Consider the following 253,559-nt stretch of genomic DNA (forward strand, 5'->3'; position numbering starts at 1 on the left):
TCTGAATGATGTAAGTACAAATCATATCTGTAAGCATACACGATCTCTCAATGATGCACCAAAATCTGAAAATATTAGTTGCCTTGGAGAAAGACTCTCATTATATACCTTTTTCTACCTTTTGAACTTTGAGAGCTTTTTTATCATGAATTATTTCATATATACAAAAAATATCTGAAATGAATCTATCTAGTGAGATAGAATAATAACTAATTCTGCCCTGTGGACCCACCATCTATCATAGGAAATGGAACATTGCCAATAGTGTTGAGACTTCTGCACGTCCTGCCTGAGTCCGCGGAAGCAGCCACCATCCTCCTGCCCTCAGTCCTGTTTGTCTTTAGAGGCAATCACAAAAGCATGATCCCAAGGTGATACATTATTTCACTGTACTCGTTTTCAATTTTATAAAATAATGTCACACTGTGTGTATTTTTCTGTGACTAGCTAATTTCCCTCACCATAGTCAAACCTCATCCATGCTGATGCTCACAACATTCATTCGTGCATTTTCATCATTACTTAGCATTCCATTGAGTGATACACCTGCTTTATGTATCCATTTTCCCCGGCATTAGACACCAGGCTATTGCCCAATTTTGCTGCTATGAACTGTCTTAGGCCTGCCTCTTGGCACACGTGTGCAAGATTCTCTAGAGTTTGATTCCCATAGTGGTACTGCTGGGCCAGTGGGTAGATATACCCTCAGCTCAATGACCGTTTGCCAAATGGTTTCCAGATTTACATTCCCACCAGCCACATGAAGGGATTTTGTTTCTCTGCCTTCTCACCAACACTTGGTATTAATAGACTGAATTGTTTGCCAATCTAGAGGGTGTAAGGTGTTGTGACATTATGAGCTTAATCTACATTTCTCTGGTTACTAGTGACATTGAGAGCATCTTCTTATGTTTCATGTCCATTTGTGTTTCCTTTTCTGTGATTTTTTGAATTTTGAAACATGTGAATATATAACTTATTCAAATATATATATTTATTAAAATGGGCCTCAAATATCTCATTTCTCATATGCAAAGGACTCCACCACTCTCCCCCAAAGCACACAAATACCATCTCTGAAAAGTACCACAACAAATAAAGTTGCTAACAATACATTGATGAGTGTTATGGGCTGAACTGTGCTCCCCCCAAATTCATGTGTTGAAGCCCTAACTCCCAATACCTCAGAATGTAACCATATTTGGAGATAAGGCCTTTAAAAAGGTAAGCAAATTAAAATGAAATCTATAGGGTAGGCCCTTGCCCAATATGACTGGTGTCCTTATAAGTAGAGATTAGGACACGGATAACACAGACCAACAGCTGACCATGTGAGGACACAGCAAGACGGTGGCCATCTACAAGCCAAGAAGAGAGGCCTCAGAAGAAACTAGATCTGCCAGCACTTTGATCTTGGACTTCCAGCCTCCAGACTTGTGAAAAAAATTAACTTCTGTGTCTTAAACTCAGTCTGTGATACTTTGTTACGGCCGCCCAAGCTGACTAGCACTGTGAACATATTATGGTTCGCGCAGTGCTTCCGCATACTCATTCCACCTACTTGTTCATCACCAAATATTAATTGAGCACATTCTGAATCTAAGGACACCTTTCATTGTTAAACCCTCACTGCAATCTTTTAAGTCAGGAACAACTATCCCAGACTTAAGGGAACTCATATTTGGGGGAGCTCAGAGGAGGAGAACAGGAATGACAAGGAAAAAACAAAGACAGTATGTGGGGCCAGAGATGAGAAAACTCAGGTAGATGTGATCATTATCTTTAATAAAAGAAGACCGTCATGGAGGGGAGAGGGAGTCCATTTTTCTTCATGGCCCTAAGCAATAGAACTATGATGAATTGGAAAAAACATCAAGAAGACAAATTTCACTTGAACAGAGAAAGAAAACATTGTCAGTTTTGAGAGAACTTCACCTGAATTGTCTAAAGATACAGCAAGATCTGTAACTTGAGTGTTGTTAGTCGTCCCTGTAGAAGTTGGACAACCACGTCATGAGAGATGGTAGGGGAGGGAAGGTGTAGGGAGTGAGTGTCAAGCTTCAGATGTGTGGTGGGAGGACAGGACACTGATGGTCCCTTCCTATCCAGAGAGTCCATGATGTCTCTGAGACCAGGTAACTAGTAAGGGGTGGACCAATACCAGAGCCTGTTTTCTAGATTCTGATTCTCTTGTCTTTCCAGAAAGTCAAGCCACATCTAAACAGATTAGTGGCTGGACAAATGAGTTCTAATGATGACAGCATTCGCTCAGCTGCCTGGGGACAAGACACAGTGACCAGGAGGATACAGCTTTTGAAATGAGAGAATTAAGTACCTCTTTAGGTGCCCCTCCCAGAAGTCTGATTATAGCCCGGTAGATAGCAGGAAACAGGAAGGAGCAAGCAGCTCTGAGAACCTACTAAGCACCAGGTCTTTCATGTGGCTGGTTATGTAATGTCTTGCATTAGCGCCAGCTGTAATATTATTCTTTATCTCCACTCAACAGATGTGGAAGCTGAGTCTCAAAGAGACTAGGCAACTGTCCAAGCTTACGAAGCTAAATCATAGCAGTGACCTTGACCAAATTCCCTAACTTCAGTATTTGAGCCAACGCCTGCCTGATTCCAAAATCCATCATATCTTGTTACCTAATGGGTACTGGTATGTAAAAAATTTGGTTTTTATTTCTGTAAATCCAGACTACTGTCCTTTAGTACAAAACCCAGGATAAACAAGTTGTCCTGAATAGGACTTACTGGCCAGGAGGCAATGAGGGCGGGGACACTTCCTTCATATTCTTTAATTTGGACAATCGACACTTTCTCAGCCTCAGGTAAAGTACCAAACAAGCTTCGAGCCCTGGCATCTGACCAGATCACTGCTCTTAAGCTCCTCCATAATGAAATTCTCTACTAATGTAACTAACACTTGCTTCTGCAATGAGTGTTCTCTCCTCCTTCTCTCTCTGAACACTGTTATTCCAGAAGACAGTGTGGCCTGCTTCTAGCAGAATCTGTCAGTGGAGAAGGGCGGTAACCCTGGCCACAGCACAAAGGCCTGAATGGGCCCCATTTCAAGCTGAATGATCTATTCAGTCCTCATTGATCTGCAAACTGGGCTGAGAGCCCTTTAAGCTGAGCGGGAATGAGGCCTCAGAGTGGGGCGTTGCTCTTTGCTCCGCTTTTTTACTTTTGTTTTTTTTGCCCCCAGGGCAAAATGTAACTTCTGTTTTAGTCTGAGCCTCGCCCTTTTTTTGGTAAACACAAAACAGTCCTGGGTTCCCCACCACCACCCATCCCAGACAGAATAATGCCCAGTGAGAAGGAGCCCGATCGTTGTTTTTGCATAGGAGCTAGATAAATCCACTCCCCAGTTCAGTAGTAGAGGAAGCTGGGCAGGCTCCAGAATACGAAAGAGCCTTCCCCAGTCTCTACCAGCCTTTCTCTGACCTTCTGGGGGCTTCAAATTCCCTCCTCCGTGTTCAGAAGTGTCAGAAGCTAGGTCCTTCCCAATGCAACCCTTTCCTGGGACTGCACATGGAGCCGCTTTAAGCTCTGAAGTTTGCTAGGACTAGGGTTTCCTCTTTCACCTCAAGCTTTGCTTCAAGCACCCTTCCCTGCACAATCTGCTTCTCCTCTCCTCCCTCTCTTCCCAGTTCCAATCTGCCCTATTACTCAATCCACCTGACCTTTCTGGAACTCAGAACAGGGTGCATTGCATTGTTAGAGACAATAGGCCCAAAGGGGTGGAGAGTTAGAACAAAGAGAAGAAACATTTTTTTCCCTCAGAAAGTTTAATTTAGATCAGGTGAGCACAAAGCTAAGCCAGATAAATACCGAATTTATGAGCCAGTGACTGTGGCACAAAGCACATCTAATGCAGGTCGGACCTGGGAGCGTTGTGGAGTATGAGTTTCATCTCTGCTCTTTAGGGGTGACTTTGTGGAGGAAGCCAGCTCTTAGCGGTCACGAAGGGGAGTGCCGGGCAGCTGACCTGTTTGAAAGGAGATGCAAGGTGAACCACGCAAAGGAGATCCAGAGCTGGTGGCAGTTGGTTAAAAGAGAACGACTAACAAACCCAAAGACAAGAGGGGAAGATTCGGCAGAAGGAGGCCATCGCACTTCTGGGACCACGCAGTGTTCATCACATGTGCCACAGGCTACGTTGCACAAAATCCCTTACAATGGGGAACATGATGAAAACAGGCCCGCATGGCAGAGGCTGCTAACCTGCCCCATGACCTTAGAGAAGACTTTTGAGCTTGTTGGACCTCAGTTTCCTTACCTGTGAGAAGTAAGGGAGATGATTCATTTTCAGAAATACCAAATAAAAGCTGTGCTATCTAATTAACAGTAGGTCTACAACCTATTGGAAATATCTGCAAAACTTCCCCCTTCCCCCACCCTGCCACAACGGAGTCCCAAACTTTTAAACACTTCACTTCCTGGTTCTTCAGCTCTCCATTTCGAGGGCTTACTTATTTTTTGAGGGCTTTGCAATGAGCATGGGCCAAAGAACAAAGGAGGGACTGAAAGTCTCTGCATCACCTCAGGGAATTTACATTTATTCCAATCAGACTATTTTTTGCCTTACATGGGCATAGACGACTTCCGGGTGAGGCTATAACCTCTGTAGTGCTCAGCCAATGAGGAACCAGAGGAGGGACTGGCATGCTAGGAGATAAATTGTCTGCTGTAACTGCCCTGAGTGTGCCTGTCCATCAGGCATCTGCTCTTGCAAGAATATTGATTACAGCCTCTCCTCACTGTGCTCTGAGTCTTCATGTTGCTCCTTTGATTGGGTCGGTGGGCTTCTTCCTCACATTATCTACCTGAGAAAGGGGTTGGATTTGAGCAAATGATTCCTAAACTTTGGATGGGTCCAATTGATTAAAAGTTTATGAAAATTCTTTATATTGCCAAATAAGAATGTTTTTGAAGCATCACCATCTACTCTCACCTTAAAAAGAAAGCACATTTCAATACTAAAAAAAAGTAGAAGAGACACAATCTTGGAATACTAAGGAGAGTCCTTTAGAGAAATATGGAAAAGTCCATTACGTGATCTTAGTGTTCTCATTTCATTGCAGACTATTGAAAGCTTCATCACAGAGGAAGACAGATTCCAGAAACCGGGAACTAATAGGTGATTCTAGAGGCACGTTCTAGCTCCTAAGATTCTGTGATTGGATCCCCAAGTGGGCAAATGACCCGACCCTCCCTTTGACCCACACTTGGTGCTTTCCACAGCCTGAAGCATAGCATGCTTGAGAATGGTGGCTGCCACTCTCTGTGCAGGTGGTCCCTGATGCATCAATTTCCCCTTGTCCCCTGAGGTGCAGAGGAAGCTTCCTGTGGCGGTTCTGCCACTGTGACAGGTTCTGGTGGGGTGCTGTAGGCAGCAATCTGAGAGATAACTCCTCTCCTTCACTGGAGGCAGTAAGTTACTCAGGGGTGACCTGTGTCTCACTCATCTTGGAAACCTTTGCAGCAAGTGTCCGTAAAGTCTTTCCACTAATATACACTGGATTTAATTTCTATACTCTGAGGTGCAGAGATACGAGGGTCTACACAAATGAAATCGGTTCTGTGTGCACAGTTTTAACAGACCGCACCCCAAGGAGGCTGCAGGCTCTGGAATTGAGTGCCATGTCAGCCGAGGGCAAGGGGGCTGCTTTGGTAACTGCTTTTGGGGGCTGTCATTTGGTAACTGAGACAATTCGGGGAGCAGCTCCCCACACAGCCCCAGGAGCCTGAGCCCAGCAGACGGACAGCTGCCCTGGCGGCACAGACTTTGCTGGGATTGTCTGGCAGAACTGTTGTCTGGAGACAATGCAGCCCATGTGACAGGCCCTAATGAGTCCCTTCTGGAATCCCACAATGGCCAAGTGGCAGAGGCTCCCTGAATAGGTCTCTCTCTCTTCTCAGCGGTGCCTGGGCAGCAACCTCTTCTCTCATTCTCCTCCTGCATTTCTCGGCCCTCTCTTCCTTTCTTCCTTGTCATCTTTGTCTTTTAGGTACTTTAATTCTCTTGTTCCCCTTTGACCTCTTTCTTCTCCGCACCCCTCCACATTCCGTCCTTTCTATCATGCCCTCTTAGATACAAAATCACCCTTCCCTATGCCCTGTGGCCATCCTACTCCTAGATCTCATAGCTGAACAGCTATTTCTGTAGGCATGTACCATCCCCCCCATTTCCCTGCCACCCTGCCCCAAGGGGACTGCTCTTAAATTCTTAAATCATGCTTTCCCTGCTGCTGGGAGTGTGGGGAAGTCAGCAAGATTTAGTGATTGAAAATAAAAGCACCTGTAATGTAAGTTCATTATAAGTACTGGCGTTCCCTCTCAAGTTAAAGTTCCCAGGCCCCAGCAAGATGGCTTTTCTCTGCCATTAAGAATTGGAAAGGTCTGATCCAGAAGCTGCAAGGGAGGGTGGGGGGGAGGGTTGGGTTTATCTTCCTGCTCTCACTTCCTTGATTTGCAGCAAAAGGGGCCATGTGCAGCCTTGGCTGACCCAACCATGGGCATGAGGTCACATTTAGGGCATCCCCTGGGTGCCTTCCCTACAGCCTGCCTGGCTGGCTTGGAGCTGCCAATCCGTCTGTAAGAAGCCCCACTGCTGGGGAGGGTCAGCTTCTGCCACTGCCCGCCTTTTCTTCACCATTCACCCCTCAGCCTGCACTCCCCACCCCCCTCCCACCTCTTAGGAACCAGAGCTGTGGAGGAAAAAAAAACAGCCCTGATGAATGGGGATTAGGGGGCTCTGTGTTTTACAAAACGTGGTCAGGAAATACTGAGGGTCCTCCTTATTTCACCAGTAGATTCCCTAGAGAAGGATAATGCAATTGAGGAAGCATTGAAAGGGGTCTTCTTTCAGAAGAGCTGAAGGTTCTGTCTGGGGAGGAGAGAGGTGAGGCAGAGGGCAGGAGCCAGGGGCAGGAGCATTGTGGATGTTCCATAAATCTTCGGCTTTACATCATTCACTTAAAACCTGGCTGTGAGGCACAAAGAGGAGAATCTGAAGCCAGAGAGAGAGAAAGGGAGAGAGAGAGAGAGACTGCCAGGGAGCTTATTGAGAAAAAAGGAATTTGAGAATCACCAATCTGTTTCATTATCCCTGATGGCTCACCTTTTTTTTCTGCCTCAATCACTTTTTCTTTGATAACTGTCTTTATGAAACTGGGTGCAGTGGGTGCCTTTCAGGATGAGATGCTGGGTGGGTATGAGGGCAGATGAAGATCACTGATGGTGGTGGGAAGAAGGAGAGTAAAGGAACCCACCCCCACCCCTGCCTCTTTATACCCAAACTGGGATAAATCTGCGTGCTGGCCTTAGAACTGTTCAGAGGGGTGCCTACCCTGATATGCACGTCCCAAAAGTCCGAATTTGAAGCTGGAGCATTGTTCAGGCCTTCCAGCCCCTCAGTGACTCCTGGTACACTGTAGAGTAGCTCAGGTAAAGATAGTCCACATTTAATGAGCACCTACTATGTGTCAGGCACCGCGTGCAGGGCTTTAGATGGATTGTTTTTCATCTCCACAACCCTACATATCCATTTTACAGTCAAGGAAGTGGTGAGGCCCCAAGAGGCTGCTAAACTTGCCAAGGTGACAAAAAAAAAAAAAAAAAAAAAAAAAAAAAAATCATAGGCTGGACAGACCAGGGTTTACCTAGCCCCAGGGGAATACTGGCAAGTCAGTGAAGCAAAAGGGCTAAGGAGGTGTCTGTTATTCTGTATTTTTGATCAAGGCTAGAGAAGTCTCATTTAGATCCTCCAACAGGCTTTAGAGCTCAAATAAAAGGCCACCTGAAGCAGAAACAGGAAAAGGAGGGCAGGAAGAGGGCATAACTGCTCCACAGTCCCAGGACAAAGTGCCTTCAATCAGGGCCAGGGGCAATGTGACCCACAGTCTGGACAAAGTTGGGCGTGCATTTATTGTCCCAGCGTGCTCCCAGAAGCCCCTTACCTGTCATCAACACTGTTTCTTGCTGCCACCAACACACGATAATCTGATCTGGAAGGAAAAAAAGGGAGTGGAGTATCTGCAGAAACAAACATCATCAAATGTCCTGGCTCCCTTCCCAGAGCTTCAACATAAAAGCAGGAAGGAAGAAGTCACTGAGCTGAGGCCGCATCAGCAAGTCTGTCCGAGTCTCCAGTAAGGTGGCAAGAGAGGCCTTGTAGCTCCAGGGCTGACTGCCAGGGCGCTGTTGCCGTGGCGGGGTGGCCTTCTCGGCGGAAGGACAGGCTTAGTGACAGGGACATGAAGGATGAGTTGAGTACTTGTTCTTTTCCTTCCCCTCCATATTCAACTTTTTGCCATAACAAACTTTCTGTTTTAATAATGCTTACGGCATTGGGGCGCCTGGGTGGCTCAGTCAAGCGACCCACTCTTGAGCTCAGCTCAGGTATGATCTCACGGCTCGTGGGTTCGAGCCCTGCATGGGGCTCTGTGCTGATAGAACGTAGCCTGCTTGGGACTCTCTCTCCCTCTTTCTCTGCCCCTCCCCCACTCATTCTCTCTCTCTCTCTCTCTCTCTCTCTCTCTCTCTCTCTCTCTCTGTGTGTCTCTCAAAATAAATAAATAAACATTAAAAAGAGAGAGAGAATAATGCTTACTGCATTTAAGACCTTGGCTTGAAGTCATAGCATCAAGCACAGCTCTAATTTGGACAACCGGTGACCTGAATTATACTCCTGGGAAGGTAGGAGGCAGGGGCAGGGGACTGCCTCTGAGATCTTTCACAGAGGTGAGGGAACGCTGCAGCCAAGCAAGAGTTTCCTGGTGAAACTAAACTGGCAGTAAAGTGAAAGATCAAATCCTTTCTCTGCTCAGAACACTGCCCCTCGCTCCTCAACACTTTGAAAGGCAGAAGGAGATGGAATTATAAGTGAGCCGGGGTATGGGGTATGGAAAAAAGATGTAAATGAAAAATAAACTTGAAACATACCTAGCAGAAAGCACATTTGATTTGAAAGAGTCTTTCCATCTCAATTCTCTGTGGGCCTATTTGTAACAGAGATAGGGTTACTTAAAATACAGTCTCTGCACTGGCTGGTTGAGTCTCCTGAAAAACGCCTTCCATGTTTTCCACCAGCCTCTGCTGCAGCATTAACTCCTCATTCCTGAACAACACCTCCAACAGGACCAGCTGAACTTGAGCAGAGTAATTCTGAAACCTAGGGACACCCCTAGGTGACACGGAGACTTGGGCCCATAAGCTGTCAGATTGCAGCCCTTTTTTTCCTACCACCCCCTCCTTACACATATGGGCTTGCATGCGCGCGCACACACACACACACACACACACACACACACACACACACAGAGTCACAACATCCTATAAGGCTGAACTGTTTTAGAAAAATGGCCCAGGTGTTGATTCAAGCAGATTAGTAACAAGTTCTCTTTAAAACACACACTCAAACTGCTACAGTTCCGTTTGGTGTGGTTTAAACATTTTTTTTTTATAATTGAATTTTTTAAAGGAAGAGCGGTTTTAAATTTCCTTCTGTAGACACTTAATCAAGAGCATCCTCTTCTCCTGAGGTGAAATGGCCAGCAACAAAAGGCTCTGGAGTCAGGCCGTCTGGATTTGTAGCCTTGCTTCTTTACCTAACCACTTGTGGGGCTACTTCCTCTCTGTAAGCCTCAGTTTTCTCACCTGTGAAATGGGACCTAACAGTTGCGTCTACCTCATTGTTGTGAGGTTTAAATGAGATGAGTGATGTAAAAGCAAGGGGCCTGCTCACAGCAAACATTCATTAAATATTAGTTTTGTGACCTCAAAACAAAACATTGTTTTAATGTTTTTATTTTATTATTTTTGAAAGAGAGAAAGACAGAGCACAAGCAGGGGAGGGGCAGAAAGAGAGGGAGACACAGAACCTGAAGCAGGCTACAGGCTCTGAGCTGTCAGCACAGAGCCCAATGTGGGGCTCAAACCCACGGACTGTGAGATAATGACCCGAGCTGAAGTCGGACGCCCAACCGACTGAGCCACCCACGCACCCCAAGAAAAAATTTTTAAATGTTGTCCAAATGGACTTGCACCTGGCAGGGCAGTTCTCCACAATCTCTCTTCTTGCCCAAAGATAAAATTATATCACTTAGAGCATGTTTGCTTTTTCTAAATTGCTAATCATAAAAGTAGTACACGGTCAGGGCCAAATGCCTCTGAGCATTTATAGACTTTATACGTTCTGTTAGCTTCTACATACATGTTGGAAGAAGGTACTACTTCCTCTGGGCAGATGTAACCCTGCAACAGCACACAGCATGTCAGCCCCTGAAATACTCACACAGGACACAACTCGCTCAAACATCCAGGTGACCCTGTGAACACACTCCTTGCAAAAAATTCAAATGATACAAAGGTATGTAAAAAAGAAAGTGTAAGCCTCAAACAAGAAAAAGGAAAGGAAAGGAAAGAAAAAAAAGGAAAGGAAAGGAAAGGAAAGGAAAGGAAAGGAAAGGAAAAAAGAAAAGGAAAGGAAAGGAAAGGAAAGGAAAGGAAAGGAAAAAGAAAGGAAAGGAAAGGAAAGAGTAAGCCTTCTGTAATCACATCCCAAACAAAACCACTATTAACAGCTTGCTTAATAGATCTTTGCTCTGTTTAAAACAGAATAATGAAATCCAATTAGGGAGGAAAAGTATGGTACATGATGAAATTTTTAAATAGTGCCAAGGGGCGTAGTCTAAAAGTTCACTTCCTACCCCTTGAATTCCTAATCAATTCATCAGTTGTGTATATGTGTGTTTCCTTCTAGGTATCTATATATAGATAAGCATATATGTGTGTAGGTGTCTGCATATGTGAGGGTGTATGTGCCCATGTCGTTTTTTTTTTTTTTTTTTTTTTACAAGTGATGTCTTTTTTTAGACACAATCCTGAGATCAAGAGTCACAAGCTCTACTGACTGAGCCAACCAGGTGCCCCATAAATGATCTCTTATATACAAAATACAAAGCTTCATGCTCTTTCCCCTCCGTGTTAGTACATACAGATACATCTCATTCCTTTTAACAGATGCACAATTTTGCACTTAGGGGTGTACCATGATTTATTTCACCAAGTCCCTTATGGAAGAACAGTCAGATGGTGCACATGTACATTTTCAGTGCTTTGCAGTCACAGACAATACTGCAATGATTATCACTGTATATGTATTATATACACAGTCTTTCTGGACATATGCAAGGACATCTATACATTATATTTCTAGAAGAATTGCTGAGTCAAAGAGTATGTAAAATGTATACCCATTAAATGTTGATAAATATTATCAAATGGCCCCAAAGAGGCTATCAAGCAGCACTCCCACCAACAATGGTTCTAAGTGCCCGTTTTCCCACACCCTCACAACACCTTCATCTTTTAATCTTTTAAAAGACATATCTATCTTTTTTAACCTACCTGGGGGAATGCTGTCTATTTTTAAATTCTCTTGCTCCCTGATGCCACTCATTCCAATATCACCAAAAGTTCTTAACAACCCAGGAGAGGTCATCTGCAACTTTGTTAGCATATCCTTGGATGGAATCCATTTCAAAGTTGAATCCTCAGATATCCCTGTCTAACCCTGAAACTTTGATCTTTGTCCCTAGGCCGGGTAGAACCCTGAGGAACCGGGTCCTCTTACTCCTGGGGAGTCCTCAGAAATGCAAATGGTCCACCGCTCTGCTCCTGCCATCCTGTCACCTCTCCAGTCCCCAGCACAGTGCTTTGGATGAGCCGCTTTTACTGGAAGAAGGTTTGTAAGCTAGAGTCAGAAAGAGGGAAGAGTTTAGGGAGCTTGGAAAAAAAGCAGAGGACAAAAGGCCAGCTGGTTCTTAGTGAACATTCTGAAGGGAGTCTGAAAGCTAGACAAGGGACATGGCTCTGAGGTTTTATACGTTCTGTTAGCTTCTACATACATGTTCCTGTTGTCATCTTCCTGTTTCACAGTAAAACCTACAGCAGAAGGGGCTGCTTGTCCTGTGAGGTTAGCAAGGAAGGGGAAGATTAGCAGGGAAAATATAATTTTTTGCAGCCGGTCTTGGGGGACACAGAATCTGAGGGTGGTGGTGACCGTATAATAACACCACAAAGATACCTGGAAAATGGACTCTTAAAGAGGTGTCTTGAGCTGCAGGAAAGCTCTTGGGCTAAAATAGAACCACAGTGACCACCATTTATTGAGCACTTACTATGTGCCCAACATTCTGCCAAGTACATTACATGTGCTATCTCATTTAATCTTTTCGGCAGTTTTTTGAAGGAAAGGGTACCATTGTTATTCTCATGACACCCCTGAGGAAATGGAGTTAAGTAACTTGCCCAAGATCACACAGCCAGAAAGCAGTGGCAGAATTGGGACCAAAACCTGTTTGATCCCAGAGACCTGAGTTCATCCCCTCAGGGCAAGATCATATAGAAGCTTCAATGCCTCTGCATATACTCTCCAGTCTTGTACTGCTCAGTTACCCCAGATGAGTTTGTCTACTTCCACATGCTGCTTGTCGTCTCTCAAGATTCAGGCATCACTTCCCTCCAGTCGTCTCCTTTCCTGATCTCTCTTTCTCAAACACCCTGTAGGTGTGCCTGGCATGGCACTGCTTGTAACACTGGGTCTCTGCCACAAGACTGGGTGCTCCCTGAGACTGTACCCTCCTCTCGCATCTTGGGATGCACAGTGCCTAGCACAGTGCCTGACACATGAGACATGTCCCCCCCCTCCCCACCCCAAGGTTCGGGGAATAAATGTTGCATTAGGGCCAGACAGGCTGAGCTGCCACTATTGCAAATTCCCTTTCCCACTCCCAGTTGGTAGGACAGAGTGAAATGTTATTTACAAAAACACCAAGCCAAACAAGACCCTCCCTTTCCCGATATGCTGAAGCTGCGCCCAGAACAGCCAGGGGTCACCAAATGGCAGCCAGATGGTAACTGACGGCTGCTTCCTAACTCCAGGGGCCTGGGCAAAAGGCCTGGCTGCCCACCTGCTCCCAGGGACCTGTGAACATCCACTTTGTAGGCAAAAACCCAGACAGTTCCCTCCTCCTGAAACCCATCCAGCATCCAGTCCTAGGAGCTGTGACGCTGCCTGCTCCCTCTAGTCTGAGGGACTCCCAAGGCCGGCTGGAGCAGCTCTCTGGCCCAATCTCGACCCCATAGAGATGTTGCCTGCCTCTCCCCTAACTACTCCTGTGACAGGGAGGTGTTAACTCGGCGGTACCAGTCCAGTGTTGTGGGGGTGCTTATCTCTGGGGGGAACAGTCGAGCCCTAAGATAACTAAACTCAGATGGAGCAGGGGAGCGCTGGGGAGACAGCCCTTCTCCGTGGAAGAACTGTGAGGCCACAAGTGGCTGGCAGAAGAAGGAAGGGATTTTCTGCAGCATCCGAAACAAAGAGAACCGATGGGGCTTTGGGGAGAGCTCCGTTTCCCTCGATTTCATTCAGCACCGGTTCCCTCCTCCCACAGATCCAGGAGGCAACAGGCCCCCAACTGGTTATCAGGTCCTGGAGCATGAGGGCCTTTGTCTCCCCCTCAGACATCTAGCTGGCAGGGCAAGGGGCCTACAAATCCTCCCTGACCCTCCCAGCTCTTTGTTATCTCGGAGGGAAGATTACATTTCTGTGTGGGGAGGCAAGGTGCCAGGAGTCCTCAGAGCAGGACAGAGGCCGCCAGAGCTGCCGGCTGACCCCCGTTGCCTGGAGCCACTCAGGGCTGACACTCAGAACTGGGGATGTTCTCCCTTCAATGTCCTGGGGCCTGTCCTAAAGTGAAGGGTCTGCGTTTCAGAAAGACAAGGGGGGGAAGAGTCGCTGGGAAGGGGAGTTGGGCTGGAAGGAAGCAGCCAGCTCTCAATTATTCAGGAGCTGCGTCTGTAGTCTGTGGATGGCCCATTCTTTCCTAGGTTTCTCACCTTCTCCATTCTGCTGTCATTGGCTGTTTCCTTGAGAACTGGAGGGAGGAGAGCTGTCAAGGTGGCCACTTGCTTTCATTTTGATTTCTTGCTAAATCTATAGAGAAATTTGTTCAGTAGTATGTCTATGCCTCTCAGCAGCAGGCACACAGACTTTTAGATCATTCTCTTTCTGTTTCAATCAAGGACACGTTCTTCAGCCTTCTCATTTGGGTTCAAGATACTCCTAAAATGCTTCCAAATCAAAGGGGGAAAAAAGGCTGGATTAAAAACTCCCCGTTTTAGGAGACTCATAAGAGAGGAAGGGGGATATATTGTCTTTGAGTAATAGAGTCGGAAAATAGTCATTGGATATTGATGTAAACACTGGATTCTCCCTGGCTTGACTTCCCAATTATATTCCCTCAAGTTGTATTTCCTCCTCTGGCGGGTTCGTTACTCTCATCAAGTCCACCAACAACAAATACGTATGGAACACCTCCCAAGTAGCTCCCTAAACTCGTCAGACACTTAGATGGGATCCTTGCCTTGGTATAGCTTGGAAACTAGTTAGAGAGAAAGGTTTAAAAAAGATGACTAACAAAGTTAAGTGTCAGATCAGTGGGATAGACCAGAAGGTCAGGAGAATTCCAGGGACTGACAGGGCTGGGAGTGGCAGGGAAGGCCTCTCTAAGGGGGAGGGATGTGAGTTTGGCTTTCTTATGTGTCTGGAATGAGCATTATTTAAAATGAGGAAGGTCTAATGGGAGAGCAGCTTCTATGGGAGGATAAACAGAGCCTGATTAGGAGCTGAAAAGTTGAAGGATCGGGGTGGGTGGCTGGGGGGGGGGGGTCAGGGAATAGGCTTGTAGGGGGAATAAATCTATAACCATGGCTAAAATTGATTTATTCTGCAAATACGTGTGTTCCTGCTTTTTATTTAGTTTTTTTTATTTAGTTTTTAATGTACTCATCCATTCAACAAATATTTATTGAATATCTCTAGTCAGTCAATAAACATCTATTGATCTCCTACTATGTGAATGACACCATGATAGTCACTATTCTTTCACATGCTGGTCAAATAGAAAAATAACAGCTCATTTCCTTACATTTGGGGTGCCGGTGGTTAATCTCATTCAGTATTCCAGCTTCCACAAATTCGAGGGGTTTTGTGGGGGGTGGCAATGAGGTATTAGCCCTACCTTAACTGACAGTGACTTGTATTTGTGTAACACTTGGTGCACTGACATCCATTATTTTCTTTGATTCTCATGACAATCATCCAGCTAGGGGGAAATAGGTAAACAAGTCTTGATTTTTTTCAGATGTATAACTTGTCTAAAGTCAACCAGTTTGTAAGCAGGGGACCAGAATGGATATATCTTTCATACTTCCTGTGGCACACTTCTCACCCTCCCAATGGCCCCAACCTGGCACTCTGGGAGCCTCAGAAAAAAATATAGACTCTTGACCCCTTCCTGGCACAGCCTAGTTCCTTAAGTCTGAGCAGGTCCTAAAATTTGTATTTTTTTAGAAGTTCCCCAGAGGACTAGTGTCCATCTGGATTAGGGAACCACTAGCTTACAGGGGAAGGATCCAGAGGAAAGGGCATCTGAGCCACTTTTCCTCAGGTTCCACAGAGCCTTTTCTTCGGGTATTCTGGGTGGGTTTCGACTAATTTCCAAACCAACAGCATGCCCAGCTCCCATCGCTCACTCTTTGCTTCCTAAAAGTCACTGCAGGTGGAAGACTTCTGGAGGCCAAGAATGGTGCCGTAGAATTCACAGGGCCCAGCTTTGCGTAGACCTCAAAACCTAAACTCTGTGGCTGGGGCAAGTGAGATGGAAGGGAAGGGTCTAAAGAGGGGATAGATCCTCTCGTGAATAAAAAAGCTTGTATTTATTGAGTGTTAACTATGTGGCAGGCCCTCATTTAATCCTCAACTCTATATGGAAAGCACTATTATCCACCTTTTCATAGAGAGAAAACAGATTTAGAGTGAATCATTTCCCCAAGGCACACAGTCAAGTGCGATTCCAAAGCAGGGGCTAGCAAGTCAAACCTCGGGATTACAGCGTCTCCCCACCTCACCCCCAAACCGCTTCTGTGTCCACTGCCTGAAATTCGGGCGCCCTCCTGGCGGTGCTCAGATGCAGGGGCACGCGCGCCCAGGGAGACCAGGCTGCAGCAAAGCAGCCGCAGAGCGCCGCGCCGCTGGGCCCGCTCCCCCGGCTCGGGGGCCGCGGCTGGGAACTACAAGGCCCAGCAGGCAGCAGCAGGGGGAGGAGGAGGGGGTGGGACTAGCGCGGGTGGGAGTGAGAGAGCGAGCCCTCGCGCCTCTCCGGCGCACAGCGCTCGGAGCGCTCCTGCGGGTACTGCTGCGGCGGCCTGGGCAGCGGGCGGCGGCGAGCGGGAGCCCGGACTCTGGTCCAGCCGCAGCGCGCGGAGGAGCCCAGGCTGTGCCCGGAGCTGGGCGGCAACGTCCCGACTGGACCGAGACTCTGTTTAGCGCATTGCGGCGACCTCGCCTTCTCCGGGCGCGAGCGCGCGCCGCAGCTGGAAAAGCAGCGGAGACCGAGGACTTTTCGCCGGTCCGAGGGGCGCCCCGCAGCGCGCACCGTCCTAGTGCTGCAGTCGGGCACGCCGCGGCGCCGGGAACCCCTCAGGGCGATGAAGCCGGGTCTGCGAGAAGCGTGAGGCGCCGCCGCCCGGTTCCGGAGAGGGGGGCCACAGGGTCTGGAGACCCCGGGCGGCGGACGGGAGCCCTCCCCCCGCCCCGCCTCCGGGGCACCAGCTCCGGCTCCATTGTTCCCGCCCGGGCTGGAGGCGCAGAGCACCGAGCGCCACCGGGAGTCGAGCGCCGGCCGCGGGGCTCTCGCGGCCCCGCCAGGACCCGAGCGGAGCCCGGGGGCGGCGGGCCGGAGCCCGGGACGCGGGCGCCCGCCCGCCCGCACAAGCCACGGCGGACTCTCCAGAGGCGGAACCGCAGCGCCGAGTGAGGTAAGAGCCGCGGCGCCCGCAGATCCGGGGCGGGCTTGGCGTCCCGAGCGGCCCCCGGCGCTGGAGCCTCCTGGCTGCGCGCTTCCCCCGCCGCAGCCCAGTTGGGTCCGGCGCCTCCCTCCACTGGTTACGCGCCCCCTCCACCTCCTGACTCCCTTCCCAGCGCTCTGCGCCCCCCTTTTGTCTCCCCTCCCAGCTCCCCGCTCGCGTCGCCTTCTGCGCCCCCTCCCCGCGCTGGTCCCGCCGCTCCTCCTGCCGCCCAACTTTTCCGCCAACTCGCGCTGGGGAGCTGGCGAGGCGGCGGCGGCTCCGCGGTGAGACCTGGGAGGGACAGGGCCGGGGCGAAGGCGGCGGCGGCGGCTCTCGGTTTCCTCGGACTGGAGAGGGAGGGCGGGAGTGGGCAGCGAGATGGGGGTGTGCGTGTGTGTGTGTGTGTGTGTGTGTGTGTGTGTGTGTGTTGCATTCCAGCCCATCTCTTTTTAATCCACCAGTGGGGACTCACCCCAATTCAGCAGGTAGCTTTGGGTGGAACGGTAAAAACCCGAGGTATTTCTGAGTCCTTTCCCACCCCGGGGAAGTCTGGGGTCGGAGTTGCGGGTGGGTGGATGGGGATATGAAGAAGGAAGGAAGTGGAGGGGTAGGTTAGCCTCTCCTCGAATAGGTTTTAAGGAGGTGTCGTCACCAAATGGCTGAATCGGCTGTAGCGGAGAGCGAGAAAGGAATTCCCTTTTCCAGAGGGGGTTCTTCTACTTAGTCGATCTCAGAAAAGGTCGGAAGTTTGGGGAAGGGAGGGCGCCCAGCGGGTGATGTTAAGCCCCATTATGGGGTCGGGTGGGGGGGGGAGGGGAACGTTCAGTTCCAATCTGGTTCTAGGAGGTGGGGGAAGGGATGAGGGTTTTGCCCGGTGCGGTTCACTCGGCAGCGCTGCTTGTTGCTTCTCTGGCTCAGACCCTCTGCCCGCCCTGCTCCCGCCTCCCGTTATGTTTGGGGTTGGGAAAAGAGGAACCCTCGTTTGCAGAGGAATTTATTGGCATTGTAGACGGAGTTCATTTAACACATATCCTATGAAGGCAGCCAGACACCTTCGCGCGGGGGTGGAGGGGGTGGTGGTGGTTGAAGCTTGCTTCTTTCTGGGCCCAGAAGCTATTGGTCCACCAAAAAAATTTCTGCGGTGTCTTTTTCCCCCAACACTTTTTTCCCCCATTTTCCAGATGTAGCAGCTGCATCTGGTTCCGTTTCGCCCCACACCGCAGCCACATTAATATCCCTCTCCCTCCCTTCCCCCTCACCCAAATTAAAACTGCTGTTCTTCAACTTGTCCTTACCACCTCCCTCTTTAAAATTTTTTTGAGACTTGGAGAGGAGAAGAGAGAGTTACTCTGGATCCCAAGTTATTTCGAATCTGATGGTGGAGATGCTGTCTAGATTGTGCCGGAAAAAGGCGTCGTGGGAGATGGGGCCACGATTTTAGGGGCGGTGGCACTTGGGAACGGTTCTGCTGGAGGTGGCCTGTTTGGCCATGGGTTTGACCCAGAACTGGCCCTGACGGAAGTTTCTGGAACCATAGCATTCCTTTTTCCGTCCCTTCAGTTAGAGCTGGAGCAGCCAGGGTTTCTGACCCTGTCCGTAGCTCGCCGTCGGTGTCTGACCGCCCCGTGGTGGCGTCACGCGTTCCTTTTCCACCCTCCCTGGATTGAGCCCGGGGCGCAGCTGCGGGGGGCATGGGAGGGGGGCGGCCGCTGTTGCTGCTGGGGGCTCTCCTTGGGCGTTTTAAAGTCGTTCTGTGGGCTGGAAACTGAAGTGAGACATTTTACCTCTTAAGGGCTACAGGGTTGAAAGCGCGGCGTTGGATTGTTGAGGGTGTGTGTGTGTGTGTGTGTGTGTGTGTGTTGTTTTTGTTTTTGTTTTGTAATAGCCTTTGAGGTAGGAAGGCACCTTATGGTCCAAAGTTGCGGGAGGGTGGGGAGAGTTGGTCGCTCTCACCCTCTCTTTTCCAGTCTCTTTCAAATTGAAAACACTTCTCTGGTTTCCTCCTTTGGGCGGTAGTTTGGAGGCTGTAATGAAATCGCACTTTCTCTAGACATGGTAATTAAGGTGACTGTTTCCTCCGCAGATGTGCCCTGCCCTTTGCACCTCCGGACCAGCGCTTTTTTTGGAATAGCGTCTAAACTGTAGAACCTTAGCCTTGAGACTGTTTAGCAGAAAGTGGCCATTTTCCCCCTGGGCCCAGCCTCCTGGTTTCCTCTCTGAGGCTTTAAAAGCTAAGTAGCAGGGCCCCGTGGGACGTGTCTCAGTCTAGCTAATTACCCCCAAGCCTGGGTCATCTCCTTTCCTTGCAGTGACCAAGGGAGAGCCATTGCCAACTGTCTGTCCTGATGGCCTGCCCCTCTAATGACTTGTTTATGTATTCCACCCCACCCCAGTTGGGAGAAGCTCCAGGGCTGCCGCTGACCCCTGGAGGAGCACAGGGTGTTTGGGGTCAGGAGGTTGCTGGGGCCTGGCTCTAGCAGGGTTGGTTACATACTGCATCAGTGACAAGCTCCTTGAAATATCTGTTGCATTCACTGTTAGTCATAGCCAAGTGTCAGCTCTTTAATGAGGGCCATCCGGATGGAGAGCCACTTGGACATGTGTGCTTTCACTGCCTGCGTTTACCGTGCCTGTACAAATGCCCATTTTGTAGACGTTTTCACTAATGGGATTTGGGCCAGAGGGGGCACCACTTACTTTGGTTCCAAAGTAGACAGCCTTGGGTACTTCTTTTCCTTGGTCAAAGTTCCTTGAACTTAGAAAGTTCCAGTAGAAGAGCAAGTGAAGCAAAAGCACAGGAAGAAATAGAGTAGGAACATTGCAGATGCTGTTGTCCTCGTGTCTTGAGGGAGATTAGAGTACATCAAGGTATACCTAAGCCTGAGCTAGCTTGGACTCCAGAGGGCAGAAAGAGCACACTGAGCATTGAGTAGGCAGATTCCAGCCATGGAGACCCAAGGAAAATCTGCGGGTTTTTGCTTTTAGTTGTATGCTTTGTGTTTGGGGCATTGACCTGAAAAAAAGACTCCTAAAGCAGGGGATTTGCTCCCATGAGCCAGCTTCTCTGAACACACTCTACTTGCCTCCATTTTTAAATCTCTTTCATCAAGATGGCTGTTAGGGAAGAGCTTCCTGAGAAAGTTTGAGCCTGCTAGAGTCAACAAAGGTAGATAGAATTGATTCAAATGTCTTGTTCTGAAAAAGCCTCATCCCTTGAGATGAGTTTAATTTCCTCTTGGGAAATTTGCCTTGCATTTGTCTTCCCAAGAGCTTTGTCAAAGGTCTGGATGCACCAAGGACTGGTGGGAGTCCAGATGTAGAGCTTTAGAGAAGATTCTGGTGTTTCCAGAGAGGATTAAATTCCAGACTTGGGCCAGCATATGTGCTTTTTTCCCTCAGCTTGCATTTACCTTAAACAGAAATTCTCTGTCACTACCACTTCTTGCAATTAAAGAAGTTATATTTGGTCTTCCCTATGCGCCCCCCTCCCCCCCGCCTCCCAGGTAAATAGCTGTCACTTGGGTGAACAACTCCAAGAATATGGTGAATATGGTGGTGTTCCACCAGTCCATTTTGTCTTCAAAAGCAAGGTTTCCCAGGTTATGGTGGAGCAATTAGTATTTCACTTATTATTATTAATTTTTGGTATACCTCCCTCCCAAGGACATTGGACACATTTTTTATAAAGACTCAACATTTATAGTGTTTCCATTGGGGCACCTGGGTGGCTCAGTCCGTTAAGCGTCTGACTTTGCCTCAGGTCAGGATCTCATGGTTCCCCGCATTGGGCTCTATGCTCTCAGCATGGAGCCTGCTTTGGATCCTGTGTTCTCCTCTCTCTCTGCCCCTGCCCTGCTGTGCTCTATTGCTCAAAAAATAAATAAATAAGTAAATAAAATATTGTTAAAAAAAAAACAGTGTCTCCCTTGGACCAACAAAAATTTTACAAGCTGAGCTGCATAACTTTTTTCTGGTGTCTATTAATTATTTGCCCTGGTACTCTCAACAGTGAGTAGAGAATACTCACTTTGGGGGAGTGCGACCATTTCTGTTAAGAAGTCAATCTTCTTCCCATCTAAAGGGATGAACGTTTTGATGTTACTTCCTCAATTCTGAGGAATCAAAATGTTTAGAAAATGTCTCATTTGGTATTTTTTGAGATAGAGTTTGGCTGGCTAAGAAGGAGTATTTGACTATTGCTTTTATGTGGCATTGGCAACCTCTTTTCCTCAAGAGTATCTGGGGGCGCCTGGGTGGCTCAGTGGGTTAAGCGTAGGACCCTTTTCGGCTCAGGTCATGATCTCACGTTTTGTGAGTTCGAGCCTCGAGTCAGGCTCTGCACCAGCAATATGAAACCTGCTTGAGATTCTCTCTTCCTCTCTCTCTGCCCCTCCCCTGCTCTCTCTCAAAATACGTAAACTAAAAAAAAAAAAAAAAAAGATGATCTGTATCAGTTTCTTTTCAATCAGCCTTTCCTTCATTCACTTACTCATCCAATTAACAAATGTGTCAGCATCTGCTATGCAGATCGTGGGTGCTAAGGGTATTAAGCGAAAGTTAGTCAGGCACAGACCCTGCTTCTTAAGGAGCTTGTGATCCCATGATACTTTGGAAATTCGGAGGAATGAGAGCCTCAGCTAGAAGGCTCAAGAAAGACTTGTGGAAGAGGTAGGGGGCTTTTTTTGTTTGTTTTTTGTTTTGTTTTTGAGGTGGGATTCAGAGAATAAAGCTTGGCCCATTAAAGATGGGGGAAGGGCAAAGAAGAGGGCAGAGCACGAAGATCGCCTAGGATCATGCTGTCCCATAGAAATAAAGCACGATGGGTGGCTCAGTCCATTAAGCGTCCGACTTCAGCTCAGGTCATGATCTCATGGTTTGTGGGTTCGAGCCCTGCATCGGGCTCTGTGGTGACAGCTCAGAGCCTGGAGCCTGCTTTGGATTTTCTGTCTCGCTCTCTCTCTGCCCCTCCCCAGCTCACACTCTGTCTCTCTCAAAAAATGAGCATTAAAAAAAAAAGAAATAGAACACGAGCCACATGTAATCTTAGATTTTTCTAGTAGCCATGTTTGAAATTCAGAAAAAAGAAACAGGTGGAATTCACTTTCATTAATTCATTGGTTGAGATTTTAATAATCTATTTAACTTAGCCTCATAAATCCAAATGCTATCATTTGAACATGTAACCAATGTAAAAAATTATTGATGAGATACTTTACCTTCCTTTTTTTCACACCCAAGTTTTGAAGTCTGGTGTGTATGTTTCATTTCTAGCACGTCCTAATTCACATTAGCCACATTCCAAGCAAGTTCTTGGCAGCTACAAGTGGCTAGTGGCCATTGCATGGGATACCTAGGTCTAGAGGATAGGGTTTGAAGACAGATAGTGAGAAATACCTTCGTAAAGATAGGAAGTTTGTGTCTTCTGCCACCAGTTACCAACGTCTCCTGAGAGTGCTGGCCAGGAATGACTCAAAGCACAGTGTCTATGATTCCTTACATGGATTTGTACTTAGGAGAGGGCAGGTTCTTTCACCCATGCTGCCCATATGATCTCTTAACCACCTGTGATGGAGGCTGGGCAAATACCTCCTCCAACAAGTGGGGAAATGCAGAGGTTGTGTCCCCCCCCTCCAGTCCCCAGTTGAGGACCTCTGTGCCCAGGTGGGGTTGGCGGGGGGCGGGGGGGGGGAGGGGAAGGGGTGCTTCAGGTCCCCGGAGACCTGACTGGTATGGGAGAGACTGAGGGTAGAGCCAGCTGCAAGGTCTCTGAGGAAGCTTCTGAGTACACCTGCAAGGCTGCAGGTCACATCTGTCCAGCAGTGAAGGAGGAAGACTGTCCCTAGGGGATTTTAAGAATTCATTAATTAGTAGAAGGAGAGGGGGGTGTGGTAAAGGAAGAGGTGACAGTTCTAGGGTCCCAGACAGTATGTGGACTGGTGGTTTGGGTCGCCGTGTTTTCTGTAGGTTTGTGGAATGGGGACCCTTCTCATTCCAGGGGTTGGTGCTGGGAGGCTGGGTTTTCTTGACGTCCTTTGTTTCACAGATGTGGGACTTGAGGCCCAGAGAGAAGCACCTTTTTGGGGTTGAGCTGGAGAGAAGCAGCTAGAAGAGTTTGACATGCACTGATAGCAGAGCTGAGCACAGCCAGCCACACCTGTGAGGGAGCCGGAGAGGCTTTTTGGGGGACAGAGTGGCTGAGTGGTGGTGGAAGCCGCCTGTCTGCTGCATTGAAAATAAGCTTAATCGCCTCAGCATGGTACCACCCTTTCCACTGGATACTGAAAATTCATTCATTACTCTGGTGGTTCCTGTGATGCTTAGGTTCTTAGCCAGGGGTACCTTTCTGGATGACAAGCCTGTATCTTTTGTTTGGTGTATCTTTGGGGGCATAATGAGATGTGGGATGTGGCTTACGGACGCCCTGTTGTAGCAAGCATCGCTTCTGTCCCAGGCCAGGGACCGTGCCCCATCCTCGGCCCTTAGACGGTCCTAGACAGATCTGTGATCTGCTTCCAAGGGTCTTCTCTCAGGCGAAGGAACTGAGGCGCTCCCATCTCCAGAGCTACCTTGGGTCTGTCCATGTCTGCTTGGTTTCTTTATGACACAGAGATGCTCTTTGGAGAAAATGGGCTTGTGCCAGATAGAGCCAGATTTGCTTACCCCTACTTGGCCCCTGGGCCCTGTCCTTTAGCATTAAAAACAAGTGATGAGTGTCCCGGTGCTTTTGCCTACCAGCTGCATAGCCAGGAGCAAAGTACTCAACCTCTTGGAGTCTCAGTTTCCCCATCCCTTAAAGGGGAATAGTAATTCCTACCCCCAAAAGTGTATAGTGAGGAAGAGAAGATGTTTTATAAGTATAAATTTTACCTAGTACATGCTTCATGCATAGTAGGTGTTCAGTAAATATCCTGTTCTGTCTCTTCAAGTCCCTTTCCTAAATTTAGAACATTGAAAGAGAAATGTTTATTTATTTAACGATTTGAAGTTATCAAATTTTAGTAAAGCCCTGGAAGGAAGCTAGTGGTAGTACATGCCTCCTCCCACTAGCCAGCGCCTGTGAACGAAGCCAAGAATCTGGGGGTTTTCTGCCAACCGGGACTGACTCACTCATGGGGACTGACTCACTCATGAGGGGCCCTGTCTGCTCCAAGGAGGCAGGGCTGAAGCACCACATTAGGGCATGTTCCGGAGAAGTGGATTCTCCAAATAACTTGGATGGTTCCTTGGAGCATTTAGGACAGAAGCAACCTATAATATGGAGACGTCACTCCTACCCCAGTCCAAACAGGGCCCAGAAAGTCTTAGCACTTGGTAAATGCTTAGCAGCAGCAACGATCCTATCCTTAAGACCCTCAGTGGGTATTTAAAATTTTACCACTCCAAACCTGAGGAGGGTAAGGGGCTACAGTCCATGCTTTTTGGAATGGGTCCCGGCAAGGACCTTTGTATTCTTCAGCGTAACCATTTCTGCTAGACATCTTGCAGCGTCGGGGAGGGGCATTGCGTCCACCTCGTGGTTCTGTGCTTTGAGGTCCTTTATGAGTTGGTGAGAGTTGTGTTCTGTCCATATGGGAACTTCATAGAACCAGAGATCCCTGCGATGTGTGTGGTGTTAGAGACCAAAAGAAAGAACCCAGGAGATCACTCACTGCAGCTTCCTGGTTGCACAGGTCCAGAGAAGGTCAGCGTTGTACTGGTTTCCCAGTCCTTGGTTTGTTCCAGAATTCTTCATCTTCTCTACCCCTCACCAAAGGGCTGGTTTGCCCTGGAGGAAGTGCAGTGTGTACTGGGAGGGGCACCAGCACGCGGGGGGCCTCCCGCAGCCCCACCACACTCTGTGGAGCCCTTGCCTGTGAAGGGGCGGAACTCTTGGGGATTTTCTCCAGGCTCTTTGCTTTCCCAGCATAAATCATCTTGGGGCTTTTGCCTTGGAGGACTTCACGACAATTTTCCCAACAAGGCTTGCCATGTAGCCCACACTCAGGAAGTAGTCGGAGAGCTGAATTAAAGCACTGTTTTGTCTAATTAAAGCCTATAACCTCAAATTCAGTATTGGGGCAGGATCACAGTTCCCTTCTTTGTGCCTTAAGAGTAAGTTTTTGCTTTAAGCACCCTTCTGGACAGGGTGACTGTGCGACACACTTTAACTCCTTTTTCTCCTTATCTCCCCCCTCCCACGCAGACTCTCCTAACTTTTTGGTTTGTTCTTTCCTTAGAGTCAGCTTGAAAAGGAGGATCAAGCTCAAGACGGAGTCTCCATGGAGGTGTGGAGCCTGGTCACCAACCTCTAACTGCAGAACTGGGATGTGGAGCTGGAAGTACCTCCTCTTGGCTGTGCTGGTCACAGCCACACTCTGCACTGCCAGGCCAGCCCCGACCTTGCCCGAACAAGGTAAGGCATGGGCTGAGGGGTCAGCCTGGACTCCTGGGCCTCGGAGACCTGGCAGGCTAGGACAAAGGTGATGTTGTGGTTGACCGGGAAGGCAAGGCTCCACCCCGGATGGAGCAAAGGGCTCCTTTTTGTAGGAGAGGCTTCCAAAATACATGGGCTGGTTTGCACCTGGCTATAAACACACCCAGCTTCAGCAGAGGCTGGGGTCATAAAGGCTAGTGACGTCCATTTGCCAGAGGTGACCTGCTTAGGGCGGAAATATAGTCTTTTCTCTTCCTGAAAAAGAACTTCTGATTGGGATCTAAGAGCTGATTCCCCAACCTAGATGACATAAAATGGGGCACAAATGACCTATGAATTTGTTTGTTTAACACTTGGATGTTGAGGGGTGTGGGAGCTTGATAAAGACCTCTGGCTTCTAGAAAATTGTTTCAAAGACAATTGTTCCAAAGACAATTGTTCCATCTTCTTTGAGGGCTGGCAGTCATGGCCACGTGCCTGCCATTTTGCCGTCCTTGGCCATGTCTGACAGGCTGTGGTTGGAAGCCTGCCGAGCGGTTTGCTTTGGATACGCACCACTGGAGGGATTTCAGAGAGACGGAAAGCCAGGGAGCATTATGGTGCATGGATGCTCCTGGAGATCTATAGCTTCTTACAAAGTCAGACATTATTAGTAACGAGAAGGACTTGCTTATGGGATTTACTGGAGTTGTGAAAGTACTTCATGGAGGTTACAGGTATATAACACACCTAGTGGCTTTCAGGGGCCTGTGAGAACTTACTGCTGCCAAAGGGTAGTGTGGCTTGTGACTCGGTGGCTCATCACACAAATACGAAGGTTGGCAGGCAGTGGGCGAGAGGCTCAGGTGTGCACGTGAGGTAGTGGCTGAGTTTAAAGAACCATCAGTCTCAACTGTCAGGACCCGTTTGAGTGATAAATCATGAGTGAAAATATTTGTCTACTCTCATGGTGATGGGGAAGATCACATGAGACTTTCTGGAAGGTGTGCTTGGGTGGACCACACAGACTAATGTTGCATTCGGAGACAGAGCTGAACGTAAGACTTGAGCTAGAACATGCCAGAGACCCAAAGTGGGAGTGATCATCTCTGCCCACAGGGAGTTTATTATCAGGAAGATAAGTACAGAGGTAACTAAATACAAGGTAGACTGTGTTTTAACCACACAGTGGAGTCATAACAATGCAGTGGGAATGCAGAGGAAGAGGAGAGCAGAGAGCATTTGAGATGGGTCTAGAGGGATGGGTGAGGGTTTGTTGGATGACAGCCAAGGGGGGTTGGTTTGGAGGGGAATGGAGGGCATTCCAGGTAGACTAGTGTGAATGAGGGTGCTGAGGCAAGATGTATAAGGTGTATACAGAATGACTTGCCCAGTGAGTAGGTAGTTGTGGGGAGTAATACCTGGAAGAATTGAATTGCGTTAGCATATGGAAGGCCTTAACACCCTGCTAAGGACACTATGCTTAAATGAGTAGATACTGGGAATAAATGGGTAGATACTAGGAATCTCAAAAAGTTCTGAGCAGGTAGTGATGTGGATCCAGCTTTCAGAAAATTAACTTGGCAGTTGAATTTGGATAGATGGGAAGAAGTCTGTGTTTGAGTCCTGCTCTGCCATTTAATATCTGTATTACTTGCTTTGACAAATTACTCAAGCACACTAAGACTTAGTTTGCCCATCTTCTTTTTCTTTTTAATGTTTTAATGTTTATTTATTTTTGAGAGAGAGAGAGAGAGTGTGAGGGGGGGAGGGCAGAGAGAGAGGGAGACACAGAATCCGAAACAGACTCCACACTCTGAGCTGTCAGCACAGAGCCCCTTGTGGGGCTCGAACTCACAAATGGTGAGATCAGACCTGAGCCGAAGTTGGACACTTAACCGACTACGCCACCCAGATGCCCCTTAGTTTGCCCATCTTTAAAATGGGGACAGTAATAAAGCATTAAATGAGGTACCCAGATAAGACACCTACAGGTAAAGTTTTGGTAGTTATTACTGCTGTTACCACAGTTGCCAGACAGACGAGTTAGCTGTTTATTTAGCTGTTTGTTTTGAATGTCTAGCTAGAGGAAGGAACCAGAGTGGGGGGCGTGAGTTGTAAAGGAAGGGAAAACCAGCAGACACTATAGAAATAGAATCTGTGGGTTTCAGTAGGTTGGCTGTCAACTCTGGGTGATTTGAGACAGAGACAGAATGAAAGTAAAAGGAGTGAGTTAGGGCAGAAGGTTTATGAGGAGCAGAGATTTGGATCAGCCACAGTGTAGACGGTAATAAGGGAGTCCAAAAAGCAAGGAGGGCTTGGATGAGGTTTGAGAATATGAATTTATGTTGGGCCCTAAAGTGCTTTTTTTTTTTCTTCATCTTTCTCTATCAAACTCCTTTGCCCTTGAGAAATGGAGAATGGAGTAAGTGAATGGTATGGGTTTCAGGCCCAAGGAATTGTGGGGTGGGGTGGGTGTCGAGACGTTCACTGAATCCACTGGCTGTGGATCCTGAGAAAGGAAGCCCAGGCGGTGATAGAGGGTGGAGCCAGGGGGCTGAAGGTCTTGATGAGGAGGAAACACAGGCCAGGAACAGAAGGGAGGGAATAGGGAAGGTGGAGGGGGCTATTAGGAGGGCTCTGCAGCAGTGAAGACTGAAGTCAGACCGCCATTTAAAAAAAAATCAACTGAGGCATAATTTACATTTTGAAAAATAACATCCATTTTTTTAATATAATTTATTTTGAGAGAGAGCACAAGCGGGGGCGAGGGCGCAGAGAGAGAGAAGGAGAGAGAGAATCCCAAGCAGGCTCTGCACTGTCAGTGCATAGCCCCACTCGGGTCTCAAATCCACAAACCATAAGATCATGACCTGAGCCCAAATCAAGAGTCAGATGCTTACCCACTGAGCCACCCTGGTGCCCCAATACACCAATTTTTAAGGGTATAGTGTGTTTTGGTGAATATAATGTCCCATGTGACTACCACCCCAGTCAAGGTAGGGAACATTTTCATCACCTCCAAAACTTCCCTCTGGTCCCTCTGCATTCAGTCACCTATGCAGCATTGACCCCAGCAACCGAAGATCTACTTTCTGTCACTATAGACTAGCTTTGCCTCTTCTAGAATTTCACATAATGGCATTATGTGGTGACTGTGTAGCCATTCCCCGGTTGATGGGCACTTGGGTTAACAGGTTTGGTTGTTATTAATAAAGCTCCTGTGAACATCTGTGTGTAAGTCTCGTGTGGACATAAGGTTTGCTCAATTGCCTTGGTTTTGATTTTGGCACCACTTCTTACTGTTGACTCTTGGGAAAGTTCCTGTGTGTGGAACTTCTATAAAATATAATGATAATGAACATCTGCTCCCAAGATCCAATAAGAATGTGTGCAGAGCTCTTAGCACAGTGCCTGGCACATGGTCAGTGGGCAATAAATGACAGTTGTGAGTGCTTTTTCCTGGGACCCCACAGAAGACAGCACGTGGTGAGGGGCTTGTTCCCTGGGTGGTGTGGAATGCCTTAGGACACAGATGTGGAAGTCCACTGGACTCCGGGGACAAGTCCCAGATCCCTGTTTGGTTAAGTCCCCCTGTGGGTGCAGTGTGGCTCTTTCACAGAGCTTTACCCCTCCTGAGCTTTGTGATAGCAAAGTACGTGCCCCCCACAGTCTTCAGAGAATTGCTGGGAGGTCATTAGGGAAAATCTGTCCCTGCGCTTTGTAAACCATAAGGTACCCCACAAAGGTAAAGTATCACTGTATGGTCTTAGCCCTGCTGATTATTAAATAATAATGCTGCTATTGTCCTCAGAAAAGACTATAATCTGTGTATAAAGGGTTTGTGCAAAAGTTTAAACCCCAAACTCTGCTCCCACAGAGAGCTTTTCCCCTTCAGAAGGGCCTTCTGTAATTGTGTGTGTGTGTGTGTGTGTGTGTGTGTGTGTGTGTGTGTGTGTGTGTTGGGAGCCCCTCCCCCAGTCTGCAAATGCTCCTGAGGGAGTGGGGAGGGCCTGGAGTTTCTGGCTGTCCTTGGAAAGTTGATTTAATAAGGGTTCCAGGAAAACCAGCCTCCCTTGGTCCCTCCCTCTCCTTTCCTTTCTCTAGTTTGGGATCGTAAAGAGGCTAAGCTTGTTTCAGAGCAGGTCTTGAGGAAGGAGGGAGAGGGAGTTGTGTGGAAAGACTAAACCTGGGTCATGGGTGGAGGTGCAGAAATGCGCCTTTAAAAAGAGAAATACTGACTTGAAAGAGATTTTGAGCTTGAGGAGGGTTGTGTCTGTGTATTTTTCTCTCCTTTAGAATAAGACTTGGAAAAGCACGTGGGTGAATCCAAAACTGCTTGCTTCTTGCAGTTGGGGCTGGGGGTCCTGCCCCCTTTCCAGTAGTAACGTGGGTTAAACACCCCAAACCCCATGGTCAAGGGGACAGTGTGAGACTTGCAGTCTCAAAATACTTGCGTACATACTCAGAAACCTGCAACTAATAAGCGATTTAATGGGCTGGGGTTTTCCTGCTCCTCCCACCTACCCAGATTTGAAGGAGTCTGGTGGCCGGTTGAAGGGGGAGAGGTTACCCTTAATGGAAAAGCCGCACGTTTCCATTTCTGGCTGCAAGCCCCCTCGATGCCGAGCGCCACAAAGCAAGGCTTTGTCTTTGTGTTCCACAAAACCTGCGCCTGTGGCGGGGTGGCTACAAGCAGTACCAGAGACATTGCCCCAGCTTCAGGTGGGAGGGCCCCGGCCACCCCAGGCAACCCACCAGGGGGTCCCACAGCTGTCTTTGGCCTTAAGGAGTATGCATTTCAGCCTGGCTGCAGGGGGAGCCGCAAATAGGTACCAGAGGGTATCCCACTGCCTGCCTTGGACAGGCTGCAGCTGATTGGTATGGCCGGGGCACCAGTGTCCCGTGGCTACACTGGGGCACACATCCAGGAGCGTCCCTCTGCCCCATCTGCCCCCCAACATCATTTCTTCCTGTCTGCTTTGAACGCACACTGGATGTTCAGGAGGAGTTTCTCCTCCCTCAGCCAGAAGGCGAGGGGAATCACATGGAGCAGAAGGCGACGTTGGGTGACCCACTTGAAAACAAGGGTGCAGGATTTAGGTCGGTAGAAATCCGTAGGGTGCTTACCTACCAGGTTTCCCCCGAGGATCCGCTCTGCCCCACATCCTTTTCCCCAGAGTGGAGGCCTGAGTGTTTTTGAAAGGGCATGTTTGCAAGTGTTCCCAGAGCTGAGCTGAACAGGGTGGGGGTAGGGAGACCCAGTGCTCAGCCTGTGAGAGAATGTGAAGGAGGAGCACTCACGTGTCCTGCTTGACCACACGGGGCAAGTGCAGCAAAGCCACTCCAGGGCTGTGTTCTTGGCTCTGGCTTCTGCATTGCTACACTATTAGCTTCACTGATTTTCCACTCTGGCTTTGCCAGCCAGCTCCCCGAAGTCAGGGAGGAGGAATTTCTCAGGGAAGAACAAATGGCTGTCCAGAGCCCTTGCTGCGGGTGGGGGAGGGGAGGGAGCCCAAACAAAGAATCAGGCTGGGATTTTGTCACCTGGTTTCTGTGACTACCTAGTCTGGGGTGGGCGGGAATTGAAGAGAGAGCGCCAAGGATTCCTTTGGATGCCGTGGCCCCAGCATGGAGGTAGGTCAGCAGGGCTCAGCCAGGGTGCTTGCTCCTGGTCAGGCAGAAGCAGTGAGTGATGGCTTGTGTCTGGGGTGGTGATGGATGGCCTTGGGAGAAGTGAGTTCTGGGGAGTCATTATCCGGGAGGGCCATGTCCGGGGTCAGAGAGCCTGACCAGCAGCTGCGCCCTGTTTTCACAGCGCCTGGTTCCTCTGAGGCCACTGGGAGCTCCAGCTCACCCTGTAGACACCACCTTTGCCTCTTCCTTCCTTCCCCGAAGCCTGGAAACGAGACAAGTGTCTCCCTGCTGACCGGGGAAAGTCCAGCTGCTCTGGCGCTCCTGGTCTCCTGAGTTCAGCTGCCCAGGCCTCCCTTTCATTCTGGAAAGATGGCTCATTTACAGACTTACTGCAAACATTCTCTTCTCTCTGCCCACCCACCCTACACCCTCCCCTCTGGCCCCAAGTGATTTAGCTGAAAGTTAAGTGCTCAACGGGACTCTTAAGGGCCTGGAGTAAATCCCAAACTGTTTCCTCCCAGAGAGAGGCCTTCTGGAGCCCAGGCTGCTCCTGATTGTGGAGGTTTGCTCTGACTTACAGCTGGTGACAGCCAAGTAGGGGAGACAGTTGCCTGAAGCCCCCATGGTGGGCTTGTTGCCGCTTTTTTTTTTTTAATTTTTTATTATTTTTGTGAGAGAGACAGAGTGCGAGCAGAGGAAGGGGAGAAGGAGACACAGAGTCTGAAGCAGGCTCCAGGCTCTGAGCTGTCAGCACAGAGCCCGACATGGGGTTCAAACCCACAAACCTTGGGTCATGACCTGAGCCGAAGTTGGAAGCTTAATGGACTGAGCCACCCAGGTGCCCCTAGGCTTGTTGCCTCTTAATGGTAGCTCCTGTCTCAGAGTTCCTCTTTCCTGGTTGTCAGTTCACTTGGACTCTCATCTTTCCCCTTGCCAGATGAGGTGCCCACTGCCTTCATTTAAAGACTTTGCGCCTTGCAAACTGGGCAGTGCTGGGGTGAGGCATCTGTCCAGTTAGTCCCAAGCGCTGAGAAAGATGGGCTCTGGCAGAGCTTGAAACCCAATCCTCCTTCCTTATCCCACACACTATGGCGTGGCTAAGCCTCCTGGGATGGGTTGTGTAAAAGGAGGTGAATGGGGGGGCAGCCGGCACCGCCATTTGAGCGAATGTGGCTGTGTTTCCCTGGCCCTGCACGTGCAGGCGCTTGCAGCCTCAAGTGGGTGAGAGGGTCAGGGAGTTCGGTGAAGACAGGCCTCAGTGGTTACGAGCTTGGGGCAGGGAGAGAGGTTAAAATCCACCAACACTGAACTTTCAAATTTGAGTTTAGTGTTTAGCCCTTCCTAAGTTTTTCTCTAGGATTGAAAACTAGCCTCTGGCTGATGGTCCCTTCATTCTGTCAGTCATTCATTCATTAACAGATTTCTCCCTCCCTCCTTTCCTTCCTTTTTTTTCCTTCTTTCTCCTCCCTCCTTCCCTTCCTCCCTCCCTCCCTCCCTCCCTCCCTCCCTCCCTCCCTTCCTCCCTTCCTCCTTTCCTCCCAGCCAGCCAGCCAAACAAGACTCTTCCTTTTCCTTCTTTTATACAATGTATTTATTCATACATAACCGTAGTTTATCCTGGTCCCTCAGTAGGAAATGTTCGCCCCTATCTTTTTCTCCTTTCACTTTTTGTAATTCCTACTCTTAGCTGAGGGTTTAGCTTGGATTTAGCTTGGGTTTAGCCTAAGGCATAGCTTGAGGGCCACCTACCCCTTGAATCCTTCCTCTTGTCTCCAAATTAATCACTTCTTTTATCCCTCTTTCTGTTTAACTTTCAAGCTGGCACTTTGCCTTAATGTTATATGGAGCTTTTTTTAAGTTTATTTTTATTTATTTTGAGAGAGAGAGAAAGAGCAAGTGGGGGAGGGCAAGAGAGAGAGAGGGAGGGAGACAGAATCCCAAGCAGGCTCCACACTGTCAGCCCAGAACCCGGTGTAGGGCTCAAAGTCACGAAACATGAGATCATGACCTGAGCCGAAATCAAGAGTCAGACCCTTGTGTCTGGGGTGGTGACCACCCCTAACCGGACTTAGCCACCTAGGTGCCCTAGAGGTTTTTAACATATGGTTTGTTTCTTCCTCAGAGCAAAGTTCTGAGCAGTCAGAAAGAATATTTTCATTGCTCTTTTAAAACACAGCTATTTGATATGTCATCAAGGTTTACCATAGGAAATTTAGAAAATACAGACTTGTAAAGAGAAGAAGAAAAACTATTCCCATCATCTAAAAATAGTCACTGTTAACTGTGAATCTATTTCTTTAGACTGTTTTTCTTGCATTTATACAAATGTGACTTTTCAAATATGGAATTTATATGGCATACACTGGTTTTTAACTTAAGCACATAGGTTTTTTTGTTTTTTTTTAAGTAAGCTCTATGCCCAGTGTGGGTCTTGAACTCGTGATCCTAAGATGGAGAGGTACATGCTCTACCAGCTGCCCCAAGCATGTAGTATTTATTGCCAAGCAAAGAAAATTGTTTCATTGTGCTTAATAACTACATATATTCCATTGTGTGGGTGGGCAAAATGTATTTATTTACCCAGTCCTCTACTGTTGGGCATTTAGGTTATTTTCAATAGTTTGCACTTAAATGAACATACTTTTACAAATAAAATGTGTCCATATTTCCAAGGATACTTACATTCTAATACATAGAATGTATTTTTTTACATTAGTTTGTACAAAGTATGTAATGTACTTTATTACATTAGTAATATTACATTACATTACTAATTACTAATTACATTACTAATTACTAATTACATTACTAATATTACATTAGTATGTACAAAGTATGTAATGTACTTTATTACATACTGACAAATTTGCCACAGAAAGGTTAAGCCAGTAAAACTCTTCTAAAATAATAATAAATACTATTTATTGCACCTTCACAGCCTGTCTGCTTTACATTTTTACATCTTTACACTGATCCCATGGCCATAGGTTTTACTCCCATAGTCAGATGGGGAAACTGGGATCCAAGGAGTTAAGTAACTTACCTGAGGTCATAGTTGGTGAAACGTGGAACTTAGATTCACACTCAAGTAGGTCTGACTTCAGTATTTTTTTCTAGTCCCTAGAAAAAATAGTGTATTTTTTATACTATGTCCCTATGTCAGATTGGGTTTCCCCCTAAAGTTCAGACGGACGAACATTTTATTTTTTTTAATGTTTATTTATTTTTGAGAGAGAGAGGGAGACCCAGAATCTGAAACAGGCTCCAGGCTCCAGGCTCCAAGCTGTCAGCACAGAGCCAGTCGCGAGGCTCAAACCCACAAACCGTGAGATCATGACCTGAGCCAAAGTCAGACACCTCACTGACTGAGATACCCAGGCACCCCCAACATTTGAATCTAAACATTTCAATTTGCTGGGTCAGCCTTTCTCTGTCCCACAGGAATCAGGCTCCACCTCCCTTTCTGGGTAGGTGTGCAATTGGGGTAAGGGCAGCTGAGATGCTTGCCTTGTAGCATTTCTCATGTGACATTCTTCTCTCTGCTCAGAGGTTATGCATGGGTCATAAGTCTGTGAGCTGCCTAAAGGCAGGGGTTCCCTAGCCTAGAATATTCAATAGAACAAAAACCCCATGGAGGCTGCCTTTTCTATTGTAGCAGAGCCTTCCTACTTGGAGAAGGTCTAGGATCGGAGGTCCCCAAAGTGTCAGATGCCACACCTGAGTTTTCTTCGTAGGTCACACTTATTCTAGAATGTGGTGGTGTTGCCCAGACATACAAATCACCTAGATTGCTTCTAAAATGGTTGTGGTCCAGCGGTGTCTGCTGGGTGGAAATATGTCAGAAGGGCTTACTGAGGCTAAAGCACTGGCATTGTTTTGAGGCTACCACTATGTATATTTTTAAGACATAAGGAAATACAGGGGTGCCTTGGTGGCTCGGTCAGTTAAGTATCTGACTCTTGATTCAGGCTCAGGCCATCATCTCACGGTTCGTGGGTTCGAGCCCCACATCAGGCTCCTCACTGACAGTGCAGAGCCTGCTTGGAATTCTCTCTCCTTCTCTCTGCCCTTCCCCTTCTCATGCTCTGTCTCTCTCCCTCAAAATATATAAATAAACTTAAAAAAAAAAAAAAAGACATGAAGAAATACAAAAACAGGGACAGAGATCCTGAAGCTGTTGGTTGTCTTAGTGCCTACTAAGATATTCAACACATTAATGTTTTAAACAAAAATATGTATTATATTGTGGTTGGGCTAGTCACAAATAATTACAGGATTTAAAAAATCTAGGGGCGCCTGGGTGGCTCAGTCGGTTAAACGTCTGACTTTGGCTCAGGTCATGATCTCACGGTTCATGGGTTCGAGCCCTGTGTCAGGCTCTGGCTGATGGCTCGGAGCCTGGAGCCTGCTTTGGATTCTGTGTCTCCCTTTCTCTCTGCCCTTCCCCTGCTCATGCTCTGTCTCTGTCTCAAAAATAAATAAATGTTAAAAAATAATTTAAAAAAAATCTATATTAATTTGTGGTATACTGTCTGAAGTGTGCCCCAGGAATAGGACATAGATGTATTAAAAGTTGTTTGACAAATATCTTCTTCCATTTCTGTTGGTAACTATCTGTGTAACCTGGGGAGAAAACACCAAAAGTCCCCCATTCAAGAGAGGCCAGGACAAATGCCTTCCCCTCCCCTAGCTTTACCATGGATCAGGCCCAGTCCTGGCCAGTGTTATCTTTTTTTTTTTTTTAATGTTTATTTATATATTTTGAGAGAGAGAGAGAGAGTAGGGGAGGGGCAGAGAAAGAGGAAGAAGCCGAGAGAATCCAAGTAGGCTCTGAGCTGTCAGCATAGAGCCCTAAGGGGCTGTGAGATCATGACCTGAGCCAAAATCCAGAGTCAGATGCTTAACCAACTTAACTGACTGAGCCACCCAGGCACCCCCCTGGCCAGTGTTATTCTTACCAGACATATGCAAATACAGCAAATGACTCGTTAAAGAAGTGTCATCAAAAGACTGCATCAAGTAAGGACATAAAACCCAGGTTATGAGGACATCTGCAAACGTAGGAGAGGGTCCTTCCCTAAAGTGAAGGGACAAATTAACCATCATTTGTGAGCTGTGATCTGTGTGTGTACATATACATCGTGAAGGCAGAGGTTTTGTCTTTTTGTTCACTTCAGCACCTTAGAACAAATAAATACATGCATGAACACACAGGTAAGGAACCACCCATTTTCTTTGTTTAAAAGATAACCTAAAATTTCCAGTTTTAAAAAAGGAGACAGCGCAGGGCACTTGGGTGGCTCAGTCGGTTAAGTGTCCGACTTCGGCTCAGGTCATGATCTCACAGTTTGTGGGTTCGAGCCCCATGTCAGGCTCTGTGTTGACAGCTCAGAGCCTGGATCCTGCTTCGGATTCTGTGTCTGCCTCTCTCTCCCCCACTCACGCTCGCTCTCGCTCGCTCTCTCTCTCAAAAAAAAATTTTTTTGAAGTTAAAAAAAAGAGACGGTGGGAATAAAATCCTTTTCAGCGGGAAGATAAGGAAAATATGTAAGGAGTCATTTCTCCCATGTCTGACACTCTTCACATCATCTCACGGAACGATTCTTGGGTGCTTGAGACATGGCATCACCTGGTGGCCATGCTCCGTTCCCACAGCTCTTGATTCTGAAGCAGGGCCCGAGGTTGGTAGTTCTGACAAGTTCCCTGCCCATCCAGGAGAATTTGAGAATCTCTGATGTTCAGTTAATTTCTCAAAAAAGTCTATAACGTAGGTGCTGTTTCCACGTCACAGTTTAGGCAACTGACCCAGAGAGGTCAAACATACACAACTTGCCGAGATTAAACAGCCAGTAAGTGGTGGGATTGAGACTGGAGTCTGGTGGGTATCAATGCCTGCAGCCCTAACTCCTGTACTGGAAAGGATGAGAGGCAGGAAGGTGGAATATCAGAGAGGCTGGAGAGAGAAAGACTAAGATAGGCTGAGAGGTAGTGGGAAAGGTGGAAGAGGGCTGAGTCAAGTTGCCTGGGGGTACTGGGGAGGCAGGGGTAGGTTGGTCTGAAAGCCTTCCGGGGAAGAAGACTCTCTCCCCTCTTTCTCTGATGTGGGGCTTTAAGTCAATTATCACCGTCTTTGGAATGCTGATCTGCTCTCCAGCCTGTTAGAAGGGCCCTTTTGCATTCAGAAATCTCTGTTCCTTTACTGTCAAACTTTAGAGTTTACTTTTGGAATTAAGGTTTATTTTCCCTAGGTTTTGGGAATTAGCTCTTGAATCTTGAAAGAGTCAGCCTTACCTAACTACTGAATGAAGTTCTTCCTGTGACATTCAAAACTTTTGCCGATGTCATTTGAGCAGTCAAGAGTATATTAATGTCTGAAGGGTGCTCTTGGAGGTGGCATTTATTTTATAATGTGAGCCCTTCACTACCTGCAGCGCTTCCACTCCATTTTTGAAATTTATTTGCCTCGCTAGTTCTCATAGGGTAATATATCATGAGTCAAAAAGGACAGTGAAATAAATCCCTCTAGAATACTTGGGCTCCCAGTTTTCTGCCAGTCACAGCCTGTTAGCTATTCCGCGTCCTCCATTCTAAGACTTCTTCTGGTGAGAACATGGGTCAGAGAGAAGCCATGGAGACAAGCATTTATTGAAGTGCTGGTGGCTGGAGATCTGGGACCAAAACAGAATCCACCCATCCACCCATCCTCCCTCCTTCCTTAGAGTGAGCAGGGGAGAGGCAGAGAGAGCGAATCTTAAGCACACTCAGCAAGGAGCCCAGGCGGGGGCTGGATCCCACGATCTTGGGATCATGACCTGCGCTGAAATCAGAAGTCAGATGCTCAACCAACTGAGCCGCTGAGGCACCCCCAGAATCCTCGCTTCTTAAGGCAAATTAACTTGCAGCCTCTTGCCTTTCCTCACACCAGAAAGCACTGTGTGCTCGTGGGGGCAGAAGGGGGTAGCAGTGAGTGATGCTCACTTCTTAAACCCCAGCTGAAAATTGGAAAGTTAGAACTAGAGGGCACCCAGAGCTTGTCAGGTCCATCAGCTTTCCCATTTCACAGATGAGGAATTTGAGGCCCAAGGGAGGAGATGACTTCCCCAGGGTCACACAGTTAGTGGTAGGGCCAGTTGTCTGAGTGATTTCCACTCAGATTTTCTTTCCACTGCACCCAGCCAGTTACACCTGTGCTTCAAGCAGGGTTTGGGGCTGAGTGGTTTTCACAAGGGTTTCAGACTAGGCTCGCATCCCTTAGGACGTCTGGATGTTGACATTGCCCAGATAATGTTGACATTATCTCTCTCCCTGGATTCTGATTGTTCAAGATCCTCCCGACTGAGCAGAGGAGTCCCCAGTGTAGACATTGGTCCCTAACCTTTCTCCAACCAAGCCTTTAGTCCTCCTCCTTCCACCTGCTCGCTGCCTGACAGCCATACCGTCTCAGGTAGAGAGATCCCTGAAGCATGTTCTTGTAATTTCTTAAAGAGCACTTAATGCTCAACTTTCATGGTGTGTGTGAAAGAGAAAAATGAATATGTAGTATGTCAATGCATCCCGTGAGTCCTCACTGTCCTGCAAATCTGTGGAACAGACCAGAAGCCCCAGACTTTTACATTTCGTGAGCCAGTAAAAATTCCTCCCAGTTTTTCAGAACCTACATAGGGTTAACAACTCATTTTGCTACGTAAGAACATTTTTTAAAAAATTTCTTTTAATGTTTATTTTTGACAGAGAGACAGAGTGCGAGCAGGGGAGGGGCAGAGAGAGAGGGAGACACAGAATCTGAAGCAGACTCCAGTCTCTGAGCTGTCAGCACAGAGCTGGATGTGGGGCTCGAACCGTGAGATCATGACCTGAACCAAAGTCGGACCCTTAACGGACTGAGCCACCCAGGTGCTCCATGTAAGAACATTTTTAAAAACCAACACTGTTCACTACCATTACTTTCTTTTTTTTTTTTAACTGTGGTAAAATACACATAACATAAAATCGACCTGTTTTCACCAGTTTTGAGTATCCAGTTCTGTGGCATTAAGTTCATTCATGTTGTTGTCCCTCCATCACCATCATTGTCTCCAGAATGTTTGCATTTTCTCCAATTGAAGCTCTGTTCCCATTAGACTTGAACTCCCCATTCTCCCCTCTCCCAGCCCCTGGCAACCACCTTTCTACACCATTTTATTCTCTTTAAAAAAAATTTTTTTTTAACATTTATTTATTTTTGAGAGACAGAGAGAGACCGAGCATGAGCAGAAGAGGGGCAGAGAGAAAGAGGGAGACACAGAATCCGAAGCAGGCTCCAGGCTCTGAGCTGTCAGCACAGAGCCCTATATGGGGCTCGAACTTACAAACTGTGAGATCATGACCTGAGCCAAAGTCAGACACTTAACCGACTGAACCACCCAGGCGCCCCCACCATTTTATTTTCAAAGGATGCTTATGGCCTTTAATTTTCATAATGTAACGATAAGAGGCATTTCTTTAACATTGAGAAAAAGTAACCTTATGAAGAGCCCATTCCATGGCCCACTGAAGTAAGTGACCCCTGTACACTGTGTGACCCAGACCCGCCATGCAGTGATCGGACTAGACACGGGGAGGGAAGGTGGCAAGTACACTGGAGTGCTGAGAGTTTTGGTGAAGCATGCTCTCAAGCACCCACTGAGGTTTTGGGGGGGCGCAAAAAGCCAAATTCTGGAACAGCTGACTCCTCCACTAGTTCATCAGCAAGTTTAGGGAGCTGCAATTTTTTCCTGCCCAGCTGCTGGTGCTTCTTTCCCCAAACAAGCTCTGCTGAGTGTGGGGGAGGGGAAGCCCTCCAAGGGGCCCTTGTAGGGGGCGCGGTGGGGGCAGGGCTGTACTTTCTTTTCTTTAAGGAACCTGACCGGACTTTAAGGTCAGAGCACGGCAGAGTGGGAGCTGCAGGGTTACCTCTTCCCTGTTGATTCATCTCACTGTCCTCCTCCCCCAGCCTTAATGATCTTTCCATTACAGAACCCAGACCAGGAAGTGCATGACAGGTCGCAGCTGCAGACACATGGCTGGGAGGCCTGGGCTCCGGGCCAGTGGTGGGAGGGTCTGAGCTCTCTTTACAGCAGCGGGACCCTACACACACACACACACACACACACACACACGCACGCACGCACGCACGCACGCCCTCACGCACACACTCAGGCACTTGAGCTAGTTCAGTGGAAGGTGTTCTGTGTTGTAACAGTTGGTGGCCAGTTGTACTTTTGCTTTGAGTTCAGGACTTGATTTTTACTAAAGGCAGAAGACCACCACCTGACTGTCCAGATCCCCTCAGCTTACAACCCACACAAGTGGTCCTTACTGGGTTTGGGATTCTTTCAGGGGGGGTTTCCATCATTGAGCAGAGGCTCTTTGGCTCCTTTTCCCAAAACAGGACCCATCTAATATGGCTTTAGAAGCTTCCCAGATGTCCAGGAGAGTTATTAGGCATAGTATTAATACCTCCAAAATTGTCAGTTTTTCTTATGATTCTATCAAAATTCAAGGTTCAGAACCTCTTTTGGGGGATGGTTTAGTTGCAAGAGCGTAGGCTTTGCAAACACACAGTTCTGGGTGCAAATCTTAATGAGCAGAGCCTCCTCTGGCCATCTTCTTTGGGGATGGCTCCTTCCACATGCAAGTTTGCTCAGGAAATGTTAATTTACCCTCAACTGTGTCCTGGGGGGCAGTTGTCACACAGGAGTTTCTGTCTCCACCGCCAGCTGTGTTGTTGGCTTTCTTCCCTGAATCTGCCAAGGCTGGATTCCTCTAGTGCCAAATGTGAACCCCGGTGACACCAACTTCTAGGAACTGTGAGCTTAGACCGCCCTTCCCCGTAGCTGCAGGGCACCTCCCTTTGCTCTGGGGTGAGTGGGCTCTTTGCTTCCTGCGCCTCTTAAGTGAACTTGCCTCAGAGCAGCTAAGGTAGGCAGGAGAGAAGCATCGCGTACTGACAATTGCTTTGGGAAATGGGGATAGGAAGAGATTTCTTCGGGCTCCATCCGTAGTGTGTCAGTAAATATTTGGCGAGAGAGCTTTTGCTGGCGGAGAGGAAGAAGGGAAGTTTCTTTTAAAACAGCTCTTGGGCACATTCCTTTGTTAATCACTTAATTACGGTCCTTCTCCCCAGTGAGTGAGTGCTTTGCCCTTGGTGGGAGGTAGAGGGGACATGGGGGACACGGGTGCTGATGGGGGCACAGTCCTCAGGAGGGGGAAAAAAAACTACAGGTACGAGGAGGCACCACATAGAACCCATAGAACCCGGCGCGTGGGCTCGAACCCTGGACTCCATCCTGACTCTCATCTGGTTGAAAGTTTACACAGACCTCGCTGGGCTCGGGGCGCTCTCGGCTGGGGTCTCCCGAGTGGGGTTCTGCATGCCTGGGCCTCCTCCTGCCCAGATACTGGGGAGCTGTTTTGGGGGGTCTTGGGGCGGGCGCGAGGCCCCGCGCTGAGGCTTTGGCCAGCGCAGGCGGCTCTGCACTAAATTACAGTGACGAGGTGGGACACACAAAAGACCAAAATCTTTTTTTAATAAAAACAAAACAAAACTCCGGCCCCAAGCCCCTGGGCTGCTGAATGGCGATGGCTTCCTGTCAGGATTAGCCGGGCCGCCTGGGCCTGTGTGCACTGCCTTTCTCCTCAGGAAATACCTTTAGTAAGCCCCGGTGGGGTCCCCATGGCAACGCGCGAGGGGACCTGCTGACAGAGGCCATTCAGCCCGCCATTGTTCCTCGGCCCCTTTGTCGGGAGCTGTATTGCTGCCCCTCTGGCAAACACAGCAGTTTGCACCGTTTTGTCAGGCTGAATGTGGAGTTTTTACATTTTAATGGGTTCTTCTGGCAGTGGCCCATTTGCATGCAAAATGTTCCCTCGTACTTCTTTCCCTTTTTTTCTATTAAAAAAAAAAAAAAACAAAAAAAAAAACCTACACTCCAAATCTCCTGGGTCGGTGGGGGGACTGGTGAATGCAGCCGGATCAGGGTGTCTGACCCTGCTAATTGATTTGGTGTTCTGCCTCCCCTATCACACATGCCTGTGCTCCCCATTTCTGCAGCTTTCACTGTATGTTGGGGACATCGTGGGCACAGGGAATCCTGTATCTTTAGGGCTTCCTCTCTGTACCCCTGCTTGTAGGAGGATAGTCATTCCCTGGGATTTCAGTGAGATCCCCACTCTGGCCTGGCCTTGCCAGACTAAAGTAAGTTTTCAGTTCCATTTCAAAGCCAAAATAACGTAATAAAAAACCTCTGCAGAGGGCTCCCGGAGCCCTGCCGCGCTGTTCTGTGTTCCTTTTAAGTTGCCTTCAAAGCCACCCGGAGTTCCTCCCCCACCCACAATTGCCCCCTCATTTATCTCTGGGGAGTTTGTGCCAAAACTGTAAACATTCCTGGACCACCAGTTCCCCCATGTTACCGAAAAGAATGGGCCGTTCTCCCCTAATTTTCTTAACCCAGAAATCCAAAATCAAAAGGATTTCATAAGGATGACAGCAATCACGACCCCGAGACAACAGGTCTGGACTTTGTTAAGGGCTGGTTATCCTTTGGAATGTAGGATGTCGATGACACCACTCGATGATACCACTCCTCACCACAGAGGGTAGAGAAGATGCATATTTATGGGACCAGCCCACAACCAAGCAGCATGAATAAGCACAAGATAAAGTCGTGAAAATCCGTAGGTCCTAGGAAGGCACATTAAGAATAGGACGAAGATTGGAGTTGGGGGTGTCTCAGAAGAGTGAGTCTTAAAGTCTTAGAGGATTGAGGGAGAGAGCGGAGGAAACAGGCATTGTCGGAGAAAGCAAAAATAAGAGGGCCAGGGAGGGCAGTGGCTTGGCCAAAGAGGCTAGGAGATTGGACAGCTGAGGTTGGGAGGTGAGTTGAGGGGCTCCAGATGGTGGAGGAGGAGGAAATAAACCGAGGTCCCCAGGAGTGTGAGGGCATGGAACGCAGGGCGCCCAGGCAGAGAGGTCAGGGCTGGAGAGCTGGGGGCAGTCGGATGTGTGACCAGGAGAGCTGGCCCCTGTGCCTGATGTTCTTAATCTTCCGCAGCAGAGTCAGGCAGAGGTCATCAGAGGTCATCAGCTCAGCTGTAAACTGTATTCAGAGGTGAGGGTCTTAGGGCAAGAGAAGGTGTCAGGTGACCCAGAATTGAGCCAGGGACACAGTGAGGGAGGGACTGTGCTGTCCACCTGTGGCCAAAGCCACAGTAAGTACCTCGAGTGGGTCACCTGTCACTGTCCCAAGTGCTGAGTGGAAAGTGTGACACTGTGGAGGGGCCCAGGCCCTGGCAGACCCAGCATCGAGAGCCAGTGCTGATCCCTGTTTTGTGACTTTGAGAGAAGTCCTTCAATCTCTTTTTTTCTTTTTCTTTCTTTTTTTTTTTTTTTTTTTTTTTTTGTATTTTGATGGGAATGAACACCAATAACATGAACATGAATTAACATGCCTTTTGGAGTATCAAGTGCCATACCAAAATAGGGCATTATTCTTAGTCCCAAGCCTGCCCCCACCCCCCATTTTCTCACTTGCCAAATGTGCACATTGATACCTGCTCAGCTTTAGAGGGTAGATGAGTGTGGACAGAAAAATGCATATATAAGTTAAAAAGCCCTAAAGTATAAGGTAGAAGTGGTGAGCTGGAGGGAATGAGAAGACAGGATAAGGTCAAAGCAGTCAACTTCAGAAGCTCATACGAGGAAGTAGGAGACATGAGTGCCGTTAGGATAAGGGTTTCGGTCACTTTTCAGAAGTCAGGGATTGCAAAAGCAAAGTGAGGGTAGAGAATATTTTTCAAAGTGATAGACATGGGCTCTGGACATGTGTGGACTCTGGAGAGTCAGGCCGCCCGCTTTTGAATCCCAGCTTGGCCACTTACTAGCTAGGTGGGCCATCTTGGACAAATACTGGATCTCTTTTTGCCTCTGTGTCCCCTCTATAAAACGAGGGTAATAGTGGTACCTACTTCACAGGGTTGTGGTGATTAAACGTGCTTGGCATGCGGGGAGCTTCCGTGTCCATAGGGTAGAGATCATAATAGTATGTACCTTATAAGGGATGGAACGAGAGTCTGTGTTAAAAGCTTACAGTAAGCGCGCTGTAAATATCGGCCAGTATTAATTAGCATGATCGTTTTCAGCATTGTTTATGATCCCAAGATAATATAGGGGAAAGCACATAGTAAATTGCAAAGTGCTATGCAAATATGTTGTTATTCTTCACCGGGTTCATATTAAGTTGTGAAGTTTGGAGATGGATAACTCAAACCAAATTGGCTGTTATGGGACCAGAGCTGGTAAAGTGGCATTTCAAAATACATTTTCAGGTGTGTTTGTCTGTGGCAGGAAAGGTTTGCATTCTTGGTCTGCAGAGAAATGTGTTCCCTGGGACTTCTTTAGTGCTTCTGTTCTATCTATTACCCACCTCACAGGTTAGAATCATTATTTTTTGCTATTTTCTGCCATGAACCTCTGGTCCAGGCAGGCCATATGCTCTAACCTCGTCTCCTACTCTCCTTCATCTCCAGGCACATCCCATCCTTTTCTGCTGCCCCCAAAGTTTATACTCCCAATCTTAATTCTTTTTTTTTTCTAAGTTTATTTATTTATTTTGAGAGAGAGAGAGAGAGAGAGAGAGAGAGAGAGAGAGAGAATCCCAAGCAGGATCTGAGCTGTCAGTGCACAGCCTGACACAGGGCTTGAACTCATGAACCACGAGATCATGATCTGAGCCAAAAGTCAAGAGTCGGATGTTTTACCATTTAACTGATGAGCCACCCAGGTGCCCCTCCCATCTAAATTCTTTTTTTTTTTTTAATGTTTTTATTTATTTTTGAGAGAGAGAGAGAGAGAGAGAGAGGCGGGGGGAGGGGCAGAGAGAGAGGGAGAATCTGAAGCAGGCTCCAAGCTCTGAGCTGTCAGCACAGAGCGCATCTCAGGGCTGGAACCCACAAACCGTGAGATCATGACCTGAGCCAAAGACGGATGCTTAACCAACTGAGACACAAAGGAGCTCCTCCCCATCTAAATTCTTAATTTTTTCCTCCCCTTTCCCTACCAGTATGTCCAGCCTCTGCTGTGAACCCTGCTATCTGCTCTGACCACCAATACTTTTTTTGTTTAAGTTCTGTAACCTCAGAGGCTGTGTTGGATTGCCTGTACTGGGTTCTCATGTGCTTCTCCAGTTGCCTCATGTTGCAATATAAAATGCCTCATCCGTGTCAAGGTGTTGTGTAAATCTTACCACCCTGGTTAGAGCAAGGCATAGGTTTGCTCCTTTGTTTAATCCATGTCTTTTCCTTGCACGGTAACCAGGGCTCACAGAAAGCACCCAATGGACAGCTATTTTGAAGAAAGCTCCCTGTCTTCTCCTTGGATTTTTGGGGACTAGGGTCTCATCTTCTCATAAGAATGACAAATTTTGTATGGCTTTGGGCCTCCTTGGAGACTCCATTCCTCCCCCTTGCACAGTGTCTGCTCATGGCTGGTGGGAGACTCAGATTTAGAATCAAGAACTTGGATCTAATCCGATGTACCCAGGGCAGAACTGCCTGCTGGAGGACAGTGGCAGATTTCTGGCCAGTCGTGCCACAAGCAAAATGGTACATCCTATTGGTTTGTTGGGAATTGCAAAGCCCTGGTATTTTGGAGAAATGTAGGAAGGGATGGGAGACTCAGGAGGGCTCCATTAGCATTAATCATGTTCTAGACCTGAGAGCACCATGGAAAACACTGCCCCCCTTTCTAGCTGCTTCCCTGAGGACTATGAAAAAGTGTGGGTCCCTGATCTGCTCCTACTTTTCCCTGGGGAATAGAGAGGCTCTGTTAGAGAAGTAGGACAGGATTGATGATTGGTGTAAGAATCCCTTCCACTCTCACTAAAGCAGGTACTGGATCCAGCCTGCACAGCCTTCCACAGTGCACCTGCCATCCACACTGTCCCAGGAACCTGCCTCAGGACCAGAGGCCTCCTCAGTCTCCCAGACAGCCTTTGTTCGCTCCTGTTTTCTTAAGAGTTGGCCAAGGTGTTGGCTGGCAGCCTTAATCCTCTGGGGATATTCAAGTCAAACCCTAACCCTACCCCTAACCTTCCCACTCCCAGTGATGAGAAGAGTGACCCCACGCTGTGGACATCAGAACACAATGCATCTTTTTCCACAATGTACTTTGAACACATTGCACGTAGGGCCTGTGAGAGTGGATGTTGTTATCTGACTCACAGCCAAACACCTTCATCCTCAGGCTAGGTCATCACAGAATCCAGATACCAAATGTCCTCCAGCCTCCGTTTCCCACCTGATCTCTAAGGAAACAAGAGGCAGAAAGCAAGTGTTCTGGCTTGCTGCTTCCCTCACAGCATCCCCATTCCAATTAACCAGGTTCTCCAAGAGTGGGAATGTTGGTTTCAAGTGGCCAAGCAATACACTTGGCTTTCTTTTCTTCGTCTTTCATGGCCAGTCCAATAAAGGTGTCAGCTTCTTTCTTGCTACCTGACAGCCAACAATAAATATAGCCCTGGCCTGCTGGCCTTGACCAGAGAATAGCCAGCTCAGATGGAGCACAGATACAAGGGCCTTTCCCAGTGGGGACATAAATGGAGGACACTACCAAAACCAAAAGGAGAATAGAGAGTAGTGACTGAATTGTTACAGTGAGCAGTGATGCCCTTGCATCAGCCACCACACATAGGACTTCCCAAGGTCAGGACCACTATTGAGGGCAGTGATGCAGACAGGCAGGGTCCAGTAAACCAGCGAGTGCTTTGTTACCTTTCTGTCACCTAGAAGAAAGTGGCATTATCCCTGCTTTATAAATAGAGACATTGACACACATCCAAGAGCACTATTAGCCATGAAAAAAAAAATACACTCTAAACCCAAGAGCCGTAGGCTGAATTTTGGCCATAAGCTAAATTCAGTTCAAGACCTATTGGGTATTTTCGGCTTGTGACATTGTTAGGCACTCTGGAAAAATTATAATAAGCAGTTCTGCTCTGAATTGCTTTCTGTTTCTTAGGAGAGGAACACAGGGACACTTTATGACTCTTAGGAAACAACATACCCAAGTGTGCATCAACCAATGGATGGATAAATAAAATGTGGTATATCCATACAATGGAATATTATTTGGCCATTAAAAGGAATGAAGTAGTGAGACATGCTACAGCATAGAAGAATGTTGAAAGCATTATGCTAAATGGAAGAAGGCAGTCACAGACCATATAATGTAGGATTCCATTCATATGAAATATCCAGTATAGGCACATCTATAGAGATGGAAAGCATCAAGCTTCCTAGGCTGAGGGAAAGGGTAGGAGATGGCATGTGACTGCCAGTGGGTATGGAGTTTGTTTTGGAGATGATAAAAATGTTCCAAAGTTAGGGGTGCCTGGGTGACTCGCGTCTGACTCTTGGTTTCAACACAGGTCATGATCTCTCAGTTTGAGCCTGCCATGGGGCCCTCTGCTGTCTGTGCAGAGCCTGCTTGGCATTCTCTCCCTCTCCCTCTCCTTCTCCCTCTCCCTCTCCCTCTGCCCCTCCCCAGCTTGGGCTTGCGCGCTCTCTCTCTCTCTCTCTCTCTCAAAATAAATAAACTTAAAACAAAATTTTTTTTAAGTTCTAAAGTTCAATTGTGAGGGCACCTGGGTGGCTCAGCAGGTTAAATGTCCAACTTCAGCTCAGGTCATGATCTCATGGTTCATGAGTTCAAGCCCAGCCGGCATCATGCTCCATGCTGACAGTGTGGAGCCTGCTTGGGATTCATTCATTCATTCATTCATTCATATTCTCTCTCTCTCTCTCTCTCTCCTTCCCTCCCTCCCTCTCCCCCCTTCTCTCTGCCCCTCCCCTGCTCTCATCCCCCCACTCAAAATAAATTAAATAAATAAGTAGACTTTAAAGTTAGATTGTGGTGATGGTTGCATAACTCTATGAATATACTAAAAAAAATCGAATTATATGCTCTAAATGGGTGAATTTTCTGGTATGTGAATATATCTCAATAAAGATGTTTAAAAAAGAAACAAGATGGTATGTGATCGAGTGTGAATTTGTGTGGTTTGTACAGTATGTTTTACAGACAGTTGGGGTGGCAACACTAGGGACAAGAGGAGGATTCCTGGCGGGCTTTGATGGTGCACTTTGAGCAGTGTGGGGGGGGGGAGGGCTAGAGAATCACAACGCTGACAATGTTGAGCAGAAGTAAGTTTTGTTGTGAGAGAAGAATGCAGTTGGGCTGGAGAACAGCCAGCCTTGAAGGGGAGGGTGGGGAGAAGAAGGTTTCGTGGAGAGGTGGGAAGAGATTGTCAATGAGCCTTGAATGCCAGGCAAGGATTTTGATTTAATCCTATACACGGTACAGGATCTTGATCAGGAGAATTAAGGGACAAAACTCCAGAGGCAGAGAAAAGAAAGGTGGTCCTTGAGGCTATTTATTTATTTATTTAACAAATTGCTTCAATCTTGTTTTTTGTTTTTTTAATTTATTTACTCTTGAGAGAGGTGCCTGGGTGGCTCAGTCAGCTAAGCGTCCAACTTCTGCTCAGGTCATGATGTCATGGTTCATGGGTTCAAGCCCTGCATCGGGCTCTGTACTGACAGCTCAGAGCCTGGAGCCTGCTTCAAATTCTGTGTCTCCTTCTCTCTCTCTGCCCCTCCACCACTCATGCTCTGTCTCTGTCTCTCTCTCAAAAATAAAACAAACATTAAAAAGAAATTTTAAAAAATGTTTTATTTATTCTTGAGAGAGAGAGACTCCCAAGCAGGCTCTGCGCTGTCAGTGTGGAACCTGATGTGGGGCTTGAGGCCGTGACCCTGGGACACTTAACCAACTGAGCCACCCAGGTGCCCTGAGACTTTCTATGTATCCTGTAGAAGTTTTGTGTGCACATCCTAGTTAGAACAAGCGGGGAGTCAGGGCTCCAAGCTAGAATCAGCCAGAGTGGTCTCAGTAGGGCCAGTGACCCTTTGCTTTCTCTGGGGGGAATGCCCGTGTTTTCCTCGCTACCTTTTTGTTCCGAGACCTATCAAAATAGACTGCGATGCCAGAGGCTAAGAATTCGAGTTTACGGAGTTTACTGTTTGACCAATGGCTTGTACAGAATCACGAGCTGCAAAATATTTAATCAGTGAGGTCACTGGAGGGAACAGAGGTTTGATCAATAGGAGTGTCTGCTGTTTCCCTTAAGGATCAAGTCTGAACTGCTTTTCTTCCCCCTTCTTTTGGCAAAACCACAATCCATTAAAAATGGAAAGAATAACTTTTTTTAAAGACCCACAAAAGCTTATTTTTAATCAGTTATGTGGTCTGCTCACCTTTGTGGGGTTCCTCTTGACCCGATTCACAAAACTATAAATGAATACTAGCCTAGTGGCTTTCAAACCCTTTTGCAGCAGCACCTCCCCCTTTCGATGACTCAGTATTTACCCAGTATTTAAGACAGCCCTTGGGTTGCAAGAGGGTCAGGGACGGCAGCCTTGGCCCCTCTGAGGATGATGGCTATTAGCTGGTAGTCACTGGTGCCATCTGACGCCCAGGGTGCTCATTTCTTCATTTGTAAGGTTTGGCACCTGGGTAGCACTTCAGAAGGAGTCGGTTACGGTGAAGGTGGTAAAGGAGAAAAGGGAGTTTAGAAAGGAAGACGGTGAGGAAACCGTGCATTTTCCAACAAGTGTTCGTTGGGCAACTGTTGCGTGCCAAGTCCTGTACTGGGTGTTGGGCATTTTAAAAGTAAATATGACACGTCCCCACCCTCACAACTCAGTCGAGAAAGGGGACTGTCCTTCAGTGTGACGAGTGCAGTGGGAGAGCACCTGCCCCAGCCTGGGAGTCAGAAAAGGCTTTGAGGCAGAGTCCCCAGCCAGCCAGAGAACTGGAAGGTAGCTGAGAGCCAGGCAGGGCACGGGCCCTGAGGGCAGTGGGGTGCAGGGATGGGAGAGCGTGTTTCAGAGGCGGGTGCTTTGGGGACCTGCAAGGAGCCCCAGCTGGGCCTCCCATGGTTAACCGAGGGGTGAGAAAGAAAGAAGGCTCCCAGGGCAGTGGAGACGTAGGTCAGGTGGTAGATGTGAGCTGGAACAGGTGCACTTTTTGGTGGGGGGTGGACAGTTGGCAGAAGATGCCAGGAGGGAACACAACTGAACATCCTGAAAGGAAACAGAAACTGCATTTCCCCCTAGTTAGTAAAGGGGAGCTCCTCAAGAGCGGGTCACAGTCAGGGATGGTGGACTCTGAGTGTGCCTGGCTTCTGGCCTTCACTGTCAGTGCGGGTGCCCACTTGCTGGTTGTGAGGATGGATGGGTAAACGGGTTGTATCAGATCTGTGAGCCGTGGGGCACTCGGGATCCAGGGAAAGAAAGGTGAGGAGGAATGGATGTGTGTGACTGTGTGTTGGGGGAGGGGAAGCGGGAGGGCTTGAGGCGGGGGAGCCCTGCGGTGGGATGAGGAGAAAGGAGCTTTGTGTGCAAGGGCTTCTGTAGCCAGAGCAAGTGTGGGCTTGGTGGCAGCTGCAGGCCTCCGTTCCTAATATAGTCAAAAGCTCCGAATCCTCTGGCCCGACACCTGTTAGCCAGAGGTTCCCCTGAGCTGACCTCTCCTTAGGCCGCCTCTCCCACATATGCATCTTATGCATCTGACTCACTGAGGGGCCAGACCCCTCCCTGCTGAATCACTTGGACTGAGGGCCCCGGTTGACAAAGTGCCTTCTCTCAACTTAGGTGGGGGCTGCTGGAGTTTTGAGGGACAGGTTTGCTCAGCTGTTTCTAGGGAGAGGCGTGAGGCTGGGCTAGCCAAAAAGAAATGGGGTGTCCTCCTGGGAAGTGGCCATCCTTGACAGAGGACTGAGCGAGTGGGAGAGGGGCAGTCTGGACACAACGAAGCCCTGGGGAGGGCCGGCCTTTCCCCCGCCCTCCGATGGAGGGAAATGAAACATCAACTGCTTATTGCTGCTGTGGCTGCTTCCTGGCTTTGCCTCTTTCTTCTTCTGACCTTTGGGGGAGTGGGGCATAGCAGAAGAGGTGGGGTTCTAGGTAGCCAGCCATTTCCCACTGACGCCTGTTCCGGTTCTCACCTCCCAGCTCTGTAGCCCCTGGGATGTTGCAGCTCAGTGCGGCTAGCTAGCATAATTCCCTTTGTCTCTCCCCCTCTCCCCTCTCCCCCTCTTCCTGTCCCATCCCTTGGTCCCCCTTCCCGGTCCCTGTGGGGGGCTGCAGCCCAGCCCTGGGGAGCCCCTGTGGAAGTGGAGTCCTTCCTGGTCCACCCTGGTGACCTGCTACAGCTTCGCTGTCGGCTGCGGGACGATGTCCAGAGCATCAACTGGCTGCGGGACGGGGTGCAGCTGGTGGAGAGCAACCGTACCCGCATCACAGGGGAGGAGGTGGAGGTGCGGGACTCGGTGCCTGCCGACTCCGGCCTCTACGCTTGCGTGACCAGCAGCCCCTCGGGCAGCGACACCACCTACTTCTCCGTCAATGTCTCAGGTTGGTAGCAAAGCCTGCCCTCCCCCTCTCCCTGGATCCACCCCTCCAACCCTCTCTGCTAGTTTCAGGGGGAGGCGAACCTCCTCCCCTTCATGATCTGCCCCCACTCTGCTTCCAAAACTGCTGCCCACTAACATTGCTCCCTGCCCGCCGCGTGGCTTAGCTCTCAGAGGGGTGACCAGGTGGGGCAGGCCTCAGGTCAGAGATCTAGGCCTCCAGGATCTGCCTCAAGTGACTGCTGATACACTTGGGTCAGCAAGACACTGATTGTTTTCCGCCACAGCTTGTCCAGATCTCCAGGTGCTACCTGGGGCTCGGCCAGCTTCCATTCTGTCATTCCCTTGCCATTCGGACTTGGTACTTGGCTTAGGGGTTAGAGCCCCAGAATATGTGGTGAGGTAGGTCCCTACTATGATGGGAAAGGATCCAGGTGCACCGCCATATTCACAGGCTTCATGGAAAACATCGTTCCTCCAGCTTCCTGAGCTGTATTAAGGGCAGCCAGGGGACCCTGGAGTTCTGTGACTTTGGGAAACTGCCACTTATAGAACACGAGTTTTACAAAACTCTAGGATGAAACAAAGAAGAGTTGAAATTTTCTTGATGCCGTTTGTGCATCCCAAGGGGGAGGGCTGGGCATCTCCTCCCCTTCAGGCATCATTTAGAACCTGCCCCCATTTGAAGGACTGGAAAAAGATCTGGCATGAACCCTGATTGGTGACCACATGTGTGTCAAGCCTTTTAAAAGGGGTGGATACTTGGGGAGAAGTGTCGGCAGCTGCAGACGGTGTGGTGGGCTCCCTATCTACCCTGGGCAAGAAGGGCAGCCCCCAAACCTCAGCAGATACATGCTAGGAAAATTCCATCTGTGAGTTGTTCAGCCTCATGGCTTTAGAAATAGCTTCTCGCCATAGCGTGCCTAGATCTGTCTGGGTTTCTGAAGAAGGAGACACACAGATTCCCCTGGCTGCTAGTTCTGAGACCCAGCATGTCTGGGTGCTACTGAGTTGAGAGAACTTCTCAATACAAGGTGTAATTAAATCCAAGAGGACCCGCTGCCCCTGATGGAACTGGCCAATATCAAGGCTTGTGGACAGAAAGGGGCACTGCGTTGGGCTGGGGAAGGCGGGGGACAGGCATAGAGCATGCAGTTCTTAAACCATTTCTGTCCCACAGAGAGACTGTCACTAAGGGTGGAATGGGACTGGGGGGTTCCAGATGCATTCGTTCTGTAACTGGACTGGCCTTTATGTTCATGGCTGGCTGTTGATATGGATGGAAATCTAGTGAGCCCTTTTCCCTCGAAGGGACCTCAGTGCCCCCTTCTTCCCATAGATGCTCTCCCCTCCTCGGAGGACGACGACGATGATGATGACTCCTCTTCAGAGGAGAAAGAGACAGATAACACCAAACCAAACCGTATGCGTGAGACACTGTTTCCTACCTTACTGCCTTCGGGCCGGGCCTTGGGTTTGAGTGGGAAGGGGGAGGCTTAGATGATTGTTTGGAGAAGGGGAGAAGAGGGCACATGCGGTCATGGGATCCTTTGGGCGCCCTGATTAGTGCAGGCATTGTTTACAGTGTTGGGGACACCTCCAGGTCCTGGCCTGGGCCCCTGCTCCTGAGCCTGACTGGCCCCTGCCTGTCTCTCTTGGCTTTCCCTGGGTAGCCGTGGCTCCATACTGGACATCCCCAGAAAAGATGGAAAAGAAATTGCACGCGGTGCCAGCTGCCAAGACTGTGAAGTTCAAATGTCCTTCTAGTGGGACTCCTAACCCCACGCTGCGCTGGTTGAAAAATGGCAAAGAATTCAAACCTGACCACAGGATTGGAGGCTATAAGGTACGTGTGTATGTATGGAAGTTAACGTAAGATGAATGAAAAAATCTACTTAGAAAATCCTTATTATGTGGCATTAATGGTTTAAAGTAATGCTTTCTAACTATAAAAGTAGTGTGCCTTAGAAGAATTTCAAATATAAAAAACTTCAAATGAAGCTTCAAAATCTTTTCAGTCTTGGGGTGCCTGGGTGGCTCAGTCGGTTAAGCGTCTGACTTTGACTCAGGTCATGACCTCACGGTTTGTGAGTTCGAGCCCCATGTTGGGCTCTGTGCTGACAGCTCAGAGCCCGAAGCCTGCTTCAGATTCTGTGTCTCCTTCTCTCTGCTCCTCCCCCGCTTGCTTGCACATGCGTGCGCGCACGCTCTCTCAAAAAAAAAAAAAAAAAAAAAAAAATTAAATTTAAATCTTCTCAGTCTTTTTTCTTATGTGTATGTTTTTTTCATAGTTAATCGCAATGTGTGTAGAATTTCTTTCCCTTGTTAACATTACAGCACATGTCTTCTGCCATGTGTTCGGTAGATAATTTTTCATGGCTGCACAATATTTCATTATTAAAATGTCCATAATTTGATGACATACATTGTCATACTAGTTATTTTCTGATTTTTCACTATTACGAATTATGCTGTAGTGAATATCTTTATACATAAATCTTTGTTGGTGTTTTAAAATATTCTTCCCTAAGACAGATTGCTAGAAGTGAAGTTTACTAGATCAAAGTATAAGCATTTTTTTAAGCCCTTGATGCGTATTCCCCATTACCTTATTTCCCCCTGGTAATTAGATAATTTTAATCATTTATTTTTTTATTATGTGAACATTTCTTTTTTAAAAAAAGTTTTATTTATTTTGAGAGAGAGACAGGAAGTGCGTGTGTGCGCATGTGCGTGGGGGAGAGGCAGAGAGAGAGAATCCCAAGCAGGCTCTGCACCATCAGCACAGCCCAATGCGGAGCTTGAACTCATGAACCTGGGAGATCATGACCAGAGCCTAAATCAAGAGTTGGACGCTTAATCAACTGAGCCACCCAAGTGGCCCTTTATGAACATTTCTTGAGCACATGTCTTTTCAGAAGGTGTACTGGCTGGACAAGTAGAGCTCTAAGTAAAACAGGAAGATACAAAATTTTAATTATTGTGACATTTGCTTTAATGGAGTATGATGTAATGAGTTGGGTGTGATTTTATTTTTTAATTTAATTTTATTGTGGTAACAATTACTTTCCTAAAAGGGAAGATTGATTCATCTTCCCATAGCAGAGTACAAGAATGACAAGCTCACCATACCTGAGCCAACAACTTTGATAGATGATGAAAGTATCTCATTGTTGTCTTGTGCATTTTTTTGCTTATTAACAAACTTAGAATTTTCATATGTTAATGAGTGATTTCCGTTTCCTGCTGTGTGAATTGTCTGCTTGTATCTTTTACCCACCTTCGTTTCTAGGAAGAACTTCATCCTAATCTCTTCTTTAGACTCCCAGATCATCCTTATATCCCATTTCACCTAGCTGCTCTTTCCCCATTAATCTTGTATAAGAAAAGCAGAGATCCGGGGAGCCTGGCTGGCTCATTTAGTGGGGCATGTGACTCTTGATCTCAGAGTTGTAAGTTTGAGCCCCACATTAGGTGTAGAGATTACTTAAAAAAAGTAAAATTGTTAGGGGCACCTGGGTGGCTCAGTCAGTTAAGCATCTGACTCTTGGTTTCAGCTCAGGTCATGATCTCACAGTTCAGGAGTTTTGGCCCCACGTCAGGCCCTGTGCTGGCAGTGCAGAGCCTGCTTGGGATTCTCTTTCCTTCTCTCTCTGCCCCTCTCCTGCTCATGCTCTCTTTCTTTCAAAATAAATAAATAAATCTTAAAAAAGTAAAATGTTTCTTAAAAATCAGGAAAAATAGGAGAAACTGTAAATTAATTTACCAGACACTTGCAAGGCACTGCCATGGTACAAGGCAGCATTCCTGCCCACAAAGAATTTCCAGTCTGGTAGGAAGGCAAATGTCCTTGAACACTGCTGCAAAAAGCAGTCTGTGATCAGTGCTTCAGCAGGGCCACAGGAGTGAGAACCATTCTGACCCAGGTTGGGCTGGAGGAGATGGTTTTTGAAAGGAGAGGTCAAGAGCAGACAGGGCAGAACTCTTTGCAGGGAGCCCTTCCGGCCCAGGACACGAACAGAGGCGCAGAGTGGAAAGCTCCCATTGCATTGGGGAGTGTGCAGGAGGCACATAGGTCCAGATCATGGATGCCCCTGGCTGTTGTGGGCAGACTTCCAGAGTTTCTCATACCCACCTGCCAGCTTGCCTGATACATTCTTTCCCCGAACTTGGACCAGGGTGGCCGTCTGCCCTGTCCTGGCTCGTTTGCTGCGTGGGCCGTGTGTTCTGGGCTGTGATTGGAGGGTAAGTGGCACAGGGTGCCAGTGCCTCCCGTGGCTTCTGCCTCCATTTTCCTCCAGACTCGCGATGGAGCTATTGGCATGTTTTCCCCCAGGTCCGTTACGCCACCTGGAGCATCATAATGGACTCCGTAGTGCCTTCTGATAAGGGCAACTACACCTGCATTGTGGAGAATGAGTATGGCAGCATTAACCACACCTACCAGCTCGACGTCGTGGGTAAGAGGGCAGTGGCAACAAGGTTAAGGAGCTTAGAGGAAAGAGCAGGGTGTTGAGAAAACAGCCGTGGGGTCCAGGTTTACTTACAGGTCATTGGCATTTACTAGCTCTGTCACCTTAAGCAGCTTTTCCATAAGTCATTTGTGCATTTTTCTTACCTGTAAATGGTTGAGAGGATTGGACAGTTCTGTGACTCACTGTAAGGTGAAAGGTGCTGTGGCTGGTCTCCTGCAAGGCTGCCTGGGGAGGGTGTCACGTAGCAGATACACAGGCAGCTGCTGGTGCTTCAGGGCCGGCAGCCTGCTGGGTGCATTACACCCGGCCGTTCTCACGGGCCCTGCGAGGTCAGCACTGTCACTCCCACCCTACAGAAGAGCAGACTGAGGCCCAGAATCAGACACCTCATTAATGTAAAACTGCAGACCCGTGCAGGGCATCACAGGAAGCACTAGGAAGGACGTAGTCCCTGCCTCTAGGTGCTGTTACTGCAGCCTCTTCCTTTCAGAGACTCTGAATCTCATTCCCTAGAGATCTTAAGGTGAAGAGTTTCTCAGCTAGCATTCTGTCTTGGCTTTGCAGATATGGTATAAAAAGAAGCTTCTGGTCCGAGGGGGATAGGACCTGAGATTTGGCATTGCTAGTGGACTCTTAAGTGCTGCCGGTGATGCTGTTCTTGGACCACGCTTTGAATAGCAAGTCTAAGTGACTCTCTAATTTTAGTTAGGGAGGTCTGGGAGTGTGACTAAGTTATAGGGTCTCCATTTAGGCAAGAGGGACTTCTGGTGCCTGGGAAAATGGGTGCACTGCCCTGGGGAGGAGGTTCCTAACAGCTGAAGACCTGAGGAGAGAGCGTCCCTTCTCTTCTTCCAGCTCAGGGTCAAGGGGCTAAGGCTCAGCAGAGACTAGAAATGCTCTGTCAGCATCCCAGCCAGGAGCAGGCCATGGCAGAGCCTAACGAGCCTCTCCTCTCCCTTCCTCCACAGAGCGGTCCCCTCACCGGCCCATCCTGCAGGCGGGGTTGCCTGCCAACAAGACAGTGGCCCTGGGCAGCAATGTGGAATTCATGTGTAAGGTGTATAGTGACCCACAGCCCCATATCCAGTGGCTAAAGCACATCGAGGTGAATGGGAGTAAGATTGGTCCAGACAACCTGCCTTATGTCCAGATCTTGAAGGTAATCTTTGCCCTAGTCTCCATGGGCTGGGTCTGGGAAGGTCTCCTGCATCTCCCGGGGCCCCAGTTGCTGTGGTCAGGCTCAGCGCCGGTGATTGGGACCCATCCCTTATCCTTTTAAATAGGGACCTAGCCACATTCCCCGGAATTAGTGACAGGTCACAGAGTAGAGGTGCAATGGGAACAGAGGACAGGGGGTGGGGTGGGCATCACTAGTTTCTAAAGAGCTCTGAGAGTGGCTTTGCTCAGGTTTTTGGGTCAGCTACTCAAGGAAGGCCTTTGTACTCCTGACTTAACATTGCCTGGGACCAAAGCCTCTCCAGCAAATGTCTCCCAGATTCTGCCCTATTTCCCAAGTCCTGTCCTTTCTGGCAAGTGAGTGAATGAATGATAAGGTCACGACTCTTAGGTAGAGTTGGAAAAGCAAATGCCACAGGTAAATTCTAAACAGCATCAGGAATAATGGCATTTTCTTCCTTTTTTCCTCTCAATCCCAGACTTACATTGTCCCTGAATGCTCCACTAATCCAGGGAAGGTAATTACCTAATTCCCCAGTGGATCTCGCAACAAGAAGTAACCAGAAGCTGGGAACGTGGTTTACCTCCTGGTCCCAGAGTTAGACCTCATCCTCCCCTGGCTTGGCCGTCCCAGAGTTTTACTGGCTATCCCTTTTCTTCACTATTGGTGCTGAAGCCTGCTGTGAAGGAGATGAGGCCGTGGCCTTGGCCCTTGGCCACAGTCTCCATTCACAATCCCTGGCCTAGACCTGGAGGAGTGAGTTTAACACAGAATGTTTGATTGGGGGCAGCGATTTGTTTTTGGTTTTTTTTAAGCTTATTTTTCAGTCAGATGCTTTGGGCCTTTGAAGTCAACTTGTTTTGTCCTACTAAAAAGAGAAATGACAAATCTCACTAACGTCTCCCTCGCCTTAGCTCCCTGGGCCTGCCTTAATGTTACATGGGAGCAAGTGTGGCCACGTCTCAGTGTTTGCCCCACTGACTGGCTTGTCGTTGGTTTGTTCTAGCATTCGGGGATTAATAGCTCGGATGCGGAGGTGCTGACCCTGTTCAATGTGACAGAGGCCCAGAGCGGGGAGTATGTGTGTAAGGTTTCCAATTATATTGGTGAAGCTAACCAGTCTGCGTGGCTCACTGTCACCAGACCTATGGCAAAAGGTAATGGGAAGATGGATGGGGCCGTGTGCTGGGAGTTTGATTCAGGCCCCAAGCTGCTGGGGCAGATGGGGAAGCCAGCACCCAACTCTCCCTGTTATCCTGCTGTATTTCTAGAGCCCAGAGCCATGGAAAAATACCCGGCCTGGGAGGCTGCTTTGGTTTGGTACTGTGTTGGTGTCTGCTCCCTCTGTGCCTTCTGTGTCCTCCTTGGCTATGTGCGTACTTGTGGGGACAGTCTGGCTGCGTGGTGAATGATGCTACAGACTGAGGTTTGAATGGTAGAGAAGGGGCCAGATGTCCCCTTGCAAACTGGCAGGCCACGTGCACGCATGTGTGTGTGTGTATGTGTGTGTGTGTGTGTGTGTGTACGTGTGTGTGTACGTGTGATTGCAGCACCCTTCCATCCCTCCTGTGTGTGCCCTCTGACTTTCTTTACCAGAAACCAAACAGCACCCCCCTGCCGCCGGGCCCCATTTCTCCATGCTGCCCACTGCCCGCCCGCATGCTTGGATGGGCCAGGGGCTGCCAGCGTCTGGTGAAGGGTTGTAACCAGCCAGCGTCGTCTCAGGTCTGCGGAGTCCCTCCCTCAGGGTTTCACTGTCTTCCTCTAACAGGTCTCGCTGCCTGGTGGTTTTTGTTTGTTCCTTGTTGCAAAGGAGACGCTGGGGAGCATTTCTTCCTCCGGTTTTTCCCCCCTTCTCTTCCTCCCTCCCTTCCTGTGTGTCTCTTAGAGGTCTCATGTCCTGTGCTTGTCCATTTTGCTTCCGTTGTCTCTTCTAGACTGCCGGAGTTAACACCACCGACAAAGAGATGGAAGTGCTTCACTTAAGGAATGTCTCCTTTGAGGACGCGGGGGAGTATACGTGCTTGGCGGGTAACTCTATCGGACTGTCCCATCACTCTGCATGGTTGACCGTTTTGGAAGGTATACACTGTACTTCTCCTCTCGATGTCCTGCCCTCGCCACGGGCACGGGGGGAGCATGCATTGTGGGGCTGGTGGAGACACAGAGCCAGGAGAGGTAGAGGAATGGCCCTGGCAGGTTGTCCAACCTTGAGTGTCGAATCCTCTCAGCTCACATAGGATCTGTCCTCGTTTTGCAGGAACACGGAGGCCTCCCACCTCTATGCCTGCGTCTGCCTCTCCCCTTGGCCAGTGCGATGCATGCGTGGGATCTGGAGTTAACCTGCAGCCGGGCTCTCCTGCCGGCCAGGCTCCTTCCCTCCTTGGGTCCAGCAGCCTTCCCCAACTTATCAGATCCTTTTTTGCTGGCTCTGCAAGTCTCGGGCCCATGCCTCCCCTCAGCAAATGTAGGCATTCTGTAAAAGGGGGCTTGTTGCTTACAGAGAACAGTGCTAGCCCACCCCGCCATCCTCTGATCTTGGAGGAGAGGTTCCATCCACGTGAGTGAACTTGAGCTCTGAATAAAGTAAGGCCGCCTGGGATGCGGTGGTGCCCCCTTATCCTCTTGGGCTACTGACGTTTCTCCTCTCAAGAGGGGAGGTCTGTGTGTGGGGCTGGGAAGGAAGGAGCCTGCAGCCTGCTCAGGTGGTGGGCTGCCCATCGCTGCTTCTCGAGTGTCCTGCACGTGGGTCTGGGGGCTGTGCTGCTCCTGTTGCCGCTGACGCTGCCCTCCTCTCTCTCCCTCCATCTTCCTCTGCCCTGCTCGCCCAGCAGGGTCTGAGAATACCCCTCCTTCAGGGGAGAAGCGTTCTGTTTTTACCCTGTCACTGTCTTTGTCCCGTGTGTGCTCCCAGTCACTTGTCTTCGTCCGTCCATACTGGGAAAAGAGAAAAACAGAAACACTTCCTCTTATTATCAGCTCTGCTGTCTCCTCGTCAGGCTCGGGAGTCCCTTGGGGCTCTGTCTGTGGTCACACCTAGTGCCTCTCTGGGGAGGTCCCCAGCATGCCAGCCTCTGTGGCTGGCTGGGGTCTTTGGAAGAGGAGGGTTGGGAGGAAAGCCATGCAAGGAAGAGGGGCGTTCCTGCTGGTGGCGAAGGAGTGTCCTGTGAAGCCCCCCGGCTTCGGCTTCGGCTTCGTATGCGAGGGAAGGGTGGGTTCAGCTGGATGGGCTTCTGTGGGAAACAGGCTGCGTTCTAAATGGAAAGTGGGAGATGACAATACAACAGTACCTTCTCCCCCCCCCCCCCCCCCAATGTCCTCGTTCAGTTTCAGGAGTTAGGGCCTGTGAGTAGAATTCTTACAAAGTGCAGCAAAGCTTACGTTCTCATCTCAAGCAGCCCAGACATGGTTGGAAATGCAGTTAGTTCTGCCTATGGTTCAGCTAGGCATGTAGGTACGAATATTTGCAGGTCTGACCTGACACAGGTGAAATAGGCAAGAGGTGAGGAATGGTCAGGACACCGACTGGGGTCCTCCTTTCCCTCCCCTCTTGTTCTCGTTATGTGAGTGTTGCTATATGCTAGGCACTGTGGCATGTGGAGATGAACAAGGCGCCGGGCCCCTGCCCCCAGGGTGCTCATGGGCTGTCAGGGACCAAAGACAGATGGTTCCTTGTGTTGCATGTGATAGGTGTAGGCACACAATGCTGGGGCCCTGCGGAGAAGGGCCATGTTTCCATGAGGCGACTGAGAAAGTCCTTGTTGCATACCTGGTAGCCACCGAGCCCAGTGGTTCTGCTGAACGAGGCAGGCTCCTGACCGAATGAATGAGGATGGGCCTCAAGTAACAAGACGGTTCTAATCCATCCCTCTTGTGGGATCCAAGTCAGGATCAGGAAGACTCAAAGATGGTAGGATATCTGATCTGCTCCATGCTGGACCACAGTCCCAGCTAGGACCTGGCTTGGTTCATTCTCTGCCCTGAAAATTCTCAGAGGAAAGGAGATGGGGGTTGTTTTTCTTATGAAGCTGGAAGCCTAGCGCATTGCTAACACGCCTGCTAACATGGTGTTCACACTGACTCAGCCCTGGAAGAGAGGCCGGCGGTGATGACCTCGCCCCTGTACCTGGAGATCATCATCTACTGCACGGGGGCCTTCCTCATCTCCTGCATGGTGGGGTCTGTCATCATCTACAAAATGAAGAGTGGCACCAAGAAGAGCGACTTCCACAGCCAGATGGCCGTGCACAAGCTGGCCAAGAGCATCCCTCTGCGCAGACAGGTAACAGAAAGTAGATAGGGGATTTGCACGCTCTATATCACCTTTCCTTCCTGTGCCCCCAGGGGCTTCTCCAGGATTCTGATGCCCTGCCCTCCTCTGTCCCCAACCTACCGCTTCCAGCTTTGCTTTCTAGCTTCTGGGCCAGAGGCAGTGGAATGTCCTAAGTGTTCCAGAGTTGGGTTCCAGGCTGTGCTAGCCCATGGATTCCATACACCTACCGTACCAGAACTGCGAGCCCCCTGCTCCTCCAGCACATGGCTTGGGAGAAGGCCCTGGCCAGGCTGAATGTGCATCTGATATTGCACTTTTGAACTGTCCCTGAGGGCCAGCTACAGGTGCAAAGATACAGAGTAGAGAAGAGGGCCTGAGTCAGGTGCCAGGATGCCTCTCTCTCCTCTCCAGGATGCCACCCTCTCCTCGTCCAAGGAAATGGAACAGAGGGTGAAGGCATGTGGAAGGGAGGGAATGCTTCTCATTCAGAGTGGTGCTAATTCTGGAAGGTGCTTCGGGGGTTAGGAATCCATAATTTGAGGCAGGGTTTTCACAAAGAATGGGAACAGGAATAGAATTGTGGTTGCAATAGTAAGTTATAAAATAATCAGTCTGGAAGAGGTAGACTTGGTCTGTTTGTGTTGAAGGTAAGTGAACAGAGAAGGCTGGCCGGTGGCAAAAATTAGTTTTAGAACTTTAGGCCTTCAGACCTTTTGTGGTCTTTCTGTCACTCTGTGTTAGAGAAGGAACATCAGATACCAGATACCTCTGCCATGTTGGTGGAAAGCCCTAAGAGTTGCAGGAACTTGCTGCTGCTGCTGCTCAATCCCCCCAACCCCCCACCCTATCCTCGCTAGAAGGGTGACCCCACGCTTCCCTGTAGGTGTCGGCTGATTCTAGTGCCTCCATGAACTCTGGGGTTCTGCTGGTTCGGCCCTCACGTCTCTCCTCTAGCGGAACCCCCATGCTGGCTGGAGTCTCTGAATATGAGCTTCCTGAAGACCCACGCTGGGAGCTGCCTCGAGACAGGTAATATTCTAACTTCAACTTCTGAGGAAGTCCTCTGCTTGGGAGTGAAGGTATACCAGATGCCTCCAGAAATCATAGTTGACACTTCTGTTCTCAGTCGAGTGGAATATGGACAGGTGGAAAGGGGGTGCCCTCTCAAGGCCTGAACTTTACCGGTCCTGACTCACACCACCCTTTGTTTTCCTAAAAGGCTGGTTTTAGGCAAACCCCTGGGAGAGGGCTGCTTTGGGCAGGTGGTGTTGGCAGAAGCCATTGGGCTGGACAAGGACAAACCCAACCGTGTGACCAAAGTGGCTGTGAAGATGTTGAAGTGTAAGTGATGTTTCTGTCCTTGCAAAAACAATCCCTTCCTTTTCCGAGCAAACTGTTACCTCAGGCCAAATAGAACACACTCTCCGGTGCTCTTTCACCGTCCACACCGGCTGCACTGCCTGCTTGGCGTCTCCTGGGAGTGGAGGGGCATTCTGTACCCCGAGATTGCCATGATCTCACTTTGTTCCTCAGCGTCAGTCTGGGTGGTGGCCAGGTGTTTATTCTAGATCTCGCTGCCAGCTGGTTTTTCTTATCATATCCTCCGTCCCACTTGTTAGCACACACTGCCAACAACCGCTCTCAGAAGAGGGAAGGGAAAATAGATTTAGGTGTGAATCAGGGAGGAGAGAAGCCACTCCGGAGGACAGGGACTCCTCGAGCATACACCTCATCCCCTCTCCCTTAGCTTTCCTCCTCTTGTCCTCCTTCACACATAAATGAGTCTCATGCCCTTCTGGTTTATGTGTAAAGCGGACGCAACAGAGAAAGACCTGTCAGACCTGATCTCAGAAATGGAGATGATGAAGATGATCGGAAAGCACAAGAACATCATCAACCTGCTGGGGGCCTGCACACAGGACGGTAGGCGCTAAGCCAGGCCGGCTCTCCCACCCCAGCCGGGAACCCGGGCCTCCCACGGATAACAGTGTCTGTCGGGAAGGAGATCACGAGCTGGGGGTATCAGTGAGCAGGCATCTCAGCTACACTGAGGGAACGGGGGCCAGCTTAGCAGCAGTTGGGAGTTACCTCTCGGGGGCTGGGCTTGTGCCTGTTGGTGCTCATCTGAGAACAGTGTGTGGATAGAACCAGGTGAGTCCTTGTGGTCTCAGGGCTCTTACCTCCCTCCCCCAACCCAGCTTGGCTCAGGAACTTCCTAGTGTATGCTAGGAAGAACCACTTCCCTAGCTTTCTTTGGGTAGTGGACTGAATTTCCCAGGCTCCCTAGAGGTGCAGTTAGGATTGGAGGACAGACACATGGTGTGCAGTTGGGGGTGGGGTTTCCTTAGGGTGGAGCTGACCCAGAGCACCTGCCTGCCCACCCTGATGGCCTGTCCATCCCCGTGCTCCCAGGTCCTTTGTACGTCATCGTGGAGTATGCCTCCAAAGGCAACCTACGGGAATACCTGCAGGCCCGGCGGCCCCCGGGGCTGGAGTACTGTTATAACCCCAGCCACAACCCAGAGGAGCAGCTCTCTTCCAAGGACCTGGTCTCCTGCGCCTATCAGGTGGCCCGAGGCATGGAGTATCTCGCCTCCAAGAAGGTGTGGCACCTGAAGGTTCCCCTGGGTGAAGTTGGGATGGGAACAGAGCCCTCCTTGCACTCCAGTTGATGACTTTTAATCCTCTGGTGGGGTCGTAGATGTCTGTAGCACCGCTTCCCTGTGCTGTCTGCAGCTCTCAGGGACGTCGTCAGGAGAGCCTGGTGGCCTTCTGGTCAGACGGGATAAAGTTCTGATCCGTGCACACTGCCCCTTTTCTGTGCAGCTACTTATGTATCTCCAATTGTAGAGTAAGAATGGGGAGTCCTATGTTGTGGGTAAAATGAAGTCGTTCGTGACAGTGTTAACTACAGTTCTAGTGCTTGGTAAATGGATGCTTTGTTTGAGAGCACACACCCACACAGACTGGCAGAAGCGTCCAGGTTCCGCCTTTCCGGGTGCGAAGGAGACCCATGAGGAGGGTTTGCTCAGGTGACTGAGAGGCCTGGAGCTGGAGGTGTTCGAATGGCTGACTTTGAAGTGGAGCAGAGGGACCTCCTAACAGTGAACTAGAATGGTCAGGGGGAAGTGGTGTGGCAGGAGAAGGACTGTAAAGGCACCTGGGCTACCTGCCTGCTGCAGCGTCACGGCTGGGCCAGAGGCTGACCGACAGCTGGGCACTGTCAGCCCCTCACCCGCATCCCACCTCCTCTCTGCACAGTGCATACACCGAGACCTGGCCGCCAGGAACGTCCTGGTGACAGAGGACAACGTGATGAAGATCGCAGACTTCGGCCTCGCTCGGGACATCCACCACATCGACTACTATAAAAAGACAACCAATGTAAGTGCTGAGGATGGAACTGGGCGCTGGTCCTCGGCCCAGGCCTCTGCCCTGTTAGGCTTCCTCCTACTTACATCTTCTGGCTGTGACCCAGTGCAGGCAGCCCTGCTTGAGAAGCAGTGTGCTGGGATGAGCCAAGCGTGTGCCCCGTCCTGTGTGTGCCCCAGCTGGCCCCCACGCTGCCCTGTCCTGGGCCACCCCCAACCTCCCTCATGCTGCTTGCAGGGCCGGCTGCCTGTGAAGTGGATGGCACCCGAGGCCTTGTTTGACCGGATCTACACCCACCAGAGTGACGTGTGAGTTTGAAAGAAGCAATTGCCGGGGATATTTGGTATAGAGCATGCCCCTCTGGATGGGGAGTGGGGGGGGGGGGTTCCTCTTTCCATCTCAGAACAGAAGGAAATATTGTATGTGCGCACCTACTCTGTTCACTCAGTAGAGGTTGAAAGGCCAGTCTGTTCTCCAGCACTGCCCTTGGCGTCCCCCTGAAGAGTTTGTGCTCCGGGAGGGTGGGTTCAGGATGACGTGCTGGTGGAGAGATGGAGAGGGTTCTAGGCTGCCCGAGTTCTGTGCCCGTAAGACCCAGTGGCTCTGTGCTCACCCACAGCTGGTCTTTTGGGGTGCTCCTGTGGGAAATCTTCACTCTGGGAGGCTCCCCGTATCCTGGCGTGCCTGTGGAGGAGCTTTTCAAGCTGCTGAAGGAGGGTCATCGAATGGACAAGCCCAGTAACTGCACCAATGAGCTGTAAGCATGGGAAGACACTTGAGGTCCTGAGCCAGGCCCTGGGGACGAAGGGGAGAAGAAAGGGGCTTAGGTAGATCAAGTAGCCCTTCCTGGTCGTTCCTCCCCTGACTCAACAATCCTGTCCCAGATACATGATGATGCGGGATTGCTGGCATGCAGTGCCCTCTCAGAGACCTACCTTCAAGCAGCTGGTGGAAGACCTGGACCGCATTGTGGCCTTGACCTCCAACCAGGTGAGGCAGTCCTATCCTAGACCTTCAGCCACCATCAACTAGGTGCATCTCTGTGAATGAACACTACCACAGGGAGGAGAGTGCCGGATCTTTTGTGTCTCCTTTCACAGGAGTATCTGGACCTGTCAATGCCCCTGGACCAATACTCTCCCAGCTTTCCTGACACCCGAAGCTCTACCTGCTCCTCAGGGGAGGATTCCGTCTTCTCTCATGAGCCGTTGCCTGAGGAGCCCTGTCTGCCCCGACACCCAGCCCAGCTTGCCAATGGCGGACTCAAACGGCGCTGACTAGCACCCCAGTTCCCATCCCCGAACTCCATCGTCAGCTGTAACCCTCACCCACCCCTCCCTGCGGGACTCACTGCCTTCCCCTCTGCCCCTTTCCTGCTGGCAGGAGCCGGCTGCCTACCTGAGGCCTTCACCCCATGGAGTTCACCTCTCTTCCTCCTCCTCGCAACCTGCTTGTGAGAGAGAGGAGCAGAGAGGCAGGTACTTGCTCATGGCCACTTCGTTCCCTCCCAGATGTTGGACCAAGACCCTCCCCACCACCTGGCGCTGCCTGGAGGGCTGGGGAGTGGGAGATGAGCAGGCATGCAGGCGAGAGCTGACTGAGCTTTCCCATGTTGGTTTTGTCTGCTTCGAATAACCCGTAAGCCTGAGTTCCGGTGGCGGGGGCCTCATCCTCATGGCCACCGCGGTAGTGAGGGGAGGTCCGTGCTCCGGGCCTCGGCTGAAGGCAACCTCTGCTCCAGATAGATGGTGCCAGTGGCTTATTAATTCCGATACTAATTCGCTTTGCTGACCAAATACCTGGTACCAGAGGATGGGGAGGCAAAGGCTGGGAGCAGTGTCGTGGCCCTGGGGCCCAGCCCCAAACTGGGGGCTTTGTACATAGCTATGAAGAAAACACAAAGTGTATAAATCTGAGTATATATTTACATGTCTTTTTAAAAGGGTCGTTACCAGAGATTTACCCATTGGGTAAGATGCTCCTGGTGGCTGGGAGGCATCAGTTGCTATATATTAAAAACAAAGAAAAAAGAAAAAAAAGGAAAATGTTTTTAAAAAGGTCATATATTTTTTGCTACTTTTGCTGTTTTATTTTTTTAAATTATGTTCTAAACCTATTTTCAGTTTAGGTCCCTCAATAAAAATTGCTGCTGCTTCATTTTTATATGGGCTGTGTGACGAGGGAAAGAATGTCAGCTGAAAAGGAGTGAGCCTAATGGGGCCCTGGGGCTGTGTCTGTGCAGAGGGCGCCACAAGTTCCCTGCAGTTCCCTCCTAAATCTCTTCCCCTCGGGTCCTGCACCGAGACCTCCGCCACAAATCTCCTACCCCTCCGATGCTTTTGGAAAGGCATCGATGTGTGTGTAATGGGCAGGAACCTCCCATCAGTGCACCAGAGGTGCTGGGCCCGGAGCCAAGGCCCCACCGCCCTCAACCACAGATCGTTTCCTCAGAGGAAACTGATGGGGTTGGTGGGGTTGGAGGGTCAGAGGGGGAGCTGGGGGCCTCCCTGGGAAATAGCCAAGAGGTAGAGCTAAGTGATTAAGAGGAGAGCTAAGGATTACTCCACCAAGGGCCTGCAGAAACTCAAACCCAGATATACATCTACCCCTTTATGTGGGTGTGGTTTTGTCTGTGCTTCTATGTGGGGGAAAGCTTGTCACCTAAGATCAGCTTTACACTCGGGTCCCTTGCTTCATGTTTCCTGGCTTACTCTGTTCATGGCGGTCCCCCACATCGTGCTTCCTGTGTCTGTGACCGACTTCATGTGTTGAAACTACCACAGATCTTGGCTTCCTATAGTTCTTCCTGTACAAACTCCACCCCATCCCCCAGGAAAGGGAAAAAATTCTCTGAATGTTTGGATTTTGGCTGCTTGGAAATCTACTTTCTCTGCCACCTGCTGGTTATTGCTGCGTTCCACGCGTGGATCCCTGCTCCTCGGAACGTTAGCACTCAACCTGCTACCACTCGGCCTCTATACCCAAAGCTTACTCTTTGCTGGATTATTGCTAAATACAAAAAGAAGGTTCGATTCACTTTCATTTCTGCAGGGCAAATGGGATTGCTGCTTTAAGTCTCCTTTCTAAGCTAGCTATGTTTTGGCAGCTGCGGTGTTGGCCACTATTGTAAAGTTCTCTCTTATCCTTGTGTCTCTCTGTAAATATGTGTCTGTCAACATGTTACAGTTTGTGTTTATGCTTAAAGAAGGCGTAATTTGGTGCAAAGAGCCAAGAAATGAATTTCTGATCTTAAAACCATTTGCTTTGAGACCTTAGAGTGGTGTCTTTCCTTGCAAAGTACAGATAATTTCTGCCTTGGCCCTCCCTCGAAGCAATGTTATGTGAGTGGATGGAGGACCTATGAAGAGCTTCAGATGCCTTTGGGAAAGGTGCCAGAGAAATAGAAGGCACTGTTATGATAACCGTGATGTCCTTGCTGTTACTACTCAAAATCACCCACAGATTTCCCCAGAGACTGAGCTAGCTGTCAAATAAAAGATAGTAAAATTGACCTGAGAGAAAATGAAGTGGCCATTTTACTTAGATAACCAGATTGGGTCTCCTGAGGAAAGGAATCCAGTTTATCTAATGAAGACGTCGTGCTGTCAAGGCACTGAATCTCTGGTTTCCTGAGGGTTAAAAGATTAGGGCCTGGGACCACCACAGCATTCATCAATACTGCCTTTCCACCTTTTCTAATTGCCACAGACTGAGGGTCATCAGTCCCTCGGTACCACTAATGTACGATATCGATCTCAAGTAAGAAAGATGGAACCTCAGGAAGCAAGAAATGTGTCTCGAGGACAGTGAAGCCGCTGTGACTATCGGCTGCCACTGGGAGGAGCCAGCAGGCCAAACTCAGTCGACATTCACATTCGGCAGCCAACCTGCTTTGAAGTTCCCTTAGTCTGACCTCACCTACAGTGAACTGGTGGTGACTGGGAAAACTTTAGCCTCGGTTTTAGCATTACAGAGCATTTATTTGATGTCACCAACATGACTGGTATTGTAATGACTCAAGTCCTGGCACGAGTGCAGGTCCTAAAAGTCAAGTACCACCAGCACCTCTCTCCCTGTTGTAGCAAAAAAATGTGGGAGACACAGGCCGAAGCTGACCTCACCACCGAGGTTTGGTTTTAAAAACTGCCTGAAATCGTCTTCAGTGAGATGATGAGCACCGGCACAGCTGAGGCAGCTGCCTCTGCAGGGAAGAATGGAGAGCAGGAAAGCGGGCTTTGTAGCAAGCAGCCTGGCATAGCCTTCCATTCCCTCAGTCGATGAGAGACGGAAGGTGAGCAAGAACCCAGCTGTTCTGGAAGACTCGGTCTGGGGCAAGTTCTCATTAGATTGGCACCTAACAGTATTCAGGGCCATGTATGCCGCGCCGCCTCCCAGGCGCTTGGATCGGAGCACAGAAGTGACACATTTAATGAACATGCTGCCAAGTACAGATTTGCCCCTTGTTGCTCAAGGAGGGCTGGGGTCGGTGGTGTGCTGGAGCTGATCGTGCACACCTCTGACTCTTCTTCAGTGACCGCCTGTTGGCAGCTTGAAATTGAGCACTACAAATCAGGGCACCCCCTCATCAGGCAGAGCTGGTTGTTAATCGTTTACCAGAACAACACCAGCTCGGTTTCAGCACGGGGATAGATGTAACAATCACATAGAGCCTGACAGCCAAGAGTGCTGTGTGATGATGAGCCCAAAGAAACATCCTTGACTTCTCTGAGCCACTATCCTAAGAACGGGAAGAGGGCTATATATCAGGTGTCTCAGATGCCTAGATGTAGAAAAAAAATGGGTGAGAGCCAGCTGGGGCCAGAACTGCCCAGGGGCCCCTTGACCTAACCAATCCCACTCTGCTTACAGGGAAAGCCAGAAAGAACTGGAGAACAGCCAACAGTATTTATGAATCATTCAGCTTAAACAGGATTGAACAAGTTGACTAGCTAGGCCCTTTCCCACCTTTAACACTTGAATGTGAGCTAATTAAAACAAACGCCCATCATTTTAAAAATGGGAAAGTTTATTGTGAATCACCTTACTGGGCCAACAGCAAAATCCATGGAACCTGCATAGTAGGGATTCGTCATTTAGCAGGCTGTGGTGGGGCTTTTCCTCTGGGGGAGAGGAGGCTTAAAAAGTATTGTAAGGTACAGATCTTTGCTGTGAAGTGCTGATGACAGTCCTCACTTAGGTGATCCCAGAGAGAGAGATTTGAGTTTTACTTGGTTTAACTGACTTCCACTTAACCGCTTTCAATTTCACAGCAAGCAAAGAAAACTAATTTCATCACCCCCGGGGGCCAAAGTATCTTTTCTTTCTAAGCATTCCCCAAGGGAAGAAAGCTGTTGGGTCAGCTGCATGGCAATCTATTATGTTAAGGGTTTTTTTTGTTTTTGTTTTTTTTCCCAGTATTAATAATAGTGAACACACCAAACATAAATATCTGAACATAATACTTGTTACTGGGTAGCACAGGGATTGTATCAAACTTTAACAACCCCTATGACCAACAAATAGTCTTGTTTATGGAAGACAGACTAGAAAAACATACACCCAGCACAGACAAATGGTTAAGTCTTAAACCCTTAATTAGGTTTCCTGGCAAAATGGTGGCTAATGAAAGCCACATGTGCTGGAATAGTGGCAGCCTCCCAGATTCCTGGAGCCTCTGCAGGCCCCAGAGGAGGACGTCTCAGAACAGCCAAGCAGCAGCCAAGCCTTTTGGACTGCCAGTCTGCTTAACTCCCCATTTCTTCTCCGAAGAGCTTTTTCTTCTTCATATCCAGAAAGACTTTACTGGGGAGTACATCCATCCCATTTCATAAGGTGCTCTGTTTCCAGGGCACTATTCATACTGATGGATCACTGGAAAAGTGAGGTGGTCTTACAATGGTTTTGGAGTTTCCAAGTTCTCACTCAAGCTATCTAAGATGCCAAGCTGATTCCATTATGCGAAAACTTTCCTTCCGTAGAGGACACGCACACAAATACGAAGCTGTTCAAAAATAACATGGGGAGGGGGCTTTACACAAAGTTTAGTGGGATGACATAATGGTACAGAGGAAGTTGGCTTTGCAATTATATTTCTAAACGGTCTGAACTTGGTCTCACTGCTGACATCATCTGGATGGTTACAAGGCCCCAAGGACGAAATGGCTGATCTCTTCTCAAACCAGACACAGATCGTCTTAGCTGGGCGGCCCGTTATGGATGCCACTGCGGAGGGCAGGGAGCTGGAGAGAGTGAGCTTCGTCCTCAGTAGTCCTTATGCTCCTTTTGAACTAGCCTTGCTGTTCTGGGTTGTCTTTTGGGATTTGACCTGGAGTGTCTAGGCATAAAACATAAGGACTTTAGGCACTGGTCACAGTCAGATGTGTGAGTTCTTCAGGAGTCCCTCTTGTATTTTCTTAATCAAATAATGACAGACCATAAAGTCAGATCCAAGGTTATAATTTACCTTGATAATAAAAATTTTAAAAATTTAAAGGGGGGGCCCTGCAAGCAAGGCTCCTGGATGTTCACCCCCAGATGTCTGCATGTTCGCTGGCTCTCTTCTTTGGTGGTCAGGATCCAGTGGAGATAGTCACCGTCCAACTCTCCCATGAACACCACCCCCCACCACCACTTACTTGTGTCATGCTTCTGCTCTTGCCCCAAATTCTTTCACCCAAATGGAGAAATGGATAGATAAGTAATTTCTTATTTACATGCATTTCTCCTAAGATTTAAATTGCTTTCCTGCTAGTATTTCCTGACATCTGAAGCCTGTGTGAGATACACAACATATGGGAACTATTTCCATCTGGCACAAAAGAAAATAAGAATCTGCCTATATTGTAATTAGCTTCTAGACTTAACATGTTTAGTCCTGATCCACGATTGCATTGGTTGATAAGGTGTTTTGTTTTGTTTTGTTTCGCTTTTGGATAACCGAGTTTTAAAAATGTTAGTGGTTATAAAATGACTAAAGTTCAGCCTACAACTTCCTGTTTGGAGGACAGGAAGAACTGTGCAGTGTTTTGCAATAGTTACAATTCTAGATTCTCCCTGCCCTTAAAAATAGCCAGAGAGAAAAGGCTTTCTTTTTTCAGACACTTACAGCTTCTTTAGCAGAAGGGATGGGTCCTTTCGGTAATGAAACAGGTGAAGATGGCAATATGGATGATGGGGTAACTGGGGGCAGTTGTATACATTCTTCATCCTTAAACACCAGAACTGAGAGTTAGGTTATGGGTTTAAAACAAAATGTGTACTAGATCTATAGTCACACTGCCATGACTGCCAGGAACTTGTAACAATGACATATTTTGGCACGGGATTCAAGAGGCTACATTTGGAACCTAATTGCATATAGCCAAATGTTGACCTTTCTTACAAATAGATCTGTTAGTACAATAAATATTCCTTATTTAAAGAACACCACTGTATTCAAATACAGTTTCATTGAGGGAGTTAAAAATATATGTTAACTTGTTCTCATTTTTAAAGCTAATTAATCAAATGAAAAGTAACTGTCCAACCTTAGTTCCCTTCAGTGGAGGTGCTACATCCAGCAGGTTCTCTTTAGATTCAGGAGAAGTAGCTGGTTCCACAGGAATATCCATCTTTGGAGACTAGGAAGAGAGAGATTTTATATAAACATAAGCTTTCTGTTATTCCTGAAACTCAGAAGCACTTCATAGTAATAAATGCTTTCTAGCACAACTTGCTTTCCACTAAATCCCTGACTTCTTCCAACTATACCCTTTGTGAGAACATATGAAATATGTCCCTGAAATAGCAACTTAGTATTATTATCTTTGAATTATGAGCACCCTATATACAAAAGTTGCACCCTAAGGAGATCCTAGTATTAAAAATCCTCAGTCATTGAGACACCTGGCTGGCTCAGTTGGTGGAGTGTGTGACTGACTCTTGGTCTGAGCGTTGTGAGTTTGAATCCCATGTTGGGTGTAGAAATTACTTAAAAAGTAAAATCTGAAAAAAAAAAATCCCCATTTATGAACAAGCTCCTGATTTGTTAATTCTGATCCTGTTCTCACTCTCAACAACAATCATTCATCAGCTTTTTTTTTTTTAATGTTTATTTTTGAGAGAGAGTGGGTAGGGGAGGGACAGAGAGAGAGGGAGACAGAGAATCAATCCCAAGCAGGCTCTGCCCTGAGCCAAACAGGGGGCTTGAACCCACAAATCTTGAGAGTAACCTGAACCAAAACTAAGGGTAGGACGCTCATCTGACAGAGCCACTCAGGCGCCCCTCATCAGCTTCTAATAGCATTGATATAACTTAGTCAAAATTGACATCTTTATCATCTTGGTGTCTAATAATAAGTGATAAATTTGTCTGAATTATTAAAATGGTAGGTGCTGCTTAAGCACCTAATGGTAGGTGCTCCTGCAACATGAGGAAAATGTAAGGGATGGTATTTTAGAATAGCTAGCTAACTTACTTTCAAGAATTATATTAATTACATTTGAAAAGTAAATATGTCACTGCTCTTTGGAAATAAGTAATTTCTTTATGCACTTTGGAGGGAAAAAAGCTACATATATCCTAAATTATAGTATACTTAACTTGATGTCTCTAAAGTCTTTACAGAACCTAGCATGCTACTTATTCGCATTTTGTATATATGGAAAATAGACGTTTAAAGACGTGGATTAAAAAAAAAAAACTAATAAAATGCCTAGGAGCTTGTCATTTTGTCCTTGATTTCTAGGTTTTTCTCAAACATTCTAGAAAGCAGCATCTGGATAAAGGGCTTATGCCCCTCTAGAATAATTCTGGGAATACAAATTTAGCTCTGAGATATTACACTATTCCAAGATTTCCTTGCTCCTGAGAACAGTCTAAGAATGACAAATTTGTTCTGTCTTAATGACCAAAGATAGAGTAAGAATCAGGTAGGCTGCCTTTTAGAACATGGTCTGGGTTCCAAAATTGCTCCTACTCTCCCCAGGGTCCTTCCCAGACAAAGCCCAAATCTGATTAATCTCTGGAAATATGGAAAGGAAAAGCAAGGTGGTGTTCCCTGAAGTACATTTTTCATGCTGGAATTCATCTAATATCCCTTGGCTTGTCCGAGGAATCACTAGCTTAACTGAATTAAAAATGATTGGTCCCCAATCCAGAGTACTTCACTAAACCACATGTGCAGCGTCTTCTGTAATGGTCTCTCCTTTCTTACCCATGCAGGTTCTGACTTAGACATGAAGCCACAAAGTAGAGAAGTGAGAGTCCCTTTCTTTTTTTTAAAGAAAGAGATCGCGAGTGGGAGAGAGGGGCAGAGGGAGAGAAGCTTAAGCAGGCTCCACACTCAGTGCAGAGCCTGATGTAGGGCTCAATCCCACAACCACGGGATCATGACCGGAGTCAAAATCAAGAGTCGACGCTCAACCAACTGAGCCACCCAAGTGCCCCGAGAGGTCCTTTCTGATCAGAGCAAGATGCTCTAGTGATTGGGCCCATCCTGGGTTTTTCAGTAAAATACCAGGAGGGAAAAAAAAACTGCTGAATTAAAGGCAACAAAAAATGATTAAGGAAACAAGTTGAAGGAAAACAAATAGTTTACATTCTAGATTGGCCATTGACTGCTTAAAAATTAATAGGAATCTGGACAAATAGACACGAAAGAACAGGGACTATTTAGTTTCAAAACAGAAAGTGGTGAAAACAGTCTGCTGCTGAAGACAAGATAGCTTAAAGAGAAAGAATAAATGGGATTCCTAAATCAAGCTGGGATTAAAAAAAGTAATAGCTCTAGAGCTGGAGCTAGTTTTAATGATTTTAATTTTTTAAAGAATTCTAAAACGATTTTAAAGCCAGTTGGACCAAATTTCAAAACATATTCCAAAAGAAAGGTCTACCCTAACTGCAAGAGGAAATAAGACATTTATGGAGAGGCCCCAGTAACAGAAATCCCGAAACTCCATAAACCCAGGTACTTACCTCCCCACTTAGTGGTATCTCAATTGGCTTTGGCTTCACATCTATCAGGTAGAAGGTTCGGGACAGGAGCAACAGAGAAGGAGGGACATTCTCCTTCAGGTGGAGGTCCTGCCACTGGAGAACGGGAGGAGGATAAAACACGATCGCATTGCAGAATGTTAGAACTGGACATGACCCACAGTCATCTACTGCTTCCCTGGTTTTACAGCTTCCCCAGCCACACCCTGGTAAACAACAGCACAAGGATAATGCTCGTCTCCGGGCTTCTGAGCCAGTAGTTGTGCTGTGCAACCCCCTCACACCAGTGGGATCAGAGTGAGAGAGGGGGTGTTCCATTAAACTTTCAACCCAATTGTGGTTCAAAGTAGCTCAGTATCTTTTCTTCGCCACAAAGCAGATAATGTGAAAGAAAAAATAAGACTCGTGCATAACCAAGGAAATAAACTTTAAAATGAAAATGAGACGTAATTTTCAAGAACCAAATTGGTCAAGCTTAAATATTATTAGAGCAATCATACATGACCAGAGACAAAATTCAAAAAGTAAAATGTAATCAGTAACAATAAGCCTGCCTTCTACTCCTACCCTTTGCTACCTTGTTTCCCGCCCTAGAAGCAACCAGTGTTACCAGTTGTCCTGTGAATATACAAACATACATTTATAGGTGTTTCATCTTTACATAAAGTATGATATATATACACTGTTCTGCCCTTTGCTTTTTTTTCCACTAAAATATCTTGGAGATTGATTCATATCAGTAGTTAATAGAGCTGCCTCTTTCTTTTTAAACATCTATTAAGTGTTCTATTGTTGCATGGAAATGCCACAATTTGATTATTTTCCTATTAATAAACTTCAGGCTGTTTCCAATCTTTTGCTATTATAAATGGTGCTGCAATGGATAATCTTATTGATACATCATACTGCACAAGTGAAATTTCTAGGTCAAAGTAAATGCATTTTTAAATTTTGAAAGATTATGTGGAGGTTTTTCTCAGCAATGCATGAGCACCCCTCTCCCCAACCCTCAACAACACAGTGTGTCATCAGACTGATCTTTGCCCACATAATAGGTGAAGGGGATATCTCGTAGTTGTAATTTATCTTATTATGAAGCTAAGATGTTTCATATGATTATCATTTTTAGATTTTCCTTTCTATAAAGTGTCTGCCTGTATCCTAACACAGGAATTTTTATTTTTATTTTTTTAATTTTTTTTTAATGTTTGTTTATTTTTGAGAGAGAGACAGAGTGTGAGCAAGGGAGAGGCAGAGAGAGAGGGAGACACAGAATCCAAAACAGGCTCCGGGCTCTGAGCTGTCAGCACAGACCCCAATGTGGGGCTCGAACCCATGAACCATGAGATCATGACCCGAGCCAGAGTCGGACACTTAACCAACTGAGCCACCCAGGCGCCCCGTGACACAGGAATTTTTAAATAATACATAGTGCTGGATGTCATATTGTTGGATTAGTATCCTCACTTCTTTGTGGTAAAAATGATACACCCTCTCAAGCAAGCTATTTGACAGTATGAACTCACCCAATACTCTATGTTCAAGAAATAAATGATTTTAAGAAACTTTCTCTACAGTATGTTCACCTTCCAGCCAGAGCAGGTCCGACACGTAAGAGGAAAGAGCTACCTGACCTGGTTTTGAAGCCACAACAGTGACTCCCATTCCAAAACGCTCTGTGTACACTTGATAGCACTTCTTACAGTTATGAGAATTTTAACAGGAGCTACTCCTTTGTTCAAAAACATTGATGCTCTTAGTTAAAATATGTTGTCTGAGGGAAACTATGAAACATCTGCTGCCAAAGTCAAGGCTTTACATTGGCTTGAGGCATTAACTGGAAAAGTGGTCCCAGGTGAGCCACCGGGCAAGGTATAGAACTCCGGATGGATTCACACATGACAGGCCTTGGATTAGAGATTTTGCCCAAACCCGTTAAATAGCTGAAGTATGCAAAACTCTAAGGTGGCCCCAAGATTCCCTGTCCCCAGTGCACCCACACCTCCTTCCAGTTATTCAAGCATGAATGTAGGTGCTGCCAGGAGGAGTTTGCAGATATAATTAGGGTCCCAAGTCAGTAGGCCTTAAAGTAGGAAGTTATCTAACTAGGTCTCGCCTAATCACGTGAGATCTCTAAATGTGGAGCCAGAGGTCAAAAAGGGGAAGTCTGAGATGAGAAGCTTACAGGGGTCTGGCTAGCGAGAAGCTTTGCACTTCTGACCGACAGAACTTGTAAGCTAACAAACAGGTGCTGTTTTCAGCAACTAAGTTTGTGGTAGTTTCTTAGCAGCAACAGAAAACTAACAGAGTACCCTGTCTCCATCAAAAAAGTAAATCTAGCTTCTGGGGTGCCTGGGGGGCTCAGTCAGTTAAGCATCTGACTTCAACTCAGGCCATGATCTCATGGTTCATGAGTTCGAGCCCCACATCAGGCTCTCTGCACTGAGTGCGGAGACTGCTTGGGATTCTCTCTCTCCCCCTCTCTCTCTTTGCTCCTTCCCCACTTGCACTGTCTCTCAAAATAAATAAACTTAAAAACAAAATAAATCTAGCTGCTTCAGTGTCCCACTGCTCAATTACATGAGGCAAACTAAGGTAAGATGGCTCGCCTGAGAAGTCGACATTGCGAAGTGAGGTCTGCAAATCGCAGGGAAGAGAGTTCTAGTGAAAGTGGCCCGGGAGAGCCGCTACTTGCCTCTGTGAGCTGTTGTCTCAGTTGCTCCTCAGTGAGACCCAGGGATCTCATTCCTCGGGCCCTGCAGGCAGCCTGCAGTTCTGACACGCTCAAAGCACTCACCCCTTCTTTGGCAATTATCTGAAAGAAACGTAAGCAGTGGTACTGGATCTTTCCGTCCCAATCTTACCAAACGCCTAAATTCCAACAAATCAGGGAAACACTACATCTCTCACACCTTGTCCTCTGCACTGACTAAAGGCGCAGCAGTTGGAAATGAAGGGAATCCTGCCAACAGGTTTTAATAGTATCAGAGATAGTCCCATAACTCCCCCCCAACACTCTCATCCAAGTAGTTCTTTCCCCTCTTGGTTTGCATTTTGGCTGGTTGTGACATCTCTTCCCCTTCGTGGCAGCTTTAGGCTTCATCAGAAAATATTCCACTTGAAAAGTTTTCAGTGTTACTATTTGCTGCGTGTCCCAGTATCACTCTCCCCCCAACCCCGCCCCCACTGGGGCACAGCCCTACCTCTGGTCCACAAAACTCTCTCAATATCTAACAGTTTCTGCTTGTTGTGCCCCAAAACTACGGTACTTCTGGGACCGGTATTGTTTATTCCAAAGTTCTGGAAGCAACAGCTGAAATCTAAATGAGGCCAAAGGCATGGTGCTTTCTCAGTTCTGGGAATCTTGCTCCCTCAGGCAGAATGCTTTCCTTAAAGCAGCTGATTCTGACTCAAAAAACATTCTTTCCATTTTTTAAGGAGCCTAATTAGTAGTTACAATGCCTTTTCCTCCATAAGATGTCCAGGCTCTGCTTCCCCTCTCTGCATTATGACTTGTCACCCCTTCTTATCAGGCCAACTCACCGGGCAGAATATTTACTCTGGCATCAGCTCTGAGGAAGGGGAGCGGAGGTGTGGGGGTAGAGCACTGGCCTTAGCAATGGAAGACTCTCAGGAATCTCCTGGGCTGCTGCTCCTTCCCAGCAGGTCCTAACTACTTTAGATTACTAAATTACTAACTGCTTGTGAGGGCCTTCTCCAGAAAGTGCGTCAGAGTAAGACAAACAACTCCTAAAATGAGTAATCACAGTTCACGTTGTCATGGTAATGATTGTTTAAACCATTCAATGGTTTGCCAGAACCAGTCCCCAAGAAGATCTAAGAGAAGATATTGCACTTTATCACAAAGCCACCCTAAGGGATCTCCCATGCCTTGCTGATTCCCTATGGCTATAGTTAAGCTCTTACTTCATCATCTGCTTTGATAGACTTCAGTTTCATCAGAAGTTGAAAGCGAAGCAAATTGTTGGTTCCAAAGGGCTGTAGTTCTAGTAGTTTGCAGAGGGCGACCAGCTGAGGTCGGTCTAGGTGTTCCAGGGTTAGCTGATCCTCAAACAGTTTGGAAAAGCGAACTATCTCCTTTGTACTGGGCTTGTGGCCTGTCTGAACCTAGGCAATGAGACAAAGAGGTTCATTAAAATGTATTTTTTTTTATTTTTTTTAACGTTTTATTTATTTTTGAAACAGGGAGAGACAGAGCATGAACAGGGGAGGGTCAGAGAGAGGGAGACACAGAATCTGAAACAGGCTCCAGGCTCCGAGCTGTCAGCACAGAGCCCAACGCGGGGCTCGAACTCATGGACCGCGAGATCATGACCTGAGCCGAAGTCGGCCGCTCAACCGACTGAGCCACCCAGGTGCCCCTAAAATGTATTTCTTACTTAATTTAACCTTCCCTGTAGACTATTTGAAAGACACATCAAGGCATTCACAGACTCTATCTTATGTCTGGAAATCGGCCCTGTGGTACAAAAAGGAGAAATCTGTCCAAGTCAGTCTAAGTCAACTGAAAAATCAGGAGTAGTTCACAAGTCTGACTCTAGATCTACAGTTCTTTCCACGAAGTTATCAACGTCTTCAACACATGACTGCTTTAAAATGGGTTTTTCTGCAAATCTCTAAATGTTTGCAGTATTGTATCTGTATCACTAAGGTATCTGCAAAGTCAGAGACCATGAACAATTTGGAAGCTCCATGATGACATGAAGTTTTCATATAACTGCCAGCCTGGAAGTTGCTGTCTGGTATTACAAAAGAGACGGACACCTGTTTGACGTAGGATGAGAACTGTGTAGAGGCGTCTCCCAACTTGGCCCTGTTCCTCCTTGCCATTTCTGTAATTGTTTCTTGAAGAAATTTTGCTAGTTCCAACTTTGCAGCCATTTTCTTTTTCTGTTTTTCTTCCTTAATAATAGAAGAGGAGGAAGTTAATCATTCATGATTGCAACTTCATAGATAAAGATGAGAAAAAAATAACCACCACCTTGTTATTGTTCATCCCTACTTCATGTGTTAATATTATTTTCAGACCTAATTAAATGGGTTTTGTGAGAAGCAGAATAAAAACTAGCCTGTTTGCAACTTGACTCCTTAATCTTACCTTTTATTTGTTACTAACACAATGATCATAAATATTTGATAGATCCAAATTGTCCCCTCAATGGCAGCCTTTGTCATTATTTAGAATGAGATCTTATCTCTTAGCCTGGTACAACCAAACCATCTAGTTGGACCAACTTCCGGTCTCAGTGGTCCCAGATGTTGCATGAGCCAGAAAGTAACTGGGAAAGAAACTGGGAAACTGGGAAAGTAACTCTATGCTACTGTAGCACATAGTTTCATACAAAACAGATACAATTAATTATAATACACTGACATAAGTGTTACAACAGATGTGAACAAAGCACTACACAAAAAAGAATTACATGTACATTCCTTTTTTTTTTTTTTTTTTTAAGTAAGCTCTACTCCCAGGGTGGGCCTTGAACTCCAAGATCCTATGATCTACTGACTGAGCCAGCCCCTAAATGTACACTCTTAAGACTCAATGTTGACAAGTATTTCTAAATCCTCGTTCACTATCAGAAATGCAGTGTGGTAGCATTTTCAGAATAACCATAGTCAGGACTCAGGGGGATGGAGAGAAAGAGAAATCTTTGTCTATTTTTTAAGTTGTCCAAGAGATTCTAATGATCAGCCAATCATAGCAATCATTGATTTTTAGAAAGATCTGAAGAGAGAGACGCAACCAAAAAAAAAAAAAAAAAAAAGAAAAATCACACAATGGCAATGGCAATACCATCATGAGATCCATCCATCCATCTATTCATTTATTTACTGAGCATCTACCCTGTGCTAGGTGCTGGGGATAAAACAAGCAAAAACAGAGAAGAATTCCTGCCCTCATGGAACTTCTAGTCTAATGGGAAAGACAAACATTAGTGACTAATGATAATCCAAAATTTCCATAAATTAATGTAAAAGTGTAACAAATAAGTATGATGAGAGTGAATGGGTGCTCTAATCTGATGTAAATAGTGTCCTGCCTCCCATAACCTGCTTCCCTCCACCATCACCTACTCTGTCTGTCTGTCTCATTCATCTCCATGAAAAGAAAGAAAGAAAAAGGTACTTTCTAAAACTCTGGCCATGATGTGTGTATATGTATGTTTGGGGAACAAGAAGTGTTGAGGAAAGAGGAATGTTTAGATAAATCACTTCCTCTCTGCCCCCATCTTCCTGCACGCACAAATACATTCCTTGGAATCTCAAGATATTAATTCTATGTCCTGATTACTTTAAATGTAAGTAAACTAAACCACTACCAGTCAGTTAAATATTGAAGCTTGATTCTACCCCCTAACACCTATCTCAAATGTATCTTCAAGTTTTTATTCCTAATACCACTTTCATAATTTAATCCTCTCACTCCTGTGCTACTGTCACGGTATTCCAGATGATTTCCCTCCCTTGACTCTGCCCTCTTCAATCCTTCCAGCTAGCAAAATTATTTTTCTAAGGTACAGATCTAATCATGTTACTCACCCTCTGCGTAAATTTACCTTCCATCATTCACCATGGTCAAAGGCAAACTCTAAATTCCTTAGGGTGGTAGACGCTTTCCAACCTGACCCAACACATCACTTTTGTCTCATCTTCCACCATGGATCTCCTTGTATTCCCTACTCAAACCACAAAGAAGCACTCAGTGTCTCAGATTCTGTCATACTCTTTTATACAATCAAGCCATTGTAAGTGCTACTCTTTCCATCCAGAAAGCCTTTCAAATGCTGCAGCAAAATTCTACCACTTTTCTAGTCTCAGTCGCCTGGCTATCTCTTCTATGAGACATTTCCCAATCCCATTTAAAAGTTGTCCTTTTCAGGAGTGCCTGGGTGGCTCATTGGTTAGGTGTCCTACTCTTGATTTGGGCTCAGGTCATGATCCCACAGTTTGTGGGATTGAGCCCCACATTGGGCTCCGTGCTGACAACATGAAGCTTGCTTGGGATTCTCTCTTTCCCTCTCTCTCTGCATGCCCCACCACCCTTCCCCCCACTGCGTACACACTCTCTCTCTGTCTCTCTCAAAAGAAATAAACACTTAAAAACAAATACATAAAAGTTGTCCTTTTTGTCCTCTTGTAATGTCGTGTTCATGCCTTTGTACTTCTGTGTAGTAAGAGTGGCACAGCATGGAAAGAATGAAGGGGCCACCCCAGTGACCATCCAATGAGGATCCCTCTTCTCCAGGACGAGTCTTAAGCACTAAAGTGTCTGTCTGGCTAAACCTACTATTCAACTAGTCCCTGCAATAGCAGTTGATTTTTGTTTTCTTTTTTTTTTTAATGGTTAAAAAGTTACGATTCAATGGGATCACATCGTCAACAAATGATGCTAGAAAAACTTGGTATCCACACGCCAAAAAAAAAAAAAAAGTCTTAACACTGATGTTCCACCTCTCACCAAAATTAACTCAATACAGATTATAGACTTACATTTAAAGCTCAAAATTATAAAACATCCGGAAGAAAACACAGGAGGGGCACCTGGCTGGCTCAGTCAGTAGAGCAATGCGACTCTTGATCGCAGGGTCGTGAGTCAAGCCCCATGCTGGGTGTGAAGCCTACTTAAAATAAAATGTAAAAAATTAAAAAAAAAAAAAAAAAAAAAACATATGAGAAAACCTAGGTGACCTAGAGTTTGGCAATGAGTTTTTAGATACAACACCAAAAGCATGAGCTAAGAAAAAAATCTATCGATAAGTTGTACTCGATTAAAATGAAAAACTTTAGCTCTGTGAAAGCCAGTTAAGAGAATGGACAAGCCATAGGCTGGGAGAATATATTTGCAAAACACATATCTGATAGAGGACTTGTATCCAAATATACTAAGAACTCCTAAAACTTAACAATAAGAAAATGAACAACTCCATTAAAAAGTTGGCAAAAGACAGATACCTCCCCAGAGAAGATATACAGGTAGCAAATAAGCATATGAAAATAAGCATGTGTTCAATATTACACCTCATCAGAGAATTGCAAACTAAAATAACAATGAGATATCACTTTACACCTATTAGAATAGCTAATATTCACATCAGTGACAACACAATGCTGATGAAGACAAAGAGCTATGGGAACTCTCTTTGCTGGTGAGAATAAAAAATGGTATCACTACCTGGGGAGACAGTTATTTTTTTTTTCCAAAACAAAACAGTCTTACCATACGATCCAGCAATTGCTTTCCAATGTACTTAGGAACCCAAATGAGTTGAAACCTTATGCTCGTACAAAAACCTGCACACAGACATTTATTTATGGCAGCTTTATTTATAATTGCCAAAAACTGGAAACAACCACGATATGTTTCAACAGGTGAATTCAACAACCTGTGGTACATTCACACAGTGAAATATTATACACTGATAGAAATGAGCCATGAAAGGAGTGCACACTGTATGATTCCAACTATCTGATATTCTGGAAAAGGCAAAACTATAGAGACAGTGAAAAGATCAGTGGTTGCCACTGATTCGGGGAGGTAGGAGGAACAACAAATGACACACAGGGCATTTTTAGGGCAGTGAAACTATTCTGGGTGATAGTGTGATGGTAGATACATAACATTATGCATTTTTCAAAACCCAAGAACTGTACATTACAAAGAGTAAAGCCTAATGTAAAGTATGAAATTTAACTAATAATAATATCTAGATTTTGGTTCTTCAGTTATAACAAACAGACCACACAAATGCAAGATGTTAATATAAGAGAAATGGGAGGTGGTACCTGGGGACCCTTATATTTTCTGCTCAATTTTTCTATAAACGTGAAAACTGTAAAGTCTATTAATTTTTTTTAGTTTTAAAAAATCCTACATACCTTTTTGGATTCACTTTCAAAAGTTGATGGCAACATCTCTGGGAAGAATTTCAGAAATGCTGGTAATAAGAATTCCATGAAGGGTACAATGAGGAACACCATAAATGGAACCAGGCGGAAGAAATCAGCACAAGTTCTCAAGAGCTAAAGAATTAAATGCATATGCGGTATTCATTATTTTAGGGCATGCCCAAAACAAAAAAAAAAAAAGAAAGAAACCAAAAAAGGATGCCTTGGTTCTTAAAGTGTTAAAAACCCTTAACAGATTTTCTCTCTGTTTATAAAATGGAAAGGTAGAGTTTTCCTCTTTACCACAGCTCTGAAGTAATATCTATGGGACACCTTCAAGGAAATCTATGACAACCAAAACATGTTATTGGCATCTCTTAGCTTTCACCTAAGTTAGAGGCCTGTACTTTAATAATACAGTATCTGTTAAAAACTGATTTTTGAAATGCATATACAGAATATATCAACAGTAGTTTCTACTTCGGGTGCACAGATCAAACCCGAAGTTTCTCCACTCTGTGGGGAGATCAGAAAATACAATTATAATCATCTTACAGGCAAATAAGAATCTTGCCTAAAGTTGGAGGGTCAGTCAGTTTCAGACAAATAAACTCAATCAGAAACTCTGGTTCTCACCATCAGTTACTACTTCTACTTTGGGATTTTTAGGATGAACTTTACGTTGAGTTTAAAACTTGGTTCCCCAACATTTCACTTTAATTTTACATTTTCTTTCTCAAGTATGATGCTTGCCTACCCTTCGTCTCTCTCGTCTGGTCAGCACCTGTCCATGCAATAGCCTCCAAACCATCCGGGCAGCAACTTTGGTGTCAATCCAAAGTAAATAAAATCCATTGTAATAATATTTAAGTTCACCCATAATTTTTTGTCTATAAGATTGCTTTTCTTCTTTAATCTTCATGCCAGTTCCTTTCGTGGGCTCAGGGTTTGTCACCTGTGGCTTTTTTGGGGTTTGCTCCGGCTGAGGTTTACCAGGGACGTCTTGTAGCCAGCAAGTTGATGTGTGTAGCTTTTGTATTATTCTAGTTCGTAAGTGCAGTACTTTACTGCCTGACTGATTAGGACAGGAGTACTTCTTGCTTCCATAGTCCTTCATATATGTTTTCTTTAAATGGGAATCTGGCAAGTGAAGAAATGCAAATGATGGGGAGTAAGAAGAGCTGGTGAGATGGACAAAATGGCTAGGGAATCTGGAATAAAAAACAACATCCTCTGAGTTGAGCACATACTAGGACAAACTCAAAAATTAAAGAAATAGACATTTTCTCTGGTTAAAAGAAAACAACAGTTTTTAAGGTTGTATTTTAAAAGCACATGATAGTCATTAACGAATGAAATATAACTTTTTACCCCAGTTGAAGAAAAAGGTACTTCATGGTTGAATGATATACTCTAGAAGAAATACTAATAAGTTAGTTCCTAAAAATAACTGGTATATTACAAGTTAGAAACCCCACAACTATTAATTTAAAAATCTAATGGCAGGGGAGCCTGGGTGGCTCAGTCGGTTAAGCCTCCGACTTCAGCTCAGGTCATGATCTCATGGTTTGTGAGTTCAAGCCCCGCGTTGGGCTTTGTGCTGAAAGCTCAGAGCCTGGAGACTGCTTCAGATTCTGTGTCTCCCTCTCTCTCTCTGCCCCTCCCCTGCTCGTACTCTATCTCTCTCTCAAAAATAAACATTAAAAATAATAATAATAAATAAAATAAATAAAAATCTAATAGCAAATATTTTTCCATCACGGTGTGTGTTTGAAAGTGTTGCCTTGGGGCGCCTGGGTGGCTCAGTCGGTTAGGCGGCCGACTTCGGCTCAGGTCATGATCTCGCGGTCTGTGAGTTCGAGCCCCACGTCGGGCTCTGTGCTGACAGCTCAGAGCCTGGAGCCTGTTTCAGATTCTGTGTCTCCCTCTCTCTGACCCTCCCCCGTTCATGCTCTGTCTCTCTCTGTGTCAAAAATAAATAAATGTTAAAAAAATAAAAAAATTAAAAAAAAAAAAAAAGAAAGTGTTGCCTTTATCTACTCTCATGAAACAGGTGGAACGTTTGTGTCTTCGGTTACTCTGCTGACAATAAGAATACTGTTTGAGGGGTGCCTGGGTGACTCAGTCAGTTAAGCATCTGACTCTTGATTTAGGCTCACGTCATCTCAAGGTTTGTGAGTTTGAGCCCTGCATCAGGCTCTGTGCTGACATAGTGGAGCCTGCTGGGGATTCTTTTTCTCCCTCTCTCTCTGCCCCTCTCCTGCCCGCTCACTTGCTTTCTCTCAAAAAAAAAAAAAAAAAAAAAAAAAGTAAGATTGCTTGAACAAAACTCTTCATGGCCTCTGTGGGTATTAACCAATCACATAATACTGCTTTGTCTGTGTAGTGCCCATGGACTCCCTCAAATGAGAGACATTTACAGCTGAAATGCCCTTCACCTAAGATTCTTCAAGAATCTTAGGTAAGAATTAGAATTGGGCACCCCATCCATAGATTTCTATATCATAGTTTTACAATAGCTCATAATCTTCAGTTAAATTAGCACATTAGATTGTTTGAAAATAAAAAAATGACCCATCTAGGCAAAGAAAGTTCCTGGCAAGGACAGCTCTTCTGGCAAAGAGATGGCTTTTCCATTCTTGTGGACTGTTTTTGAAGCATGCCAAGATAAAACACATTTTGAAGGGCCAAAAGGCAAAATGTGCAATGTATCAGGCACAAAGTAAGTTCTCAGTGAATATACTTTGGAATAGTAAGTGATAACAGACCCTACTATGGCAGTTATGCGGCCTAGGACTGGTTTGTTTGCCAGCCACTGTACTCATTTTTATATCTAAGGGCGGCATGTAACATTTATTGATTATGGAGGTGTCACTCTAAAACCATGATGTCTTCTGTCTTACCTGTGCCATGCATCTACAGAATTACTCAGGCTGAGTTCTAAGGCATATAGAAAATTCAGGGTAGGTTTAAATACCATAAAATATGAGCTTCCTAAAAACCAGGATAGTTAAAGGCAACAAAACTTTACTTTTTTAAAAGGTTTTATTTTTAAGTAACCTCTACACCCACGTGGGGCTTGAACTCACAACCCTGAGATCAAGAGTCCAACACTCTTCCCACTGAGCCAGCTGGGTGCCCCCAGCAAAGCTTTAATTTGTTGTGTAACCAGCCTATCCTTTCACATATATCTTTTTCATCTAGAAGAAAATTCATATGAATTTGGCAGGGGAAGGGGGGGTTCCACAGCTTACCTTGTTCGGGCAATAGCTAAGATTGTATTATAACTGTAGAAAGCCATATTTATATTTGTCTCAACTAGTCAACATAGGAACCTAGACAGAAGGAGTAAGTACACGATTTAGTATTTTAAAAACACATCAATTATAAAGATATCAGGATTTAAGTGTTTACTATTGCAAGGGTAGAAAATTTGCACATTCCATTCAAGGCATAAAATCTCTCTCAAGTTCATGAATGTTTTCTCAGCCCTGGATCTGGAAATGGTACTTTGAGATCCCAACAAACAAATAAGTTCTAGTATAACGGTGCTCATGATGGCGATATGGTCTTCAAAGACTTCTATTTGTGGTCAGTAACACCTAGTAACCCACTAGAATGATTGCCAGGTTATTAAAGAAGCTAAGCAATACACACTTATTTGTGGTCTAAGAATACAGGTAGAATGAAGTAAATATCCTGAATTTGTTTCACTTAGCTTTTCCCCCATACTTGGCCAAGCTGCCCCAAACTTTAAAGACTGAAAGTACTCACTAAGCACTCATGTAGCAGTGAAGAGATAACATGGTACCTACTAATAATTCAAGTGGAGGTAAATCGGTTTCCTGTATTGGTGGTTCTCCAGAGTCCAAACTGAGCTTTGCACCTTTAAATAAGCTTTATCAAAACCTTTTTCCATCCTGGGGCGCTTTTCAGCCAAGGGCAGCAAGGTGCTTTAGTAATATCCCTTAGCGTCAACTCTGCCTTCCTGCAGCTGGAAAAGGCCTAGACCAGGGTGTTCTCCTGGACGGAAACCTCAACCACAGAGCTGACATTTTGAACAGGAGTTCAAATAATCCTTCGGAACATCTAAAAACATCTAAACCCAGGCTAAGGGCGGGTGGTCTCCCGCTGGAGGGATGCCACACCCGATCCGGCGGTTAGCCTGCTCTCTGGCCCCCGGGCGCTCCCGCCCGGGGCTGTGGGCAACCACTTCCTAGGCGGGGACTGCCGGGAGCCCCGCCTGCGCCATCGCGCCGCCCACGCCCACACGCCGAGGGCCCCGGGCTTCCCGGGTTACCTTTGCTTCAGGCCCTTGACGACACAGGGGCGAAACGCGCTCTCGGCTTTTGTGCACGTAGTGTGTTGGAGGATTGTGTTTGTGGTAGCGGGGTCTCGGGGGGGGGGGGGGGGCGGTTCTTTGTGTTTGGGTGCGGGGATGATGCGGGTACGGGGGCGACAACCTTGTTGGCGATCCAGGTTTATGGAAGGAAGCCGAGCCGGGCGCGGGGTACGGAAGAGAAAAGAGGAAGCGAAGCACCGAGGGAGGGGGAATGGAGGTTGAGCTCCAAAGTTGGGGGGCGGGCAGGGGCACGAGGTCAAGGGCTGAGGAGAGTGCTGAGGGGAACTGGAAGCTGTCGGGAAAACTGGACGCTGATGGGAAGAGCGGATGCGGAGCGACCGGGCTCCGGAGGGAAAAAAAAGCAGGCGAAGTCCTCCGAATAACAGCTGGAGGACTTGGCCCGCCCACCCCTACCTCCTTGGGCCGGCTCCCGGGAACGGCTGCCTCAGTCCTCCAGTCCCTTCCCAGTCCCCCCTCCCCCAGCTCCCCATCTAGAAGGGCCCCGGGCCAAGTCTCTATGGCTCCACCTCTTTCCTCACCCGTTACGTCGCTCTGAGTGACGACACCACCCACCAATAAGCGCTCGGGTTACGGGGAGGGAGGGCGTCCTTCGCTGTGGCAGCCCTGGAGGCAGCGAAGGTCCAGCTGCCACCAGCTAAATGACCTTTATATTGGGCTCAGTTTAAGAAGAGGCTGTACTGCGGGAGGGGGCAAGACTGACGTTTTTTCGCCCGTCCACACTCTATGAGCTGTGGGCTAACCCTCACTGAAGGCTAAAGAACCTCTTACCCTACCGATGGCGTAATATGCCCGATAGTCGCCATGGTAACCATCTTAAAGTCACGAATTACATCACTTTGATGTACTCCCCCACCCCCACCCCTCCGAATCAGCAACTGCCGGGGTTGGGGTGGCGCCGAGAGCTAGGCGGAGAGGGAGTGGCAGAAAGGGCGGGAATGGTTAGGAAAACATCCCTTTCCTTTCTCCGAGGCCTAAGAGTGGAATGCTGTGAAATCTTCATATGGAAATATGAATTCCACTAAAGTAATTTGCTTTATAAATCCGTTCTTAACAGATATTGTTTATGATAGTAGTTTGTGTAGAAATGTCAAATAACATTTAAGATGTATATTATAGTAGCCGTACAGTGACGTAGGCACTACAGGTTTGGGGCACTTCAATTCCTAGGTTGGGTAACTGAGCCATCTTGGAAAAGTGAAAGACGCAGAAATATTCTCGCTCTCTTGTTATTTCTACTCATCCATTTCCTCTGGCTCTAGAAGAAAAACAGCATTTTTAGTGGCTCTACTTGGACTAACACCAGACAACAAGGAATCGCTTTCACACGGATAATACTTCTCTTAACATGTGAGCTGACCACAGACCCTAGTCATCTGGGCTGCACATTTGTAAGAATGAAAGATGGCGGGTATTGAATTTCAGTTATTATTATTATTTTTTAATGTAGACTGCATTTAATCCACAAAGCATTTTTCAGCTAATAACCAGTTAGATCAACCATATTAAATAAGCAAAACTTTTCAGTTTGGCCACGAGAGGGCTCTTTGTGCATGTCTGATGCCCGAGTTTCCACATAAAGGTTTCACTTCACGTTCTGTGTTTACTAGAATTAACAAAATCTACAAAGCTTTGGTCTCTTCACCTTTCCTTTCCTGAAAATTCCCGATGGCAAATGTTGAGCTCTAAAAGGCTAGGCAGTTATAATTTTCAAATTAATTCCATAAATTAATCACTGCACTATCATAAACATGTACTTTTCTGGAACAGATCATAAAGATGCAAAAATATTCCTTTCAGTTCCCTGGGAGACATTTTATACCGGGAAATATTCTTATTCATGCATTGTATTCACTTACAACCAGGCACAGTGAAAATCATTAAGTATTCATAAACCAGATGAACGATTCCAAGCTCAGTATTGGAAAGATGAGCTAGATTTTCTACCACAGCCATATGTCAGCAATCCTATTCTAAAAAGGGAAGGGTTAAGAACCTTCCTATTGAAATCTGTTTGTTCAAAGCAATGTTTGCCTTCTGCTCTCAGGCCTGGCAATTTTTTGACTTTCATGATTAAGTGATTTATCATGTTAGGAGTTTTTGGATATAATCTTTGGAAGAGAAACAAAAAATTTTTTTCTCCATAACTGTGGCCCTGCGAATTGTGTTTGATTGCTGTCTTCAAATGAACTGTTTGCTCATTTTGTATGGAGAAGAGAAAGCATGATCTGAACCTCAGAAGATGTTAGATGCTAAAAATGTAAATTATTAATTTTAACGGCCGTTTCTCTAAATATGACTCAAGATCCAATATTATTAACAATATATTTTCTAATGTTTTGCAAGAAGAGATTATACATCTACTTGACATAACTAATTTCATTTATTTATTTTTAATGTTTATTTATTTTTTAGAAGAAAGACAGAGCACGAGTAGGGGAGGGGCAGAGAGAGAAGGAGACACAGAATCTGAAGCAGGCTCCAGGCTCTGAGCTGTCAGCACAGAGCCTGATGCGGGGCTTGAACTCACAAGCTGTGAGATCATGATCTGAGCTGAAGTCGGACACTCAACCGACTGAGCCATTCAGATGCCCCGGCATAACCTTAATTTTAAACTCTTGTCACTTAGAAGCAGATTAAAATAAAATCCCTGGGGACAATTTATCAGCTTCTCCTCAAGGGGAAAATCCAGGTGTCAGGTCAAAGCAACAGTTTGTCAACAAAGCAAGGAGTTTACAGGAAGGTGGAAAGGAAGGATGATGGTGGAAAGGATCATAGGAGAAAAAAAAAGATTTAACCTCTCAGGTGTCCCCCTTTAAGATGTCTGTGTTCTAAAAAGACATTTAAAGTAAACAAAAATAGATTCGGATTGATTCCTTTAACTTTTGGTACTGCACAAACCATAGAAATAGGTTTAGAAATAGTTAATGGTTGACAGTAATGAGACACTTAATTATCAATATCATCTGCAGTATTATTAACAGGGTTATGTTTTTAAAACCCTGAAACATAATTAGTAATCATTAAAATAATTGATCTGTAGGAATCTTTTAATTTCTTGTTTAAATGGTATTTAAGATAAAAATATCAGGAATTTCTTGTGGCCGTGCCAAACAGATCCAGAACTATAATGTCGGTGCAGAGTGTAACATCTAGTAGTGATATGGCTTTATTCTCAGACCATAACGCAGAGGATAGGTTTCGTTGTCTCACTGCTGCTGTGTTTCCTGCGTACGTTCACGTCTCTTGTGCTGCAACATTCTAAGTCATTACCACCAGGCCCCAGGAAATATCACCAAATTTCGCACACTCCTGCAAGGCTACTTTATTATGTCACACACCTTCTATTGTTTAACATAAATTTCCTAGAAGGGGGAGCGCTTAGAGGGTTACAGAGAATTTGGGTCTCTTTTCCTCTTCTCAAGCTTGAGTGAGCTCTGTGGAGGACAAATGCCCTCCCGTCCCTGGAAGCGAAGGTCTGGCTGTGAGCAGCAGAGGACCCAGGCACGTGACGGACACTGAGCCCTCTAGGTCCCTGGGGTCCGGGCTGCAGTCGGCGTTGACGACGTCCTCCTGGTTACCCACAAGCCTCCGGGCCCGCAGTGCCAGCAGGAAGAAGGCGTGCGGGGCCCGGTGTCTGCCAGGGAGGTCAGCGCTTCCTCATAGCGACTGAGATGCCGCCACGGCTTGAGATTGTGGGGCGGGACGGGGTGTGGGGGCGGGGGGGGGGGGCAATCCGGGGCTCACATCCGAGGTTGGATGAGCGACTATCCCCCAAGGCTCAAAACTGAAATTGCTGCCACGGATTCCAGACACAGACTCATGTGAAATAGGGAGCTCTTCTCTGACAGCTGTCGGACAGAAGGCAGCCAAGGCTGCACACAAATTGTTCTTCTCTTTCCCGGTCATCTTAACCGGGCACTCGTTTGTAGGTTATTTCTAACATCTAAGGAGCGTACAGCAGTGTCACTCTGAGGAGTACCATATGGTGTTTATTATGTGCTATTATTTAATAAGTATCAGAACACGCACGAACACAATTTTACCTCACAGGCCCAACCTTTAACCTAGCTTTCTAAAGTCTTTTTTTTTTTTTTTTTTTTTTAAGCTCTCCTTCGTATCATTCCTTCCTGTCTTTGCTTTTATCGCCTGCGGTCTCACTTCTCGTCTAGACTCTCTCGGGCAGCTCCTCTCCGCCCCGCTGACTACCTTCTTCCTCCTTTCGCACCCCCTGCCCCCAAACACGGGACTGCATTTCCCGGCAGGCGCCGCGGCCAGCGGCCAATGAGGGGCTGAGGATTTGGCGGCGGCGGCGGCGGCGTTCCGAGAGCCGGGGTGGGGGGGCTTTGTGCGCGGCGGCGGCGGCGGCGGCGGCGGGAGCGGGCGGCGGCGGGAGCGGGCGGCGGCGGGAGCGGCGACCAGGACGGAGGCGGAGACCGAAGGGGACTGTCCACTGGTCGCTGCGGAGAGGCGTGCGAAGGCCGAGTAGAGCCCCGAGGACCTTGCTGCTCCGGCGCGGCCGCCAGCCACAGCCTTCTCTCTGGCAGCAGCGGCTGCGCGGCGACCCCCCATCATCCTTCCACCGCCCCTGGCCACCCCGTCTCCCGCAGCCTTCCTCATCTCAGCTTCACGCCCGGCCTGGCCGGCCGCGGCCCTCCTCGGTGCCGGCAGCCATGGCAGAGGCGTCCGGCGCGAGGAAAATCTAGCCCGGGGATTTCATGCGGCCTAGCTCGGTTCCGTCTCCTCCCCCCGCAGCCCCGGCGGCTGCCCGCACCCCAGCCCCACTCCGGGCCTCCGTGTCTCTCCTGTGATCGTACTGACACGGCCGGGGGGTTAGAATGGAACAAACTGAAGGTAAAGTTAATGCGTCTGTGTGTGTATGTGTGTGTGCTGGAAGGAAGGGCTGAGGAGGGAACGACGAGGAGGGAGCGACGTAGGGATGGGACCCGGGGAGAGAGAGAGAGAGAGAGAGAGAGAGAGAGACCCTAACAAGGATGGGAGGACAAGCTGGTGGCCAGAAAGGGTTCGAGGGGAGCTCAGTAGGAAGAGCAGAGGGCCAGGTGGGGGGTGTGGAGATTGGGAGGTGGGGCAGAGGAGGTAGGATTGGGATGAGCGATGGAGTGGCGCTGAGGTGGGAATTGGGAGTAAAGGTGGGATGGGGGCGGGGATAAAGATGGAACGGGGGAGGGGCAGGGAACGAGAAGAAGAGTTAGGTTTGGAGATTAGAGACCTGGGTGAACTGAACTAGGTTTGGGGGTGCAGTGTGGAAACTTGAAGAATCTGGGGGAAGGGGATAGAATTGTATGGAGAAATGGGGCATCAAGAGAGGAAACGAGGGGATGGAAGTAAAGGAAAAGGTGGATTAGGAAAAGGGATATAAATTGTTGAGACAGGATGCATAGGGAGATAGGACATAGACTCAGGAAACTGGAAGACTTAGAATTGGCGTAGGGAGGGAAATGCACTGAATGTTGAGAAGGATGAGAACTATCGACCAAGCATCACAGAGTGGGAGGAAAAGAAGGGGAAGGGGGTTGTTAAAGGAAGGGAAAGCCTTTTGTTCCTATATTTCTGTGTATTCTGGGCCTTTTCTTTCAAGGCTAGAGAATGTAGAAGAAGCTAGTGGTTCTAGTGTTGTGATTGTGAAATGAGGAGGTGTGGGGTTTTACTGTTTTGAGGGAGGAGGAAATGTGTTAGTGTTATGGTGTCAAGACAGCAGAGACATGGCCATAATTTGATGGTTTTGCTGAGGGAGTGAAGACTATTCGGATTTAAAGGGGGTAGGGGCAGCCATGTTTGCTGCCAGGCACTGCAGTGTAAATAAATTCCTTCTCTCCGACAGCAGTATGAATGTGGAAGGGGCCAGTTCAGATTGTCAACCCCCTTTCTTTCTATTCATGAACTCTTCCCATACATCTTGTGGTAATTTAAAATTATTCATAACCACCAAAGGAGGTAGTGATGTTTTCCATCTTGTGTGTTTTGCTGCTCCCCCCACCCCCTTTCCCTCTTCCTTCTGGTTGCAAACAAGGCATGCTAATGAACTGCAGTGTAAAATTAACCCTTTTTATAAAGTTGGAACTGTATGTTTACTGGGTGAAGGAATCATTGCTATCGTATTTCAAATGTGATCATAAAAAGTCTTAAATGTTGAAAATTCATTTGTTTTAGAAGCTTCGGAAGCAGTCAACATGTTTTCTGAAATTCTTTAAGTAAACAAGGAAATTGCACTGGTTATTTTTCTTGGGCTTGTGTTCTTGGCAAAGCACTGTGTGGGGGTGAGAAGGGGTAGAAAGATCTGCTTGTGGTAGGTTATGTTCTTGCTGTATTTTGAATGTTGGAAAATTAGAAGTAGGTGTATTTTACAATGATGTTACCGACAGTTCATGCTCTTAGGTGACGGGTGTGTTAAGAAGTGTTTTTCTTTTAATACGCTCTCTCTCCTCCATCCCTTCTCTTTGCTCCATGGGTACAGGTCAGTACAGTCTCCAGATGTCAGCTCAGCACAGTGTAATGATCTATGAAGTAGGCATGCAGTTCTTAGAGCCTCAGTGAAGTGCCGGATTTTTGGGGTTTTTTTGTTTTTTGGTGAGAACTTCAGGTTACTCTCAGGAAAGCTACAATAACGCTTTAATGTATTAAAATGTAACTGCTTGTGTAATTTGAAATGGTTACTGTTCTAAAGGTTTTAAATCCTGACAAACTTACAGTAGATACATTGTTAAGTGGAGCCTATTTTATTTTCCTATTGAAAAGGATTAAATGTGTGTGTGTGACCTTTTATTTTTGTTTTATAGTTGTAATTGGGGTAATTCAAACTTTAATCCATCATATTGATTTTGAAACTATTCTCTAATACCAGGAAGGTGTGTTAAAATTGTAATATGATGGACTCAAACCAGTTGTACCGCATATTGATTTAATCTATCTTAATGCAATATCCTTTCAGTTGTTATATAGAAGTTTAGGAGGTGTTCTTGGTGTGTTGAAAAAATTAAATTGAATATTGTTAGAGTAATACTTTATGAGAGTACTTTTAGTTAAAGGCCAGATTCAAAACTTGGTGTATTTTGACTTGATGATATTCAGCCTGAATTTTTAATGTTTGTTTATTTATTTATTTTTGAGAGAGAGAGAGAGACAGACAGACAGACAGACAGTGCAAGCAAGGGAGGGAACAGAGAGAGGGAGACACAGAATCCGAAGGAGGCTCCAGACTCTGAGCTGTCAGCACAGAGCCTGATGTGGGGCTCTCGTTAACCACCGGATCATGACCTGAGCTGAAGTTGGCCGCTTAACTGACTCAGCCACCCAGGCGCCCCTAAGCCCAAATTTTAAAAAATTCTGTGAGGAAAAGTTTCACTCAAAAAAAAACTATTCAGTATGCTTTTTTGGAATTAATTTTTATGGAGATCTCATTTTTATATCTTCCACTCAGTTGACATGTTATTTGTAATTAACTGGTAAAATTGTGTGCATGAACTATCACTGCCATAAATTTAGGAAAATGAGAAATTCTTGTATATTGAAAGAAGAAAAAAACTCATGTTGGAAGCTTGAATTACTTTTTTAAAAAAGTGTATTCCTATGTATTCAGCATTTTGTCAAAAGCAGGGTCCCCTGACTAGCTGTATTGAGTATTCTGGCTCTTTGGATAGGTATCCACATAATGAAGAAGGCTATTCTAGTTAGATAATAATTAATTAAAACCCAGACTTTGCTGTGATTACCGTGTCTGTCAGCCCACCTGCTACCTGTGATAGCTTTTTTTTTTTTTTTTAAATCTTACTAAATATGCTCTTTCCTATACTAATCAGATTGATTCAGTTTTGGGTAAAGGAAATTGGTTGCCTTTGAGATGGTCCTCCTTGAGTGAATTGTCAAATCTGATTCTAAAGACACTCAGTTTCTGAAGTTTATGATATTTATAATAATTATAGCAAAGCTGCTAATAGTTGTCTTCTTACAGTATGTTATGCTAAGTGCCTTACACGTATAATTTCCTTTTATCCTACCAACAGTTGCATGAGGTTGGTACTATCGACTCCTTTTTAGAGATGGAGAAATTGAGGTTAAGTATCTTAACAGCATACAGATGGTAACTAGCAAAGCCAGTGTTTGAATCCAGGTCTTTTCTAATTATATAACCTGGATCGGCAGGTCTTTTAGTTTCTTTTAAAAAATTTATAAAGATAAAAAAAAACTATAAAGATAATACATGTTCATTATGTAAATTTTTTTCAAATATTATAAAAGGCTAAGAGGTAAAAAAAAAAAAAAAAAGTTAGCACCCCATTTCCCCCAATAACCATTTTGAAGTTTCTTCTGAAAATATCTATAGATATTTTCTATATATTCTATTTCTTCTAGAAAATATCTGTACATACATATCTGTCTTAAAATACATTCAAAATGGGTCATACTGTCTGCATTTGCTATTGTGGTGTTCGGGGTTTTTGTTTGTTTTTGTTTTTTTTTTTTTTTTTTAATTTTTTTTAATGTTTATTTATTTTTGAGACAGAGAGAGACAGAGCATGAACAGGGGAGGGGCAGAGAGAGAGGGAGACACAGAATCCGAGGCAGACTCCGGGCTCCGAGCCATCAGCCCAGAGCCCGACGCGGGGCTCGAACTCGCGGACCGCGAGATCACGACCTGAGTTGAAGTCGGACGCCTAACCGACTGAGCCACCCAGGCGCCCCTGTTTTTGTTTTTTGCTCTTGTGTTTTAATAGGCTACCTGGGACATCCTTTTAAATTAGCACATATTTGATCTACAAGTGTTTTTAATTAAAAAAAATTTTTTTTTAATTTTTTGAGAGAGAGGGAGACAGAGCATGAATAGGGAGGGGCAGAGAGAGAGGGAGACAGAATCCTAAGCAGACTCCAGGCTCTGAGCTGTCAGCACAGAGCCCAGTGCCAGGCTCGAACTCACAAACTCTGAGACCATGACCCAAGCTGAAGTTAGACGCATACCTGACTGAGCCACCCAGGCACTCCTACAACTTTTTTTTTTTAAAGGGTCATGTAGTATTCTATTGTTTGGAATATTGATTAACAGGATGTTAACTATTTTTACTATTGTAAGTAGTATAGCAGGTTCTGAATTAAGTACCTAACAGCCAATTTAAATGGAAGAGATATAATCCAACTACTTTATTTTATAAGAGAGAAAACAGAGGCCTAAGGAAGTTAAGTTCCTTTGGTGACAGATCTGTACCTGGCTCTTTATACTACACCACATTACTTCATTTATTATGAAGGTATTTGAGCTCTCTGTAAAAGCTCAAGGTGAAGGGGAATATTCAAGGTTAGGCACGTTTAATATAATGAATGCAAAAGGATTAAGTTGCAGTGAGGCAAAGGATCTTGTTTCTTTTTTTCATACTTTGTTCACTATGCTGTACATATAGTATATGCACAAAGCATTCTTACATGCATAAATGAACCCTAAGGATCTTAGAGTTTGTGTTTTGGGTAACGAAATGGTTTTGGCAGAATTTTTCCTGTTTTAGTAAAATTATCAATGAAATAAAATAGCAGTGAAATGAAAAAAATAAGAGGTCCATCGTGGTCCTAGAAAGGAACTTGTAAAGAAAATGGAGTCACTAGTAAGTTTTTAAAAATGAGCTAAAATATAGCTCATTGAAAACAAGTTTTAAAAGATCTTAGCAGGCACCACTGATTACTTTATTTTTAATTATTTTTGTCAAGAAGAAAATAAGTTACCATGGATACTTATTCATTGGATTCTTTTGAAACAAAGTCAGTTTTAGACACTTAAAAATTAGAATTATCAAAGCCTTAAAAAGATTTAGAATTTGGTGTCTATAAAATTTGTTTCTTGATACAATGCTGTTTTTAGTTTTACTTTAAAAAAAAAAAAAGTAGAGTCTGTTATTTTTTGAAAGAGCAACTAAGATGATTTATTCCTTTGTTAATAAACAACATGTCCAGCATTTGAGTTTTTAAATGAATGGTCACCTTTATTTCTGCAGGCTAATCTTTTTATAAATGTTAATAAAGGTAGATTTAAGAAATTGATTATACTACAACTACCCAACACGTTTTTAAAAAGCTTACAGAGGTTTAGTTTTGGTTTTTATTGTTGATTTTACTAAGTACCTAGTAAGTACTTTCAAACACTTCGTATTATGTTGTGCGTGCACAGTGTAGCATAAAATAAAGGTAAAGGCATATTTAAAATTTTGTGAATTTAGAGAATGTTCAGTTCTTACTACATGGATATGTGTTATTACTCCTAAAATATATCTGCCTATCGATGAGATTTTGAATTTGCAAAGCTCCTTGAAAAATATTCTTGACTTATTTTTAAATTTATTAAGATGTGGATCTGTAATTCTTTTTTTACTAGGTTCCTTTTTTCATGTAGATTTAGAGATACATTGAAGAGAAAGTGAAGGGAAAATGAAAACATTTTGTATCCTTTACATTTTAACTGTATAAATGTATGAATTTATTATCTAATAGTACCTTGCACTTATGCCATCTTCTAAGATGTTTGATTGAATTCCTACATGATAACTGGACTTGTTTTTAAAATGTGAAGTTGGAAAGCATAAAAATTATTTAACCCAAATTTAAAGATGGGAAAATTGAGGTTTCAGGAAATCCTTAGGCCAAGTAGATTGGCATGTTAGGTAGAATAAGGTTTTCAGAGTTCTGTCTGATTACTTAAAATTTTTTTTTAGGGATGCCTGGCTGGCTCAGTCAGTAGAGCATGCGACTCTCCCTCTTGGGGTCGTGAGTTCCAAAACCCCACATTGAGTGTGGAGCTTACTTAAAAAAGACACTTTAAAAAAAATATGTGTGTTTCTTGACTTTTTCTTCATAGCCTGCATTATCCTTACTTTAATAGATAAACATTAAATAACAGTAAAGCATTTTTCTACCATGGAACATGCTTTTTGAATTTTGTATGATGTATATACATACATCTTGAAGTACATAGATGGATATTTTAAATATAAGTAATGTATGTATTCCTGGGGTTTTGTGAGTCAAACAAAACTTGGTTTATCAAGTTGATTTGAGATGAAGAAGTCTTGTATGGAGGCTTGCCTTTAACTAGTGGCATTTTGGCTGTAGCCAAGACAGTATTGTGTCTGTTGAGTCTTGTGTAACTAGTATCTCTTAGCTATAGAGTCTTAAGAAAACTGTACATTTAAACACATACACATAAAACACCTTAAGAAAGAAACAATTTTAAACTTTTAAGTTGTGAAATATGACATATAAAGAAAAAAGCACAAAACCTAAATGTACAGGGCACCTGGGTGGCTCAGTTGGTTGAGCGTCTGACTCCTGGTTTTGGCTCAGGTCATGATCTCACACGGTTCGTGTTTGAGCCGCACATCTGGCTTTGTGCTGACAGTGCAGAACCTGCTTGGGATTCTCTCTCTCTCTCTGTGTCCCTCCCACTCTCTTTCTCTCAAAATAAATAAACAAACTTGAAAAAAAAAGATTAAAAAAAAACCCTAAATGTACAGTACAAACAAATAATTAGAAAGTAAACATTATGTAGTGACCACTCAGGTAATAAACCCTTTAAGGAAAACTACAGAGACTGCTTCATTGGTTTAGTTGGTATTGCCTTGATGGTAGTTGGACTTTCAGGATAACAGTATGCTGAAAGTAATCTGAAAAATTAATAATGAGGGGTCAGGAAATGTAAAAACTGAATCACCAGTTACTGTTATTATCAAAAGGGTTATCTAGGCAATTAAAAACAAGTTTCCTACCAGTGTAGTCATTTAGTGATTTGAAATCTTAGTGCTATATTAATGAATGTGAAACAAAAAATGACACTAAATTCTATAAGAATCATGCCATTTTACACAAAGTGTTTTTTTTTTCAGAGTTCATCTCTTACAGTTTTTTGTAGAATTTAATGACTACTGATTTTTAGATTAATATGCAGACTCTAACAATGATTTTTGCTTAGAAAATATCAAATTTGAGCTATTAATAATATCCTAAGTTAAGTATCTTATTTTATAAAAACTGCTTTGACTCTCTTGCTTTCACATTAATGTAACTATTCAAGAAGTATTAACCTGAGAAGTAATCAGTAGTGACATTCTATTTTGACACTTCATCCTTGATACCTTTTGATTCTTATCTTTTCTGTATTTGGTCTAGGTGAATCAAATTTTTTTGAAACTGAAGAAACTTACTTGAGGGTGCTTCTTTGTCTTAGCAGACTGTTTTCTTATATGTTTGGAAGTGTTAAATGTTGATTTTCGAGGATTTTGATAACAGAGAAAATTGAATTTTTTTCCTTTCTGACTACCTGTTACATACAGTATACTTGCATAAAATTCTGCAATGTGGACTTTGGAAAAGACATTTTTGGAACACATTTTTGGAACATATCTACGTACATAAAGTAAAACCTTTATTTGGTTATTGTAATTTTGTTACTTTTTAAGCTTTCTTTAATGATTTCTGCAGAATTCAAATACGTTAGCACATAGTATTTCATATTTGGTTGTGATGAGAAACTTTTTGCTGTGCTTTACCATACCCTTGAATTCCTTCCTGTAATGCCGTAGAATGTTGTTCTTTTTTATTCTGGCTAATTTTCCCCTAGCAAAGATGATAAGTAATTATTTTAAATCTTGAAATGAACATACAGGTTGAGTTTTCCTAGATGTGGAAGCAAATGTGATTTGATATAATAATGTTTTAAACCTAGATTAGGTAGTTTGGCTTTGTGTATGAAGTAGAGTTAATACGCTTTTGGCCAGCTCGTGGTTTCTGTGTTAACACCTGTAAAATTAAGCGTGGATCATTAGAATTTATTTTATTGGGGATAGAATTAGTTAAGGTTTTAAACTATGAGGTTAATGCATTAATTAAGGTATTGGACACATATACATACATGCACACACATAATACTTGTGAGAAATGCTGATGGCCCTGTTTTTATTTTTTAATGGAAAATTTGTACTTTTCAAAGTGGCTACTAGTTTAAAAATAACACTTATGTTTAACTTATGAAAGGATTTTTATTGTAGAGAAATTGAAGACTAGTCAGATATAGAGAAGATTAAGATCACTTGAAATTCTGCCAGTTGGAAGTAACTATTGACACTTTGTTCTATATCTTTCCAGTGTTTTCTCTTATGCATCTATGTATTTTTTAACAAACTGCAGTTGTACATTAATATTATTTTGGTAACATGGTTTATTATGAAATGAATTTTTTGAGAATGTGATTTTTTGAATTGACATTTAATTTCATTGTATGGGTATGCCATATCTGTTTACCATTCTTCTATTGATGGTATTTTAGGTAGTTTGCACTTTTGGGATATTATGATTTGATGAACATCCTTATACATTAAAAAACAAAAACCTTTATGACTGTGATTATTTCCTTACAACAGATTCCTAGAAATAGAATTACGTAACAGATATGAACATTTCAAAGGCTTTTAACACGTATTGCCAGTTTGTTCTCCAGAAGGGTTTTTTTAAATAACAGTTTTGTTGAGAAATAATTCACATACCATACAATTCACCCACTTAAAGTATACAATGCAGCATTTTTTAGTATATTTGTAGAATTGTGCAGTCATCACCACAATTAATTTTAGAGCATTTCCAGAAAATTTTGAGCTAGTTTAAACTCCCAGCAATATCAGAAAGGCTTTGTTAAATTTGTGGTTTTTAAAGTGTAGTGCAAATATATAATAACACAATCATTTATGTGATAACATATTTTTTCTTTGTGATCACCATTTATTTTTTTTAATTTTATTTCCAGCTTTTTTTTTTTTTTTTTTTTTTATATTTATTTTTGAGAAAGAGAGAACAGACGAGCAGAGGAGCAGCAGAGAGAGGGTGACAGAGGATCTGAAGCAGGCTTCATGCTTGCAGCGCAGAACCCAATGCAGGGCTTGAACTCGTGAGCCTTGAGATTGAGCTGGCTTAACAGACTGATCCACCCAGGCATCCCCAAATTTTAGTTCCACCTTTATTGAGATATAATTGACTGACACACACTTTATATCCATTTATGAGTGAGTTTAGAAAGTTACTGATGAAGATGCTCATATCCTATGTTCAGAAATCCTGACATACAGAGTTTAAGTTTATGAAACAAAGTATGTGGCAGATTTTTCAAAAATTATAAAATCATTCTCCAGTCAAGATGCCTTTATTGAGAGAGTGTTGTATATGGTTTAAAATATGTTTCTTTTCGTTCAAATTTTATTTAGAAACATTTTATTTTAGAAAATGGCTATAGAAAGTGTGCTATACCTGTATAATTAACTATAGCAAACTTGTCACCCTAAAGAAAGTATGGTTTTCTTTTTATTAAGAGAGGTTTGCTTTGCTTAAGTGACCTTCACCCTGAAAGTTGTTCTGTCATTCTGTTTGCTTTAAGCCAGTTAACAAAACATCTTTTTTTTTTTTTTTCCCCCAACTCCATGGGCCTGTGGAGTATAGGGCAAGAGTCCCACCTTAACAACTAAGGCTCAGTGTTGTCATCCCTGGAGATGAAAATATCTACTTTTTGGAGTTATAGTGATCCAAATTAGAACTGCTAGAGTGTACCTGGAACCGGACCAGGCATATAGCTGATAATTAATGACTTAAAAAAAATTTTTTTAACATTTTTATTTATTTTTGAGAGAGAGAGAGAGAGAGAGAGAGAGAGAGAGAGAGAGAGAGAGAGAGTGTGTGAAGTGGGGGAGGGGCAGAGAAAGAGGGAGACACAGAATCTGAAGCAGGCTCCAGGCTCTGGGCTGTCAGCACAGAGCTTGAGGTGGACCGCAAGATCATGACCTGAGCCGAAGTCAGACGCTCAACTGACGAGCCACCCAGGTGCCCCCCAAAATTATTTTAATGTTTATTTAGAGAGAGAGACAGAACATGAGCAGGGAGGGACAAAGAGAGGGGGACACACAGAATCCAAAGCAGGCTCCAGGCTCCAAATTGTCAGCACAGAGCCCCATGCAGGGCTTGAACCCATGAACCTCGAGATCATGACCTGAGCCAAAGTCAGAGAGTTAACAGACTGAGCCACCCAGGTGCCCCGATGACTTTTTTTTAATATAAGAAAAATAATATTTGCAAAATGAACTAGACTTTAGTCCCATGTTTAATAGATGAAGAAATGAATTCATCTGGCCTAAACTCAGTTTCAAAGAAGTTAAAAGTGAATGTTAACTAATACTTGAATAGAATCTTTGCATGGGTTATGTGAGTGTTTCCCAGTTGTAAGAATTCATGCTGGTACAAGTACGAACATGAAGTTAACTTTCCAGTCCAAATTTACTTCCACTGTTGTTATTACAACAGCATGGTGGCTATAGCTTCACCAATGCTTAGTGTTCTGATTCAGCAAATAGCTGATAGTGTAAAATTTGAGTATATGGTATGAAGTGTCTTATGTTCTTTTTTTTTTTTTTAATTTTTTTTAACGTTTATTTATCTTTGAGACTGAGACAGAGCATGAACAGGGGAGGGGCAGAGAGAGAGGGAAACACAGAATCTGAAACAGGCTCCAGGCTCTGAGCTGTCAGCACAGAGCCTGACGCGGGGCTTGAACTCACGGACCGTGAGATCATGACCTGAGCGAAGTCGGACGCTTAACCGACCAAGCCACCCAGGCGCCCCTGTTCTAACTTTTATTGCTTATTTTGAAATGGAATGTTGAATACAATTGATCCTAAAATACTAAAGTGATAAACCTGATGAACCAAAAACCAAAAACTGGTCTTTATAGGAAAGATAAACTTAGTAAATTACTATTTTAGATATTATAATAAGTTACTTAGTATTTTAAAAACCACATATCAGTTCTGTGATGCATTCTCTTTTTGTCTTGCTGTGGTGAATGGAGAATACAAGGTAAAGTCAAATTTGAACATTTACAAAATTTTGAGAACCAATCTCAAATCATTTTACTATAACTTAAAAGTTTGTTGGTGAAAGAGGTAGGAAAATATGTGGATGAACTTGTTAGTTTACTAGATTTCATAGTGCATGGAGCAAGATGACTGATTGGAGTTACTTATTTTGTAGTAATTTTCAGTATGAGTCAATACCCTTGATGGAAGTGATTGGAAAATAATCTAAATTTTCTTCAAGTGTTAATACCGTGTCTGCTGTGCCGGGTGGGGTCAAGAACAAAGTGAAGACCATCAAGGTTAAAGCAAGTAGATAAGGGAAATATGGTATATTGCTAGTAAGTTTTATATTGGTATAGGCAATTCAATAGTACTGAGGTTTAGTCAGGAAAAAATAAGAACTACAAAGCATCCTAAACTATTGTATAACAATGAAATCATAGTCAATGAAATTTGTATAATTGTATTCAATGACACACTTACTAGTCCATTGAAATACAATATAGGGTGGGGTTTTTTTGTTTTGTTTGTATTTCATTAGTTAATTGTGTTTTATTTCATGCAGGTCACTTCCTAATACAGGATATTAAAATATCCTTGACCCTTATCCACACATTTTTTGTGGAAAATTCTTAAGTGAAAATTTCAGAAAATATTTGTGGCAGTAACACTGTAGTTAAACAGATTGTGGGGTAATACAGTTACACTTTTAAAAATAGTGTTGCTCTTTTATTAGTAGTATAGACTCAGAAAAATTAAAAATTAGAAGAAAATGTGCCACTTCTGTAATGCATCTTTATTATTTACTTAGAGAATTTGGTAGAAAGAAATATGGTAGAAAGAAATATGGGTCTGATTTTACCCCCTAAAATTTTATTTATGTAAATAGATATTGGTTGTCAATTTCATATAATTGTTTGCTCTTTCAAATAATGAACATCTTTATGTAATGTTAATGTTAGGTAAGACCTTAAAGTTAATTTTTTTAAACCACGTATATTTCTGTCAGCATGAAAATCCAAACTGTACACCTATTTATTGATAACTAGGAGGAGTCACAGCCCATTTTCCATTGTTTGGGGTCTTTTCAGGTTATCTGGATCATCTCATTTTTAACCTCTGCTATTAGATATACACAAAAGCCTAATTCTGTATCCCTCAGAATTCATACAGCTAAAAGAGGTAGAATCAGAGTTAAAATTCAAGTCTCATTACGAAAGATGGATGTCAGAGTACGTTTTTGCTTATCCCAGACTTATCTCAGTCTGTCTTATTCTAGAATATAGATCTGATTACTAAACCTCTTATGTGACTTCTTTCTGGCTTCACAGTACTACTCACCCATTCCTTTAAAAAGTTTATGACTGGGGCACCTGGGTGGCTTAGTCAGTTGAACATCTGACTCTTGATTTTGGCTCAGGTCATGATCTCACAGTTTGTGAATTAGAGCCCCACATCGGGATCTGCCCTGACAGTGCAGAGCCTGCTTGGGATTCTCTCTCTCCCTCTCTGCCCCTTTCCTGCTCACTCGCTCTCTTTCTCTCAAAATAAGTAAATATTAAAAAAAAAGTAAAAAGTTTATGATTAACCTTATTTTTATAAGCTTCTTTGGAATATTTTTGTTTAGTTCAAATATGAAAAATAATTTTTTTTTGAAAAATAATTTATATCAGCACTGTCCAATAGAATTTTCTGTGATGGGGGCGCCAGGGTGGTTCAGTCAGTTGAGTGTCTGACTTCGGCTCAGGTCATGATCTCACAGTCTGTGAGTTCGAGCCCCGCGTCGGGCTCTGTGCTGACAGCTCAGAGCCTGGAGCCTGTTTCAGATTCTGTGTCTCCCTCTCTCTGTGACCCTCCCCCATTCATGCTCTGTCTCTCTCTGTCTCAAAAATAAATAAAAACGTTTAAAAAAAAAATTAAAAAAAAAAAAAAGAATTTTCTGTGATGATGAAATGCTTTATAGCTGTGTTGTCTAACATGGCAGCCACTAGCCACATATGGATATTGAACAATTAGAATGTGGCTAATGTACTTGATAAATTTTATTTAATTTTAATTTGTTTAAAATTAAATAGCCACATGTGGCTAGCACCGATTGAGACATTTTTTAAAAATATTTTTTAAAAAACTTTTTAAAAGTTTATTTATTGTGAGAGAGAGGGAGAGAGAGAGAGTCCCAAGCAGGCTCTGCACTGTTAGCACAGAGCCCATTTTGGGGCTTGAACTCCGGAGACATGAGATCATGACCTGAGCTGAAACCAGGACTTGGATGCTTAGCCAGCTGAGCCACCCAGGTGCCCCAGGTTTAGATATTCTTAATAAAGGAAAGAATTAAGTAGAGGTGGACATATTTTTCACATTATTTGCTCTTGCAGTCTATTTGTGTGTTTTTGTGGGGTCGGGTTTTAAAATCTCATTTTTCCAAAATACTCAGTGTCTTAGTGAATAAATCTAGTCATAGAAAACAACTTAGTAATAGCTATTTGAAAGCTATCGTGTTTTTAAAAATTCTTTTAATTGATTCAATTAAGTGACTATAGACTGCCAACCAACAGAATAATTTTATTTCTGTAGTATTCTGGAATAGTTATGGTTAAATAAGATTTCAAACTTAAACTTTTCATGTTACATGGAACATTTGATTAAATTATTATTAAATTTTTTTGCTATTGCCATATCTCAGAAGTCTCTGAAACAAAGAGAAATTGAAATAAAAGATATGCCTAATGATCACCTCTTCACTTTGTCTTCTTTAAATCTTTCTATATAACTAATTCCTGGTTTTGATTGTTAAGCCTTTTTTTTTTTTTTTTAAATCAGGCTAGCCCCTCAGTCATTGTATCCTATTACCCTGTTTTATAGTAGTTTATCACTATCTGAAATTTTCTGCTTTAAGCTCCATGAGACTAGAATCTTATTTCCTTTGATTTCCCAGAGTTAGAACAAGATCTGCTGTATAGTTGGTGTTCAGTAATGAACCATTTCACAAACAAAACAAAACAAAACAAAGGATTCTGTGAAGAATAAGATAAATATTTGGAATAACATGCCAGTTGGAGTCTGGGAATAGGCAAGGTGAGACTCAGCTTTTGATTATCTTAGTGATGCTGGTGTAGGTAATTTAAGGTAATTATTTTTTTTTTAAGTTTATTTATTTTGAGAGACAGCAAGTGGGGAAGGGGCTCAGAGACAGGGAGAGAGACTTCTCTTAAGTCTCCACACTGATACAGTGCAGAGCCTGATGTGGGGCTCCAACTCAACGAACCATGACATCATGACCTTAAACTGACACTTCACCAACTGAGCCAGCCAGGTGCCCCTAAAGTGATTAATTTAGAATGATTTTGTATAGAAATGTTTCTCTGTGAACTTTTATTTTATTTATTTATTTTTAAAATTTGTTAACGTTACTATTGAGAAACAGACAGAGCACGAGTGGGGGAAGGGCAGATAGAAGGGGAGACACAGAATCCAAAGCAGGATCCAGGCTCCGAGCTGTCGGCATAGAGCCCGATGTGGGGCTCAAACTCACGAACTGTGAGATCATGACCTGAGCCAAAGTCAGACGCTTAACTGACTGAGCCACCCCGGCGCCCCTGTGAACTCTTATTTTAAAAACAAGCTTTTGTCAGGGCCCCTGGGTGGCTTAGTTGGTTAAGTGCCCAACTCTTGATTTTGGCTCAGGTTGTGATCTCATGTGCTGATGCTGCGGAGCCTGCTTGGGATTCTGTCTCCCTTATTCTTTGCCCCTCCCCTGCTCACTCTCTATCTCTAAATAAATAAATAAACAAGTATATAAATAAAAACATTAAAAAAATTTTAAAACAAGCTTTTGTCTAGGCATACATACATGTACTAAATAAATCTCATCCACATAAAAACATCATAGAGTTGACAAAATGGAAGGAAAAAGTGAGAAAATATTTACACGGTCAGTTTTTGAGTATTCAGCCTCATTTCATAACTTCTTAGAGATGAAGGGGTTTACTCAGAGTCATTTATATACCATTGGCTGAAATGGTAGGAGAACTACCTGCTCCTGATTTTCCAGTATGTTTTGACTTATGATCTATGAATGAACATCGCTGGGTAGCAGACATAGGCACTTTAACTGATACAAGCAGTATTTGGCTAATACTGATTTGAGTTATCTCCAAGTTGTTGGAAATCAAATATTCTTTTACAGTAAATTAGGTGATTTAATTTCTAATTTTAAAATGTCAACAAGGTAAGTGTGGAAAGGATTTTATTTTTACTATTTATTTCTATAGGTACTCTTAAATAGCTAAACAGTGTTTTAAGATGTGAATGAAAGCCTTTTTATTTAGGGAACTTATTATTTTACCTTTACAAAATACATTTCCACTTAGAGGTTATTCATCAGAGGTTATTCATCACTACATATTGGCTTAATGTAGTATTTTTGGATGCGAGGCTTTTCTTTTTTAACTTGTTCATTTATGTTTAACAGAATTTTAAAATATGGTTCTTACCAGAGTGCTATCTTTATTAGTGCAGATTTTCTCCACCTCCCTCTACATATTTTTGTGAAAATCGGTCACAAAATCCAGTGTGGCCCAGTGATTTTAGTTGCCAGAAATTGAAGATCTTAAAAACAGTAAGTATTTTCGTAATAAAACGACCTATAACATTGTGTCCTGTCTGGGAATGGCTTTACTGCCATTTCATTATTTGTATCACATCTATGACTAGAATGAAAGTAAACTCTAGAGCATAGAAAGCAGCAGTGACTGTGCCAACAAAATGGGAAGAAGTATTTCCTTTCTTCTGCATGTATAAAAGGTGGCAGCCACACCCTACCAGCAATTTAAATCTAATGGCTTTTTCTGGCTGTCCAGGGACAAATTGTAGGTCACATTACTATATTTGTATCCATACACAGGAATATTTGTGTTGTAATAGGGTAAGACTTTTTAAAGTGATATTTCTGTTTCAGATTCTCCAAATCTTAGGTTAATGGATCTATGGTAATTCCCCTCCTCCCTGTTTGTGCTTTATAGGGATGTTAGTGGAACTAAGGACAACAAAGTGAGTGGAAATGCTTTCAGAGAAGACTCTATTAGTTTCCTGTTGCCTCTCTAACAAATGATGTCACACCTAGATGCCAAACGAAATTTAAAACAACAAATTTACTATCGCATACTTCTGGATGTCAGAAGTCCAACATGGGTCTCTCAGGGCTAAAATCAAGACATCAGTAAGGTTGTATTCCTCTGGAGTCTCTAGGGGAAGAATCTGTTTTCTTGCCTTTTTCCAGCTTACAGAGGCTGCCTGCATTCGTTGGCTTCTGGTCCCCTTCTCTACTTTCAAAACCAGAAGTGTAGTGTCTTCCAGCCTCTTCTCCCTCCCCTTTTCACTTATAAGGATCCTTGTCATTACGTTCGCCCCAGCTAGATAATCCAGTATGCTCTCTCCATTGGTAAGATCCTAAATCACGTGTGCAAAGTCCCTTTTACCACATAAGGTAACATTCACAGGTTCTAGGGGTTAGGATGTGGGCATGTGGGGGGGGGGCATTATTATATCACAGCCTCTGTGCAAGTTGAAGATACTGATTTTGTTAATTATAGTAACAAGGGATGTTTTCTGAAGCAGTAAGCATTGCCTTTCTGAATTAATACAGACATGACAGAAAGTGGTTTAATGGTCAGTGAGTATAGCATGTGGTAAAGAGTGCAGATCATGAAGTAAGATTGCCTGGGTTTGACTCCCAGCTCTATCACTTATTATATGTGGGACCTTGGACAAGACACCTAAGCTGTTTTTCAGTTTCCTCATCTGTGAAATGGAGATGCTAACATTCACTTTAGTTTTTCTGAGGGTTAAATGTTGTAATTCTTGCCAAGCACTTGGGACATCACATCAAAAGTGCTCAGTAAATGATCCTGTTTTACTTAAAGCATCTTTAAAGTATTTTTCATTTGAAATTTCAAGAAATCCTTATATAGATTAAAATCTGGGTGTATTCTGAGATGAATTTTTTTTTGTTAAACATTTTGAATACTCAGAAACATTTCATATTTGGGAAAACATCTGTGCATACTAGTCATTAAAAACTAGGGTACAAACTGAATAAATGAGTATTTCCTTGATTAATAATTAGTGAATTGTATTTTTTCTTTTGTAAAACGTATTGAAACTTTTATACTCATTTTAGAAAATACAGAAAAGCAAAAGATAAAGCAAAAAAGAACAGAATGTATCCATAATTCCATTCAGAGATAGTAAACATTTACATTTTAGTGAACATCATTTTAGGGTAGTAGTTTTCAACCCTGGGGTGATTTTGCATCCAAGGGGACATTTGGCAAAGTCTGGAGACAAATATTTTTTGATTCTTAGTACTGGCAGATGGTTCTACTGTCATCTAGTGGGCAGAGGCCAGGAGGCTATCACGCATCTTACAATGCACATGACAGTCCTCCACAATAAATTACCTGGCCCAGAATGTTAGTAGTGCTAAGGTTGAGAAATCTTGTTTCACAGTGTGAACTCATTGATAAATGTATTGCCTTCTTAGTCTAGTTCTCAGTCATATATTTGAATTTTGGATCACTTCTTAATCAGTGAGTTACAGAAAGCCTAGATACTAAAGACCAAATTTGATTTGGTAACTCATATTTGGCTCTTGAGAAATGTTAATAATTTTAGAGATTAGTATAACACAGCAGTTTGATGAAGTTTCCAAAGAAGGTTTACACATTAAAATTACCTGCATAATTTTAGATTATGAAGTTGAAATCCTGTTACAGCAAACACTAATGCTGTGATTTTGGGCTGTACTTTTGACTATATTTTGATAGTTAAAATGTATTTTCTTCTGTCTTCATTACTTGGTTGGAAATGAGTATTTAGTAAAACAACTGTTATAATTTTCTTTGTTTTTTTCTGTCATCTCTGCACTTGATCTTAGCCAAAAGGCCGAGATGCGATTTTTCTGTCATCTCTGTATTTCATTTAGCAGTCTTTCTCATTTACTTACTGCACTAAGGGATAAGCATACAACAATTAACAAAATGTAAAAAAAAGTACCTAGTACTTCTTCTAGAATTGAAGTACAGTTGACCATTGAACAACATGGTTTGAACTGTGCAGGCCAACTTGTACACAGATTTTTTTGATAAATCTAGTTCTGCAAATGTATTTTCTCTCCTTTTGGTTTTCTTTTTTAAAAATTTTTTTTAACGTTTTTTATTTATTTTTGACACAGAGAGAGACAGAGCATGAACGGGGGAGGGTCAGAGAGAGGGAGACACAGAATCTGAAACAGGCTCCAGGCTCTGAGCTGTCAGCACAGAGCCCGATGCAGGGCTCGAACTCACAGACCGTGAGATCATGACCTGAGCCGAAGTTGGCCGCTTAACCCACTGAGCCATCCAGGCGCCCCTCTCCTTTTGGTTTTCTTAACATTTTCTTTTCTCTAGCTTATTTTATTGTAAGAATACTGTATGTAATATGTATAACATACAAAATGTATGTTTATGTTGTGGTAAGGTCAACAGTTAGCTGTTAGTAATTAAGTTTTTGGTGAGTCAAAAGTTATATGCACATTTTGGACTGCACTGGGTGTCAGCACCCCTAACTACCATGTTGTTCGAGGGTCAACATGGTTTGGTTTTGTTGGTTGGTTGCTTTTTCCATGATGAAAGATGGTACTGCTATCCTTTGCCTTGGAAATTAAAGATAAACATGAATTTCAGATATCTGAACACATTTGGCAGTTCTCAGAATGTTGAAGTTACTCAAAGACACCTCAAATATAGCTGGGCATTCTAATGTAAACTGATTTTGTTTTAATACAGGCTTTGTGTTAGTCTGTACATGATTTAAAAAAAAAAAAAGGAAAGTCATTTTATTAGAGTTCTAGATTCTTCTTACGTATTATGCTCAGTGGTGATAATGTTATGATAGTTTCTCTTAATATCATTAGTAGTGACTGCAGTTTTTATACACTGAAACAAAAAACAGATTCATTTCATTATATACCTACTGCTTTGAAAAATATCCCTAATATGTTAATAGTTTATATACACCTGTAGAATTATTAGATTCATGGTAGTGAGTTTCATATTAAATACGGTTGTGTAAATATTTAGTTTCCTGGGGAAAAAAATCTCTTGTCAGTCAGTGACTCTTGTGTGATGTGTTTATATACTGTATTTCTAGCACTTAATAAAATGTCTTCTATTCTGATCTGATGAAAAGATTACTTGATAAAATATAGTAAGATTACAAAGTAACTTTTGAAAACATTTAAAAATAATTGGGGCAAATTTTGTTTTGTTGTGTTTTCCTCTTAGTGACCTGATAACCTGCTGCTAGTTTGGTTTTATGTGGACATATAATCAGAGTGCAGGTACTTTCTAGCCTAATTCATGACCTTTCTTAAGAAGGAAAAAGCAAATTTGTACAGTCAGTTCTAAATGCATGCTCCTAACAAACAGCCTGTGGTATTTCACTAATACTAGTTAGTGGTTATAGCTCATATTAAAATATTTACAGGGACACCTGGGTGGCTCAGTTGTTTAAGCATCTGACTTCAGCTCACGTCATTGATCTCATGGTTTGTAGGTTCGAGCCCCGCGTCGGGCTCTGTGCTGACAGCTCAGAGCCTGGAGCTTGCTTCAGATTTTGTGCCTCCCTCTCTCTGCCCCACACCTCTCAAAAATAAATAAACATTAAAAAAACTTTTTAATAAAATATTTACATTGTCAAGCCAATTCTGTGGCCCTTTACTGTGATACTCCCTTCTGTTTACAGTTGATTTCTTTATTGATAATGAGTCGGGCACTGTAGTTAGCCTGGAGATTCAGAGATGAAGTAGGCCACTGTCCTTAATATAGACTTCCAGTCTTTCCATATTGTCTGGCATCTGAGTTGTTTTTATTTCCCTAAATTATGGAGTTTCATTACATGCTTATAATTTAGTTTTGTAACATATCAAGAAAGATTCTTCTAATAATCTAGATATTTGGAAGCTATGCTATTAAGAGGCCAAGTAAGTTTTATTTTTTTTAAGTAAGCTCTACACCCAACGTGGAACTCAAACTCATAACCCTGAGATCAAGAGTTGTGTGCTCCACCAGCTGAGACAGTCAGGCACCCAAGAAGCCAAGAAAGTTCTTAGCTGAAACCCTTTTAGATAATGGTTAATGTAGGTATTGCAAAGGCACTCCCCTCCCTTTCCACAGGTTAGGACTTTTTTCCCGTAAGTCTGGAAATGTCTGAAGTCCCTAGATCCTCTCCCACATCCCACAGCTTCTTAACCCTGGGCATTTTCTTTTGCCATCCAGGCATTTGTCCCTTTCTGTTATCAGTGACTCTGTCTTGCTCATCTTTTATCTCTAGTACTCAAGACTAAACATAATACGAGTACTTGATGTGAAATGAATAAGTGAATCTTACCGGGAGCAATTTCTGAGCCTATTCTCCAGCACTTGCCCTTTATTGCTTTTCTCTCTTCAGTAATAATGTAACTGTACAATCGCAGGAGCCATGTCTGAATTTTCATCCCTGTAACTTTAGTGCTGAGCCCAGTGTCTGGTAAACAGTAGATGCTCAATAAATATTTCTTTTATTAGAGAAGCCTGTATAGGTTGGAGTGGGGACAATCTGGCTGCAGCTTTTGTTCTCCTTCCCATTGCAGTAGCACCAGAATGGGAAGGAAGGAGGAGCTGGTATGAACCTTGGCCCCAAATCGCCTCAGCCCACAGAGGGTAGTTAACAGACAGCAGCTGGTATCCAGAATCAATATGATAAAATGTTGTTTTACCATTATTTCTTTCACAAATGTTTTCATTTCATTTCATTTCATTTCATTTCATTTCATCATGTTCATACACACACACACACACACACACACACACACACACACACACACACTTCCTGTAGGTTAAAATAGCCCTTTACAGTGTATTAAGTGCTAAAGTGTATTAAGTAAAGTATAGGTAGGGATGCTATGCCAGCAGAAGAGGGTACTTGGCCTGGCTTCAAAGTGTGTGTGATGTGTGAGAGGTGATCTGGAAAAGCTTCTTGGAGTATTTTAACACATCTGAATAGAATCTTCAAGCATGAGTAGATGACAGAGAAGATGCTAGAATGATGGAGAGCAAGGTGGGAAAGCTGCAGCAGCAGGAGAGGAGGCCGGACAAGTAAGCAAATCAAGAAGGGTCTTCTGCTGTTTGGATTTTATCCTAAGGCATGGAGAGTCATGAGAGGTTATTAAATTTGAGGGTTTTTTTTGTTTGTTTTTCTTTTTAAATACTGTCAGTGCTATAGAGAACAGATTGGAGGTGAACGACTTGGGAAGCAGGAAGAACAATTTGGAAGTCGATACTCTAATCCAGATGAAAAATGATAAGGCAGAGCCAGTGAACATAGCAAGAATTGGGTAGATTTGGAAGAAAGTTTGGGGGTGGAATCCAGCTTTCTTTTATGCATTACGTTTATCTTCTCCCAGTTGGGGGGCTTATCTTTTCACTTATGTTGTATCTTTGACATACAGTTTGTTAAAATTAAGATTGTTGATTTTATTAATCACTTAAACTCTTTGTGTATTTTAAGAAATCCTTCCACCTTGAGTTTGTAAAGATCTCCTGTTTTATGTTTTTGTTTATTCTTTAAAAGTTTGTAAGTTTTACTTTCTATATTTGGTCTTTAATCCACCTGGACTTGGTATCCTGTATGGTAAGGATCTAATTTTTTTTCTACATGGAGAAGCAGTTTTCCATACCATTCTTATTTATTTTGAGAGAGAGAGAGAGAGAGAGAGAGAGAGAGAGAGAGAGAGAATATGAATGGGGTAAGAACAGAGAAAGAGGGAGAGAGAGAATCCCAAGCAGGCTCTGCACTGTCAGCACAGAGCCTGATACGGGGCTCAATCTCACAACCCTGAAATCATGATGTGAGCCAAAATCAAGAGTTGGACACTTAACCGACTGAGCCACCCAGGTGCCCCTATCTGTACCATTCTTTAAATCTTCTGTTCTTTCCTTACTAACCTGCAGTGCTGTTTCTGTTATAAGCCAAATTCCCATATAGGCTTGGATGTGTGTCCAGGATCTTACTGTTTCATTGTTAATTACCCAACTTAATAAATGTAAATCTTTTTATTTTAAGCACATTTAAGGTGTACAAACTACTCATCCTTTGAATGGATATCGTAGACTTTATTGTTGAGAAGCATACGCAGATCCTTTCTTGATTTCTTTTAGAGCATATTTTTTCAAGATATCATTCACATGCCATACAATTTTCCCTTTTCAAGTATACAGTTCTGTGGTTTTTAGTATATCCAGAAAGTTGTGCAACCCCACCACTAATTCCAGAACATTTTCATCACCTCAAAAAGAGATCCCGTACCCATTAGCAGTCAGCCTCCATTTCTCCCTTCTCCCAGTCCCTGGCAACCACTAATCTTTTGTCACTATGAATTTGCCTATTCTGGATATTTCATACAAATGGAATCATACAATATGCAGCCTTTCATGACAGCATTCTTATTTAAATTGAGTAAAATTGATAGATTAGCAGGGTATTCTCTAGGAATAATACTATCTAAGAAAATAGAACAAAAATACTGTACCTTAGTAGGGAGAAAGAAGAAAAAATCTTACCAGGATTTATTTGTTTTGTTTTTATTATTTAGGCATCAAATTCATATTTTATTTCTCCATTATTGAAGAACGTGGTTTATCTTTTGCTTAGTTGGTAATGAGTAAATGTCATGTAGCAAATTCTACAAGAATTTTGTTCTTCTGTTGATACATCTTGAGTTTATTAGATATAGATGGAGTGAGACTACTTTGATTTCAATGTTGTCTGTAATTGTATAAAAATGACACAATTTGCCTTATATCTTGGATAAGTAAGATCACATGAAAATATAAAGGGGATACATTCTCTCTTGAATTGCCTATTTTTTAACACAAGCAGATTTTCCAGTTTAACCCAGAAATTAGTCAGCAGCTTAGAGTTCTTTTTAAAAGGCTACCTCGGAAAGTACCTTTAAGTCAAGATACCCAGATAAGGTTTACTAACACAGAACATTTATTTAACATACTAAAATGTTGTAAGCTTTTTGTGTCATTTGGCGAATTGATGCTTTATTAGTATAATAACTGAAAAATAGTTCAGAAAAGAAGATCTTTCCCAAGTTATATCATTAAACTTTCAATGAGTTAGCCTCAACCAGAATGGTAGTAAATACCTTTAAATGCTTCAGAAGTTTGACCAGTTTTTTCAAACGTCATAATTTTGACATCTTCAAATCTTCGTTAAAAATATCTTAGGGAAACTAAAAATGTGTTAAGTACCTATAGAATTAGTATCATTATATAATGGCCTCAAAGTCTCAGAAGTCCAAACATTTGCATTACCTTGGGAATGTAACAAATTGAGAAAAAATGCCCAAATTTCAGTGAGAAAGAATTTGCTTCTATACCACTGTGGTTACAGCTATGGTTGGCTGTGACTACCAACTGTGTAACACTTGGTTATTATTAAAAGTACTTTATTTTGTTTGTGAGTAAAGAGTAAATCTTATAATCTGATACAGTTTTTGTTCCCTTAAAGGATAAGATTATCTAAAGACAAATGGAACAACCACTTTCATTTGTAATTTTATTTGTATTTCCTTGCTAGAAATTTTCAAGCAGGATCCATTTTGTTTGAAAGATTGACATTAGATTGTGTAGTCACTGTACCAGATTCGGTTATTGTTTTTTGCCTATAACAGAGCTAGATTAGATGCTATCAATTCTAGCAGCTTTTAGTGAATAAAAGGTAAACATTGTTGTTCATTTCCTTTTTTGGTGCTGTAGAGGCGTGATCAAGTTCTTAGAACCAAATGGTTGATTTTTCTTTTTTTTTTTTTCCATAGCCTCCACCCTCACCCTTGCTTTTTTTTTTTTTTTTTTTTTTTTAAGTTAAAATGTAGGAAGGCTTGTGAAGGAAAAATATTGATTTAGTGTAATTTGCATCCTGTTTATGCTTAATAGTAGCAGTTTGTGTTTGCTGATTATTATAGGTATGTTTGGGCTCTTTAAAAATATTTATCTTCTACTTATTTCCAAAAAGGTCGAATGGCTTATAGTTTTAAAATAGATATAAGAAAGCAAAATAACATACCTCTGTTCTTTAACAGTACACCTTTGTTATTACATTACTAACAGTTAAATGATTTTTTAAACTATGAAAACCAAAATAGGCAGTACAGAATTTAACTTATAGTCAGAGGATCACTCTGAACATATAATTAAATCAAAATATAAATAGAACACAGAACCAAAAAGAATGGAGTCTCTTTTAAAACTCTGGCATTAATGGATCTGGCCACTTTTCTTATAGATTAAGCATGTTTTTCAGAATTTTAAAGAGTCTCAGGTTTTACCCATGCAAACCTATTTACTTAAAATAATGGATCATATTTTAAAAAAAAATTTAACTCCTGTCTCTCATTTTCTTTTTGGCATAAATTTGGGGGGGAAAATAGTAAAATGAAAATCACCCTTGATGCTGTCATCCAAAAATCTTCATATTCTGTCATTAAGTATGAGACATAGTTGAAGAAGTTTTTTTGGAGGGAGTGGGTATGTTTGTATGTATTAAACTGATTTCAAATACAAGATCTGATTGTCAAACATGAGTGATCATTCAGTTAGAAATGAGTATATGAATATATTTGGTAGCTTTCTCTTTACACCTCGAAGAATGTATACCTAAACTTGCCTTTATGTACTACATTTCAAGTTTTTACTGTAAGACAAAATTACCCTCTAATTTTTTAACGTTATGTGTCTTTAAATTTAAAAAAAAAATTTTTTAATGTTTGTTTATTTTTTTTTTTTTTTTAAATTTTTTTTTTTCAACTTTTTTTTTTTTTTTTTTTTTTTTTTTTTTTTTTTTTTTTTTTTTTTTTTTTGGGACAGAGAAAGACAGAGCATGAACGGGGGAGGGGCAGAGAGAGAGGGAGACACAGAATCGGAAGCAGGCTCCAGGCTCCGAGCCATCAGCCCAGAGCCTGACGCGGGGCTCGAACTCACGGACCGTGAGATCGTGACCTGGCTGAAGTCGGACGCTTAACCGACTGCGCCACCCAGGCGCCCCTGTTTGTTTATTTTTGAGAGAGAGACAGAGCGGGAGTGGGAGAGGGGCAGACACAGAATCCAAAACGGGCTGCAGGCTCTGAGCTATCAGCATGGAGCCTGATACGGGGCTCAAACTCATGAGCCGTGAGATCATGACCTGAGCCAAAGTTGGACGCTTAACTGACTGAGCTACCCAGGCACACCTAAAAAAATTTTTTAATGATGTTTTGCTGCAGGAATCACCAAACAGTAAAAACGCCAGGTTTATTACTGTAGACTGTGTGCACTCCATTCCTGTTACTATAGAAACACACATAGACTGGATTTATTGTAAACCTTGAGAAATGTTCTTTGCAGTACTTCACATAAAAAAAACATCTGGGGGTGCCTGGTGGCTTAGTCGGTTAAGCGTCAGACTTCAGTTCAGGTCTTGATCTCATCGTTCGTGGGCTCAAGCCTCACATAGGGCTCTGTGCTGACAGCTCAGAGCCTGGAGCCTGCTTCAGATTCTGTGTCTCCCTCTCTCTGTGCCCCTCCCTGCTCTCTCTCTTTCTCTCTCTCTCTCAAAAATTAATAAACATTATGGGGCACCTGGGTGGCTTGGTCGGTTAAGCGTCCGACTTCGGCTCAGGTCATGATCTCACGGTCCGTGAGTTCGAGCCCCGCGTCGGGCTCTGTGCTGACAGCTCAGAGCCTGGAGCCTGTTTCGGATTCTCCCTCTCTCTCTGCTCCTCCCCTGTTCATGCTCTGTCTCTCTCTGTCTCAAAAATAAATAAACGTTAAAAAAAAAAATTAATAAACATTAAAAAAAAAATCTGGACCCCTTGTTTACCTGGGTAAAGGAAGACCATTCTCTTCCTCTGTGTTGTGGAAGTCATGTTTGTTATATACCACTATATTTCTTTAGCTGTTAAAATTTCTAATGTTGATACATCAACATTAGATCTGTATCAAGTATGCTCTGTATTTTGGTATGATTGATAATTACTGGAATAGCTTTGGAAAATAAAGGTTGATGTTCATGCCAATTCAATTAACTATGACTATGAAAATTATATTTTAAGAGCTTCTATATTCTGAGTTTCAGATCTACAATTTTAAAAACACTAGGGTTTTAAGTAGTATGCTTATTAGGGGTTTTTTGATATATTTTGGTCTTTTGTTGGGTTAATAGATTCTGGAAATTCATTTGACTTCATACCAGTCCCTTGGGGCCTTAATAAGTCTTGCTGGGAAGTTTAGCCCACAACTAAGGATAATCAGTAGTGTCTAGGTAAGCATTTATTAGTCAAATTTTGACGAGGATATTGCCTGAGGAGACTATAACTGCATTTATATTCTCTTGCATTCTGCATGGAAAGATCCTCAACAACTGTTTAAGGCATTTCATTTATATGTAATAACTCCCTTAAGTTTACACAGTTCAGTTTAAAAGACTCATTAAGCCCCTCCTCTGAGCCTTCACTTTGGGCTCTAGGAGCATATGGATGAATAAAATTACTTCCTACTCTTAAGAAAATCACATAAACAGGTTGTTTCAAGATTAATTCTTAAGAGGTATGCATGGTGTATCTTAGGAACATGGAGGAAAGTTACTCAGACCAGCCTAGAGCTTAAGTGACTACTTCTTGGAAATGACTTTCTGAGCTCAGAAGATGGGTTAAAAGTCAAGCCAAAAAAAGTATAAAAGGACATATTAGGCATCAAAGATAACATTGGTAAAGGCACAGTGGTATGAAATTGTAGTGTATACATTCATTCTCAGTAGTTTAACATTACTAGCATACAAAAGTGACTGGAGGTTGAAGACCTCAGTAGAGACCTTGCTTGGAGGGGTTTGAGTGCTCTGTTGGCCAAGGTTTTGGACTTTTTCTAGGAATCATTGAAGGATTTTAATCAGGAAAGTGAAAATTAAGTGATCGAGGAATGTATTTAAAGGTAGTTGTATCTGAAAACAGATATAGGCAATTTGTATGACATCTTAGATCCACTTTTGATTCCAGAAAACTTGAATTAGGATATTGACATGAGCAATTTTGACCTATAATAAACTAGTGTTGACATTTGAACAATATGGCTTTGACCTGTATGGCTACATTTATATGTGGATTTTTCTCAATAAATACAGTACAGTACAGTATATTTTCTCTTATGATTTTCTTAATATGATCTTTTATTTAGTTTATTGTAAAAATATACTATATAAGCACAACATGTAATTCTATAAAGAGGATCCAGCAGGGGGCCTGGGTGGCCTGGTTGGTTGAGTGCCTGACTTTGGCTCCTGTCATGAACTCACCGTTTGTGACTTCAAGCCCCACATCAGGCTTGCTGCTATCAGCAATGAACTGCTTCAGATTCTCTGTCCCCCTCACTCTCTATCCCTCCCTTGCTTGCACGTGCTTGCTCTCTCTCCAAACACAAACAAAAAAAAAAAAAAAGGTAGAATCCAGCAGTATGTATGGTTTAGTAGAGGGAATTGTCCCTTTTAAGAATTTGTTATGATGACTTAAACTATACATTTAACACACTGTGACAGATCACATAAATCTTTGACCTTTACATTTAACACATCATGAATACTTAATTGATATTCATAGCCTTAACCTGTTCATGGCACACTATTTTTTTAACCTCATATCTAAGATTTGACTTGAGTCTATAAACTTTATATTATTATTCTCCTCTTGAATAAGTTGGTAAATATAAGAGCCCTAAAGGTTTAGTTGATAATTTTCAACTTTTTTCCCCTTTAATACTGTCTGTGGACAGCTTCAACAAAATTAGAATGGTATTCATTGACTGACTTATTTTATCTTAAAACAACAACAACAACAGCAGTAACAACAACAGAGGGACACCTGGGTGGGTCATTCGGTTAACTGTCTGACTCTTGGTTTCATCTTAGGTCATGATCTCACAGTCTGTAGGATCTAACCTTGCAAGTCAGGCTCTGTGCTGATAGCATAAAGCCTGCTTGGGATTCTCTCTCTGTCCCTCCCCCATTCATGCTGTCTCTTGCTCTCTCAAAATAAATAAACATTAAAACCAGAAACATTGGTCAGAGGCAGAATTTATCATAAATTATTTGCCTGTGGTGGTTTCATTTATTTGGAAGTACATATTAGAATGGGTGGAGGACTAGTACCATTATTTAGTCTCCCACCAAACTGTTAACTCTGGGGAGTGGGATCAGGGAAGTGTGAAGTGTAAAATGTGAGTGTTTTTGTCATTGTTGTTGCTATATTCTTGATACACTTAGGGATTTTGAGAAATTAGTTTACTTTTTAAGAGCCAGTACTGTGGAATAGAGAGCCTTGGATTTATAGGATGTCTATGAGCAAGTTACTTAATCATGCTGGCCTTTCTGTTTCATTTGTAAAATAGGGGTCGTATTTCCTCAAAGAGGTGTTATTAGGAGTAAAATAATGAATGTGAGGCAGGATAGTTTGACACATAGTAAGCCCTCAAATATTAGCCATTATTATTATTATTTTAGTAGTACAAAAAAATTAAAACATACCATCTTTATCAGGGGATTTATTAAGGACAAACAAGTGAGAATTTTTGGTAGCCTCTACTGAGTGGTGTTAACTATGATGGGTGAAAACTGCCTAACTTCCAAATCCTGCCTGTCTTTCATGGCCTAAATACCTCCTTGCTTAGTGAATGAACATTGTTCTTTCTCAAATATCATTTGTAATTGTGATGGTAACACAATTTAATTCTTAGTCACCCTCTGATTCACATTGTTCACGTTATTTACTATTTTATGACTCTTGCCCATAACATCTCGTTTAGTTTACTGAAGAGATTGTAAATACCTTTAGGTCAGAGATCAGGTTTTTCACAAGTTCTGTGTGCCCAGCATCACACCAACTGATAATGGTAGCCAATAAGTATTGGGCTTTAACTATACTCCAGGCACTGTCCAAAGTACTGCTTACAGATTAACTGTTAATTCTTACAACAATTCTGCACAAAGTAGGAATTGTAAATATCCAGTTTATGGATAAGGAAACTGAGATTTAGGGAGATTAAGCTGCCAAAGTCACATAGTTAACAAGCCTTGGATTGGGGTTTTGAACCTAACAGTTTGATTCTGAGCCTATATTTTCAACCACATGCTCACTAGAGAGCCATCTAATTCTTTCAGGTCTTGACTATTTAGATCAATTGGTGTGTCTGCTGTTTGAAGGCTGACTGCCAGACTTCAGTACATACAAAAATCAGTAGAGGAATTTATAGTCCTAAAATATCTTTCTTTTAGAAATGATCAAAACTGCTTTCTTGATGAAAAAGTATGGTTCTATTCACGCTTCTGCTTTCTAGAAAAGATAACAGTGTGGAACATTTGGCTTAGTTGGTGTCAAATTTAATTTGTTTTGTCTTGTTTTATTTTTAAGTAATCTCTCTGCCCAATGTGGGGCTTGAACTCAGAACCATCAGATCAAGAGTCACATGCTTTTTACCAACTGAGCCAGCCAGCTAGCTGCCCTGGTGCCAAGTTTTAATGCAGGCTTTTACCACCTTAAGAAGCTGTATAACTTTTTCTTTTAAAAACTTCTTCCAGGGGCACCTGGGTGGTTCAGTCAGTTAAGCTTCTGACTTCAGCTCAGGTCATGATCTTGTGGTCTGTGAGTTTGAGCCCCGCATCGGGCTCTGTGCTGACAGCTCAGAGCCTGGAGCCTGCTTCAGATTCTGTGTGTCCCTCTCTCTGCCTTTCCCCTGCTTACATCTCTCTCTCTCTCTCTCTCTCTCTCTCTCTCTCTTTCAAAAGTAAATATAAAAAAAAAAAAAAAACTTAAAAAAAAAACTTCCAAACCCTAGCCAAATTATTTTAATTTTTTTTTTTTGCAAACTTTTAGGAAAGTTAAAAGAATATTACAGTCAACACCTAGATTAGCCAATTGTTAACATTTTGCCTCCTTTTGTATGTACTTTTTTAATAACAGGACATTTGAAAGTTGTGATCCCATGGCACTTTAAATATTTCACAGCTGAAATATTTAGTGTCTCTTCTAAGAATAAAGACATTCTCTTATATAAACCAAACACTTATCATACCATTGAAAATTAATAATTCCATTAAGAAAAATTTTTTAAATTTATTATTTATTTTGAGAGAGAAAGGCAGAGAGGGAGACAGAATCCCAAGCAGGCTTTGCACCATCATCGCCGAATAGCTCCATTTTTTAATGGCCAGTCCATATAAAATTCTAAGTTTTCTCCAAAATACATTTGTTAACTGTGTATTTAAACACATGATTTCATCAAAATTCATGCATTACATTGGGTTTTTAAATCTTGTCTTTTAAAATGTAGAAGAATCTTTCCATCTTTTGTTTGTTTATAACATTAGCTTTTTAAAACCTTTTTTTAAATGTCTATTTATTTTTGAGAGAGAGACAGAGTAGGAGCAGGGGAGGGGCAGAGAGAGAGGGAGATACAGAATCCAAAGCAGGCTCCAGGCTCTAGGCTCTGAGCTGTCAGCACAGAGCCCGGTGCGGGGCTCAAACAGCACAGAGCCTGATGCGGGACTTGAACTGGTGAACCACAAGCATGACCTGAGTGAGGCAAAGTTGGATGCTTAACTGACTGAGCCATCCAGGTGCCCCTAGCTTTTTAAAACATTAAAAAAATATATTTACTTATTTATTTTGAGAGAGAGAGAGAGAAAAACACGAGTGGGGGAGGGGCAGAAATAGAGGGAAAGAGAGAATCCCAAACAGACTCCTCGGAGCCCAAGTAGGGGCTCAGTCTCCAGAATAGTGACACCATGACATGAACCAAAATTAAGAGTCAGTCATTTAACCAGCTGAGCCACCCAGGTACCCCTATAACATTAGCTTTTTTAAAGAGCCCAGGCCAGTTGTCTAAGTGAATGTTCCACATTTTATATGTGTCTGATTGTTTCCTCATTGTGAGATTCAGTTTAAGCACTGGGAATAATACTTAGGAGATGATAATACCAGTGAATCACATCGTGAGGCACATAATGCCAGGTTGTCCTGCTTTTGATGATGCCATGTTTAATAACTTGTTTAAAATGATGCCTGCCAGATCTCTCTATTGTATGTATTTCTGTTTGCAATTAGTAAGTAATCTGTGGAGTAAGAAATATTTAAACTATGATTCACTTGTTTCATTTTTGCTCAGAAACCCTTAGTGGGCCTGTTTGCATTTCCTAAAATGTAAGAATAAAAGATGTTTGAGGCCTCTGGATGGCTCAGTTTATTAAGCGTCTGACTCTTGATTTCGGCTCAGGTCATGATCTCATGGTTTGTGTGTTTAAGCCCTGGTGATAGTGTGGAGCCTGCTTGGGATTCTCTCTCTCCCTCTCTCTGCCCCTCCCCTACTTTCTCTCTCTCTCTCTCTCTCTCTCTCTCTCTCTCTCTCTCTCTCTCTCAAAATAAACTTAAAAAAAAAGAATAAAGGATGTTCTTTGTTAGAGAAGTGTTTTGCAAATATTTTCTCCCTGCCTATAATGCACCTTTTGGGGTTTTTTTGTCTCTAATTTTTTTTTAAGTTTATTTATTTATTTATTTAGAGAGAGAGAGAGAGCAGCCATGCACAAGCAGGAGAGGTGCAGAGAGGGAGGGAGAGAGAGAATCCAAAGCAGACTAAAAGCCTGGCACGGGGCTTGATTTCACCAAGCATGAGATCATGACCTGAGCTGAGATCAAGAATCAGATGCTTAACCTATTGAGCCAGCCAGGTGCTCCTGTAATTTTTTTTTTTTTTTAAGTTTAGCATAGTTGACATAAAATACTAGTTTTAGGTGTACAACACAATGATTCAACAATTATATACATTACCACATGCTCTCCAAAATAAGTGTAGTTACCATTTGTCAGCATACAAATATATTACAATATTATTGACTATATTCTCTATGTTATACTTTTCATCACCATGACTTAACTGGAAGTTTGTACCTCTTAATCCTCTCCACCTATTTCACCTATACTGCCATCCACTTCCTCTCTGGGAACCAGCAGTTTGTCAAGTTATGAGCATTTTCCAGGTTTTGTTTTGTTTTTTTGTTTTTTTGGTTTGTTTTTGTTTATTTGCTCATTTGTTGTATTTTCAGGTACCACATATAAGTGGAATTGTATAGTATTTGTCTTTTACTTATTTCACTTAGCATAATACCCTCTATATCAAAATGACAAGATTTTATTATTTTTTTGTGGCTAATATTCCACTATGTGTGTATGTCACATCTTTATTCATGTATAAGTGGACAGTTAGGTTGCTTCCATAGTCTGGTCATTGTAAATAATGCTGCAGTAAACATAGTGATGCTTATATCTTTTCAAATTAGTATTTTTATTTTCTTTGGCCCAGAGTCATGTTACTGGATTGTATGGTATTTCTATTTTTAATTTTTTGAACCTCCATACTCTTTTCCATAGTGGTTGCACCAATTTTACATTCCCACCAACAGTGAACAAGAGTTGCCTTTTCTCCACATTCTGCCTAACACTTGTTATTTCTTGTCTTTTGTATACTAGCCATTCTGACTGATGTGAGGTGGTATCTCATTGTGGTTTTGATTTGTAATCCCTGGTGATTAGAGTGATGTTGAACATCTTTTCGTGTGTCTGTTGGCCATATGTATATCTTCTTTGGAAAAATATCTATTCAGGACCTTCACCCATTTTATTTATTCTTTTAAATGTTTATTTAATTTTGAGAGAGAGCACAAGCGGGAGAGGAGCAGAGAGAGATAGGATAGAGGATCCAAAGCAATCTCTTTGCTGATAGCAGAGAGCCCAATGCGGCGGGACTTGAACTCACCAACCTTGACATCATGACCTGAGCTGAAGTCAGATGCTTAACCAACTGAGCCACCCAGGTGCCCCAGGATCTCCACTCATTTTAATCAGATTGGTTTTTTGGGCATAGAGTTGTAAGTTTTTTTTTAATTAATTAATTAAAAAAATTGTTTTTAATGTTTATTTTTGAGAGAGACAGAGAGCATGAGCGGGGGAGGGGCAGAGAGAGAGGGAGACACAGAATCCCAAGCAGGCTCCAGGCTCTGAGCTGTCAGCACAGAGCCCGATGAGGGGCTCAGACCCACGAACTGCAAGATCACTACCTGAGCCGAAGTCGGACACTCAACCAACTGAGCCACCCAAGCACCCCAATGGAATTGTTTTCTTAAATTCCCTTTCTGCTACTTCATTATTAGTATGTAGAAATGCAACAGATTTCTGTTTGTTGACTTTGTATTCTGCAACTTTACTGAATTCATTTATTATAATATTTTTTTGGTGGAATATTTAGGGTTTTCTATATCTAGTATTAGGTCATCAGCAAATAATGACAGTTTTACTTCTTCCTTATCAATTTACATGTCTTTTATTTCTTTTTCTTGTCTTAATTGCTGTGGCTAGGACTTACAATACTACACTAAATAAAAGTGGCAAGAGTATACATCCTTGTCTCTTTTCTGCTTTTATTTTATTTTATTATTTTTTAATAATTTTTTAAAGTCTATTAATTTTGAGAGAGAGAGAACACAAGTTTGACAGGGGGAGAGAAAGAATCCAAACCAAGCTCTGCATTATCGGCACAGACTCCGGTGTGGGGCTTGGACTCAACAGAGGTCATGACCTGAGCCAAAATCAAGAATCAGGCACTTAACCGACTGAGCCACCGAGGTGCCCCCTTTCCCTGATCTTAAAGGAAAAACTTTTAGCTTTTTGCCATTTAGTGTATTGTTAGCTGTGGGTTTTTGAGGTGTGACCTTCAGTATGTTGTGGTATGTTCTTTGATACCCATTTTATTGAGAGTTTTTATCATGAATGAATGTCAAATTCTTTTCTGCATCTATTGAGATGTTCATAGGATTTTTATCCTTCCATTTTGTTAATGTATACCAGGTTGATTGATTTGTAGATATTGAACATCCTTGCATCTCTGGAACAAATCTCACTTGATTGTGGTGAATGATCTCCTTTTGTTGAATTTGATTTGCTAATCTTTTGTCGAGGTTTTTTGGATCTGTATTCATCAGGTATATTGTTCTGTCATTTTCTTCTTTTTCTTTTGTAGTGTCTTTGTCTAGTTTGGCATAGGATAATACTGCCCTTGTAGAATGAATTTGTAAGTATTCCTTCCTCTTCTATTTTTTGGAATAGTTTGAGAAGAATAGGTATTAATTCTGCTTTAAATATTTGGTAGAATTCACCTGTGAAGTGATCTGGTTGTTGACTTTTGTTTGTTGGGAGTTTTTAGATTATGGGTTGAATTTCATTACATTGGTCTATTCAGATTTTCTTTTTTCTAATTCAGTCTTGGAAGAGTCTTTGTTCCTAGGAATTTATCCATTTCTTCTAAGATATCTGATTTGTTGCTGCATGGTTTTTCTAGTAGTCTATCCTAATGCTTTGTGTTTCTGTGGTGTTGGTTGTTAACTTCTCGTCTTTCATTTCTTTTTTACTAAAAAATTTTTTTTAAGTGTTTATTTTTGAGAGAGCCGGAGAGTATGTGGGCGGGGGAGGAGCAGAGAGAGAGAGAGAGGGAGGGAACACAGAATCAGAAGCAGGCTCCAAGCTTTGAGCTGTCAGCACAGAGCCTGACATGGGACTCGAACTCACAAACCATGAGATCATGACCCGAGCCGATGTCAGACACTTAACTGACTGAGCCAGCCAAGTGCGCCTCCTCTTTCATTTCTGATTTTATTTATTTGAGTTCTCTCTCTCCTTATTGTCTGGCTAAAGGTTTATCAATTTAGTTTATCTTTTCACAGAACCAGCTCTTAGTTTCATTGGTCTTTCCTACTGTTTTTTTAGTTTCTATTTCATTTATTTCTGCTCTGACCTTTATTGTTTCTTTTTTCTACTAGCTTTGGCTATTTTTTTCTTTTTCTAGTTCCTTTAGAATTAAAGTTAGGTTATCTGTTGAGATTTTTGTTTCTTGTGGTAGGCCTGTCTTGCTATAAATTTGCCTCTTTTGAACCATTGTGTTTCTATTTTAATGTCTCCAGGTATTTTTAAAATTTCTTTCTTGACCCTTTGCTTGTTTAGTAGCATGTTGTTTAGCTTCCATGTGTTTGTGTTTTTTGCAGGTGTTTTCTTGTAATTGATTTCTAGTTCTATACTGTTGTGGTCAGAAAAGATGCTGGATATAATTTCAGTCTTCTTAAATGTATTGAGACTGCTTTGTGGCCTAACATGTGATCTGTCGTGGAGAATGTCCCATGTGCCCTTGAAAAGATGTTTATTTTGGCTTTTTTGGCTGGAGTGTTCTATATATATCTGTTGAGTCCATCTGCTTTATCGTGTCATTCAAAGCTACTATTTCCATATTGATTTTGTCTGGATGATCTATCCATTAATGTAGGTGGGTGTTAAAATCTCCTATTATTATAATAATTTGTTGTTGTTATTTGAGAGAGAGAACATGCAAGTGGGGGACAGAGGCAGAGGAATGAAGAGAGAGAGAGACTCTTAAGCAGGTTCCACACTCAATCCAGAGCCCAGTGCAGGGCTTGATCCCATGACCTTGGTAACATGACCTGAGCCAAAATCAAAAATTGGACACTCAACCAAATGAGCCACCCAGGTACCCCTAAAGCCCCCTACTATTATTGTGTTACTGTCAAACTTCTCTTTTATGTCTGTTAATTTTTGCTTCATATATTTCCATCCTTTTATGTTTGGTATATCAAATATTTACAATTGTTACATCCTCGAGTTGTTGTATAACAATGCCTTTGTCATTATGTAATGCCCTTCTTTGTCTCTTGTTATAGTCTTTTAAGGTCTGTTTTGTCTGATAGAAGTATTACTGCAGTTTTTTTTTTTTTCTTCCATTGGTATGGAATATCTTTTTCCACTGCACTTTCAGTCTGTATGTGTCTGTGGGTCTTAAGTGAGTCTCTTGTAGACAGCATATAGATAGGTCTTGTTTTTTATCCATTCAGTTGCCTTATGTCTTTTGGGACATTTAGTCCATTTACATTTAAAGTAATTAGTGATAGGTCTGTACTTATTGCCAGTTAATTGTTTTTTGGTTGTTCTTGTTCTCTGTCACTTTCTTCTCTAGTGCTTTTTCCCTTGTGATTTGATGACTTTCTTTAGTGTTATGCTTGGATTTCTCTCTCTATTTTTTGTGCATCTATTATAGGTTTTTGGTTTGTGGTTACCGTGAGTTTCATAAATAACATCCTATGTGTATGGTTGTTTAAGTTCAAACATATTCTAAGAACACTACATTTTTACTTCCTCTCTCCCATGTTGTATGTATATGACATCATATTTTATATCTTTTTATTTTGTGTATCCTTTAATTTTTATAGATATAGTTGATTTTACTACTTTTGTCTTTTAATCTGCATACTAGCTTTATAAGATTGACTACCTTTACTTATGTTTGCTATTACCAGTGAAATTGTTTCCTTTTATAATTTTCTTCTTGTTATACCTTTTTTCCTGCTTAAAGAAGTCCCTTTAACATTTCTTTTTTCCCTTTTTAACATTTCTTGTAAGGCCAGTTTAGTGGTGATAAACTCCTTTAACTTTTGTTTGTTGGTGAAACTCTTTATCTCTTCTTCCATTCTGACTGATAACTGCTATATGGACTATTTTTGGATGTAGGTTTTTTTTTTTTTTCCCCTTTCAGCACTTTGAATATCATGCCACTCCCTTCTGACCTGCAAAGTTTCTGTTGAAAAATCAGTTGATAGTGTTATGAGGTTTCCTTGTACATAACTGTTTGCTTTTCTCTTGCTGCTTTTAAGATTCTCTTTCTATTTTTAATTTTTGATAATTTTAATAATGTATCTTGGTGTGTATCTCTTGGATCCATCTTATTGGGGCCTTCTTTGCTTCTTGGACCTGGATGTCTATTTCCTTCCTCAGGTTAGGGAAGTTTTCAGTTATTATTTTTTCAAATAAGTTTTCTACCCTTTCTCTCTCCTTCTTCTGGGACCCCTATAATGTGAATGTTAGTATGTTTGATGTTGTTCTATTGGTGCCTTAACCTATCCTCATTTTTTAAAAGTTTATTTATTCACTTAAGTAATCTCTGTACCCAACATGGGGCTCAAACTCACAACCTCAAGATCAAGAGTTGCATGCTCTTCCAACTGAGGTAGTCAGGTGCCCCAACCTATTCTCATTTTTAAAAAATTTTGCTGTTCAGTTTGGGTGCTTTCCATTACCCTGTATTCCAGAGATCTCTGATCTGTTCTTTTGCTTCCTCTAATCTGCTCTTGATTCTCTCTAGCATATTTCATTTCACACTTGATCTTAGCCAAAAGGGCCGAGAAGCGATGCATATTTCATTTCAGTTATTGTATTCTTCAGATCCGATTGGCTCTTTTTATATTTTCTGTCTCTTTGTTGAAGTTCTCACTGAATTCATCCACTTTCCTTTCAAGCCTGGTTAGCATCTTTATGACCATTACTTTGAACTCTTTATCAGATAGATTGCTTATCTGTATTTTGTTTAGTTCTTTTTTGGAGGTTTTGTCTTAATTCTTCCACTTGGAACATATTCCTCTGTTTTCTCATTTTGTCTGACTTTCTTTGTTCCTGTGTATTATGTAGGTCAGCTATGTTTCCTGGTCTTAAAAAGTAGTTATCTTATGCAGAAGGCATCCTGTAGTGTAGTCCTCCTTGTCACCAGAACCACATTATCTTCTGGCTCCTTCTGTCCTCCTGTTGTGACTGGGCCCTCATTGCGGTGAGTGTGCTGCTGGTGCGTGGGCTGGCCGTTACCCCAGGTATCGGCAATAACCAGTCACAACTACTGCAAGTGCACTGGTGGGCAGTGCTTGACCCTATGCAGGGCTGTCCCCAGGCCTTTTGGCTGCAGTGCAGTCAGTTCCAGCACAGCTGAAGCTACAGTTCAGCTGTAGCTCCTGAGGACATGCTGGCGGGTTGGACTGGCCCCCTGAAAAGCTGGCTGAGCAGCTTGACCACAACTGTTGTGGGCATGCTGAGGGCAGAGCTGGCTCACCCCTTTCCCTGGGACAGAGGTCACACTGAAGGAGTGTTGGTCCTGGACCATGGCTGCCTGAAGGTTGTGGTGGGGTGGTAGTCATTTTGAGGGGATGTCGTTCCTGATCAAGGCTACCTGCTGGGTGTGGTGGGGTAGGAGCTGCTTTGGAGGGGCCCTAGTTGGGATGGGTGGGTTGGATGGGGCAGGTCCACAGGGGAACTCCAGGGTGGGCAAGTGGTGCTAGCGGGGTAGATGGAGAGTGTCAGAACTGGCTCCTGCAAGTGTCCAGCCAACTAGGCTGAAAGGAGGGCAAGAAAAATGACTCACCAGCACTTCTATTCCTGGAGAAAGCTGTTACAGATCCCTGCCCTTCTGGCATATGTCTTAAATCTCAATAAATCCCCTTCACTATAACTTAGGCATTTTCAAACTGCTGCCTCTATACTGGGTCTCAGACCAAGTGCTATGGAGTGCTGGCCCTTTAAGAGCAAAGTCTTGGTTTTCTGTAGCCCTCTGGATCTCCCAGAGTTAAACTCTGGATTTTCAATGCCAGACATTATGGGGAATTCATCTTCCTGGTTGCAGGAGGACCCCAGGACCGGGAGTCCCCATTGTGGGGCTTGACCCCCTCCTCAGGGAGGACCTCTGTGCCTGTGATATTCCTCCCACTTGGAGGTCACTGCACCAGGGGTCTGGTTCTTGATCACATGTCTGCCCCTCCTACCCTTCTCATTGTGGCCTTCTCTTTGTGTCTTTAGTTGTGGGCTGATCTGTTAGTCTTCAGGAAGTTTTCAGAGTGAGTGGCATGACATGTAGTTGTTGTCGTGGTGTGTCTGTGGAGAAGGGGAGCTCAGGATCCTTCTACTCTGTCATCTTCCCCCATTCTCATGGCTACCATTTTTAATTCCCTTTTTCTTTTCTTAACAGTGTCCTTTGAAAAGCAGTAGTTTTCAATTTTGAAGTCCATTTTGTCAATCTTTTCCTTTCATAGTTCATGGTATTTCTTTAGAAAAATCTTTGCCTAACCCAGTGGTATATTTTGTCTCATGTTTTACTCTAGAAGTTTTATGGTTTTGACTTTAGTATTAGGTTTATGAACTAATTTTAGTTATTTTTTTTTGTATAATATAAAGTAAGGGTTGAGGTTCACTTTTTCTATATTGATATCCAGTCAGTTGTTCCAGCCCCGTTTGTTGAAAATGATGTCCTTTCCCCTTGAATAGCCTTGGCACCTTTGTGGAAGATCAGTTGATCATGTAACTATGGATATCAATATTTTAAATATTTGTTTATTATTTTTCATAATGAGCATAACGCATTTTTACCAAACAAGGAATTAGTGGGTGGGTAAAGTTATGCTGTAGGTTGATATCACCAGAAATCTGGCCGGTAAATAGAGATATACTAATTATAAGCCCTTAAAGGACAGGGACTGTTTCTTTCATTTATTAATTGAAGAATATTGAATAAGACATACATGGTCTCTGCCCATCTCTGTCTTCATAGAGCATGCAGTCAAGTAAGGGAGACAGACAGTAAGAATGTATAAACACATGTTTGTATAACATATATTAAGTCACTATAAAGGAGAAAAAGCAGGCTTAGTCGGTAGAATGAGCATGGGACCTTGGAAGGCCTCTCAGAAAGATTATGTATGTTCAGGTAGCTGGAGTAGCACATGCGAAATTCCTGATTAACAAAGATTAAGTTGGCATATTTGAGAAACTGAAAAGAAGCCCGTGTGTCTCTGCAAGCAGAAAGTGTTGGTACGTGACTTTGGAAATGTAAACTGAGGTCTGACCGTGCAGGGGCTTGCTGACCAAGATAAGTAGTCTGGATTTTATTTGAGTGCATTGGGAAGGCACTGAAGGTTTGTTCTTTTGTTTTTGCTTAAGACTATGTATGTCTAGATCAATACATTAAATATAAGTAGCAGCTCATTATGGTCTTGTCCAGTGTTTATAGCCCGCCACCCCACCCCCTGCCCACCTCCCATTAAGCAAGTACTATTCTGACAGATGTCTCCATTATTGTTAGTTTTAACTTTATTCTGTTTTTGAACTTTATATAAATGAAATCACACTGTGAACTATATAAATGGAATCATTGTGTCTGGCTTCTGTCACTCAAAATGACATTGTTGAGAGTCATCCATGTTGTTGAGTGTAGCAATAATTTACTTTTCTTGCTGTATTTTGAGGGATAGTTAAGTGACTGAGTTAGTTTTTAAAAGGTGACTGGCTGTTGTATGGGAAGATAGATTACACCCAGGCAGGAGAAAAAACATGGAGACTGGGAAGGTAACTATGGGATAGACAAAGTGAGGAGCTTGGACTAGCATGAAGAAGAAAAGATATGGAATGAAATAGACAAATATGAAATGTATACTTTGGAGATAAAACTCAGGGAGTTTAGTGATACATTGGGTAAGAGTAAGAATGAGGGTAAGGAATGTATCATAGTCCCAGGTTTCTGGCTTGGCAACTGATAGATGGAGTTTCACTTTTTGTTTCCTCATAGGAAGGACTGGAGGAAGGACACATTCAAGTAGAGTAAAAACTGAGTTTATTATTAGGTCTTTTAAGCTGCTTGTGATATATGAGGGAAGCTGTCAGACATCCATTTGGATTGTGGCTATGGAGCATATTGGAAAAAAGTGCAAAGTAGGGATAGTTTACAGATTATGGGGCAGCTGCCATGTAAAGAGTACCATATTAAGAAGGTTTGAATATCACCATTTTATTCAACTTCTGTTAGCTGTGTGTGTGATTAAGGGCAAACCACTTGATCTTTTTGAGGGCCATTTCTTTACATCTCTAAAATGGGAATAATACTTGGCTTCATAGAGTTAAATAAAGTGTAATATGTGAGCAAGACCACATTTTATAGTTATTTGGACCAGTGGATGCTTAGAAAAGTTTATTCACGTGTATACAATTTGAGTTGGTAGGAAAGTCAGATTATGGAAAACCTTGAAAGGCATGGAAGAAACTTGGTATAATATGGAACCTTAGAGTTCTTAGTACGGGAATAGATTTATCTAAGTTTGATTTAAGGACGCATCTTCTAAATGCTATTCAGGAAGAAGTTAAAGATGAGAAATATCTAGAAAATCAGTTGTCATAGTTGAGGATTAAGGTGCTGAGGGCCTGGCCTGACATGGATGTAGAGATCAAAGAACAAATCAGAGATTTCAGTGGAAGAAACTATAGGATTTATTCAATGCCTCATTTTATGGCTTAACAGCGGGGGGAAGAATCAGTGACTGAGACCATGTGACTAAGGCTTTGAGCTTGGGAAACGAGAAAAATAGTGGAAGCAATGACAAATCTGGGGTAGTCTAAAAGGAAAACTGAGTTAGGGAAAGGACAGTTCATTCAGTTTTGAATGTATGACTCTTATAGTGTGGTTGTCTTTGGGTAGGTGGATATTCTCTGGCAGTTAGATATTGTGGTAAAGACTGTAGAATTAGAAGTCAAGAGATTAATTCTTTTTTGAGTTTAATCACTAATGAGCTTTGTGGTCTTGGAAATTTTAGCATCTCAAATATTAAATGTAGTTGTCTAAAAAATGAAGCTAATACCCGCCCTGTCAGCCTTACAGGATTGCTTTGAGGATCAAATAAGAATGCTTATGAAAACACTCTGTAATTGTAAACTCCTATATAATTATAAGGTGCTAATGTTATTTCTTAGTTCAAATTAAAATGAAATACTTGGTTCAGGGCTAGAGAAGAAAAGGAGAAGATACAAAACTTCTTAAAAGTTTGTGTTTGGAACTAAATTGGAAACATCAGAAACCTTAGTCTCTGAATACATATGCCTGAAAACCTCTGTAGACTATAATTTGGGAGACTAATCTGGAAGCTGATCTTGTATATGACAGTTATGAGAACCAAAAACACAGCTTGCATCTTGTCAAATGCCAGTATTTAACTTGACTTCAACTTGGAAGTTCAAAGAACTTTTGAATTCCACCTGTATGGTTGCCCCATGTATGTTTACAGAATTTTAGAACATACCATTCTTATGTCTGTGAGCTGTACGTTTTGGCCAAGGTTCAATTTAGGGTAATGTTTCAGTTTTCTTCAGCTATTTGTAAAGAAGTGATTCCTAACATTTATCAGCATTATCAGTATGGTATGTTGGTTAGCATCAGCAACTCTGAAACCAGACTGTTTAGATTAAATCACAGCTCTGTCAATTAATGACTAGACTTGTGCACTTGAGCACATCATTTAACCTCTCTGTGCCTCTATTTCCCCATCTGTAATGGGAACTAACCTGAAGGTTTTGGGGAGGATTGAATGTAGTACTGTATGGAAAGCAATTAGAATGGTTCCTGGCACATAAGAAGTGCTATTTAAGTGTTAGTGGTGGTTATTATAGAACAGTTTGTTGTTATTTTGGCAGTGATCAAAGAATAAAGTACGTGAACAAGAGATTTTGATCCTCTCAGAACTTACAGCTGAGAGAAGTGGAAGGGTGTCGTGGTAAACATATAGAGTTATATTTACTTAGATTCATATAGTAATTCTGCCCCCTTTGCTTTATGGTTTCAGCAAACCACCTAATCCCTCTGAAGCTCAGTTTCTTTGCCTATGAACCAGGAGTCAATGTCTATCCTACAGAGTTGTTATGAGGATTAAATGAGATAATGTATAAAGTGCTTGACCCAGAGTAGATGCTTAAAAAATGAGAGAGTTGTCTAACACCCCCGGTCTGCTGCCATACTGGTATAGAGCGGTATGGGCAGTTTGATTTCCTCTATGCTCTCTTTTTCTTTGCTTGCAATTATAGAACTTCTAAATTTCTTTCCATTTGTTAACAGAGTAAACAGCACCTGTTTAATTGGATATACCTTGAAAAGTGTATTGTCAGCTATCATTTCCCTCTTCCTTTGCTGTTTTGGGTTATGTGCTTTATTATTATGGCAAATCCTACTAGAATCAAGATGGTAGACATTATTAATTGGTCATAGAATTGACTGGACTATAGCCTCAAAATCCTTCTTCAGGATAAGAAGCTAAAATCAGCTCATCAGACTCAATACAGTAGAGAAATCCTCTCTGCCTTAGAGCTTTCTAGAAGAAATGTTTATGGGATTATCAAACTAATATCTGAGCTGTCCATTAATCCTCTCTCAAGATATGGGCTTGTCAAACTTTATGACAAAACAGAGTGGTTGTAGAGCATTTCCTGACAGATGTGCTTATCTGTTTTACAACATTGTTACACAATATGAGCATCTTTAGGCACCTTCCAGACAGGGTGCAATAATCTTAAGAGCGACTACAATGCAAAGATTGTAATGCAGTGACCCAACTAAGTGTGCATTGGAATCAGCTGGAATGTGGACTTAAAACAGACATGCTGTAGGCCTCCCCCGAGATTTATTGAATCAGATTCATCAGTAAATAGACCTTGACATGTGCATTTTGTAAAACTACCCCAGATGATTCTATTTATGCCGCTGGTTAAAAACAACTCAAATACTGTCAAGAATGTTAGGGAATCAGCTATCCTCATATACTACTGGTATGAGGGTGAATTGATATATAGCACAGCCTATAGAACTGTTTTGCAGTATCTATCAAAATTTCAAACTTTCCAATAGGAATACATACGTGCACAAAGATCTAGTTTCAAGAAAGTTCCCGGTTGTATAATATCAAACAATTGTGACCAACTAAGTGATTGTCAGTACACAGATGGTTAAGTACATTGAGTTAAATACCACAAGGAAACTATGTAAAGAATAAGGTATACATGAAACATATACATGCCAAGGTAGAAAGATGTCTAGGATATATTGTTAAGTTGAATAAGCAAGTTACAGAATAAACCCTATTTTTAAAATTTTATATCTAAATATATAGAGAAAGATTTGGAAGAATACTCACCAAAATATTTACAGTGGTTATCCATGACAGAAGAATGGGAATGATGGAGGAGGGAGGCATAAACCTTTCTACTTTTGTATTTAAAATATTTGCTGGGAACGTGGGTGGCTCAGTCGGTGAAGCATCTGACTTGAGCTCAGGTCGTGATCTCACGGTCTGTGAGTTTGATCCCTGCGTCAAGTACTGTGCTGACAGCTCAGAGCCTGGAGCCTGCTTCGGATTGTGGGTCTCCCTTTCTGTCCCTCCCCCACTCACGCTTTGTCTCTGTCTCCCAAAAATGAATAAATGTTAAAAAAAATTATTTTAAATGTGTGCAGTAAGATTTTGTTACTTTTGTAATGATAAAAGAACCACTGGGCAAAACATGAATGATTTAAAGGAAGCTTGTATGGAACCTAATTTATATGTGTCAAAACATTGCTTACTTTGCAAATACCAATTTTAACCTGAGACTTACAATTTCTAACTTGGGAAACATAAAGGAATGCAAAACAATTTTGGATGTTTGCTAAGAGGATAACATTTTGTTACTGAAATTGTGAAAGTAATTGAGAGTTTCAGATAAGCATTTAAGGTAAAAGGCATTTACCTTGTATCAGAATTATATTGGCTACTTGTTTTAAAAATCCTTAGTGCTTGTGTATATCTGGATATGGCAATTGAGTACAGGATATCGTAGTGACTTTTTTTTCAATTGATAAGCCTCTAGCCTGTGGGGATATTAACACCTTTTAATCTCCTCTTTTAAAACTTTAGGCCCGATGAGAGAAAGGGAAAGTTAAGGATGCTGGAGCAGAACAATGGATTTCTCTTTCTCTTTCATGCAAGGGATCATGGGAAACACAATTCAGCAACCACCTCAACTCATTGACTCCGCCAACATCCGTCAGGAGGATGCCTTTGATAACAACAGTGACATTGTTGAAGATGGTGGCCAGACACCATATGAAGCTACCTTGCAGCAAGGCTTTCAGTATCCACCTACAACAGAAGATCTTCCTCCACTCACAAATGGCTATCCACCATCGATCAGCATGTATGAAACTCAAACCAAATACCAGTCATATAATCAGTATCCCAATGGGTCAGCCAATGGCTTTGGTGCAGTTAGAAACTTTAGCCCCACTGACTATTACCATTCAGAAATTCCAAACACAAGACCACATGAAATTCTGGAAAAACCTTCTCCTCCACAGCCACCACCTCCTCCTTCGGTACCACAAACTGTGATTCCAAAGAAGACTGGCTCACCTGAAATTAAACTAAAAATAACCAAAACTATCCAGAATGGCAGGGAATTGTTTGAGTCTTCCCTTTGTGGAGACCTTTTAAATGAAGTACAGGCAAGTGAGCACACAAAATCAAAGCATGAAAGCAGAAAGGAAAAGAGGAAAAAAAGCAACAAGCATGACTCATCTAGATCTGAAGAGCGCAAGTCACACAAAATCCCCAAATTAGAACCAGAGGAACAAAATGTAAGTTGAAACATTTGAAAAATTTTGTAACCTTTCAGATTTACTGGAAGTCCAAGAAATATTTTTCAGTTTTTATCTCTTCAAATATAAATATTCCTGATAACTTCTTTCTTCTAATCCCTAGCAAGGAACTTGGGATGTTATTATAGGTGCTGAGTAAGAAATTTTTTGGATAAATGAATGGACATCATTAGAGGGAAGAAATATTTTTAAGACATCAGACACTAAGAATCTTGCTGCTTATGTTTCTTTGTCTAATAGCTTCACTTATTTCTATTTGCTTATAATAAACTCCTGGTTTCTAAAGATGAAGAAAGGCAGAGAAGATGGTTAATTATATTGGTTTTCTTTATTTTGAACTAACTTTTCCCCGGAGAGCTTAGATTTAAACACTCATTACAATTGTATTTGCTACAAAATAATGTGAATAGAGGAACTCTTTGTATTAAAATCAGAGTTAGTATTCATATATATTAAAACTTTAGGTGGACTGTATGTTAACTAAAATTGAAATAAAATCTTCAGGTGGAATTTTTATAAAAGTCATTCTTCATAGGTAACTTAAGATGCATGCTGCCAATTTTTAAAAATATCTCTGAGGTTTCAGTATGAATTTACTTAATAATAGGTATGTAACAGATCAATCCTAGCTTGAATGAAGAGTTTTTAGTTACTATTCTAATACATGGTATGAATTGAAGACATTTCCCAGACATTGATTTGAGAAGAAATAGGTATTTTTATAATACTAGTCTGCTTTTCTGTCTGATCTGGTATGCCTGAATAAGTTAATTTATTATCTTCTGTTTAAAGAAATGTTTACTTCATACCAACTCACCTTTCCCTCAGTAGCTGGGTTCCAGTACTTCATTCAACTCAAATGTGATCATTTTCTAGAGTAAAAGGCCACACTGATTCTAGACTCTCATGAGTCCCGGTGTAATATTTCAGTTTTTCTCATTTTTCTATAGTTTTATTTATTCATTTAACAATACTGTTTAAGTATCTACTCTTAAAGTAGGGCAAGGAATGAAAGTAAAGATGCCTACTTCCAGGCTGCTTATATTCTAGTAAGAGGAGCCAGAAAATACATGCATACATATGTACATACATTCAAACATATGTATAGTATAGTTTGTATAGTATAGTATAGTAGTATAGTATAGTATAGTATAGTATAGTTTAGGTAGTATTAAGTGCTGTAAAGAAAATAAAACTGGGTAATGAGATAAAGAGTAATTAGAGACACTTTAGCTATTCTGGTGTCTTAGTTCTGCATTTGTAAAATGAAGGCTTTGTAACTAAGTGTTTTCTGAAATGCCTAAATTTCTGAAATCATTTCTTAAATGCCTCACCCCTTGAACTTAGCTCACATAGTATCTTATACAGACTGTATAAGTACAGCCAAGTGAGCACACATTGAGCACATCAATTACTTCATTAAGTAAATGAATAAACGGAAGGAGAAAAGTTAACTTTTTGCATTCCAGATGCATTCACTGTAGCATTTTTTCCCTAGACCTACAGTGAAAAGGTATGTGATACACTGTGACCCTTGGGAATCACAAAAATGCATAAAACCTGAATTTGGTTAAAACCAGAGCTAAAGCTTAGTTCCTGAGAACTGTTTTGTTGGCCCATCTTGCTTTTGCTCTAGACAATCTGGCAGATAGGAGAATATCCAATTTTACTTACTGGGCTAGACTTTACCTCTTTTGACAAGGTACATTAAAAATATATTTCAAAATAGAAACAGGTCTGGAAGCATTTAGAGGCAGGATAAGACAATCTGCTTACTTTTTATATCCTTTTTATTTTATTGGAATCTAGGAAAATTGAGTGCAATGATATTTCTAATAGTCCCTTTATAATGAGATTTTAAGTTTTGTTTTTTTTTTTTAATTTATTTTGAGAGAGAGAGAGAGCAGGGGAGGGGCAGAGAGAGGGAGAGAGAATCCCAAGCAGGCTCCACACCATCAGCATGGAGCCCGACATGGGGCTCAAACTCATGAACCATGAGATCATGACTTGAGCCAAAACCAAGAGTTGGAAGCTTAACCTACTGAGTCACCCAGGCGCTCCTAATAGTGAGATTTTTAAAGCCCATTCTGTCTTTGTTGGATATGTGCTATGCCTAGCTCTTTGTATCACTTAAACCTTGAGTTAATTGTTAAATCCAAGGATTCAAATGATTAGATAGAATTTAAAAGTTTTAGTTCATTTTCTTTTTGGTAAATCATGTGGGGCATAGTTTAATATGTCATTATTTAGGATCTTACAGTATCTTGAGGTAAAAGAATATCAATTTGACTGAAGGTATAGATGTAGTATTGATTGCACTAAATATTACCAAGACCATTGCCTGAAAGTTGAGTTTTTGGTGAAAATCCAGGTTTTCCTTCCCCTCCCCCATCCTTTTTGTCCTTGCCCCCTTTCCCTCTCCCCCAATGTTTCTCTCCCTCTTTCTCTTTGTTACTCTCCCTTCACTCCTCCCTTTTCTTCTAAAGAGAAAAATGAGAAGATCTTGTTAGTTGAATTTTGATTAATTAAAATTTATCACACATAGGGGACAGAGCTAAAGAAGTGGGCACCATAAAAGTTGTACTCCATTCTGATAATAGAACTTTAAAGCTAGAGCCTCCCAAGACTCCTGTGAGTGTCATGCTTCACTAAACTATGCAGATGACCAGTAATGTGCACAAAATGATTGGTTTTGTAACTTTGTTTTCTTTTTTTTTTTTTATTATTAGGTTTCCTTAACTTGAACAACATTTATTTTGTTTCCCTTAGGATAGTTTTTCGTGTTTTAATTTTTGACACTGTTGTGCCTCCTTGTTGTTACTAAAGGTCCAAGCACTTGGTGTTTAGCATCGTAGAGGCCTTAGAAATGAAAGGGAAGCCCAAGTGAGAGTCTGCTGACTCAACTGGACAGCTCCCCTCCCCAGATGCTTTAGGGAAGCATAATGAGAACTGAGTGCTTGGAGGAAAAGTTTGAAATGTCCTTAAGCTGGATTTGTTTTTATATGTATTTTTGTTCCCTAAAAACCCAGTCATAAGTTCTTTTTTGAGCAGTCTCATTTAAAGTAATCCTTAATGATTTCACTCACTACTTTTTTCTTTTTTTCTTGGTATTTGATCTATAAGTATCTCCTCCCAGTTCTGGGCTGTTTGGCCTTCTAAAGAGTGGCTGTTATTTGGAACGACCTAAGTATATCTTCTCAACAATAAAATGTGTCCAAACATCTAGGCAGCAGGAGACCTGAGATCACTACTGAAATTGTATATTCTGTAAAGCTGGTGGAGCTGTTTTCCCTCCTATCAAATTAGAAACATGTGAAAATGTTTCTGCATGTCTTCCTCCCTGGCAGGTGTCATGCCTCAGGCATGTGAGCGTAGGCCCTATTCAAACATTGGTCTTCCACCAGCACCTCAGTGGGCTTATCCACTAAGACTAGTCTCATTAACTCTTAGCTTGCCATTTTCATTTATAAAAAGCCAAATAGCCTCCAGTCCCCTCAGCACTAAGTTAGAGCTTATATTTGGTTCTCTAGCCTCAGAGTATTAGGTCTTAAAATTCTTAGAAACTGTTTAAGTGCAAAATGTTCCTTTTGTACAGATGTTTTAGTGTTTAAGGTTATGACCTTAAATAGTTATTTGGAAAGTAATACAGAAAGATGCACGAACAATTTACTGCCTTTGAATTTTTCTTTCCACCTTAAATGTTGACATAAATTTTGGGTTTTTTAAAAGAATGTGATTTTGCTTAATGTTTTGAAAATTATTAGGGATTAGGAATTCTAGATTTGATGCATATTATTCATTTTAATAAATCTCTTGGGTTTTAATAAAAGTACTAGACCAAATTCTTTAAAAAGGAGTATTTTGGATAATGTAATTTTATTTTAGCTGTTTTCTTAACATTTTTTTTCCTGTTTAAGAAACTTCTTGTTATTTTTTCCTGGAATATAGGTCTTTCCATATGGAATCAACTAAAAATGTAAAAAAGAGGTATATACCCATAAAATCAAAAATTTATAACTAAGGAGAGCTAACTCACTGTCATCTTTTTCTCAGAGTCTCTCTTCCTAACGCAACACTGTTAGTACCAAAAGGTATTTCTTGTCCTTACTTGATTTAAATCTCTTTTAAGCTTATCTATCCTTTGAACAACTAATGGAAAATGGATATTATACCCAGAAGTATTTTATCTGTTGGCATTTTCTGACTCATTTTTCTTGACTCCTAAGCATTTGATTTCCAGTGACCATTTTGTCTTAAAAACTTCCCTTAATTGGTGTTTGTGATACTATGCTGTTTATCTTCTTACCCTTTTTTTTTTGAGCTCAAATCGTAGATCTCTAAATGCCTACTAGATATTTCTATTTTGCCCATGTATTAGCATATCTTGCAATGTATATTTCCTTTTTATCATTTCAGCATCCTTATTTGGCTTTCTTATTTTTCTTTCTTTTATATAGTCTTGAAAGCTTAGAATAAATCTTAAGCTTGCTTCTCTCCCTTGCCATTGTTTTCCTTTTAAAATGGCTGTATAAACAATTTTAGTTCTGTGAAAGTGATTTTAACAGTGTTTCAAGCTAGCCTGAAGTTGAAAAGCGAGCATTCTGGAACAAACCAAAACAATCAAAAAAAGATAAGGCATTTGAGGGGCGCCTGTGTGGCCCAGTCAGTTGAGCGTCCGACTTCGGCTCAGGTCATGATCTCACGGTCTGTGGGTTCAAGCCCCATGTCGGGCTCTGTGCTGACAGCTCAGAGCCTGGAGCCTGCTTCTGATCCTGGGTCTCTCTCCCCCACTGTCACTTTGTCTCACTCTGTCTCTCAAAAAAAAAATAAATGTAAAAAAATTTTTTTTAAAAAAGATAAGGCATTTGAATAATAAACAGTTTTGAAGGAAATCCTGTCTTTAATCCAGAAAGGGAAGAATGTTAATGGGCTTCAGACCAGTTCTTACAATAATAGTAGGATTTTGTTGTGTGGCAAAGATGAGTCACTTCTTATCTGTCTGCCCTCAAAAGGAGTCACAGAGATCCCTTACACCCAGACATCATGAAGAGTGAGTGTGCGGAGGAGGACAACTCGCTTTCTTAGCGGCATATGTGCTTCCTCAAGCGGTCTTGTCTTCCTGCAGTAGCTGAAGAATGAGAAGTTAAGGTGAAGGCTTAAGCTGTATCTGTAGATTGAAGTGAAGCTACTGAAAGGGACTATGCAAATGTGGACAGTATTTCCAAACTGCTTTATTATTATACCAGTGATCAGGAAGACAGTTTCCACTTGAACACAGATTTTTCTTTCCTTGCTCAATGAGTGTGTCCTATTGGATTATGTGGTACCACCACAGACACATCTGACAGCGAATTTTGTGCCCATCGACAAGTTGCCACTACCTTTTTTCACCTGGGCTGTTTTCAGTAACCTAATTAAACATTCTGCTTCTCCTCTTGCTTCTATTTTCCGCATAATAGTTAACATGATCTTTAATGCATAAAGTGGTGTGTGTTACTTCTCTTCCTAATCCTCTTCAAAAGTGCAGCTTTTTACTGCACTTAAGATAAAACATTTGAATATACTTATGAGGCCCTCATAATGTACCCTGTCTCCCCTCTCTCATCATGTAACCTCTCTCTCCTTTGGGCAATTAAGTCAGTTGTAATGGCCTTCCTACCATTACAATTTCCTACCATGAAATTTCTACCTTTTTTTTCTTAATCAAAAAAAATTTTTTTTAATGTTTTTATTTATTTTTGAGAGAGAGAGAGAGACTGAGTGCAAGCAGGGGGAGGAGCAGAGAGAGACACACACAGAATCTGAAGCAGGCTCCAGGCTCTGAGCTGTCAGCACAGAGCCGGACGTGGGGCTTGAACTCATGAACCACAAGATCATGACCTAAGCCGAAGTCGGACGTTCAACCGACTGAGCCACCCAGGCACCCCTCTTAAATTTTTTTAATGTTTACTTTTGAGAGAGAAAGAGAGAGAGATACACACACACAGAGAAACAGAGCATGAGTGGGGGAAGTACAGAGAGAGAGGAAGACACAGAATCTGAAGCAGTCTCCAGGCTCTGAGCTGTCAGCATAGAGCGTGATATAGGGCTCGAATTCACGAACAATGAGATCCTGACCTAAGCCGAAGTTGGACGCTTAACTGACTGAGCACCCAGGCCCCCTGAAATTTCTACCTTTTTAAATCCCAGGAACTGCACACATGCCATGACTTCATTCTGGAATGTTCTTCCCACTTTTTACTAGACTATTCATCCTTTGATTCTCAGATTACAATTTACTTTTTCAGAAAGGCCTTTCTTGACCCTCATATTTAAAGATGCACCCCCCCCCCCTTTATTTCTCTTCATACATTTACATTGTATAAGTGTATATTTTTATTTGTTTAGTGTCTGTCTGTCCTACCCAACTGTAAGCTCTTTGAGGTGATGGATCAAATCTATTAGTTTCATCATTGCATACCCACCTTCTAGAACAGTGCCTGGAAATTCATAGGCAGTGTTGAGTAAATGACTGATACTTGGAGTTTAGGGTATTAGTCTGGCTTATCATTTCCTTGTAGTTAAAAATCTTTCTACAATTTTTTATTTAATAAAACTTTATTTTTACTGGTATTACAACAGTGTCCTGAATTAATTGAATTGACAATTTTAAGTAGCTTCTAGAATTACTCATATTTTTAAATTGGAACTAAGACCTAATTTGATACATATATCTTTCTTTATGCCATCTAAATTAAATTCTGTTCTTTGACAAGTGAGAAGTTTTTTAAATATCTTTTTTTTTTTTTTAAATATTTATTTATTTTTGAGACAGAGAGAGAGAGAGCATGAACAGGGGAGGGGCAGAGAGAGAGGGAGACACAGAATCCCAAGCAGGCTCCAGGCTCTGAGCTGTCAGCACAGAGCCCGACGCGGGGCTCGAACCCACAGACCGCGAGATCATGACCTGAGCCGAAGTCGGACGCTTAACCGACTGAGCCACCCAGGCGCCTCTTAAATATCTTTTTAATTATAAAAGTAATATGCTTTATACAGAAAGTACCAATAACACAAAAATATAGATCTTCCTGGAGCACCTGGGTGGCTCAGTGTGTTACATGTCCGACTCTTGGTTTCAGCTCAGGTCATGATCTCATCATTCTGAGAGTTCGAGCCTTAGGCTCGGTGCTGACAGTGCAGAGCCTGCTTGGGATTCTCTGTCTCCCCATCTCTGTGCTCCTCCTCCATTCACACTGTCTCCGTCTCTATTAAAATAAATAAATAAACTTAAAATATATATATAGATAGATCTTCCTTCACCATTTCCCTAATCTCATTCCCCAAAGATAACTACTCTTATCAATTTGATATAAAATGTATCAAATACTTTTCAAGGCATATACAGATTATTTTAAAATAAAAAGTTGGAAGATGTTGATAGATATGTAGATTACTGACATGGAATAGTGCTATACTTACTATCCTCTGCTTAGATTTTCTCATTTTGTTTTCTGTAAATAGTTCCCTAAAATATAATTGCTCGATTGAAGAGGGACATATTTTGAAGTTTGATAGATATTTCCAAATTGCCTTCCCTAAGGGTTCCAGAAAAATAATTTTTAAATAACCTATTTGTGGATTTTATGATTAGAAAAATAATGTTTATCATAAACAATTTGACAAATACAGAAAAGCACACCAAAAAAAATCACTTTTTCCATCACCTGGTGGTATTCTAGTTTTTCTTTCTGTGTACTTAAAAAAAATTATTTTTCCAAGATTGGAATCATACTATACAGATTGGTTTGCAATTTGCTCTTTTCAAAAAATGTTATATTATTTTCCCATGTCCATATATATATATATATATATATATATATATATATATATATAATTTTTTTTTTAAAGATCTTATTTTTAGGTAATCTCTACACCCAACATAGGGCTCAAACTCACAACCCCAAGATCAAGAATCACATGCTTCACTAACTGAGCCATCCAGGCACCCCTTCCATGTCATTTTAAAATTCATTTATATTTCTTCGCTATCTTGTTATAATGTATTTAACTAATTTATGTTACTAGACATTTAGATTGTTTTCTAATTTGCTTTTATAAATAGGACTGGTGTGCATATCTGTGTGTGTGTATATATTTATACCTCTCCACGCTTTTTCAACATACATATGTATTTAGAAGTGGAACTTCTGGAACAGAGTCTTAAAATTTAAGGCTTTTCATTCATGCCAGATTGCTCTCCAGGAAAATTCCAAGTTATATCTTACTAGCAATCTCAGAGTACTCATTTTTCTGCACCCTGTTAGGTCTAAATAAATAAATACATAAATAAAATAAATAAAATAAGTTTTAGAAGTGATGAAATAAGAAATGAGAGATACAGCTATGGCGTGGAATAGACCATGAATGTTAAGACATCGTGCACTGCATACGTTGTATTCTTACTACCTACATTATCCAGTTAATAAATGTCCTTTATTCTCTTTGTGATTTAGTTTTGATTCTTTTTTGTGTATGTCACTATTCTTTGATTGGCTGCCATTTTACTTTTTTTAATCTATACCTTTTCACCTAGAGACCAAATGAGAGGATTGACACTGTGTCAGAAAAACCAAGAGACGATCCAGTACTAAAAGAGGAACCCCCGGTGAGTTGTTATATTGAATACTGTCTAATCAAGTATGGTGTGAGAAGGTGAAAGCAGAGTGACTAAAATATAACACATGTTTACACATATTATTATAGTTTCATACTTCTGGATTTCCGAAATTATACTGAAATAAATCTTGGAGCTGGTTTAAGAGGTAGATACTTTCAGTGAATTATTCTCCTTTTCAAAACTGTGACCACTTTTTCTTATCAAAGTATAATCAACATGTAGCACTGTGTTAGTTTCAGGTGTACAACATATTGATTTGATATGTGTATACATTGCAAAATTATCACCTCAATATGTGTAATTACCATCTGTCACCATACAAAGTTACAAAAATATTTTTATGACACCTTTTCAATGGATTATGTGAATTCTCAAGGTCTCTTATAGATAAGACATCAAGAATATCAGCCCTATTTTCAATATTTGGAGTGAAGCTTATTGTTTTCCTTCTCTTCCTTTTTGCTAGTTATGGATAGGTATCAGGGAAAATATAATTGAAGATAAATTTTACTAGGTTAACATGTTTAATGTACTTGTACATAATGTCTTTTTTTTAACTTTGTCTGCTAATGGAGTTTTATGACCTTTTCCTGTAGGTTCAGCCAATATTATCTTCTGTTCCAACAACAGAAGTGTCAGCTGGTGTTAAGTTCCAGGTTGGCGATCTTGTTTGGTCTAAGGTGGGAACCTATCCTTGGTGGCCTTGCATGGTTTCAAGTGATCCCCAGCTCGAGGTTCATACCAAAATTAACACAAGAGGTAACTAAAGGCATAAATAGATATTAAATAAAAGGTCGGGGGGGGGGAATTGAATCTTAAATATTGTATATAAGAGTGTGCACATAATATACAATCTGACACCAAAATATCAGGGCTTTTTTATGTTTATTTTTGAGAGAGAGAGACAGAGACAGACAGAGACAGAGCACAAGTCGGGAAGAAGAGAGTGAGGGAGACACAGAATCTGAAGCAGGCTCCAGGCTCCAGGCCCGAGCTATCAGCACAGAGCCCCACACGGGCTTGAACTCACCGACTGTGAGATCATGACCTGAGCTGAAATCGAATGCTTAACCAACTGAGCCACCCAGGTGCCCCCAAAATATCAGTTTTTAATTACTAGTGATAGAATTCTGGTCATCTTAATGGGCAGAAAGCCTCTATACCTGAGACAGTCCTTGTTTTCCCTTTTACCACTCTGCATTTTATAATTTCTTCGTGCTGCTTCTTTAAAAAACCTTTATCTGACTGACCTCTCATATGAATTCCAAAAGAAAGCAGATGGGTAAGTAATAAGATGTCTTATATGGGGGGAAAAAATATGTCTTATATGAGCTTAGTGGGCATTTGGGCCATGCTTTCTCACTGTACATTTTATTTCATCATTGACTACTATGGATAGTAATTTTTTACCCACACCGTGTTTTCAATGCTGATGAAATTTTCACAATGCTTTTTTTGCCTCCTTCAATCCATTTTTTAATCTGTAAATTTACTGAGACATCCTTATAAATTCAGTACAACATAGATGTACAGCTTGAATCTAGCTATTTAGCATAGAATCCTACCTTAGGAATATTAAGAAAAAGATGTTTTCTAACTTTTCTCCATTTCTTTTCATGGGTTTGACCAAAACATGTTGACTAGATTATTGGGATTCTAGAGTTTGGAATGGACTTGCTTAGTTAGCCAGAGGAAGGTTTGAGCTTGGAATTTATTTCTGGATATTTGTTTTGTGAACTCACTCTTGTTACATGTTGAGTTCCTTATTGTTTGTGACAACTCTGCACCTATTTTTCTCTTTAAAATTTCTTTCTTGCTTCCTGTTCATTGTTATGAAAAGAAAAAATGTCTACATAAGTCTTGCAAGTTAGATTTGTGACAAGATCAGCCATATCTATAACTTTTGTGCTACATAGCCAGTAATCTGCCCTGGTACAGGAGGCAATTATCTGTCATTATAACCTGCTAATTAAAGGTTGGGTAACTGGAAGCATCAATGGAGCAGACGTAAAAAAACAAAAACAAAAAAAAACCAGCATTGTGGAATGTCTACTTTTGTGGAGGGCACTATGTTAAGCATTTCTCTTATGTATTTTATGCAGTCCACATAGCAGCAACACTATGAAGTAGGTACTATTATTATCCTTATGTTTTGAATAAGTAAATAGAGTTTCAGAGAGACATATCCAGAACCTCCACTCTTAAACATACTGTGTATTGAAAGGAAAGTTAATTGAATTCACCTAGTCATAATTTACCAAGGTTGGAGGAAGGCAGTCAGTCCTAGTTCTTTCATTTATTACTTATTACTCAGAGTGTTGGACTAGTAATCTCTGAAATACCTTGAAGGTTTAATAATCTATGATTTTATGAATGGGAGAAGAAAGGGACAAGGATTTCCCAAAAGGACCAAGCTGCCTTCTTTTTTTAAAAGTTTTATTTTAATTCCAGTTAACATACAGTGTTATATTAGTTTCAGGTGTACAATATAGTAATTCAGCATTTCCATACATCACCCAAAGCTCATCACAAGTGCACTCCTTAATCTCCATCACCTATTTAACCCATCCGCCCCCCACCTCCCCTCTGATAACAAATCAGTTCTCTATAATTAAGAGTCTGTTTCTTGATTTGTCTCTCTCTTATTTTTTTCCCTTTGCTTGTTTTGTTTCTTAAATTCCATGTATGAGTGAAATCACATGGTATTTGTCTTTCTCTAACTGACTTATTTTGCTTAGCATATTACCCTCTAGCTCCATCCATGTCATTGCAAATGGCAAGGTTTCATTCTTTTTGATGGCTGAGTATTATTCCATTGTGTGTGTGTATATATATATATATATATATATATATATATACCACTTCTTTATCCATTCATCAATTGATGGATACTTGGGCTGCTTCCATATCTTAGCTATTGTAAATAATGGTACTATAAATATAAGGGTGCATGGATCCCATTGAATTAGTATTTTTGTATTCTTTGGGTAAATACCCAGTAGTGCAATTGCTGGATCATAAGGTAGTTCTGTTTTTAAGGAATCTCCATGTTTTTGAGGAATCTCCATATTTTTTTCCAGAGTGGCTGCACCAGTTTGCAATCCCACCAACAGTGTAAGAGGGTTCCCCTTTCTCCGCATCCTTGCCAGCACCTGTTGTTTCTTGTGTTGTTAATTTTAGCCATTCTGACAGGTGTAAGATGATAGTTCATTGTAGTTTTTGATTTGCATTTCCTTGATGATAAATGACGATGAGCATCTTTTCTTGTGTCTTTTAGGGCCAGACCTTTTTAAATAACATAATTCATGTACCTATCTGGGCTTCTAGAGCTCTCTGAGATATTATTATCATGTGATAATTATCCAGCTCTTTAATTCTTTCCCCTTAGAGCATGCTTCTGCGATTATATAGTTTCACCTGTAGTTACTTTATGAAAACCTGCTAATTTCAGCTTTTTTATGGGATATAAGTGAAAGCACAGTTTATGCTGCATCTGTATTTCAAAGGAAGTGTTTAAGTTTAGTTTTATGAATTAATCTAATTTGGTCTGGTATCCCCTAGACAATCTTCTACTTTACTGCTGGAAGAACTGATTTTGTTTGCATTATTGAGAAAACTGGAATTCTGAGAACTTAGAAATTTTTAAAAATTTAAATTAATTAAAAGTGTATTCTGATATTTTTAATGTTCTTTTTCTGCAGTAGTTTTTAAAGTAACCGCTTTTTGATATATGCATTACATGCCAATTCCGTGCAATTCAGTGATTTTTTAGTACATTTACAGAGTTGTGCAGCCAGCATTACATCTAATTTTATTTATTTTTTATAAAGTATTTTTTTTATGTTTATTTATTTATTTTGAGAGAGAGAGTGTGTGCATGCACTTAGAGAGAGAGGGAGAGAATCCACGCTGACAACATGGAGCCCAATGCAGGACTGGAACTAACCAACCATGAGATCATGACCTGAGTTGAAATCAGGAGTCAGACACTTACCAACTGAGCCATCCAGGCACCCCTCTACATCTAATTTTAGAACATTTTCAGGGTGCCTGGGTGGCTCGTCGATTGAGTGTCTGAATCTTGATTTCCACTTAGGTCATGATCCCAGGGTGGTAGAATTGAGCCCCATGCTGTACTCCAGGCTGAGCACGGAAGCTGCTTAAGATTCTCTCTCTCTCTCTCTCTCTCTCTCTCTCTCTCTCTCTCTCTCTCTCCCTCCCTCCCTCTCTCTCTCTCTCTCTCCCCCCCCCTCTCTCTCCCCCTCTCCCTCTCTCTCCCCCTCTTCCTCTCTCTCCCCCTCTCCCTCTCTCTCCCCCTCTCCCTCTCTCTCCCCCTCTCCCTCTCTCTCCCCCTCTCCCTCTCTCTCCCCCTCTCCCTCTCTCTCCCCCTCTCCCTCTCTCTCCCCCTCTCCCTCTCTCTCCCCCTCTCCCTCTCCCTCTCCCTCCCCCTCTCCCACCTTCTCCCCCTCTTCCTGTCCCCCTCTTCCCCACTTTCACATGTGTGCTCTCTCTCTCTCTCTCTCTCTAAAATGATAATAATAATCCATTATATGTTATCATTATGTTTTTATGAAAAATAACTATTTTCTCAAAAATATTAATGAGGAAGAAGAGTATCATTTTACATTGTTACAAATCTCTTTAATGTCTGACTTAAGTGAAGATACTAGATACTCATATCTGCCTATACATTCAGTCTGTTATGATTTGTTGTTTTGGTTGAAATATATGCAGATGATCTGGCCTCAGGTACGTAGTCGGAAAGGGATAGTGTATTTTAATAGCCTTTTTAGATAATTGTGGATATATTTCTCTGATACTATACCCATACTCAACAAGTGGTGGGTAAGTTGGAATAGAGAGCCTAAAATCGTATCAATAAACTTTTTGCACTTTGTTACATTAGAATCCGTTGGTTCTGTCTTGCACTTTGAATGAATCTTTTACTTTACATGATTTTGTAATATCATATATTGGCCACTTAAAAAATATTAGTTTTACCAAGTGAGACATATCTTCCAAATGTTGACACATTCCTCTATAGATGTATTTTTAAATCATATTAGTTTACATGACCAGTTATTTCATCAGAAAATTCTTTGATTATTGGGAATTTGGAAGACTCACAGGGATAAATACTGGTTTTGCAAAATTCTAATTTTTGCTTGAAAGATCAGATTTTATTATTGGCACAAGTAGTGTCAGTTGATTTCCTTGAAAGAGCAAACTTGCTTTTGAGGAAATATCTGCCAGATGCTCAATTTCAAATAATCATAGGTTTTCTGCCAGTCATTCTTTGAAATATGGTGTTTTGTGAAAAAGTGGCCAGTGACCTTGCAATTCAAACAACCATACAGGTACTTTTCCTCAAGATAACTGTCACACTTCAGTATGTACTTTATGCATTCTTCCCGTTTTATCACACAGAATATTAAAGACATGTATCCAAGGGTTGAGATTTAGTAAAATTAATCATTTTTACTGCATCACGAAGGACATTAAATAAAACTGGCTTTTTTTTTTTTTAACTGCCAGTGTGTGGTTGTGAAGAATGTGATACTAGTATAGTTTGGTGTCACTCTCTGGTTTTATTTTTGCTAACATGCCAGCAGTCTTATCTGCAATTGTTCCTGTAGTATTAAGTGCAAATGTCAACAAAGTGAAACAATAATAACATCTTGGTATTATTATAAAGATAGTTTTGACCTTACAGGATCCGTGAGTCTGTGGCCTCTTCCCCTCCCCTGTTTGTATAGCGCACTTTTATATGTCCAGAAAAGCAATTTGACCAGCATTCATTCATTCATTCATTCATTCATTTTTGAGAGAGAGAGAGAGAGAGAATGGGAGAGGGGCGGAGAGAGAATCCCAAAAAGGCTCTGTGTTCTCTGCATGGAGCCAGATGCAGGGCTCAAACTCACCAACCGTGAGATCATAACCTGAACCGAAATCAAGAGTCAGACGTTTAACCAACTGCCACCCAGGCGCCCCTGACAGGCACTTTTAAAGTCCAAGAAAATATGTTATACATTTTTGGAAGGAAGAAAATATTTATTTAGACACAGATTTGTTTGTAAAAAGGTTTAAGACAAGGAAAAGTAAGTTGTGTAACCAAGATAAAAAATCTGATAATTAGCAGAATTTCTGATTTCCTTTCTCTTAAAACTTGCTGTACTAATTTTAACCATTTGGGAGTGATTTTTTACAGTAACTATTAGTTGTGTAATTGGCTGGTGTTGGATTATATCTTTGGACAATGCAAAGTGTACAAGTTTTAATAGGAGTAATGCTCGGGAACCTGGCTTAGGTTCACATTTTTGGCAGAGTATATGTGGATGCTTATGGTCTGAAATGCTTAGTAAGAATTTTTTCTTGTAGGTGCCCGGGAATATCACGTCCAATTTTTTAGCAACCAGCCAGAGAGGGCCTGGGTTCATGAAAAGCGAGTACGAGAGTATAAGGGTCATAAACAGTATGAAGAATTATTGGCTGAAGCAACCAAACAAGCCAGCAATCACTCTGAGAAACAAAAGGTAACTGACAACGTATTAACATTACCAATCAAATATGGTTGTTAGGGAACTTAATAATTTAGTAGAATTTTTCATACTTAAATTCAGACAGTTGTTAGAATGATTTGTTATTTTAACCTAAGTTCAGTTTTAATAACTTATTTTTATGTTGGTAAGTTTTATATTTCATATAAACAACATTAGAGTACTATTAAGAACTTGAACTCTGCTTAATACATTGTTGGATTCTATTTTGAATTGAATTAATGTACATAAGACTAGAAGATGCTAGTGAAATGTTGATTTTGCCAGGGAATTTTATTCTTTTTCCTATTTCAACATCTTTCCATAATTCTCTTTAGTCTTATTTAGTAAATTGTTTTGTGAAAGTAAAGCTTCTGAAATATTTAGTGAGCACCTCCTGTGAGACAGGCACTATTTTAAGCATTTTATGTATATTAATTCACTTACTCTTCATAACAACCTAAGTGAGGTAGATACTATTATTCCTATTTCTACAAATGAAGAAATTGAGACATAGAAAACTTAAACAATGGATTCAGCCAAGATCACACTTGATGGAACCAAGAAATATGTTTGTGGTGGTGGATGTTTTAGAATTAGGACATCAACTCTTGATAATCTATCTGGTTGACATTTTTAAACTCAACTAATTTTAGGATGGGTCTCTTGTGATTCCAAAATTGTTCATATTTTTACACTTTAAAAGCTAAGTTTTATCACAGAGGATTTTAATATTTTCAGACTTAACATTTTACAGATTTATACATCAGTGTTCCACATATACCATCCCCTCTCATAGTTTCCTTAGCTAATTTTGGACTCCCTCCAGTCTAACCCCCTGGAGAATTCATAGTTGCTTTGGTCATCTCACATACTTTTATTCAAAGTTTTCTTATGTGTTTTGCCACCTCAAAGTCTTCTGATCAACAATGATAGAGACCTATGGAAACCGATTCAGGGTTATTTTTTCTCTCATACATTGCTTCTTTCCTATGTCATGTCAACGCTCATTTGTTTCTCCAGGTTCTGTCTTTTTCTTCATTCTGCTCCTGTTTGCATTATGGTACAAACTGCCAGCCCAGCATCAAATGCTGACTCTGCCATTTAGCTTTGTTGTGATCTCTGTAGCACCCCTGAGCTTTAGGGTGTCATTTTTTTTTTTAATGTTTATTCATTTTTGAGAGAGAGAGACAGAGGGAGCATGAGCAGGGGAGGGGCAGAGAGAGGCGGGATCCCAGCTGACAGCAGTGAACCCGATGTGGGGCCCAAACTCACAAACTGTGAGATCATGACTTGAGGTGAAGTCAGATGCTCAACCGACTGAGCAACCCCGGTGCCCCTAGGGTGTCTTTTTTTTTTTTTTTTTTTTTTTTGGATTGAGAGAGGGTGGAAGTAAGTTAGGGGCAGAGAGAAAAAGAGGGAGAGACAGAGAAAAGCAGGGCTCACCTGAAGCGGGACTCTTGTTCACCCAAAGCAGGACTCGAACTCACAAACTGTGAGATCATGACCTGAGCTGAAGTCGGACGCTCAACCGACTGAGCCACCCCAGTACCCCTAGGGTGTCTTTTTTTTTTTTTTTTTTTTTTTTTTTTTTTTTTGAGAGAGAGAGGGTGGAAGTAAGTTAGGGGCAGAGAAAAAGAGGGAGAGAGAAAGAAAAACAGGGCTCACCTGAAGCAGGACTGTTGTTCACCCAAACCAGGACTTGAACTCACAAACTGTGAGATCATGACCTGAGCTGAAGTCATGCTTAACGACTGAGCTACCCAGGCACCCTAGGGTGTCATTTTTATTTTTTATTTTTTATTTTTTTTTAACATTTATTTATTTTTGAGGCAGAGAGAGACAAGAGCATGAACGGGGGAGGGTCAGAGAGAGGGAAACACAGAATGTGAAACAGGCTCCAGGCTCTGAGCGGTCAGCACGGAGCCTGATGCGGGGCTCGAACTCACGGACCGCGAGATCATGACCTGAGCTGAAGTCAGCCACTTAACCGACTGAGCCACCCAGGCGCCCCCCTAGGGTGTCATTTTTAATGTTAGTGCTTTATTGGCCTCTGAAAGTAATCGTTCTGTAATCTTTCTTCCCTTTGCTCTCTTTATTACTAGCTTTTTATGAACATAATGTGAGGAGGATGTCTCCCTCTTTGAGGGACTTATTCAGCAGAGTGGTCAACAAAAGATACATAAAAGAGAGTAGACCTGCATATCATCTGATGCTGATACTGACTTACCAAAGTTAAGGAGTTAGAACATTTCATTTGTTTTACTGAAGAACCTGAAGATATTTACATTACCTGGAGAGATGACAGAATCACATGGGAAATATATATTGGTTTAAATGTACCCGTTAGATTAAAGCGTATCCGATAATGCCTGTGTCTTTTTTTAAAGATTCGGAAACCCCGACCTCAGAGAGAACGTGCTCAGTGGGATATTGGCATTGCCCATGCAGAGAAAGCATTGAAAATGACCCGAGAGGAAAGAATAGAACAGTATACTTTTATCTATATTGATAAACAGCCCGAGGAGGCTTTATCCCAAGCAAAAAAGAATGTTGCCTCCAAAGCCGAAGTTAAGAAAACACGAAGACCAAGGTCAGTGCCGAATACTCAGCCAGAACAGACCGATGCAGGTGAGGTGGCCTCCTCACCATCAAGTACTGAAATTCGGAGACAGAGCCAGAGGCGGCACACAAGTGTGGAAGAGGAAGAACCACCTCCTGTTAAAATAGCCTGGAAAACGGCTGCAGCGAGGAAATCTTTACCAGCTTCCATTACAATGCACAAAGGGAGCCTGGATTTGCAGAAGTGTAACATGTCTCCAGTTGTGAAAATTGAACAAGTGTTTGCTCTTCAGAATGCCACAGGAGATGGGAAATTTATCGATCAATTTGTTTATTCAACGAAGGTACCTCCTTTGTTTTGTGGGTATTTGGGGGGAACAGTAATTAATAAGTAATCAACTTTGGCATTAAAAAAAACCCCACAAACAACACGAGGTCATACTTTAAATACCCTTTTGTCTGCTGAATTTGAAACGTATAATCAGTTCGCTGTGTTTAAGAGGGGGCAAAAAAGGCAAAAGGCTATGTTTTCCTTCTTTTTTTCCCTCTTTTGTATATGCCCATCTGTACTAGATTAATCTTGGGTTGTTCAGCCAAAATTGAGCTTAGCTCCCTAAAGTTGTGGGAAAAAACTGGGCACTTTGCCTGTTTCTGCATGTATAGTTAATTTTTCTTAGCCTCAAATTGTGCTTCTTATTAAATTATTTTTGTCAGTTATCTGAAGTAACCATTGTAATAATGTATCTTGCTGGTCTCTTTGGTTGCACCAGCAATTTTGTTAGGTTCATGTTGGCTTGGGATAGCTAGTACATTTTAGAGAAATTCCAGAACTGTGTTTGTTCTATAACAATTAACTGTGGTGATAGCTTGGGTGAAGGGGTGAAAATACCTCTTCAAACTGAATACCTTCATCAGCCAGCCCTGAGCTTCCATTTAGGGCACTTATATTTTAGCTTTTAATGTTTATTTGTTTTTGACAGAGAGAGAGACAGAGACAGAGCATGAGTGGGGGAGGGGCAGACACACACACACACACACACACACACACACACACACACACACACAAAATCCAAAGCAGGCTCCTGGCTCCGAGCTGTTAGCAGAGCCCGACGAGGGGCTCGAACTCACAGACTGCGAGATCATGACCTGAGCCGAAGTCGGACCCTCAACCAACTGTGCCACCCAGGCACCCCCATTTTGGCTTTTAGACTTTAAAACTGTCTCCTGACATTTGTTACGTTTACTGCGTATTGCTCTTCACTGTCCTCCCAACCCTTCCCACAATTGTGGACTTGTGAATTTGAGTTCGTGTCACTTCATGGGTGTGTGCTTTTAAGAACTTTGTGCTTATTTCCTAACGTTGTCATATGCACACTAAAGTAAATATAGGTATGTTTCATCGGTGATATTTTTTCTTTTTTTTTCTTCCAAGTTTTTATTTAAATTACAGATAGTTAACATACAGTGTAATATTATAATATTTCAGGTGTAGAATTCAGTGATTCATCACTTACACACCTGGTGCTCAAGTGATATATTTTTCTAGAGTGAAGCATAAGGGTTCTCTATTAACTTGTTTCTGACTAGAGGTTCAACTGATTTCGGTAAGACTAAGCTACTTGGAAAAACTTAAGTTAGTCTCCACTTGATTCTGCTGGTAGCTTTGAATGGCAAATGAATACTTTGCATCTTTTTTTTAATGTAAATTGGCTTCATTCTTGGAGCTAGTTTTGATCTGCTTTTGGTACAGAAATCAAACTTTGTCACACGCCCCCCCCCCCCCCCCCCCAAGGAGTGCTATTTAAATGAAATTTGAGATAAAACTAATCTTTTAAAAATGAAGGTCTTAAAAATATATATATTTACAAATCACTCCTTTATTCCATTATGTTAAAAATACCTAAAATTGTACCTGCCTCTCTCTGCTCCAAATTGCTTATTGGGTACACATTGTGGTCACCGTGAATGTCAGATTTCTGTGCCTAAGGATATTCTTGTCTTGAAAGACGTGTTGACATTTTTATCTTTATATTAGGGTACTGTACCAAATGAAAATAACTTGAGTTCTTTTCCTATGATAGGGATAAATGGAGAGGCTATTCAGACCAGAAAAACATTTTGTTTTTGATAGAAAATTGATACAGATTCTTTTTCTTTTTTAAATTTTTTTTTTAACTTTTATTTATTATTGAGAGACTGAGCATGAGCATGGGAGGGGCAGAGAGAGGGAGAGACACAGAATCCGAAGCAAGTTCCAGGCTCTGAGCTGTCAGCACAGATCCCAACGCGGGGCTCAAACTCACAAACCACGAGATCATGACCTGAGCCAAAGTCAGACGCTCAACCCACTGAGCCACCCAGGAGCCCCCAGGTTCATTTTTTAGTGATACGCATCATATGGAGTTAGACAAATAGTTGTTTTTTGTTTATTTTTTACGTAATCTCATTCTACATTTTAGAAGACATCCTGATGACTTCATAAAATTGCTCTGATAATGGCTAAGATGATAAATTAACTCAATCAAAGACCAAGTAAAATTCAAGCAAATTATGAACATCTTAAGCTGTCTTTATAAGTCAATGATTCCATTTGCTAGTAATCAACTATTTTTTTATTTTTCCTTATTTTGAAGGGAATTGGTAACAAAACGGAAATAAGTGTCAGGGGACAAGACAGACTTATCATTTCCACACCAAACCAGAGAAGTGAAAAGGCAACTCAGAATATATCATCTCCTGAAGCAACATCTGGTCCTACAGGTGAGTAATGAATGAAAAATATATGGACGCATTTTGAGGTGTCATAATTTTGTTTTGGTATAAAATGGTAGCTGTGTTCCTAAGAAACTTTTAGTTACCAAATCAAATTGTATTTAAAAAATTAAATTATAAAAGCAATTACTTCAGTAGGAAAGAATGGTTTAGGAGCTAGGGAGCTTTATTCATAGTAGGATATTTTTCCTACAGGAATTTAAGTAATAGGAGGGCTCTGTACTTAAAAGAACATAGTTATGAAATCTGTACACATTTCAGTAAATGCACCATTTGATTATTTCTCTTTGCATGAGAGTTAACAGCTTTACTTTTCTAGCACTATTACACATCCTTAGACCATTTCCTCCATCTCTTATTAGAAACTAATTAACAGATGCCTGTGCTTTTTTTATTCTTAAGTATGCTTAGATGTTTGGAACTAAGGGACTAGGGCCTAACTCTCCTATTTTAATCTGTTCTCTGATTAACAGATCCCATTAATTGAGAACCAAGCTATATTATTCTTGCTTAAGGGAGAAATGCCTAGGGGCACCTGGGTGGCTCAGTTGATTGTCTGACTGCAGCTCAGGTCATGATCTCACAGTTCCTGGGTTCAAGCCGCACATCCGACTTTGTTCTGACAGCACTGAGCCTGCTTCGGTTTCTCTGCCTCCCTCTCTCTCTGTCCCTCCCCTCCTTGTGCTCTTGTTCTCTCTGTCAAAAATAAACAAACATTAAAAAAATTTTTTTAGGGGCGCCTGGGTGGCTCAGTCTAAGTTAAGTGGCCGACTTCGGCTCAGGTCACGATTTCGCGGTCCGTGAGTTCAAGCCCCGCGTCGGGCTCTGTGCTGACAGCTCAGAGCCTGGAGCCTGTTTCAGATTCTGTGTCTCCCTCTCTCTCTGACCCTCCCCCGTTTATGCTCTGTCTCTCTCTGTCTCAAAAATAAATAAACGTTAAAAAAAAAAAACTTTTTTTTTTTTTTAATTTTTTTTTACAACATAAAAGAGAAGTACCTATATTTAGTAAGATTGTGCCTTTCGAATGGTGAAAATAATTTTTATTAAGGGACTGACTTAACTAAGATCATATAGTTTAACTGAGTATCTGGTGGGTTTGGTTTCTATAACAGTATTGCTGATTCATATGGTCATCAAGAAAAGAGTTAGATTGTCAACTGGTTTGGTCATTTGGAATCTTTTTAGGAGAAAGAAGTTTGTTTCATCTTGTTCTTTTAAATGGTTTTTGGAATGAAATCAAAGAATGAACCAAGTAATTTTATAGAAAAGGATTAAAGCCTTGAGAACTAAGGTAGTAGCCTTCAATCAGTAGTAACTCAGGCAGAATTGAGATGGAGTGGCACTAAAGAGCCAATATTTTTTGTAAGGGAAACTTTGAGTAAGATTCTTACTATTATAAGAGCTAAATAAAAGTCATTGTTTGAGAAAGAAGTTGGGGTAGCTCTCTTAAAATAAATGAGGGGGGCTATAAGACACGGTGAGGTGGTGGCAGGGAGATGGGACAAATATTGGATGGAGCATACTAAACATTATACCTTTATCCAAAATTGAGTTGGGAAGAGAAGTTGGAGTAAGGAGAGTGAAGTCCAGAACTTGTATCATTTCAAAATACTATATAAAAAAATGAAATTATGATTCTAAAGAAATGAATAAATGGACTTAAAAGATTTTGCATTAATTAGCCATAATTGAAAACATTTGTTCCCTTCTTTGAAGATTAAAAAAAGTCTTTGGTGGGAGGTACCTGTGTGGCTTAGTCAGTTGAGCATCTGACTTCGGCTCAGGTCATGTGCTCATGATTCACGAGTTCAATCCTCATATCAGGCTCACTGCTGTCAGCCTGTCAGAGTAAAGCCTGCTTTGGATCCTCTGTCTCCCTCTCTCTGCACCTCTCTCACTTGCACTCTGCCAAAAATAAACTGGAAAAAAAAAAAAAAATCTTTTGGCCTCGGCTTCCCGTAGTTAGGTATATCAGTTTTGTTATTTTTTTTTTCCAGTTTGGTTATCTTTTAAACTGTTGGTAATTTGTCTGAATTTAAGTGTGATACTTAGCTAGGGGGATCTTTATTTAAATATCTATATTCTAATTAGGGAGAAAGTAATCTTCATATTAGACTGATCTTAAATATTATACTTTTTTTAATGTTTATTTATTTACTTTGAGAGAGAGAGAGAACATGAGCAGGGGATGGGCAGAGAGAGAGAGGGAGAGAGAGAATCCCAAGCAAGCTCTGTGCTGTCAGTGCACAGCCCAACTTGGGGCTTGATCCCATGAACCATGAGATCATGAGCTGAGCTGAAATCTAGAGTTGGACGCTTAACTGACTGAGTCACGCAGGCGCCCCTATACTTTTATTTTTAATGGAGCTTTTTTTCCCTTCCCCTCAGCTACTGAACATTCATATTGTCTTTTTCCTGTAAGACTTAAGTTCTGCTATGATTTCTTTCTTTTTTTTTTTTTTTAAAGTGAAAGGTTATACTGAGTTATTCCTTAGGCAGGTACTGTATTTAGGTTGTAAATTAATGAGTGCTCTAAAGCTTTGACCTTGGTTTAAATTTGGTTACCAGCTGTGGTTGATGAGCAGATTTTGCCTTTTTAAATGACCATTTTGCTTCTTGTGAAAACAACTTCAGTAGTTGAAAACCGAGAAAAGAGACTTGATCTCTCTTCAGAAACCAATAGTGTCATCTCAGTTGGTGTTAACTACTTAGGGAGAATTCTTGGGCCTTTTCCTAGTAAATTTGGAGGATAGATCGAGTATCTGGTACTGCTAATTTCTGTGTTTTGAAGAATTGTATTTGCATTTCTAAGCTATTTTCCAAATTCAGAGATGATCACCTCCTCTCTCTTAGGACTTAAACATAGTACTTTTTAGTGGTTTTAAATGTAGTAGAATTTATGTGTTCTTCGGGTAGCTTTCAGAACAATTTTAAGAAGTCATGTTGCCTTATTTTCTCTAAGATAGATCAAATACCAAAATACCATTTGTACTTGATGGAACAGTTATGTTGACATCCTTCAAACAAGTAAAGCTTTTTGTTTTAAGCAGTTCTTATTTCTGGGATACTCAGGTGACTGTGAGGGTAGGAGATCTGTTGTCTTGGTAAACATTTCCTTCAGTGTAAGAAGAGTGAGAATGAAGGAAGGAGCCAACACCTTCATTTGTGACTTCTCTGGTAGAGATTAACCACAGCTGAGAAACAATATATTCGTGTCAGACTACCTCTCCTTCCTCAGAATAGAAGTAGTGGGATCCTTCTTTGTTTTGGCTTTGAACTAAGGTGAAGGAAACCATGTATACACAGACAAGCACAATGAAACCACAAAATATGAAGGTAATGTGGAAGGCTTTATTGAAGTAGCTTCTGCCTGCTTTGATAGGAGCTTTCCCCTGTGGCAAGTGAAAGGTGATTATTGTCTAGGAAGGACCATTTGGGTGGTCCAAGCACTGAGAAGGTGGAGAACAGCTGTGCTGAAGGCATCATTCCTTCTCAGGATCACAGAATGAATCCTTCCTGATTTAGTGTTCTTTCAAGTTTTGGTCTTCAGTCTAAGTTTTATCCTTTCCAAAATGGGGTCCATGTGAGTTCTTTTCTGTTTACTTCCAAAGAATTTTACTGTTTAAAAATTAATAGTTTCTGTTTTACTATTTAACATGAAAAAACTTGCTAATTTGTTTCAAATAGTTTTTCATGACTAATTATGTCTAAAGTATAACAATTCCTTGACATCCAAGTTAATGATTTGGTTTTGGCCACACTTTTGTCCCTTTACTGCTTTTTTCTCCTTTGTTGTTAATAATATAACAGTAGCAAAAACTTATATAAGTGCACCAGCACTGTTAAGCATTTTACATATAGAATCAATTTCACTCATTTGTTAAAAATGCTAACTATGTAGCACTGATTAAATTTTTAATGATTTATAATTAAAAGACCGAAAGTAAAAAACAACAACAAAAGTGATAGATAAAAAAGCAGGGGATTGGGCCAGATCTTAGTTACATAAATGTCTAGTCATCCTTAAGTGAGTTTTTATTTTTTGTTTCTTTAAATCACCTCTTAGGCTCAATAGAAAAGAAGCAACAGAGAAGATCAATTAGAACTCGTTCTGAATCAGAGAAATCCACTGAGGTTGTGCCAAAGAAGAAGATCAAAAAGGAGCAGGTTGGCTTCCTACATGTAGAGAGTTAAAACATTGTATTTGTAAATGTTGTGGCTTATATGGTATCTTAAAAGAAAAAGAAACTTTCCCCACACTGGGTTTCCTTTTTTTGGACTATTCGTATGCTTCTGTCCTGGTGAGTTCCAGTGCCCAGTTCTAATACAACCATCCCTGTGATTCTGCTTCAGGCATTTTCACAGAACATAGTCAGACTACAGGAGATGGGAAGCCAGTGGTACAAGACTCTTAAAGAATTCCTCACATTTATTTTGAAATTTCTGTTATGAGCAAAATGATTTCATGTTTTCACGATTTTTATTTGGAACCATCACTGAGTCACCCCTGCCCTTTTAAATTTTGATTTTTTGTTTAAGCTGCTGGTATGTATTGTTTTTATTTTTTAAACAAATCAAATTAATTTAACTATGAGAGTTATATTTAAGACACAGATAATCATAGATGATCTGGTTTTTCTGTTGGTATCACAGATTTTTTGGAATGTTATTTTCCCAGTGGAATGGCACTCACCTGTGATTGGTCTATCAGAGAAACACTATTAAAGTAAAAACAAAAAAGAGGAGGAACATTTGACTGAAAGGTATTAAACCAGTGTAACCAATATAATAATATACATATTAAATTACCTTTTTCAAAGAAATGTTAAGAAACCATTTTTCCTTTAAATTAAACTCACAATAAGAATTTTTCTTAATTTTCTAAAGTAGAAGAATACCCATTTTGTATAGCCCAGACAGCTGCTATTAAACAAAAAGAATTCTGGATAGAATTTGTTCCAATAAGCTTTATATTTTTAAAACCACTTAGTATGGAAGTGTGGACTTTTCTATTCAAATTGTTTCCTTCATAATTTTAAACTTCCAAACTTAAAAGGTAATTTTGTGGGTGCTCTATGGCATCTCCAAGCATGTAAAACAATTTTCCCAGAAACATTTAACTAAAATTTAAATAATGTACTAATTTGTCATTCATTTATCATAATTAACTTTCATACTTAGGAAATTATATTCCAAAAAATCTTTCTAAGCTCTTGCAAATCTATAGCATTCATTAACAAAACAAAGTTGTGATTTTTCCAGCTGGTTCCCAAATTCTGTGACCAGTCAGTTTAAAATTAATAAGCAGAATGAGTATAAAAAGTGGGACAAATTGTTAATGCCACTGTGTTAATAGTTAGTAGTAGAACAATACCAGTGATTGTTTTAGAAGATTTTATATTTGTATTACTAATTGTATCTTATAAAAACGCTTCTGTTGTATGTTTTTTTACCTGTTGTAAAAAAAATAAAAATTTTTTTAAAAAGCTTAGAACAATCCTTAAATATTTACAAAATGTGTTTCAACATGCATATTTCACCACATCTTAAAGAAACATAAAATTCAACTCATAGCTAAAACAGGAACTCCTCCAAACAGCATCCTTTCTTTAATTCCAATGGTTCAGTCCTCAAATTACCACGTGTTGTACATATACATTGGCAGAATAACTTCTGATCTCGCTCTCCTAATGTAGGATCAAGACACTGTTCATAAGACACTCAAGAAAGTGCTTTTGCAATATCACAAACTTATTTTCTTAAGTTTGTACTAGCAGCAAAAGTATTGAGCTTCCAGCTGTATGGAGCCCTGTAGCACTCTCTACAGAGAGGGTCCTGATTCCCAGCAACTTAGCTGTGAGTGCAGGCGCGGAAGGGTCTTAAAGTGGCGTGAGTTACATTAACCTGAGTATCATAGTAAGTAAAAATTTATCCTAACGTCTTTGGGGCGGGAGGGGTTTATAGCAACATCGGGGCTGGTTGCAGAAACAACCCCTCTCCTGCCTCCCAGACACTGAGAAAAGGATTCTTGTTCTCTTCATATACCAAGGGAATGGTGGGAAAAGTCTTTGCTAGAAAGCATGTGGCTGTGTGTTGTCACTTGGTATTCAGCACAGGCAGCTAGGATTTAAACCCTCCCTGACCTTGAGACAGAACTTTACCCAGAAGATGGGACGGAGTTCAGATTACAGATACATTAATCACTCATCATTATTTAGATTGATGGAAGTATTGTTTTTTCCCTCTGTTAATTAAAAGTGAAAAAAATTCATTGTTAATGGTATATTTTTCTGTCCATACAGGTTGAAACAGTTCCTCAGGCTACAGTGAAGACTGGATTACAGAAAGGTGAGTTATTATAATGTTGCCTTGCATTTCCTCGATTAAAAACCAAATTTTAAGAATTACTTATTTGTACTTCATGTATTTTTGTTTGTCTCTGTAAATCACTGTTGTTGCTCTTCAGTCAAAAATTTGTGTGAAATTGAAGTATTTCCTGGCGTGTGCGTGTGTGTGTATGTGTGTGTGTGTCTTTTAGAGTTGATCTTATTCTGTACCTCCCATGTGTAAAGTCTTACTCGTTTCGGTAAATTGGAGAACACCATGTAGACTTGATACTGTTTCCAACTTTTCTCCATAAGATTCTGGGGTTTCACTGGTTAATAAACTAGGGATGTGACGAATCCATTTTTTTTGGTATTCGACTGAATACCGAATAGTAGCTATTAATGTTTATCAAACATGGACTATGACAAATCAGACAAGACAACCTGGTTGAAAAAAATCTTGCCACGTTTATTTTTACAGTGCTGTAAAATCTTTTTTTTTTTTTAATTAAAATGATTCATAGCATATTTATGGCCATTATTAGATGACCTTATGCAAATCTATTTGAGATATGCACAAAGTTTAAGAAACCTTAAACTTATATCTGTATTTTCTGTGTGCAATTTGACTACAGTACAAACTCCATAGCATGATTCGTGCATTTTTGATGAGATCATTCAAACTGTATTTAATACCTGTAGTTTACTCTGGGCAAATTGCATTATTTAAAAAAAAAAAAAAAAAAAAAAAAAAAACACCAGCCTCTCTGCATTCTCGGGGAGAAGTCTGCAGCGATGGTCTCCGTGGAGATCCTCAGCAGAACTGAACAGCCTCTCGGAGGGAACACTGCTTGGCGGAGCTCCAAGAAAAGACATCGCGATCGCTGCGAGATTAGGAGGCCTGATTGCGTTGTGTTTCCACCATTCCACAGGGTCGGCGGACCGGGGAGTGCAGGGCTCTGTCAGATTCAGTGACAGCTCCGTCTCCGCAGCGATTGAGGAAACTGTGGACTGAGATTCCTGTACAATTTCATCCCAGAAACTCCAGACTTGTAGTCTCCATGCAAGATTTCTTTGTCGGCGGCTCGATAAACAGTTTCTTTGTTTTCAATTTTGATTTTGCCAATCCTCATTATTGGCATCTTCCTGCCTGGTTTCTTCTTCAAGACTCTGAACAATTGCTTTAACATTCAGATGATTTTTTTTTTTTTTGGTCTGAGCTGGATGGGTACAGCTTAAATCATGGGTCCAGCCTAAAACCACCGTTTAACGTACACTGATCAATTTCAACATGGACTGTTTTTGTTTTTTTGTTTTTTGTTTTTAAATAAAGCATCATTAATGCACATCTGCAGGGTTTTGCCAAACAGCCCAAATTGTATACATTACAATCATTAAAAGCTCTTATTTTTTTTAATATTAGTGCCGTTATCATGGAGAACAGCATGGCAGCTGTCTTTGGCAGTCTGTCATTTTTCTAGCATTTTCAGAAACTCATCGGAAATGGCGGTACCTGTGTTTCCCTTCGAAAGCCTCTCAGTACAGCACTCCTGTTCCTCTGTTAAAACTCCTTGTTAATCCAGTGATCTTTTAGGCCAAGGAAATACTTTGTGGTGGTGTTCTGGGTCCACACACCAGCAATGAAGGAGATAGATTTGTGTACTTGTGTTTTTTAATCAGCGTTAACATGGGCAGGCACCCTCATTTATAGATGTAAGGAAACATTCAGTGAAAAAACTTGTAGAATGGGATGTGATAACAAGGTTCCAGTAATCTGAGCAGTCTAAAGAGGCCCACATCCTCCACCACAGAACATGGCTATATACCAAGTGCTACTCTCACTCAGCCTGTTGCGGATCTTCATGGCCTCAGGAGACTTGTTTCTCCATGGTCTCTTCTGGACTGCACACTTCCACCATAGCTTGCTGGGCTGATCTAGATGTCTGTTTGTTGTATGGAAATTTTGGGGGAAAAAAAATCCAAAACAAACTGTGGGTTGAAATATTAACCGTCTCCTTGGTTCCCTGGTATTCACCGTGCCTGATCTGCACATTTCATCGTGGCTGTTTCTGTATAGCCTATACTGCATTAGCCCAAGAGATTGTTGCTTTGTAACTTTTTGCACTATTGTTTTGGCTGGATTTGTATTACACACAGTTTTAAAAAAAAAAAAAAAATTCCTCACTATTCTCTGCCTTTTTTTTTTTTTTTTTTTCATATTCCTTCCCGCACAAATTCCACATAGAGGCCTCTCATCCAGCTCTTCGTTGATTTGGCTGCACTTGAACATTGATTATCCGTTCCAACCCTCAGCAATGTGCCTCCTAAATGGCATGACATATGTAGATGTGCTGCAGCACTTGTTAATGGTCACAATAAATGCCACTTCACCAAGGAAGTCTCAGATGAACAATTATGAACATCCAAAACTTGTTCGGGGGGCAATAATCAACTGAATTGCAAAATTCGGGGGAAAATGGCACTATCCGTGTACGAATCGAATACAAATCAAAGATTTGTCACATCCCTAATAAAAACAAGATGGAGATGTCTCTGCGACCATATTTGTAAGCTACACAGTGTGTTGGGTTTTATGTCTTCCCCCTCCAAATTGAATGGTTCTCTGGATTGCTCCAAATCAATCGGCTATCCTGTAGTTTTGATAGAATTGGTTTTTAGCTTGGAACTTGGGCTCTGTCGACGGAAAATAGCTTTAGAGCAGGAGCACTGAATTAAATGTTTTTAATAGAGCGGTTGTAAATTAAATCACTCACTATCAGGAAGGTCAGAACCTTATGAAGTTTTGACTCATGACTTCAGTGTTACAAAGAGAGCTGTGCTTTTTTTTCACACTACAGATGAGTCTGAGGAAAGAAAGAATCTCCCACAAAAAAAAAAAATAAATAAAACTTTAAGCACTATTTTAGGATTAATTTCAGTATGTTGTATTAAGGTGCCAGCGAGATTTCAGATTCCTGTAAACCTCTAAAGAAAAGGAGTCGCGCCTCCACTGATGTAGAAATGACTAGTTCAGCATACAGAGACACGTCTGACTCCGATTCTAGAGGACTGAGTGACCTGCAGGTAAATATGTTCAAGGTTCTGGGCACACTGCTTTTTCACTTTGAAAAATGAAGTAACAGAATACATTGTTTGACTTATTCTGGGGGGCTCGGGGAAGTTTTTAAATACCCAGGGAGCAAATCATCTTGGTTCTTTTGTAACTTACAAATGTCTTAATTTTGCTGATCTCTTACATAACAGAAGCATTGCTTCTATGTTTTTAAGTTTTAACTACAGTTTCTCTCAAAACACCAGGCATATACTATCCAGGGATTTTAGAAAGGAAGAAAAAGAAGTTGTATCAAGGTTTAGTTGAGCAAATCTTGCTAGGATTTTCATAGCGCCTAACTTTGAGGAAACTTTTGTTTTATTTTTCTTAACAAGTGTTATGTTTTCCATGTAGGTAGGCTTTGGAAAGCAAGTAGATAGCCCTTCTGCTACTGCAGATGTAGATGTTTCTGATGTGCAGTCTGTGGATTCAAGTTTGTCAAGAAGAGGCATTGGAATCAGTAAGAAGGACACTGTGTGTCAGGTAGGCAAGCGACAAATAAGCTTGAAATAACTGCTCTAATATTCTGCCAATAATATACTTACCTTCTGCTGGAGAGAATATTATCTTCCTAAATTATACTACTTTAAAGCTATAGGTCTAAAAGCTCTTTTCTTCCCTTTCCGAGTTGGAAATTTTATTCATATGCAATGCTAATCTTGATTGTGATACTCAGTTCTGAATTAGAAGTAAAAGGAAAGGATCACCTGGCTGGCTCAATCTATAGAACATGCGATTTAATCTCGGAGTCATGAGTTCAAGTCCCATGTTGGGCCTAAAGTTTACTTAAAAAAAAAAAAAAAAGTATTGTATGGAAACCAATTTGACAATAAATTTCATTTAAAAAAAAAAGTAAATGACATATGATTGATTTCAAAAACATTTTCTTAAATTTAAGTTGGTATTACTTTTTTTTTAAGTTTATTTATTTATTTTGAGAGAGAGAGAAAGAGAGCACACAGGAGGGACAGAGAAAGAGAATCCCAAGCAGGCTCTGTACTGTCAGCGCCGAGCTTGACACGGGGCTCGAGCTCACTAACTGTGAGATCGTGACCTGAGCCAAAATCAAGAATCGGGCACTTAACTGACTGAGCCACCCAGGTGCCCTGATATTACCTTTTTAAATATATGTTTACCCTTTTTGAAAAATACTGCTTTGCTGTGTGGGGAAAAGTTAAAACGTGCAGATTCCAGAGAAGGAATCATGAAAGATCAAATATGCCTTTTAAGCTTTATACCATATTGGGTCTGGAAATAGTTATCTAATTCAGTGGTTCTCTCTTTCTTTTTTTTTTTTTAATATAAAATATAGAAGTCTTCCTATATTATTATTTTTGTCATGATGAGTACCAGGTGATGTATGGAATTGTTGAATCATTATATTGTACACCTGAAACTAATATAACACTGTATGTGTTATTAACTGGAATTAAAGTAAAAATGTTAAAAAATAAAATTAAAATAAATTAACTTACTTCAGGGGTTCTTAAAATGAGGGCCAAGGACCAGCAGCATCACCATTGTCAGGAGACTTGTTAGAAATGCAAATTCTTGGGCCCCAGCCTAGACTTACTGAATCAGAAGCTATGGGAGAGCACCCAGAAATCTGTCTTAACACGCCTTCTGAGTGATTCTAATGCCTGCTAAAGTTTAAGATTGACTACTTTTTGCCATATTACAGATCTGTGAAAGCTCTGGTGACTCTCTGATTCCTTGTGAGGGAGAGTGCTGCAAACACTTTCACCTGGAGTGCCTGGGATTGGCATCACCCCCTGATGGAAAGTTCATCTGTGTGGAATGTAAAACCGGTAAGTTTACTTAGTTTGATAGATATGAAAAGACAAATAGGGAGGAATGCGTGATGCCAGCATCCCCCGTGACGTCTAATTCTCTTACCACTTTTATGTAGCTCTCATCCTCCACTCCCCGTAGGTATTTCAACAAATTAAGAACATTCAGTGATTGGGATTTCTAAGATCAAATCGTCGAGATGGATTTGTGTTTTATCTAAGCAACTATGCAATATATATAAAGTGAATTATTTTTAGATGGGTTTGAGAGTTTTGTGTTCAATAAATTGGGTTAAAGTCCCCTTGACTTTAATAGATTGGATAAACATTAGTCACAAACTCACGAACTATAACCATGGTGATTATATTTTTATTGGAAAGATGGAGCTACAATGGAAAACAATGGAAATTGTTTTTTAGACAGTTTAGGGGATTTTGGATTCATCATTTGGTCTTATGTTTCCCCCCCTTCCCCCCCGCCCCCACCCCATATAGACTACCACTGATCAAAACAATTTATAGAGAGAGAAAGTTTAATTCCTTACCCAAAGTCAAAAGACAACATATGATGAAAATGGGATTTAAACCCAGGAAGTAGCTTAACCCCAGAGTCCTTACTCTGTACTGTTGCCTTTGACAACCTTGGTGAAGTAGGGTGGAGATTGCACACACATGCAAAAAATGAAGCTACAAAAGCTGTTTTGAACATATAACTTGTATTTTTTCCTATATAAGATATTATTTATCACATTTAGCCTCTGCAGTAAAACTTTAGGACAGCTTGCCAACTGGCAGCCTCAGGGTCACATTATCTGCGCGTCATTTTACTTGGTCTTTGGAATGTTTTGAATGTGTGAACATGGATCAGGCACGTATTCTTGGTTCCTCACATTCCCTGCCATTCCCTTTTCTAAAACCCTGTCATTCCAGTCATTTATGTAATCTGCCTAGCCCCTTGTAAGCACTTAAGTTGCAGTTTCTGTTATAAACTACTGATAGGAGGGACGATGTATCGTGTTATTGAAATACTCTGAGGGCTTTTCTCCTAGCTCTAGAACCCAACAGAGCAGAATTCTGCCAACAAAGGCTAGATCTAGTTTAATTTGGCACACATCTATTAGAAAATTTAGAAGAGGAATTTAGAAAGGAAAGTAGAAAATTTAAAAACAAGTAGGGCAAAGTTGGAAGACTTACTTCCTGATTTAAAAATTCACTACAAGGCAAAACAATTTAAAAAAATTTTTAATTAAAATTTACTACAATCCTACAGTAATTAAAATAATGTGGTACTGGCATAAAGACAGAAATATAAACCAATGAAATAGAGTAGGAAGCCCAGAAATAAACATTCACACATATGGTCAAATGATTTTTTTGATAAGAGTGCAAAGACCATTCAATGGGAAAGGATAGTCTTTTTAACAAATGGTGCTGAGAGGTGTCTGGGTGGCTCAGTCGGTTAAGTGTCTGACTCCTTCTCCGGTCATGATGTTGTGGTTTGTGAGCTCAAGCTCTGCGTTGGACTCTGTGCTGACAGCTCTGAGCCTGGAGCCTGTTTCAGATTCTGTGTTTCCCTCACTCTGTCTGCCCCTCCCCCGCTCATGCTTGCTCATGCTTGCTCATGCTTGCTCATGCTTGCTCATGCATGTGCCCTCTCTCTTTCTCTCCCTCTTTCTCTCAAAAATAAACAAACATTAAAAAAAAAAAAACCACTAAAAGCAAATGGTGCTGGGAAAACTAGATACCCACATACAAAAGAATGAAGTTGGACCTTTACCTAATAGCCATATATAAAAATTAATACAAATGGATCGAAGACCAAAACATAAAAGCTAAAACTATAAAATCTTAGGAGAAAACATAGGGGAAAAGCTTCATGACATTGGATTTGGCATTGATTTCCTGGATGTAACACCAAAGGCATGGGCAACAAAAGAAAAAAATAAATTGAGCTTTATCAAAATCAAAACCTTTGTACACCATTAACAGACTGAAAAAGCGACCTACAAAATGGAAGAAAACATTGGCAGATCACATATCTGAGAAGGGATTAATATCTAGAATGTGTAAAGAACTTCTATAACTCAACAACAAAAAAACAAAAAACCCAATTGGGCAAAGGGTTTCAGTAGACATTTCTCCAGAGAACGTTTACAGATGGGTCAATAAGCACATGAAAAAATGCTCAAAATCATTAGTATTCAGGGAAATACAAATCAAAATCACATGAGATGCCATTTCACACTCATTACAATGACCATTATAAAATAAAAGTAAAAAGCAGAAAACAGGTGTTAGCTAGGATATGGAGAAATTGGAACCTTTGTGCACTATCAGCAGTAATGTAACATGGTAGGTACAACCTCTGTGGAAAGTAGTATGGCGGTTCCTAAAAAAATTAAACATAGAATTACTGTATGGTTCAGCTATTCCACTGTGGGGTATATACCTGAAAGAACTGAAAACAGAGACTCAAACAGATATTTATACACCCATGTTCACTGCAGCATTATTCACAATAGTCAAAAGGTAGAAATGACCCAAGTGTCCATAGATGAATGAACGAATGGATGGATAATAAAATGTGGTGTGTACATGCAACCATTTTTTTTTTAATTTTTTAAATATTTATTTATTTTCGAGAGAGGGAGAGGCAGAACGTGAGCAGGGGAGGGCCAGAGAGAGGGAGACACAGAATCTGAAGTAGGCTCCAGGCTCCGAGCTGTCAGCACAGAGCCCGATGCAGGGCTTGAACTCACCGACCGTGAGATCATGACCTGAACCAAAGTTAGACGCCTAACCAACTGAGCCACCCAGGTGCCCCTATGCAACAGAATATTTTTGAAAATGAAGAAAAAAAGGAAATTAAAAAATGAAATTCTAATACATGGAAATTCTAATTCTATAATATGGATGAACCTTGAGGACATGATTGTGGATGAAATAAGCTAGTCACAAAGGACATATATTGTTTGATTCTACTTTGATGAGTTACCTAGAGTAGTCAAGTTTATAGAGACAGAAAGTAGAGCAGTTGTTACCAAGGTGTTTTTTGTTTTGTTTTGTTTTGTTTTACATTAGTTTTTACCTGAGAGAAGTGGGGAGTTCTTATTTAAATGGATACAGAAGGGTGCCTGAGTGGCTCAGTCAGTTGACTTTGGCTCAGGTCATGCATGATCTCACAGTTTGTGAGTTCGAGTCCCGCATCAGGCTCTCTGCCATCAGTGCAAAGCCTGCTTCAGATCTTCTTTTTCCCCCTCTCTGCCTTTTTGTCACTCGCACGTATGCTCTCTGTCTCAAAAATAAACATTAAAAAATACATAAAAATAAATGGGTACGGAATTTAAGTATGGGATGATGAAAAAGTTCTGGAGATGGATAGTGGTGATGGTTGCAAAATAATGAGTTCTTAATGTCACTGAACTGTACATTTAAAAATGGTTAAAATGGTAGTGGCGCCTGGGTGGCTTAGTTGGTTAAGCGACCGACTTCAGCTCAGGGCATGATCTCGTGGCTTGTGAGTTCAAGCCCCACATCGGGCTCTGTGCGAACAGCTCGGAGCTCAAAGCCTGGAGCCTGCTTTGGATTCTGTGTCTCCTCCTTTCTCTGCCCCTCCCATGCTCATGCTCTGTCTCTCAATAATAAATAAACGTTAAAAAAAATTAAAAATGGTTAAAATGGTAAATTTTATGTTATATATTTTTAACCACAGTTTAAATAACAATTATTTTTTAATTTTTGATTTATTATATGAAAATTAGTTTGATACCAATTTGTTACCCTTCCAACATAATAGGAGTAAAAAACTCCAAACCATTGTTTAAGTTCATTTAGAAAGTTTTCTTTTGTTTATCAAAAGACAAACATTTGCATGTAAAAAGTATTGCAGGATAGGGGTGCCTGGGTGGCTCAGTTGGTTAAGCATCAGACTTCTGCTCTGGTCATGATCTCACAGTTCCTGAGTTCAAGCTCCGCATCGGGCTCTGTGCTGACAGCTCAGAGCCTGGAGCCTGCTTTGTATTCTATGTCTCCCTCTCTCTCTGCCCCTACCCCACTTGCGCTCTTTCTCTCAAAAATAAATAAACATTAAAAAAATTTTTTTTAAGTATTACAGGATACATGCCTAATAAATTCTTATACTGTTCTTTTTATTGTTTAAGGCAAATGTGATTTCTGGAAAGAAAGCACTTTCATTTTACCTTGTGATTAAAATGTTTTACCTTATGATTAAAATATGTAACAGTCAAGCTTACTTATTAATTATTCTAAATGAAGACTGTTTCCTACTGAGAAGGGAGAGTATTGGAAGCACTCATATCCTTAGAGCTCTAAGGAGGTTGATAGTTCAGCTCTCTATAACAGTGTTACTAGTTATAGCAGTTTTCATTTATATAAGACCTATTTTGATCATTATCCAAGTGAAAGCCTTTTTTTACATAGAGCAATTTATGCAATTAGGCAAAGCTGTAAAATCAAACTTCTTAACCTTTAAAATAATTTCTTTTAATTTTTTAATTTTCTAAAAGTTATTTTTAAAACAATACTGTTGCTTTCATATCTACATACATGTTAAAATATAATTTGAAATTATATAAATGTAACAGACAACAAAAAGAACCTCACAACCCTGCTGTCCTTTATTTTACAACAAAACCAGTAAAGGAAAAAAAAGCCAACACGTTTGAACATCACAGTTGTAAGTACTAATTTTAAACAATTTTTATAATTCAGCTAATTTGTAAAGGTTAGATACTTCCAAAATAAAATCTAACTCTCTGTAAAAAAATTGAAACAAAAAAACTATTCCATTTTTGTCTTTCAGATTTTTTATAGCATTGTGAGAAAAATGGGCAAAAGACTTGAAAGTCTGTTTCCAAAACATGATATCCAAATGGCCAGTAAATAATCACTTAAAATTCTATCCATAAAACAGACACAAAATGAAAACTCCTGTCCTAATAAAAGAGGCAAAAGATTAAAGCTAGGCACTTATTCAAACTGTAGAAATTAAGGACAGAGAAAATATTAAAATTACCCACAGAAAAGACAGTTATCTTCAAAGAATAGAACAACAAAAATGTTGTTATACTTTTAGTTCTTTGTTTACAACTAAACATCTTTTTCTGTATCTTTATTCCCTCTCTTGTGAATGATCTGTGTATGTTTTATCCATTTGTGTATTGTGGTGGTAAAGATGTTCTTAGCATTTGTTAGTACTTTATTTATTTTTTTTATTTTTTTTTTTTAATTTTTTTTAACGTTTATTTATTTCTGAGACAGAGAGAGACAGAGCATGAGTGGGGGAGGGGCAGAGAGAGAGGGAGACACAGAATCGGAAGCAGGCTCCAGGCTCTGAGCTGTCAGCACAGAGCCCGACGCGGGGCTCGAACTCACGGACCGCGAGATCGTGACCTGGCTGAAGTCGGAGGCTTAACCGACTGAGCCACCCAGGCGCCCCGCATTTGTTAGTACTTTAAATTTATTTCTAATTACACAAATAATGTATAAATACTATCTTACGAAAATATAATTATAGCTGAAGCAGCGTGCACGTAACATTTTTCTGTGTGTTGTAACAAATGTATTAATTTTCTATAACTTGCTTTTTTCACTATCTTGGGACTCTTTATGTCTAAACAGATACATTTTATTTAATTACTACGTAGGGTTCCATAGTAGTATGCATCTATCATAGTTTATTTAACTGTTCTCCTGTTGAAGGATGTTGGAGTTGCTTTCAGTTCTTTGCAGTTACAAACAATGCTTCAGTAAACCTCCTTTTATATATACAAGGCTTCCCTAATATAGATAGCAAAAAGCGGAATTTCTTGGTCACAGAAAATGAATGTATGTTTAATGGATACTGCCACGTAGCCTTCTAAGGGTAGTACCTTTGAACCTAAACTCCTACTAGCAATATGTGAGAGTACCTGTTTCCCATGCCCCATCAATAATTGGTATTATCAAGCTCTTTTTTCTTGATGACTTTTTAAAATATTACTTGGGTTTTAATTAGCATTTATCTGATTACTGGTGAAGTTGAGCATTTTTCCATTTGTTTATTGGCTGTTTGTCTTCCTGCTTTCTGTAAATAGCCTATTTGTATCCTGCCCACATTTATTTATTTATTTATCTATCTAATTATCAATTTATAAGTAAGCCCTACATTCAATGTGCGGCTGAACTCATGACCCCAAGATCAAGAGTCACATGCTCTATCGATTGAGCCAGCCAGGCACCCTTGCCCACTTTTGTACTAAGCTGTTCTGTTTCTGTAGTAATTTATAGTTCTGTATAAATTTTGATTAGTTACCTTTGCTTATATCTTGCATATATTTTCTCCATAGGTGAGCTCTTTTTGTAACAAAACATAATCGTTTATCATCTTCGTTGCATATATTTTTCCACATCTGTCTTGTCCCTTCTTTTTATCCTACTCTATTCTATTCTAATTGACATTATTTCTAACTTTAGATGTTTGGCAGATTGACCAGTGGAACCATCTGAGATTAAATTTTTCTTTGTTGGAAGGTTTTTAATGATAGTTTCAATTTCTTTAATAGTTTGTAGAACTATTCATATTTTCTATTTATTTTTGTGGGAGTGGTGATAATTATGCTTTTCTTTTCTTTTTTTTAATGTTTATTCATTTATTTTGAGAGAGAGCAGGAGTGGTTGAGGGGCAGAGAGAGAGAGAGAGAGAGGGAGAGAGAGAATCCCAGTGTGGGGATGTGGGGCTCGATCCCATGAACCACGAGATCATGACCTGAGGTGAAATCAAGAGTCAGTTACTCAACAGACTGAGCCACCCTGCTTTTCTAAGACTCTGTCCATGCATGTAAATTTTCAAATTATTGGCAATTTTTTTAACAGTTATAGGAATTGTAATATTAATTCTGATATTATTGCTTTTTATCTCTTTATTTTATTAGTCATTCTTGCCAGAGATATCAGCTTTATTAATCTTTTTCCAAAAACACCCAACTTCTGTTTTTTTTTAATCCTCCCCAATGTATATTAATTTCACTGCATTCTTTTTTATTTATTTTTAATTTACATCCAAGTTGGTTAGCATATAGTGCAACAATGATTTCAGGGGTAGATTCCTTAATGCCCCTTACACATTTAGCCCATCCTCCCTCCCACAAGCCCTCCAGCAACCCTCTGTTTTGTTCTCCATATTTAAGAGTCTCTTCTGTTTTGTCCCCCTCCCTGTTTTTATATTATTTTTGCTTCCCTTCCCTTGTGTTCATCTGTTCTGTGTCTTAAAGTCTTCATATGAGTGAAGTCATATGATATTTGTCTTTTCTCTAATTTTACTTAGCATAATACCTTCTAGTTCCATCCACATAGTTTCAAATGGCAAGATTTCATTCTTTTTGATTGCCAAGTTATACTCCATTGTATATATATACCACATCTTCTTTATCCATTCATCCATCGATGGACATTTTGGGCTCTTTCCATACTTTGGCTATTGTTGATAGTGCTGCTGTAAACATTGGGGTGCATGTGCCCCTTCGAAACAGCATACCTGTATCCCTTGGATAAATACCTAGTAGTGCAGTTGCTGGGTCATAGTATAGTTTTATTTTTAATTTTTTGAGGAACCTCCATACTGTTTTCCAAAGTGGCTGCACCAGTTTGCATTCCCATCACTCCATTCTTAAAGAGTGCTTTCACTGGATATGGAATGCTAGTTTAGTAAAAGTTTTCTTTGAGCCCTTTGAAGATAGCATCCCATTGTTTTCTGGCTTCCATTTTTCCCTTGCTGTCAGCTCTCAGTCTTACTGTTGCTTCTTTGAAAATCATTGTCGTTTCTGTGGGTAATTTTAATATTTTCTCTTTGTTCTTGATTTACTACAGTTTGAATGAGATATCTAGTTATAATTTTTCTGTGTTTTGTATTAGGATTATGAGTTTTCATTTTATGTCTGTTTTACATATGGAAACTGTAAGTGCCTAATGGAATCTTCGTTGTCTTTGGTAATTTATTTATTCTGGGTTGGAAAGACCTTCTCACTCCCAGCTCCCATATGTTGAAAAGTTCTGCTCTGGGTTTTCTATGGGTTAATTTTATTGTAGAGTGAGAAAGTGAAGACCTAAATTGTTTTTAGTGCTTTATCTCCAAATTGATTATCAGTTGTTCTAGCCAAAATTATTAAATAACCTTTTAGCTGCTTTTATTTAAAAGGAATATGCTTTATAAATAAATGTTAAAAATTTTTTTAAAGGGATATGCTTTCATCAGATTTTATTTAATTTGTGTTCCTCAACCAATTTTTCAGGACAGCACCCATGTTTTTCATGTAAAGTGTCTGGTACAGATGTGAAGCGTTGCTCTGTTGGTGCTTGTGGGAAATTTTATCATGAAGCCTGTGTTCGCAAATTCCCCACTGCCATCTTTGAATCAAAAGGATTCCGCTGTCCCCAGCACTGTTGCTCTGCCTGTTCCATGGAGAAAGATATCTACAAAGCAAGTAAAGGTAAAATGGAGCTTAAAAGGGGGACAAAGTGTTTTGGGTTTTTTTTTTGTTTGTTTTTTTGTTTTAATTTTTTGTAATGTTTATTTATTTTTGAGAGGGAGAAAGAGACAGAGCCATGAGCAGGGGAGGGGCAGAGAGAGAGGGAGACACAGAATCTGAAGCAGGCTTCAGGCTCCCAGCTGTCAGCACAGACCCCGATGCGGGACTTGAACTCGTGAACCATGAGATCATGATCTGAGCCAAAGTTGGATGCTTAACCGACTAGCCACCCAGGTGCCCCGGGTTTTGTTTTTGTTTTTTGTTTTTTTGGTTTTTAAGTACAGCAGCAAATAATAAGCACATTATTATAAAAAGTATATCAGGTATTATCTTTCTGTGTATATATAGATATATACAGCTTTCTGTAGATATAACAGCTCAGTCACGATAGATAGCATGATAGAGATTAGGTTCTAATTGAAATTATGAAAATTCTATATGTTCAAAATTACCCTTGAAAATTTCTTTAACAGGTGACATTAAGACCACCATCTCTCCAGCAGTGGAGCAGACAAGTTTTTCTTTGAGTGATCTCTCAGTGGGCACTGCATTTAGGATCCTGCATAAGGAATGACAGAGCCAAACTCGTGAAAAAAAATATTATCTTACTATAACAGCATCACATGGGACCCAAAAGAGTCCAACTCCAAAAAACTCATTTTATATCCAGCTGATACCTAATTATGTAGATTTTTTTTTTTTAACTTATCTTTAAACAGGTCGCATGATGAGATGTTTGAGATGTCCAGTAGCCTATCACTCTGGAGATGCTTGCATTGCTGCCGGAAGCATATTTGTATCCTCCTACATTCTCATCTGTAGTAATCATTCCAAACGGAGCAGCAGTTCATCCTCTGCCATAAATGTAGGCTTTTGTTTCGTTTGTGCTAGAGGTGAGTGTCAATCCTTTCTCTCCATTTCTTTGAGTTCATTGGCATATTTCCCCACTGAAATGGAGATTCAGTAATACCCCTGAGACATTAACACTTTCAGTAGTCCCTTTTATAACATTAAACATTCCAATTGTTAGAATATTAATTCTTCTATAAATTAAGCTAAAATCTAAATTTTTTAAATAACTTAAAATTACAGATAAGTTCTTAGTGTTCCTGTATGGCGTATCAAAAGATTAATCTATTCCCTTCTGCAAACAATTCTTCTATTGGAAGTAGACTCTTCCCATGTCATATTCTTTAATCCAGAGCTTTCAACTGATTGAGATTTCACTTGGAAGGAGAGATGAGCACATTTAGTTTTTAATTGTTTATGTTGTATTTTATCATGTTTTGGTCTAGCATTGAGGAAGGCCTGATGGGATACAGCCAAGGCAACATATGTGGTGGTGGTAGCTAAGAGCCAGCAATGCAAGCTTTCTTACTTGCCAGCTGTTGGTATTTAAGTATGCCAAGAGCTTGATCAAGTAAAAACAATATTGTGGCCCTGAGGGGGTCAGTGAAGTGGAGTTCACGATAAATATAAAATAGAATTTCTTTAGTTGAATATAGTACAGAGCATTCAGCATTACAGAGTATCTCAGCTGTATTATAATAAAACAATTTTTTTTAGTGTTTAGTAAATATTTTAGAAATTAATATCCCCAAATGCAGTTTGTTTTTTCAAATATAAATGCTAACTTTTCTGAACTTTGAAAGGACTCTGGTATATCGGGCCAATTAGATTATGTTTAGACTGTGCTGAAGATGAAGTGTTTGGTTTGGTTTTGGTGTTACGTGGTTTCATTTTGGTTTTTGCTTTAGGATAATAATTCTTTTAATTTGGTGAAAACACTGTAAAATATTTTTAAATAGAATTTAGGTAGTGTGACAGATCTTGAGTTGTTTTGGTTTTGTGTCTCTTAAAAAAAAAATAGCCAGAGGAGGTGGGCAGTAAAAGGTTAAATAAATGGCTGTCCTCCTGGTGGCAGCCCATTGTATGTAGGCTTTCAGTTCAGTTTGCCCCAGTGTGTGCTAAATCCCTGGGGCTGTTTGCCCTTACTGGGGAAGCCTTGTGTCTTTATTTAGGGGAGCAATTACAGCTGTATCCTGCTCTGAAACCTGGCTGGTGCGTGGAGGAGGAAGTCTGCAATGTTTTGCATCACGTAGTTAACAAGTGGCAGAAAGGATTCAAATAGTCAAAAGAAATGAAAAGTCACCACTGGTGTCTTTTCCATCTCCCCATCCCTAAGAAAGTAATGATAGTATGGAAATACTGAATTATCAGTTGAATGGCTAGCTTTAGAGGCTTTAAACAGATCAGTGTCAGTGATAGCATGAAGTCTCTGTCACTTTGTAAATATTTTATTCTACCTTGCTAGGCACTTACTATTACTCACGTTTACAGGGGTGTGTGTGTGTAAGTGTGTATAACTGAGCCAACATTTTAAGTATCAAGTTTATAACTCTCATGCTGGCTTACTTTGGAGTACATTCTGAATCAGTTACCATCAGTATATTAACCAATACTTTCTTTTGCTCTATTTCATTCAATAATTGGGAAACCTTTAAAACAGGTATTTTCAATGTAAGATAGGTAGAAAATGGCCATTGTCAAGGAACCTAGCTTTATAGGGGATTCTACCCATTTTAAGTTTAACTTCAGATGCCTTGATTTAAAAAAAGCTTGAGATAATGGAAATACTGGATCTGTATTTGCATCTTATCAATTTGACAGTTATTCTGAAAGATATACTATATTTATATGCCTGTATAATCAAGATTATTTAATTCCCAAATATTTGAACTAAGAAACTGTGCAGTAAACAAACTTTCATTTTCCTTTTTAGCCTTTTACAGAAACTTATTCAAAATAGATCAGATGGGTGGGAGGGAGGGGAGGGTGGGTGATGGGTATTGAGGAGGGCACCTTTTGGGATGAGCACTGGGTGTTGTATGGAAACCAATTTGACAATAAATTTCATATATTGGAAAAAAAAAATAGATCAGATGTTGGGATTTGAGAAGGCTGAAGTCAAAAGTTTTCACAAGTAAATGATATGAGTTCTTTCATCAGTATTTATAGAGGTCTCCTTTTTTAAAAAAAAATGTTTTTAGTGCTTATTTAGAGAGAGAGAGAAAGCTCGCATGGGCAAGAACAGGAGAACAGGAGAAGGGCAGAGACAGAATCCCAAGCAAGGCTCTGCACCATCAGTGGAGAGCCTTATGTGGAGCTCAAACTTAGAAACCTCAAGGTCATGACCTGAGGCCAAATCTGGAGTTAGTATAACCGTATAACCCACTGAGCCACCCAGGCGCCCCAGGTCTCCTTGTTTTTAAAGAGGCCTAAATGTAATAAATTCACACATAAAAGGTTTTAATTGTGTTTGTTTTGGTATTAGAAAGCTTTGTTTTGCTTTTGTTTCTTGCCTTATACAGAGTTTTTCCCTCCTCATGAAGGATTTTTCTCTTAGTTCATGATTATTGGTTGTTTAAAACAATTCAGCTAATTCTTAAGGACTGAAATATCTAGAAATATTTTTAGAAATGTTTCAAGGTGTAGAGGAACATTGCTCCTTCCCTCCCCTCATGGCACCATAGGAAATGTTCAGTCCTAGCATTTCCTTTCATCTGGGGGGGGGGGGGTATAAAATAAAAGTTACTTAACGTTCTATGCCTTTCTTTGTGATGGTAATTTATAATGGAGAAGGTAGACTAGGGTTTTCTTTTCATTTTAATAATAATAGCAATTTTTTTTTTTTTTGCATCTGTAAATCAAACTCTACCAGATACCGTCTGAATGGTCACAGTTGCCCTAAGAAATTATTTCCCCATTTTATGTAGATGAGAACACTGAACCCCAGATTCCATAATTTACCTGAAGGTCATAGAAATTGTTAAATAGAGGGACTAGCATTTGTACCTGATCTGTCTCATTTCAAAGCCCATGTTTTTTATACTACCCTGCTTCTCTCTATTAAACATATGAAATTCATTTGACATTATATAACTTTTATTAGAAGATTTTTATACTATTGCCAATTAGCAGTTTTAAGTTCCATTCTGTCCTCCAGATCAGAGGTAGGTCTTGACTCTTTCTCAATGTAGTAGGTAGCACCAAATGAAGATAACACCCATGGCAAAAATAAATGGTAACCCTTTTAAAAACAAAACTCTTGACTCTTCTCAAAATGATCTCTATAAAACGGCTGTCATGATCCTTATTGCAAAGTCCTCAGATCATTATAAACTGTCTAGTAACCAAACAGAGCAATGTTCCCTGGTCTCACACTCACCTAGGTTAAGAGTGGCCTATAGTGAACTCAACAAGGGGAAGAGGATAGGAGGGTGTCACAGGTGGGTTAGAGGAGATCTGTTTCCTTCCAAACAGGATAGCTGGGTTAGTAGATCAAAAGAACTATCTTATAAACCCTTAGGTTGGTAATTACTTTATGTCATGGCAGGGGGAAAAAATGTAAATGGTTTGCATTACCTTAGTGAAGTTCAACAAGTCCTGGCTCCTTTAAAATCATGTTATCATACTGATAGAGAACAGCTTCATTATCTGGCAGAAAAAGATATGACTAGAGAAGAAGAGAGACTCAATTCTGCCTTTCAGTGTTAGTTGATACATTGAAGGTAGATCAGTGTTTCTACTATGTTATGTAAATAACTCTTACTTGCTATTAAGTGATATGTCATTTTGTTCTTTGGATTGTCATCACAGTATTTCTAAATATTAAGGAGTGTAGCTTTGTGTAACATAGCAGGTTTTAAGTGTGACATCAACTGCAGTTTACATCTTCAAATTAATTTGTGGTTTTCTTCTGGGTGTGTAGGTTTTTACGGGATAAGAAACCGAGTAGCTCAAACTCCCTTTAACAACTCTGGCAAGCCTTTTCTGTCAGTTTTTTCTTTTTCTTCATATTCTCATTTTCCCCCCAACTTTTAGCACAGCTACATAATAGGTGTTGGTTTATTTTTTACCCTCATGGAATCATGGGTAGTTTCATTGCAGCTCATCTCTTTCTGTTTGTTTCGTATAGGGCTGATAGTTCAGGACCATTCAGACCCCATGTTCAGTTCATATGCCTATAAGTCCCACTACCTACTGAATGAATCAAATCGTGCAGAGTTGATGAAATTACCTATGATTCCTTCTTCGTCAGCTTCCAAAAAGAAATGTGAGAAAGGTAATAATCAAAATAGTTTATCTCTTGCTTTTTATTTTTGCATTTCCTTTTTTTTTTCTCTTTAAATGAAGGGGGGAAATGTATGCCTGTCAAGCACTATCTGTTGCTTTTGGTAAATTCTACCTTGGTGGTTGTGACTGTGTCTTCATATGGCTGCAACATTATTAAAAAGGGCTTAAAATAATTCCATTATTGCAAATTCTTACTTCTCGTTGAATAAATTCTCACACATTCCATCTATCTGTGGGTTATTAAAATTGAAAGACTGAGTAGGATTTTGCTTAATATAGAAAGATTCTAAGGCTCTTTCTCTTCTGCCTGATGGAGAACTACCATTCATGTTAGAATAGAATAGATGTGATGTAAATTATCATGAACTTTCAACTAAAAAACCAGGATAGGTTATTAAAAGAGGGAAGCCAAGATATTGGTACTTAAAATTTTGATTTTAGGCTACATTTTGTCCTTTTGTTTCCTAAATGTTTTTGTTAAGATGCTATGAAAACTAGTTGCCCTTCTCTTAGGAGACTTTGGTGGGCAGCTGGGGTAATTTATCCCAAATACTCGATATTGAAAGGCAGCCCAGCTCAACTGAAGAATTACTTATGGATAATTTATCCACAGAGAATCAAGAACTAAATGTATATTTATATTCTCCCTAATAATTTAATCTATAAAAGCAAATCTTATATTTAACTTTACATAGCCTGCTTGTAAAAAAGGAAAAAGTAGTTTAACAGTACTATATTATTTTGGGAGGTCTTATCCCAGAGGGTAAAATGAATAACCTTGAAGGTAAAGGCCTTTTCCTGTATACATTCCCATTATGATCGGGGAGCCAAGTTCAGAATCTTTAAAGGAAATTTGATTCATACCTAAAATACTAGGTATATTTGAAATAGGTTTTTTTTTCCCCATTCTTTATGTTGCCTGCTTGATGATGTATCTTTGCTCTTTGTCAGACATCTGAAGTGGCAACCCAAGACTAAAAAATATGTAATTAAGCAGGTTGATTAGAACCTATGGAGAAGTAGGTTGGAGAGAGTATTGGCTTGCTCGTTTGTTTGTTTGTTTGTTTTTACATTGAAGTCAGAGTATGTCACCTTACTGGTGATACCATCTACTTCTGAAACAAACATGGACGTAGGTCTGGCTAACTCCATAATGCAATAAAATTACCCGAGGCATTCATTTTAGGAAATGCCTTATTTCCTACAGGCGCTTTTATAAAATTAGATTAATTCAATTGTTTCTTACTTTGTTTTTGGTACTCAGTATTGACCTTGACATGAATTGAAATTATTTTGAGCCCTCTGTTTGCTTAGCTTGAACCACATCTTCTTCTTGCATCCTAAAGCAGTTTTCTTGCATAGCACCAAGGTGGATTGTTCATATTTTCATTTTTCTTGTGTATTTTTTGTCAAAAAATCGTGATGATTTTCACTGACGATTCTGGGTCTGTATTTCCTCTGAAATAACACTTAAAATTGAGGACTATTCCATAATGTTAAAAATGGCCAGCCTGACTTTTCCACATGTCCCCTAAAGCTGTTTGCAAAGTCTGCTCTCCCTATTGGTAATTCCTTTCTGATGGAGAAATCAGTTATCTCATTTTTATTTTAAACTTACCGAACCCCCTACCTAGGCTAAGAGCACTCAGGCAGCTAATCTGTAGGTTGGAGAATTGGAGCAATTAATCCACATTGAGATCTGCAGACAAAGGAAAAAATCTTAATGACTGAAGTAAAAGCTTTTAAGCAGAGGAAATATAGTAATTTATTTCATCACTGATTGTATATAGATTTTCTTTTTGTTTTTATGTTAATCAGTTAGAAGTTTGAAAGTCTACAGGAAGAAAAGATTTTCTGGAAAATTGATAGCAAACCCTCAAAAGGTTAGAGCGTGTGATTTCATAAAGTTGTGTAGAGGGCTCTTAACCTTTTGCTTATGAGATATTAAACCTCAGTACAATCAGGTTATGGGCCTGATTTTCCAACACAATTTTTTTTTTTTTTTGCAGTAAATGTCTTTATTATATTTCATCTTCAGTGGTTAACATCCTTCTCTGTCACTTGTTGAAATACCTTTTAGAAATACCTAATCTCCCCCCAAATCTCTTTTATATTTTTGCATTAAAAAATATCCTTTTGTTTTGTTTGCTGTACTTGTCTTGGTCTTAATCCAGAGATCATTTTGTGTATTTCAAAGGAGAGGATTTTGCCAGGGAACCTGGAGAGGGATCTCCTTGTGTGTGGTACTTATTCCACAGTGACATTTACTTAGTTTTATGCTATAAAGCAGTGGTTCTCAATGTGAAGTCAGAAAAACTTATATAAACAATTTTTTAACTATGTTTAATATTTCAGAAAATCTAACAGAATCACACATTTGCACAAAATAAGGCTGCATACATTTCTTTATATTTGGCTATGATTTGAACAACTTAATGTGATAGTTTTGTTATTGGAATCAGAAGCTCTGATTGGCAGTTACAGATTTCTTTGGTTAATAAAAACAAGAGAAATTGTTACCTTTTAACAGGGGTTTTGATTCTGTTTTTTTGGTTTAGGATTGGTTTTTTTGTTTGTTTGTTTCGGGGGTTTATTGGTTGATAAAATGTTTGGAAACATGGGTCCCTGAAGAAGAGAAAGGAGATCCTTGGCGATGAAAAAGTTGCAAACCACTGCTGTATAGCCTGTTTTTGACTTTCTTTATTTTTGCTGGAAAGTTAAATGATAATGTAATCACCAATTTGAGAAAGTTCGATCCTTTGCTTTTTTTGCATTTTTTTATGGAAATAAAAAACTACTGGTCAACCTATTGGTTATTTTCATTCTTGCTAATTTTATTATAAAGGGATTTAGTTAACTATGGCACTGGATTAAAATACAAGATGACCATTGCATGCTTTCTTAGCTCTCAAGGAGAAAAGAAAGTAAGTTGTTACATATTTCTTTGAAAATCTGCTCTCAAATCTACTCAAAGATTCCATGCATCTGTTAAGAGTTTTAGCTGCATGCTAAGCGGATACCTCAATTGCCCACATTACTGTAAAGACTACAGTAATGGTTTTCATACCACTCAAAAGTTTTGAGTTTCTGGCCCCTGAAGCCCTGAAAAGGGACTGAAGTAGCTAAATCTGTTCATTTGTTTTCTATTTTAATCCATCACTATAGAGCTGACTCAATCCCTTTATTTTCCCCCAATTTGAGTCAAATTTGATGCACTTAAAAGATAACTTTCTCTTTTCTCTTTCTTTTTCTCTTTCCTCTCTTCTTAGTTATTAAGACTGTTTATTTGTTTCAAGGTGGAAGATTGCTCTGCTGTGAATCGTGCCCGGCTTCCTTCCACCCAGAATGCCTGAGCATAGAAATGCCAGAAGGCTGCTGGAATTGTAATGACTGTAAAGCTGGCAAGAAACTACATTACAAGCAGATTGTTTGGGTCAAATTGGGAAATTACAGGCAAGTTTTTCCAGGACAAAAAGGAAGTATTCAATGATTATTCAGACATAGGTTCATAATCTATATACAAACTGGCTAGGAGATAGGTAGAACAACACCGAGCTACTTCCTTAAAAAAAAGAAAGAGAAAAGAAATCTATTTTGATTTGGCTTTTAGAAGCCAATTTGGGAAGGTTGGGTTATTGTTGGATTTTTTTTTTCTTTTAGATTGGTTCTTTGACTTGTTTTTCAGTTTTTCTTTTTTAAGAGGAGACACTAGGCTCCTCCCTTATTTTTGTAAAATGTTTATTCTTTTTGAGAGAGAGAGTGAGTGTATGTGTGGGTGCATGATCAAATGGGAGAGAGACAGAGAATCCCAAGCTGGCTCCATGCCCAGCACAGAGCCTAACCCAGGGCTCAGTCTCACAGACTTCGAGATCATGACCTGAGTTGAATCAAGAGTCGGTTGCTTAACCACCTGAGCCACCCAGGCACCCCTTGTTTTTAAGTTGAAAGTAATTTTACACTAATGAACTATGTACTACTAGATTTTGGAATAAAAGGTCTTATATAGATAGTAGGGAACATGTATTCTTTGTGTCCTAATTCATTTATATTGATTTCTAATAAAATAAAAGAATTTATATCCTGGCCAAAATAGTTTTTACCCCTAAATCTGGCCCATTTCAGTTTCTGCTAGAAGCTTTAAACTGAGTGCAAGAAGAGAGCTCTTTAGAATTTAAAGAGAGAAATTATTTCATGAAGAGCTTTTAGTTCTTAAGAGAATGAAGAAGTATGTGTGATTGCCATTATATTAATAAAACTTTCTCCTTTTAAGAAGCCTGTCTTGGGGTGCCTGGGTGACTCAGTCAGTTGAGCGACCGACTTTGGCTCAGGTGATGATCTCATGGTTTGTGAGTTTGAGCCCCGCGTCGGGCTCTGTGCTGACAGCTCAGAGCCTGGAGCCTGCTTTGGACTCTGTCTCCCTTTCTCTCTGCTCCTACCCTGCTCATTCTGTCTCTCTCTGTCTCAGAAATAAATAAACATAAAAAAAAAAAAAAAAAAGAAGCCTGTCTTTGGGGCGCCTAGGTGGCTCAGTTGGTTGAGCATCTGACTCTTGATTCTGGCTCAGGTCATAGTCCCAGGGTCATGGAATGGAGCCCTGCCTCAGGCTCTGTGCTGACAGCACGAAGCCTGCTTGAGATTCTCTCTCTCTCTTCTTCTCTCCTCTCTCCACCCCTCCCCTTGCTCGAGCATGCACATGTGCTCTTTCTCCCCCTCTCAAAATAAATAAACTTAGAAAATAGAAGCCTGTCTTTAACAAGCCTTCATTGAATAGGAATAGTGATATATTTTTAAAAACTCTACATTCTACATTTTGAGACATATGTTTATCATTTACTGAGAAAATAGGTACTGTTCAAGAGAGCACAATAATGGTCCACTTTTCAGAATGCTAAGTAAAATATATTTCTGTAGGATTTCAAACATTGTAATTTTTTTTAGTAAGAGCTATGTCATTTTCTCTGAATTTTAAATATGCTGCTTGCTTACTTACCTATTTAACTTTGTGGGGGGGGGGGGTAGAGTGTGTGTATGTGCACACACTAGCAAGTAGGGTTGGGGCAAAGGGAGAGGGAGAATCTTAAGCAGTCTCCACACCTAGCGCAGAGCCTAACATGGGGCTCAATCTGACAGCAGCGAGATCATAACCTGAGCTGAAATCAAGAGTCAGACGCTTAACCAACTGAGCTACCCAGGAGCCCCTTACCTATTTAACTTTAAAATTTTATTTTAGCTGAGATATAAGGGGCCTTGAGATTGAGACGTGATCCCCCCCACCCACACAAACAATTTTTTTTAACATATGACAGAACCCCCCCCCCCCAAAAAAAACTTGGCAGTTGAATACATAAGTAATTTTATACTATATGGCAACAAATACAAAGTTTCAGAAGGCAAAGTACCAAGGGGAAGTATTTTTACTTCTACTTTAATAAGAAAAGACAAATAACCTTACCTAGAACAGGGAGCAAAGAAGAGAAAGAGCCAGGTTGCCAAAGAAGAACAAATAGAAAATAAATATGTAAAAAATGCTGAGCCTCACTAAAAATAAGTATATGTTAAGGACAAAGAGGTTTTTTATTTCATTTTTGTTTTTGTTTTTTTCCAATTAACAGATTGTCAAAGATTTAAGAGTAATAAGTTTTTGGCTAGGGAGGGCAAGGGAAAAGGAGTGCCCCCACAGGGCAGTCTTGCATCACATATTAAATTGTAACAGTGTCTACCTTTTGATTCACCTCTTCTGAGGAATTTATTTAAGGAAAAAAATTGGACAAACAGGAAAAAATGTATTTATAGGGGTATTCATTAAAGTATTATTGCAAAAATTTGAAATAACCAAAATGCTCAGTCAGTGAGGGATTTCTCAGATAAATTATAGTGTATCCATATCCATAAAGGGGTAATGCTCATCTCTATAGTAACATGAGATGATATCCAGGGTATATAGTTGAATTTAGACAGCATGTGAAAGAGCATATACATTATCTTTCCATGTGTTTATATAGTTAAAAAAAAATGTAGATCTAGATATGTTTTTCACGCCCAGAAAGAAAAACATCAGATGTTAATAGTATAAGGCATAAGATTTTAAAAGGGTGTCATTTAGGGGGCGCCTGAGTGGCTCAGTTGGTTAAGCGTCTGACTTTGGCTCAGGTCATGATCATGCAGTTCGTGAGTTCAAGCCCTGTGCTGGATCTGTCCTGACAGCTAGCTCAGAGCCTGGAACCTGTCTTCAGATTCTGTGTCTCCCTCTCTCTCTGTCCCTCCCCTGCTCGTGCGCGCTCTCTCTCTCTCTCAAAAATAAGTAAAACATAAAAAAATTTTTAAAGGGAGTAATTTTAAGTTTTTCTGTTACACATTTCTGCATTGTCTTAACTTTTATTTATTTATTTATTTTGTTTTAACTTTTAAACACACATTGCTTTTTATAATTAAAAATCTGTATCATTCCAGGGTGGGCAGGAGTGCAAGTTTGACAATTAATAGATAAGACATTCCTGGACAAGAAATAGCTAAAACAGTGTAGGGGCACCTGGGTGGCTCAGTCAGTTAAGTGTCCCACCTTGGCTCAGGTCATGATCTCATGGTTCATGAGTCTGAGCCCCACATCAGGCTCACTGCTGTCAGCACAGAGCCCACTGCAGGTCCTGTCTTCCTCTCTCTCTGCCCCTCCCCAACTTGCACACAGACTGAAAAAGTTTTAAGTTTTTGTATGTTTACTGTTCATACTGATTATTCTATATACTACCAAAACTTACCTCTTCAATTCTTGACTTGCCCAATTGTTAGAAACTGTCATATGTACCTCACAGATGATTTCCATTTAGTGATCGCTATGCTATTCAGCCATTGCCTGTTTTCATTCAGTTATGTTTTCATTCTGTGCCACATCCCACATTTGTTATGATGTAGGATGAATTAGATTCTGAAATACACACTGACATAAACCTAGTACATTTGACCAAAAACTATTTACTCTGGTTGATTAGAGGGAAGAAAATGTTCATTTGAATGGAGTGGTCATTCTTCACTATAGCATCAGTTTATTCTCAAATGGTTCCCTTGACTACTAGAAATCAACTTTTATACCTTGAAAGACAATCTTACTACTAAAATTGTCAAATTTGGAGGAACACATAACTTTTCTAGGATTGAAATTGGTTTTGGAATAGTATTGGTAAATTCTAATTCTTGAGATGGGTAATGAGTTGTTATTTTTAGTTGTTATGCTTTATAACTTATATGTTCATGATATTCCTTTGTATCAGGTATTAGTTTTTAAAGGAAAAAAAACTAGATGGGGAGTTTAGGGTCTAGTTGGTTTAGTCTGTGTTCACTATTTCATTAGTTCACTGATCAATATGTTTTTTTTATTAATTTTTTTAATGTTTATTTTTGAAAGAGAGCATGTGTGAGCAGGGGAGGGACAGAGGAGGGGGGGGTGGGGCAGGATCCCAAGTGGGCTTTGCACTGACAGCAGAGAGCCCAATGTGAAAGTACAAAACCTTTTTTCTCCCTCATGCCAGCCGTGTAAAGAATGGTGTGATTTTTCAATGTCTTGATTGATCTAAAATTGCTTTTGTTTTCAGATGGTGGCCAGCAGAGATCTGCAATCCCAGGTCTGTGCCACTGAACATCCAGGGCCTTAAGCATGACTTGGGGGACTTCCCTGTGTTCTTCTTTGGTTCTCATGACTACTATTGGGTACACCAGGGCAGAGTGTTCCCTTATGTTGAAGGAGACAAAAGTTTTGCTGAGGGACAGACTAGTATTAACAAGACCTTCAAAAAAGGTAAGTTGGATGATGTTTACAGTGGCTCAAAACCAAGACTCAGCGGTTGATTTCTCTGTGTCTCCTCACTTGCACTTGACATGTTTCTGGTATTAGAGGACTTTCACCAGGTGTTACAATCCAGCATCCAGAAGCATCCAATCACATTAGAGCACATCTTATCCAATCAGTTAGAAAAATACATTTCAGTATGGTAGACTCTGCCGTCTGTATGAAAAGAGTATCTTCAGTGATCTTTCTACAAACATAGAGATTATTTTGGAAATAGTCTTCTTAATCCAGTGAGGCACCTTTGCCACAGAAGAGTAGTAAAAGCTTCCCATGAAGAGCCTTATAAGTGTTTTTGCAACAAGTTTCCGGGAAGTTTGACTTTCTGGGTAAGAGTAAAAGGAATGTAAATCTAGTACAAGATAAAAAGCTGGGTTTTTTTGGTTGGTTGGCTATTTTTTTGCTTTACTTGGAAGCCTCTGATTATTGAAGTAGGACCTCTTCTCTAAGGCAATGGCTTATGCAGAGCACGGTGTTCAGCTATAATCGAGTTATGTCCTATTTCAGTGTTATCCTATCCTGGTGGAAAATGGTTATTTCCAGAATAATTTTAAAAAGAACACCCCAGGCCAGATTCAGGGCATTGGGAAGTCAATGTAAAACTGCTCTCCTAACAGTCTTTTTTTTTTTGTTTTTTTGTGTGTGGTTTTTTTTGTTGTTGTTATTTATATACTTTGTTTTGTCCTATTGGCAGCACTGGAAGAAGCTGCAAAACGTTTCCAGGAATTGAAAGCACAAAGAGAAAGCAAAGAAGCACTTGAGATTGAAAAAAACTCAAGAAAACCCCCTCCTTACAAACACATCAAAGTGAGTCGTTACCCATGAAACATTGGTATTTGACAGGCAAGAGGAAATGCATCGCCCTCTTAGTAATTAGAAGGCCCTTTTTGACTTACGAAGACTTTTACTGATTATCACCCAGTCTTCTGTAAAGCAAACTGAGAACTTTTGTTGGAAGCATAAAATGGGAGCCATAGCCACTGTGCTGTGAGGAAGAGTCTTTGATAAGCCCTCTCACACCTACGAGCAGCATGTTCCCTGTGAAACCTTGTTCTTGCCCTACCAGGCTGTCCTGCAGCAAGTGAGAGGATAGGTATTTAGCTCCTTTACAAATTCTAGAAAGCCCACAGTTGCTTTTAGTTATAAATGCCCATTAATTTAGTAGAAGAAATACACATGATAAATAAGTGAGAATTCACATCAGATTTTGATATTTGTGTCCAGTATGAAGAGGCCATTTTATTCTTAGCTTGTTCTTAAGTTATTCAGGGGGAAATTGAAATCAAGATATATAAAGAGCCTTTCTCAGAATCACACCACTATAGCAAAGCCAAGAATTTCATGGATGTGTGAGGTTCCTGTTCACATTCCTCCCTCTCATTCGTGACTTGGTTTTCCAGGCTAACAAAGTAATAGGAAAGGTGCAGATCCATGTTGCAGACCTGTCAGAGATCCCCCGCTGTAACTGCAAGCCTGCTGATGAGAACCCGTGCGGCCTGGAGTCGGAGTGCCTAAACAGGATGCTGCAGTACGAGTGCCACCCACAGGTGTGCCCGGCTGGAGAGCGGTGCCAGAACCAGTGCTTTACAAAGAGGCTCTACCCTGATGCAGAAATCATCAAAACAGAACGGAGAGGCTGGGGCCTCAGGACCAAAAGGAGCATTAAGAAGGTAGCCTGGGACAGAGGCCATGGGGGCGGTGGGACAGACCAGGGCTGTGCCTCTCAGAAGATGCTTCATCTCCTCCTAGGGGTGAAATACATAGGGATTTTTGGCAAAATTTTGAAACTTCCCAAGTTGAAAGCTTGGCACTTCTTGAGCAGAGGAGAAGTGGTAGGAAGAGGTAGTAATAAAATGCACATAAACTTTGGATGTCCTATGGTCAGTCATAAAAAGGAGAAGGGACATTGGTCATTTCCTTTTTTTTTTTTTTTTTTTAATCTGGTTTTAATTGGCTGTCTTTATACATTTTTTTTTTTACATTTATTTTTGAGAGACAAAGCACACGTTGGGGAGGGGCAGAGAGAGGGGGGGAAGACACAGAATCCGAAGCAGGCTACAGGCTCTGAGCTGTCAGCACAGAGCCCAACGTGGGGCTCAAACTCACAAACTGTGAGATCATGACCTGAGCCGAAGCCGGAGGCTTAACTGACTGAGCCACCCAGGTGCCCCTCCTTTTTTATTTTATTTATTTTTTTTAAAGCTTATTTATTTTGAGAGAGAGAGAGAGAGCACAAGCGAGGGAGGGACAGAAAGAGAGAGAATCCCAGGAAGGTTCCACGCTCAGCATCAAGCCTGACACAGAGCTGGATCTCATAACCATGAGATCACAACTTGAGCCAAGATCAAGAGCCAGACTGAGCCACCTAGGCGCCCCCATTGGTCATTTTCTATTTGAAATATTTTTGACTTGTTAAGCAAAAGAGATGTAAAAGGCTTAGTAAAGGCAAAAGAGTATGAAGGTCAACATACTGGGATGGAAACTAGCAAACCCAAGCTTTGCACCAATGTCACAATTCCTTGGCTGTGAGGATGTGGCCAAGTCACTAACCTCCTTGAGCCTCAGTTTCCTCCACTCTCAAGCGGATGTATCATAACCCTTGCCCTACACTCTTAAAAGGGTTGTTGCCAGTCTCAAATTAGAGTATATGTGCAAAAGCAACTGGCAAAGGTTGAGATCTTTAACACTTACAAATTGCCTTCATTCTTGGGGCCCCTGGGCGGCTCATTCAGTGAAGTGTCTGACTCTTGATTTCAGCTCAGGACATGATCTCACGGTTTGGCTCGTGGGTTTGAGCCCTGAGTTGGGCTCCACACTGACAGTGCAGAACGTGTTTGGGATTCTTTCTGTCTCCTGCTCTCTCTGCCCCTTCCCCACTCGTGCACGCTTGCTTGCTTGCTCTCTCTGTCTCAAAATAAATAAACTTTAAAAAAAAAGGGGTGCCTGGGTGGCTCAGTCGGTTGAGCGTCCGACTTTGGCTCAGGTCATGATCTCACGGTCCGTGGGTTCGAGCCCCGCGTCGGGCTCTGTGCTGACAGCTCAGAGCCTGGAGCCTGTTTCGGATTCTGTGTCTCCCTCTCTCTGTGACCCTCCCCCGTTCATGCTCTGTCTCTCTCTGTCTCAAAAATAAATAAACGTTAAAAAAAAAAAATTTTTAAAAAATAAATTATCTTCATTCTTACACTTTGAGGCGCTTTTTCCAAGCAGTCTCTTTGAAGAAAAATTTTTAAATGCAAATAACTCAAGAATGAAAATCACCAGCAAATCCTAGTGTTCAAACAGTGGCTCTCAAACTTCAGAGATCCCAGGAATCTCCTGGGATCCTTGTTGAAAACAATGTCCTACTGAACTATCTAGGGACAAGCCTGAATAGTGTGCGGTTTCAAATGAGGCCCCCTTTCGGCCCTCTCTTCCACCCCCCCACCCCTCCACTCCCCGCCGCTTGCCCAGGGCCAGTAGCGAACTAGCAAGAGTGCAGAGACTCTCAGTGAGAGAAGGTGGACATAGTGGGAATTAAAATTACTCTTGACATTTTTCTACCTGTAAAAAAAAGAAAAATCATCTTTGTGGTTAAAAAGTACTGTAGGAAAGAGAAACAATACAAAAAAGATAATAAAGAGTGAAATTCCTTCATCCCTTCAATTCCTGGTCTCCTCACCAGAGATGACCATTGTTAATAGGTTGTCATGTAGCCTTTTATGTATACAAATACATAGTCCTATATCCTATACTTATAGAATCTTTAAAAACAAATATACATATTATTTTATCCCACTTAATATATCATAAACATCCCTTTATGACAACCCATATAGATTTCTGCTCATTCTTTCTTTTTTTTGCTCATTCTTTTTTTTTTTTTTTTTTTTTTTTCAACGTTTATTTATTTTTGAGACAGAGAGAGACAGAGCATGAACGGGGGAGGGGCAGAGAGAGAGGGAGACACAGAATCGGAAACAGGCTCCAGGCTCTGAGCCATCAGCCCAGAGCCTGACGCGGGGCTCGAACTCACGGACCGCGAGATCGTGACCTGGCTGAAGTCGGACGCTTAACCGACTGCGCCACCCAGGCGCCCCTGCTCATTCTTTTTTAACTAAACTCCCATTGTATTCTATAGTAAAATGTACCACAACTTATAACCTATCTTCTAATAAACTTTATATAATTTATTTAATTCTGTAGTGAACATTCTTGATTTTCTGTCTTCATGCACCCATTTCTATAGATTAGATCACTTGAAGCGAAACTCATTCATGAAGCACATGTTTGTGAAGCTGCTTCTATGTGCCAGGTACTACTCTAGGCATTTGGAAAAACAGTAGTGAACAACATACCTTTGTGGGTCTGCTAGAGACAGGTAATAAACAGATATGTAATGCTAGGTACCACTAAAATGCTGCAAAGAAAAATAATACTGTCAAAGGGGATGGCTGGTGACAGGAATTGTTATTTTAAATTGCTTGGTTAAGGAAGGCTGAGGAATGCCATTTGACCTGAACAATGACGAAAAAAGCCATGCATTTCAGGCTGAAGAAAGAGCAAAGACAGGGGCCTTAGCATGCTCCAGGCACAGCAGGAGAGCTAGTGCATCTGGAGAAGAGTGAGGAGGAGAGGGGTGAGAGGCAGGAGATAGCAGAGAAGGTAGGCTGGGGCCAGATCTTATGGGAACTTAGAGACCATAGGAGGGAGACTTCTGGAAGTTGTTAGTGGGAAGTGACTTGATCTGACTGGATGTATTCATTTTCTATTGCTGCCTGACAATAATACTACAAACTTGGGAACTTATGATGTTACACACACTTTATTTTCTCACCATTTCTAGGGGTCAGGAGTTGGGCAGTGCTTGGCTGGGTCCTCTGCTTAGGGTCTCACAAGGTTTCAGTCAAGATGCTTCTTGGACTGGATTTCTCATTCTTGTGCCCCAACTAGAGAAGGATATACTTTCCTGCTTGCATGGCTATTGGCAGAATTCTGCTCTTTGCAGCTATAGGTCTGAGAGCTTCAGGTGGTTTTTGTTTGGGGTTGTTGTTCTTGTTGTTTTGCTGCTATTAGCCTCTAGAGGCTGCCCACAATTCCTTGCCACATGGAGTTCCCCAACTTGGCTATTTGCTTCCTCACAGCCAACAAGGGAGAGACACTCCGGCAAGATGGATGCTAAAGTCTTGATGTAACAGACTCCCAGAATCACATACATTCTGTCATCTTTGCCGTATTCTATTCGTTAGAAGCAAGTCGCAGGTCCTACTCACTCAAGGAGAGAGAATCACACCACGGCATGAGCGCTGGGAGACAGGCATCTTGGGGGCTGCCTTAAGTATCCGTGTGCCACCCTTGTGTTTCCAAAAATTAACTCTGGCTGTAGTCTGTGGAATTTATGATCATGGGGAAGGGCTAACAAAAAGGAGACCATTGTTGTCCAGGAGAGAAATGATGGTGGCATATGGACTACTAGGGTTGTAGCTGAGCCAGAGAGAAGTGGGTACATTGCTGATATTTTGAAGGCGGAGCCAACAGGATTCACTGATCATTAAATATATGGATTGGATTGCTTGGCCAAAGGTCATTGACATTTAAAATGTCATTAGAATGCAAAATTTTTTTTTAAGTTTTTTTTTTTTTTTTTTTAAATAATCTCTACACCCGACGTGAGGCTTAAACTCATGACCCCAAGATCAAGAGTCACATGCTCTTCTGACTGAACCAGCCAGGTGCTCCTAGAATGCAAAATTTTTGGTGGTACTTTTAAGCCATGCATATCACATACATAAATTTTGCCTATGACTTCAGGGGAGGTGTAGGGGCTATCCTGAAATTTATCCAGTTTAATATCATGTTAACGTCTTTTATTAATTTTTTAATGTTTATTTATTTTTGAGGGGGGGGAAGGAGGGGCAGAGAGAGGGAGACAGAGGATCCCAAGCAGGCTCTACACTGAAAGCGAAGAGCCCGATGTGGGGTTTGAACTCATGAACTGTGAGAACATGCCCTGAGCTAAATAAAGTCAGACGCTTAACCAACTGGGGCACCCAGACGCTCCTAACATCTTTTAACAGTAGTTGCATTTATTTTAAAATGTATTCTAATTTATTAAATTGATATAATCAAGAGAAAAGAAAATACAGTCAGGATTATTCTGTCCAGTAGCACTTGAGGAATTGCTAATGTAAGACAATTGCTCTTTTACAAAATAGTTGGAAGTATATATTCCTGAAAAGCAAAATCATAAAGACTTAGTAGCATCATGGAAAAGATTTTTGGTACATTGAGGGACAAAGGCCAAATATGGAATTTGATTGTACACAGCCAGCCTTCTTCCTTTCGCACATAACAGATCCTTGCAAATGTGGGCCAGAGCCAAACAAGGGACTTCCTGTAACAAGGTGATTTCTTTCTTCAAAATTAAGAAAATATATATTAAATACTGAATTACAGCTTACCTTTTTGCCATAGTCTTTGAGGACAGATTTCTAGCTCTATTAAAGTTCTTGTTTTGTTATTTTTATTCATAATTTAATTCATAGTTAATGGGTATTTTTTGAGTTGTTTTTTGTTTTTTTAAAGGTTTTATATTTTTAAATAACCTCTACATCCAACATGAGGCTCAAACTCACAAAAAAATAAAAGTATCACTACATTTTTGCCAATAAATTTGAAAATTTATATGAATGGATTCTTAGAAAAGCATAATCATCACCACTCCCACAAAAATAAATTAAAAAATATGAATAGTTCTATAAACTATTAAAGAAATTGAAACTATCATTAAAAACCTTCCAACAGGGGCACCTGGGTGGCTCAGTCAGTTAAGCATCCTGCTTCAGCTCAGTTCATGATCTCAGGGTTTGTAGGTTTGAGCCCCGTGTTGGGCTCTGTACTGACAGCTCAGAGCCTGGAGCCTGCTTTGGATTCTGTGTCTCCCTCTCTCTTGCTCTGTCTCTCAAAAATAAACATTAAAAAAAAAAAAGACGTTCCAAAAAAGAAAACTTTAAGCTCAGATGGTTCCACTGGTCAATCTGCCAAACATCTAAAGTTAGAAATAATGTCAATTAGAATAGAATAGAATTGAATAGAAAGAAGGAACAAGACAGATGTGGTAAAAAATCTATGCAACAAAGATGATAAGGGATTATGTTTTGTTGCAAAGAGTTCACATATGGAGAAAATATATGCAACATATGAACAAAGGTGCCACCTGCATGCCAATGAATGACAACCACCATTTGTCTCTAGGTTAAAGTTGTACTTCCAGCAGTCTTTCTGGTTAATTCTCTTGGATTACATTACACATACAGTGTTAAAGAATGCTTTCAAATATAACACACTGGTTTTACACTTATGTGTTACGTGCTTCTCTACAGGGTGAATTTGTAAATGAATATGTCGGTGAATTAATTGATGAAGAAGAGTGCAGATTGCGAATCAAGCGAGCCCACGAGAACAGTGTAACTAATTTTTATATGTTAACTGTTACCAAGGTAAAATTGCTTTTTTTTGTAAAAAAGGATTCTTGGTTTTTGTTTCATGGTCTTAGGTTGAACTCCATTTCCTCTAACTTGATTTTTTTTTCCAGGAGAGTTAGAATGGTTTGAAGTAGCCAGTGTGCTACCAGCCACAGTGTGCTTCTTAACACCACAGTGCACCGTGGCTGGTTGGTGAAGCTTTGCATGTGGCATGTGAGGTGGCCCTGTGAGTGGAGAGACAGCCAGGACAGGGCAGACATGGTCACGGAAGAACCTGGCCCTCAGTTTCTCCATTACTGATGGAGACCATCAGCTCTGCCATGCAGAGTTCTAAAGCACCATTAAAGTTCTGATTTAGCAAAAATTCTAACTCTGAATTGTTCTGTATACTGAAACTTCATGTCTAAGTTAGGACAAATGAATGAAGCCATAAGCAGGATGACAAAACTGCTAGTTTAATCCATGAGATTGTAAGCCACCTTTGCTGTGCGTTCTGTCTGTATCTCACCTCACTTCTGCAGCAGCCCTCTGCCATGCAGGGGACAAGAAACTGAGGTCCAGCCGTGACAAGTGATCTGTTGAGTGCAGAGCAAAGACTAGTACCCATCTTTCTGGTGTTCCAGGCTATCCCTGAAACTGAGGGAATACCATTAAAAGTAAGAACTAGAAATCACTTAAAAGCTTATTCTCTCAGTGCCTGGGTGGCTCAGTCGGTTGAGCATCTGACTTCAGCTCAGGTCATGATCTCACTGTTTGAGCCCCGCATCTGGCTCTGTGCTGACAGCTCAGAGCCTGGAGCCTGCTTCAGATTCTGTGTCTCCCTAATCTCTCTGCCCCTCCCCACTCGCACTCTCTCTGTCTCTCTCTCAAAAATAAATAAATATTTAAAAAAATTAAAAAAAAAAAAAAAAACTTATTCTAGGAGCGCCTGGGTGACTCAGTCAGTTAAGTGTCTGACTTTTGGTTTCAGCTCAGGTCATGATCCCACGGTTCATGAGTTCAAGCCCCATGTCAGGCTCTGCACAGACAGTGCAAAGCCTGCTTGGGATTCTCTTTCTCCCTCCACCATTCATACTGTCTCTCTCAAAATAAATAAACTTTAAAAAAAAAAAAGCTTATTTTAGCTGATATGTCATTGTTTAACAGTTTTACAACTTTCATGATTATAACTTTCATAAACATAAAATACCAATTATTTCTGATTACTGAGTAAGCCCTTCACATCCTCCCCTCACTGGCAGGGACCCTCCAGCCATCTTGACAATGCTGGGGAGGCCCCATCCTCCAGAGCTTATCCAGATTATCAGAGTTTGAATTCAAGGACCAGATTGTTGAGCTTTTGACTGTATTCTGAACATCAGTGTAAGTGAAACAGAAGGAACAGATGACTACTAAAGAGTATATCCCACACGACAGCCCTTCCATTGATCAAATCCCAAAGTCTTCATTCAGAGACCAAGTCTTTCATTTTTCCTCCTTCCCTGTCCGTGGCCTACACTCTTCTCCATTTGCCCCCATGGTCGTTTCGCTGCTTGAGCAGAGCAGGAAAGGAGGGCTGACAGCAGAAAACCATAGCTTCCACCCCACGCGGCTCACCGATCTCTGTGCTCTGGCATCGCAGAATGCCCTTCCTCAGCCTGTGGCCAACTGATCTTCCACATAGCATTATTCTGTGGTCTATGTCTAGAAACAAACTGAAGGAAGGAAGGAAGAAAGGAAAGGAAAGGAAAGGAAAGGAAAGGAAAGGAAAGGAAAGGAAAGGAAAGGAAAGGAAAGGAGGAAAGAAGGAAAGAAGGAAAGAAAAGCTAAATTCCACTTTATCTTAAATGCTTTGACTTGAAGGTCATCAAATAAAGTCAAGAACTTAGTCAACGGCTCAGAGAGCACATGATGTCAGATTGTCAGCCGTCAGACATCAGCTGGTAGCAAAAAGCTGCTCCCTGTGGCTCTTGACCAAGTTGGCTATTTCTGAGAGAGACTTGTACTTAGCTTTATTTTATGTTAAAGGCACCTTTCATTTCTTTTCTTTCTGAAGGACCGTATAATTGATGCTGGCCCCAAAGGAAATTATTCTCGCTTTATGAACCACAGTTGTAATCCAAACTGTGAAACACAAAAGTGGACAGTGAATGGAGATGTTCGAGTTGGACTTTTTGCTCTTTGTGATATTCCTGCAGGTAAAAAACCAGCTTGCTCCCCATGCCCTCCTCCCTGGGCAGGACATCCCTCAAGGTTTGAGGCTTAAGGATTTATTCAAATAAGATAGAATTCTATTTAGAATTATTATCTGCCGTTAAGAAGTGAAAATCTGTGTCCTGCAAAAGGGAGTTTAAGCAAGCAGAGAGGATGTCACAGAATTCTCTGGGTCCTTGACCCTAATGAATTACTTCTCCAAGTTCTTGCTGTCTGTGCGATATAACCAGATGCTTAAGCTTTTGTTTTCTTTTTTAAAGTATTAACATACGGTGTTAACTTCAACCTGGTGTCTGTGCTTGGTTGGGGGGGGGGCGGGGGTGTTTGTTTTTTAGTTGGAAGATCGTCTGTTTCAGGGTAGACATAAAAAGCTTCTGAAGCCAGCTGCTGCTTCCATTTTTCCTTACCCATCTAGCATCTTAACAGCAGAACTTAGTTTCTTCTCTGCTGGGTTTGTAGGAAAATGGGTAAGAAGAGAAGAACTGTAGCTAGAAGAGATTAAAGGCATTCCCGACGTTGTGGCCTCTTCAAGACCAGCTAAGAGAAAGCTTGGACCTCCCAGCTCAAATCCCTGGGTCTTTGGTGTAAATAGTAAATCTGCACGGTGAATTCTTTTCTGATCATAATCTAAAGCATTAATCACCAGAGATGGTATGGTCGCCAAGATGCCATGGTCCTATTATTCATTCAGAAATTGGTGTAAATTAGCTTTAGGAAAGCAACTAAACCAGAACCCATTTGTCTTGAGCACAGATTTCAGATTCTTAGTCTCTGTTACATGGATCTTGACCACTTCAATGAAAAGGATATGACAACTTCTGTAGACTATTTTTGCTGTCATCACTGGTGGATGGGGATGTTTTCCTCTATTGTTTTTCCCCATCACTGTCTTGTGTGTGGAACACGGGTGAGGGAAAAGCCTTCATGTCAGAATTATGTCTCTCTTTCATTGTGAGTGTGTGTCCGTGGCAGCATTTCTCTTCCCCATGACTTGAGTATGAATAATTATTTCTATTGTTTTAGGGATGGAGTTAACATTTAATTATAACCTGGATTGTCTGGGCAACGGCAGAACGGAGTGCCACTGTGGAGCAGAGAACTGCAGCGGCTTTCTGGGAGTGCGGCCGAAGGTCAGTCGTGAGGGAAGCAAGCGCCCCAAGCCAGCGGGAAATCAGGAGTGGGGCTGCTCAAGAAGTGTATGACCATCTCAGGAAAATGCTGGCAAATGGGTACCTGGATTAGTTCGAGGGACAGTCGTTGTGGTAACCAGAGTTTAGACTCTCTAACTTTCTAAGTAAGATCTTAGTAAGATCTTAGTAAGCATATCTTAGTAAGATCTGTCAGGTTCTGAAAATGTGTCTGTATTTCTGATTGTTTTTGAAGTTACCAGTATCCTTTTCAAAACTTTTTTTTAAAATTCACGTTCTACTTAAAACCACTGAGTGAGGCGCTTTAAAATGTTTTGTGTTCTGGGGCGCCTGGGTGGCACAGTCGGTTAAGTGTCCGACTTCCGCTCAGGTCATGATCTCGTGGTTTGTGAGTTGGAGCCCCGCATCAGCTGTCAGCTCAGAACCCACTTCAGATCCTCTGTCCCCCTCTCTGTCTGCCCCTCCTCTGCTCGCTCACTGTCTCAAAAATAAACACTAAAAAAAAAATGGTGCGTTCTATGGTATGCGAATTATGTCTCAGTATCCTTGCAATTTAAAAAACAAAGCACCTTATTCAAAAGTTGTGAAAATGAAGCCATATTTTCATGTTCATACTGTTATGGGATAAGTCCTCCCAGTGGTTTTTAGGTCATTGAACAACCAAATTTAAAAGAGCTTAAATGAATGTGGGGTTGTGGGAGTTCCTGTTCTGTGTGAAGTTTCACGCACCGTGTTCACTACAACTGTGATCCTTCTCCCTGCCAGCCAACATGTGCGTCAACAACTGAAGAAAAGGCCAAAAATGCTAAATTAAAGCAGAAGAGGCGAAAAATCAAAGCAGAACCAAAGCAGATGCACGAAGATTACTGTTTTCAGTGTGGAGATGGTGGAGAGCTGGTCATGTGTGACAAAAAAGACTGTCCCAAAGCATACCACCTCTTATGCCTTAACCTGACTCAGCCACCGTATGGTAAGCTAAACTCTTGAGACCCTGTCTCTGACGTGCGTATAATGTAAGAGGTACTTCACTGTCCTTCGTGGAGCCGTGGAATGGATGAGGCTGACTAGAACAGCCAACAGTAGCAGACATAAAGTAATGCTCACGAAAAATGTATCCCTGCAAATAGAGAGTGGGTGCGAGCCAGCAGAGACTGGTCTCTGTGTCCCTATTGCCCTGGGTGAGCAGTTGGCTCCTGTGGCATTGAGTTTCGGGGAGCAGCACGCCTCCGGGCTCACCAGTGCACCTGCTCGTAAGTTTGGCTGAAATTCGGAGTGGTGCTCAGGTGAACTCGGTCTCCAATCAGAGAAGACGTTGGGAACGAGGGTGTTTCACGGGTCGTCGAGGCGGGCACTGATGGGGCTCTTTTCCCTGTCCCCACCCCTCACTAGGAAAGTGGGAGTGCCCGTGGCACCAGTGCGGGGAGTGCGGCAGCGCCGCCGTCTCCTTCTGCGAGTTCTGCCCGCGCTCCTTCTGTAAAGATCACCGAGAGGGCGCTCTGGTTCCCTCGGCCCTGGAAGGCCGGCTCTGCTGCTCGGAGCACGACCCCGAATCTCCTGTGTCGGCAGAGTACTGGAGCAAGATCAAATGCAAGTTGGAATCGCAGGATCGTGGAGAAGACCTGAGAGAATAAATGGGTGGTGATTTCTTTTTTTTCTTTTTATTGAAATGACAAAGAGAAAAGAAAAAAGGGGAATCGGTGACGCGTTAGTGGAAGAAGAGCCGGCTGCGGTGCGCGGCCTTGGCCTTCAGCGCTGCCTTACTGAAGTGCGAATGGGGAGCCGGGTGGCGCGGGCAGGAGCACTTGCTGGGATCTGGTTCTGTTTTGTCAGCTTGCGGCCTCTTCTGTAGCGGGCCAGATTCCCTTGGTCTTTTCTTGCCTTTTATTGTGCTTCAATGCCTTTGCAGCTGGGAAAAGAGATGTCTTCGCTTTTAGAAGAGAAAGTTTTGTTAATGAGATAAATTTGAAGTCTAGGATGTGTTCCTTGGGTGTAAAAAGCAAAAGTAGCCATCATTCCTTTATTTATTTTCTTTTTTTTTTTTTTTTTTTTTTTATCTTAAGAAATGTAGTTCAGGTAGTCTGTTCAGTGTGCGTGTGCGTCTCACGTAGGAGCTGGAGCAGGCCCTCTGGAAAAGGCTCTGATGATCTTCATATACCTCTTTGCTGAGCAGTAGGGAGGCTGACTTCTCTTTCCCTTCAGAACGTCTTTCATAGTCTCAGAGAAGGGCTTTATGGGAGTATTGGATCTGGCCTCTTGAGAACAAAATGCCTCAGTGGATTTTACCTCTGTGGTCTTAACCTAGGTGGGCTTTATGACGTGATAACTCTACCTAGAAAGGAATGTAATGTGGTTTTGGCTTTTGGAGAAAGACAGAAGGGGGTGCGTTCACTGAGTTGGAAATGTTTTCCATTGATCGTGGACATTTTTGATGAAGTGTGTTTATGTGGACATGAGTGGTCATCCCCCCTCTATCCTGGCACACTGACAAAGGCAGATAACGGGAGACGAGAGGCCCAGACCAGACACTGGATCATACAAGCACCATTTTCTGTTCAGTGTAGTGGAGCCCCCTCGTCCATCTTGGAGAGAATTAAGGGCATTTCCTCTCTTGTCTCTGCTTCCCTGTCCCAATCAAACATTCCCTTTGTCAGCTTGCTGGCCGCTTAGCCATGTTTCCTAGTGGGAACTACACAAATGAATCTGAGCTGCATCTGAGTAGGTTTCTTGGTTTAGTTCCTAATTTGGGGGGCAGAAGGGGTAGGAGCAGCCCCAAGTTCTATGTAGACAATTTATATCTCGTATTATCTAGTAACCAACATCGCCCCCATTGAGGAAGGGGGACACTTCTACAGGGTAGGTAAGAGCCACACAAACACACTTCGTTGTAGGAAGCACTTAGGGAAGCTCCCGAGAAAGCAGCGTTAGCAAAAATGGTTGGTGGTGATGCTTGGATCTCACAGATGCAAGTGTACCAAGGTGTCTGCCCACAAAATTCACTTGCATTTCATGTTTAGGAATATGTATATTCCAGTATTCCTGGTATGAAGTAATTAGTCATGTCAGACCTTGTTGTAACACTGTGCTAAGTAGAAGTCTAGGGCTAGCTTGAATGAACTATAACTTTCTCTGTGGATTCTGACTGCTTACAGTTGCTGATACCTGGTAGCATTTATTTTCCCCTCAAGAAGTTTCTAGGAACCTTATGAAGGTTGAGAGAGTAGATGCTCGGCCACATTCCTTCAGTTGTGTCACGCGTGTTCCTTTTTTCTTGTCAATTTAGAGTTCTTCTCTGGAAAAAAGAAGAAACACTGTTTTGTGCCTCTCTCTGTCTTTTTTTAATGTAAATGTGTAATCGTACTGGATTTTCTCTTGTAAAAAAAAAAAACAAAACAAACAAAAACCACACTACACTTCCTTTACTTAAGCTCCTAAACTGCCATTTGCCTGATTCCAGCAATTAATTCTGAGGTGACTTCTTGGGCCTCCAGTAATTCTATTGATCAGACATGGTCCCAGAAGAAAGAGCAAAATGGAAAATGCTGTACGTGTTACCAAATATAATTGCTATGAGTAACATGAAGTACAGCTTCACCAAAACACTAAACTCTTTTGCAACATAATTGCTCTTGAGCAATTATATAGTTTGATATCCTTTTAAAAAATAATTTAAGAAAATCTAGGTTTTATCATACTAAAACTTTATATATATGTGTGTGTGTGTGTATATATATATATATATATATATATATATATATATATATATGATGTTTGCTTTTTTAAACTTACTAACATGAAGGATTTCCTTTAACATTCGAAGTGCAACTCTTGTTGAAATAGTATCAAACATGAAATCTTCTCTCCTTGCTTTGTTTCCAACTCAGTGCTATTTAATATCTGAGGACTTTTCTACGGTAAGCCAGGGTACATCCTCTGCACTGCAGGTACCTTAGGTTTAAGTATTTTTATGCAGCTTCTTCATTGTGTCGTGTTTGGTTCATGTATCTGTAACAGCTCTGCTGAGATTTCATCGTTTTTGTTGGGGGTGGGGGGTACCTAATAGGATTGTTCTGCCATTTCAGAAATCAGGGTAGAAAACAAAGTGGCTAACCACAGCTCTGGAGTCTTTGTCCGTGACTGCTCTTTAACAGTCCGAAAAGTGGCTTCAGTCCTGCCAGTGCCAAGGAGCTCTCCTCACACCTCCGTGGTGTCACTCCTGACCTCTTTCATGTATTTCCAAGTTGCAGGTGATAGAAGCAGAGAGGGAGAGAGAGTTGCGCTCAACTGCGCCTCACCAGTGAGGTATTCCAAAAGACGTGTCTCTCTCTCAGGCTTAAGTTGGTATTTGTTAACTTTTAAATCTGTATGTGTGGTCAGAGCATAGATGGTTGGTTTTTATTCTTGTCCAAAAATGAGATAGCTCATGGCAGCATGGGATAATGGTGGTATTTTTTTTTTAGCCTCCTGTTAATTCTTTGGAAGAAGAAGTGAATGTAAAATTTTTGATCATCAGCGTAAAGCTTCAGAAATCAGACAGTAACAACTACAGAGGAAATCCTGGAAGCCCTCCAGGCGCGTGCAGTGCAGGAAGGGGCTGGACCCCGGTCACAAGGGAGTCAGGAGGGCCGCCTGGGGCTGGAAGGGGGTGGCTGACCCTTCATTCCTGGAAGGCCAAAGCAGCTGGAGGAAGTGATTCACTCCTGTAATATCTAATCAGGGCTAGAGTCAGGAGGGAGGTGGGTTTTATTTTCATTTTTATCTTAACAAGTTCCTCCTCTACCTTAATTCTCAAAAATGATGGCCTGAGCTATAGAATAGGCTGCCTTTTAGAATCATTGAAACTTGGAGCTGTGTGTTCAAGTCAGGACCATATCTTAAATAAATAAATAAATAATGGCGGGGGGGGGGGGGGGTTGGTGGCTGCTCCTAGCTCCCTTCTGCCATTTCCACAGAATATTTGGAAACGTGCTTGTGAAAAATGTTTTGAAATTCTGAGATAATCATGTAAAGGACTCTCAGGGCAGGCTGTTGGACACGTTTCTTTCATGGTTCATGAAGTAGAGTTTCCTTTTGGACTAGTCGCGTGGTCTGTGCTCCACGGGGCCGGACCCAGAGCTGCAGTGTGGAGGGTGGGGAGGCCGCTGTGCAGGGGGGAGTCTCTGGACTGCCCGGGATTCGTGGCTCGTCCTTCACTTCCTTTTAAGTCCCATGCTCTTCCTTTAGCATTCACCTTAAGGTGCTGCCACATGCCACGTCCCGACAGGGTAAGGAAACGAGTTGCCGTGGAGTCCTCACGGCTTGGGAATCTTACATTTGATGTACTTCTCCGTGAGGTACCATGACCTTGGGGAAGTTGCTTTATCGCTGGGCAGCGCAAATTCCGCTCCACTTCCTTCTTCCAAGGCTGCGGCATCTGGCCGCCCCAAGTCGTTGGGCCTTGTTGCTGCGACTTGACGAGATCATTGGGAACCATTTCCTTTGGCCCAGAGCCACCTCGAATTGGTCCCTGGTTATATGTAAACAAAGAGTAGAACTCCCAGTTTCAGATGAGCTGGGGAATAGATGTAATTAGACAGCTTTGCCATGTATTAACAAATACTGAAAAGTTGGGAATTTGTATATACTGAAATCTACCGACTTTTACCTGGGGCGGGGACCGGGAGAGAAGGGGTAGAATAGGGTGAGGGCGGGGACTGATCATGTTTACCACAGGTACGAAGTAGTCACTTTAACATTGAGACCTCTGCCTCATTGAATTCAGGTTTTTTAAGTACTTGAAACTCTTCAGATTCCCCTTATTTTACAGTTATTTTTAAATTTATGAAGTAGAAAGCATTGTTTTGTATACTGTTTTGAAAACAAATAGCCTAGTCTCTTATCCTCTTTAACTTGGATTAAAGGCAAAGTTCTGCAAATGGGAGAGGGTGTCCACAGTAGATATCTCAGATTTCATGTATGCATTTGAGGAAGAGACTCTTGCATGAAATACCAGCAGCATTTTTATGAATATTTCCTATGTATGTTCTTTATTTTGTCATTTTGTCACCCCTATCCCCGTGCACCTCCTCTTTCCTTTTAATATATATGCCTGTGTAGGGAAAAAAACAAAAATTTGCACTTACGTTGCACTCCTGAAATGCAGGGTGTAACCTGCGTGTTTCACAAAACATTTCCGTTCTTTTCTTGTCAGTCCATTGCTTAGGTGACAAGTTCAGGTGCTTGTGGCACATACGTGTGAAAGGGGAGGAGGAGGAGAGCGACCTGTGCCTCAGTAGCCCGTGCAAGTCCATTACGTGTAAGACAAAGGGAAAAGATAAACAGTTGCCAAAGTCATTTATTCAGCCCCTAGTTTTCTTACGTGACCTTCTCCATCTGCGGATTAGCAAGAAAGCACCCTCGGGTGCCAGTGCGCCCTCTCCCTGCCTGCTGCGGACCTCTGACTCGAGCTGGTGGCTCTCAGCAGCCAGCAGATCCCCGAGATAAGGTATTCGTAAGGTATTCTTGTCAGTTTAGGAGTGGACTGGATAAAATTTACTTTTCTACTTTTATCTCATTTGTGCTGTCACATACCCTGTGTCAAAAAAGAAAATCATATTGCCTCCGATGACCAAGATGCTAAATGATGATTACAACTGGCTAATAATTAGGTCCTTTTTATATACAGGGGTGTGTGCATAATTGGAATTGGTATGAGAAATTCATTTGTAACCACTTGTGATATTGCACAAACACAGATACCTACAGATTCTGTTTTCATTTTCTTGTGATCTTTATGATAATGACCTTTGTAGATTGGTTATTTCTGTACTTTGTTTATCTGTAATAAACTTTGTAGATCCTGTGAAATGTTATTTTGCCTAAATCACTTGAGATTTGAGTCTTTAATAACAGAGCATCAATATTCACTAAAGTCAATCTCTTTTGGGTTTCTGTGGCTTGGCTAGAAGCTCTTGACACTAAGGGATTAGTGTTCATTTTCCCTGGGGGGTGTTCCACTAGGGCATTACTGTATAATGACTTGATGTTGCCACATAGACTTCAAGATACATGATATTTTGGGGATTTTGTTGATCGACCTATGTTTTACTGCATAGTGTGAAACGTGTAAAGCTTGGTTAACCTGTATATAGATAGCTTATTGGTGACTAGTTACAGTACATTTAGGATTGCCTGTAATTTTAAGCTTCTAACTACTGTGTGTGCTGGTAGGAACATAAATTTTTGTACGTTATATTTACTGAGATGTTGCCTTTTTTTATTTGACAACTACTTTGGAATTCAGACGTGTTTTTTGCTTCCGTGAGGATTAATTTGGAAAGGTTCTTAATGACATTCCACTGATTTCAGATTTTGCTTGAGATTGACTTCAATAAATTGTCCTGTATGTTACAAATTAATTGTGGACTTGTTCATTGCCTGTCATTTCTTGCCACAAGTACTGGACAAGGGGTCATAATGGGAGGGAGGGGACCCGGCGCAGGGCTGAATGGCCCAAGATGTGCACCCTGAGGGGGAGGGGGGCGGCGGTGAGGCCGCAGCACTGCAGGGCCCTTCGGGATGTCCCCGCCGCTGCGCTGCGAATAAACGTGGGGCCGCACTCGTGGGGTTTGGTTTGGTTTTCATAGAGGTGAGTTCCTTGGAGAATGTCGCTCCCCGCTTGGCGTGGTAGGAGAATATCGAGGCACCGACTGGTTGGCGAAGGGCGCCACGGGGATAGATGTCCTTCTCATCCGATTTCTCAGACTCCACGGAGAAACTGCTGCTTGGCTGGGCACCGGGAGCCAGCTCCCTGCCCAGCACCCTAGAACGGCCCCGCTTGCTCCCCATTCCTTTGGCGAGGTGCTGCTCTCGGGACGGCCCCGGAGCCGCCCCTCCTGCTCGCGGGGTTGCCGACCCGCCCCAGCAGCGAGGTGGCCGCCCGCCTTCTGCGCGCGCAGTTCCCCCGGCGCCCGCTAGCCCGCTCTGAGAGGAGCCAAGGCCCGGCCTCCCGGGACGGCCCTCCAGGGGGGCGGGCGCGCGCCCCGCAGCCGCCGCAGCGGCAGCCACGTCAGCGCGGCGTCTGTCCGGGGCCGAGCGCAGGATGGAGAAGGCGGCGGCGGCGGCGGCGGCCCTCGGGGCCGAGTTGGGCGTGCGGATCGCCCTGTTCGCGGCCTTCCTGTAAGCGTCTTGCGATCGGACCCCACTCCAGACGGGCTGCCGACCCAAAGGAGGCGGGCAGGCAGGCAGCAACTGCCTCGGCCTGGGGCTCCTCAAGCGCCGCCCGCAGGCCGAGGTCCGGGGTCCCTAGGTGGGAAGCCCCAGCCGTCCCAGGAAACAAGCCGACAGGCTCTGCACATTTTTGTTTCCCCTTTAGGGTAACGGAGCTTCTCCCTCCCTTCCAGCGGCTGATCCAACCAGAGGAGATGTGGCTTTACCGGAATCCGTATGTGGAAGCAGAGTATTTCCCTACCAAGCCCATGTTTGTGCGTGGAAAACTAGCCTTCCTTCTGACCCTTAGTACCTGTTACTGAGCTTAATGCCAGGAAGCAGCAGGAAGTGGTCGTTTTGGCTCCAAAACGGAAACTTACTGTCCCCCTTGATGTGCGAAAAATTTTGTTTCCTTATGATTAGGATCCAAATTTAGCAAGATGTCAGTTTTTGCTCCAGGGCCATGTTCTGAGCTCTGTTCCTTAGGATGGGGATGGCCCGAGGGAACTGGTCATTTAGAATAATGGGGTGATGGTGTTACTTGCTGGTGGAGCTGCTAGTGCCCAATCTGACGCTGCTTATATTGACGGGAACAGGGAGCTCTGACACGTGAGTTCTGCTGTCCCTACCACCCCTCTTCCCTGTGGGAGCTCCTTTAGTGGTCTCCGGGTTTGGTTTTTTAACCTCTGCCATGTTCTGGTTCAGGTCATTGCATTTCTCTCCCCACTGTCTCTGATCCTCCTGGCCAGATGTCTCAAGAAGGCGGGCGGGACAGACAGCAGACAGGCCTGCCTGGGTAAGAACTAGCGGTCTCTGGCTGGGTTACCTCCTTGGTGCTGGAATGAGAAGGTGGGAGTTGTGGGCTTCAGCCACTGGAGGTGTGACCTCAGCGGGTGGAGACCATGGGGTTCTGCATTCCTAAAGTCCTATCTCCCCTGTACGCGTGCTGTCACCCATGACACCGAAAACTAGCACTCTAAGAACGTAGTTAACTTCCTAGCAGTGCCTATATGCACTGGATAATTTGTACCCCAGAAACATCTTTAGCCTAGTGCAGAAGTTCTCTCTGTGCAACACGTTGAGAGAATTATTTCCACGCTCAGCTCCGGTTGGAGCCTGACCGTTCCTGTCTCAAAAAGACACGGCTGCTCTCAAGAGACAATGACCATGCAGCGCCTCTGAGGCAGAAACTAACAGTAAGTTTCTTTGCTTTCCAGCTGCCAGCCTTGCCCTGGCTCTGAACGGTGTCTTTACCAACACAATAAAACTGATAGTGGGCAGGTGAGTGAGCAGGGTCTGCACCTGGGTGCCAGCCCTTCCCCCTCCTCCCCCCCACAGGAGGTGGTTCATGGCTGCACCACACAGCTTCCTCCTTATCCTTTCCTCCTCTGACCTTGCTTTTTTCACTTAACTCTTCCTCCCTTTCCCTATGGTTGTCCTGCAGGTGACAGTTGGGCTCTTCGCTGCCCTGAACAGCATTTCCCACTGACAGCCGCAGCAGGGTCCACGTCCTCTAGAGCACCTGCTGAAGCTGCAGGGTGACTTGCTCTTTGCCCTAACAATTTATCATGTGCTGGACCGGCTCCCGCCCACCCCACCCCACCCCCCACCTCCCGATTTAAATGCTGACCCTGGAAATAATGCTTTTCTTTTAATGGTGACTGTCCTAATCCACTTCCATTATTTTGCCTGGGACACCATTTGACCGAGAGTAAATGGATTACAGATTACGGATGTCTGATAAAACCAAAAAATAATTTCTGGCGTTGTCAGGCGATCTGTGTTGAGATCATGCTTCTTTCAGGCCACGCCCAGACTTCTTCTACCGCTGCTTCCCGGATGGGCAAGCCCATTCTGACTTGAAGTGCACAGGAGACAAGGACGTGGTGAATGAGGGCCGGAAGAGCTTCCCCAGTGGACATTCTTCCTGTACGCTGTGAACTTGACATCTCTGCCTTTTGGGGGGCCACTGAATTTAACCTAGGAAATGTGTGAGGATGGGATCATCTCACTAGTTTTGTTCTTGTATCTAGAAACTAGCGAACCCCCGCTTCTTTAATAACCCCAAGATTTCACAAGTCTGAGCCTCAAAAATCAGGGAAGAGAGAGGAAGTAGTTTACCTTCATGAGACCTGGAACGTTTTAGGATTGTTGTATTATTTGCCTAGATCCTGCAATCTTGTACTAGTTATAAAAGCATTAACCTTTGCTGAAGGACTACTATGCGTCAGGTTCTTTGGAAGGCATTTTTGATTCTTATCTCATTTAATACCAAAATAGCACAATGAGGTGGGCAGTATTATTTTTTATGATTCCCATTTATACATGAGGAAACGAAGGCATTGAGAAGTTAAATAACCTGCCCAATTGTTAGTATTCCAAAAACTATTCTCAGAATAAATATTAACTTTGGGACACAAAATAAAGTCCTTCATTTTCCCTTTTGTTTCCTCCTCTCCATCATCAATGATCTCTACCAGAAGGGTATCCAGAAAGAATAAAACATGCATGCCCCCCCCCTCCCCCGCCACCTATTTGCAGATGGAGGACAGCGCTTCCTTTAAGAGACATACACTTATAGGTTTTCCCTCTTCTAGTTGCATTTGCTGGTCTGGCCTTTGCTTCCTTCTACCTGGCGGGGAAGTTACATTGCTTCACGCCACAAGGCCGTGGGAAGTCTTGGAGGTTCTGTGCCTTTCTGTCGCCTCTCCTCCTCGCAGCTGTGATTGCACTTTCCCGCACCTGTGACTATAAGCATCACTGGCAAGGTAAGTGAGGTATTCGTGCCGTGCAAGTTCGCACGTTTCACCCACCATTTTACCCCAAGCATTTGGCATAGAGGAGACGCTGAATGTGTCTGTTAAATGAATAAACAAAGAAGTCTGGGTTTCTGAACCAGCTGTATGGAGCATGGGAAAGCACAGTTTCCTTTTAAGGAGAAATGTCCTAAATTTTCCATTATTCTGAAGCATCATAAGTTCAGAATAAACTACGAATTTCATTTTTCTCTAAGAAATTTTTTACCACAAACCTCAAAAGCTCAATTCACTTAGGGTCTTAAAAATCAAGTTTGTTGTCATGAGGTTTTTGTTCAGAAACTAAAGTTCAAGAAAACATAAAATTGTAGTTAAACCAAAGAAATTTAAGTTGAATGACAAAGCAAAACATCCAAGTGACAGAGTACCTTCCCAGAAAACTAATTCAAAAAAAAAAAACCTGACAGTATTTCCTAAAAGTCCTTAGGAGCCCTAAGGCTCCTAAAGAATAAACTTTTTTTTTTTTCCTGCAAAGAAAGGCAACTCCTGAGGAGTTTATTGCTTCCTCTAGAGCTCTTTAAATGATGAAAAAGGGGCTAATATCATTAAGTGAAACGTTATTCCGAATTTTTAAAAAATTCAATCTGGTATACTTGGAAAAAGGCTTATTTACACTTATTTAAAGATGTGTTTTGATTTGGTTTAGAAAAGAACCTGATGATAATCCTATTACTCATATAACAAAACTGAGAAAGCCTAAAGAAACCATAAACCTGGAATTGGAGGTTTTTTGCAGCCCAAACAAGTAGAGAAACCTGAAGGGCCAAGGTCTCTGTACCGACGTACCTCATTTTATCGCACTTTACAGATAACGTGTCTTGTGCAAATTGAAGTTTGTGGCGATGCTGTGCTAGGCAGGTCTCTCAGTGCCAGTTTTTCACGTTTGCTCACTTCGTGTTTCCCTGTCTCATTTTGGTAATTGTTGAATATTTCAAACTTTTTCATTATCACTATATTTGTTATGGTGGTCTGTGATCAGTGGTTATGACTTGCTGAAAGCTCAGATGATGGTTAGCATTTTTTTAGCAATAAAGTATTTTTTAATTAAGGTATATGCTTTTTTTTTTTTTTAGATGTAATGCCATTGCACACTTAATAGACTACGGCACAGTATTAGCGTAACTTTCATCTTGCACTGGGAAACCAAAAAATTCATCTGACTTGCCTTATTGAGACATTCGCTTTACTGCAGTGATCTACAGTTGAACTCGCAGTATGAGTATGCCAGCACCGCATGGTGTTTTAACATGATTTACGAGTCTAATATGATTAAGAGAAGACCTTATCTCTTCTCTTTCAGACGTACTAGTTGGATCCATGATTGGCCTGACATTTGCCTATGTCTGCTACAGGCAGTATTATCCTCCGCTGACTGACGCAGAATGCCATAAACCATTTCGGGACAGACTTGTACTTCCCATTGCACAGAAGCCTGGTGATCCTTATCATTTTAGTATTTAGAAATTGGAATTACCTCAGTGGAGATCAGGTGAATCACCCTCCGTAATTGCCCAAGAATTTCTGACCTTTTGTCTCTTAAGAGGTACAAGTGAGGACATCAGCACTTCATTCTGCCTCCATATGTTTATGCAGTTTTGCTCACATGGATTTATCACGGAGTCAAAGTTCAAGGTTCTTTTTCACTGCTCTGTGCCACACATTTGGTAAAAAGATCATACAGTAGTCTACCAGCTGGTATCCCAATATCTACAGCATTTTACATTTCATTTAAATGCCATTCTGGGAAGGATCTTTCACAAAGAAGCCTTTGCAAGGGGTGCCTGGGTGGCTCAGTCAGTTGAGCGTCCGACTCGATTTTGGCTCAGGTCATGATTTCAGGGTTGTGGGATTGAGCCCCATTTCGGGCTCTGTGCTGAGCATGGAGCCTACTTAAGATTCTCTCCCTCCGCCCCTCTCCCCTGCTCGCTCAGGCTCTAAAATAAGAAAAAAAGATTTTACAAAGAAGCCTCTACATATCCTAGAAGCTAGAGATGAATTTCCATTTTCTATAGCTCAAAATCTTAAAATCCAGGGCATGACCAAACTAAATTATTTTGGTTCTGTTTACTTTCTCTGGTGACAATTCCATCAAACCTTATATAGGAAAATGTCCAATTCTGGCTGTTTTACCTTCCTACATATGTATCTTACCTGAGTCTAGTTAAATATTGCTGTCCATTTTAAATACTGTGGACATAAATTATTTATTGAATTACTAAGTAAACAGTTTTAAAAAATGGTAAGGACAAATGAGGTGGAAACCACCCTCAGTTGCTAGTACTGAAACATACTCCTAAACTGTGCTCACTAGTTTCCTTCTCTCCATGCATGACTGAAGACCTGCCCAAATGCATCAACTCTGCCAACTGGCTAAGGCAGGAAAGAAAAATTACAGATGTGGTTATCTAGCGGAAAAATGAACTTTCTGTGACCCTTCTTCAAATGGGATATAAGGAACAATTTTACAGGAGATGCTACAGGACCTACAAGTACCTTTCTCTTTACAATCGTACTTTAAATATAACCTTGGCTTATGTGTTTCTGTATCTTCAGTGTGTCTTTTTCCTTCAATAAATGTGATATTCAAAGAAGATGGTGACTGTGGGTGTTTTTGGTCCTTAATACCACACGAGAGCCAGAACATTTCCAAAGTAAAACCCTGGATTCCCCATCTGACATAAGTGACACGACTATCGGTAGTAGAGGCTGATACCTGCAATTACTGAAGAACAGTCTCAGTATTTATTTTGTAATTGCCACGCTTTACTGTATCTGCCTAAAGAAAACACCAGTCCCCGGAAAAGAACTTAAACATTAGTTCTTTGCTCAAACATTATCTTTTTAATTTGCTTTAGAAATATATACGGGGAGAAAATGGTTATTGTGTTAACTTTCTGTATAATGGATGAACCAGGTAAAAGTAGGCAACTGGTCAATATGGTTTTATTTCAGTATTTCATAAACTTTTAAATATAATCATGTAAAAAAACAAACATTTCAAAAAGTGCAAAATATTAGAAAGCTAATCAGTACTATTAATCCTTCCATGCAGACAATCTCTTGCTGAAATAAGCAATACAAATTCTGTAGCAGGAAATATGTATAAAATGATACTCTACAGTTGAAAAATAGTCTTGGTCAAGACACTGCACATGATACGACCAAAGATGTGCAAATAATATGTAACTAAAGGATTTAAATCAAGCCTATCATCCTATGTGATATGCAACCATGATGCTACCACAGGTGGAGAGACGAGACATCAAGCTCTTGTACAGCTGCCTGCCCCTCCCCATCAGGAAAGAACCATTTCTTAGTCCCAGCAGTGGTTGATCTAGCTATCCCAGGGTTATGCTGTTCATCTTTGGTTACAGGAACTCCTCCTTGCTTGTCCTTTGGTTTACTCTTAAATACGCTCTATTCTGCTAATAGGAAGAATAAACTTAAATTTGAAGACAACTTGACAAAAGCTTCCCCTCTAAAATATAATTAATGCTACTTAATTCTCAGTAACCCTTACTTCAAACTCAGTTTATATAGAAAAGTGTTCCATGTATCTGACATTTCTTAGTGGCTAAGTCAGCATTAGCCTGTAAAGCAGATGGACAAGAAAAGGCCAGGCACTGACCCTGTACCCCAACCTCACCTCTACCATCTCTAAGGTGACAGTGATTAACTTCCTTTTCCTTTCCTCTCTGGAAAGGGATAAAGACCACTGCAGTTGAAGGGATGGCTGAAGTGAATGTTACATGCCAATGCACTGGATACCATGATACGTTTACAAAAAAACATTTTTTATAAAAAACGAAAACACAGCTTGCCTGCCTGTGCCATTGTTACAGGCCTATGGAGTGTAAAGGACTATCACAAAGAGAACTGCAAAGACAAACTGACCAATGAGAAAGAAAACAGCACAGTGGTGAGCAGATGCCTGGAAAAAGTTAGTCTACACGCACCCATCATCTTCAAGGTACCTTTCACTTTGCATGTTCTGACAATGACTACAATAGCTGTTCCTTGGCCCCGACAGGCATAGGTTTTTCTTGCAGAAAAAGAAACATTTCCCCCTAGCCAAACCGACCTGCCCAACCAACACTGCCTGTGCCATGAGGCTTCTAATACATTTTCTGGATTATGGGTACCAAGGAAGGCAATGGTGTTTACAAAATGTTTTCAAACAGAGCACACAGTACTACCTTCACCCAAGTGGATATGGTGGTTGACTGTCACAGATTCTATTTCACCATAGATGTACTCCTGAAAGATTTTTATTTATAACCAAAGCAGCCTGTCAAGGCTTGTATAACTTTGCCCTCAACTTAAGAAAGAAGCTACTATCCAATAACTAAGTCAAATTTCATCTAAACTCTCCTAAGTTGAAGCACGATATAAAAAGACAGGTCTAGGATATATAACATCTTTGCTTTATAAAGATGCACCTAATGTGAACTAAACTATCCACTTTAGACTCTGAGAGCAGCTCCAACAGCTGTGAAAATAATGAACAGCATCAGTGATTCCTCTGATCAACTGTCAGCCGTAGAGAATAAACAATAACTCTCTCCCAGCTACATTTTGGTCCTTCACAAAGTACTTGTAGGAAAGAAAAGTGGACTCAAAAGAATTTGCTCAACAGTCTTTTACACACCCACTTAGCCTTCAAGTGCAGAGAACACCAATGAGACATGTGTACCCCAAAATGCCTTCTGAATCTCAAGCCTGTTTCCAAACTAGAGCATTTTCTAAAGACAAGCAATAACCTCCTAGAAAAATGTCTACCCAAGCCAAAATAAACTCAAAACAGACTTTATACTCTCTCAAGGAATAAGCAATAAAAATAAAGGATGGCACCTGTCACCCAAGAATTAAAGATGCAAACACGCCCCACTATGAAGAATGGCGAGTGCTTATACGAAGCCAGTGGTAAAAAGCAATATGGTCCATCTTTGCTTTTCTACTCACTTCCAAAAAAGATTATCTTCCAAAGACCCCAGTGGTAAGTGGCAGGTAACATGCAGGAAATGACGTGGCTGAGAGGAAAACGGCAGCAACAAGCAGGTAGATTTTCTGGGGAAGGATCCTTCAGTGTCTGTCTAGGGAAGAGTGGAAAGAGGTCACGATGCAGTCACAGCTGGAAGGCAGCCAGGCAGAATGCCAGAGCCTGATACATGGACTTTCTTGTTACACATCTAAAAGTCTGAGTAACTTAAATCTCAGGATGTGTTGTTCATAATTAAAATTCTAACTACTGCCATGGTAACTCTCAGATGATCAGAGCTATTAAGATTCTGAGTTTAGATCCTAAAAATGATTAAGTGTTATTGGACCAAATCACTAGCAAAGTAAATGAACACTAACCTTTCTCTAAGTGGGCTATTGTGCTTTTTCCCCCAGGAATTTTAACCAGAGTCCCTCTAAAAATGAATAATAACCTAGATCTTGGTGACAGGCAAGAGAAAAGTATATTTATAAAGAGCCCAAGTCTACACTGTTCCCCATAACACATTAATATGTAGGAACCATGCAGCATACATGACATTTAAAAACTCACGTTAAGTAGCCATACATAGTTGATTTTCACTGTAAAGGCTGATCAAGGAAGATGCCCTGGGTTTGGTAGATTTCTTTGAGGACCAGCAATACGGTATCTTCAGACTCCCTGTAAAGAGAAAAACTTACATTGTAAAAAGCAGCAGCTAACGTTCATACTTAAAGATGCTTTACACATACTACCTCATTTACACAACCACTGTGCAAGTTTATTTTTTACAATAAAAAGTTCATTTTACAGTGGGATATTACTCAGCCATAAAGAATAATGAAATCTTGCCTTTTGCAACAATATGAATGGACCTGGAGGTTGCTAAGTGAAGTGAACCAGACACAAATACCATATGATTTCACTTATATGTGGAATCTAAAATACAAATGAACAAAAAACCAGACTCTTAAACACAGAGAACAAATGTGGCTGCCAGAAGGGAGATGCGTGTGGGCAAATAGGTGAAGGGAATTAAGACATACTAACTTCCAGTTATAAATAAGTTGGGGCGCCTGGGTGACTCAGTCGGTTTGAGTATCCGACTCTGGATTTCGGCTCAAGTCATGATCCCAGGGTCGTGAGATCAAGTGCCGCATCAAGCTCTGTGAAGCATGGAGCTTGCTTGGCATTCTCTCTCTCCCTCTCTCTTCTCTCTCTTCTCTCCCCTGCTCGCACATGCTCTTTCTCTCTCTCAAAATAAATGCTCAGCACAAAGTCAGACACAGGGCTTGATCCTATGACCCTGGGATCATGACCTGAGCCAAAATCAAAAGTTGCACACTCAACCAACTGAGCCACCGAGGAGTCCCTGAGCTATATATCCTTAAGAAAATCCTTCATGATGTTATTTTATATAATCAAATTTCTTTATGAACTGGATACGAACAATTGCTGGGACACACACACAATAGTATCTGGAAGATGCATGAGAAATAACACTGACTGTCATAAGATGGGAACTAGTGGTTAAGAAGCCCGGTGGGAGGGAAACTTCATTATTATACCCTTTTAGATCTTGAATTTTGAACCAGGTGATTGTATTACCTTAAAAAAAATTTTTTTTTTACTTTTTATTTTTGAGAGAGAGAGAGAGAGAGAGAGTGCGAGTGCACTCATGCATGAGCGGGGGAGGGGCAGAGACAGGGAGACACAGAATCTGAAGCAGGCTCCAGACTTTGAGTTGTCAGCACAGAGCCCGATGTGGGGCTCCAAATCATAAGCCTGAGATCATGACCTGAGCTGAAGTCAAGCACTTAACCAACTGAGCCACCCAGGCGCCCCAGTGTTACCTTTTTTCTTAAGTTTATTTATTTTGAAGGGGGGGGTGGAGAGAGAGAGAGAGAGAGAGAGAGAGAGCGCATGAGCAGGAGAGGGGCAGAGAGAGGGGGTGAGAGAGAATCCCAAGCAGACCCTGTGCTATCAGCACAGAGCCTGTGTCGCTGACGGCACAGATCCTGCTTGGGATTCTCTCTCTCGCTGTGCCCCTCTCCTGCTCACATTTTCTCCCTCAAAATAAATAAAATGTAAAAAACAAAACAAAACAAAACTAAGATGACCAACTGGATGGCTCTTCCCATACTGTCCCAAGAATGAACTCTGTGAAAAGGGAACAGTTCTTGGCCATTTACTACAAAATTTTTTTTTTTTTTTTTTTACATTACCAGACATACTGCTAGACATTTTTTTTTGTTTTTTTGGGTTTTTTTTGTTAGAGAAAAAGAGCACATGCACAAGAAGGGGACGGGCGGAGGGAGAAGCAGAAAGAGAGAATCTCAAGCAGGCTCCAGGCTTTAAAAAAAGAAAAGAAAGAAAAGAAAAGCAACCAAGTTTAAAAATAAAATAAAAACTATAGTGTGCAAAATACATACATTGAAAACTACAGAACATTGCTGAAGGAAATTAAAGACCAAAATACACTGAGAGATACTGTGTTTGTGGATCTGAAGACTCAATATCATTCAGATGTTAATTCTGTCATTTTATCTGCAGATATTATGCAATCACAAAATCCCAGAAAGCTTTTTATTTGAAATTAACAAGCTCAATTTAAAACATACGTGGAAATGCAAAGGACCTATAGTAGCTAAAATAAAGAAGAGTAAAGTTGGGTGACTCACAATACCTGATTTCAAGACTTATTTTGAAGCTACAGTAATCAACACAATGTTTTACTGGCATAAAGACAAGCAAATAGATCAACGGAACAACCTAGAACCAAGGTAATTCAGTCTCCATCTGAATAAATAAATGTTGCTACAACTGGATAGCTACATGCAAACCAGTGAACTTCAATTCTTACCTCAGACCATATTAAAAAATTAACTCAACCAAAATGGATCACAGACCGAAATATAAAAGCTAAAATGATAGAACTTCTAGAACACAAGTGATATCTTAATGACTTTGGATTTGGCAAAGATTTCTTAAATATGTTAAAAAGTCACAAACGTCAATAAATTGGACTATATCAAAATCAAAAACTTTTGCTCTTTAAAACATTTTGCTGGAAAAATGAAAAACCACATTCTGAGAAAAAAACATGTATCTGAAAAGGACTTGTAACTAGCATAGAGAAAGAACTCCTGAAACTTAAAAAGATAATCTATTTTCCTTAATGGACAAAAGATTGAAACAGTCCTCCAAAGAAGATGTACAGATGGCAATCACATGAAAATATATTCAACATCATTAGGGAAATGCAAATTAAAACCATAGTGAGGTGCTATTACAACCCATTTAGAAAGGCTAAGAGACAAATCATGAAGTTATCATACCGAGTACCCTTGAAGATACGGAGCTATTGGAACTCTCAAACATTGCTGATGGGAATGGAAAATGCTGGCAGGAAAAGTTTGGCAGTTTCTTTTTTATTTTAAGTCAGCTCCACACCCAGCGCAGAGCCCAATGCGGGGCTTGAACTCATGACCCTGAGATTAAGACCTGAGCTGAGATCAAAAGTCAAACGCTTAATCGACTGAGCCACCCAGGCACCCCTGGCAGTCACTTTTAAAAATACTTTTACCCTATGATACCTAGCCATTATTCCACTCCTAGGTATTTTCCCAAGAGAAACTAAAGAATATGTCCATATAAAGTCTTGTACACGAATGTTCACAGTTTTATCTATAATAGCCAAAAACTGGAAACACCCCAAATGTCCACCAGCAGGTAAATGAACAAATTGGGGTACATTCATACAAGAGACTACTACTTGGCAATAAAAAGGAAAGAAACTGATACACATCATGGAGAATGAAGGCAGCCATACAAAAAAGGGTATATATAATAGGATTCCATTTATAAAAAAAAGTCATATGGCATAATGCCAGCAACTCCAACTGTAAGTATTTGCAGATCTACTCATGATTAGGTGAAATGACATAAACAAGGTGTATAAAGTTCTAGAGTAGAGAAATCTAAAGAGACCCAGCAATAAAAGACTATTTAAATGAATTACAGAATATTCATATAGTGGAGTACTAAAGCTACAAAAGAATGGAGAAACTATACCTGATAGGCAAAAAACTCCAAGACTCGCTAGTAGAAAAAGCAAGTTACAGAATGATACCTATAACACTTCTGTATTCGTTAAAAGAGACATATAATACAGTCACATATTTACACCTGTGTTATATATGTATAAAATAGACCTCTAGAAGAAATTAGTAAGGAGGTTCTTCAAAAAGTTGAAAACAGAACTACCCTATGATCAAGACTGTCTTTGAAGCTGTCCCTGAATTTACAGCTGAGAGAACACAGCAGCCCAGAAAGCCAGGAGTGGAGACTGTGGGAGAAAGGGGTTCATCATGGTAGATGACCTAAAGTGATTGTTGTATAAAAAATCATCAGGTTGTTGAAGAGCTCCATGCTATTGTTGTGTCACATAAAGGTGAAGTGCCTTTTATTAAAGTAGCCAATGATAATGCTCCAGAGCATGCTTTGAGACCTGGTTTCTTAACTACTTTTGCTCTTCCAACAGACCAAAGGAGCAAACTTGGACTTCCAAAAAGTGAAAGTATCATCTGTTACTGTAACACCTACTGGGTGGTTCAAGTCAATTGTTTACTTTTGATGGTTTCACAACCAGCAGCAATGCCAATACAGGACTAATTGTCAACCTAGAAAAGGAACTTGCTCCATTATTTGAAGAATTGAGACAGGTTGTGGACGTTAATCTGGCAGTTGTTTTGATGTATACCTTAACTTTCCTTATAACAGACATATATCAATCCAGCAATCTTTACAGACCATACTACTTGTACCCCTGTACTCAAGAAAGGGCCCTCTTTCCCACCTTACACTAAAAAAAGAGCCTATAGATAAAATTTATGGACATATTGTTATCTTTTCATGCATAGGGTATTTTCTTATTTAGTGAGATCTGGGGATACGACAGAAATGGTTCAATACATCACAGCTCTCATGGTGTTAGTCAGTCACCAACTACGCATGAAATTCTATTCAGTGGGTCAGAATCAAAATCGTACTTTGGGGGTGCCTGGGTGGCTCAGTCGCTTAAGCATCTATTTTCGGCTCATGTCATGAGTAATCTCATGGTTTGTGAGTTTGACGCCTGCATTGGGCTCTCTGCTATCAGTGCAGAGCCTGCTTTGGATCCTCTGTCTCCCTCTCCCCATTTGCACCCAGTCTCTTTTTCAAAAATAAACATTAAAAAAAATAATTACACGGGCGCGTGGGTGGCTCAGTCAGTTAAGCGTCTGACTCTTGATTTCAGCTCATGTCATGATCTCATGATTCATGGTTTGAGTTCCAGGTCGGGCTCTGCACTAACAGTATGGAACCTATTTGGGATTCTCTTTCTCTGTCTCCATCTGCCCCTTCCCTTCTCATATTCTCTCTCTTTCTCCTCTCTAAATTAAAAAAAAAATTAATTTTTAAAAAAATTAAAAAATGATCCACTTGAGACATTAAGTGCTACCTATTGCATAATATGCCCAGTCCTATAAAATGAACCAGGAGCTTTTTATTGTGAATAACAACAAGGATGTATTTTTCTTTCTAGTGTTTTATTTCTTTGCGCTGAGTGTGAGGAAGATACAATGGCTTAGTAAAAGTAATAAAATCAGTAAAATTACTAAAAAACAGGAAGAAAAAAAGAACACCCTATGATCCAGTGATTGCACTACTAGGTATTTAACCCAAAGAATACAAAAACAGTAATTCAAAGGGATATATACACCCCAATATTTATAGCAGCATTACCTACAATAGCCAAAATATGGAAACAGCCCAAGCCCATTGATAGATGAATGGATAAAGAAGAGGTAGTATATATACACAATGGATACTACTCGGCTATAAGAAAGAATGAAACCTTGCCATTTGCAACAACATGGATGGAGCTAGAGAGTATTATGCTAAGTGAAATAAATCAGAGAAAGACAAACACCTATGATTTCACTCATATGTGGAATTTAAGAAACAAAACAAATGAGCATAGGAAAAAAAAAAAAAAAGAGAGAGGCAAACCAAGAAACAGACTCTTAACTCTAGAAAACAAACTGATGGTTACCAGAAGGGAGATGGGTGGGGGGATGGATGAAATAGGTGAGAGGATTAAGGAGTGCACTTGTGATGAGCACCAGGTAGACGTATGAAGTGCTGAATCACTATCTTGTACACCTGAAATTAACATTACACTGTATGGTAACTAAATGGATTTAAATAAAAACTTAAAAATATAATAACCATAATTTAAAAAGAAAGCAACCCTTTTTCAGATTTCTATCAAGCCACATCAGCAGAGATCATTCTTAAGAGCATTATTTTGGCCTCTTACAGGACTGCTTTTATTGAGTTGCACTTAGATTATATGTCATGGCCTCTACTGTACTTATTATCTAGAGATAAAACTGACTCCATCAAATAATAATCTCCTTTATCAGGACTCAATAGAAAAATTCCTCTCAAGACGTTAAAGCATTATTTTTTGAACTCTTACCCCCTACCCATCTTATTTTCCTAGTTGTACTTTCCTTTAGTTTCAAATATTTGATGATTAAGTTCTTTTCTAATAGATGAATTTCAAAAAGCATCATTAATCCATTCTACAATCCATCAGATAGTTATATTTAATAATGATTAATTCTGTTGAATAAGTTCTGGGGATCTAATTACAGCAAGGTACTATAGTCAGTAACACTGTACCGTATACCTGGAAGTTACTAAAAGTAAATCTTAAATGTTCTCATCACACACACACACGCACAATATATAATTATGTGCAGTGATGGAGGTGTTATCTAATCCTATTGTGTTAACCACTTCACAATATGCACATGTATCAAATCACATTGCACATCTTAAACTTGTATAATGTGTCAATTATATCTCTAAATCTTGAAAAAATATTTAAACATTAAAAGATTAAACATTAAAGGGGTGTCTGGGTAGCTCAGTTAAGCGTCCAACTCTTGGTTTCGGCTCAGGTCACGACCACACAGTTCGTGAGCTGGAGCCCCACATCGGGCTCTGCCCTGACAGCGCACAACCTGCTTAGGATTCTGTCTCCCTCTCTCTCTGCCTCTCCCCCTCTTGCTATCTCTCTCTCTCAAAATAAATAGAAACATTTTAAAAATTAAAAAATTAAAACAAAACAAAAAATAAAGTCTGTTCTAGCTACTATAAACACTTTTAAATGGGTTTAAAATACTTTTAGCAACAGTAACATATTTGTCCAGTGCATTCATACATACCCATCCTGTCCTACCAATAGCCAAAGTGGTTTTAGGGGAGCCTGGGTGGCTCGTCGGTTTTAGGGGAGCCTGGGTGGCTCGTTGGTTAAGCATCCGACTTCGGCTCAGGTCAGATCTCACACTCCATGAGCTCGAGCCCCACATCAGGCTCTGTGCTGACAGCTCAGAGCCTGGAGCCTGCTTCAGATTCTGTGTCTCCCTCTCTCTGACCCTCCCCCATTCACGCTCTGTCTCTGTCTCAAAAGTAAACATTAAAAAAAAAAAAAAGTGGTTTTAAAAACTAAACTAACTGAACTCATGGCTGCTGGCATCATCTGCCCATGCTCTATCAAACAGCAAAATAAAACGTGTTTAAATCAGATTTCTTTAGGGGCGCCTGGGTGGTGCAGTCGGTTGGGCGTCCAACTTCAGCCAGGTCACGATCTCGCGGTCCGTGAGTTCGAGCCCCGCGTCAGGCTCTGGGCTGACGGCTCGGAGCCTGGAGCCTGTTTCCGATTCTGTGTCTCCCCCTCTCTCTGCCCCTCCCCCGTTCATGCTCTGTCTCTCTCTGTCCCAAAAATAAATAAATGTTGAAAAAAAAAAAAATTAAAAAATAAATAAATAAATAAATCAGATTTCTTTAAATGACATGATTGTTATTTTGTAATTACCTAAATGAGAAATCACTCTAATCCCAAATGTACACTAGCCTATCCTCTCTTTTCTGTATCTATCAAATATCTGTAAAACAATCAGACCAAAAAAATAAATAAGTAAAAACCCACACCCCAGAAACAAAAGCAAACAACACTTACCAGTAGCATAGATGGCTTTGCAAAGCAAATAAATATTCATTAAAACTTTCAATGGGCTTCTCTTGTAGCACATAGTCAATGCGTTGGCCTCCATTCAGCATTCCCACATTGATGGGTGGGACTTCTTTAACGGCCACAGAGGCCTCTTCTGTGTTAACATCTGGACATGGAGGAACCACAATAACCATCTAAAAGCTTCCAGTCCCCCAAGATTACCCTAACTTCCCCTCAGATGGCTAAGTTTACAATGGGATGAGCTACTCTCTGTTCAGCAAGTTCTCTGCACCTTCTTCCTTTCAATCCCCTTAAAGCTTCTCAAGTCACAATGATTTTGTCCAATCCCATTTTTTCTTTCCTGTACCTCTGATAGCGAATTCATTTGCATCTGGTTTATAAATAAATGTACCTATAGAAATCTTTAGGCAGTTGAAAATTAAAGCAAAAAGAATGCAAAGTTAACTGTGAAATTAAGAGGAGATATATGAGCTAGTGCCCAGCCAGGAAAATAAAACGGACTAATGAATACACAGACATTCCCCTGAAAAAGCTTCACAGAGGAATCTAACATCCAGAATTCCCAAGTGAGGAATGTCTTTTAACGCCTCTTGACCAGGTGCTTAGCTTCTCTTGACATTTTTCCTCACAAATAATGTTTTTCCATAATTCGTGGCTATTTGATAATAGAAAAGACTAGCAGAGCTGAAAGCCCATTAGGACTCATAATATTGGTCCTATACAATAAAAAGGGAAAAACGGGTAAGTAAGAACTCCTGGGAGAATAAGAATTACACATCATGGAGTTACTCTTATCTGATGTGATGTAGGAAATCAAAGTGTACAGTGTCACTGACCACTTAGCTTCTCTGAACTCGATTCCGATTCTGCTTCAGCTTCTTCTGTAGTTTCTGAAGCTTGTAAGGCAGGGTATGGAGCTCTAGTGAAAGACTTCCAGGCCATCCGCAGTGAACCTAACAAGTTGTTCTTAAGGTCCATACTCATCCTGGTCAAGCCCTCTCTCAGTTCTGAAACATACATGAATAACAACATTACATGGTTTACAAAGAGTTTAGGGTCCAACACAGTTAAATAAAGTGAATGAGATCCAGTCAGTCTGCACTGACCAGACCGTCTAGAATTACAGGTTCTGAACTCAGACTTACCTAAGTGCATCCGCTTCCTGCCTTTATGGTGTGGGATCAGCATTGGCTCAAATTCCACTCCTGGGACCACCATCGGTTCAATCCTATAGGCCACAGGATCAAACTACATAGAAAAAAAATAACAGCTACATATATACCTCTGCTGAAGAAACTCAGAAAGTCTTAGGAACTATCAGGCAAGAATAACTATAAGCTCATTAAAAAAAAAGTTATTTTGCCTCATCACTTTCAGATTCAAACGATTATAAGCTGTCTCATTACCACAAAATAATATAGAAAAAAAGCAAATCAACACAACAGAAAATTATATGCTCTTGGGGCACCTGAGTGGCTCAGTGGGTTAAGCATCAGACTCTTATTTTCAGCTCAGATCTTGTGGTTCATGGGATTGAGCCCTGAATTGGGCTCACACTGACAGCATGGAACCTACTTGGGATTCTCACTCTCCCTAGCTCTGCCCCTCCCCCCTCTCAAAATCAAGAAATAACCATTAAAAAAAAAAAAAAAAGGAAACAGAAAATTATGTGCTCTTTACCAATGAGCCCTAATATTCAGGTGAAAACATGTCCAATGCTTACAGGGTGATAAATATTGAAGAAACCTTTGCATGTTGGAAATTTATAGTTGGGATCAATTCTTTTTAGTCCTCGGACGGTAAGGAACATTCCAATGGGCGAGCCAAAGGCAAAAAATATTTCTGGTTTATAGATGAGCCGGGGGTATTTTACAGACACCTGGAAAGAGGATATAAAAATATCTCTCATTGTTAACAGAAGTGACAATTGTTCCTACCATACCAATGGCAGGCAATAAAATAACCAAATAGAATTAATTAAAATTGTTACCTGCCCAATGCCAACATCCAGATAGTCACCATTTCCAGTAGAGTCTGTTTTATTGCAAAACTCCAGTTCTTTGGGGATGTTAGATATATTCACCCCTGAAGCTGGCTGCAGGATTGGTCTATTAATACCCTAAAGAATAATACAATGCCGTGAAGCTATGCAGTAAAAATATCCAAAGGTTTATACAGTTTTTTTATTGGTTTGAAAGGATGCTTACGAGTGTTCTGAATTTTAGGAAGAGTCCTCAAAAAAACAAGATAAAGCTGATGAAAACAAAAATTGTCGTAAATAATGAACTAACATCCATACATGCTCTAAAATGTTAAAAGCTGTACACAGCCATTTGGTCAGCAGTTGAAACTTCAGGCAACCATTAGGAGAGAAAACAACAGCACAGCATGATGAAAAAGAATGCTGAGGGTTGCTAAGGAGTTCAATCAAGTGCAATGCCCTTTTAATGGAAGCAAAATGTCTCTATGAGTATAGAAATTTATGCAGATGCTGGGCCAAGAACTGGGCCTTAAGAAAGAACTGAACAGCCTGCCACAAAGTTGAAAGACAACTAAGATATGGAAAGGAATTCAGTGGCCAAAAAAACTGAACGTAGAAGAAGTACTATTACAACGTGGATAAACCTCAAGTTCATTATGCTAAAGTGAAAGAAGCCAGCCACAAAAAGCCTCATACTATGATTCCATTTATATGAAATATCCAGAATAACAAAATCCATAACAACAGAAAGGCCAGTGATTCACAGGAGGAAGGAATGGGGAGTGACTGCTAATGGGTAAAAGGGTTTCTTTCTAGGGTGATGGAAATGTTCTCAAATTAGATAGTGGTAATGGTTACACAACTCTGTGAATACACTAAAAATGGCTAAATTATATACTTTAAAAGGGTGAATTTTATGGTAGGTGATGTGAATTGTATTTCAATAAAAAGGTTATGAAAGGAAAAAAACGGAATGGTGAGAAGACTCCAGGGAAGATAAGATTTCTGAAGCTAATAATATTTTTTAAGGATGTCAATATAAAAAATGTGTTTAATATCTAAAAAGAAAGCCGAAGATCAGTTAACAAAATTTCTTAGCTGCTTAAACACCTCACAAAGCATAAGGATACAAGGATGTCAAAAACTGTTTAATCCTACAAGCTATATTAAACATACCGTTGATTTTTTTCTGGTCCTAACGTAGTTTAATATCTTCTTTCTTGGTCCCAGGGGAATTCCCATTTCCTGAAGATCTTTGTCGGTACATAAAGCCTAGATATAGAAAATCAAATATCCTTCTTATTTCTAGGCAAAATAAAATAAATTACATGTCCCATTCTCTGAGAGGAGTAAGACCTAATCATTCTTGTTCTTTGCTTTATATTACTAGGGTCCCTAGTGGTATAACATCATTAAGAATTTTAAGAAGAGAGTATTTTATTCATAAAAGCCTAGAGAAAAATAAAAGGTATCAATGCTATAGTAATATAGATGACATTATTACAGAAAAAAAAAACAAACAAACAAACCTACAGAAGTGAGTAGATAATGCATGACACAAAACACTCTTTGATTTCCATGCAGACTCAGATGTCACATTCCTGAGAAATACTATATCCCTACTCATGGACACAAGCAGTAAGAACATACAGCAAATGTGGAACATGAAACAGATGAACAATCAGTATCTCAGTTTCAGTGCTGCTTATCTGAGGAGGTTAAGGCTTCCTTCACCCTCCCAGACTAGGTTAGTTCTTAAATACCACTGTATGCTTTTCCTACTCAGAACTTACCATAATTGTAATATAGTATTTAATATGTGTCTTCCCCGCTAAACTATAAACATAGTGATATGAGAGACCATATCTGTCTTACTGACCACTCTATCTCTAGTAGTTGGTATAGTAAGCCTGATCATATTAAGCATTCACTAAATATCTACTAAATGAAAGAATGTATTGCAAACCCGAAAAAGCACCAAAAAAGTGGCAAAAAACAAAAACAAATAAAAAGCAAATATCAGCAGTAGAGCTCTTGAAGGTGAAAAAGAAACTAAGAGTCAGAATAGTTAGCGGTCATTTATTCTAACTCATGTTCACATTATCCGAGCTGTGTTGCTTTTTAGTCCTTGCTCTGCCACTATGTTTGTCGACCTGGCTCCTCTGAACCTTGCACTTCCACAAAGCAAGATCACTTTATATGATAAAAAAAACACATAAACAAGCTAAAGGACATCACTAATGATAACAAAGTATTTATGACTAAAATGATTCCAAAGGGCAGGCTCTTAGTAAGTGGTAAGATGAAGATAAGCAATAAAAATACTAAAAATGGTACAGCATAAAGTTTTAAAAGATTATTTTTACCAGCGCTTCCTTATCTACTTTCTCCTTCTCAAAGATACTAAAGAATTCAGAGAGTTGAAGTTTCTCCAAATCTTCCTCTAGTGTCAGTGTGTCTCCTTGATCCATGACAATATTTGGTGCATCCTAAAAATTAAATAGTAAAGCTCACATTCTCTGAATTTATTTAGATTTTCCTTTATTATTACTATTTGCCAATAAAAATGTATAAGAGTTCCACATAAAGATATACTTAATTTTAAATAAATTGTAATTTATATAAAATTTAAGAAGTGGCTAATCTCTAAATTTGCAACCTCAGTTGAAACAATGTTTTTAAATAAATGAACGCATGAATCATTATCAAAGTATTTTCAACTTCATTAATACAACATTTATTGAGCTCTTATTATGGAACAAGTGTTTAAGACATAAAACAATCTAAGACAAAACCCCTGTCCTGGAAGAACTCATAGTCCAACAATATAAATAGAATACTTACATAAAAAGAGAAAATACACAAGATAGCATATGCTAAGTACTAATTTAACACTATAGATAAATGTTCATAGGACTTTGTTTTGCAAAAGATGTTTAAACATCAAGTCCTCCCACTGCTTTCAGACAGAATTTCTATAAATTATATCAGTTTGCATCCAATTTATTCTTCATTTCCACATCACATACAAACTCCACGTCAGCTCAATGATTCTATAATTCTAATAATAGAACAGAAGTGAATATTTGTAATGGAAAATAAAATACCTAAAGTTATTTTAGAATATGACAAATATTTGTGGGAGCATATTACTATCTTGCTTCTATCATCCAAAAGTGACAGAGATAATTACAAGTCTATTAAAATTAAAATAAATGTAAAATCAACGTTATGGTATGAAACTATACTAAGCAAAAAAACTAAAAGTCTAAAATCTAAAGATCCATACTAAGAAATAGTATATGAGAATCTATCTGTACATCTAAATTACCTTTTCACTGTCAATATCCCCCAAAGAATCTTTCTGATTTGTTAGGATATCAAACAATATAAGCGAACCTATAAGTAAAATAGAAGAAGGGACAATTTCTAAGCATTGGCACTACATAGCTGTCTTTTATACAAAAATTATTAAGCCAATTACCCACGTAGCAAAATCTATAAAGCAGGAAGTCTTTCCTTCCAATCCACCACCACCCTTCCAACCCCTTCCAAATTGTACATCAAAGACCAGTTCTAGACCTCTGAATCTGATACTGATAAAAGACACTGTACTTAGAGAACAGGTATCCTTAATATATAATAGTCCTTTCTGGTCACAGAAAACTCATTTGTTACCTAAACTATGACCAGCAATGGATACACCGCCTTTGAAATCAGGGTTCCTCTGCAGAAAAAGTGTATATATTCGGTTCATTTCAGAAGCAACTGTGTCCACAATAGTCTGACAGTAGGTGGGGCTATTGTAGAAGAAGACATCCAGAATTGTGTCATTGGTGAAGTGCCTTAGGCGGTTAATGCTGGGCAGAGTTATTCGCTGCAGATCTCTGAAAAAAAAGAAAAATATTTTAAGCAGAAAACCTAATACATTCCAAAAGCCCCTCTAAGCTATTATCCAGCTTAGCCTTCAAGTTTAGACTTAGATATTTAAAAATACAACAGACAATCAATTTATAGTAAATACAGAGGACTCAGAGACAGGTTTAATTAAGCCAAAAGAATTTCATCAGCAAAAGTGAGTGAGACCCTATACAAGACAAACCTAGTTTCTTCAATACATAAATTACAAAGAAATAAGAGATGGAAAGATAACCAAGAGATCAAAAGAGACTTAAAAGACATATCAGTGAATTGCAACTTATGGACCTTATTTAGATCCGCTTAAAATCTGTGTGTGCGAGCTTGTGTATGTATACATATATGTATATTTGTTGATATTAAGAATTTTTTAGGTGTGATAATGGTGTTATGGTTAATATATTTTTAAAAGTCCTTTCAGACATACAAACATTTACAAATGAAATGATGTAATATCTTAAGATTTGGTTCAAAAATAATATGATGGGAAAAAAAATAATAACATGGTGGAGGGATGGGCAGTAGACAGGGATAGGAAGATAATGGATACAGCAGAATCGGCCATGTGTTGAGACTTGTTGGAGCTGGGTAATCATAATCTGTACATGAAGACTCATTATATAAGCTACTTTTTTGTACAAAATTCTCTACCATAAAAAAAGTTTTTTTAAAAGACAGATAATACAGAGGCTTTTCCTAGAATTCTCAGCATTAAGGTTTTTGGATCACAAGTCAAATGATAAATGGATCAGCTCCCTTTCTCAATGCATCATTTCCAAAAGCTGAAAGAAGGCAAACAGAACTCTCATCCTGCAAAGGAAAACCATGCAGACATTATTATCTAAATCAACTTCGTTAAAGCTTTCTCAAGATACCCATAAAGATTCCTCAAAGACTCAACAGTTTCTGTAGTTTAGAGAGGCCAATATGCCCTTAGTAACCTCTTAGTATCAGTTCAGATAGGAGTATGAGCTCCATACCTAGTAAAAGCAACATAATACAACATCGGGCACATGCAATATGCTCAAATCACACAGAATTAAGAACTGAGAGATGCAGAAATTAGGAAAGCCATTTCCAAGATCAACATGGAAGTAAAACTACTTCCTTTATCTTCCAGAGAAGCATTTGCCAGTTCTATCCTAGAACTATATTATGAATACACTTCTTTTTGGAGAGCCTATAGATCTCTAGAATATCCTTAATATAAGGCAACCTTCTGACATTACCATAAAATCTATAAACAAAACTACTGGGCTTGTGACCTAAGAAAGCCATCACTTAATGGATGCCTGGGAGGCTCAGTTGGCTGAAAGTCCAACTTTGGCTCAGCTCAGGTCATGATCTTGCAGTTCAGTTCATGAGTTCAAGCTCCTCACTGGGCTCACTGCTGTCAGCGCAGAGCCCGCTTTGGATCCTCTCTCTACCCCTCTCTTGCTTGCTCTTGCTTAAAAAAATAAATAAAACATTAAAAAAAAAAAAAGCCATCACTTAAGAAGCGCCTGGATGGCTCAGTCAGTTGAGCATCTGACTCTTGATTTCAGCTCAGGTCATGATCCCAGGGTCATGGGATTGAGCCCCACTTTGGGTTCCATGCTGGGCTCATGGAGCTTCCCTCTGAGGGCTCCCCTCTCTCCCATTTGTGCTCTTTCTCTAAAACAAAATCAGGAAAAACAGCCATCACTTAAAAGTTGTACTAATTAGGGTACTGAGCCTGGGTGGCTGAGTAGGTTGGACATTGGACTCATCAGGTCATGCTCTCATGGTTCTGATGGTGCAGAGCCTGCTTGGGATTCTCTCCCTCTCCCTCTCTCTCTGCCCCTCCTACACACATGCTCGCTCTCTCTCTCAAAATAAATAAATATGAACTTTAATTTTAAAAAGCTGTACCAAAAAAATAAATAAAAAATAAAGTTGTACAACTATACTTCAAGTAATAAATGCTAATAATTTAATGTTTGGGGATTTCCTTTTTTTTTCCCCCCAAATGTGGACAAATGTTATCTAAATAAGATCACAAAAGGAACAATAAAATACTTTATATTAAGCTGATAAGAACAGATACTACACTCGATCTCAGCCAAAAGGCTGAGAAGCGATACAATAAAATACTTTATAAATCTTGAGGTAGGTTAGCTTTGACATCCAAAGAAGGAAATGCTTATACCATGGGAAGAAAGCAATGTTTGTTTTTAATGCTAAAGAAATAATATATCTGTAATAGTAAACAGTAATGAGCTAATAAAACATACTAGAAGATACACACAGCTCTTTACTCCTAACCAGGATAGTTAAACTATGGGATTGGTCAACATTTTAAAATGTTTCTCTAAGAAAAGGCACAGAAGCACACAAAATTTGCTGAAAAAATTTTTATACAATCAGCTATAAGCAGAAACATACCAACGGTATCAATAATCAGAAAACATATTACAATCATAGTTAACAACTCAAATATGAAAGGTATTACTCACACATCCACACCAGTAGAATGCAAAGGACTATGCCAGTTCACTGGAAGAAATTCTACCCTCCCAATCTGCTGATTTTCTTGGGCTTTCTTAAAATGTGTCTGTAGTAGGTTTAAGGAAACACTGCGAAAATCGTTAACTGAAAAAGAAATGAACTTATGCATCACCAGGGAAGCAATCAATTTATAGAATTAGGATACAACAGATCATGTAATAATATTCTATCTTCATTTGCTTAGAACACATATTTACCTGAGTCACAAAGAGCAAGTGGTATTCAGTGAATATTATCAGTGCATATAGGAAGAGCTATTTCCTTAACACAGAACTTTATTTTACCATATAAAACATTTTATCTAAAGAAAAGCTAACTTCAAAATTTCTATTATGTCATGGGGACTATTTTACTTTTTTAATAAAAGAGAAAAAAATGATTATTTCAATTGGCCTTGCAGTTACATTCCTATTCTAACTTTGTGGTTCTTATAAACAACCACAATCCAATATTTTAAATTAAAAAAATATATACACTATTTGAAATTCATACTACATCAATCTTAACTTTCCAGAACGTTTATGCTTAGAAGCATTAGCCAGTAGGATAAGATTCCCAAATTGGGACAATTAGACTCTTGAATATATACTGTTAAGTTTTAGAGACACTACCTTTCAAAATCAAGTTATACTAATGACCTAAATATCCCAAGTAGAACATCAAGAGCTTTATCACACTATAAATTACACAATGATTAAAGGTTCTGTTATCCATTTAAACTGTATCATTTTTTGGTTCCCTTTAAATTTGGAATAGAGGACCATCACATCATAAAATAATTTTATAAGAATTAAAGGCCTGTTCATTCAAGAATTATTAGTTAAGAATATAACTATTAGCCTAGGGAATTTACTAGTACTTTAGGTCTAAGTTAAGAAGATTTACCACCTTGCCACCTGTCTTTAGCTATCCAAATCTTATTATGCAGGTAAGACAAAAGATTAAAAAGACACTTTATCTCAGCTCATGGGAGTACAGACTAATATTCCCCTAAAATGATTTAATCTTATACACTCTGCAAACCTACCACACTGTACAATGCTTCGAAAGCGGAGATCACAAGCTGGTCCAATCCCATGGACTACAAAAACCAAGTGATCTATTTGTAAAGGTTCTCCTACAAATGAAATTAAAAAGACAAATTATTTTAGATACCTGGTCTTATATTTTAAAATCAAACATTCACAATGAATAGGTTATAAAGATAAGCAGATCACTTTAAAGGACATAAAACAGTCCTATATCTTAGTAAAAATACAGGGATTTTACTGTGTTTCTAATTTATCTTGACATAAGTCTGTGAAAAAACTTTTCAGTCTTTTTTAAACTTTTTATTTTGAAATAACTACAATCTTACAGAAAACGTGAAAGAATAGTATAGACACTTCCCTGTGCTTTTTACAAATTCAACACTTCAACGTTTATCACTTTTGCTTTATTATTCTCTATGTGTATGTGTTACACACACATTTTTTTTCTGAATCATTTGGAAGCAGTTGCATAGATAATCAGATTGCATACATCATACCTCTTTAGCCCTTTAAATACTTTAATGTGTATTTCCTAAACATATTTTCTTAAATAACCACAGTAATCAAATTCAGGCAATATAACATTGGTAGAACACTTTTATCTAATATTCCATTTTTATCAATTGTTCCAATGTGTGATGTGTATATAAACCCTAAATGTTTAAACTCATCTTTTTATTTTTATTTTTATTTTTTTTAAGTTTTTATTTAAGTAATCTCTACACCCAATGTGGGGCTCAAACCCATGACCCCAACATCAAGAGTCGCATGCTCCTCCAACTGTGCCAGCCAGGTGCCGCTAAACTCATCTTTTTTTAAATTTATTTATTATTTTTTTTTTTAACGTTTATTTATTTTTGAGACAGAGAGAGACAGAGCATGAACAGGGGAGGGGCAGAGAGAGAGGGAGACACAGAATCTGAAACAGGCTGCAGGCTCTGAGCGGTCAGCACAGAGCCCGACGCGGGGCTCGAACTCACGGACCGTGAGATCATGACCCGAGCCGAAGTCAGACGCTTAACCGACCAAGCTGCCCAGGCGCCCCTAAACTCATCTTTTTAAATTATAGTAAGTCTAGGGGCGCCTGGGTGGCTCAATCGGTTAAGCAGCCGACTTCAGCTCAGGTCATGATCTCGCGGTCCGTGAGTTCAAGCCCCGCGTCAGGCTCTGTGCTGACAGCTCAGAGCCTGGAGTCTGTTTCAGATTCTGTGTCTCCCTCTCTCTGACCCTCCCCCATTCATGCTCTGTCTCAAAAATAAACGTTAAAAAAAAAAATTTTTTTTTAAATTATAGTAAGTCTAAAATGTTGTAAGTATAGTAAGTCTAAGATAAGCCATCTTCTCTGCAAGATAAAAGGAATTTTATAATCCAGTTAAATATATTATAAAACCAACCATAAATGGACCTAGCAGGACAGCAATGGATAACCATCAAGGTCCTACTGACAAATACTTTTCCTTAGCTAAAAATCTTCAAGGACAGGAATTACCAGAAATAAATTGCCATTTTTTTTAAGTTATTTATTTATTTATTTTGAGAAAGCATGAGCAAGGGAGAGGCAGAGATAGAGGGAGAGAGAGAATCCCAGGTAGGCTCCAAGCCGTCAGTGAGGAGCCTGATGTGGGGCACAATCCCATGAACCATGAGATCATGACCTGAACCAAGATGAAGAGTCAGACACTTAACCAACTGAGCCACTGAGGTGCTCCTAGAAATAAGTTTCTAATCAAACAGGTGGAATCACACTTTTTAGAATTAGGACCAAATCAGTTCATTTGTACCTCGTGACTTCCTAATTAATACTGCCAAATTTTACCCATCCCACAATATATACTCAGCAACTTTAAAACAGACATTTAGATCTATTAAGATTCTTAGTACACGAAGCAATGCGGATCTCAACTCGTAAGACCATATGATTAAATCATTTTTAAGTTTTGAGGTAATCCAAATCCACAGGAAAAGGTCACAATTTAAGTAATAAATGAGTGTATCAGAAGAAAAAAACTGGGTGGGTTAGTCAGTTGAGCTTCCTGCTCTTGGTTTCAGCTCAGGTTAATGAGTTCAAGCCCCACATCAGGCTCCACGCTGACAGTACAGAGCCTGCTTGGAATTCTCTCTCTCCCTCTTTCTGCCTCTCCCCTTCTCTCTCACAAAATAGACTTTAAAAAAAAAAAAAAAGAAAAAGAAGAAAAGAAATAAATGATTAACATTACCACAATGAATGTCAACAGAGATGTTCTCAACCCCTCTCTTCACTGTTCTTGGTCGACCCTGTTCAGTGGGTGTTGAACCCCATTCATCAGACCCTGCAACTGGCTGGTAATGCACCATAAGCTTGAACAGAAAAGATCAAAGCATATATAGCAGATATATTGTACATTATAGACATCTCTATTTATCCCTCTTTGTGAAGGACAGGAACATGTCTTTCAAAACATAATACATAGTCAAATCTCAACTACAGTTTTGACATGCAACTCCAGTAGCCTGAAATGAGAACCCTGAAATTATAGGCCAATGTGTTACGCATTAAATACCTTATAATTTTGTCAATTACACCTCAATAAAGCCAAAAAAGAAAAAAATACATCAGACTAACAGATCTTTCAATAATACCCTACACATGTAAGATATGCTCACATGTGTGATATTCTTAATCTACAGTGGCATAATTTTCACTAAGAAAATTCTTTTGTATAAGCTGAATGAGGTAAAAAAATGATGGCAGTGGCTACAAGTTTTAAGATTCATAATTGTGAATGCTATATAAAAATGTCCATAGGTTAGCCTAAGTAGAATCCCTATGAAAAAGAAACCAATTAAGTTCTCCTTACTAATGCAATTAACCTTTAATCCCACATGAAAGAAAGGTTTCATTTGCTTCACCTTTGGATTGTGTAATATAATAATTTCTCTGTTAGGAGACTCCAGTTTCTTTTTCCATTCATCCAGAGTTACAGCAAGCATGTATGTTTCCTTAAAAGAAAACACCTTTCATTAGATTTCTCTAATAGCTTTTCTATTAAAATTAAACTTTTTTTTACAAGAATACCGCTAGATAAATCACTACATAAGAATATCCAACTCCAATTTATCAAATTATTTGAAAAATCTTTCAAAATTGCAACAGATAATAGTATAGAATAAAATTACTCCTGATTTTATCATCTAAACTAGATAAAATCATTGTTAACATTTTGATATACTTCTTTCAATAATATTAATGTCTACTCCAACTTAAAGAAAGCAAATTCCAGACTGTTTCCAGAGCCAGAAAAATAAAAGGCAAAAATGACCAATCCTGTGGTCATAGTTTAAATATGAACAATGATCACCATTAGGGGAAAAAAAATTTAATTTAAAGACAAAACAGGCATAAAGGCATAACTTTATCTTGAAACTAATTTGCAAAAAGAAATGCTATAAATGTAATCTGGATACAACCAAACTCTTTCTGGAAATTTCATTAAAATGAGTCGCAGGAAAAGATTATTAAATGAGAGAAGGAAAAAAGTGAAATGGGGTCAGGGGAATACCTCTAATACTTGGCTGAAGCTCTCAGAGTAGGGAACATACTTATTATCTTTGTCTCCCTTGTAAAACCAGGTACATCGTCTCACTTCTGATGCTAGCTCATCCCAGTATACAGCGTACCGCATCCTCTCCCCCAAATGCACATCATATCTGCCCCCATCGGTGGGGACAACTCTGCCATTGCAATCTTTTCCTATCAAGGATTGGAAAAGGGAAAAGAAGTAGATATATTAAAATAAACCTCCCAAAATACAATTCTGAGTTATATTCTAAATAACGTTATGAAACATACAAATTTTGTTTCTACCTGGCTAAACATTAAATAAAATGGGGGCACCTGTGTGACTCAGTCTGTTGAGCATCCGACTTTGGCTCAGGTCATGATCTCATGGTTCATGAGTTCGAGCCCCATGTCAGGCTCTGTACTGACAGCTCAGAGCCTGGAGCCTGCTTTGCAGATTCTGTGTCTCCCTCTCTCTCTCTGCCTCTCCCTCGCTTGTACTCTATCTCTCTCTCTCTCTCTATCAAAAATAAAACATTAAAAAAAAATTAACATTAAACAAAATGGAAATAATATTTTTTTACTACTTTATAAACCATCAAAACCATTCCTGGTTTCAATGATACATGAAAAAAATAATACCCAACACTGTTTTGTTCTTTTTCTGAGGAGAGAGAACAGTGTTTCATTAAAAAAAAAAAAAAAAAAAAAGTATATAAGGCTTTTTTATGAATTTTTTGCTTGAGGGACCAAAAGGTAAATTAATGACCATGACCATCATGATGTAAAAGTGGTTACTAGCGTCATTCTTGTTTCATAAAAGAAGAAAAAATAAGTGACAGTTAATTCATTCTCTTGCAATGTGACATCCCCCACTCTTCATAAACAAAAACTGAAACATAAGCTAGAACATAAGAAATAGTAGATAACTATGCAAAAATTGTAAGTACTGTTTTCAAATACAGACCAAATTCTTAAGTATTTTAAAATGCTATCGAGACAACCAGAAAAAAATCTAAAACTTATTTTTTTTAATAGTGCTCAATATAAGAACTATTACATCAGACTGAGAGAAATAGTATGTCTTTATCTAATACAAATCATCATTTTCATCCTACCAGAACCATAGGCGTCTTCCAGCTGCTGTGAATCCTCAGAGTTAAAAGGAATCCATGTCTCCTTAGAATCTATTATTTTACAATAGAACCAATGAGGAGAAACTGGTTCATACAAACTGCCAGCATCCATGTCTAGTAGCTCAAAGGAACTACATGAGTTTGGTGATGGGGATGGATCTGACTGGGACAATTGTTCCTGGTGTGACCCCACTGATGACATTTCGCTCTCTAAAAGACAAGATGAAAGAAAACTATCGGGAAAAAGTTATTTTCCTTCTATTAACACTGAAATTGCTCTCTCTCACACACATACCTGGTCATTTTTAAGGAACCACGTCTAAAAAAAATCTAAATCTAAACTGAAAATAGAAATAAGTTCTAAATTAAGAGCTGGATTTGAGAGGGAGCTTTAAACACAATGTTTCTTATAGTCAGACCAACCGCTTTACACTGATCTCCCAATCCTCTCAGAAAACTACATGGTTTTAATCAGACAATAAATTAGAAGACAAACCCAGAATCAGAAGAAACACATGGTCAAAAACTTGACGGCAACAAAGCATCTGATCCCAATTTCAATCTAAGTCTATTGATAAAGACAAAAAATTGACTCCAACTGTCTTAGTAACACCTGGATTTTAGGGCTCCAGACCCCTATCATTATACATTGACATGATTACCGGAATCTTAAAATACTGAAAATAAAACTATTCACTTAAGAACCTGTTACCTTTTATTGATCTTTGAAATGTGCTTAACCGGGGACTAGGGCACAAATTCCGAAAACACGAACCCCCGTTTGAGCCACTGCGCGCAAGAGCGCACCCACTCACACCTGCCAAGGCTCAGGTGAAAAGTAACAAGCGACCTCAAAAGCCTCCTTCCCTCAGAGGCGACTCTGGCCTACCCCGTCAACACTCAGACCCCGTCAACACTCAGACCACTCGTTAAAGGACAGCGCACACATCAAAGAGTACTCAAGCTCTGCGGAGAGTGAGCAACGTTATTGGTCTCTCTGCACCGAGCGCAGCGGGATGGCAAACACCCGGCTTCGCTCAGAGCGAACGCTCTCGAGGCTATCGGCCACTTTGATCTTTTTTTCCTAGCGCCAACTTACCTCGGCCACCTTGGCGTGTCCCTTCTCCCCACGACCCTGGGCCTTCTGCAGCCCGGATCTGGGACCTCAGAGCTCGGGGACCTGCCTCCTCCCGCTTCCAGCCCTGCAGAGAGGAGCGGAACCACCAATAGAAACAAGGTAATTTCCCAGTGCCTTACAGGGCGCAGTCGATACAAAGGGGGCCCTGACCGCTTTCCTAAGGACCGAGGTCACCCACCCCCGGGCTGGTACTCCCAGCACCCCCTTTCCCTGCCTCAGGCATCGCGTCCGACTCCGCCCCCGGCACCTCCATCCCGCAGTGCCTCCAACCCGCACCCCAGTGGGGCCTCCCTCAGCCCAGCGCCCACCCCAGCAAGCCGTCGCGGGCTCACCTGGCTGCCCCGCTGCCTTTCACACTCTCCTGTCCTCGCTGAGGGGGGCACATGTCCCCGCGGCGGCCTTTCCCCTGAGCCCGGGCGGGGCGGGGCGGAGCAGGGCGGAGCCTGCGGCCCCGCCAGGCTCGTGCCCAACACCGGTCTCCACTGCGCTCCCAGCGGGTGAGCGGCAAGCCAAGCTACTAAGAGCAAAGGTGAGGTGGCCGGGACCGCGGCGTGGAAGCGATGGGTGGGGCGAGGAAGGCAGCAGGGGACTGGCAGGAAGTGTCGCGAGAAGTGGAAGGAATCGCGCGAGATGTGGCTCCTTCCTGCGGGCAGGGAGCCGGAGCGCCGAGCGCACGGGCGGTGCGTGGGGCGTGCCTTGCCCTCTGAGCCGGCGCGCGGAGTCTCTGGCTGAGGTCGGAAGTCTTTGAAAGGCAGGGATGGAGGATGACAGGTTACGGGAGCATTTTGAGTTTCAGGGAAAGACAAAGCTTCTTCGGGATTAATCAGCCCATCCTCCTCACTTGGTAGATTAAATGGGAAAAGAGGCCCGCTGACTCCGGTACTATGTCGGACCGCACTAAAGGGCCGGGAATGGTGCCGGGAACCCGAGGGAGACGCAATAGAACGGTAGGGCGCTGGCAGCGGCATCGTCCACCCAGACTCCTGGGTGCACAGGAGAATGGATACCATTGGCATTTGCAAAGACAAAAGGGTTATCTCTGGGGCTTTCCCCCTCCTCGTTCTGTTTTATTAGGATTTCAAGGCTGCCAAAAAGAAAAAAAAAAAAAAAATGCAGAGGTGAGCTTCACCGGATTTAAAAGCTGCACGAGAGGTTGGAAACGAGATATTTTTGTCAAAACAAGATGACATAATTGAGGTGAAAAGTTTAAACGAATTTCCCACAGTCATGAAGCTAATGGCCCTGCCCTGCTCTCCTGAGTATTTAGTTTTATGGAAGACGTTGGCTCCTTTGGGTATTCTGTAAGATACTTGCCTGTTTTCTATCTAGATTATAGGGCAAGGGGTTCAGGGAATGTTTAGTTTTATTTCTTCAGAACCGAGAAAAAACTTAACAACACTTTAATTCTCTTACAGGTCAATAGCCACACACAGATATCCACAAGTTTACTTATACCTTCTAAAATTTATAACACCTAAATAGCTTCTGCTCTGCAGGAAGAGGGTGAGGAATGCCAGAACTGTCCCATTCTCTAGGATCTTGTCAGATGATTAGCTAATATCATAGACTAATAGCTGGCATTTGCTAATCTCATTACATTCTAGGTAGACTTGTAAGCATCTTACAGGTGTAATCCCATTTAGTCCTCCTGGCAACTTGATGAAGTACAGACTATGGTTATCCCTATTTGCAGAGGTAAAATGACTTCCCCAAAGTCATACTACCAGCAAGTGATGGAGTCAAAATTATAAACACAGTATCTATCTTCAGAGTCTCCACCTAAGTAACTTACCTAAAATCAGTTAACTGACAAAACTAGAACTTGAATTTAGATCATCTCTAAATCTCCATATCCTCTATACGAGCTGTTCACAATTTTGTTTTGGTCTCAAGAACTCTGCCCTGTAATTATTGAGAATCCTATAGGATACTGTTTATGTAAGTTATATATATCACTGTTTACTAGAAATTAAAACAAATTTAAATATTTACTAATTCATTTAAAATAACATTAAAAGCCTATTTCTTGTAAATTTTTTATGGAAAAATAACTAGTTTCCAAAATGAAAGGAAAATCAGAGAAAAGAATGACATTGCTTTACAGTTTTGTAAATTTCTTTAATGTCTAGTTTAATAGAAAACTGTTGGATTCTCATATTTGTTTCTGCATTCAAACTGTTAAAACTTTAGTTTTGGTTGATGTATGTGAAGAAAACCCAGCCTCCCTCAACTATGCTGTAGCTGGAGAAGGAGGAAGTATTTTAATAGCCTCTTCAGATAATTGTGGCTATTCTTTTTAATGCTACACTAAAATTCAACAAGTGGTGGCTTTTTAAAGGTTAGTTGCAATATGGAATCTGAAAACATATCAGTGAATTTTTTATACTCTGATACATTAAAATCCATTGGTCTGTTTTGCAGTTTGAGTGGATTTTTTACCTATATGTGATTTATGAGATCAACCATTGGTCATTTGGAAAATATCAGTTCACTGTGCTGTGCAGTCTTCCAAATATTAACACATTTCATAATACAATATATATGTATATTTTTTCTTTTTTTTTTTAATTACCATCAATCTCATTAGAAGAGTCTGTAAATATTGGGAAGCTGTCAAGCTCTTAGCAAATACAAGTTCTCTAAATTCTGCTTTTTTTCTTGAAAGGCCAGATTTTATCACAGGCAAGAAGTACTGTCAGTTGTTTTCCTTGAAGTGACCAGCTCACTTTGTTTTCAAGAAAAGCTCTGTCAAATAGCTAAATCTGACTAGTCCTAGTTTCTGTGTTGTACTTTTAAATAAAAACGTTGCTCCATGAAAAAAAGAGTAGCTAGTTCAGTCACCAATTCAAATAATCTTTCTTTTTCCTCAAGAGACCAGCATACTTTAGTATACAGAACTGTTTTATGCATACTATTTTGTCACATATAATTTGACAAGGTGTGAACGCAAGGGTTAGGATTTAATAAAATTAATAATTTGTACTTCGTGAACAGTATTTTTAAGTGAAATGTGCACTATTTTTATTACGGATGCATGGCAGTGCACAATACAGTGAATGACTACAATTTGTTTTTGTTAAGGTCAGGCATAAGGCAGGGTAAAGATAGGAGTCAGAGGCTTTATTTGGGAACTAAGGTCTCGGGCGAGGTTCCGTGACTCAGGGAGAGAGAGGAGTCAGGGAAGTCGCCCCCAGGTGTGGAGGGGTGGGCTTTTTAAGCTGCAGCGGTTCGGGTTTAGGTCCGGGTGAGCGTTTTTCCCGTCACGTCGTGCTGTCGCTTGGTGATTGGTTGACCTCCAATTCTTTCTGGCACCCTACTAGGGGCTTTTTGTTCGTTTGCGCTGGCAAGATGGCCGTCCCTTCTGTGGTTCCAAGGACATCCTCAGTTTTCACAATTCCTGCTAAGGCGCAAGCGTTTTACCCACCATTGCTTTTGCATCAACAGTGCAAATGTCAAAAACTTAGCAATGGGGCGCCTGGATGGCTCAGTTGGTGAAGCGTCTGACTTTGGCTCAGGTCATGATCTCGCGGTTCACAAGTTCCAGCCCTACATTGGGCTCTGTGCTGACAGCTCAGAGCGTGGAGCCTGCTTCAGATTCTATGTCTCCCTCTCTCTCTGCCCCTCCCTGGCTCATACTCTGTCTCTCAAAATAAATAAAACATTAAATTAAAAAAAAAAAAAACAGCGAAAAAAGCAAATTATGTCTTAGTATTAATAGTTTTGTTGTTTTAAATAGGCTCCATACCTAGTCCAGAGCCCAACACGGGGCTTGAACACATGACCCTGAGATCAAGTCCTGAGCTGAGATCAAGAGTTGGTTGCTTAATGGACTGATCTTATGATCCCTGAAAGGATCCCCAGCTTGCATGGACCATAGCAATTAAATGTGCCCACCCTGCAGCTTAGAATACAAAAATAATGGTTAACACATTACCTACCCTGAAGGAGTTTACAGTCTTAAGAGACAAGCAGATAAACAAATTAATGTATCTTGAGTGTCCTAAGAGACAGGAACCATATACACTAACAGTTCCAAAGGAGGAAGCAATCAAATGTCCTGGTATACTTCCAGAAATTTTCATTCGGTCAGTCTTTGATGGGATTCATGTATTTGCATTTTAAACAAGCACTCCAGATGACTTAGAGGCAGATAGTGTGGGATCTACACTTTAAGAAACACTGCCTTAAGCAGATAAATTTTAGGTTCCCAAGAAGGCCCAGTAGGTAGGCTCAGAAAGAGAATATTTTATGGTATATTGCTCAGAACACACACACACACACATACAATTTCACTGGCTATTGTTTACAGTTGTATATCAGATCCCTTATCAGAAAAAAAAGGCAAAATCTGAAACAAACCCTACCATTCCCTTTCAATTGTCTAGTGCAGGAGGCAGCAAACTTTTTTCTGTGAAGAGCCAGACAAATATTTCAGGCTCTGTGGGCCATAAGGTTTCTGTCACAACTAATTAGATCGCTTGTTGTAACACAAAAATAGCCAGAGACAAGAGGTAAACAGATGAGTGTGGCTGTGTCTCAACAAAACTTTGTTTGCAAAAGGAGGGGTTACATTGGGTCTCCAGTGCTAGGCAGTTTGCTGACTCCATGCACTAGTACAAAAGATAATGCTAATTGCCAGTAAGCTGCCTAAAGAGCAAAAGCAAGAGTCTAAGGGTCATGAAACAACTGGATTTTATATCCCGAGTTGGAAAAACTGCTAGGCATCAATTTTGAATTCCCATGTCTTTCCAAAATAAACCATATTTCAGCATCAAAATGTATGCGTTGAGTGCCTATCAAGGCATTAGGTAAGAGGATACATAGTTTTTGGAGGCAGGAGTCGTCAATACCTGGTGGACAGCTAGGCATCCTGAATGGAGAAAATTCCACCGTTGGATGGTCTGACTATAAAATAACAAGAACAGGGCTTCAGGCTGTGATGGTGGTTCTCAAATTCAAATGAATGGACGAATATGCTAAGTAGAGTCTTTAAAATGTAGATTTTTAGGGGTGCCTGGGTGGCTCAGTCGTTTGAGCATCCGACTTCAGCTCAGGTCTTGATCTCACAGTTTGTGAGTTCTTGTGAGTTCGAGCCCCGCGTAGGGCTCTGTGCTGACAGCTCTGAGCCTGGAGCCTGCTTGGGATTCTGTGTCTCCCTCTCTCTCTGCCCCTCCCCCACTCACAGTCTGTCTCTTTCTCCTTCAAAATTAACTAAACATTAAAAAATAAAACAATTTTTTTAAATAAAAAAATAAAATGTAGATTTTTAGATCCAACACCCAGAGCTTCTTATTAACTAAAATAGTTTAATCAGAGGGGTCATTGAATCTACATTTTAACCAAGAATATACAGGCAGCCGCTGTGAGGCAAAGTGCTTAAATCAAGAAACAGAAGGTCTGAGCTAGAATTTTGGCTATGCCACTACCTTTGTTTATAAGATAATATTAGGGGCACCTGCATGGCTCAGTCGGTTAAGTGTCTGACTCTTGATATCGGCTCAGGTCATGATCTTGTGGTCCTGAGATGGAGCTCCGTGTTGGGCTCCATGCTAAGCTTAGAGCCTGCTTGGGATTCTCTCTCTCCCCCTCTGCTCCTCCCCCACATGTGAGTGTGTGTATGCACATGCTCTGTCTCTCAAATAAACATTAAAAAAAATAAAAGAATGTAAGAACTAGAAGAAACCTTACTGATATCCAGTGTGATGTTCTCTTCCAACCCAAAGTTGGTAATTTTTATTAAGTCCGTCCATAAACCATTCATAAAAACACAATGTATTAGCATGGAGCCTGTATGGGATTCTCTCTCTCTTTCCCTCTCTCTACCCCTCCCAACTCACACACGTACACTCTCTCTCAAAGTAAATAAACGTTAAAAAAAAAAGAGTTGTTTTGAAAATTCATTGTATTACTTCATAGCCCCAAATGAATAGTTCCTGCCCTCAATTTAATAATCTTAGAATGTTTTCACTTTGAGGAAAATGATACATACTTTCCCTGTGACTTCTCTGTCTTCCTGCAATGAAAGCTGTTTTAGAGGCCGATAACCTAAAAATGTCAGTTTAAGCTGTGCAGCAAGCTGGCTTTCCACCAGCCCTGGGAGGTTTCCATCAAGGCTTCCTTCCTGTTGGCTACAGCTGTCAGAATGGGCTGTAGGGGCCCAGGGCAGGTGGCCTATGATAGGCCGCTTTGGCATATTGATTATTTAAAATAAAAGTTACTGAAGAAACAGCTGTGCAGGAAGGACACTCAGATTATCCTCTGTCTCTCTGAAAACAGGAAACAAATCTCCCCTGTGAAAGGTACACTCCCTGCACCAGGAGGTAAAGAGACATCCTTACCACCCAGAGCTAGGAAATCTAGAGCCAAGAAGGTTGTGTAAACAACCCTTGTTATTTTTTACTTATTTACTACCCCAACCCAAATTCTGTTTACAATTCCTTACTAATTAAACCTCCCAAAGTTAAATTTTCTGTGTCCTGTCAATTCCTCACAAATTTGTCTCTTTGTCTAAAAAGTATAAAAACTGGTTGCCTTGGTCACTTCTTGAGGTCTCAATTTCAGTATTGGGCCTCTGTGCACATGTAATAAAACTTTGGGGTTTTTTTCCTATTAATCTGTCTCATGTAAATTTAATTCTTAGTTCAGCTAAGGAAGACCTTAAGAATAGAGGAAGAATTTTTTCTTCCCCTCAGAGCCAATGTAAATGTAGCAAACACAAATGTAAAAATGTAACACTTTAAGAAAAATAACTAGGAGAGAATCTTCAGGAACTGGGGTTAAGTAAACCAGTGGTTCTAAGAGATTTGACACCAAAAGCCCAATCCTTAAAAGGAAAAAATGATAAATAGGTTTTCTTCAAAATTAAAAACTTTTGCTCTGGGAAAGACTCTGTTAATAGGATGAAAAGACAAGCTACTGGGGCATCTGGGTGGCTCAGTCGGTTGAGCGTCCGACTTCGGCTCAGGTCATGATCTCACGGTCTGTGGGTTCGAGCCCCACGTTGGGACTCTGAGCTGAGGCTCAGAGCCTGTGCTCAGAGCCTGGAGCCTGCTTCGGATTCTGTGTCTCCCTCTCTCTCTGACCCTCCCCCATTCATGCTCTGTCTCTCTCTGTATCAAAAATAAATAAAAATTAAAAAAATTAAAAAAAAAAAAAGAAAAGACAAGCTACAAAAATAAAATATTTGCTAACCACACATCCGATAAGAGACTTGCATCCAGAAAACAAAGAATTCTCAAAACTCATCAGGGAAGACAATGGAGCCCAAATGTGCTTTCAATACTGTTTTTCAGTAACAGGAGCCAGGGCTTCTTGGAGAAACAACTGATTCTAGGACTAGAACAGGACAAGCCTGGAAAAACCTTCTAGTACCAGAAAGTAAGGGAAGGGAGTCAAAAAAGCCACATACAATGACGACGGGAGGTATGTCAAAAGGACACAACTGAGAGCGCTCCCAACAGCCAAAACAAGAGAATTGGAGGAACAAAATAAATAAGGTAGTATTAGATCGTAACATAAAGTATAAAATAAGCATTTATGAGTCCATACTGATAAAAATGGTTACACAGACAAATAAATGGGAGAATAAATTTCCCTTGCAGGGAAATTCCAAATAATTTACACTCAATAATTTACACTCAAGAAGGTGGAGGATAGCTCCCTATTTCTTAAGTCATGTAGTGACTTCCTTCCAAAGAGTGTAGTATGAAAAAGGGGGGAAAAGTAATTTTATGGTGGAGAAACCCAACAAACACTATCTCAGCCAGGTGATTAAGGTTAACATCAACAGTATAAGTTACGTTGATAGTATATATGCATTTATATATGATGAGATGGGCACTTACCATCTCTGTGGTCTTCCTCTCAAAAACCCACAGCCCTACTGTATATGAGAAAAACATCAGACAAATCCCAGTTGAGGGGCAGTCTACAAAATCTGACCAGTACTCCTCAGGACTGTCACAGTCATCAAAAACAAGGAAGATCTGAGAAACTGTCACAGCCAAGAGGCTCTTACTATATGATGAGGAAATGTAATGTGGTATTCTTCATGAATGGGATCCTGGAAGAGGAAAAGGATGTCAGGTAAAAACTAAGGAAATCTGAAGACAGTATGCATTTTAGTTAATAAGAATGTATCATTATTGGTCCACTAACTGTGTCAAATGTATAACACTAAAGTGGTAATAGAGTGTGGAGTATATAGGAACTCTGTAGCATTGTAAGTTTTCTGTGAATCTAAACTATTCTAAAATAAGTTTATTAGAATAAGTCCCCCAGAAATGGGCAAAAGAACAGACATTTCACAGAAGAGAATACACAGATGGCAAATAAGCACATGAAAAGATGTTCAACATCATTAACTATCAAAGAAATGCAAAATCATTAAACCACAATGAGGTATCACTATGCATCTGTTAGAACACCGAAAATAAAAAATAGTGACACCATCAAATACTGGTAGGGATGCAGAGAAATTCATACATGCTGGTGGGAATGCAAAATGGTGCAGCCGTACTAGAAAAGTTTGGTAACAGCCTACAAAATTAAGCATGCAACCACTCTATGACCCAGAGCTGCATTCCTGGGCATTTTTCCCAAAGAAATGAGAACCATGTCCACACAAAAACCTGTACATGAATGTACATAGCAGCTTTATTCATAATAGCCCCAAACTGGAAACAATTAAGAGGTCTCCAACAGGTGAGTAAACAAATAGTGGCACATCCGTATCACAGACCACTACTTAGCAATAAAAAAGAACTATTGATAAGGAGAGAACTTGAATGAATCTCAAGAGAATTATGCTGAGTGAAAAAAAAGCCAATCTCTATGGTTACAATACTGTACAATTCTACTTATATAACATTCTTGAAACGGCACAATTCAGAAATGGAGAACAGAATGGTGATTGCCGCGGGTTTAGAATGGTGGGAAAAGAGAAGTAGGTGTGGCTATGAAAGGTCAATAGTGAAAATAATTGTGATGGTGGAATTATTCTGTATTTTGACTGTATCAGTGTCAATATACTGGTTGTGACACTGCAGTAAGTTCTGCAAAAATTTTACCATTGGGGGAAACTGGGTAAAGGATACATGAAAGCTGTGCATTATTTCTTAAAACTGCATGTGAATCTACAATTATCTTAACGTAAGAACTTTAATTTGAAAACATAATACCCCCAGTAAATTTGAATTTCAGGGAAACAATCATTTTTAGTATTGGTATATCCCATACAATATTTGGAATATATTTATTTTAAAAAATGATTTGTTGGGGCATCTGAGTGACTTAGTTGGTTAACCTTGATTTCAACTCAGGTCATGAGCTCATGATTCATGAGTTTGAGCCCCACATCGGTTCTGCACTGACAGTGTGGAGCCTGCTTGGGATTCTCTGTCTCCCTCCCTCTCTACCCCTCCCCTACTCACTCTCTCTCAAAAATAAATAAACATTTAAAAAAAAAATCTTCAAAAAAATGAGGTTATTCATCGGAAATCCAAATGTAACTAGGAGTCCTATAATTTATCAGACAATACTACTCAGCATTAGCTTATGAAGACAGAGTACATATTGCAAAAGAAAAGGAGATTTAAGGATTGGCTGACACAAAATGTGCTCTGAACCCAGAAACTCCTAAATCCTCACTCTCAGCAGCTGGGACCTCCTGCACCTCACATTTCCTGACAACAAATGTGCCCACTACTCCTGGTAAGAAAAGCCACATGGAGTATAAACCCTCCTGTTTACACACAGGAATGAAAATGATCAGATAATCTATCCTTCCCAATTTCAGATTTAAAAGAGCTATCCCCTGGGGCACCTAGCTGGCTCAGTCAGTTAAGCATCCAACTCTTGATTTCTGCTCAGGCGATGATCTCACGGTTCGTGAATTCAAGTCCCGTATCAGGCTCCTCACTAACAGTGCAGAGCTTGCTTGGGATTCTCTCTCTCCCTCTCTCTGCCCTTCCCCTGCTCGCGTTCTGTCTCAAAATAAATAAATAAACTTTAAAAATAAAAAGAGCTATCCCCCTCTAACAAAGATTATGAAAAAAACAAAACAAAACAGAATGGTCATGAAGCACTTTCTAGAAGTAATTTTGGGTCTCCAGTATAACACTAGAATCCAAGAACCACCAGACATCTAAGAAAATATCTCTAACATGATAAAGTTGAAGATCAAAAAAGAAAGGAAAATGCATTTTGGAGGAAATTCATTATTCAGTAAAAAGAAAACATCAAGAAATTATCATTAATAATCCTCCTCCAAGATAAGGTGCTTACAACCACAGACAAAAGCAGAATTCCATAAGGGAACACAGAGAACAAAAAAATTCTTAAAATTTAAAAATATAGTCAAAATGTAAAACTCCAAATGAAGATTTAGAAGATAAAGGTAAGTAAATCTCCCACAAAATACTGCAAAAAAGGCAAAAAATAAAAAAGAAAGCAAAATGAATCAAAGAACCAGCCTAAGAGGTCTAGACAGAAACAGGAATTCTAGAAAGAGTTAACAGAGATGAGGGTGATAGAGGGGCAAAATTAACAAAGTCAAGACAATGTCATAGGGCTTAGGGTATAAGTTTCCAGAATGAAAGGTACCCAGTAAAATGCACAAAAAACAGACCCACACCAAAGCTATATTGTTAGGAAATTTCATAAGAGAGGAGACAAAAATATCCTACAAGCTTCCAGAGAGAAGGATTTTATACAAAGGGTCATGAAAACACATTCTCAAATATGCAAGATGTTAAAAAAAACTATTTCTCATGCACCCTTTTGCAGGAAGCTACTGGGGAACATGCTCTACAAAAATGGGGGAATAAATTAAGAGAAAGACATAAATTACAGAAAAAAAGGAAACCAGCAGGAGAAGCCAAAAGAATCCCCAGGATAAGTAGAAGATCCCAGAATGACAATATGCACTAGGAACATACCAGTTCTACAGTCAGAAGGCTCCAGGGTAGACTTCTTCAGGAATTTGAAATTGACAAAATATATGTCTGGACATCTTAAAAGATTTACATAAATGATGAAGGGTTTGAGGTCAAATTAGTTATAAGTACATGAGCAAACTCAATAAATAAGAAAGGATTAATTGCAGGGAAAAGAAGTTCAGAAAAGGAAATGTACTCACAGTTTACAACATTACTGAGCTCTGGTTAGCATTTACATGGTCATAATAATGTACAACAAATCATCGCATAGATTGGGGGGTGGATTTTGAGTACGGGGGGGATGAGGACTGAGATGTGTGTATTGTAGGGGCAGAGAGTTAAACCTAAACCTCCACCCTCTGTAATAGAAAATCAGTAGAAATGACCTAAAATTGATAAATCAAAAGAAGCAATACAATTATGTCATTACAAAATATGGAGAGGCATGTGGCTGGCTTAGTCGGTACAGCATGCTAGTCTTGATCTCAGGGTTGTAAATTCAAGCCCCATGTTGGGTGTAGAGATTACTTAAAGAAAACAAAATCTTTTAAAATATAAACAAAAATTTAAAATAGGGAGATAACATCTAAAGGAGTTAGAAAAAGACCAAACACAAAACCCAAAACCAGCAAAAGGAAGGAAATAATAAAGATGAGAGCAAAAATAAATGATATAGGAACTAAACAACAGAACAAAAAATACAGGGATAATTTTTTAAAACCTCAGTTAAATGTCGTTGCTTGTGGGCAACAACCTCTTCGCCCTTGGCTGCAGCAACTTCTTATTTGACATGTCTTTGGAGACAAGGGAAACAAAAGCAAAAATGAACTACTGGGACTTCATCAAGATAAAAACCTTCTGCAAAGCAAAGGAAACAGACAGCAAAACTACAAGGCAACAGACAGAATGG

At 41.4% G+C, this 253,559-nt stretch overlaps 5 protein-coding genes and 2 pseudogenes across 44 annotated transcripts; 4 read left to right on the top strand and 3 right to left on the bottom strand.

The window, feature by feature from the left end:
• The first annotated feature begins 16,805 nt into the window (after positions 1-16,805).
• On the top strand, positions 16,806-66,891 carry FGFR1 (fibroblast growth factor receptor 1). 16 transcript variants are annotated; one of them, XM_042934832.1, is made up of 18 exons: positions 16,806-16,892; positions 25,139-25,314; positions 51,175-51,441; positions 52,777-52,866; positions 53,111-53,283; positions 55,774-55,897; positions 56,881-57,071; positions 58,096-58,246; positions 61,175-61,377; positions 62,246-62,391; positions 62,582-62,703; positions 63,175-63,285; positions 63,775-63,965; positions 64,624-64,746; positions 64,972-65,042; positions 65,354-65,491; positions 65,619-65,724; positions 65,835-66,891. In XM_042934832.1, exons 2-18 carry the CDS (start codon positions 25,227-25,229, stop codon positions 66,009-66,011), a joined length of 2,472 nt encoding a protein of 823 aa, XP_042790766.1. In that variant the 5' UTR covers positions 16,806-16,892; positions 25,139-25,226; the 3' UTR covers positions 66,012-66,891. The 16 variants fall into 16 exon arrangements, with proteins under 16 accessions (XP_042790766.1, XP_042790767.1, XP_042790758.1 ...); XM_042934833.1 differs by lacking the exon at positions 58,096-58,246 and adding an exon at positions 59,027-59,171 and having other exon boundaries at positions 52,777-52,860; XM_042934824.1 differs by lacking the exon at positions 16,806-16,892 and adding an exon at positions 17,189-17,206.
• Positions 66,892-69,742: 2,851 nt separating this feature from the next.
• On the bottom strand, positions 69,743-88,469 carry LETM2 (leucine zipper and EF-hand containing transmembrane protein 2). Of its 5 annotated transcripts, none has more exons than XM_042934842.1 (11): positions 88,374-88,469; positions 86,872-86,952; positions 84,375-84,828; positions 83,609-83,752; positions 79,493-79,630; positions 78,635-78,835; positions 77,403-77,522; positions 74,690-74,803; positions 72,261-72,353; positions 71,840-71,941; positions 69,743-71,068 (listed from the first exon to the last, which is right to left on the bottom strand). In XM_042934842.1, exons 2-11 carry the CDS (start codon positions 86,916-86,918, stop codon positions 71,006-71,008), a joined length of 1,476 nt encoding a protein of 491 aa, XP_042790776.1. In that variant the 5' UTR covers positions 86,919-86,952; positions 88,374-88,469; the 3' UTR covers positions 69,743-71,005. The 5 variants fall into 5 exon arrangements, with proteins under 5 accessions (XP_042790776.1, XP_042790777.1, XP_042790774.1 ...); XM_042934843.1 differs by lacking the exon at positions 88,374-88,469 and adding an exon at positions 87,918-88,366; XM_042934840.1 differs by lacking the exon at positions 88,374-88,469 and adding an exon at positions 87,433-87,892.
• Positions 88,470-92,352: 3,883 nt separating this feature from the next.
• NSD3 (nuclear receptor binding SET domain protein 3) lies at positions 92,353-204,008 on the top strand. Of its 5 annotated transcripts, none has more exons than XM_042934814.1 (24): positions 92,353-92,831; positions 137,585-138,303; positions 146,897-146,968; positions 147,577-147,739; positions 153,359-153,513; positions 155,907-156,422; positions 158,712-158,838; positions 162,917-163,017; positions 165,153-165,198; positions 168,130-168,260; positions 168,643-168,771; positions 169,970-170,096; positions 178,367-178,564; positions 179,323-179,496; positions 183,582-183,728; positions 187,009-187,192; positions 191,326-191,528; positions 192,271-192,383; positions 192,977-193,246; positions 198,935-199,051; positions 201,072-201,213; positions 202,253-202,359; positions 203,143-203,347; positions 203,767-204,008. In XM_042934814.1, the coding sequence occupies exons 2-24, from the start codon at positions 137,629-137,631 to the stop codon at positions 204,006-204,008; spliced, it is 4,344 nt and encodes a 1,447-aa protein (XP_042790748.1). In that variant the 5' UTR covers positions 92,353-92,831; positions 137,585-137,628. The 5 variants fall into 5 exon arrangements, with proteins under 5 accessions (XP_042790748.1, XP_042790751.1, XP_042790752.1 ...); XM_042934817.1 differs by having other exon boundaries at positions 187,036-187,192; XM_042934815.1 differs by lacking the exon at positions 92,353-92,831 and adding an exon at positions 108,183-108,476.
• Positions 203,944-215,976, top strand: PLPP5 (phospholipid phosphatase 5). Of its 14 annotated transcripts, none has more exons than XM_042934861.1 (8): positions 203,944-204,015; positions 210,728-210,836; positions 211,267-211,357; positions 211,779-211,842; positions 212,366-212,490; positions 213,159-213,329; positions 214,678-214,866; positions 215,716-215,976. In XM_042934861.1, the coding sequence occupies exons 1-7, from the start codon at positions 203,963-203,965 to the stop codon at positions 214,836-214,838; spliced, it is 774 nt and encodes a 257-aa protein (XP_042790795.1). In that variant the 5' UTR covers positions 203,944-203,962; the 3' UTR covers positions 214,839-214,866; positions 215,716-215,976. The 14 variants fall into 14 exon arrangements, with proteins under 14 accessions (XP_042790795.1, XP_042790800.1, XP_042790796.1 ...); XM_042934866.1 differs by having other exon boundaries at positions 203,994-204,015; positions 210,756-210,796; XM_042934862.1 differs by lacking the exon at positions 203,944-204,015 and adding an exon at positions 206,139-210,001 and having other exon boundaries at positions 210,756-210,796; positions 211,311-211,357.
• On the bottom strand, positions 212,447-242,796 carry DDHD2 (DDHD domain containing 2). Of its 4 annotated transcripts, XR_006201595.1 has the most exons (20): positions 242,045-242,796; positions 241,674-241,776; positions 240,557-240,784; positions 239,440-239,630; positions 238,790-238,879; positions 238,117-238,237; positions 235,897-235,986; positions 234,818-234,953; positions 232,104-232,312; positions 231,757-231,824; positions 230,792-230,914; positions 229,602-229,697; positions 228,435-228,563; positions 228,168-228,323; positions 227,590-227,692; positions 227,281-227,451; positions 226,430-226,589; positions 218,929-219,036; positions 218,340-218,466; positions 212,447-212,541 (listed from the first exon to the last, which is right to left on the bottom strand). XR_006201595.1 is itself a non-coding variant. In XM_042934822.1 (19 exons), the coding sequence occupies exons 1-18, from the start codon at positions 242,726-242,728 to the stop codon at positions 218,955-218,957; spliced, it is 2,781 nt and encodes a 926-aa protein (XP_042790756.1). In that variant the 5' UTR covers positions 242,729-242,796; the 3' UTR covers positions 216,041-218,466; positions 218,929-218,954. The 4 variants fall into 4 exon arrangements, 3 of the variants coding, with proteins under 3 accessions (XP_042790756.1, XP_042790753.1, XP_042790755.1); XM_042934822.1 differs by lacking the exon at positions 212,447-212,541 and having other exon boundaries at positions 216,041-218,466; positions 240,557-240,625; XM_042934819.1 differs by lacking the exon at positions 212,447-212,541 and having other exon boundaries at positions 216,041-218,466.
• On the top strand, positions 222,726-223,223 carry LOC122217199 (annotated as a pseudogene).
• LOC122218864 lies at positions 234,296-234,443 on the bottom strand (annotated as a pseudogene).
• Positions 242,797-253,559: the final 10,763 nt, after the last annotated feature.

Source organism: Panthera leo, chromosome B1, assembly GCF_018350215.1.
Source record: "Panthera leo isolate Ple1 chromosome B1, P.leo_Ple1_pat1.1, whole genome shotgun sequence".
Classification (NCBI taxonomy): domain Eukaryota; kingdom Metazoa; phylum Chordata; class Mammalia; order Carnivora; family Felidae; genus Panthera; species Panthera leo.

What these genes read in the sequence shown, in the direction of transcription:
- FGFR1 (XM_042934832.1), top strand. Translation starts at nt 25,227, where the DNA reads ATGTGGAGCTGGAAGTACCTCCTCTTGGCTGTGCTGGTCACAGCCACA. An exon ending in TACACCCACCAGAGTGACGT is followed by an intron (nt 65,043 to 65,353) that starts GTGAGTTTGAAA and finishes GCTCACCCACAG; the next exon opens with CTGGTCTTTTGGGGTGCTCC. An exon ending in AGTAACTGCACCAATGAGCT is followed by an intron (nt 65,492 to 65,618) that starts GTAAGCATGGGA and finishes ATCCTGTCCCAG; the next exon opens with ATACATGATGATGCGGGATT.
- PLPP5 (XM_042934858.1), top strand. Translation starts at nt 209,861, where the DNA reads ATGGCCCAAGATGTGCACCCTGAGGGGGAGGGGGGCGGCGGTGAGGCC. An exon ending in CAGCAGACAGGCCTGCCTGG is followed by an intron (nt 211,358 to 211,778) that starts GTAAGAACTAGC and finishes TTTGCTTTCCAG; the next exon opens with CTGCCAGCCTTGCCCTGGCT. An exon ending in CTATAAGCATCACTGGCAAG is followed by an intron (nt 213,330 to 214,677) that starts GTAAGTGAGGTA and finishes CTTCTCTTTCAG; the next exon opens with ACGTACTAGTTGGATCCATG.
- NSD3 (XM_042934814.1), top strand. Translation starts at nt 137,629, where the DNA reads ATGGATTTCTCTTTCTCTTTCATGCAAGGGATCATGGGAAACACAATT. An exon ending in AGCAACATCTGGTCCTACAG is followed by an intron (nt 158,839 to 162,916) that starts GTGAGTAATGAA and finishes ATCACCTCTTAG; the next exon opens with GCTCAATAGAAAAGAAGCAA. An exon ending in CCTGACTCAGCCACCGTATG is followed by an intron (nt 203,348 to 203,766) that starts GTAAGCTAAACT and finishes ACCCCTCACTAG; the next exon opens with GAAAGTGGGAGTGCCCGTGG.
- LETM2 (XM_042934842.1), bottom strand. Translation starts at nt 86,918, where the DNA reads ATGGCTTTCTACAGTTATAATACAATCTTAGCTATTGCCCGAACAAG. An exon ending in TTGAAAGTGAATCCAAAAAG is followed by an intron (nt 79,631 to 83,608) that starts GTATGTAGGATT and finishes TCTATTATTAAG; the next exon opens with GAAGAAAAACAGAAAAAGAA. An exon ending in CTATCAAAGCAGATGATGAA is followed by an intron (nt 77,523 to 78,634) that starts GTAAGAGCTTAA and finishes CGTTTCTTTCAG; the next exon opens with ATAATTGCCAAAGAAGGGGT.
- DDHD2 (XM_042934819.1), bottom strand. Translation starts at nt 242,728, where the DNA reads ATGCCAATGGTATCCATTCTCCTGTGCACCCAGGAGTCTGGGTGGACG. An exon ending in GCTTCAGCCAAGTATTAGAG is followed by an intron (nt 238,880 to 239,439) that starts GTATTCCCCTGA and finishes TTTTCTTTTAAG; the next exon opens with GAAACATACATGCTTGCTGT. An exon ending in CTCTGTTGACATTCATTGTG is followed by an intron (nt 235,987 to 238,116) that starts GTAATGTTAATC and finishes TTTCATTTGTAG; the next exon opens with GAGAACCTTTACAAATAGAT.